At 37.6% G+C, this 288,358-nt stretch overlaps 14 protein-coding genes across 21 annotated transcripts in view; 11 read left to right on the top strand and 3 right to left on the bottom strand.

The window, feature by feature from the left end:
• Window positions 1-6,345: 6,345 nt before the first annotated feature.
• LOC306857640 (sodium channel protein type 4 subunit alpha A) lies at window positions 6,346-31,917 on the top strand (the record flags this gene model as incomplete). The annotated part of the gene is made up of 25 exons (XM_079397665.1): window positions 6,346-6,597; window positions 6,716-6,843; window positions 6,940-7,020; window positions 9,271-9,399; window positions 12,356-12,447; window positions 12,756-13,010; window positions 13,333-13,396; window positions 13,569-13,710; window positions 13,792-13,992; window positions 14,186-14,338; window positions 15,163-15,283; window positions 15,858-16,096; window positions 17,562-17,735; window positions 17,937-18,293; window positions 25,304-25,663; window positions 26,337-26,463; window positions 26,549-26,703; window positions 26,855-27,028; window positions 27,131-27,253; window positions 27,783-28,061; window positions 28,415-28,468; window positions 29,113-29,250; window positions 29,350-29,454; window positions 29,575-29,845; window positions 30,620-31,917. 25 exons carry the CDS (start codon window positions 6,346-6,348, stop codon window positions 31,915-31,917), a joined length of 5,472 nt encoding a protein of 1,823 aa, XP_079253791.1.
• Window positions 31,918-39,771: 7,854 nt separating this feature from the next.
• Window positions 39,772-46,840, top strand: LOC306857411 (B-cell antigen receptor complex-associated protein beta chain-like). The gene is made up of 6 exons (XM_079397344.1): window positions 39,772-39,899; window positions 40,354-40,647; window positions 40,727-40,845; window positions 40,980-41,033; window positions 42,910-43,013; window positions 46,651-46,840. Exons 1-6 carry the CDS (start codon window positions 39,848-39,850, stop codon window positions 46,712-46,714), a joined length of 687 nt encoding a protein of 228 aa, XP_079253470.1. The 5' UTR covers window positions 39,772-39,847; the 3' UTR covers window positions 46,715-46,840.
• A 688-nt stretch (window positions 46,841-47,528) lies between these two features.
• On the top strand, window positions 47,529-66,844 carry LOC306857409 (putative pleckstrin homology domain-containing family M member 1P). Of its 2 annotated transcripts, XM_079397342.1 has the most exons (13): window positions 47,529-47,709; window positions 50,765-50,860; window positions 51,654-51,742; window positions 52,857-53,104; window positions 55,592-56,227; window positions 57,524-57,803; window positions 58,636-58,786; window positions 60,783-61,694; window positions 62,858-63,003; window positions 63,779-63,972; window positions 64,047-64,110; window positions 65,256-65,413; window positions 65,596-66,844. In XM_079397342.1, exons 3-13 carry the CDS (start codon window positions 51,689-51,691, stop codon window positions 65,702-65,704), a joined length of 2,952 nt encoding a protein of 983 aa, XP_079253468.1. In that variant the 5' UTR covers window positions 47,529-47,709; window positions 50,765-50,860; window positions 51,654-51,688; the 3' UTR covers window positions 65,705-66,844. The 2 variants fall into 2 exon arrangements, with proteins under 2 accessions (XP_079253468.1, XP_079253467.1); XM_079397341.1 differs by lacking the exon at window positions 47,529-47,709 and having other exon boundaries at window positions 50,635-50,860.
• Window positions 66,845-68,525: 1,681 nt separating this feature from the next.
• LOC306858089 (rho GTPase-activating protein 27-like) lies at window positions 68,526-104,974 on the top strand. Of its 3 annotated transcripts, none has more exons than XM_079398485.1 (19): window positions 68,526-68,942; window positions 71,886-72,774; window positions 92,380-92,844; window positions 93,897-94,106; window positions 94,269-94,349; window positions 96,685-96,792; window positions 97,519-97,590; window positions 98,283-98,354; window positions 99,346-99,413; window positions 100,298-100,382; window positions 100,464-100,565; window positions 100,645-100,743; window positions 100,827-100,935; window positions 101,633-101,758; window positions 101,852-101,950; window positions 102,207-102,284; window positions 102,768-102,896; window positions 103,718-103,823; window positions 103,913-104,974. In XM_079398485.1, the coding sequence occupies exons 2-19, from the start codon at window positions 71,977-71,979 to the stop codon at window positions 104,085-104,087; spliced, it is 2,982 nt and encodes a 993-aa protein (XP_079254611.1). In that variant the 5' UTR covers window positions 68,526-68,942; window positions 71,886-71,976; the 3' UTR covers window positions 104,088-104,974. The 3 variants fall into 3 exon arrangements, with proteins under 3 accessions (XP_079254611.1, XP_079254612.1, XP_079254613.1); XM_079398486.1 differs by having other exon boundaries at window positions 68,777-68,942; window positions 100,833-100,935; XM_079398487.1 differs by lacking the exon at window positions 97,519-97,590 and having other exon boundaries at window positions 68,777-68,942.
• A 1,754-nt stretch (window positions 104,975-106,728) lies between these two features.
• Window positions 106,729-118,028, top strand: LOC306857625 (kinesin-like protein KIF22). Its single transcript, XM_079397651.1, has 13 exons — window positions 106,729-106,900; window positions 107,091-107,271; window positions 107,725-107,852; window positions 108,881-109,035; window positions 109,412-109,621; window positions 110,520-110,913; window positions 110,986-111,106; window positions 111,972-112,092; window positions 112,680-112,863; window positions 115,232-115,320; window positions 115,716-115,937; window positions 116,030-116,089; window positions 116,214-118,028. Exons 2-13 carry the CDS (start codon window positions 107,093-107,095, stop codon window positions 116,241-116,243), a joined length of 1,893 nt encoding a protein of 630 aa, XP_079253777.1. The 5' UTR covers window positions 106,729-106,900; window positions 107,091-107,092; the 3' UTR covers window positions 116,244-118,028.
• A 382-nt stretch (window positions 118,029-118,410) lies between these two features.
• Window positions 118,411-127,517, top strand: LOC306857553 (uncharacterized protein). Its single transcript, XM_079397540.1, has 5 exons — window positions 118,411-118,600; window positions 119,596-119,888; window positions 122,365-122,675; window positions 124,375-124,504; window positions 125,709-127,517. Exons 2-5 carry the CDS (start codon window positions 119,660-119,662, stop codon window positions 125,723-125,725), a joined length of 687 nt encoding a protein of 228 aa, XP_079253666.1. The 5' UTR covers window positions 118,411-118,600; window positions 119,596-119,659; the 3' UTR covers window positions 125,726-127,517.
• A 3,072-nt stretch (window positions 127,518-130,589) lies between these two features.
• On the top strand, window positions 130,590-136,305 carry LOC306857973 (centrosomal protein of 55 kDa-like). 2 transcript variants are annotated; one of them, XM_079398289.1, is made up of 9 exons: window positions 130,590-130,676; window positions 130,825-131,027; window positions 131,198-131,458; window positions 132,834-132,878; window positions 132,971-133,121; window positions 133,211-133,455; window positions 134,578-134,649; window positions 135,015-135,140; window positions 135,245-136,305. In XM_079398289.1, the coding sequence occupies exons 2-9, from the start codon at window positions 130,827-130,829 to the stop codon at window positions 135,452-135,454; spliced, it is 1,311 nt and encodes a 436-aa protein (XP_079254415.1). In that variant the 5' UTR covers window positions 130,590-130,676; window positions 130,825-130,826; the 3' UTR covers window positions 135,455-136,305. The 2 variants fall into 2 exon arrangements, with proteins under 2 accessions (XP_079254415.1, XP_079254416.1); XM_079398290.1 differs by having other exon boundaries at window positions 130,593-130,676; window positions 130,813-131,027.
• Window positions 136,306-136,759: 454 nt separating this feature from the next.
• LOC306857974 (retinol-binding protein 4-A-like) lies at window positions 136,760-138,554 on the bottom strand. Its single transcript, XM_079398291.1, has 6 exons — window positions 138,428-138,554; window positions 138,217-138,336; window positions 138,000-138,136; window positions 137,799-137,905; window positions 137,080-137,292; window positions 136,760-136,991 (listed from the first exon to the last, which is right to left on the bottom strand). The coding sequence occupies exons 2-6, from the start codon at window positions 138,316-138,318 to the stop codon at window positions 136,972-136,974; spliced, it is 579 nt and encodes a 192-aa protein (XP_079254417.1). The 5' UTR covers window positions 138,319-138,336; window positions 138,428-138,554; the 3' UTR covers window positions 136,760-136,971.
• A 2,944-nt stretch (window positions 138,555-141,498) lies between these two features.
• On the top strand, window positions 141,499-154,332 carry LOC306857644 (cone cGMP-specific 3',5'-cyclic phosphodiesterase subunit alpha'-like). The gene is made up of 22 exons (XM_079397670.1): window positions 141,499-142,122; window positions 143,462-143,614; window positions 144,032-144,121; window positions 144,198-144,338; window positions 144,422-144,496; window positions 144,576-144,640; window positions 146,495-146,561; window positions 146,819-146,866; window positions 148,021-148,170; window positions 148,255-148,398; window positions 148,476-148,541; window positions 148,650-148,796; window positions 150,230-150,337; window positions 150,412-150,521; window positions 150,606-150,693; window positions 150,778-150,878; window positions 150,969-151,076; window positions 151,161-151,224; window positions 151,307-151,381; window positions 151,492-151,575; window positions 151,773-151,926; window positions 152,227-154,332. The coding sequence occupies exons 1-22, from the start codon at window positions 141,655-141,657 to the stop codon at window positions 152,283-152,285; spliced, it is 2,565 nt and encodes an 854-aa protein (XP_079253796.1). The 5' UTR covers window positions 141,499-141,654; the 3' UTR covers window positions 152,286-154,332.
• Window positions 154,333-155,635: 1,303 nt separating this feature from the next.
• Window positions 155,636-166,898, bottom strand: LOC306857373 (protein FRA10AC1 homolog). 2 transcript variants are annotated; one of them, XM_079397290.1, is made up of 14 exons: window positions 166,820-166,898; window positions 165,666-165,745; window positions 164,369-164,461; window positions 164,233-164,278; window positions 163,896-163,972; window positions 163,649-163,732; window positions 163,466-163,550; window positions 163,092-163,137; window positions 157,842-157,955; window positions 156,838-156,880; window positions 156,625-156,749; window positions 156,332-156,376; window positions 156,005-156,092; window positions 155,636-155,870 (listed from the first exon to the last, which is right to left on the bottom strand). In XM_079397290.1, the coding sequence occupies exons 1-14, from the start codon at window positions 166,847-166,849 to the stop codon at window positions 155,828-155,830; spliced, it is 999 nt and encodes a 332-aa protein (XP_079253416.1). In that variant the 5' UTR covers window positions 166,850-166,898; the 3' UTR covers window positions 155,636-155,827. The 2 variants fall into 2 exon arrangements, with proteins under 2 accessions (XP_079253416.1, XP_079253415.1); XM_079397289.1 differs by having other exon boundaries at window positions 156,005-156,155.
• An 881-nt stretch (window positions 166,899-167,779) lies between these two features.
• Window positions 167,780-173,244, top strand: LOC306857524 (leucine-rich glioma-inactivated protein 1-like). The gene is made up of 8 exons (XM_079397505.1): window positions 167,780-168,365; window positions 168,524-168,595; window positions 169,996-170,067; window positions 170,159-170,230; window positions 170,473-170,544; window positions 170,630-170,799; window positions 171,620-171,784; window positions 171,897-173,244. Exons 1-8 carry the CDS (start codon window positions 168,175-168,177, stop codon window positions 172,712-172,714), a joined length of 1,632 nt encoding a protein of 543 aa, XP_079253631.1. The 5' UTR covers window positions 167,780-168,174; the 3' UTR covers window positions 172,715-173,244.
• Window positions 173,245-173,500: 256 nt separating this feature from the next.
• Window positions 173,501-180,226, top strand: LOC306857898 (solute carrier family 35 member G1-like; the record flags this gene model as incomplete). Of its 2 annotated transcripts, XM_079398167.1 has the most annotated exons (4): window positions 173,501-173,601; window positions 173,691-173,887; window positions 176,876-177,050; window positions 178,001-180,226. In XM_079398167.1, the coding sequence occupies 3 exons, from the start codon at window positions 173,740-173,742 to the stop codon at window positions 178,746-178,748; spliced, it is 1,071 nt and encodes a 356-aa protein (XP_079254293.1). In that variant the 3' UTR covers window positions 178,749-180,226. The 2 variants fall into 2 exon arrangements, with proteins under 2 accessions (XP_079254293.1, XP_079254292.1); XM_079398166.1 differs by lacking the exon at window positions 173,501-173,601 and having other exon boundaries at window positions 173,617-173,887.
• A 10,695-nt stretch (window positions 180,227-190,921) lies between these two features.
• LOC306857802 (1-phosphatidylinositol 4,5-bisphosphate phosphodiesterase epsilon-1-like) lies at window positions 190,922-279,587 on the top strand. 2 transcript variants are annotated; one of them, XM_079397966.1, is made up of 33 exons: window positions 190,922-191,136; window positions 207,019-208,330; window positions 234,628-234,874; window positions 245,773-246,089; window positions 248,109-248,254; window positions 248,788-249,046; window positions 249,398-249,606; window positions 251,642-252,311; window positions 252,898-253,083; window positions 253,166-253,283; window positions 253,479-253,659; window positions 254,895-255,017; window positions 255,097-255,233; window positions 255,328-255,566; window positions 256,386-256,447; window positions 256,587-256,752; window positions 256,965-257,072; window positions 257,158-257,274; window positions 257,392-257,550; window positions 262,611-262,740; window positions 264,874-264,983; window positions 265,076-265,193; window positions 266,212-266,343; window positions 267,427-267,720; window positions 270,735-270,898; window positions 270,978-271,239; window positions 271,980-272,098; window positions 273,075-273,203; window positions 273,555-273,746; window positions 274,542-274,703; window positions 274,783-274,995; window positions 276,683-276,915; window positions 278,071-279,587. In XM_079397966.1, the coding sequence occupies exons 2-32, from the start codon at window positions 207,227-207,229 to the stop codon at window positions 276,866-276,868; spliced, it is 6,759 nt and encodes a 2,252-aa protein (XP_079254092.1). In that variant the 5' UTR covers window positions 190,922-191,136; window positions 207,019-207,226; the 3' UTR covers window positions 276,869-276,915; window positions 278,071-279,587. The 2 variants fall into 2 exon arrangements, with proteins under 2 accessions (XP_079254092.1, XP_079254093.1); XM_079397967.1 differs by having other exon boundaries at window positions 274,545-274,703.
• LOC306857804 (nucleolar complex protein 3 homolog) overlaps window positions 279,099-288,358 on the bottom strand; it is an 11,476-nt gene continuing 2,216 nt past the window's right edge. The window contains exons 6-21 of the mRNA XM_079397969.1: window positions 288,053-288,183; window positions 287,818-287,979; window positions 286,458-286,551; window positions 286,201-286,376; window positions 285,989-286,117; window positions 285,024-285,155; window positions 284,609-284,689; window positions 284,400-284,500; window positions 284,246-284,318; window positions 284,106-284,169; window positions 283,957-284,028; window positions 281,739-281,920; window positions 281,525-281,653; window positions 280,257-280,354; window positions 280,096-280,180; window positions 279,099-279,842 (exon numbers count right to left, since the gene is read on the bottom strand). Coding sequence (XP_079254095.1) covers window positions 279,714-279,842; window positions 280,096-280,180; window positions 280,257-280,354; window positions 281,525-281,653; window positions 281,739-281,920; window positions 283,957-284,028; window positions 284,106-284,169; window positions 284,246-284,318; window positions 284,400-284,500; window positions 284,609-284,689; window positions 285,024-285,155; window positions 285,989-286,117; window positions 286,201-286,376; window positions 286,458-286,551; window positions 287,818-287,979; window positions 288,053-288,183 — 1,838 coding nt within the window. The 3' untranslated portion in view covers window positions 279,099-279,713. The remainder of the gene's footprint in view (window positions 279,843-280,095; window positions 280,181-280,256; window positions 280,355-281,524; window positions 281,654-281,738; window positions 281,921-283,956; window positions 284,029-284,105; window positions 284,170-284,245; window positions 284,319-284,399; window positions 284,501-284,608; window positions 284,690-285,023; window positions 285,156-285,988; window positions 286,118-286,200; window positions 286,377-286,457; window positions 286,552-287,817; window positions 287,980-288,052; window positions 288,184-288,358) is intronic.

The following is a 288,358-nucleotide window of genomic DNA, read 5'->3' on the forward strand; positions in this document are numbered from 1 at the left end:
GCATACATTAGGGCTGTATACATGAGGCCTAACAGAGACCAGAGAGAAAGGTTAAGTGGACATGGCCGTGTTAAAGAGAGGCATGGTTTACAACCCTTTAAGAAGACATAGGCCCGGAGCACGCCTCATGTCATCACACTATAGTCATAAAATCCCTTGTTTGCACTGCTGATCATTTGTTTACAACTTACCACATAGGCATAAGTACAAGGATCAAGAAGTCATGAATGGATGTAGTCAAGCTACTGCAGATTATGTTAAAGTGAAATGAAGAGGTGTTTTGCTATGTTGAATGTCTGTCAATTGTCTCAGCATAGTTTTATAGGTTTAAGATATATTATATAGTTTTAAAAGGGTCATATGATGCAATTTCAAGCTTTCCTTTCTCTTTGGAGTGTTACAAGCTGTTCGTGTATAGATGAGTCTCAAAACCAAAGAGATATTCTTTATCAAAGTTAAGACTTGTCCACGCCCCCCTAAAACGGCTCATTGAAACACGCCCCCACATGTCTACGTCACAATGTGGAAATATTTGTGTAATGCTACCCAAATGTTCACGCAAAGAAAGATGGCATGGTTTCAGTAACCGCAGTAGTGTTGATGCAGCCGTGTCAGGGAGACGCTGTGTGTTTCTATGCGAAAGCAAAAGCACTTTATTTGGCCTTCCCAAAGTAGATGAAATTAGGAATCATTGGTTAAGATTTGTTTACAACACAACAGCACAACCCAAATGTTTAAATTTGTGCAACGCATTTTATGGATGACAGTTTCGTGAACCTTGGAGAGTACAAGGCCGGCTATGAAAAAAAAAAGGGAAAAAAAAAATCCGACTTTGCTATGACAATCTGGCGCTTCTGAATCAGCGACTGTAAGTATGTTTTGTTATTAGTTCAAGTATTTGCTATTGACTGTTCAAATGCGGAGTTTTGCGCGTAACGCGTCATGTGTGTGAGTGTGTGTGTGTGTGTGTGTGTGTGAGTGGAACAGGGTCACATCACAGCAGAGTGTACACCCTGTCAGATACAGGCACAAGCCGCGGCTTGTGTACTGCAAATACATACGAACATCATCACTGTGTCTGTCATGAGACTCTGTTCCCCTTTCGGGCTTGAACTGATAAAACTAACTTGAAAGCTGAAGCTCGCTATTATGTTAAGGGGCGTTACATTTCCGAAGCGTGCTTGTGGTGTTCGGCCAATCACAATGCACTGGGTCAGTTGGCCAATCAGAGCAGACTGCACTTGTCGGAAGGAGGGGCTTTGTAGAAAACGATTTGTTTGAGAGAGGCGGGGCATAGAGGAACTACAATAATGTACAGTATTTGAAAAATAATGTGTTTTTTGAACATTAAAGCATGTCAACATATTCTGTTACACCAAATACACAAAATAATGATGTTTAAAATAGCATCATATGACCTTTTAAGAGGATGACGTAATTCACCTATTTAGCTGAATGTCAATGCATGTGCTCTGGTGCAAAGTAAAAATAGGCTTTTATTTTCCCTTTGGATGTCAGTCAGTGACACATTGTTTTATGAGCCAACATTGATCATGTGTTAAAACCTCAAGTGGATGTCCATGTACAGTTACTTCAAAATGTATTTGGACACTTAAGCTACTCTAAATATGTATGAAGTGTAAAACAAAGTGTTATTGCAAACAATATTAGTTAAAAATGTGTGTATGAATTGGGGGTCTTCACTTTGAACGCAAGGTTTAAGTCGAGTTCAGAAATAATTGCCGATGAGATTGATTCAAGTCTAATTTTAACGGGTCTGTCTCAGGGCGGGTTTTCTTTCTTTTCGTTTTTAAAGAAAATTCATTTTTTCATCGGGAAGGTTTGGTAAAGAAGTGATTCAGGTCAGTTCAGGTCTGGTATAGGCTAGATCTTAGAATCCAGAAGATGTCTAAAATGAAGTTAACTCCTCTCATGTTCATATTTTACATTTTGGCGAAAAGTTGCAAAAGGGCCACACATTGTGAAGATGGAAACCGTCAACAAAAAAGCAAATGCGAGATTAAAACCACTGTTTGACTGAAGAAATGTTCAATATTCCTTAGTAAATCAGTGGTTTTTATTTCACATTTGCTTTTTTGTTGACCGTTTCCTTTTTTCATTCTAATAGTGTGAATTTTTTGTTTTTTGCTTGTTTGATTATTGTGTTTACCAACCTAGACTTTTTGTTCTACATATTGCTCCATAATTTACACCATTTACATTTAGTCATTTAGCAGATGCTTTTATCCAAAGTGACTTGGCAAATGAGGACAACAGAAGCAATCAAACCAACAAAAGAGTAATAATATGCAAGTGCTGTGACAAGTCCTGGTTAGTCTAACGCAACGTTTTTGTAATAATAAAAAGAAAAAAAGTATATACACTAAAAAAAGAACAGAGAATGCCAGTGTTAGCGGGTCATTTTTTATAATAAATAAAAAGAAAACAAGTAGATAGAATAGAAAAAAAATAGAGAACGCTAGTGTTAGAGGGTCATTTTTATAATAAATAAAAAACAAGTAGATAGAATAGAAAAGGAATAAAGAGCGCTAGTGTTAGGGTATTTATTCATAAATATAAGCCATAAATACCACAAATTTGTTGAAATTATTTTACTTGATGGTGTGCTTCTGTTACTTTTTTTTAAATCTGTGTAATGATGTTCATTTTTAAGAATGGCTTAGGTGTCCAGATATTTTTCAAGGGAATTGTATATGAAAAGACGGTATGGATTATTGTCTCTTGCATCTGTGTTTTGCTGCCAAACAAGCCACCGAGTATCATTTATCTGAAAAAGCATTGCATGGATCACTCAAATGAAGAGATGTGTGTATGCATAACAGTCTGCCTGTTGTTCTTGGCTGTAGATACAGCAAGAGACGAAGTAACCCAGCCACAAATATTAGCATGTCATCAGACAGCATTATTTACTTCTGTCCTGTGATTGAGCCTCCGGTGGTACTTGCGTGCTGGTTTTAGACAAACCTCTATTGACAGTACAGCTATGAAAAAAAATAAAGACATGAGCAAGCTTCCGGATTATCCGGTGGTATTGCTCTTACTTGTTGAAGACCTGATCTGCAATAATGCAATCAGGAAATATCTTCAATAAAGCCTCTGCAAGAAGTATATTTTAAGACTTGGGGAAAACTGGGCCCCTGACCTGATAGAGGCTCTTAAAAAGTGTAGGAGGGGGCGGTGCTTTTTCTCATCCTGTAGTGATATAAGAGATCTTGATGGTGGCTTATTAGCCCCCTCCAGAACGGCACAGTGAAGCTTAATATTGGTGGGAAAATGACATAGAACCTCCTCCATTTTTGGCAGGAAATTCTTAAAGGGGACATATGGCCAACATTGCTCTTTTGAAAGCGTTTGATGGACTGTGTAGACAAACTGACAAATGTTTAGATAATAAGCTGCAAAAATGGGTCATTTAGAAACTGAGAAATGATACTGATGTCACAACTATAAGCACATGAACATTTTAAAGAAAAGAGACAGGTTGAATTAAATTACGATGAATCGGTAATCGACCAACAGTGACTTGCTGTTGTAACTGAACAAGTTGTGTGCTGTAATACGTGGAAGGATCAAGGGGAGGGATCATTTGTTTTTGGTGTTTAAAGGAGTACAAGTCTAAGTTTTGGGAAATGAGATGTGGGTCGAGCTGAGGTGGCGTGTTGTCCTGTTTATTGGTGCGATGCGAGTGAAGCTGGAATGAGCAGAGTCATCGCACTTCTGTAACTCGATGCTGAACCGTGATGGCCCACGGCAGCTGGGCAGCCACCATATCGGTGTTTGTGTGGTACGCATGTGCATGACAGTGATACAAAGTGTATGTCTGCTTTCCACTTTCCCAGCCCGTCATGCCCTGTATACTGGGGCCCTATAAAGAAACATTGAATCCTCTAAGGTATACGTATGTGCATTCAACTTGCACTCACACTGTCAGAAAAAATATGCAGAAATTGTACCTTTAGAGGTGCAACAGCTTGTCATTGAGGTAGTAACCTCAAAGGTACACCTTTGTTCCTTCCTTACCCCTAAATGGTGCATTTTAGTACCTTAGAATAGTATTATGTACCCTTAAGGTAGTAATATGTGCTCTTATGGCACTATTATGAGCCCTTTGGTGGTTAAGAAGGTACAAAAGTGTCCCTTTTAGGTTACCGCTCCAATGGCAGTAGCTTTGAAAGCATAAGATCCTACCCTCTCTGCAAATCACTCTTCAAAGCCACACCTCCTCTAAAACACACGAATGCCCACAGGCAGACCAGCGACATGAAGTGAAGTGAAGTGACATACTGCCAAGTATGGTGACCCATACTCAGAATTTGTGCTCTGCATTTAACCCATCCAACGTGCACACACACAGCAGTGAACACACACACACACCGTGAACACACACGACAAAACGTCGCACGTGATAAGAGATACATACGAAATATCCTCGGCCCGAGGAATATAATTGGACGAACACTTTATGGTCCTACACCTACCACAGATGATATAAATACATTTAGGGGCTGTTTACACCTTTTGCGACGACACACTTATGTGGCCAAGTGTAAATGGAAATGTTTTAACAAATCAGATAGATATCCGATCAGCGAAAGCGCATGAAATGACCAGGTGTAAACAGGCCCTTAGTGAATGCTATCAGGATGTGGAGACTTTCAACCAGCATAACAAAAATTGTTTTTGAACCAAATCACATAGAGTGCCTTTAAAGAAAGTCATAATGCTGATAATGTCTATAATGCCTTAATGCTTTAACAAGTTGTAGGGCTGTGTGATATGGTATATAAAGGTCAAATGGGTCAAAATTATCAATTTATCATTAGGATATTAAGTAAAGATCATGTTCCATGAAGATATTTTGTAAATTTCTTACCGTAGATATATCAAAACTTACTTTTTGATTAGTAATATGTATTGCTAAGGACTTAATTGTAAAACTGAAAGTTATTTTTGAATTGTGTTCAGCACATAGACTGTAACATCCAGCATGGTGAGACGCATTTGGATTCGTGACGGGCTGCATGCGCATGAGAACCGCTGTTCTAGAGTAATGTTCGGTTCTCTTTGGTACTGTGGAAAAGTGTCTTGCTACCGCTCCTGAGCCTGTCTTGCATATTTTGACACATTTATTTGTGCTGCCCTGTGTCTCAAGAATGAGATTTTACAGGTGGGGTGTTGCAGACTGGAGATTCAGCTGGTAGTACTTCATGTCTTACAGGATGTAGGCCTATTAGTCTGCCAAGTGCACATCTTCAAAGTCAGCTTGCAATGTGGCCTTTCCTGGCAGTCCACAGTCATCTTAACAGACATTTAAAACCTCAGATAGAGAATGATAGAGTTAGAGGGTCAAATGAAGATGAAAGAGATGTGTTTTCAGCTGTTTCTTGAAAATTATTAAGGACTGCTTGGTTTGAGTCAGGCAGGTCATTCCACCAGGAGGGAACAATTAATGTAAAAGTCCATAAAAGTTTATCAATGCAAAATGTTTCAAATTTCAGTCAAATGTAATTTATACAATATTTCAAACCTTTAACCCACTTAGGAAAATCAACCCATGGCAACAGTTTAAAATTAGCATAATTCTGTGGAAAAAAAACGTGGACTTGGCAACCCTGCATTCAAGAGGAGCTGCCGAGTCAGATTTGACTGATCTCAAGTCTAGAATAAGGAGAGATGGCTGACAAGACCATGCTTGAGTATTTGCTGCTCAACAGATCCTGATCTCATTGACAAATATCTGAGCATGTTATCGCGAAATGGAAAGTGAAAGTGAACAGCTTGAACGCTCATTCTGAGAGCGGCTAATATAATAAAATATTAAAATGTTTAAAGGAGTGGACACGAAAATTGCTAAATTAATTAATTAATTGCGAAAGATTCAGCAGGAGGGAGATTAAGAAAACAGCCAAATCCTGGACATTTTGGGCGATAAAGAAATCCCGGCTGGATGCATTTTTTTAGGTCCAAAAAGAGGACATGTCTGTGGAAAAGAGGACATATGGTCACCCTAGCTATATAAATAAATGTGACTTGACATCTTAAAGATGCTTCACTCTGAATAATTTGCTTTGGGAGAGCATCTCTCATTCTTTGCATCTCTTGCAATATGTTCACAACAAAAAAATGTAAGTTTTGCAGTGGAGAAAGTTTTTATTTTAATTTAGCTGGTTTTCCGTAAAACTGCACTGTATTACATATTCATAAATGATTTTCATATATGAAGTCCATAGTAACATTTGCCATAATTCAAAGATATTTTTCCTCTCTTTCAGGAGCTTGGTGTAGAGATTCCCCGTTGAGGTGGTATCTCTTCGCGATGCCAAGATGGCAAGCCTGCTCCCTCGCACAGGCAACTACGTCCTCCACCGATTCACCCCAGAGTCGCTGGTGGAAATCGACAGGCTCATCCAGGAGAGGAGCACCAGGGAGGATGTAGAGGGGGTTGAGGAGGAACCACAGGCCCCGAGCAGTGATTTAGAGGCAGGAAAGTGCCTGCCAATGATCTATGGTGACCCACCAGTGGATCTCCTCAACACTCCTCTGGAGGACATAGACCCCTTCTATAAAACACAGAAGGTCAGTCTCACACTCATAAATGTTAAGAGCAGTGCTCTGTATTTAAAACTAAACCTCTGTTCATCTAGTGTCCATAAGTGTTCTTAACCCTTTGTGTTAACCTCTTTCTTATTTTCAGACTTTTATTGTCATAAGTAAGGGAAACACAATCTACAGGTTCACTGCTGAACCAGCGATGTTTTGTATCAGTCCTTTTAGCCTTGTCAGAAGAGGAGCCATCAAAATTCTTATACATTCATATCCTTTTCATTCTCATCGTTTCAATTTCATTTTTTGTAATGATTATTATGATTGATGCAGTTACTTGCCATATTTACCTTGACTGTACTTCAAATATTTTAGTATGCTCATCATGATCACCATCCTGTCCAACTGCGTGTTCATGACAATGAGTAACCCTCCAGCCTGGAGTAAAACTGTCGAGTAAGAGCTGCCTTGTGTGAACACACATTTTCATCAGAAGTGACTTTGTTGAATCTGTTGAGTACTTGTAGAAGTCTTGAATAATTTTGGAGCGATTAAAGGTTGGAGAGTAATGAAAAAGTAAATGGAGTGTCTATTTACACTCCATTTACTAATATTAATATTAATATTGATTAATATTGACTTTCAGTGTTTATTACTGTGTGTTTATTGACGTGATGGTTTGGCCATAATAGTTTAACTTCGTCAGTGGGTGAAAAACATGAACAAAGTGCAAACAGCCCACCTTGTTGGCAGAAGCTACCATTGTGTGGTTGGGATAGTGTAGGGAGGGCTTTATTGTCCCAATAAGGTAGCGTCCATTTAATGATTTAATGATGAAATTATAATTTGCACTCATTACGTTATTATTGCATACTGTTTTATATTGTATTTACACTTAGCAAATAGCTGCTGCCAAAGGTTAAATATCTGTAGGAAATAATTACACATTTCTGTGTTGGTTTATTTTTTATTTCTATTGTAAATATATCCCAAATATGTAATAGAAAAAATGTATACTTGTAATTTACAACTGATTTATAATGTATGATCAATATTAATACTAGCACAGTATACAACCCGAATTACAGAAATGTTGGGACATTTTTTAAATTTGAATAAAATGAAAACTAAAAGACTTTCGAATCACATGAGCCAATATTTTATTCACAATAGAACACAGAGAACATAACAAATGTTTAAACTGGGAAATTGTACACATTTATCCACTAAATGAGCTCATTTCAAATTTGATGCCTGCTACAGGTCTCAAAAAAGTTGACACGGGCAACAAAGGGCTCAGCTGGGAGAGCATCTAGCAACTAATTAAGTTAATTGACCTCAGCTCTGTAACATGATTAGCTATAAAAAGGGATGTCTTAGAGAGGCAAAGCCTCCCAGAAGTAAAGAAGGGCAGAGACTCTCCAATCTGTGAAAGAGTGCGTAAAAAGATTGTGGAATACTTTCAAAACAACGTTCCTCAACGTCAAATTGCAAAGGCTTTGCAAATCTCATCATCTACAGTACATAACATCATCAAAAGATTCAGAGAAACTGGAGAAATCTCTGTGCGTTAGGGAAAAGGCCAAAGATATTTGTTGGATGCCGTGGTCTTCGAGCCCTCAGACGACACTGCATCACTCATCGGCATGATTCTGTCATTGACATTACTAAATGGGCCCAGGAATACTTCCAGAAACCACTATCGGTAAACACAATCCGCCGTGCCATCTGCAGATGCCAACTAAAGCTCTATCATGCAAAAAGGAAGCCATATGTGAACATGGTCCAGAAGTGTCATCGTGTCCTGTGGGCCAAGGCACATTTCAAATGGATGGTTTCAAGTGGAAAATGGTTTCAAAGTGGAAAAGTGTTCTATGGTCAGACGAGTCCAAATTTGACATTCTTGTTGGAAATCACAGATGCCGTATCTTCCGGGCTAAAGAGGAGGGAGACCTTCCAGCGTGTCATCAGCGTTCAGTTCAAAAGCCAGCATCTCTAAGTGCATACGGTATGGGCAGCTTGCATGTTTTGGAAGGCACTAGGAATGCTAAAGATATATAAAGGTTTTAGAGCAACATGTGCTCCCCTCCAGACAACGTCTATTTCAGGGAAGGCCTTGTGTATTTCAGCAGGACAATGCAAAACCACATACTGCAGCTATTACAACAGCATGGCTTCGTAGTAGAAGAGTCCGGGTGCTGAATTGGCCTGCCTGCAGTCCAGATCTTTCACCTATAGAGAACATCATTAAACAAAAAATATATCAAAGACGACCACAAACTCTTCAGCAGCTGAAAACCTATATCAGGCAAGAATGGGACCAAATTCCACACCAAAACTCCAGAAACTCATAACCTCGATGCCCAGACGTCTTCAAACTGTTTTGAAAAGAATATGAGATACTACACCATGGTAAACATGCCCCCATCCCAACTAGTTTGAGACCTGTAGCAGGCATCAAATTTGAAATTAGCTCATTTTGTGCATAAAATTTTACAATTTCTCAGTTTAAACATTTGTTATGTAATCTATGTTCCATTGTGAATAAAATATTGGCTCATGTGATTTGAAATTCTTTTAGTTTTCATATTATTAAAATTTTTAAAACGTCCCAACATTTCCGGAATTCGAGTTGTAATAGCGGCTCTGCAGCACCTATGATAATTTATTCATGAGAAATGTTGATTTGTTTATTTGTTTTTGTAGGTATGTTTTTACTGGTATATATACCTTTGAAGCAACCATCAAAGTTTTTTCTCGAGGCTTCTGCATCGGACCTTTCACATTCCTCCGTGATCCATGGAACTGGCTTGATTTCATGGTGATCAGCATGGCGTGAGTATTTCAATTCATACAGTATACATATATATACACGCATGTATATTATTTATATTTCACCTAAAAATATCACATAAAAATATTCCTCGGGTGATGTAGATGAGCTTGTTTCTTCATCAGAACATTTTTGGAGAAATTTAGCCTTACATCACTTGCTAAACAATGAATTTTCTGCAGTGAATGGGTGCTGTCAGAATGGGAGTCCAAACAGTTGATAAAAACATCACAATAATCCACATGTAATCCACATGACTCCAGTCCATCAATTAATCATCAGTCCACTTTGTCACTCAATCTTGTGAAATGAAAAGCTGCATGTATGTATATGTAAACAAATACTGTCGAATCTCAAATACTGTCAGCTAATGTTGTCATTTGACCACAGTGGTCGACGGATCTCAATATAACATAATATTAAAACCAATCTTTTTCCACCGCCAGGAACAGCTAACCCAAAGAAATTACTAGAGGATTACTAGAATTTTATAATTGTGAACCAGTACAATTTTCTTTATACCATGGAACACAAAATATCAGATGCTGAAGACTTTGCTGATCCCTCTTTACTATATAATTACAATCAAATGGCATTACTTGTTTTTCTGTATTCCAAGCATATACATTAGTTGACTTTTCTGCCCATTTCACGTATTGCATTCTTAAAAATAAAGGTGCTTCAAAAGGTTCTTCACAGCGATGCCATAGAAGAACCATTTCTGGTTCCACAAAAAAACATTCAGTCAAAGGTTCTTTAAAGAACCATCTCTTTCTTACCTTTTTATAATCTGAAGAATTTTCTTTCGCCACAAATGACCTTTTGTGAAACAGAAAGGTTCTTGAGATGTTAAAGGTTCTTTATGGAACCATTTAGACAAAAAGGGGTAACACTTTAGATTAAAACCCACAACGTACTGCGTAAGTAAACAGAATTTACAGTGTAATTTGTTTTGTAATTATAGTGTACCTGTTCAGTACCTCCGTGTACAAGGCAATAATATGTGAAGTTTGGGGAATAAAGGGGTAATGACCTGTAAAATTACAAATTATTTCTACTGTAAGTATTTTGAAACTAAGTGGTACCTATTCTAATATTACGTGGTATGTAGGCTATAAAACAATCTTATATTTGAAAGTGATTTAGCAAAAACGTACACTGTGTAGGCCTACTTTTTAAACATGCTGGGTTGTTGTTTCAAAACGCTCAGTTGAGACTGTTGCGTTAGGAAGCTGACTTGATTTGACCCAATTGACAGGAATATGTGTCGAAAATACAAGAAAACTAATCGAAACGAAGAGGAGAGAGATTTTTGAAACTGACTGGAATGTGTTCTTTTAAAACTGGAGAGTTTTGTCCGAGTATGTTCTCACAACATTGAGCAGTAAAGCTCAATGCAGTAACTGTCACTGAAGTAGTAACTGAAGTAGTCAAAATGGTGCTTTCGGACGTGGATCACAACGGCAAAAACAAAGACGGTAAAATCCTGTCAGTTCGCTATAATACATAGTTTAATATTGACTTTCAGTGTTTATTACTGTGTGTTTATTGACGTGATGGTTTGGCCATAATAGTTTAACTTCGTCAGTGAGTGAAAAACATGAACAAATTGAACAAAATCTTAATTTTGTTCTTAAACAAACTTTTCAAAAGAATTTGGTTTAACTGTATAAGCTGTATAAGTTGCTTTGCTTTTTCTGAACTGGTGTAATCTTTTATTATCTGTTGCCTGTGTTGTTACTGTTGTCATATTGTATGTGATTTTAATTTAAAAACCCAAATTTCAAATAATATTTGAATTAAATAAAACAGTCACCATGTTTATTGTTATATTACCTGATATATAATGTATGACCTACTGTATAAACAATGGTTTTAGTGCAGTTTGTTGTAGCTATTTACCCTGTAACTACATGGAATAAGGGGGGGACAAGCACCACTTTAATTTACAGCCCGCAAATGTTGTATTTACCCTGTAACTACATGGAATAAGGGGGGGAACAAGCACCACTTTAATTAACCGCCCGCAAATGTTGTATTTACCCTGTAACTACATGGAATAAGGAGGTAACAGAGCACTACTTTAATTTACAGCCCGCAAATGTTATATTTACCCTGTAACTACATGGAATAAGGAGGTAACAGAGCACTACTTTAATTTACAGCCCGCAAATGTTATATTTACCCTGTAACTACATGGAATAGGAGGTAACAGAGCACTACTTTAATTTACAGCCCGCAAATGTTATATTTACCCTGTAACTACATGGAATAAGGAGGTAACAGAGCACTACTTTAATTTACAGCCCACAAATGTTGTAGTTACCCTGTAACTACATGGAATAAGGGGGGAACAAGCACCACTTTAATGAACAGCCCGCTAATGTTGTATTTACCCTGTAACTACGTGGAATAAGGGGGAACCAAGCACCACTTTAATTTACAGCCCGCAAATGTTGTATTTACCCTGTAGCTACATGGAATAAGGGGGGAACAAGCACCACTTTAATTAACAGCCCGCAAATGTTGTATTTAGTACCCCTTTAGTATCCCAATAGGTACCCCTTAGTTTCCAATTTTATACTTACAGTATAAATGATTTGTAATTTTACAGGTTGTTACCCCTTTATTCCCCAAACGTTGCATAATATTCCCTTATACCTACACTATTATTACAAAAACGTTATGCTGCAACTTCAGTTTACTTACGCAGTTCTTTGCAGGTTGCATATCTGGTTGTTACCCACTTATTACCCAAACGTAACATATTGTTCCCTTATACCTACACGTGCGTTCTTTAGAGGTACACTATAATTACAGAAATGTACACTGTAAATTCAGTATACTTACGTATTCTTTGCGGGTTGTAATCTAAAGCGTTACCCAAAAAGGTTCTTCAAAGGCATCGTGAAGCACCTTTATTTTTAACAGTGTGATTTATGGTTTGATTGTTTCCAGGTACATCACAGAGTTTGTAGACCTTGGTAATGTGTCAGCATTGAGGACATTTCGTGTGCTTCGAGCTCTCAAAACAATCACAGTTATTCCTGGTATGTAATAATTGTGTTACAAATTGTATGTAATGCAACAGTTCTTTAAAGTCACACAAAATGGAAAAACACAAAAGCAAATGTTTTCAATGTTTTTGTTTTCTTGTATGCCTTTGTAAGCAAACATTTATTTCTAGAATTTAATGATGATACCTTTGCATTGTATTTTTTTTTACCATATGTCTTTTACTTATATGTCATACATACTGTATACAAAAAATGGTTTGTTTCTCTTTTGCGTATTTTCCACTCTCCATATTTTTCCAAAAATAATTTCAAAAAGGTTTCACCTTGTACTTTCCGCTCAGGTTTGAAAACCATCGTCGGGGCTTTGATTCAGTCTGTCAAGAAGATGGTAGATGTTATGATTTTGACTCTTTTTGCACTGGCTGTATTTGCCCTCATTGGCCTGCAGCTGTTCATGGGAAATCTACGCCACAAGTGCATCCGTTGGCCCATTCTCAACAGCACCATCTTTGATGACTACAACTCCACCATGGTCAATGACACCACCCTCAACGTCACCGATACTTTTGATTTCAAAGCGTACATAGAGAATAAAGGTGAAGTCAGGTCAAGGTTATTAAATATTTCCAATTTTCACTCTGTTATGTCGTCACAGTTAAAACAACAAAAAGTACTACTTGTAATTGCAAGATAATAATAACAGCATTTTGTAAAAGGTGAAAAATGTTAGAATGATACTGGCTTCAATTTTTTACAGTTACTTTTTTCATTTGAGGTTTGAATTTAAACATTAGACGCAAATGTATTAATGCATGTGATTTTTTTATTTTTGCAAGTCACTTTGGGGAAAGAAACCATAGAATGATTAATATATTGCCTGCTATAAACTTTATTTTTTATATTTGTTATACTCTGCAGAAAACCAATACTTTGTGGAAGGAAGTTTAGATGCTTTGATATGTGGTAACAGCTCTGATGCTGGGTAAGTTTGTTTACGTTCAGTAATAAAAAATGCATGTAATTCAACATAGCCTGTCTATAATATTAGGTGCTTTCAGTTACTTCCAATGTAATTGTAATACACCATAAAAGCAACCAAGATTTATGTATGAAAAGATAAAGAGAATAATGACATTTGTCTGTTGTTTTAAAAGGAGGTGCCCAGAAGGTTACACATGTATGAAAGCTGGACGAAACCCAAACTATGGCTACACCAGCTATGACAACTTTGGCTGGTCGTTTCTCGCCCTCTTCAGACTCATGACTCAGGACTATTGGGAGAATCTCTTTCAGTTGGTCTGTTAACTAGTCGTTTTTATGTCTGTTTATCTGTTGGAATAGTATACGCAAATTAAATTCCATTTCCATCTTGTTTAGACTCTTCGTGCCGCTGGGAAGACCTACATGATCTTCTTTGTGGTGATCATATTCCTGGGCTCTTTCTACCTCATCAACCTGATTTTGGCTGTGGTTGCTATGGCATACGATGAGCAGAACGCAGCCACCTTGACTGAAGCTCGTGAGAAAGAAGAGGAGTTTCAAAGATTACTTGAGCAACTCAGGAACCAAGATCAAGAGGTCAGGTGACTACCATATGATTTCACTTTAAAATACGGTTAAATTATTTAAAGACTAGCGCTACCTCAGCTTCGCAATGTAATCATATTGACAATGTAATGCATATCAAAACCCCTAAAAACTTGCAATTAATTGATTTACATTGATACGTTACACTGATATGTTGATATATAATGGTTTATTTAAATTACAGGCAGGCAGTAAAGCATCTTTGGCCAGCCAGGCGACACAAAGGTCAAACAGGACAGGTTCCCTGCACAGTCTTGGCGGTGATGATGTTATAAAGGACTGTAACGGCCGAATAGTGCCTCGCCTCGTTGTCAACAGAGCCTCTTTTGACAAAGAGGTAATATAATTTTGACATCAGGAGTATATTAACATTATTTTTAGAGTCAGGGGTTTAAAGAATTTGAGTAATAATACTTCACTACTATATTGTTGGGAATATGTACTTTACTTCATCTCTGTTAAAACTTGTACTTTTATTCAGTTACATTTACAAGATAAAAACAATACTTTTTACTTACAATTTCATTTAAAGTCAAGCGTCAAGTGTGAACACGGTTCATGATTGCTATTAATTATTACTCTAAAAATCACTGTATTGTTAAATCACTGTAAAATAATCTGCTGAAAATGTTCAGGTAACAGTTTTCAGAATATTGCTTTTCCATAAAAAATTTTTTTTTTTAGTTTTATAGATTTATATAGCCAGAACAATGAGAATTTTTTTTACAAAGTTCATCATTTTTCTTTTAAATGCTTAAGTACTACATTTAAATGTGTGTATTTTTACTTTCACTCAAATGTTTGGGGTAGGTACTTGGAGTTTCAGTTGAATACAGTTTTTGACATAGTATCTGTACTTTAACGGAAGTACATTTTTTTCAGTACTATTTACACCTCTGATTAGTGTTTTTCTATACATAACCAGTCAAAAGTTTCAACACATTTGACAGAATGTTGATGATCTCATGATTGTAATGACCTTTTGATGCATACCACAGGCTAATAGTACCGTATATGTCCAGATTCAGTATGAACTTATTGAATGGTACTGAATGGTAAATAGAACTATAAAATCAAAATTGCTTCACTCCAGATAGTATTACTAGTACTAGTATGTTTTGCCATTGTGATGACATCTGTACTGTTTCATTTATCCTCTAGTTACCAGCTGAAGAAGACCACAAGTCCATGAGCTCCAAACACAGCATGCAGCACCTGGACCAGCCCAAACTCTCCAAGAGAACAGCTAGTGCTATCAGTGTGCTCACTGCAACTATGGAGGGTACTAGCTTGAAGAAACTTCAAATTAAAAGGATATTCATTTAAATGACTTATTAAGTAGCTTTGTCACTGAGGAGCACATTTTTCCATTTATTATGCTTATTATGCTCCAGATGTTTCAGAATGACAGGACTTCAAGATTTTAGACACCAAAAGCGTTTGGCATATAAAAGTTAAAATGCAGTACATTTATAACCATGACATGATCAAAGACACGCTGAAAACCCTCAAATATTTCATGTGAAGTCCCAATAGCAGGAATGTAAATGCACTGGGCTTAGACTGGCAAATTTTTATGTCCCTTCAGTTTCCTAGATTATTGTGCCATGGTTTGACAGAACAGCCTGAGAGCATGTGAAGATAGAGATTTATCCTAAGCAAAGGTCAGACACGTTGTGTGTGGAGAAAAACCTGTTAACTTCATCTGAGTGGTGCTAATCTTTGGACTATTTCAGAGCCATGGGTTGACTTTAGACTGGCAGAACTTGTTGCTGTCATTCTGCTGGTGTTCATTCACTGCTTAGTCTTAATGGAACTGTTCAAATAGCGTTTTCAATCTCTCTTTGTCTCCCTAGAGTTGGAAGATGCTCAGAGGCCTTGTCCCCCTGGCTGGTATAAGTTCGCTGATATTTTCTTGAAATGGGACTGCTGCACTTCCTGGATCATATTTAAGAAGTGGGTTCATTTTGTTGTGATGGACCCATTTGTGGATTTAGGTATCACCATCTGCATTGTGCTCAACACACTTTTCATGGCCATGGAGCACTACCCCATGAGTCCGGATTTCGAACATGTTCTCTCAGTGGGAAACCTGGTTAGTATTAGTCTCAATACGTATGTATTACTGTCAAATAACTAGGGCTGCCCCCTAATAGTCGACTAATCGTTAAAATTTGATTATTCGCTTAGTCGCAGAAAAAAAAAAAAAAAAAAAATCCACAGGCACACAATCCGTAGCAGATCGTTAAAAGCTATGGAAATACAGTATATAGGGCAGGACATCCAAACGCTCGCCTATCATTCATCGACCTCAAATATGGCTTATTATCTGAAATATGTAAGTATTAGCAACTTTACATGGTCGCTCAATCTAATGTTATCCTAGAGAAATGCGCGCTTTTCAAGTGTCTGCAGTGTGGAAGCTGAACAGTAGCGCTTACTGCAGGACAGATGGAGGCGTCAGAGCGCTCACTCTTAAAATACTCCATCAGTTTTGCTCATACAGATAAGAGTAATACATCTTTCAAATCTGTAAAGACTACATTTATTTGTGTGTACTCACAATACCACGCTTTTGTAAAATAATGAAAGCAAACGGGATACGCTTTCTGCCGTCTCGGTCTCTGTGAACTTCAGCGCGAAGCTCCGTGTATATCTTTGCCTTACAGACATTAAAAATATATCTATAGAGAGTGAAATGTCTACTTTCAAATGAACCAATGCAAATGGAAAACAAATTCTCAGATTATGTAATCCGAATCATTCATACAGGCGCATCCACTACTCCGGAGAAGACGAGTCATTGTTGCCGACTTCATCATTGAAGCTGAAAACAAAGAAAACACTAGTTTATCAAATTATTAAAATGTTAATGCAGTCTCCTTACTGTTTTTCCCTGGCACATTAATAATCATTACTTCTGCCAGTGCACTGTGGCAAGATTTATGCATGTGCTTGAGCGCTTATTAATTAAAGGCTCATTATAATGATTTAAATGATATAAATGTTATATTAATAAACGTGTGATTAGTCGTAAACAGCAACTGTAATAGATTGTATATGTGTATTTTGGTAACACTTTGCAATAAGGTTACATTTATTTCCATTAATATGAAAATACTTCTAAAGCCAGTACAGTATTAACAGTTATTGTTCATTTCAACATTCACTACTAAAATCAAATCTTTTTTCATGGACCTGAGCTAACATGATCTAACAATAAACTGTTGTATATTAATGAACTAATGTTAACAAAGATTTCTTAATACTGTATCAAATGAAAACTCTGTTGCTGCTTATTGCTATTTCTTGTTCGTTAATGTGTTAACTGTAACAAGTGGCCTTATTGCTTTTCCCCCATTTCTGGGCTTGCCTTAGAAAGCATATATCCCTGAATAGCAGAACACAAATGTTAAAAAAGCCATTTAAGTGCATTGGCATCAGGAAAAAGTAACTGTAATTGTAAATAACAGCAAAGCATGATTAACAGGTTTTAATTGGCTGCCATTAATTCAGGTTATTAGAAGGATCTCACACCACATTAAATGTTATTCTTCAAGGTATTTACAGGAATCTTCACAGCCGAAATGGTGTTTAAGCTCATTGCTATGGACCCCTACTACTACTTCCAGGTGGGCTGGAACATTTTTGACAGTATCATTGTCACACTCAGCCTGGTAGAGTTGGGACTGGCCAATGTTCAAGGATTGTCTGTTCTCAGGTCCTTCCGTTTGGTAAGTCTGAATCTCAGCCCCTCAGAACCTTTTTTTAATTCATGGTTTGTGTGATTTATGTTTTCTGAAAAATATATGGATTTAAGAAATACCTCACCCTAGTATAAAAATGGTATGTTGTTTAACTTTGTATGCTATTGTGTCTCTCACGGTGTGTGTGTGTGTGTTTGTGCCCCTCTCTGACGGATGTGCTGGAAGTAGCTACGTGTCTTCAAACTGGCTAAATCTTGGCCCACACTTAACATGCTGATCAAGATCATCGGCAACTCAGTAGGTGCCCTGGGGAACCTAACGCTTGTCCTGGCCATCATCGTCTTCATCTTTGCCGTGGTGGGCATGCAGCTTTTTGGCAAGAGCTACAAGGACTGCGTTTGTAAGATTTCTGAGGACTGCGAGCTGCCCCGCTGGCACATGAACGACTTCTTCCACTCTTTCCTCATTGTCTTTCGGATCTTGTGTGGAGAGTGGATCGAGACCATGTGGGACTGCATGGAGGTGGCAGGAGCAAGCATGTGCCTGATAGTCTTCATGATGGTCATGGTCATTGGAAACCTTGTGGTAGGTGAAGCGGAGATTGTGAAAACACGAGAGTCAAATATTATGGGAGAAAAACACTTAACTTTGCTGATTTGGTGAATTAGCATCTGATGACAGATGCACAGATGATTTTATTAACTGGTATTTTTTGACTTGTTTTCCAGTATAAATATCTTAATACTCTTAAATCAAGATACATTTACAGTACATTGTCCTGTAAAACAATAATAGTGGGGCTTGTGCAAGAACTTCTAAAGCTTTTAGTACAGCACAGCTCTAATATGTTACTATTTTCTTCCACACTCAAAGGGAACACTATTATTATTAGACATCTGCTGTCCCTGCTAAGCTGTTAATCTTTATAACTGTTACCCTGAAGCTGTACTGATCTGAAGCTTTAGCATAGCAACCAAGCCAAACCCAAAGGATTTTCAGCACAGCTGATTGCAGGCCGGCTGTTGTTGACATTCAGGTGGCAAAGCAGTTAGCGTCTGATTTCTCTGGGTAAGCAGGTGTTAATTAGTCATTACATTTAAAGGGGTGGTTAATTGCAATTTCACTTTTTTAAACTTTTGTTAGTGTGTAATGTTGCTGTTTCTGTATGCAATATCTGCAAAGTAACGATGCTGAAAGTTCAATGCAAACGGAGATATTGTCTTTTAAAATTATGTCAGTTTAATCCTACAAAAACGACTTGTAGGGACTACAACAACTTACTTCCCGGGTTGGTGACATCATCACAAACCCTGAAATTTACATAAACCCCGCCCCCGAGAACATGCAACAAAGGGGGCGAGGCCATATGCTGCTTTAGAGAAGAGCTTTTGAGAAGAGTTGTGAATCGTGATTCTGTCTTCTAACGATTCTAATGGATTCACAAGTTTCAAAATCAATGTTCTAAAGCAGCGGTTCTTAATCCCGTTCCTCGCCTACCCACCGCTCTGCTGTATTCTGCTGTATTAAAGCTTTAATCAGAATAAATCCGTATATTAAAAGCTAACATAAGCCGTAGCATTTACAAATAACAGCGTATCTAAAGGTATGAGACAATAACAAACAAAGAAACATACCATTCCGAAACGTCCTGTGAGAGCCGTGCTTGCACAGGTTCTGTGCGATCCTCTTCACTAATATTCTCAATCATGCTCAAATTGATAAGCAATATAGACGACGCCATTGTTTACAATACAACCAGAGCACATGCACTGGGGTGAGGGGTGTAACATTTCTGTACTGCACTTGGCGATTTAGCGAATCATAACACACTGGGCCAGCTAACCAATCTGAGCCCATTGCGTATTTCTGAGAAAGGGGCTTCCTAAAATCAGGAAATCATCAGAGCGTAGAATAAAGGTAAATTATGTGAAAACATATGTGTTGTTAAAAACGAAGCATTAACACATGTTAGACTGCATCCCATAAACACAATCAAGCCTAGAAAAAAAAGCAGTCAACCACCCCTTTAAATGGGTCATATGATGTGATTTCAAGTTTTCCTTTCTCTTCAGAGTGTTACAAGCTGTTTATGCAAAGATAAGATCCCTGAAGTTGCAAAGACTAGTCTCAAAACCAAAGAGATATTCTTTATAAAAGTTAAGACTTGTCCCTAAAACGATTCATTCAAACACACCCCCACATGTCTATGTCACAATGTGGGGAGATTTTCATAACACCGCCCAAATGTTTAAGTAAAGAAAGGGGGTGTGATTTTTATTCTCACTGTAGTATTGTTGCTGCCGCCGGCACCATGTCCTGGAGACACTGTGAAAGCGAAACTACTTTGTTTGGGCTTCTAAAAGAGGACACAACTAGATATCAGTGGATATGTTGTATTTACAACACTGTTCCAGAGCAGTACAACGCAAATATTCGAGTGTGTGCAGCGTAATTTACGGAGGACTATTTCCTGAACCTGGCAGGAGAGTAGCCTACAATGCTGGCTTGCTCAAAGACTATTTCTATAAAGTGGGGCGATTTCAACTTTGCAAGGATAGTCTGGTGCTTCTGACTCACAGCCTGTAAGTACGTTTCTGCTACTGACTATTCAAACGCGAGTTTTGAGCTGTGTAGAGTAGTGCTTGTTGTTTGTCCTTTCTCCAATCACAAATGCAGACATGGTAATGTTTACGCGCCGCAATGCAACGCGACGCGTGAAAAGACAGTATAAGTCATTATAATCAGTAATTATGTCCCCACTGGATGTGTTACGGAGCCGACGAGATGTGAGATGTACGGATCCATGTGCAAAGCTTTATTAAGAGACGTGATCATGATTCAATAATGGCAAACAGGTACAACACAGGCAAGACAAAGAGTAATCCTAGGACAAGCGTGGGTCTTCGATCAGCGAACAATATCCAACAGCGCAAGGCAACGAGATAATCCAGGTACACGAGCAACAGTCCAAGCGAGGTGCAAACAGAGTCCGAAACAGCAGGCAAAGGGTTAATCCAAGATACACAGGCAGGAGATCAGGAAAAAGGAATCAACAAGGCAACACAAAAGGACTAGACTTAGACTAGAACTAGAAACTAGGACTGGAAACGTGAAATGGCTCCGTAGAGTAGCTATTGCTAGAAGAGTGATATGCGCTAGACAATACTCGGCCATCTGAAAGAGGAAGTCCAAGGCTTATAAAGCGTGTCTGAATGGATTCAGCTGTGTATGTGTAATCAGTGCATTCAGCTGTGTGTGTGCAATCAGTGCAATGGATCATGGGAACTGTAGTCTGGAGTGACATGTAAAAGTCTGTGTGGTGTGAGAGGCAATGTAAAGAGAAGACCATATCTGGTGGTGAGCAAACGGAAGAGCATGGACAGGATTCGTGACAGTATGCAACAAATGCCTGGTTTGTAATGGGTTTTATTGTTTTCGCGCCGGGAAACGTCATGGGGCGTAACATTTGAGGTATTCGGCCAATCACAACGCACTGGATAGCTGGCCAATCAGAGCACGCCTTGCTTCTCAGAACGATGAGCTTTGTAAAAGTCGACGTGTTTCAGAAAGGCAAAATAATGTTTTTTAACTTTAAACTACATAAACACATTGCATTACACCAAACACAACATCATATGACCACTTTAAACATTCATATGCAAGGCACCCTATTGTGCTGGAGTTCAATAAATATTACAATAAATGTTGTTTTAGTTGCATTGATATATTATTATAGTTTTTTTATATTAAATATTTATATTTTGATTTTATTTTTATATACTGTATCTATTTTTACTTTAATTTTGACGTTTTAGTAATGTTGTTTTTATTCATTTTTGTTTTTTTCTATGTAGTATTAGTTATTTTTATTTTGAATATAGTTTTAGTTTATTTGGCTAAGTTGTATTAGTACTTAAATAATGAAATACAATTTCAATAAAAAATAATATATATAAAACAGATACAGATGAGCTGCTAACAGCTGTGCACATAATTACCATACTGGAGCTTCTGACTGAATACACTTCCTCTCAGGTTATACATAGTGAGAAAAGGAAATGGCCTGTCTTAGCGAGCTAACAAAAGCATCATCACTCAACATGGCTCATGGCTAACATACATTTTCTCACACACTCTTCATGCGGTTACACTCTCCTGCACTTGTCTTCAGGACAAACATGCATTGCAAGACAGAGCCACATGTTCAGTGCTGCTTTCTATTTACATCGTATGACTGGAGCCAGCGAACAGCGGTTTCGATCTTGGCTGTGTGCTAAGTTGCAGCTCAAGTGAGTCTTACTGAAACACGGACAGCTGAGAAACACAGCAGCAGAAGCTGAAGATTCATGTGCCACCTCCTCACCTATACAGTAACTGATGGGCCATGACCCAAAAAAAGATGATAAATGCAAATAATAATGCAACTGACCATAAATAACCCTTAAATGACCATACATTAGTTTAAATGAGTCTATTTTGTTCAACAAGGCTGCATTTATGTGATCAAAAATACAATAAAATAGTAACATTGTAAAACATTACTACAATTTTCTATTTAAATATATTGTTAAATGAAATTTATTTTTGAGAATTTTCAGCATCAGTACTGTGTCACATGGTCCTTCAGAAATCATACAAAAATGCTGATTTGCTGCTCAATAAACATTTTTTTCATTATTTAAAAAAGTTGTGCTGATTAATAATTTTGTGGAAACTATGTTTTTTCAGGACTCTTTGATAAATAGAAAGTTGAAACGAACAGCATTTATTTGAAATATAAATCATTTGTAACATTAGAGATATCTTTAGTTTCATATTTGATCAATGTAATGCATCCTTGCTAAATAAAAATAATAATTTCTTCAAAAAATAAAAAAATAAATAAAAATCTTACTGACCCCAAACTTTTGTGTATGCCCCAAACAGTAGTGTGTAATTGAAAATTGAATAGTCTTATTAACTTCTATCCAAAGCAATTAGATCATCCAAAATCTTTTGTTGTTGTCGTCGTCAAATGTGTCAAACTGTAACATATTTTGGCAAAAATTAATCTGTCATTTGGACAGACCCAGCTTAAAAATCTTTGAAAACCATAAATAAAAAACTGTGTGTACATAGTTATGAATATATAACTCCAATGTTAAATTGAGGGGGGGGGTCTTTTTTCCCCTTTTTTCATTTGCATGTTATTTTTTTTTTTTTTTTTTTACTGAGCTAAACCAAAGGGTCCTAAAGCAATACAAGCAGAATACCCCACATGATGGATAGCAATGAAATCAAATAGAGCATCGGTACTGACATGAGTTGCATCTGCATTCTAAGTTTAGTGGGCTGGATGAAAAAAGTAGGCTAGAGGAGAGTAAGATGAGAAACCAAATATCAGTGGCCTCATTTGGCATACAGCTCTGATGTGCAATGAGAAAATCACAGCTCTCTGCTGTGTTTCTCAGGGAGCTTGATGTATTTCATACATTAGGCTGATATGTTGTCAGATGGTCTGGGAATTTTGCACTAGGTTGTGACTGAGTGCCAAATAATGTGTGTTTTGATGTACAGGGCTATTATTATAGTATCATGACACTATTACGATTAATATAGCATTGAGAAACTTGACTAAGGAAGATTAATTGGTAATGATGTATTTTTGTTTTGGCCAAGAGCTTTAAACACCCCCACATACCCTGATAAATTAATATCAACAGTGTCAAATATATATTTAAATACTGAACTGCTGGAAAAAGTAACATATTGCACCATATTGTGATGTGAGAAAAAATTGATGAAGTTGAAATGATATGACTTAAAGGGATAGTTCACCCAAAAATGAAAATTCTTCTCCTGCTCATCCTGTCTGCAGTGATGCGAGAGTATCACGAGGCATGCACTTACTTCCGCTTCATGTAAACAACGTATGTGTGTGTTAACGTAAGCAGCGGCACCATGCTCATACATGAAGTGCATGCGTCGTGAAACTCTCTCCACAATGGCGATGCACCGCTGCATACGGGATGAGGAGGAGAAGAATTGTTGAATAAAGTCATTATTTTTGTTTTCTTTGCGGACAAAAAGTATTCTCGTAGCTTTGTAAAATTACGGTTGAACCCCTAATGCCATTTTACTGATGTCTTTGCTACTTTCTGGATCTTGATCATGGTAGTACCTTTGCTGTCTATGGAAGGGTCTGAGAGCTCTCGGATTTCATCAAAAATATCTTAATTTTGTGTTTCCGAAGATGAACGGAGGTGTTACGGGTTTGGAACGACATGAGAGTGAGTAATTAATGAGAGAATTTTCATTTTTGGGTGAACTTTCCCTTTAATTCTCATGAAATTATATCCTTCAACGTTTTCTTGGATTGTGCCTGGTTTCCTCAAAATAATACACGATTCTCAAAATATTGAGAGTTTTTGGCTCTTGAACATTTGTATGGTCATATGAACCAATCTACACTATGAACCACCTACATTTTGCCTTTTGCTACCTGTCTTATTCCCTCTTGGGCTCTTATTTATTCTCTTTTCTATCTTTCTCAGCCTGTGTCCAGCCTTGCCCAGCTCAGTTTGTTGAAGCCTTTTGGAGTTCTGTATGGTTGTAATCTTCACTAATCTAAAGAACTGGTGACTAACTCTGTTGTTGCTAGAAGCTAGCTAACCTTTGTGCTCTTTGTTGAGTCAGATATTGCAAGATATTTAGCCTTTAACATTTATTTAGTTTTTCCCTGCTACCAACAGCCTAAGCTGTACTCTCTTGATTGCTACCCTTTTGGAAGCTGTAGGGAGGTGGGCGCCTTTTCTTTTGGACTGTACCTGTTTTCTCCTGGTTTGAGGTTTAGATAGGGAGTGAGAAAATCATTTTGCTGTTGATTTCCTTTTATTTGACAGGTGTAGAAAGAATTTAACCCCCAGAATAGAAATGCTTCTGTTTGTTATTTTGGCAATGTTCCACCTCCTGAAGTTTTTGCTTCGCTTTTAATTGAACTTCTTTTTGTTTGGAAGATATTGTGTACTCTCTGAGCTGTGAATAAAACCTGTTAAAGGGATCTTGTTCTAGTTGTTATGCTGTGGCAGGGGCTCGGGCAAATGCTCTTCTTAAACCCTTAATATTGTTACATTATCTTTAAACCCCTAGACACTTAAGACGTAACACTTGGGAACCGATTATTCGTGAAACTAGCTTTTATTATTGAGACTTGAATGATGTTAGCCACGATCATGTCCTAAACACGGAAATTTTGCACCAAGCTGATGGATGTATATTTCAAATGTGACTAAATTGTTACTGTAACTGTTAATCTCATATCTATAAACTGTTTTCTCTGTTATGTTGCATTGCAAAATCTGAATCTTTCTATCTTTCTGAATCTCTGAATCTTTTTTAGTTTTTCAGTAAATGAGCGGCCTAATTTAGTTCCTGCTTAGCATTTAAAAAAATATTCATTACATTATTTAATTGGTCTCTTTTGTTTTTAAAAGAGTAGCTTAAATTCTAGGTAACTTTGCAGCATGGCAAGTGTGCCACGTTTACCACTTAAGAGACAGGACCTCCTTGTACTATGTGTTCAACCTGCCAACCTCATACTGACCTGTACTTCTCAGGTACTGAACCTGTTCCTGGCTCTGCTGCTCAGCTCCTTCAGCGGGGATAACCTGTCTGGAGGTGATGATGATGGTGAGATGAATAACCTTCAGATCGCCATTGGTCGCATCACCAGGGGTATAGATTGGCTCAAAGCCTTCATCGCCAGCATGTTGCGCCAGATTTTAGGAAAGAACCCTCCTGACAATAATGAAGGAGAGATAGAACTGTGTGCTATAAACCACCTGGATGAGGGGAAAATGGCAGATGGCTTGACCAATTGTTTGCCTCCAACACTGACTGTACCTATTGCTCGTTGTGAGTCTGATATTGAAGAGGATGAGGACTCTGATGAATCTTCTGATGAGGAGGATGGAAAGGTAAAACAACAATCTGTCCTCTCTCTGCCTCCTTCATTATCTAGAATGATGTGTACTATTACCAAAGAAAGAAAGCATTAGATGTACAAATCCCATGTATTCTATGGTGAGAAAATGCTATTAGTTATGCTAGATAAACCTTTAAAAAAAAAGTATTGAGTTTTAAACGCATTAAACGTCTTCATTTCCCCATAATCTATTCTGTTCACTTCTAATTCATTGTAGTAAAACTCATTTAAATAACAAAACATTCCTAAAATCGTGACACCAGATTATAAACACAAGAAACATAATTAAGTAAATTTTATGTTTTTGTTTTTACACAATCTACAGCATTCTATCACAATCTCTATCATTCAACCCTTAGCAAAGAGTTGAATTTATCAAACTTTTTTTTTATTCATGGCAAATATATGTATATATAAGTAATTTATACCCCAGTGTTTTAAAACTGAATACATTTTTATATGTTAATACTTTTATTTTTTAATAAACTTTAAAATGTTATCATGTAAAAAGTATCATTTATATATTTATATCAATATATATCAATGATTTTTGTTTAATGCTTATTGCTAGAAATTCAATTATCACAAGTGTCAATACTTCAGTCTCAAAATATCAGGGAATATTACTTTAATACTTTGTTTTGTTCCCCTCACATTTTTTACAGGCCGCTCTTAATGATGACGACTCTTCAGTTTGTAGCACAGTGGACTACCGGCCTCCAGAACCTGAGCCTGAGCCTGAAGAGGAAGAAGAACCAGAGCCTGAAGAGCCAGAGCCCTGTTTCACAGAGGGTGTGCATGCATTTTCCTTCATTAGGAATGTTAATGCTCAAGGCGTCCAGAAATATCTTATTTATTTTTCTCTCTTTTTACTTAGGTTGTGTTAAGCGATTTACATGTTTGAATGTAGACGTCACAGAAGGATGGGGGAAAAAGTGGTGGAACCTTCGAAGAACCTGCTTCACTATCGTTGAGCATGACTACTTTGAATCCTTCATCATCTTTATGATCCTCCTTAGTAGCGGAGCACTGGTGTGTCTGTCAATACTGAGCCAATGCTTAGTAAACTGCATGTAGTTACATCTGTGTGATATTAAATCTCGCTTTTTAATTTCATTGTAAGAAAAAGGGAAAATATAAATCCATTAATGTATGTCTGATGCATCAACTTTTATTCTGTCAGGCTTTTGAGGATATCAACATTGAGCGCCGCAGAGTGATCAAGATTATCCTGGAGTATGCTGATAAAATCTTTACATATATTTTCATAGTGGAGATGTTACTAAAGTGGGTGGCATATGGTTTCAAGACTTACTTCACGAATGCGTGGTGCTGGCTAGACTTCCTCATTGTGGATGTGAGTTTACCTTTTTGACGTTTGCCAAAGCTTTACCCTGATAAGCAAATGCATGTCAGATGCCAAAGTCTGTGCGTACTGATCACGTGCTGTTTTATTCAGGTGTCACTAGTCAGTTTAACAGCCAATTTATTGGGATATTCTGAGCTGGGAGCAATCAAATCTCTCAGAACACTTAGGGCTCTTCGACCCCTTCGAGCCCTGTCAAGATTTGAAGGAATGAGGGTAAGAAACGACTCTTTATGCATTTGTGAGTGATTCTTCAAATGGAATAAAGATCTGAAGTTCACTTTTTGGAGTGGAAAATAGCATTATGTGTTTGGAGAAGTTAGCAAGCAGTCAATAAAAGGATTGGTGTTATGGTAATGACCGCTGTGTTGAGAAGAGGAACGCTTATCACATAAATACCAAATGATTGGAAATGTGATTCTTTTTAAAAATGCAGCATTTTCCTGATTTTGAAAAAGACAAAGTTAGAAATTCATATTTAGTATTTTAACACTTTAATAGATTAAGAAAAGCGCAAGTGTTTAAAAAGGTTCAAATTCTATAAATAGAAATCCTTTAAAGCTAGAATGATTTTTAGAACCATTTTTATTTAATCATCCAGAAGGACAGAATATTTTACCTAATGTAAAAATCAACTTTATACTGTATGTTTTTAACATTTCTGAGTGACATGTCTTTAAATGCTAACTTTAAAGTTAAGTTAAAATACGTATTTGCACAATTACTCATTTGTCTCTAATTCCAGGTGGTAGTGAATGCACTGGTTGGTGCCATTCCCTCTATTTTCAATGTGCTGCTGGTGTGCCTGATATTCTGGCTCATCTTCAGCATTATGGGAGTCAATCTGTTTGCTGGAAAGTTCTACCACTGCATCAACACCACCTCAGAGGAACGCTTCCCCATGGATGTGGTCAACAACAAGAGTGACTGTATGGCCCTGATGCACACCAATGAGGCGCACTGGGTCAATGTGAAGGTCAACTATGACAATGTGGGACTCGGCTACCTCTCACTACTGCAAATTGTACGTTTATTATGACATGTAGAGTTTATTCTATTACATATGGTACACATGCAACCATTAACAGTCATAACATGATGATATTTGCTTAAAAAAAAGATCAAGCAAATTCAGAACTCAAAAGAGTAAAGCATTTATTTAAACTAAGCTAAAAAAAAATCAATAAAGAGAAATTTAGTGCAGACACCGAGTATAATGTTATCAGAGTTTAAGCATATTTACAGTCAGCGAACTGTATTATCATGTCCTTTCCTTTTTATGCATCAGAGGACAGAGAGGTAACTCAGCACAAATTCATACTGAATAAATGGGTTTTATGACATGCTGATATTCAGAAAATGCCTCTCTCCACACAGGCCACATTTAAAGGCTGGATGGATATCATGTATGCTGCAGTGGATTCTCGAGAGGTACGTGAATGGCAATCTTTCCACCTGTACAACTGCTACAATGCAGTTGAATAGATATAATGTAGTATATGCACGCATGTTGCGAGTTCACAATACAGTAAAATATGCAAAGTGGTGTCCAATTAATAAATATTCCACCATTATATACTCACTCTCATGTCTTTCTAAACCTGTATGCTGCTGTTTTTAGATAGAAACAAACATTTTAAAGAATTAAAATGAAGAATCTTATTTTCATACAACTGGTTATAGTGTTATAAGGGATAGAAAATGTATTATACAAGAACTATTAAAGTAGTCCATACAACTATATTGTAAGTGTTTGGTGCCATTTGAAAGCTTTGTGTAATCAATCAACTAAAAATTAAGTAATTCTTCCCCAAAAGTAGAAATATGGTCCCTGTGGCAAAGGTTGTAAGTCAGTCAAATCAGACTTTGTTGGTTTTCATATCCAAACGTCTTGACATCAAAGTCATGCCATTGATTTGAGTTCTGTAGTGGAGGTAAAGATTAATAAAATGAATGAGTTGCCTGTTCAACATCTTATTTTTAAAGAACAATGTCAGTTCCTAAATGATTGAACTTATTTCTGTTTAGTGTTTAAAAGCCTTATTGTGGCATTCATTGATTATTTTCTGTGTTAGGTGGACGAGCAGCCATCATATGAGATCAACCTTTACATGTATCTATATTTTGTTATTTTCATCATTTTTGGCTCTTTTTTCACACTCAACCTCTTCATTGGTGTCATCATTGACAACTTCAATCAGCAGAAGTCCAAGATAAGCATTTTAAACTAAACTCCAAATTGTTTTAATTTGTGTTGTACATTTGGATCATTCTTTACCAGAAAGAATAATTAATATTTGTTTCTTCTGCACTTTGGAGGGAAAGACATTTTCATGACGGAGGAGCAAAAAAAGTACTACAATGCCATGAAGAAGTTGGGTTCCAAAAAACCTGCAAAACCTATCCCTAGGCCATCGGTATGAACCATTCGACTTACGTTGATAACTAATTGACTTTCAACCATTTTTTTTTTGAATATCAGCATTAGATCTCTTGAGGTTTTTAAAAACTAATCGACTACATTGTTCTCCTAACAGAACAAGATCCAGGGTGTTGTGTTTGACTTCATAACAAAACAGTTCTTTGACATCTTTATCATGGTGCTTATCTGCCTCAATATGGTGACCATGATGATAGAGACAGATGACCAGAGTGCTGAGAAAGAGGATATCCTGTACCAGATCAATCTGTTCTTCATCATCATCTTCACAGGAGAATGCATACTTAAGATGTTTGCGCTCAGACATTACTTTTTCACTATTGGCTGGAACGTCTTTGATTTTGTTGTGGTCATCCTTTCTGTAGCAGGTAAGTTTAGAACAAAAAAAAAACATGCCTGCAGTGACATTTCTACAAAATGTTTCCTCTTGCGTGTTTTGTGGCACATTCAAAGTGAAATATCCAGTAAGTGACGCAAACAGGGCTAATGCTCTATTGTGTTTGAAAATCATGTACAACATACACAAAAACCTACTCTAAACTTAACCGAAAACAACAAAACTAGCATTTGCTGAAGTAACCATGCCATTTTAAGCTTGATTCTACAAGTTTTTAAGCTTTTATCATGACTTGTGTTTTGCGTCACAAGTGCAGTGCTACTGGGTGCGAGTTTAGTTCCAGCAAGTTTACAACATCAGAAAAGCCATTGACATGGAGCCGGTTATGTGATGCGGACATCAAAACATATTCGTTTACAAATCATACACTGTGGTAAAAGAGTTTTGGAGTCATAACGTAGTATTGTGCGAGGAACCACGTGAAAAATAAGCTTTTATTAAACTATAGTCTGCCCCTGTAATCCCAATTTGTGTAATAAAAATAGTTGGTGACCTTTTTCTTCTAGTGTTCGTTTCAAATGGAACCTGTAGTGAATTATCTGTATTGGTACCTTTTGGAGCTTTGCCAAGTTTTTCCAATGAGTCTATAGTTGTCAAGCATTGTGCCGTTATAGCTTATTATGGTGTATTTTACTGATTTGGATAAACTAGATACTAAAAGTTCTGTAAATGCACGCCAGTGTATGCTTTACTACTATAACTACTCTAAAGAGTTTATAATAACCCATATTTCTTCTTTCCCAAGGTCTGATGTTATCAGACATCATTGAGAAGTACTTTGTGTCTCCCACCTTGTTCCGTGTCATCCGGCTCGCCAGAATCGGCCGTGTGCTGCGACTCATCAAAGGGGCAAAAGGCATTAGGACTCTTTTGTTTGCCTTGATGATGTCACTTCCTGCCCTCTTCAACATCGGACTGCTTCTGTTCCTCATTATGTTCATCTTCTCCATCTTTGCCATGTCTAACTTTGCCTATGTAAAAAAGCACGCAGGCATCGACGATATCTTCAACTTTGAAACATTTGGCGGCAGCATCATCTGCCTGTTTGAGATCACAACCTCGGCGGGCTGGGATGGGCTTCTGCTGCCCATTCTGAACAGCGGCCCTCCAGACTGTGACCCTGACATAGAGAATCCTGGTACAGACGTTCGGGGTAACTGCGGGAATCCTGGCATGGGTATCATGTTTTTCTGCAGTTACATCATCATGTCGTTCCTGGTGGTCGTGAACATGTATATTGCTATCATTCTTGAGAACTTCAACGTTGCTCAAGAGGAGAGTGGAGATCCGCTTTGTGAGGACGACTTTGCGATGTTCGACGAGACATGGGAAAAGTTTGACGTTGATGGTACACAGTTCATTGAGTACAGCCGCTTGTTTGACTTTGTCGATGCCTTGCAGGAGCCTTTACGAATTGCCAAACCCAACCGCCTCAAACTAATCACCATGGATCTACCTATTGTAACCGGCGACAAAATCCACTGTCTGGATATTCTTTTGGCAGTTACCCGTGAGGTTCTTGGTGACACGATTGAGATGGCTGCCATGAAGGAGAGCATTGAAGCCAAGTTCACAATGAACAATCCCACGTCTGCTTCCTTTGAGCCAATCACCACCACTCTCAGGAGGAAAGAGGAAGAGCGCTCAGCCATTGCCGTTCAACGAACATACCGTAGACATCTCCTCAAACGTGCTGTACGGTATGCATGCTTCATGCATCGTTCAAAGAGGAAAGTCAGGAGTCAAAACGATGAAGAACCTCCTGAAACCGAAGGGTTAATTGCAAGGAAAATGGATGCCCTGTATGGCAGCAATCCAGAACTTGCCATGGCTCTTGAGCTGCAGGCTAGGCCGATGCCACCTAATGCACAGCCGCCCAAGCCGACCTCGGTCACACAGCACAGAGTATCAGTAACCTACCCTCGACCACAGGGACAACTCATACTTCCAGTGGAGCTCACAAGTGAGGTGATCCTCCAGTCGGCACCCACGACGCATGGCCTCTGCAGTTCAGAGAATGCGATAAAAGAGTCAATAGTATAACTGGTGGACTGAGATAATGCTTGTGATGTAAAATGGAGTATCACCTGCACGCACTGAACAGCGTTTCTAGCATGCTACAGTGCTACAGTGTGACAGCATTTGAATGCTATTTCTTGGGAGTACTGGTTTTTTTTTGTTTTTGTTTTTTTAACTTTTGTAAAGACCTGTTTCATTTAGGATTCATTTGATTTGATCCCAATTAGAAATGTCCCAGTATATTTGTCATAAATTAGCCAGGTTCTTTTGCCCTTATACGTATATACTGTTTATGCTTGCGGGTTTGTTCCCCCTGTTATAGTGCCACCAAGTGCTACAATTTTTTCACATGACCTCAGACTGAAGCCATACATAAATGTGCCAAGTTTGGTGAAAATATCTCATTCCATCCAAGAGTTACAGCCATTTAAGTGAAAATAGCCACACCCACTTTTGCCGCTGTTGCAGTGATGAATTTAAAGTTCAGCCTTTTTGGAATAATTAGTAATATTTAGTCTCTTTGTGCAATTGTTTGGTTCCTTTCAGGTGGAAAAACCTGGGACTAGTTCACAAAAGTGTGTTTTGTAAAAAAAAAGAAATATAATGGAGATTTTTCATGGTGAAAATGAAATCACAATTTTAATGTAGCTGTTTCGTCAGCTGCACGCTAACACCCAGTAATTCTACTGTATTTGACTACGGTATGTGGTCACAATGGTATATTTCTTTGGGTTGTTTAAAGCACAGTTTTTTTTCAACAAGCTCCCCTTTTATAGGTTCATCATAGGTTTTTACCTTGTTCTAAATCATCTTTTCGAATACTTGTTACAAGATGTATCATTATTTATAGCTCCCGCAGACTTAATTCAATAATGATCAAAGAATTCACTACAGTACTTGTTAAACACTTATTTTTTTTTAAACTACTGAATTATAGAATCTGACATGTTACTTACAGTATAATTCTGATGTTTAGCTGCACAGAACTATTAGGAACGAGAACCGCTGGTACTAACCATCACTCTAACATGTCTGTTTAGTCTACTGAACTATTTATTATCTTAGTTCATGGATTACCAGTTTACAGCAGAATGGTGGAACGAGTAGAACAGAAACTGATCCTTTACAGCGGGGTGTATAGAGTCACTTTGAGCGGAATGTGCCACTATGAAAAACATATACAGTGTATTTGTAGTCCCCAGTGACTGTACAATACTTTTTTTATATATTTTTTTTTATATTTTGTAATTAATATAACTTGAAGCATTAAAAGCATAGTGTAGTTGTAGCAATTCCTTTAATACCCTGGTAGTCAAAACAGAGATTTTCACTTGAGATTATTTAAAGGTGGGGTAAGCGATTTCTGGTAGCCAATGTTGATATTTGAAATCACCAAAACAAACACGCCCCTACCCCGAAAGGGTCTCGCCCCTATTTTGATTGCTCCCCCCCACACATACGTATGGCAACGATTAGTTCTGTGATCAAAGCAAAACCAATATTACTCACCTATTGAGAAGAAACAAAGCAAACTCGGTGCCTGATCGCAGGCCTTATCCGTCCTTAATAGTATTCGAAAATAGAATTAGTATGTCCCAAATCATAGTATGTTTAAAAAAGTATGCCAAAGATTCCCGGATGGTCTACTACTTCCGGTTAGAATTCGAAGTGTAGATCGATGCACACTCTATTGGCTAATATTGCCCACAACACATTGTGCGGTGGACGGGGGATTTGATTAGAACTACAAACAGGCATAAAAAGTGTTAAACTACAAACATGGCGGATATGCGCGACCGACAGACAGGTATAGAAAGGGATTTGAGTGATAAATAATTAATGTCTAACCTGATTAAAAAAATATTAATTTAATGTTATCCACGTTATATTTCATCTGCAGCAACACTGAACTTTTATAATGAAACGTTTGGTCATTAACTTTTAAATGCATCATTATGCAAATACATTCATGAAAAACCCGCGATGTGCCTCTTCATTTCTCTCCAATACGGTAGGAAATCAAATTAAACAAAATGTGGATGATGTTAACTGTGACAAGATGATTGACAGGGCAGTTTAAACAGTTACAGGATGCACGTAACTAAGCAACAGAGCATCCGTTAAAGAAACAACTATGACGAAGTAGTATGCCTATTCTGCTACATACTCATACGTCACTTTGTCGCGTCCAGTGTAGAAAGACCTGTTGCGTCCGATGTAGACACGATGTGAGCCTTCTTTTGTTTCGCAGATGTTTTCCTCTCTTGTTTTTTTTATCCGCCATCTCTATCTTTCTGTCGTCGCTCGGCTAATGTCCGTCATGTGCACTGATGAGGAGCGCTCTCTCCTTGCATCATGAGTAAACACGCCCCTTACTGCTGATTGGCTAAAAGTTTGTTTTGGTACTGGCCCGACTCAGTTTTCTAAAGTGTTTTTGGAAAAATGCATACCCCACCTTTAACTAGTATGCTGAAAATCTACCAGGCCTGAAAAGTAAATGCAGTTTTCATGTTTTTTTCAGAAGTTATGTAAAACTAGTTAGAATAACCCCATCCATTTAACTGTATTTAACATACAGACAGCACAGCACTAATAAACTTGACGTGAACTGAGCATCATAGTGTCCATTATAATAAATTGATAAATATTTTTTTTTAAAAATTGATAAATTAGAGTACCCCTGATAACTCTGCCTGGACAAAGAAAAATAATCTGACGCAACTTTGCAACAAAGGCATTACCCTGTAACTGCTTTATAACCAATTCCCTTCTTTATAAAAAGAGCCTGAAGTGACCAGTAGATGCCACACATGATTCTTACCTAATTTATATCTTACTGAAATTCATATTTGTTACTGGAGATATGGTTGTGATGTTTACACCTTCCTTTGAATTCCTTTCATTAAATTTCAAATTTGCCATTTTAAAACATTATCAAGTTAATAATCCCCGAAGTATATTCAGTGGCTTAGTACCTGTGAGTCATCATAGCTAGAAGTTGTATGTATTAGAGACATTTAATGATGGAGTTCCTCTGAAGTCTTAATGTGACTGCAAATGTCTTATTGCTTAAAACTCATAAATGAAGCACTTTGAAATTTATATTTACCTCTTGAATAGTTTTTTGATTTGGTCTCTTATTACCAAAAAGCATTAGTTTACTATGTTAAAATGAGAATTACTTTTGCTGAGAAAAAAAAAAAAAAACTCATCAGCTTGTATATGTAATCTGTGGGCAGTTTTGTGCTCTTTTGGTTTCATATTGATATTGTTAATATGCAAATAATTTTCTATTGTTTACATTTTTATCAAGAAGAGAGACATTGCAGTGCTTTAGGATTTGCTCGCCTCGTTGCCTGTATATATACTTTGCAGATAGAAGCGTATTTCTCAGATGCTGTCTTTTCTTTGTATCTTCACTTGACAACATTTAATTCAATGTGCATTTAAAATGTTCATATAATAAATTTGATAAGATAAACGTGCGTCTCTTCATGCTTTAAAGGTTCGAACTGCAGTCTCAGATTGCAGTTCTTCAGCGTCACGCTTCATCTCATGGCAGGATTTAGTAGAGTTTACAGTCTTAGCATGCTATCATGTGTTGTTTGTGGATATGTTTTCACAGAGGTGTTTATCAAGACCATTTTTTTCCATTCGACTTGTGCTCCATATGACTTTTTCTGTGTGTCACAGTAGCCCCTGCCCGGATAGCTGTTCTTGTTTCACGCCTTCTATTTTTACCCCCAGCTAGAGATGTCTTCACCTCAGGTAACCAGTTTTAATAAGTTTGGAATCCAGCGATCTATACATTGGCATTTGTGTTATGGGGATAATTTAGCTTTCATAAGCATATTCACTGATGGGAGAAAGAATAATATTGCTGACCGGTCTTACCTTTCAGAATTGTTTACAAGCACAAAATATTTTACTGGAGAAAACTTTTTTAAAACATTACTATTTCTAGATATTATTTAGGTAATAGTTTCTGATTTACTCAAAAGCTCTGGGAACAACGACTGAGGCAGTAAAGTGTTTTGTGTGCGTGTGCCTGTGTGTGTGTGTGTGTGTGTGTGCGTGGTTAGCAGACTGTCATCTGGCCATCTCTTTAGGCCACTGAGCTCCCAGCATTGAACCAGTGTTAAAGTTCAGAGAGAGCGGGTGAATTACAGCCTGCTTCATTGCAAGTAATAGCAGTGGTAAGTACACAAACCTCATTTTTCCATCCATCCTGTTTCCTCATTATTTGCTTCTCAGTATTTTACATTGACTGCCAAACTTTTCAAACCACACCCCCTACAATGTTTGTTGCTACACTAAAAATAGCTAGTACATTTTACAAACAATAACAAAGTAACATTGAATTAAACTTGAAATTCTGAAGTAGAAAAAAAAAGAAAAATTATTGTCTTTTAAAACATACTCCAGTAATATTAGTTTAATTTACAGCTTCAAAAAATGTGAACAGTACTACTGGTTTCTGTGTTAAAATGATTGTCACCTTCTTTTTGTTTCATAAACAATGCAAATATCATGATGGACGCAGACAATGATGTGTGACTTTAACTGAGCGTGAGTGAGTGTGGTTACAGCTACTGAGTGCTATACACCTCACACAGCTCAATGATTGTGACAAACTGCACCGCAGACGCGCATGGAAAGCACCAACTTGTGCATTGAAATTAAAGACACTTTATTGTTATTGTGTGACACAATGAAATCCAGCCTGGCAACCATCAGAAACGGCACACAATAAAACACAGGCAACTGTAAGCAAGTAAATAATTAATATAATATAATATAATAGACCAAGGATGTTGGGCTATGTCCACATTAATCTGGATACATTTGAAAACCTTTTTTTTCTCTGTTTTGGCTTTTCATCTACTCCGAGACAGCATTTTTGTCCAGCAAAAATTGAGCTTTTTGAAGCTGTTCTCCTGTATATATATCTATGGTTGTACCAACATTGTTGTGCCTGCTATTCAGTTTATTAATGTTGCTAAAAATAAATGTTATACAACCTTGGCTGTCCTGTGGCAAAAGGTGACGATTCCTTTTATACCATACATGGAATATTGATTTTAAGTGCAACCTGAACACACCTGTGAGTGATGGGATATTTGTTAATAAAATGTGTCATAAGAGAGCATGAGAGCTTTATGTCTGATCATCTCAGTTGGCATTCAAAACATTTTATGCATACAGTGTAACGATATGTCGCTCCATGTATATGGCCCCCCCCAAAAAAAATGTATTGGGGAAGTTCCCCTCTGGGAGCCATTGAGGAGGAGCGGGCACTTGGGGGCGCAGAGCTGGAGGAGTGGGCACTTGGGGGCGCAGAGCTGGAGGAGCGGGCACTTGGGGGCGCAGAGCTGGAGGAGCGGGCACTTGGGGGAGCAGGCGCTGGAGGGCGCTCAGGCAGCGCTAATTCCTGGGAACGCTCTGTCAGCATAGGCACAGGAGGGACTGGCCCTGGAGAAGTGGGCACTGAAGGGACTGGCCCTGGAGAAGCGGGCACTGGAGGGACTGGCCCTGGAGAAGCGGGCACTGGAGGGACTGGCCCTGGAGAAGCGGGCACTGGAGGGACTGGCCCTGGAGAAGCGGGCACTGGAGGGACTGGCCCTGGAGAAGCGGGCACAAGAGGGACTGGCCCTGGAGAAGCGGGCACTGGAGGGACTGGCTCTGGAGAAGCGGGCACTGGGGAATGCTGACTAAGAGCGGGCACTGGAGGGACTGGCCCTGGAGAAGCGGGCACTGGAGGGACTGGCCCTGGAGAAGCGGGCACTGGAGGGACTGGCCCTGGAGAAGCGGGCACTGGAGGGACTGGCCCTGGAGAAGCGGGCACTGGAGGGACTGGCCCTGGAGAAGCGGGCACAAGAGGGACTGGCCCTGGGGAAGCGGGCACTGGAGGGACTGGCTCTGGAGAAGCGGGCACTGGGGAATGCTGACTAAGAGCGGGCACTGGAGGGACTGGCCCTGGAGAAGCGGGCACTGGAGGGACTGGCCCTGGAGAAGCGGGCACAGGAGGGACTGGCCCTGGAGAAGCGGGCACTGGAGGGACTGGCTCTGGAGAAGCGGGCAGTGGGGAATGCTGACTAAGAGCGGGCACTGGAGGGACTGGGCCTGGAGAAGCGGGCACTGGAGGGACTGGCCCTGGAGAAGCGGGCACAGGAGGGACTGGCTCTGGAGAAGCGGGCACTGGGGAATGCTGACTAAGTGTGGACACTGGAAAGCGCTGGCGTGGAGCAGGCACAGGAGGGTGCTGTCGAGGAGCGGGCTCTGGGGAGAGGACAGGAGCCAGGAACTCAAGGGGTATTGCCGTGTCCATAAGCTCCAAATTATGAACAGGCGGGTTTGGGAGAGCCACGGGCGGCGGCATCATCATCATCGTCGCGGGTGGCGGAAGCAGGTTGAATATCCCCTGACCTCCCTCGCGGGGAACCAAAATCAGCCGCCTCCTCATCTTCTGTGTGGGTCCAGTCTTCTGTAATGATATGTTGCTCCAGGGAACACAGGACTAAGGAAATATTCCAAAGAGATATTTTTAATAACAAAAAGGAAGATAAACAACGTCTACAACAGCAGAACATAAGTCACTTTAAGACTGGACATACTGTAAAACTCAGGGAACAGAAGGTATATAAAGCATACGAAAACTGAGGAGCAAACGAGATGATTAATTAAACACAGGTGAAGAGACTAAATGATGATAAACTAATTACAGGAAACAAGAACAGGAAATACCAAATATGGTCAAAACAGAAACTGAAAGGAAACCGACACGTGACATACACAGCAAGGTGAGCATTTTCAGTTGTGTCAGTGTGGATGAGCAACTTTTATAAAACATTTAAAAATGTTCTAATCCAGAATAATGTGCACATAGCATTGCTCCTGGAGGGCCACTCAAAACATCTGACAGGAAGTTGACGTACATATTATTCAAAATAAAGGTTCTTCTTTGGCATTAGTGGTTCTTTAAGGAACATTTAATATCCACAGAACCTTTAATTTTTTTCACTTCTGTGGAATTGCTGCAAAACCCCTTTTGGAACCTTTATTTTTGAGTGCACTTGCAAAGTTACTTATAGTCAGTGAAATGTCATCAAAATGAAGTGTTAGCAGATATTAAGCAGACAGTCTACTAATACTCTAATGACTAGTAGTTGACATTGCATGTATTTTATGTACTGATTTTTCATAGTGAATAAGTAAAAACAAAACATTCAAACTCAACATTTTTTCAATTCAAACTCTTCATGTTTAGTTGAGTGCTGTTGTTTGTGACATTTCCTAACAATTTCTGAGTAAAAATTGTCCACATCTTTTTTCAGTATAGCAGCTTTTATTTGCACATCTGAATATTAACAGACAATATATGTAACAGGACTTTTGTATTTAACTCTTTGTGGGTGTATAACATTTGCAATGACTAATTTTTTTTTTTTTTTTTTTTTTTTTTGTGTGTGTGAGTGTATGATGCATTCTAAGAAAGTCTGTAATAATACAGCCTAATGCAGGCTGACCATGTTAACATTTAGAAATTTTTCATGTTCATTCTTCACCGGGGTTTCCCATGTATTTTGAATTACACATTGCATTGCATTCTGTTTTAGGGTTAAAGGAAATGCCGAAAACATACTGGTCCTTTTCAGCCCAGATATTAATCTGGTTTTATGATGCATGAATGGTTGATATTAGTCATGTTTGTACATACATGGTGAAGTAGCCTATATCAGTCTTTATATTTTGCATTAAGATGATTCACTTGCTTCTTCACCTCTTGATGCATGAGTGTATCGATTTGCATGTTTCTCTGAAACGGAATCGTATCGTCGCAGCTTCATGACCTGCACCCTTCACTCTGGAGGAGCTGTCTTCCTTCTGTTCTGTCTATGTGATCTGCGCTGACTTCTACGGTGTCTCTGAGACGTGTATTTCAGGATCAAGAATCATGCATTACTTCCTGCTGGGATCTTCAGTCATGGCACTGATTTACCTCTCAGGTAAATATGACTGCTTAAGACCTTAAAAACTGCAGTTGTGTTTGACTTTTACACAAGTTACTATAGTGAAATGCAACCTTTTGGTGCACTTTTTAAGTTCTGGGTGGAATTTGTTAGGACTGCAGTAGTTTACGGTTGATTTCATATGATTATTTCACATTTGAAAGTTGCAGGATAACAGTTTGCATATTACAGTTGCCTTAGGCTTGTTTTCAGCGTTGTTCTTCCTTTCCATCTGTGAGCAAAAGAGGAAGTCCCATTGCTTCAAACCTAGTTTGCATTTGCCAGATAACAATAAACAGTTCATGCAGTTTATAATAGTTGCTGTTTAGTGTCTTTCATAATGAAAGTATGTTTCTTGGTTTTACTTCTGCTGGTAACATGAAAATGACCTTTGCAATTTTAAACTGGTTCTTTCTTGCATGTTTTCTCTCCATCCATCTCATCTTTTCAGCTGAAGGAAGTATCCATGTGTACCAGAAGCCACGATTTATTAGCATTAGTACGGGTCGGACTGTGACGATATACTGTGTGCCGTCGAATCCATCTTTGCCGGCTCGTGTAGAGTGGTTCAAAGGCCAGACTAACAAAGAACAGCTCAAGAACAGCCAAAGAATAAAGATAAAGGAGAAGCGTAATACAATAAATGCCTCCATTATCTTAAGCAAAGTGGAGACCGAGGACAGCGGCACTTACTTTTGCAAGCTGAACGGCACGCTTGGACCTGGAACTGAGCTACAAGTGTCCAGTAGGTGTCAATATGTCGATGCTTTTTGCCTTCTTTCTTCACCTGTATACATGTATTTCTCTCTCTGTTTCTGCTCCAGGATACACTGACCCCCAGGCTTTCTTGAGGAGATCGAAAATCAAGGATGTTTTCATTTTCCTTCAGGCTTTACTGTTGATTTTGTGCATCGTCGTTCCTCTGGTTCAGTTTTACAGACTGGTAAGGGCCACAAAATTTCCACAGACTGATTTGTGCACTTATCCATGTAAGGTATCCATGTACTTATGCATGTGAAGTGCACTTATCCATGCAATTGTTATTGCCATCTAACAGCGGTTTCTCATTTGTTTCAGGAGAAGAAAGAAGAAGCAGATTATGAAGAGCCTGATGATGATCATATATATGAGGTGAGTGTTTTGGTTCATTTGCTTAGTTTGTTACTGCCATTGTGTTGGTTTACGGTTGGTTGAGTTTTTAGCTCTGAGTTCTGCAGCTATTGTTGCATGCACTTCCGGAAGTTAAAACACGCATGGTCTGTTGTGATATAGACAATGCATGAATTTTTTTTTTTTTTTTTTTGTTAACAACTGTTTATGTTTTATTTTGTGGAACGGTAGTACAAAAAAAGCAGCTGTACAAATTTAAAACCCACCCCTTGGTAGACTCAAAAAATAAATAAATAAAATAAAATGAATAATAAAGACATTAATATTAATAGATAAACAAATAACAATACAATTTTTACAAAGATTTTAGAAAAGAAGACACAACATTAAAAGCTGAATGCCATGAATTAACAGTTTTCACGTTAGATCCATGTATACGAGAAGTAGAGAGTTCCATCGAGATAATGTCCAACACATACACAGTCCATGTTCATCTGTCCATTCTGTGAGGAGGATTCCAACGGTTGACCAGCTATTTGTTTTTTCATGAAGTCATTCATGAAAAAATGGGACAATGCATGAATTTATACTTGATTTTATAAAACAAATAGGAACATTTCTAACCTCTCCAAATTCTGACCAAAAAATTCCAAGAGTATCAATGTCCATCAGTGCACTCTCAGGACAAAAAGGTACAAAAGTTGTCACTGGAGTGGAAACTTTATCAGAAAGTACACATTTGTACCTTTGAGGTACTAAAATGTAAAATTTCTGTACTGATATGTACCTTCAAGGGTCCAAAATGGACCATTTAGGTACAAAGATGTACCATTTGAAAAGGTACCGCCCCAGTGACAGCTTTTGTACCTTTTTTCTTTTTTGTTTAGAGAGTATACTGGGACGTTTCACTGTTTGCCTCTGTCAGACGCTGCAAAAATGACCAGTACAAATATTTTCCAGTACAAATATCTAAACCTTCTTAAACCTTAAATCAAGACACATTTACATGAGAAGCAACTTAAGTTATTAAGCCTTGTTGTCTGAAATAAATTTTTTTTTAAAGGTGCGTTTTAACTTAAAATGAAGAAAAAAATACCTGCCAATAGGGTAAAAAAAAGAAACGTAATACAAAGGGAGAACAAGTTTTATTTATCTTACCCCAGGTTTTTGTTGCTGTTTCAGACAAAGTCACTTAAATCAATAATTTTACAAATTTATCAGAAATTATCAAAATTAACTATTTTTTCTTACCACATTGGCAGTCGTTGTTGTTTAAGCATAAAGTTAATCATTCTGGTAGGTGTTCAAATTTACCAAAAATAAACCTAAAATTAAGTAAAACATCTGCCAATGAGTTAAAAAGAATAAATTTAAATTAATATAATAAGGAAAAAAATGTTTTCTTTTTCTCACCCACTGGCAGATATTCACTTAATTTGAATAGATATTTTAGAAAACTAGGCTATCTAATTTCATTTTGCCTCTCAAGTAAATGTATCTTGTTACTGAAATCGTAATTTTGTACATTAGTTTTTTTTCAGGGACTCTTTGTGCACGTTACATTGTTTTGCCAGCAGGTTATGACAACTGAGTCATAAAATTGTTAAATTGCTTCGATTCGTTCAAAAACAGATTCATTTAGCAATTTAACACTACTGTGTGTTATTACCCAGCGACTGATTCTGCTTCAGCTTCATTTGAAATTATAACACTAATGAACAATTTTTCCCTGATGGAAAAATGCTTTATTCTTGTTATAATAATAAAGGAAACTTAATAATTAAGAAATAAAATCTCACTGCTTCTCGTGACGTATTACTTTACTTTGACAAAACATCTGGTCCTTGAATGTCTTTGCTAAGCGTCTGTGTGTGGTCTCTGTGTCTGTGCTGTCCAGGGGCTGGAGATTGAGCAGTGTGGCGGTGCGGATCTCTATGAGGACATCACTGCTTTAGCCCGGGACACAGATGCAGCGTGGGAAGTCGAGTCCCCAGACCAAGAGTGAGAAAAACACATCCATCAGATTATTGGTCTGCAGATCTCAACACCAGACACAAATGTTCGCAGTTGCATCCAATCCACTGTCAGTTTGTGCTGGATAAGTCACATGAATGATGTCACTGTGTGTGACAGTTTCTAAATTTTTTTTTTTTTTTGGGGAAAGTATGAAATTATACCATTTATAGGCTTGAAGTTTTTGATGATGTGACATACAACAATAACAATCGAAAAAACATTTGCTTGTTTGTTACACTTTTTATTAGAGTTTCTATTCATTTTTACTGTACTGTGTATTATGCGGTAGTGTTTTTAGAGGGTGTTTGTTGTGTGAATGCACCGGCTCTGCTAGTCATTCATAATAACGTGCTCTATTTGGTTATAAAAATACTAGTGGTAAGGAACTGGTCAACTTTCACTTCATGTCTGTTAAAATAAGCATGCGAATAGCAGGTGTTTTCTACAAAGTAGCTTATTTTGGTAAATGTTTGGTATATTTTCTTTGCATTCATTCTGACTGAATGCCTTTGTAAGTCTTTGAAAGAGCATCTGTAAAGAACATCTGACCGTCTGTACAAGGATTTAACAAATTTGCTGTTTGATTAGAAAAATGTATTTTTATTTTTTATGTTTTCAAATTTCCTGTACTCTAAAAGGTTATAAAACTTTGTTTTGTATAAACAGGTTAAAAAAATATATCCAATTTTTTCTGAGTCACATTTGGACTACATGGATTAAGTATATACTTGAATTGAAGGACAGGATAATACAAATATTAAAGGAGAGAATCTAAGAAATACAGAAAGGCTGTCAGAAAGAAACAAGCTGTTCAGACTTATAATAAGATACTGTAAGAGCTGTAGGGAGGGAAAGTGCGCCATCTTATGCCCATTTAGACAAACTAAAAATCTTTTAAGGCTGGAATACTACTTGACTTTGCCCAGGTGTTTGGCCTGATTGACAGTCTAGACGAATCAATGCTAGTTGCTGACACCAGATTTGATTTGACAGAATTTGATCGTGTAGTTTACCCTCAGGCCATCCAAGATGTAAGTTTGTTTCTTCTTTGGAACAGATTTGGAGAAATTTAGCATTTCATCACTTGCTCACCTCTGCAGTGAATGGGTGCCGTCAGAGCCGTGCAGAAATCTGCTTTTGATTTATTCTATATCTTGTGTGTGTGTAACCTATCATAGATAAACCATATAATGGCTTGTTAGTTCCCAATAATGGGTTGATCTCTGTAGAGCTGTGTTATTACAGCACATTTGTATTGACATTTATTCAAATGCAATGAGTAACACAGCAATAAGAAGACATGTTTACATGAGAAGTGCTAGCTGTATAAAATTTCAGACATTGTCTTGAATAGGGAAATATTGTTTAAAAGGAAACTGTGGTATTCACATGTAAGGGGACTTATTTAATGTACTGTTTGCAAATGTGTGGTTTTATATGTGACCCTGGACCACAAAACCAGTCTTAAGTCGCTGTTTATATTTGTAGCAATAGCCAAAAAAAACATTGTATGGGTCAAAATTATAAATTTTTCTTTTATGCCAAAAATCATTAGGATATTAATCATGTTCCATGAAGATATTTTGTAAATATCCTACTGTAAATATATCAAAACTTAATTTTTGATTACTAATATGCATTGCTAAGAACTTTAAAGGCGATTTTCTCAATATTTAGATTTTTTGCATCCTCAGATTCCAGTTTTTCAAATAGTTGTATCTCAGCCAAATATTATCTGATCCTAACAAATCATACATCAATGGAAAGCTTATTTATTCAACTTTCATATGATGTATACATCTCAATTTCGAAAAATTTACCCTTATGACTGGTTTTGTGGTCCAGGGTCATGTATAGTCTAGATCAAAGATGAACTCACATAGTGGGAAAAATTGATTTCATAAGGCTTGAAATATTGAGTTGCATGAATCAATGGAAGAGCCTTTCCGGGATAATTTGCACTTATCAATCATTTGGTTACAAATAATTCTTTAGTTGATGTTTTACGGACACCTGCTGGTCGGACATGATCAGTAATAAGTTACACAAAGAAATGTGTGGGTCACATTTCACCCCAGAAACCAAAGTAAAGAAAAACAAAAATAAATGATATTTCTTCTAATTATTGATGAATAATTAGCATTCATGACAAATAAGCACATTTTCCCCAAAACTACTTTGTACAAAATTGAGAATCCCTAACCCACTGTAAATTGGTTATTTCTGGACACAATCATCATTATATTTTAAACATCATTATTATATTATAATATTTATAAAATAATTCTTGATTTTGAAATTGAAGTACTTTTGGGTGAAATGTGCTTGATTATCATGTAAATAATGTATATGAAGCCCCTACTACAGCAATGAGAGTCCAAACATCTCAATAATCCACAAGCAATCCACACCACTCCAGTCCATCAATAAACATCTTGTGAAGTGAAAAGCTGTGTGTTTGTAAGAAAAAAAAAATCATTAAGATGTTTATGACTTCCAGCTGAAATATAAGTCCTCTATACATAATTATACACCTTAACGATTGATTTGTTTCTTATCGTTTTCACTTTATAAGATCTTAACTGATGGACTGGAGTGGTGTGGATTATTGTGATGTTTTATCAGCAGTTTGGACTCGTATTCTGACGGCACCCATTCACTGCAGAGCATCCATTGCTGAGACACTGATGCAATGCTGAATTTCTCCAAACCTGTTCCAAACAAGGCATGAACTTGTCTACATCTTGGCTGGACTGAGGGATTTTAAAACTCTTTCTTTAAAATCTGAAAGGTACTGCAAACAGGAACATATTTTGTTTTAAAATGATTTTATACCCTTTTCTATAAATAAATTCACAAAATGTATTAAAACATTCAAGTTCTTTATTTGATGCCGGAAATACAAAAGGTATTTTTTATTGTAATCACATTTTTACATTTTTATGTAACAGCTAAAAAAAAAGAAGATAAATAATTAATAAATAAGGATATAATTTTTAGGATGCAAAATCATAATGTATAAAATATATTAAATTACACAAATACCTACAATAATAATTCTAAATAATTTATTCAAATGTAGTATCTTTAATATAAATAACATCTAAAAACAACAATAAATAAACACTGCGTACAGCTGTATAAAATATAATAAAAAAGGAGTGTAAACACTGATTAACAACACTGATTTTCTGTAAATGGAGTGAATCTTCAAGAGGTCCAGTTATTAAACATGAGTGTGGAAGGAGAAGAACTCCAGCTGACTCATGAAACTTATGACCCGTTTTCTGACGATCTCCCAGCTGTGATCTCTATCCTCCTGAAAGAGTAAAAAACAGTTAGTCCAGCATTTAAAGGAGTTTCCACATTTACAGCTGAGGATTCATCTATAGATCTCACCGTGTTCAGTTCTGTCATATGTCTCAGTCTTTCAAAATATAGATGCAGCTTTTTGTTCCTCTTCATTTTGTAAGCACCCTGCATTGAGAAAGAAATCAATCAGTTCCTCTGGCTTGATGTTAGTGGTAATATATATATATATATATATATATATACACACACTACTCACACATGAGTGCAGTCCATTAATCTCCTCATGCATGACATTTAAGAAATCTTCCAGTTTTTTAGCATCCCAGGGGACGACGGCATCGTCGAAGAGGACAGTGATCTCCACCAGAGCCTGAACGACGAACATGATCTGTTTCTCAGGCTGAGAAGAAGAAACAAAAGCGATAGATAGGTATATGAATATAGATTCATAATCAACAGCACATATTATGGTTAAATATGAAATTTGACTAACCTCTGCTCTTCTGTGGTTATTGATCAGTTCATATGGGATTGGGTTGATGTCCTCGTGGTCGTTATGGATTTTCTCACCCTGTGAAATATTCAGAAACAGATTTAATGAAGAGATTATTTTGAGCAGATTCAGACGTGAACTTTTTGTTTAAAAGTTGAAAAATATTCTGGTTAGCTATTGCAACTGCATTTAGGTTAAATGTTTATATTATATTAAAGTATATCAATTATCACACCATAACTCCCACAATATGTCTTAAAAGATGATATTTAAAGCTTAGTTTCATGATCGAAGCTCTGTATACTTCAAAATTCAATGCAATGATGATTGAGAGATGAAAAAACATGAATGGATCATATTTGATACATTTTAAAGTATTTCTGTCTGAATGAATATGAGGCAAGTAATGAAGTCGCTTCAATTAATTTTAAAATATTAAATAAAAAAAATGAAGTAGTCTCTCAATTAATAATAATTTAAGAAAATTTAAATATTAAAATCAAAATTTTAATCTTTTAACTACAAATATCCCACCTAGTCTCTCACTTAATAATAATAATAATAATAATAATAATAATAAAAAGTAAAACTCACCATCTTTCTGATGAGATCCAAAGAGACTCCGTGGTGGTGCTGGAACTTGTGTTTTATCCATCTGCAGCTCAGTCCAGAGCTGAAGCAGCACGCGGACAGAAGAAGACAGAGCTGCACCAAACGAAGGTCCATAGTGTCGTGTTTCTCCAGAAGATGATGCCACAGGTTGATGCACTGATGATCTCGTCTCTCCTCCATTCTCTCCGCTGGTTATATGCGCGCGTTTCGGGAGTTGCGCCCAGCATTTCACTTTCCAGATGCAAACGGCGCACCTGAGATCAGGTATGGGTAAGCCACAGTGACGCAACAGCTTTTGAGTCAGTGTGGGAATGCGGAGGATGCTTATACAGTGATCTAGACCCATATGTGTAAAAATAATAAACACAAATGCATTAGGCTATTATAGCCTACTAGAATAAACACAGATAGTAAAAATAGTCAAATAAAGAGAGCGTGGACCGACAAGATTCAAGATTTTATTTGATAGATTTTATAGAGTTGCATTAGCTAACGAAACATATAGGCCTATGCAAATAATTAATTAATTAATAATTATTATTTTTTTCCATTGTAATCTTGCAATTCAAATGTTTGCATTATAAATATGTATTTTGTTTAGTCGTTTCGTTTATTTGTTTCGTTTGTTTATTCGTTTTAATGGTTTGAAGAAGAAGAAAGGGCAGGTTTCGTGGGAGTGTGAACTTTATGGGAAAGAAATTCCGCGGCGAATAACTGAGAAAGTGAAATCGAAAGCGCGTGACGTCACATTTCACGTATTCGCTCAATTATCATTAAGCATTATACAGATTGATCGCGTTAATATATGCTAGAAGATTAAAATCAAATTATTAATGAATCTCAAACAGGCTTTGTGAAAAATAGACATATTAGGAACAATATTCGTCTTATTTTTGGCCTTTTAGACTATTCTGACCAGATAGAGTCAGGGACTCTTATTTTATTTAAACAATCAAAGTATTTTGGGATTAAAAATATTTGATAGAGAAGTCAAAATTTCGCAATTGGCACTGCTTTATTTTTGAAAGATAAAAATTTCTTATATTTGTTGTTATATGCATGTGTCAATTTTATTTAATTTCTTTATTTTCTTAAATATGTGGGTATATAGTATTTATAGAGTTGTAACTTTTAGTTTTAGTTACTTTTTCTTATTTGTAAGTCGCTTTGGACAAAAGCGTCTGCTAAATGACAAAAGTAAGTAAGTAAGTAAAGTAAAAGTCAAGTGAATACAGCCCTGGATTGTATTTGCAAATTTACTAAATCTTCATAAATGTGAAATTTTATTCATACATGATTCTGTTAGACTTATCTATTGAAAATATACCAGTAAAAGACTCTGGGAATCTATATTTCTAAAAAATTAAATGACCTGTGAACAATTCAATTTACACAAAACTAAACACATCTTGAATAATTGGTTACAAATGGATCGTACCATTTCTGGGAGAGTGATGCTGTTCAAAGCAGAAGGCCTTTCTAGATTTGTTTACCCTGCTCTTTCCATGTATGTTAATGATGACATTTCCAAGGATATCAATAAATCCTTCTTAGACTTTATATGGAAAAATAAACCTTATACCAGTTAAAAAAGGACATTATATCAGGCAAAAGAGTAGAAGGTGGTTTAGAGATGATAGCCTTTTTTGACATTAATAATACTTTTAAACTTACATGGTTAAGAAATTGTCTAAAAAATGATAATTCTATGTGGTTCTTTATTCCACAATGTATCTTTCAAAAACTTGGAGGGTTATCTTTTCTTCTGAAATCTAATTTTCTTCTTCAATTATCCAAATTTCACCAGCAAGCATTATTGGCTTGGAAAATTAGTTTCCATCACAACTTTTCTCGCATAAAATGCTTTTATGGAACAATTGTCTCATTACTTAAATTTTTGCACAGGTGGTTTGAAAGGAATATATATTTTGTTATAGATATGTTCTATGAGAGTGGAAACATTCTGTCTTATGAAGACTTTATGAATGTTTACAATTTTCCCATCCCATTTAAAGAATTTCAACAAGTGGTTAAAGTGGGTTGATACAACTAATAAATAATCACCTCTCTTTTGGAAGCAATGAAAGGATATGAAATATTTTCTTCGTCTTGTAATAATAAACATATTAGACAAATTTTGCAATCAAAACCCTAGAGGGAAATTCTTTTGGAATGCAAAAATCTCTGATATTAATTGGAAAACGACCTGGTCAATTCCTTACAAATGTTGTATTTTGAATAAAGTTAAAGAGGTGCATTTCAAAATACTTCACAAAATGTATGTATAGTAGCTCTGTCTAAATTCATGGACATTGACAACACTTGCAGTTTCTGTAACACGCATGAGGAAGCGTGTTCCGGCGTTTATTTCTAAAAATATTTTTTATATTGATAAATATATCATCACATATACATATATGTATATATCCCAATTGCTCAAAAAAAAAAAACTGTCGGTTTATATGTATATGTTAATTTAATTAATTTATTTTTTTTGAGCAACTGAGATGGTGCCCTACGCAAACTCCGACTATATTGAAATCTCATCTGCTTAAATTATAAATAAGTGAGTGAGAAATAAGTAAGTAAATAAAATCCTGGTTCTGATTCTGAAGTAAATAAATAAATAAATTCTGACACTAAATAAATAAAGACAGGCCTATTAAAATACATGCAGCCTCTATTGTCATGCTTCAGTCAGTAGGCTACATATGTTGCAATATTATATATTATTAGTTATTTTAATTTATGTCGCTGTTTTGAAGCAGACTGCTTTTTGGGATGCTGTGTGAAATATCCTAAACATCACAAAGTTAAAAAAATATATATTATTATTATTTAGCCACTTTCATGCTTATATGTATTTCAATTTGATTTTTTTATTTTATTCAACTATGCAGTTTATTTGTTGTAACAGTGTGGAGTTTTATTGATTTCAATCAGACATAAAAACCAATAATGGACTTTGTGTTGTGTTCTTGTATTATTGATTGGCCAGAAGAGGCACTATGGGTTACCTATAAAAGGTGTAACCATGTGGCATGCTGGCTGTGTTTGCTGTTGACCGCTGATGCCAGTAAAACTGTGAATTATAACATCTGGAGTCTGACTCTTCATGCTTACTTGACTTTAAATACTAGTTTGTTTCAGTCCCCAGTCTCTCTCTCTGGAGTCCTCAACACACTCAATGCTGCGCAAGAGTTGCGCAATAGCACTGGTCGTCAACAGGAACACAGCAAACTTTGCGATCATTTCCCATGCTGCCTTTCGCGCCAGCTGATCTAATCAAGTCTATATCGCTTCTGTTTTCCTGTATCAGTGACAGATATCGCACGACCTGTGCTCATGTTGAGTCGGTGAGAGGGAAAGAGACGCATCAGCCGCCGCGGCGACAGATAAACGCAGAACAGACATGGTGAGTGCTCGGATTATATGAGCAATAATAATGAAAAGCCTGCCGTTTTATGATCATTTTAACCGGATTCATGAGCAATAAGAAAGTTTGCATGTGTTCGTGTCTCATTTACGGGTGTTTGGATGTTTCTCAACTCATGACTGCCTTTATGAAAATGAACCATGGTTTTACTGTAGTAAAAGTGTACTTACCATGTTTGTTTGTAGCATATTGAGTTTGTATAAGCACGGTTTTACTGCAAATACCATGGTTAAATTATAGCATTGTGGTTACTATGGTTTAACTATAGGTTTTATTTGTTATGAAATGCTTAATTTTCTTAAGGTTGTGCAGGAGATGGAGTAAAATCCATTTTAGACCACATGCTTTGGGAGGGATTATCCTGATATTATGTTTTATTTCACTGGATGTTATGAATTTTGTGCTACTTTGTGTCTACTTCAATTTAAGGAAGTTTTTTTTTTATGCTAAAGATGCCTGTGTTTTTGAAAAGTACACTTTAGCATGTATTTAATATAGGCTGCTTTAAGAGTTCACTTAAGTGCAAAATAAATGTAAATTCTTGTTGTTTGCAATTAAAATATAGGTTATGTATATTAAATGCAATTAGTTGATCTAAGTACAACTTTTATTTTATTTAAGTTTAGATTATACAGTCTGCTAAATGACTAAATAAATAAACATATAATGGGAATATTCTAAAGTTTGAGATGTGAGTTACAAACACTAAACAGTTACTGTTATGGATGTGTTACAATCTTACCCTATAGTTGTGTGTCTGTGTGTTTTGCAGCGTGTAAAGAGAGAGTAACTGAAGCTAGAAGAGCCATGTTGGCCACACAAACACCTGAGAGCGGCCCAGAAACAAGAGATGTTAAACAGGTTTGTAACTTCATCTTTTTGAAGATTATTTGGATTGTGAACACTATTGTCAATGATAGGAAAGCTTTCACATCTGTTGAAGCCCGTTGAGCAGGTTCTTGGTAGAGCTTGTGTTATTTGTGGGAACCTGGATTTGTTTTTGGAAACCAGCGTTAAATCAATAATGATGCCTGTTATTTGACGAATGTTAAAATACTTCTATCACCGCTTATATGCACCGATAAAGTATTTGCATGTAAGCACCATTTTTGTCTATTCTAAGTGTAATAATCTTATACAGTTTATTAAAACCAGTTTATAAGAAGCCACAGTTTGCTGCTTGTCTTGTAGAAGTCAGATGGAAACCAGACACGTAATGCCTTCATGTGAGAAGTCTCCGCTCAAGAGATGAGATTTTCTTCCTGGCAATTTCCTCTTTATTTGCTTGACTTTTGCTGTTAGCTGCAGTTCAGTAGTGCTTTATATTCAGTTCATTTACAGAAATGGATAACGAAAGCAAGACGAGGGATTTGAACAAAACTGTTTAATCTGTTTAAATTCAATAGCTAGATTTTCCCTGCAAGGCTTAATAGACGGATTCATTATTTTGACCGGTTAGATGTTTATTTTTAACATGTTCATTTATTTTTCTTGATTTTGTTAACACGATAAGCATGATGTGTATGTATATATGTATATGTGTGTACATGTAGATATAGAAATCTACATATACGTACACACTTTATCTTCCAAAATGAATCAAATAAATTTTACTAAAAAGCATTTAGGACATTTTTAGCATTTTTGCCCTCTTGTCTGAGATCCTCAAGAGGCTGCGCAATGCTTACTCCACATCTTGTGAAGTCGTTTTGTTCTAGAAGTGCTTTTCTTGATTTGATCTGCTGGCTTAGATGTCACAATGCTTCCAGTGATCTGATCTCACAGCAACAATGCAAATCAATACAAAATACAGACCCTTAAACTTTACTATTGATTTTGACTGGGCTGTATGATTAAATCACTAGCTATTGATTTCATGCGTTTCCTGGTATTTCCCTCCATGGATATTTTGTTTTGACATCTGATCCAAGAAAATAACAGATGAGAGCAATATTAACCCTTCTGTTCTCCTCAGTGGATCAAGGATAAGATCGCACGAACGCTAAAAGTCCTGCAGAAGAGTTACGTCACCACAGACACGGCGGTCACCAGCGAGGACCTGGAGGCTAACCTGCTGTGTTGTGCTTTGGAGGCGGTCTTCATCCATGGAATCAAGCGCAAGTTCATCCGTTTTGATGGAAGTCGCGTACGCAAAGGAGGGTCACGACGAGGAGCATTTCCTCAGCCTGTCTTCTGGAGCCTGTTGAAGACCGTCACCCACAGGTGGGTCAGAGAATATTTTATTTAACGTCAATAAAATTCACATGCATTTAGAAAATAAATAAGGTGGATTTGTTTTGGATCTGTGGATATGTCATAATTTGATCTTCTAGTGAAAACGGACTTCTCTCTGGTGACACATGCAGGATTATCCCCTCTTTTAGTCATCTTAAACTCCGCCCCTACAAACTCATGCCTCTACTTTAGTGCCACGCCCACATCTCAGCATCCAATCAACAACCGATGCATAAAACCTCCAATTTACGTTTTTTTATAATTCTGATAATCCATTATACTCCGATTTAGGTCACAATACGGAAGAAAATAACTTCTGTTTAATTGTGATTTTAAGGGGTTAAACACTTAAACACAAATGATTAAATATACATCACCAAAAAAAAGTAACCAGCCATGCAAAATTACTTATTAAAATGTTAATCTCTATATTTGAAAGATTATGTAAAGATAATATAAAGAGTGTTGGGAAGGTTACTATGGAATTGTTATAGATTACAAGTTAGCCTATTTCAATCACGTTTTTAAAGGATATGATTACTTTTCTAAATTTCTAACATGTTTTCAACTGCTAATCATTTTCAAATATTTAAAGTTTAATCTTACAGTAGTGCTCAACACTGACTACTCCCATCTAAATCATTCATCACTTGAATTAAGATTATAATAATTTAATTAAAACACCGCTACCACAAAATCAGACTTTAGTACCTCTTTTTATTTTGAGGTTAAATACAGATTTAAAATCATAAGAAATAGTAAATATTAATACAAGAACTGTAATTTAATTGCACATTATTTTCCTCAGGAACTGTAACAGATGTTACATTTATTATTTTGTAATAAAATTACGTAATGCTGTTACATGTAACTAGTTACTTCCCAACACTACATATAAGTATACACTGCTATTCAACATTTTGAGGTCAGTAAGTAGTTTTTTTCCGTAAAGTAAATACTGTTCTTTTCGACTTTCTATTCCACAAAGAGTCCTGAAAAATAAGTGCATCACAGTTTTTACAAACATACGAAGCAGCACAACTGTTTTGAACACTGATGATAATAATAATAAATATTAGAATGATTTCTGGAGGATCATGTGACACTTAAAACTGGAGTAATGATGCTGAAAATTCAGCTTTGATCAAAGGAATAAATTGCATTTTTCAATTACAATAGAAACTGTTCTTTTAAATTGTAATATTTTACAATATTACTATTTAATTTGATGAAATAAATGCAGCCTTGGTGATCCTACTGACCCCACACCTTAAACAGTATTGCAGTCCCACTGGCATCCAACAACTAACTTCCACATTTCAGCAAATCATGTCGCGTAATGTTACAGTTCTCCTGAATATTGGATGCATAGAATACCAGAAGGAACCGAGTGTCATTCACAAGCCTTAAGGAATTATAATATATCCCCACTCCTTCCGAAATCATTCCTAGCCTTTGGTTTGGTTACTTACTGAGTCGACGGGTGTTGAATTATGCTTTAAATTAATTTTTACCTCAAAAGTATTTCCAAGTGAGCAACCTGTCACCCATTTGGAAACAGAAAGAGACCTGTCAGGGAGACTCGGTGAGGATTGTGACAAGTCTGTAGGATTAGATGAATCATGTGGTTTAGTAATAGGCTCCCAAGTCTTTGGGCAGTAGTCAAGTGACACTCACTCGGCTCTTTAAGGCCTCTTGACTCAACAGGACAGTTTTAGGCTTTGTTTTGAGTGTGGAGTGAAGGAGGAGGAAGTCAGGTCATAAAGACATGGTGTCATTTATTATTACAAAATGTCTAGTATGGAATTTACAGTGTCGTATCACAATACATCATTTTACATACAGTACATGATGTAAAAAATTTTTAATTCAAAAAAGTGGATGTGACCTCCTTCACTAAACTGTAAACAGTTATGTAAAGGCCCACATAAAGAAGTAAATAAAATAATGATAGTATTATTGAGACAAAGTGAGGGGAAAAAAGAATTGTGAATGTATCAATATTTGAGCAAAACCTTAAAAGGTTAGTTCACACGCACATTTTATCAATTGCTCTTCATCATGTCACTCTAAACCCATAAATCTTTTGTTCATCTTTGAAACAAAGAAGTTAATTGTAATGAAACCTGAGAGATTTCTGTCCATCCACTGAAAGTCCATGCAATCAAACCTTTTTGAGTACGCCAGTACTTTATCCATAATACTGGAGTGGTTTAATCCAAAAAGGCACAACCACTTTAGTGTATATAATGAACAGATTTAATATAAACTTTAATTCACATATGAACATTGAGTAATGCACATTAAATATGGTAAATGGAGGATGCATGCTTGAAGGACGAGAACAAACATCATTGGTTCATAAGCATCAAACAAGCACATTTTTAACTTATTTGATATATGAGTGCATGAATATGTAATATGTGAAACCATGACATTTTATTTTTAAGTGAACTAACCTTTTTGACACTATAGGGATGTAGTTCGAGAACTGGAACGTCTAAGTTTCATAAAATCAGACATCGGCCGCTGCAGAGCATGGGTTCGCCTGGCGCTAAATGACGGGCTTCTGGAGTGTTACCTAACCTCGCTGCTTCGCGAAGGCTCCAAACTGGGCTTCTACTACCATCCCAGGGCTCTTTTGCTGGACCTGGAGAACCGAGAGGTTCTCCTCACCCTCCTGCAGGGTTTGTCCTCGATGACCTTCCAGCTCTCCTATAAATCAGCTGTGCTGAATGAGTGGACCAACACACCCCTGGTCCTTGCGGGTCTGTGTCCCCCAACGCCTGGCGACGAGCACCTTGTAGGCCCCAAGCGCAAGGAGTCTTGGGATACGGTCTCCCAGTCATCCGGAGGCTCTGGAAGCTCAGATTGGGTTCAGGAGGTGCTCCAGAGGGAGCCGAGGAGAGGGAAGAACGAGGGCTATGAGACGAACACTCTGCTGACCACGTCAAACCTGAGTCTGGACACGTCTGGATCGTCGCAGCTGTCCTCCAGCCTGAGCTCAGATAGTCTGCTGCAGGGTCAGGTGCTCAGGAGTCCAGAGAAGGAGCACTGGAGTTGTGACATGGAGATCAGCCAAAACGCACAACTGAAGATCACCGCTACAGAGTGAGTAGAAGTCTCTTCTGTTAAAGTTTTACGACTCTTGTGACTCTATGCAATGCATCAAGGGAGAAATCATTTTGTTGTAATTAGGTTTGTCCAGAGCTATGAATTTTCAATATAGATTAGTTGGCGAGTCAAAAAAAAGTCTCAAATAAAAAAAAAGTCCTGTATAATGACCCTGATTCAAGTTGACATCCAAATGGGGGGGGGGGGGGGGGGGGGGCAGAAATATTTTAAATTCAAACAATAATAAATAATTTACACATTTACCAAATTTGACATTATTGCTGGGTTTTTTTTTCTGTTTACAAATCTTAATGTTAATTATTATGCACAGTTATTTTATTGTGTTTGTAGCAGTACTCTACTGGTGGGTAAAAATATGTACTTAATAGGAAGTAAATATTTGAGTAAATATTATAGTAGCTTTATTTTCCACAATCTAAATGGCATTTATACATAAAAATATAATTGTAATATATTTTAAAGTGCAATTATAGACTCGATACTCCATACTCCAGTCTTCAGTGTCACATGATCCTTCAGAAATCATTCTGATGTGCTGATATTCTGATCAAGAAATATTTCTGATTATCAATATTGAAAACAGTTGTGCTTTTTATTTTCTATTTTATTTTTGTAAACGTTCTTTTTTTTTTTTTAAGATTCTTTGAATAGAAAGTTAAGAATAACAGCATTTATTTGAAAATAGAAATCTTTAGCAACCTTTAGCAAGTGTATATATTCCAAGTAAATAAAGTTACTGAATTATCCTGAATCCTCATATCTGGGGCTCTGTGGCAACAAACAGTTTGAAACCCCCTGTATCAGATGGCGACCTAATGTTCCAGCATGCTGATTTTCAAAGCAATGCTGTTAATATGCCAAAACCTGTTAGCGACTCTAAATTAATTACTTTTAAAGCATCCTGATTAAAAAATACTCATGTCAAGCTCTATAGTCAATGTGTCTAATTGACTGGTTAAGTTCTAGACCAACTGACCCAGTTTTTGAGCAAACCACCAACAGCTTCATGCAATAAAACAGTGTCAGTTTCTTGTTTTTGTATTTTCTTTACCATCCAAAATCCTTTTATTCAGCTGAATCTTAAATATCAAGTATGTACTTGGCCGTGGTTTTGCTGCTTCTGTTACTGAGCCCAGAATGCTCCATGCTTGAAAGCTTGTTGGGACGATTCTAGTTAGGACAAAGTTTTCTAAAGTAAATGTGAAAAATTATTTGAATTCATTTTTGAGAGTAGAAATTTTGTAAACCGCAGTCGTGCCTGTTTGTTTTCAGAGACAACAGTTCCTCTAAACAGGACTTGAAGGAAGACTTTGTGTTCATACCAGCTTCAGACTCTGCAACACAAGCTGTTAATGACAAGCCTGACGCATCTCCAGCAGCTGTCCTGGACACACGTCAATCAGATGCACACATCTCAGAGGAATCTGAAGCATGCTCAGAAAACTTACAGGAGACGCAAGAAGGAACAACGGAAGAATCCAAGACTCTAGTTAAAACCACCGCAAGTATCGTCATCAGGAAAACCTCCTCAGACTCTCTGTATTCCTCCTGCGTGAGTGTTTTCAGGGATTCATATTCATATTCTTTTTGTTAATTTTCCTCTGCAAATGTAGTACAGTAAACCCAAAATATAGCACAGTAAAGGTTATCGTGAGATTCAAAGCACAAGTGACCCAATCATTTCTTCCTCTAGTTACAGCACAAAATAAACATGAATGAATGAGAATGTGTTGGAAAGATTTAGCGAAATGTATCATTTCTCATGCAACAGTGTTTCAACCGCAAAAATACATCAATAAAACAGCATGTAAACAATGTCACGTAACGTCCAAATATTTGCTATAAAAAATAACTCTAGAGAGGAACGTTTTGCTAAATATATGCACTATATTACATATTCTTTATATTTTAACTAGTGCTGTCAAACGATTAATCGCGTCCAAAATAAGTTTTTTTTAACCTAGTATGTGTGTGTACTGTGTATATTCATTATGTAAATATAAATACACACACATACAGTATACATTTAGAAAATATTTACATGCATATTTATACTCCTATAAAATTATATATATAAACATTTAATATATAAACAGCATTTTTATTAAATATACACATGCATGTATTATGTAAACATAACTTTTATTTTAGATGCGATCAATTGCTTGACGGCACTAATTTTAACTTAAATGAGAAATCACTAACTGGTTATGTTTAAATAAATCAGAATCATGACAACAACAGTAGAAACACAATTATATCATTAAGAAATGTATATAAAACTGCTTTGAAAATGTTTTGTATATCAAGTTTTTATTTATGTTGTTAACCTGACGTTGTTTCTGTCTCTAGCCACTTAAAATCTGCACCTTTTTGTGTCTCAGAAATCCACATCTTGGATATCAGAGGAGGATTTCCACACACCAGAAAAGATTGACAGTTCTGAAGCGTATGCGATCATTGACATCGCACAGATGAACTTTGAATCAGACAGCATCCAGTCAACACCTAGTGTAGTGCACCGGAGACACAACGGTAAGGAGGACACGAGATGGGAATTTCCTAAGACTTTTTACTTTCCTAGCCCTAAGCTGCAAAGTGGTGGGAAAATTAGTGGTCTGTCTGTTTTTATTAGCTGAAATGTGTTAACTGTGCATCAAATTTTTAAACTTCCTTCTCGCAGAACGTTGACCTTAAAAAAAAAAACTAGCACTCATGCTTATACTTCCCTTTGCTTGGTTTCGCATACAGTTATTAAGTGTTAGATTTAATCTTCATAGCTATAAAAAGGCCTTCAGTGGTTGTTCCATGCACTGAACTTTGAGGTTTGACCCCAAGTATGATCGGGATTTAAACCAGAGAGTTGCATCTGAAAATGAAGAAGGTCTCAGGTGCTTTCATAAGGTTGCTTAGAATGAAAGTCATCTGCTAAATTGCAAGTCTGACAACTGCAGACAGCACATGTTTATAAGATGATAAATTTACCATCTTGGTCGCCCTCAGTTTCTTTACTGTTTTCACTGCTTTCTCACTTATTACCAGAATGTTCCGGGTTCAGTGCAGCCTAAGCTCTATCAACAGCATCTGTGGCACTTGATGGTGGTTACCACAGAAGAACAAGTTCATCTACATAGAACATTAACAAGCAATTTGGACAGCTTTACAGTTCAAATAACAAACGTATGCTTAAAATATGATTTTCAAATTTCTGCTTTTAAACCTTGTTTACTTTCTTCAGGGATGGTTCAGCAAAAAATTATAATTCTTTATTTTCTCACTTATTATATTCTGTATGACTTTCTGAGGAACATGAAAAGATATTATGAAAATTGTTTATTTTTGTATCATTGATATACTATTGTAGTTTTTGTTAATATTTAGAATTAATTATATTTTGTTTTCATTTTAGAAAATAGCTGAATTAAATTAAACTGAATGTAATTTTTATTGATTTTAGTTTAGTTTAAAGTTAGTCTTTAGATTTGTATTCTTGAAGTATGCCTATAGTATTTATTCATTTGTATTTATTGGTTTTAGTTTGTATTATTTTTTTGTACTTCAGATTAAACTAAGAAATAGAAGACATTGGTTAAACAGGATTATTGCCTGTAAATAAAATACAATAAAAAAAAAAATATGAAAAATGTGTAAAAAGAATGAGATCTACTCTCTCTCTCTCTCTCTCTCTCTCTCTCTCTCTCTCACACACACACACACACTTTCGTTAATGTGCATTTCATTTTAAGTAACAGTTTTATTTTATTTTTTATTGTTTTATTTACTGACCATAATCCTGGTAGAATGAAATGCGCACAGGTTTTGAACATAATTATCAGTTTTATTTTGTCAGTTAAATTTTTTTCACCAAAAATACAATTGTAATGTTTTGTAAAGGTAATATAATGTATGTGTAATTGTGTGTATGTATATGTGTGTGTATATGTATGTATGTATGTGTGTGTATATATGTATGTATGTATGTATGTGTATATATACACACATATATACACACACACATATACACCCATACATGTGTATATATACGTATATATATTAGTCAACATTTGAAGTGTAAAAAAGTTAATCAAAGTTGTCCTAAGAAGATTTCATGACAACTTTGAAAGGTTTTGATTGACTTCACAATTTTCAAAAATCAAGTTTTTTCATTGTGCATTCCAATTAATCAATCAAACTGCAGCTGGGTTATTTTGATTAGGTTAAAAATGAAAAAAAAAAAAAAAATACAGCTAACTTACACAATAAAAACATAACATAAAAAATATGATTTTTGAAAATGTACAAAAACGGAGTTATCTTTTTGCAAAAACTCTTCATGTATATATGAAGAATCTTGTGTATGTATAATGGATTTCAAACTTTTCAATATGACATTAGGATACGCTCAACCTTGTGTTTACAAAATGTCAATTTGGAAAAAAAAAAAAAAGACAAGAAATGGTGGATGTGTATAAAGTGGACTCACACTCTCTCTCTCTCTCTCTCTCCCTCTCTCTCTCTCGCTCTATGTCAGGTGTTCCTGACCCGTTCAGGGGTCTGCTGAAGCTGGGTCAGCTTGAGCGGCGCAACGCGGTGGGCATGTGGTGGGATTATTACTGCGAGCTCTCTCCGATTGAGCTGCGGCTTTACATCAACGCAGAGGAGCGCATCTGCTACAAAAACCTGTCCCTGCTGCGCTGTGAAGACGTCCACATGTCCTCCAGTACCAAAGGCCGATTCCGGCTCTCCTTCCCGGGCAATAGAATCTACCTGCGTGCACCGTCTCGTGGAGAGGCAGAGGACTGGGTGGATAGCATCATGGAGGCCATCAGCCAACTGCGGCCCATGATGATGGACGAACCGTGGGAGGTGCTCCACACATCCCACGACCAGGACGTCCCCTCACCAACACCCTTAAGCCCAGAGCACACAATCTCAGAGCTTCCAGATACTCCACATTTAGATTGGACCCGTCATAAGGACCCAGAACCAGATGCCATAATGGAAGCGGTGGTCTATCAGAACTTGGAAGAGAAGGGTTGGTGTTCTGTTTTACTTTCTCTCTCCCTGGAGGCCCTCAGAGGGTACCGGGTCCAAAGGGACTCCAAGACGCCCTTGTTCTCACACCCCATTGGGAGCATCAGGGATGTGGTTCCTGATGTCTCTCTAGGAAGTCCAGCGTTTTTTAAGGTTCTGACTGCGCGGGACACTCTGACGCTGCGGGCGGAGAGCGATGAGGAAGCGCGAGGATGGAGGAGTCTGATCAGAGGAGCGCTCGACTCGTATCTGGAGACGGAGGATGATGGAGCGGTTCAGGGCGTCTCAGCAGTGGCCAGTGTCCACAAGCTGGTCCAACACAGACTGAAGGGAGATGGGGTGCTGCTGTCTCACCTGTCTACTGTCCCGAATGAGAGAGGACTAGATGCGCAAAACTACATATGTGCAGGTATGAGAGGCTGGCAGGACTTTTTTTTTTTTTTTGTATAGATCTTTGTTATTTTGAATTATAATTAAATGCAAATCATACAGACAGTAACTTTTAATAAGCTATTGTTTTCAATATCTGATTTCATTAATTTTAATTAAGCAGTAGATATATTTTTGGTTAAGTGTTAAAGTGGTGTAACTGTTCAGCGTTATTTATATTTATTAATCATTTAATCTATATTTATTAAAATGATTAATTATATAATATTTATGTTTTATATATATATATATATATATATATATATATATATATATATATATATATATATAATTATAATATTTAATTATTATAATACTATTATTATTATTTATTAAAATCAATGAAGCAGCTGTATTTATATCGGTGTTAGTCATTTAAATGTATGCCCCTACAGAAATAATTTTAATATGCTGATGTAGTGCTCAAGAAAAATTTCTTATCAGTATTCAAAACACTTTTGAAAAATGTGCTTAATATTTTTGTGGATATGTGATTTTGTTTTTTGTTTTTTTTTAAAATAGAAAGTTCAAAGGAAGATCATTTATTTGATATATAAATCCTTGGTAACATCATAAATGTCTTTTACTTTTTTATAAATTGTATACATATTTCTGAATAAAAGCATTCATTTCTTTAAAAAAAACTAAACAAAAAAAAACTTTTAAACAGAAACATGTTAAAGATACTTCAATATTGAATGAAATTGCAAAGCTACTTCAGGTTTTTAAATGTCAATAATTAATTAATAATAATAATAGTATAATAAAAATCGAGGTATTTAAACATTTCTTGAAATCATTGCTTAAGAAATGGAAAACATCAAGTTAAAATGTATGGAAAAATATTTGTTCTTGATGTTCACACCACTACTAGCATTCTTGAATCATTAGTTTTTGACACACTATAAATATTTGAGAGGAATCTGTGAAACCAGCAATGCAAATATTACATTACAACTATGTATTTGCACTGGATTTGTCTTATCTTCACTTTTCATCGAGGCATTCGCCACATGTTTATTTCCTTTGCATGCTTGCATTTGAGAGCTTGAGGAAGTGCTGTGTTCTTGTGTCTATATGTAAGTGTTTTTCTCTGTACCTGTGCTCTCTGGCTCTCAAAAGCTGCTGTGAATGTGTACGCAGGTTGCCCTCGTCAGATCGGTATGTCTCTGGGGAGAGCCAGACTCTGTGAGTTCTCGGGTCAGTACTACTGTGAGAGCTGCCATCAGGGAGACACAACCATCATCCCCTCCCGCATGCTGCACAACTGGGACCTAACAGCACATGAGGTGAGCACTTATGACGATTTATTTTTATTTTATTTATGGACTAAAATTAACATAAGTGGGATTCACTTTCCGTTTACTTAATTTAATGATGTAAAATACATTGTCATAATTTTATAGATATTAAGTAAACGCATACATAATATTTTAAAAGCTTTTTTTCTAAAGAGTAGGCCTGTCATTTGGTAACATTCATTACGTGAAATGCTGATTTATTTATTAATGTATCATCTTAATTCGGATGGTTAATAAGATACTGAATATTAATACAATTTAGATTTTTCTAAATACTGATACACTAACATTGAGAAGTTTGAGGTCACTAAGATTAAATGTTTTTTTTTTAAAGAAATTCACTTTTATTCAGCAAGGTGCATTAAAAAGTAAGGTGTAATTTTTTTTTATAACATTATAAATGTCTCATTAAATGCTGCTCAACTGGAAAAATATCAGTTTCCACAAAAGCAGCACAACTGTTTTCAACATTGATAATAATAAATGTTTCTTGAGCAGTAAATCATATTAGTATGATTTCTAAAGATCACGTGACACTGGAGTAATGATGCTGAAAATTCAGCTTTGAGCACAGAAATAAATTACTTTTTAAAATATATTCAAACAGAAGAGTTCTCTTAAATTATAAAATACATTCCATAATATTGCTGTTTATACTTTTCATCAAATTAATGCAAAATCTTAGCAATCCCAAATTTCTGAATTGGTTGTATGTGTATTGGTTGTTTGTCATTCAGCTGTGTGTGTATGTCTGTATGTTCAGGTCTCAAAACAAGCTTTTAAGCTGCTGACTCAAATTGACCACGAGCCGCTCCTGCACCTTGACGTTTTGAATCCTGACCTGATTGGTCACACTGACATCATGGAGAAAGTGCGGAGCCTGAGACAAAGGCTTCGTTTTCTTGGAGACTACATCCTAAACTGCCGCAGCGGCATCAGCAAACACATCCAGCACAGGTGTGTGTGTATCCTTAGATGCAAGTCTTTAACAGATGATTGCAACCGATAAGTAATCTGTATTTTATTTCCAGACTTCAGCAGCGGACATACTTGCTGGATAACTGTGATCTATACAGTGTCTTGGACTTGCAGCAGGTATTTCTTGTTGTTTATCATTTGAACTAGGGGTGTGCGATACATGTCATCTACAAATATATCGTAATTTTTATTTTAACAATGGACGAGCTGAGATCCAGCATATTACCAAACAAAACGCACTACTCTTTTAGCATACAATTCATTTTTGGAAAATACGCTTTGAAAAAAAACGTGGCTATAGTTAAGAAAAATCACATGATTTGGTGTTATATGAGCATGATTGAGAATCTCATTCAGACATTTTGAGTTACATTTTAGACAGTTATCAATATTTTTGTTTGTCAATGAAAATTTCCAAATGAAACCGCCTTGCATCTCTGAGCAAGTAACACAGTGCTTCATTACTGAATGAATCTGCATTTTAAACGATTCGGCTAAATAAATGATTCAATGACCAAATTAATCAGCCATTTGAATGAATCACTCAACTCATTAGGACAGTGATTTGGCGCCACCTGGTGGTTTTAGTTATATATTTTAGGACAGATTTACTATCGATTTGCACCAGCGCTAACTAGGGCTGAGCGATTAATTGCATTTGCGATAACATCATGTTGGCACGCTATGTTGCAAAATCCGCAGTTTGCGGCCTTGCAGAATTTACGCGCTACATGTAAATTATATCCTTTGTTGTATTTTCCTGTCAAAATAACGGAGTTCCTTTTGGAATTCTTCAGCTTTTAAGAACTGCCGGGTTTTCCGGTAGTGGGCGGGACTAATGCGCAATCTCATTGGCTGGCGCTTACCTATTATCCTTCCGTGTTTTGATTTCAGCCAATGAGGTCGAGCGAACGCAGACAACCTGATTAATATTCATGAACCCAGCAGCTCAATCCTTAGTGCGTTTTATATTGTTCTTAGTAGTAGTAGAATTCGTAGTAGTTTTATTATTTGTAGTCCCCCCCCCTTTTTTTTTAATAGAGACACTAAATAACAAACAATATCTTAAGCACCAGACAACATCTTAAGTTCAGTCAACATGACAAATATGCATTCATACATGGTTATTATAATTACTGAAGTTCTATCATTTAATGCTAAATTATCATAATATCATAATGTTTGACTGACTGATTCTAAGTGAGATTTAAAAGTGCTATTAAGTGATCAGACTTGATAATTTTTATTTCTTTTGCACACAGATAGCAGACGAGCACTACGAATCTTACCTGAAGTCTCTGATTCAGTTTGGGTCCAAGCACGTGCACAGCTGTGACCTTTGCACCCAAAGGGGCTTCATATGTCAGATCTGCAACGCTGACAACATCATCTTCCCTTTCCAGTTCGACAGCACCACCAGGTACTGTCGTGTAACACACGTTACACATCAGATCTAAAACCCCACACATCCCCTTTCACTCTAGACCACTGCTGTGCTGGCACTCTTTTCTAGCAGAGTCATGTGATTCAGTCACATGCAGCACAAAAGTGGGAGAAATATCATGAGGATGACGGTGTGACTCTGTGTTTTCTGTCTCTCAGGTGTGACGTCTGCAAAACGGTGTTTCATTCCTCCTGCAAGGCCAAGTGTCCGGTCTGTCCACGCTGTGTTCGTATACAAAAGTATATGGAGAGGGATTTGGAGGACTGATCTAGCTATTAGTTAGAAACCGGTCATTCTTCAAGCTCAAAATCCAGGGTTCGTGCTATAAACTGGAAGCGTTTGATCAGTTTTTCACACTAAGCGTTTTATTTAACTCTCGGCCTTAAGTGCATTTATTTACACATTCATCTGTACATATTGACTCATATCAGCACTCTCATGTATGTTCTTTCACGAAGTGTCAATAATGCCAAACCAACACTTTTCTGCAATGATGGGAGAACTGTTATTAAAGCTATGATTTTTGCTTTTCAACTTTATGGAAGCACAATTGACAGTTAATCGGGCTTCACATGTAATTCTGCATGTTTGTGTTCAGAATCAGAAGTCTTCGTTAGTTCCCCTGTGAAGTCGTTATTGATTGTCAAGCCAAGAAAATCTTTATTTATGAACTGTAAGGTACTTGAATGCCAAGGATCTTATAACTCTTGTTTTTATAGAATTTTTTACATCACAATGTCACATGCCAAGTTTTATATGAAGCATTACAAGTTTACAAAGCATTAATAAGCATATTGTTGTATATGCAGGTATTGTACGCAAGAGGATGGTTAATGGAATTATGAAATGTACACAACACTTACAACCTCCTTCAACAGGTCGTTTTTGTATGATGCTGTGCCTTTATTTTCAAGTTTGAGTGTAGCATTTATCACTAAAATGGGATGTGCCAAAAATGTAACTATTATAAGCCAATGTGAATGCCACAAAATCAGTTTTGAAATCTAATTGTTGAAATTCATCTCTGTGAATGATAAAAGGATAAAGTCTCTTTTATATGCATATTAGTTTCCTGGTTTAATGAATGCATTTGAAAGTTGACTGCTGCTTCATTAGCAATTGTTTTATATTGGAAACTGAAAGTTTTTTTTTTTTTTAACAATGCTGTTTTTCCTGATATATCACCTGTTGAGGGAAATTCCCAGATGCCTATTTGTCTTATGTTTTGCCACTAGAGGAGGCTAAAGTCTTAACATGAATTGACAGGAGGATCTCTTTTGACAGTCATGAGTACTGAAGCTTTGCTCTGGTCTATAAGCAAAAGTGATTCACATTCCTAATATTTTATCTTTTTAACTTCTTTTGTTTTAATGTTATTATTAAAACCTCTTTGGAGTAAATGCCTCAATATTTGTGCTTAATAGTCGTTCACCACCAGATGCTTTTACCCAAAGCATCGATAAAAGCAACAATATTTACAGTGCACACAGCACCACTTGGATATGTGTGTTCTCTGATCTTATACTAAAATGTTTGTGCCAGTGGAACTTAAAACAAACAGCGTTTCCTAGAATCACAGAGCAGCTATAGAGGTTGCATATTTTTGCCGTTAACTTGTCATTTTCCTCAAACCACATCGCAGTGTGTTTGTCTCTGACTGGTTCTTCCTGTTTTCTTGCCTCCTGGCACACTCTTTCTGTTTGTTTCCGCCCCTTTCCTGTATGTACCAAACAAAGTCCTTTCTATCTAAAAATATGGAGTGTGAGCAGGTCCGACTCTTTAAATTAGTGCAGCAATCAATCAGCGTAACAACTGAACAGTGGGTCGGCGTTTGAAATATTTTTGACTTTTTGCGAGACATGACAGGCAAGACGTGTTTGTTTGTTTTTTTCATGCACTGCTTAATTTTGATTCCATAACATCATCTTTCAGAGTAGTGGAAAAAAATACAAATCCTAAATGCACATTTAAGTTTTTATTTTATTGCTTTTTGTCTATTTGGACCTTTTAGATTTTATTTACAATATAGGCAGTTTTAAAGGCACTTTTCACAAATTAGACTCTGAATTAGTCAGAAATCTATGGAAGTTTGTTTCTGCCATGGAATTAAAAAAAACAATTGCAACTTTGTGTCTCCCAATTCTGAAGAAAATTCTGAGAAAAAAGTCAGAATTACAAGATAGTTTATATCAAAGAAACAGTTTATATCTCACATTTCTTACTTTTTCTCAGAATTCGGTTTGCATCTTGCAACTGTTTTTCTTGTTTCCGCAACAGAATTTTCAAAAATGAAAAAGGTAACTTTTAAAAAAGAAAACCAATTCAGAATTCTGACTTTTCTCAGAATTTTGAGTTTATCTTCCTTTTTTTAATGTCAGAAAATAAACGTAATTGCAACTTTTTTCTCACAGTTCTACGAATCCCCCCCCCCACACACACACACACACAATTGCATGAAGCAATTTACCTGTTGTTGTTTTTGTTTGTTTATTTTATGCAATGGCAAAAACATTATTTTATAGAAATCTCCATAGCGCTTACTAAAACCAAACTTTCCAGTTTTATTCCTATCCATATTCTGAAAGGTTTTTTTTTTTTTTTTTTACAGGGGTGTTTGTTCATATATAATTCACCTGATTTATGACACTTTATTTGATTTTTTTTTCCTGGCTGTTAACAGTATTTTCTGATTTGTTGGAGTGAAAAAAAAGCCAAAATTCCCTCTGTGAAAACCTTTAAATGAAACAGAAATTTTCAACCAGACTTTATCCAATGTTCTAACAATACCTATTAGTCTAGTTTCTAAGTTTTTCTCAATGATAACCTATTCTACCTCAACCCCACCCCATACCTCAAAACCGTGCAGTATTCAAAAGAGAGCATGTTATTTCCTGTTGACCTGGACCACGTTATCAGCGCAGCGCAGCACAGAGAGACTGAAGGAAAACCATGGGCACCAACACCCATGTCTGAAGTCTGCGAGCTCCAAATATGACTGGAAACATGAGTCATAAAGCTGAAACAGTCTTGAATGAAACACGCGAAGACCAGCCCTTCACTTCATGCTCACGCCTCTGTCAGTGTTGCCATGTCAATGATTAAAAACACTGCAGCGCTGACAAGTTCTCACCGTTTCTCTTTTTTATTTTCTGCTTCCTCATTTCTCAGTTTTTCCAGCTTTGGACAATTGTTCCTTCGCTTGGTGACTGACTGTAAATACAATGATGGTTTAATATGCAGCTTTATTGTAAATGTTGTATGATGTTTGTATAGGCTCTCACACCCCTCCTGCTCACTTCCACTCAGCTGCGCTCAAACCCGTCGAGCAACACAAATCTGGGCGCATTTTTTCCTCCCACCGACACAACAGCACTACAGATCTGAAGTATGGGGCTGAGACGTCCTGGATTAAACCAGAAACAGAGAGACATGATCGATTCTTACTAAAGTTCATTATCTCCAGAGGTCAAGAGGAGTCGTCCCGGGATTATTGTATTCTCTAATGGTAAATATTGATATCTCATCTCATTGTGTTATATCTCTGCGCTTACAATCTGTAGGCTACTATAGGTTTGTTATATTGTTGTATAAACACTCTTAAAAATAAAGGTGCTTCATAGAAAAATCTTTTTTGGTTTCCATAAAGAACCTTTAACATCTGAAGAACCTTTGTGGTGAAAGAAAGAGATGGCTCTTTAAAGAACCCTTGACTGAATGATGAAAAATGGTTCATACAATTTTGAAGTAGAAAGACTTGAAATAGTATTTTCTTGCTAAACGTATAAAATAATCATGCTTTATTTACAACTGTTATTTAAAAAACATAGCAATGTAGATGTGTGTATATAGATATGTGTGTGAGTGTGTGTGTATATATACACACACATTATTTATTTATTTACATTATATATTATATTGCGAGATATATCTAGGTTTTTATATAATCGTTCAATCATCTGAACACACTGTTCCAGATCCAAACCAGTTGCTGGATGCAACAAGGACTCCTGAATGTTATCAAGAGTGGTTTGGACACATTTATCTTGACATTAGAGGCGTTAACAGTTAATTCCATGAAGGCACAGCAGATGATGACTGTACTTAAAACACATGTTCACTCATGTCTTTGCCAGCAGTTACTGGTGTGGCAGTTCTGATTAATTAATCAGTCATCACAGAAACATCCAGTGATCTGTTTAACACATTATGTAGTTATATTGCAACAACCTCAGTGAAACCGAGATTGCAGTTTGCACATAGCATGGTGTGTTTTCCTGTTTTACGAGCTGATGTTTCCCCTATTTTGGTGTCTCTTCTGTGTAGGTTTGGGGTTAGTGCAGCGTTCCTCTGCAAAATACACTCACTTCCTGTAGCCAGTGTTGTGCATCTGTCACTCTATATTTACATGCTTTTAGCATATCTGATTCCACACGTTAAACAACTCTGAAAACTACTTTGAAAGCTATTTCTTTAGCTTCCAAATCATAATTTTAAGTAATATACTAATTTATAGTACAACACAGTGTAGTTTTTCTTTTGCACTGTGCTACAAGTCACAAACAAAATTGAAATACCTCCCTTGAAGGCAATATCTTTAAAAAGAAGAGGATAGATAGATAGATAGATAGATAGATAGATAGATAGATAGATAGATAGATAGATAGATAGATAGATAGATAGATAGATAGATAGATAGATAGATAGATAGATAGATAGATAGATAGATAGATAGATAGATAGACAGACAGATACATAGATAGACAGACAGACAGACAGATAGATAGATAGATAGATAGATAGATAGATAGATAGATAGATAGATAGATAGATAGATAGATAGATAGATAGATAGATAGATAGATAGATAGATAGATAGATAGAAAGACAGACAGATAGACAGACAGACAGACAGACAGATATACAGATACATAGATAGACAGACAGACAGATAGATAGATAGATAGATAGATAGATAGATAGACAGACAGACAGACAGACAGACAGATACATAGATAGATAGACAGACAGACAGACAGACAGACAGACAGACAGACAGACAGACAGACAGATAGATAGATAGATAGATAGATAGACAGACAGACAGACAGACAGACAGACAGACAGACAGACAGACAGACAGATAGATAGATAGATAGATAGATAGATAGATAGACAGACAGACAGATATACAGATACATAGATAGACAGACAGACAGACAGATAGATAGATAGATAGATAGATAGATAGATAGATAGACAGACAGACAGACAGACAGACAGACAGACAGACAGACAGACAGACAGACAGACAGACAGACAGACAGACAGACAGATAGATAGATAGATAGACAGACAGACAGACAGACAGATACACACACACACACACACACACACGTGTGTGTGTGTGTGTGTATGCGTGTAAATGTACTGTTATCATTGCAATAAAAACAATTACCTAGGCTAGTACTTCTCTTCTATATTTTCTATATTATATATATTTTCATCAATTTGTCTCTGCTTTCTGGTTTCATTAAAGTAATAAATGTATTGAACTAAATCTTCACTGAAAATATTCAGTTTTGAGGCCGTCTGCTCTTACAAAACTTGACCGGTTTCTCTCATCTCTCTCTCCGACACACCTGTGGTTCCCCTGGTTTGTCTGCATTCCTCTGTTTCACAAATATTTTGTGAATATGATAGTCCCACCCCTTAAAAAAAGTCATATTTGTAAGCTAATAAACAGTATATTTTATTATATACCTCTTATGCGAATATAAATGAGTAGATTTCACGGTAAATACTGGAAGGGCCCTTATCTTCATGCCTTTTTATTCTCAATGTGCACTACCTATAAATGACACACTGACTGTAAATATTCTATTTGACTACTAATCATCTGAAATTATTATTTCACATTTTCTTGTGAGGATATGATGTGCGGATGTCATGGGTGGTTGCTAGGGTGTTCTGTGTGGTTGCTAGGTAGTTAAAATATCACCCTGAGTCTTTTTAATATTCTTGCCCTTACGAAGTCTGCAGGTTTAGTTTTGTTCTCTCTTTTGAGTTTTTGGCTTTGCTCTGTGTTTTGTTTTATTTTTATTTTATATTCTGGTAAGTCTGTTCATAAAGTTTTGCTTTGTGTTTTGATTGTGTGTGTATTTTAATTATTTTATATTATTGTCACAAGTAAGTCTTTATGCATAGTTTTGCTTTGTGTTTTTGATTTTTTTTGTTTGTTTTGTTTTGTTTTGTAGTGTTTTGTTTCATTGTATTGATTGTTTCTGAATTTTTATGTTCATTTTTGTTTTGTATTTTGTTATTTAATACTTTTTTTCTAGTAAGTCTGTTCTTGTTTTGTTTTTTGTTTTTTATTTTGTGTTTTTGTTTTGTCTAAACTTCAGATGTATTTCATACAAATAACCTATTGTTTTTTCTCCTTTATCTTCAGATCTCATGATGACTGTATACAGACCCTGATTTCCTGTTTGCACTGAACACCAGCCACATAACAGGTTTGGGATTAACAAAAGTGGGCCACTATGTCACTTTCACAGCAGGTTCTGGTGAATTATGAATACAGATACACTGCTCGAGATGGCAGAGAGGTGTCCATCAAACCCAACGAGCACTACATCCTAGTAGCCAAGACCAATGAAACCTGGTGGCACGTTCGGAGGGATGGGACCGACAAGCCTTTTTTCATCCCAGCAACCTATGTGACCGAACTCCCACCTGAGACCAACCAAACTCCACTGAACCCTCCGGAAGAGTTTAGTGGAAGTGAATACCTCAAGTCCACCTCAGAGACAGCTCTTGATAGTCTTCCCACCATCATTGAGCCCCCTGAGGTCACACTCCGAGTCCCTGCCTCTATAAAACAAGACACGGAGAAGGATGGCCATAGAATATCAACATATATTATTCCAAAGGAATTCTTTGAACTTAAAGGTTTGGATCCAGATCCCATAAAGATTGAAGCAGAGACCGGTCATGTGCCTGAACTCCAGATCTCTGACACCATTAAAGACAAGCCTTCCATCCCTGCTTCTCCAACTAATGGGGAAGCACCACCCTCTATCATACTGCCACCTCTCCATATAGTTGACACACCTCAATCCCCTAAAATGGAGATAAAATCAACCGTAAATGCAACAGAAGGTCCTCGGGTGGACTCGAAGGCCCTGGATCAAGATGTTCAGATGCTCAATAGAGCTGGTTGGGATGATGTCTTGAAACCCATGAATAAAGACGAGAGTTTGGATACAGTGAGAGAACCAGAATCCTCAAAAGCTGAAGATAATATGACTGTAAAGCCCGTCACACCAGATAAGAGTATGGTAAGTAATGTTTCATGTGCAAAGTGAAGTGAAACAGCAGTTTCTGATTATGTAGCAAAAAAAATATTTATACTATTCTATCCTCCAAACATTTTTGCAGTGACAGTCAGCAGTGTTCTCTCTTGACAATCGATGAAGCCTTAGATGCAGCCTATTAATTCATTCAGTGATTTTCAGTGAAGATATGCTCTTAACGATTTAGCTGCTTTTCTTGACCACACAGAGGCACTGTCTGCAAAATAACAGTCGAGCCCACAAAAACAAAACCATGGGGAAGTGGCGTCCTCTGAGGTGTCCAAAATAAGAAAGAAAAATGTGTCCCTAAAAGTTGGTGTAGAAATACATGTATTACATCAACATTTGATTGATGGTTTATTGACTTATTGATTTAAAATGTTAAAAAATATATATTTTTTAATTAAAATTGTTGTTTTTTGTTGTAGGCCTACTATACATGTCAGGACAGGGACATCTTACCCCATATATCTAATTTGAATCAATTTGAATCATTTTAATTCACAAATCTAAAAATATTATGTATCCACAAATGCCCCATTAGCAATCAGACACAACAACATTTGATATTCAACGTAACACATGAATGTTATATAGGCTATTTTCAGTATTTTTCAAACAGGAGGGGTCATTTTACCCCATCCCAGCAAACAAAAATATAATATAAGAATGTAGAAAATTAGATCAGGGGCCAGTTGCATAAACATAGTGTTTAAAACTAGTCTGACCAATAGCAGTTAGCCATGTGGCAATCAGTCTTATATTTTCTAGGCTATTCAAAGTTTTTATGTAATCTTTTTTATTATTATTATGACCAGTCTTAAAGAAACTTGTCTAAACCTTTTATACAACTGGTCCCAGACCAGACAAGACCAGAAAACTTTAAAAGAGCGTTACTGGGAGAACGTTTGTTCGTAACTTTGAGAGAACCTTGCCGAAACGCTAGTTCTGAGAACCTTATTATGAGATTTTACCCTACTAATGAACATTTGTGACCCTGGAGCACAAAACAAGTCATAAGCAGCGGCTATATTTGTAGCAATAGTCAAAACTACATTGTATGGGTCAAAATTATTGATTTTTTTTTTTTTTTAATGCCAAAAATCTTTAGGAAATTAAGTAAAGATCATGTTCCATGAAGATATTTAGTAATTTCCTACCTTTTTTTGGACTAAATATTTTGCACCCTTAGATTCCAGATTTTCAAATATTCATAACTCGGCCAAATATTGTCGTATTATAATAACAAACCATACATCAATGCAAAGCTTATTTATTCAGCTTTCAGATGATGTATAAATCTCAATATTTTTTGTTTATTTCTTTTAATTGACCCTTATGACTGGTTTTGTGGTCCAGGGTCACATTTGTTATAGGCTATGTTCGTTTTGTTGTAATTTAATTGTGTTTTTAAAGAAATTAACAACGTTTTGAAGAAGGAATTCGCAGCCCACTGTTTTGGCGTCCCATACGATTTTAAAGCAACTAAACGTACGTTTTGTGACATACTTGTGATATGTAAACATATGTATAAAAATAGTAGCTTACTCTTTCCGTTCCGTTGCTAACCGCGAGCGAGCTACTGTTGCTATGGTTACAGCATCACTAGTTTTGTGTGGTAACTGATAACGACGTTTGAAACTTTCCTCATTTAATAATCAAAATTAGCTGTTTTGGCCAGGTATAAAATGAAGAGTCGGACGGCGAAGGGTCAAACAACCCCAAGCCCTAATAATCGCTTTCTAATGCGGGCAAAAACGTATAGCTGTTATATTTCTACGTTTGAAGAGAATGTTTAGTTGTTAGCGACGTTTCGACCCTAATCAGACGCCCATTTCTGGAGCTCCCTGCCAAGTGATCTGCATGTCTATGGTTTGCTGTCCCTCACCGACACAGAACCGGCTTCTCCACCCGTTTAATCCAGCACCGACTCAAGACGCTCTATACGGTGCGTATGGAACACTTTGATTAGTAGACTAGAGTTAGCACCTCGCTATTTTATGAGAGAACCAAAACATGCTGCACGTATCTAAATATAAGCCTGCTAATTTGACTGTGTATGGGGGAAGGGGGTTTCAAGTCAAATGAAGAGCACAACAGGTTAGGTGAGTCTCTGCCGAGTGCCCTAGTGAGTGTGAGTGGCACTGTAGGGAGCTACAACCACTCCCACAAACACCTGTTTCCCTGCGGAGGGACGATTAAAGCAAGGCAGCATTAAAAAGATGGATTATAAACAGCGGATTACTACCGGTTGGGATATCGTTGGCAGCTTTTAAACGTTTGGAGACTTTCACTTGTGCAAACACCTGCTGTAAGGTATGACAGAGGAGGGATGCGGGGGGGCAATCTGAGTCGATTTGGGGATATAAAACTTGTATCGAGATTTCTACTTACAGACTATACATTTATGAAATGAGTGATATCACAATAACGTGAAAGATATATCGAGATTATATTAGCACGACCTATGAAGACCTAAAAATGAAATGCATCCAACTTGAATGCACCTCTTTTATTGTGTAGCCTACTATGTAGCTATTATGTTCATTTCTAAATTAAAATACATTTTAATGTTTTGGGGGCTTAAAGACAGAAGGTTCATTTAAGTGATGTAACTTTCCTGAGATTGTAAGAACGAAAAGTAATGTCGATAAACAGATAAATAAATAAATGGCAGAATAAAAAATAATTATAATTGGCAGAGTAATATAAAAACATATTTTCTGACTATATAAAAATAAGTCATTAATAATTATATATCATTTGATTCAATGTACAGTCAAGTTGAGTTTTGAACTTGGTATTTTTAAATAATTATTGATATTTGTGTATCTATATGTAAGGATGTGTGTGTGTGTGTGTGTGTGTGTGTGTGTGTGACCTACGTGTTTGAATTTTTTTTTTATAATTATTATTAGATAAATTATTAGAACATTTATTTATTTTAGTATTTATTTGGTTACACCACTTGACTAATTCTAACAATTTGAAAACAGATTATAATTTTTAAGAATTTGGGCATTTTGAAGTATGTTTTTGAGAGTTTTCTCTTTTTATCTAGACTTCCTTATTAATTATTGACCCGTATGTAAAAATTCAATGGTATTACCATCTAATACATCACTGTGACATTGTACCGCCATGGTACTTTTTGCTTGGTATTAACATCACTCTCTGAAATTAGTGGTCAGTCAACGTGTGATTTACACACACAAATGTCATCATAGAGCCAAGAGCCATCCATGCTGCTACTAAGATAATTATGCATAAAAAGTAATTTTCTTTGCATCTTTCCTAGAAGTGTCCATTTCTGCAGATCTGTTAGTCTGTGCTGTCTTCTCTATGGGATTTAGTTTGGTGGGATAGCACAAACTCTGGAGGCCTGCCAGTGAAGTTCTGGTTTCCATAGCGATGGTGGCTTCAGCAGTGGCATGGCTGAGGTGCCATTCAGTTCGGCGGGCACAATGCGTAGCACTGGTATATGTAGGTCAGCTTATGCTAATGCATCTCACACAGCGCTGTGCACTGGAAGACCTCAGATCCTAGTGCATGTGCATGACTGGAGCGTCACGCGTGAGTGTGAGCAGCATAGGTGGAGTAGTTTAGGATTACGAGAGATGCAAGTTTGTGCCCAATCGAGTCCTGAAAATTTAGAGTGATGCTACTTTTATAAATGAATCCAAGTGCAAATATTTGGCAGGTTTATCCTCATTGGAGTCCCATACTGCCTGTCTCTCCACTTAATCATTAAAACATTGCAAAAGCTCCACTCAGCAAAGCGATCACAATCTTAAAACTGCATACTAAATTTATATCAGCACATTGCATCTGTAATTCTTGTTCAATTACAACATTTTTAATGTGTTATAAAATAACATTTAAATATGCAAACACAAATTCTGCAGTGCAAAAGGTCATCGATTAATTATTGTATTGTTGCTGAGTTGTGTCTGCCTGTAGTGTTTATATCTGTGTGGCTGTTGCTCTGTGCTGATGTGCTCATTAATGTCTTTGCGCTTCGTTTAGTAATTAGGACGGCACTTTATAGGTGGGGAATACATTGTATGGGTCAAAATTATCCATTTTTTCTTTTATGCCAAAAATCATTAGGATATTAAGTAAAGATCATGTTCCATGAAGATATTTTGTAAACTTCTTACTGTAAATATATCAAAACTTCATTTTTGTTTAGTAATATGCATTGCTAAGAACTTCATTTGGACAACTTCAAAGGCGATTTTCTCAATATTTTGACTTTTTTTTGCATCCTCAGATTCCAGATTTTCAAATAGTTGCATCTCAGCCAAATATTGTCCGATTCTAACAAACCATACATCAATGGAAAGCTTATTTATTCGGCTTTCAGATTATGTATAAATATCAATTTCGAAAAATTTACACTTATGGTCACATATTTGGGCAGCTGCCATGAAAATTCAAGAAATGTCAGCACTATTTTGCAGTGTGTCATCATGGTATACTCCATTGAAAACTTTTTGAAATAGTTTAATTTATCTTTTTTATCTAATTATTGTTAGATTATTATAGTTTCTCTTTGAGAGATTACATATTTATACTCATGAATTTGTCGCACCACAGATCTGTTTATATGCCAAAAAGTTTATTAAACATGGTGAAACACTTATATAATATCATATTATCCATCTATCCATTTGCCAAATCACTTTTAGGGTCACAAGATGTTGGAGTCTGGGTCGAAGGCAGGAAAACGCCCTAGACAGATGGATTATTATATTATATTATACTGTATATATCAGTTTCAATGCTTATGGAAAGTAGTTTCAAAAGGCTAAAAAACACACATAAACTTCCTCAACCGGTAGATTGAGAGCAGCACTGAAGGGTTCTCGGTTCTCTTTTGCACTGGGCCATTCTGTGGGATTCCAGGTGTGAATAGGGGAAGTTTAGTTTTTTGCTATTGGAGAATTAATTCCAATCCAAAAGTGAAGAATCTTTCAGATGTCTTTTTTTTTCCTATACAATAATAGTCAGTGGTATTCTAGGATGCATAAAAGTTTCAGGAAGGAAGCATAAAAGTAATACAAAGTAAATTTTCAAATCAAATTGAAAATATCGACAGAGCCCAAATCAATAATATGAAACTTCATTGGCTCTTGTGTGGCATATGATTAAATGTCATAATGTCATCACACAAGAACCAGTGAGGTTTGAAAACCTTGATTGTCTGGGAATATCAGGTCATTTAAAAAGTCTATAGAAAATGTTTAATTGACCCTTCGATTGACAAGCGATCTGAGCAATCGTAACGCCACCGCCGAATCTGCCATCTTGTCCGACAAGTGAGAGTAGATTACCTTCGGTGGACTTAAACTTGACAAATTGTGTGTATTGACGTCTTTGCATGGTTGGAATAAAGTACCTTCTGATGTTCATTCATGTTTATTTTGTGCTTTAAGTAATATTAAAAGATGATTGGTTCACGCGCGCCGCTTGAACTGAGGCGCTACAGCGATCTGTCACGACACATTAAAGAGCCACAAAACAGTATTGTTTGAATTTATTATGGCAAAATTTGAAAGCTGAGACTTTGTTTCATACTAGAAGTAACCTGCTCTGTCTTGTCTGTCGACTCCGCGATGTATTTTTCACTGCGTGAGAACATAATGTGTAGTGAGAGAGAGGCATGGCTTGTCGTACATAGCAACAGTAACTAAGGAGGATGGGAATTTGCGAAGGGTCAGTCGGCTAGAAAGTATTACTTGTGAATTATATAGAATATTTTTTAATCCTTATCATAAAGGAATGGTATCCACTGTAATAAATGGTGAACTTCGAGTCACCTCACTGATAGTGTAAGAGTGTTTTCCACTCTTCTTAGAACAGGATGTGAAACTTTAACAAGATCATGGTAACACATTTTTAGTGTGGCCATGCTGCCGTTTGCGCTTAAGATTCTCGTCTGGTCGACAAAAAAAAGCTGACTAAAAAAACTTGAAGGAGGGACCAAAATATCATTAAGACCTACCAGTAACCTCAGTAGAAACCACCCAGAGCACAGCGGCATAGTTAATCACCAAAACAATCTAGAATTGTGGTGATGAGTTTTTAATTAGCAAAAACACGTTCATTATTCTTTGACTGGTACAGTAGTCTATTTTAAGGTTGTTGCATTTGCCACAGAATGTAAATGTGCACATATGTTTGAGAGAGGGGGAAGAAAAGGTGCCTGAGTGATGATGGGCAGATAATGGCTGCAGTGTGCTACAAGCTCTTAGACTTTTAGTTTTCAATGAGGTAATCCAGGATTCCAGGCCATGATTGGTGATGTAACACAGAGGGGGAGCTGCTGGGTCCCCTGAATGGCCCCTCTGTAAAAAATGTGTGTGTATGAAAAGAGAGGATGGAGATTTTGCAGCCTCTATTTCATTGGTTGATAAATAATTTGGTTAAGTAATCAGCAGCATGCTGTCCCCTCTGTGCACCCTACAATCACTTCTTTCTGAATTCATTATAGCTGTAAATTCCTTGGCTATCGACATGTTAGACAGAAGTGATGTTTCTGTGTAACATGCTGTTGCACTTCAGCCATCCTCTTAGTGTCATTTAGAATCAGATGGTGTTTGATGTACAATCTGATGAAATGTGTCTAAAGGACTTTCGTATTTCCGAATATATATAGTAATAAAATGTGCAAATGAGAACAGTATATTATTTTCTACATGATGGCTACAGTCACATTATTTGTATGGAATTATGCTGCCTTATCGTGCTTTTGGAAATTTCCTACTTTCCACTTCTGAAGTCGTAATTACGAGTTTGTTGTATTCAAGTGGTTTGTTGTCAGATCACAATTCATTCTTGCCTAATTCTTGGGAGAATCTTATTAAAACCAAAATGTATTGAAGATGTTTAGTCAAACATTCTCAGATAAAAGGTGCAAAAGTTGACACGGGGGCAAAAAGGTATACTTTTGTACCTTATTTACCCCTAAAAAATGAATATATGTACCTTAATGTTACATATTAATATATAATTAATATAATATTAATACATGTTAGTACCTAAATTAGTACCTAAGAAAGGGTACCCCACCCCCAGTGACAGATTTTGTGACTATCCAACAGATTTTCAATAAAATATAGCGTCCCATATAAACATTACAGGCACTTTTTGTATACATTCACATATCTAGATAGTAAGCTTGTTAACAATTCTGGTAATCTTTGTCAAATAAATGCTATTCTCAGTGTGTAAAATACATACAATATGCATCAGATTGTTATTTAGATATGTAAATTATGTGATGTTGTGGGAAAACGAATAGAAATGAATGCAATTGTTTACTCCTCTGCCATGTTTAAAGTTTATGGCCCGCCCAACTTGGAAATTTGATTTTATCAGCTGTAAAAACAGCTTGAGAGTTCGTTCTTGTCTAATTTCCAACTAGAAAACTCCTATTTATGATTATTCTGATGTACGTGAGGCAGCATTAAGGTCAGGCTTTACTTCCATGCAAAACAGAAACCATTAGTTATAAATGTTCATAATTACACAGAGAGTATTACATCTTTGCATGTCATAATTCGGTTTGCAGTAATTGCTGTAATGAATGTGTCCAAACAGGTTTTCCTGACCACTCCTCCAAACAGATAGTCCCACCCCCAAATTGGTTAACTGATTGGCTGTATCTGCTGGTTGGAATTCTCAAGCAAAAAGAGTCACAGCACCACAGAATTGAAAAAATATGACACACTTGGCATTATCGGCTTGCAGTAAATAATGAACCGCATAAAAATGTATAGTTATACAAACCTTCTGAATTATGCTTTTCGTTTTGTTTTTTGGATAAATCATGTGACAAGAAGTGCAGCAAGTCATGCAGACTGTGACTTAAACCCGGAAAATGCTACCTATTGCTCCTAGTTTTGTCTACACCCTGATTTTAACGCCGTATAGTATCTGTGGTAATCTCATGGGCGGTACAGCACCTGAGAAAGTGTTTGTGTTTAGAAAGGACCGGACGGTTGTTCCCATTCCTCTGTCTGCACAGTGGATTTCATACCATTGATGCTTAAGGAGAGAAACTCTTAGCTGCTGTCAGTCAAAAGCAAGGATTCCCTTAGGGTAAAAAATTAAATTGCAGAGTGTTATAAATAGTACGGGACATTGCGTTACACATTAACTCATGTCATTCCTGCTCATTTTTGATGTCTAATCTGGGCACCTTGCTAATTTTTCTAGATGAGTTCTAAATGAAAGTTCTAGTGGAGCTTGATCATCTAAGTTTTGTGTGTTTGTATTTAGCTCGACTTAGTAATATCCAGGTCATATAGCTGTAGGCTGCCATGTTAAAGATTTGAATAACAAAATTTCTTGTGAATAGTAATCCCTAAAACAGGCTGGAGCATTTTTACTTTAGGCTTGTTCCAGGAACTGTATATGCCTGGCCTTTGTCACTTATCCACGGCCATCATTAGAAGGAGGAAAAAGGGTTTGATGAAAGGTGTGATATCCAAACTGTAGGATCTCAGTGTCTTCTCAACCAGAGTCAGGGAAAACATTGTTATTTGAAATTTGCAAAGATTGGATTTCAGACGAGGAAGCTGTTGTCCTAGTCTGACTGCTTGGATGTAAAATAGTTGAGTAATTCCCCCTGCGTATCCTAAACATATTTCCGTTTTAAACAACACTAAACATTCACAGTTGAAATGTTGCTTGGCTCAACACAGTGACCTTTGTCCTCTCCTCTTTATCGTGCCACCACTTCATGGCATTTAAAATACACGTTGTTTTACCTGTTCATCAGCTTTTTGAGGCTTGTATACCTGTGTTGCTTTACACTTGAATCTAAATGTATTGTTAAAGTCGGCATAAAATGGAAAGTCACCCTATCTATTGTAATTGTAATCTATTGTTCATTGCAGCTTTAAGGTTTACTCTAAAACACATTCAATTGTATAGAATAAAATGCATAGAAAAGAAACATCTTGAATTGTATAGTATCTATTGTAATTCTCTTTAGATATAAGAAGTTAATGGAAATGCATTAAGTCATTGTCTCAAAATGTGCTCAAGTCAGGGTTATTATAGTAAACTAAAGCTAAAAACATAAAAAGTGTTACTATAATCGTCAATTGAAGTAAAAATTAATAACGTAAAATTATTTTAGCTTGTTGCCAAGCCAAGATTTTTCCTTTAGTTTTAACTTTGTGCTAAGAAAAAAATAAACCTAATAAAAATAAATAAAACCTATATAGACATTTCAAAAATAATAAAAAGACGCACAACAAAATGACTAAAACTAAATAAAAAAAATATATATATATAAAAATGAAAGCTAATTCAAAAAACTACAGTGTAATAGTATCTCAAGATACCTACAAGTCTAATATGAACTTGGTGTTTCTCATATACGCTATTAAACTCTTGCTACTTATCAAGAATCATGTCTATTTAAATATCCCAAGAGAAAGCTGATTAATTTGTCAGACTTTGATGTTATTTTCCTATTTTACTTCCATAATATGACATAAATTCACATTGACACAGTATCACATTTACAAGTGATATTCAACAAGAAAAATAGCACGGTGATATTGAATTGGGAATTGTAATATGAAAAGTGGGTGTTGCATATCAGAATGGAGCCAGTTTGCTAAAATAACGACCGAATGGCTATTTGGAAACCTAATCGCCTGTGCAGTCTACGTGAAATTATTAGAAAATGATAGGGAAAGGAAAGTTGTTTCAAGTTAATACATTTTGAAGAAAGATAAAGATGTCTTTAGAATAACATGCACCAGTGATTCGTGAACAATAAGACCAGGAGCACGTTTTAGGAAAATAACTAAAGTCTTAGATTATTTTCACTTTAAACTGAGTTATAAAAGACCAACCTCTGAGCAATCCTGTATGTTTATTGTGAAATGCAAGCATGCTTCTTTTATTTCTTTTTTTGGCTGTCAGAGGTGTGACGGTCAAAATGTGTAATTTTAAGGAAATTGAGGAAATGTACTCAATTCAGTGACTAGAGTAGGTTCTGTTTTGATGAGGAAAAAGAGGAAGTTAAACAATTCAGACTTGACAATACTTGACAAGATTTTTATGTTTGCAAAGTGACCTGAAATCAAGGAATTACACACCACTTCTTTTTTGACCCATTGTCTCTTTTCATATCTTCATCATACATTCATACGGTCGTCTCTCTCCATCCATCTGTTCTCTTTATTTGCCCCCTCCCCCTTTCACTCTAGCAGAGTAGCGCTTCAAGACAGATGTTCATTAGTGGCAACATCGGCTACGGATGCAGAGCGTGTATATGTTTGCATGAGTGTGTGTGTGTGTGTGCGACTCAGGGTCAGCTTGTTCACCATGATGCTCACTGTTGGATAACTTAGAGTTTGACTGTTTCTGATCAGCTGTACTGACTGATCTAAACAAAGACATGGTGGATTTCTACGGTAAGATTCGGACCAACCACCGACCCAGAAGCGCGATGCCTCTCTCTCTGAACACGCAGGTACGTCCACAACCTGGGCACGGAAATGCTCTTTGTTGTCACTTTGATGTGTGAAAAGTAATGAATTGGCTTGATGATTCAATATGTAACACATAGTGTCTATATACGAGTGATGTGCATTAGGTAGTGTTTCAATGTGGCGCATTAGTTGGATTTAGCATGTAAGTGTGCGTCTGTTGTGTTGTGTTCTCGGTTAGGATGTGGTTTCTTCCTGTTGAGACACTCCCCGGCGTAGATATCTCAAATGCACTGGTTAAACATCATCAGGGTCAAGTGTTTGTCACAGTAAAGTTGCCCAGTTTTGTAAAACTCTCTAAAACAGAGCAGCTGCGAGACAGTTGACCTTTAGCATCTCTGCAGTTCTGATCAGAAAAAGGACGTTTTGTTGAATTGCTCAGTCTGCAAGGTTCCAAGCGTCCATAATGTGATGAACTGCATACTGTGTCATTATAGCCTTCTCCCTATACATCCACTGCTTCTTTCTCTTTTTTCCTCTCAGTTAGCCTACTTGTGCAATTACTTATACAGGTTGTGTGGCTGTCTCTGTTGGCCAGCGCATTCAGATCATCTAAATTTATCTCACAAAAGGATGGCATACATTTAAGGCTGGGGATTTCATCACTCCCTTTGCTTTAAACGGATTTAAAGAGATAGCTCAGCCAAAAAAGAAAGTTCTGTCATCATTTACATACTCTCATGTTGCTAGAAACCTGCATGACATCTGTGCACACGAAAGGTTAAATGTTAAAGAATGTGCTGGAAGCTCTTTTCCATAGGATGAAAGTGAATGGGGATCTATCAAGGTCAATCAATTGAAGATGGACAAAATCAGAAATTTTGCTGATTTGATGCTCAATTATTAGCAGTTATTATTGGTGCTCAATTGTCAATAATGGTTCTTATTAGTAGTAGTGAGCAAACTGATTATTATTTTTGCGGAATCTGAGATACTTTTTTTTTCAGGATACTTTTATGAAGAGAAAGTTCAATAGAACAGCATTTATTTGAATATTTTCTAACATTATAAATGTCTTTACCATCAGTTTTGATCAATTTAATCTGTACTTTTGCTAAATAAAAGTATGATTTTGTTTTCTTTTAATCTTACTTCCCTGAACTTTGGTTGCTATCACAGTTTCCACAAAACTATTGCGCAGCAAAAACTGTATTCAACATTGATAATATTAAGAAATGTTTCTTGAGCAGCAAATCAGCATATTAGAATGATTTCTGGAGGATCATGTGACACTTAAAACTAGAGTAATGCTGCTGTAAATGCAGCTTTGCATCGCAAGAATAAAGTACATTTTACAATGTATTCTAATAAATTTTTTATAATATTTCAGAAAACTACAGTTTTTTACTGTACTCTTTTTACTGTATTTTTAATCAAATAAATGCAGCCTTGGTGAGCATAAGAGATTTATTTAAAAATGTTTTAATTAAAATCTTAATTATTCTAAACTTTTGACCAGTAGTGTGCACAACAGAGAATAGAACAAAAGACAACTGCACCTTTAAACTTCACTAATAATGAAGACTTAAATGTCTGTCTGGTCATCACACAAAGCTGTTGAAACTTAGAATATAGGTCATGTTGACTACCATATTTAATTTTTGACCCTGACAGCCGAGATCCCCATTCACTTTCAGAACTTGGAAAATAGTGGCCAGTATTTAAACACTTCTCCTTTCGTATTCCACAGAAAAAGAAAGTCATATGGGTTTGCACAGGTATGGTTTATGTTAGGTGAATAAATAGCATTTTAACTGAATTTTCATTTTTAGGTGAACCATCTCTATCTTAATCACTTCTTCAGTGCTTAATATGGTGGGTGTATTTGTGCGGCTATTGTTTGTGATGATTATGGTAATGAAGCTGTTTCCTGTCAGTTGATGCATTTTGGCACTTGTGGCTGAGAGACAGGCTTGGTCTGCACCCATGGTAAATATAGACCCAGGATGTGACGTGCTGACACGCTAGTTTTTATTTCCTTTGTTGTGTTTCGATTGTCACTCTTGCTCTTCTGTATCTTGTTCTGTCTTTGTGTCTGTCTCTCTCTCACACAGACGTTTCTCAGGAGAGGTATGTCCTCGTACAGGCCTCTCTCAAGGCTAAAGGTGAGCTCAGTACTGCAGTAAGCACATAAACATCTATTCCACAGCCATCTTCACTCTACATGCATGCGCAGGGAACTTCATGGGTTCTTCCGTATCATGTACTGGGTGATGAAAATTTTTTTTTGCAATCCCTGTTGAGCACTGGTGGATAAAGGAACATTAAGAGCAAACTAAAGCCTATTACTCTTTTTTGAATTATTTTTACAGTTTTCACTATATAACTTGTTTACTCATTTTCTCATATTTTTAGTTAAGCATGTAAACAAACCCCTAACCCAATGTAGTAAATGTCTGTGCACTGCTTTTGCAATATGCACAAGCATATGAATGAATATGAATGACACACTGTAAAAAAAAATTTAAAAAATAGTTGAGCAAACTTAAAAGTTTAAGGCAGCCAGCTTTTGAGTTTTCTCAACTTATTTTTGTAGGAGATTGAGTTCTCTCAACTTTTAAGTTTTATAAACTTAAAGTTGAGAAGTAAAAAATCTGCTGAAGCTGGTTGCCTTAAACTCTTAAGCTTAAGTTTTTTTTGTTTTTTTTTAAAGTGCACCATAGATAGCCCTATCTGTCACTGTGCTAAATAAGAACCTTGGATTGTTTTGGTTATTATCTATGATTTTGTGGATATGCTCTGCCCTGGCAGCTTTTAGAGTCTGTCTATAGCTGGACATACTGTTTTTCCACGCAATTCTAAAAACTTCCAAGTTAGTTTTTCTCCATTTGCGCTCAAGATTACGAGTTTCTTTCTTGAGAGAATGGGTATAACTGTTGTACCATGGCGCGGTACATTTTTCTCTAACCTTTTTCACTTTGAGGGGGGCAACAGCCTCTAATGTATTAGAGAAGATAGTGCCCATGTTGCTAGTCATTTCGTCTAGTTCATGTGTATTTATGGGTACACAGAGCAGTTGAGATAAATCAGGCAGGTTATTTGTGAATCTGTCTTTGGTGGCTGGAACAATAGTTCTGCCCGGACGATAACGCGGAGCCATATAATTAATATCAGTAATACGCAGCATGCACGATACAAGGAAATGATCAGTAACATCATCACTTTGAGGTACGATATCTATATCGGTAAGATCAATTCCATGCGATATAATTAAATCTAGCGTATGATTAAAATGATGAGTGGGCCCGGTGACGTTTTGCTTGACTCCAAAAGAGTTTATTAGGTCAGTAAACGCAAGAACTAACGCATCATTTGTATTATCAACGTGAATGTTAAAATCTCCGACAATTAGCACTTTATCAACATTAACCAATAGATCTGAGAGGAAATCTACAAATTCTTTTAGGAAATCTGTATATGGCCCTGGCGGTCTATACACAGTAGCCAGAGCAAGAGATAGGAGAGATTTCTTTTGCATATCTAACAGTGTAACATTAAGCAGAAGTATTTCGAATGCGTTAAACCTCCTGTATCCTGTTTTCTGAGTAACATTGAGAATATCACTATATATTGTTGCCACACCACCACCACGACCAGTCTGACGGGGCTCATGTTTATAACAGTAGCTTGGTGGAGTAGACTCATTTAGACCAAAATATTCATTTGGTTTAAGCCAGGTTTCAGTCAGGCAGAGTACATCAAAATTATTATCTGTGATCATTTCATTTACAATAACTGCTTTGAGTGCAAGTGATCTAATGTTTAGGAGCCCAAGCTTTAAAAATAGTTTTTGTTCATTTATTTTGCGTTTTTCTGGTTTAATCACGATCAGATTTTTTCTAGATCCTGCATTAAATTTATATTTTGACCTCGCTATTCGGGGAACAGACACAGTCTGTGTAGATTGGACAACGCAAGTACTTCTATCATTTAAGTGGGTAGAACCAAAGTCATCATAGTAGAATTGAGAATTTGAGAATTGGCTTACTAGTCAGATGGAGCGTAGCGTCCTGGAGATGTTGTCCGACAGGAGTTCCGCTCCGACTGCTGGGGTGCAGGCCATCAGCACGGAAAAGCCTAGGACGCTCCCAGAAAATATTCCAATTATTAACAAAGAGCAGTTCCTCTTCTTTACACCATGACAATAACCATTAGTTTAAAGCAAAAAGTCTACTGAACCTTTCGTGTCCTCGTTGATACATGGGAAGCGGTCCTGACACGATGATCGTCGTCGCGGGCGATGTGCTGCGTACAGTCTCGATCAGGCTCCTGAAGTCCCTCTTCAGTGTCTCTGTCTGCCGCAGCTTGGTGTCGTTAACCCCCACGTGCAGCACGACAGCACCGATGCTCTCATCGCCCTTCAGGATCGAGGGTATCTGCGCAGAAACATCGAGAACACGAGCACCAGGGAAGCAGTGAGTGTGCACTTTACCTTCAGCTAACGTAGCACGGACGTGCCGGACGATGGAGTCTCCGACGATCACAGCGTTGCGTTCTGTCTCACGGAGGGGAGCGAAGCGGTTCCGGGATCTCGAAGAGGTCATCCTCCGGGGCCTGGCTCGCGTCTTCCGCTGCTGGTTCACCCAGGGTTCGTGGCGTCCTGGCGCCGGAGTGAAGGACATCTGGGAAGATCGCGTCCTGGGTGCACAGGGTCTGTGCAGAGAAACACACGGAGTAGAGGTGGTGGGAGTGTTAGCAGCGTGCTATATACTTACCCCGGACTTTTGAGCATCAGCCTGGGATGTTTCCAGCGCGGCTCTTCGCTCTCTCAGCTGGGCCTGCTTCTCCACCAGGTTGCGGATCTGCCTCTCCATGGCCTCCAGCTCCAGCTGCACCGAATGCAGCTCGAATGTGTCCTCACCTGCACTCAAAGGTAGACACAAATCGGCCATTTAAGCAAGTAACAGTGAAACAATGGTAATGTGTGTGAATAGAGTATTAGCAATCTAAGCGAGATTAGCGGTAGCCACGCTGCCGATGCTAACGGGCTATAAGCTAATAGTAGACTCGAGAAATCAAAATAAAACTAGTGATAACAAGGCGCTCTGATTGGTTTTGTTTTAGAATGCTATAGGGGATATATTCACACGTTATAGAAACGAAAATGATAGTGTATAAAATTGTTTAATAGTTGAAAATAGACGATAAAGAATCAGCTTGACGGTGCTCAAACTCAAAACTCAAAACACGCACTTAAGTGGCCTTTTATTTAATTAACACTGCATTATCTGCAAGAACAGTTTCTTAAAAGTCATACACGAAGTACACTACACGTGCATAAATGATTAAGTTTTTTTTTTTCATAAGGTGGTGCAGTGGTCACTGACCATGCCAAGGTGTTGCTATTTGGTTGTTAAGGTGTTCCGAATGGTTTTTAGCACATTATTATGTGGTTGTTTGGTGGTTGGTTACATACTAATACACATGCAAAGTATTATATTATATTTTAAAATTATATTATAATTTTAACTGTAATGCGTTATTTGATATTTGATTTAAAGTAAATGTATTTTAAATTCACTAAATTGCATCTTCATCATCACAAATGTGTAATGAAAAATATATTTAAATACATTGACATACAAGTTTTAAAAAATACATTAGTTTTCCATAAATGCTTGTTAGAACATTCAGCACTACACTTGAACCACATTTCAAATACGATAGAATTATGAAAACACATTTACTTAAATCCTACTTAAATGCATAGTTCACCCAAACATGACAGAATATCGGTAACCAAAAAGTTGACAGTATAGGAAAAACCACTACCTACCAACATTCATCAAAACATCTTCTTATGTGTTCAGCTGAAATAAATTCATACAGGTTTGGAACAACTTGAAGTAAAATGATGACAATTTTCATTTTTGAGTGAACTATCCCTTTGAGTGTGTCAAAAAAAGCAGTATTGAGTTTAACTAGTTGCATTTAATATGAATTTTCATTTAATTGCAAATGAAATAAGTTATATTCAGTTCACGCTTAAGTATATTCTTTGAAAGTATTTTATTTCTGTAATAATTGCTTGTTTTAATAGTAGCCTATGCTCTTTTTTTCACAAGGGCAGGCAAACACCACTCAAACAACTATAACAATATGAACATGTCTGTGCTGTAAGAAAGTTCATGCAGTAACCCTCAAGTTGACAGATTGTGTTGTTCCAGGATCAGTCCCATAACCACTGGTCTAGTTCCATCACAGCAGTAGCACTACATACACTATCACAAACACAGACAGTCCAAAACTATCACTGATTCACTGTCCATCTGTGAGATGAGACGTGCTTCAATCTTTAATCAGGACCATGTGAGCTTTATCTGCTGGGGTTTATCCATCTGTAAACAGTACAAACAAAAAAAGATGAAATTTTGTGGTTCTCTTTGTGGTTTTCTTCTTTACGACTGTCGACTCTTGTTCTGTTTCCTGAGATCAGTGCACACAGGAAGTGCTCTCTTTCTGTAACGGGCACATGATGCTTCAGGCCTAGTCAAAATCACCTTGTTAGTTTGAACGTAAGTGTGTTTCCAGAGCGCAGTCGACAGTGGTATGGGTGTCGAATGCTCCTCAGGTTAGGGAGCGTTTTCTTTAGTTTTTCTTGCTGGTGATGTGGAGAGTCCCTCCGAGCATGCTTCATTTTGCATAGGGGAGAATTGTGGGAGGAGGGTGTGAAAGCAGACGCTCCATCCACTGTTTGTTTTGCTCTTTGTATAAATGTTTGTGGCATAGCACAATCACCTGTTTACATAAGGTCAGTTTCATTGTGAAAGGTCATCTGAATCAAGTTACACATGTTCAGTCTTCAGTCAAAAGCACACCATTTATATCATTTCATGACCGTATAATACCAGTTGACATTTAATTTTACTATCCTTAAGAAAAAAGCTGATATTTTATAAATGTATTGTTTATTTATATACATATGTGTGTACAGTTGAAGTCAAAATTTTACATACACCTTTCAGAATCTGCAAAATGTTAATTATTTAACCAAAATAAGAGGCATGTTATTGTTTATTTAGTACTGACCTATAAGATATTTCACATAAAAGATGTTTACATGTAGTCCACAAGAGAAACTAATAGTTGAATTTATAAAAATGACCCCGTTCAAAAGTTTACATACACTTCTTAATACTGTGTTGTTACCTGAACGATCCAAAGCTGTTTTTGTTTTTTTGTTTAGTGATAGTTGTTCATGAGTCCCTTCTTTATCCTGAACAGTTAAACTGCCTGCTGTTCTTCAGAAAAATCCTTCAGGTCCCACAAATTCTTTGGTTTTCTAGCATTTTTGTGTATTTGAACCCTTTCTAATAATGACTGTATGATTTTGAGATCCAACTGAGGGACTCATTTGCAACTATTAGAGGAGGTTCAAATGCTCACTGATGCTTCAGAAGGAAAAGCCATGCATTAAGAGTGAAAACTTTTGAACAGAATAAAGATGAGTAAATTTTTCTTGTTTTGTCTAAATATCATATTTTTTTCTTCAGAAGCTACAGAAGATACTTACATGTTTTCCAGAAGACAAATTAAGTTAAATTTACCTTTTTACCAAATTTACCAAAAAGTTTTCACACCCCGGCTCTTAATGCATGGTTTTCCTTCTGGAGCATAAGTGAGCGTTTGAACTTTCTGTAATAGTTGCATATGAGTCCCTCAGCTGTCCTCAGCGTGGAAAGATAAATCTCAAAATCATACAGTCATTGTTGGAAAGGGTTCAAATACACAAAAATGCTGGAAAACCAAAGAATTTGTGGGACCTGAAGGATTTTTCTGAAGAACAACAGACAGTTTAACTGTTCAGGACATACAAGGGACTCATGAACAACTATCACTAAACAAAAAAACACAGCTTTGGATCGTTCAGGTAACAACACAGTATTAAGAATCAAGGGTATGTAAACTTTTGAACGGGGTCATTTTTATAAATTCAACTATTATTATCTTTTATGTGAAATATCTTATTCAGGTCAGTACTAAATAAACAATATGCATTTGTATGATCCCTCTTATTTGGTGTATGTAAAGTGTATGTAAAGTTTTGACTTCAACTGTATGTGTGTGTGTGTGTGTGTATATATATATATAATAGCACACACAGTTTGTTCAGTATAAAAACCATTACGCCTATGGCGAGTCCCCATAAACCACAAAAACCAACGTGTGTGTGTGTGTGTGTGTGTGTGTGTGTGCATGTATTTACAAAATATCACATATTTTATCACATATATTTTATACATTTTATCACATTTTAAATGAAATCTAGAAATTGTCTTGAAAAACAATTATTGCATCTGAACATGGGTGTCAAAAATTTATATTTTTAGAACTTGCAGGTTAATATGTATAAAGATAAATCAGTATTTTTAGTTTATATTTTCAATTCAATTTTAATAATGCATTTGCATTTTGCTTTAGTGACTCATCTATGTGCTGTCAACCTGAAAGTAAATATTTTCATTAAAAATTCTATTTTAATAATTTTGTTTTAGCTTGGTATAAGGACAGTGTAAGGTCAATTATTATTATTATTATTATTTTAATTTTCAGTGTTATTTTTGTAACATTCATTTAGTATTATAGTTTTTGTTACTATTTTGAATTAGATTTTATTTGAATATTTTCTGTTATTGTTTTATAGTAGTTAAAGTTTTTTTTATTATTAGCTTTTACTTAATATATATATATAGCTTTTTATAAAGTTTTCATTTTTATTTTATTTATTATTTTAAGCATTTATCTAAATGAAAGTGAGAATTTTTGCTTTGGTAATTAACTGAAATAAAACTTTATCTTAGTTTTTTTTTTCTTTAATTTCATTTAATTTTATTAACATTATTTATTTAATTCTTTAAACAACGCTGTCTTTGTGATATTGCACACAAACAATGTCTTGCACTTACACACTAAATGGCTCTTCATACATGAAAATATAGCTTCCTTAGTCCTTAGTATAGTCAAATGGGTTCCTTGCAAAGAGAGCGTCATATTTGAGTGTCTTTGGTATCAAGTTTGAAAGCCCCTGCCTTGTTTAAGTGTATGATTCATTGGTATCGTTTCTGTCCATCAGGTAGAGGATGACAGCGCTCTCACGGCGGTGTACGTAAACCTCCCCCGGGTGCGTCGGATTACCCCTGACCCCTCCAGTCTCGTCGCTTCTCCATTACAGGGATTCCCAGACCTTCCCGATACCCTTCTGTTAGACTCTGCAGGATGGGAGATCCATACTGACGACCAGAGCGGGCGAGATTACTACTACCAACCCTCTACGGGCCGCAGCACCTGGGAGTATCCGCTCAGCTACTCCATGGAGTCGTCAGTGGGGACGGAGGAGGCCCGTTCTCCTCCCTCGTTCCCCCAGTCTCCCATCAGCTCGCCCCTAGTCCCTTCTCCTCGGAGGTGGAGCTCGGACTGGGAGAAGGTGCTGGATGAGAATACTGGCAGGCATTACTTCTTTAATCCCTTGTCGGGTCAGAGTTCCTGGGATCCCCCGGAGGACATCACCTCTCCAGTGCAGTTTCTGGAAGATTGCCTGGTATGGAGGTTTTATGGTACCATATTATGGTATTTGTGTGCATATAGACCTTAGTCAGGTTAGACACTATATTGGATTTTACATAGATGAAAACGAGGCTGTGAGGGATTGACAGTTTTTTACAATTTATATTTTAGAATAGAATAGATGTTTTTTGATTTTATTAATACACATTACTTTTCAGAGTCTAGAAATCAAACTTAATACAGCATACGTAGCCTAGGTTTTTGGACAGTGTTTGAGGGGATATTTGTTGGTTTTGGGATTTTAGTTGGCTTGGCATATTTTATTGCTTTCTGTCTCTTATTTTTAACCATTTTAAGTCATCTTCGGATCAGACCTCACACTGTTAACCTGGAAATAGTTTAATATTAATATCATGTAAATAATTTTATAGTTATGGTTATAGTTGTCATTCTAGGTATCAATGGGTATTAAACCAGTGGTTTTCAGCCATTTTGTCTCCATGATCCCCCATTGTCCACAGCAATGTTCAAAGACCCCATGATTTTTTAAATATATTTATATTAAAAAAATTTTTAAAAAATGTTTATATATATATATTTAAAATGTAAAATTAGATTTCCTCATAGTTATACAGGTCTTTCAAGACTTATTAATTGCATTATTTTCATCAATTGATTTTTCGTTGGTTTGGCTTATTTTATTGTTAGTTTTATCATTATTTTTCTCCTTAGATTTGATCAGTTGTTTCCTAATAGTAGACTAAAGTATTATATTGACTAGAGTTACATTAAAAATAGTATAATTAAAATTTAAATTTGTAATGTATGTGACAAATGAATATGCAAAAATAATGCAATGATTAAATTGCAATGATATTTTCAAAACAGTTTCTCAAACACTGCCTTTTTCTGCCAAAAAATGTTAATAAGTTCTATTTCCATTATGAAAAAAATTATTATTTAAAAACTACATGAAAAATTTAATTAAAAATATAACTTTTATATTTAAATTGAAACTGTAAAAAAAAAAAAAAAAAAAGAGTTTTAATATTATTTTTATTGTCTTCTTTACTCCCCAAAACGTAGCCTCCGCTTCCTGATGAGGACTACCCAGCATCTCCAGATCTGGAGGAGGAAGCATCTCCTCTCTCAATGCCAGCAGAGTATTGTTTGATTCATGTGAAGAAGGTCTCAATCCCCAGGGCCGGTCTGGATCACAGCGTCCCACCAGGCTGGACCCTCAGCAGCGACCCTGAAGGGGCCTGGGTCTTCACGAGCGACTACACACAGGAACAGGTACAGTACAGGACACTCAACACTGACCTCAGCGTGTCCTTGTTTGGGCTGACTTACTTCTTATTTGGGCTGATTAGCTTGCTATTATTAGTGAGGTGTATGATAGTATGGCTGTAGGCTAGTTTGTAATTTGGTGAACTTAATGAAGCGTCTTGTTGACAGTGGATCAAGTCGCTAGACGATCGAGGACGGACGTACTACTACCTTCGAGACGGCAGCAAGTCCCAGTGGAACTTACCTGAGGTACAGTGAGAACATTTTGGAGCGCCCACCTAAAGGCCTGTACACACCAAGAATGATAACTATACAGGTTATATGTTGTGTTTATTATAAGTTTATGCAGTAATGCTGTCTGCTTCTTTAAAAACTTGAGGTCTTTAAAGTTGGGTGGATTCTGATTGGCTGTTGACGTTCATCAGCTGGAAGAAATGGGTCTGATTTCAGTGATATCGTTTGATTATTATGATTATCAAAACTTTATAGTTATTATCTTTGGTGTGAACAGACCTTAGAGCAGTGGTTCTCAACGTTTTGTGTCCAAAGCCCCCCATCATCCATAACATTATTTAAAGGGGTCATCGGAGGCAAAATTCACTTTACAAGTTGTTTGAACATAAATGTTTGTTGGAAGTGTGTGTACACATCCATCCTATAATGATAAAAAGCTACCCAGTTTTTTTTTTTTTAAATCCCTATTTTAAAATCCCCTTTCTCAAATCAAGCTGTTCTGAGAGCCCTGTCAGAATGACGTAGTTCTGTACAGGCCCCCCCCCACGATAGTTGATTGACAAGACCGTCTTACCTTAGACCCGCCCTGAGTGAGCTGAGAGCTGTCTGCCTCCGGTGCAGGGGAAGACAAGATGTCTCTGATTAAGCGATTGAAGTGTTTAGTTGTTGGATGTAATAATGAATATAGCAGTCATCATTTACTCCAGACATCTGAGCCACTGAAGATGCAGAGGATTAACATTACTTTCGTTTTGAAATGAATGCGCCGATCCCGATCTGCCTAAATGCGTCCATGTTCGCCCAAATCATTCGTGATCCAGCTTTATCTACAGAAGTGAGTATAAGAGTTTTTATGAATCTTTGCAAATCGCCTTTCCTAATAATGTGCTAGTTAGCCAGTTTCGCGGCTGAAGTTTAGTATACTCCATAGATATATATACCTAGATACCTCATTATCGACTATTTCTATGGGCCGCGATACGTAAGCCACGGTTTGCGAATCTTTGAGCGCATTGACTGAGTGCGTCTACAACAGCAAGTTATACGCTTGTATATCTTTGAATATTCATTGATTATTCTGGTGAATGCGAGATGGCTGACGTGTCAACGTATCTGGCGCGGTCGAATAGGGATCTACACATTTCTATGGTCTGCTCGTCACTCCACAGAAGAGAGGGGCGGAGTCAGCAAAGGTCACTAGGATTTAAAGAAACATGAACTAGAACAGCATGCTGAAAACAGTGCTGATTTTGACAGGGTAAAGGTGTTTTTTACACTACCATTGAGAAATTTTAACCAAAGTATGTTATAGAATTTTCATTAAGACCCTAAAGAATCATATCAACTTATCCGATGGCCTCTTTAAAGGCCCCATGACTTTTTGTGATCAGCTGTTTGTGATGAGCTGGTTAGGGACTAAATGGATAGTTCATCCTAAAATTCAAAGCCTGTTATCATTTACTAACCCATGTGTCGTTTCAAACCTGTATGACTTTCTTTCTTCTCTAAAACACAAAATTCAATATTTTGAAAAATGCTGGTAACTAATTGTTTCAGTTCCCATTGATTTCCATAGTATTTTTTGTCCATATTATGGAAGTAGTAGTTTGGTTGCCAACATTCTTCTAAATATCTTCTTTTGTGTTCAATAAAAGAAAGAAAGTCATACAGGTTTGGAATGGAATGAGGGATAAGATTTTTATTTATTTTTTTCTCCCTCACAACTTAAAACTAGAAAAATGTATGTTCATAAAATGTATAAAAATGGGCAAGGCTTTCATTTTACTAACTTATCCAAGTCTAGAAATCATACTTTTATAATTAGACTTTTCTCCTGGCTGTCAAGGAGTAAATTAAACTGTGACGTATCTTGATTTTTTTGCTGTTTTATCATATTTTAATCATTCTTCTTAAGGATCCATTGAAAGATTGCTGAGAAGCACTGTCCTAAAGGGATAGTTCACCTGAAAATGAGTGAAACTGGGGATTACTTTCATGTTGGTCTGACCCCAAATGATTTTGTAAATGAAGTGATAACACAAAATTATATATTTGGCAGAATGTCCATGTTGCTGTTTTCCTTTTGTCAAATTAGATGGTAATTAATGCGCTAGGGGGGAAAAAACAATGTTCAATTTTTTTAATTTTCACCCAGAAATTGCTTGTAAATTTTACAAAGAAAAGGCAAGTAACAAAGTTAATTAAACTTGAAATTTTGAATTAGAAAAACTAAACATGTACTCCAATAACAACTTTGGAAAATCATTTTTACAGTGTACTAACATGCTCAAAAAAAAAAAAAGTCATAAAAGCACCATTTCTGAATAAAAATTGTCTCTGACACTTGTAGTACTCTAGAAGTCCAGGACCGTATGGAGTGGGAAATGGGGCCTCAGTAGAGCAGGATACAATGGGATCCAAGCAGAACTGGAGGCACAGTGCAGGATACCAGGAAGATGTATGTACACATTTTCTATGAATTTCTACCACCGCATGTGTTTACTTCATTCAGCAGCTCACCCATACTCAAAAACAAAGAGTGGTGCCCTGACGCATGTGATGCACACCTGATCCTTCTTGCGTGTCCTTAGTGACCGTGTGTCCTAAATAGGTTCTAGAATGCAGCTGAGACTCAGTTGGTTATAGAGTTGCTCTATTTACATCCCTCCTACCCACCCAGTATTTTAGATCCTATCATTTCAATATGCAAACATAAACTCAACATTTATCCTGTTTTCACTGAACTGATCCATGGAGATTAATTCACTTATGAACACACTAGTATACTGTACTATATTACTAATGGTGTTTGGTGTGTAGGGGAAAAATGTGGCCATGCACTGAAAATTTTATATTTTGACCAAAGTTACTTCTCTGTATTTTGAGTTTCTAGGGCATTATTGTATATTATACACACATGATTTTGTCTTAACAGAGGAGTCATTCAACATGTCCATTATAACAATGCCCATGAAGATTTACAATTTCATTCATTTACATGACTTTTCAAGGTTTAGAAATCACACTTTTCAAAAAATTTTCATAATTTTTTTGTTGGTTTGGCTTGTTGTATTTACTAATGCAATGAAAAAATGTAGTGGTGTAATAAAAATGAAAACTGCTGCTCTTTTTTCAGTATCTAGTATATTACTGTACTGAGTTATGTGTTATTTTCTCTTAACAGAAAAGTCACTTATCATATCCTCAGCATACACCAGACAGCGACACCTACAGCTATCCTGAGATGCCACAAAATGTGAGACTCTGCATCAAACATTTATGCCTTTTTAAATATACATTTTTATTTCAATGTTACAGTAAAATACATGAATGAATGCATCGTATTTAGGTATTATTCATGTGATAATTTTATGCTCATAATGTGCTTACTGGCATGAATTATAGCTAGAATCATGTGAGCTGATGAGTATACATGCCAAATCATTATTGAAATGTTTTCTCTCTCTTCTATGGTAAGTGTTGGGTTTGGTAATGCCAGTATAGAGGTGTTCCATAAATTGGACCGGAGAATATAATTATACAGTTACACAATACATGCCGAGTAAAAGTATTTATGCAGGTTAGAACTAGTGGAGCGATGTCTAATTGAAAGTTTTTGATTATGACTAGAAGAATGAACTATTTCATTCATTTAAAACAGTCTGTACACAGCAAACAGATCACCAATACTCACTGTAAACACATGAAGAAAGATCTAAGATTACAAAACATCTGATGTCAATATCCACATGCATGCAAATTAAACAATTTCATTCATTTACATGACTTTTCAAGGTTTATAAATCAAACTTTTTTGTTGGTTTGGCTTATTGTATTTACTAATGCAATGAAAAAAATGTAGTGGTGTAATAAAAATGAAAACTGCTGCTCTTTTTTCAGTATCTAGTATATTACTGTACTGATTTATGTGTTATTTTCTCTTAACAGAAAAGTCACTCATCATATCCTCAGCATACACCAGACAGCGACACCTACAGCTATCCTGAGATGCCACAAAATGTAAGACTCTGCATCAAACATTTATGCCTTTTTAAATATACATTTTTATTTCAATGTTAGAGTAAAAAACATGAATGAATGCATCGTATTTAGGTATTATTCATGTGATAATTTTATGCTCATAATGTGCTTACTGGCATGAATTATAGCTGATGAGTAGACAAGCCAAATCATGCTGAGTAAAAGTATTTATGCAGGTTAGAACTAGTGGAGCAATGTCTAATCGAAAGTTTTTGATTATGACTAGAAGAATGACCTATTTCATTCATTTAAAACAGTCTGTACACAGCAAACAGATCACCAATACTCACTGTAAACACATGAAGAAAGAGCTAAGATTACAAAACATCTGATGTCAATATCCACATGCATGCAATATTATTTTACCCCACTGTCCCCTGGTGGTTACTAGTGAGACTTGCAGCCTTCTATTCGAATATGCAAGTACCAAATAATCTTTGTTTTATTTACTATATTTTTACAGTGTATATAAGCATATATACTGTCACAAAGTATGGCTATATTGTTGCACAGCTCTTTATATAATGTTGTATATATAAGTATGTCCAATTTTATCCACATGTATGCTCATAAAAAATCAAAATATCTTAGCAGCCAGCTCTAAACTGCTAAATGTTGCTATAAAGCATGAAAATGTTCAGAAAGTATGAATAGTAATATCATGGTTTTACTGTGGTTAGGGCGGTTTAGCTATTCTTGGCATTGTGCTGGAAAACACTTCTTATCTGTGGATACTTGTGATTTTATTACATGTGCATTTTAAAGAGTAAAATGTATTGTTAAATGATTTGCTCCTAAATTTAAAACCATTAATGCACTTAAAAGGGTAAAACAGCTAAGCAGTAATCTACATTTTCTGCTTGACGTTGAACATTAAAGGCTATAATTTACTTTACTTTCATGATGTCAGACATTATTCTGTACATTTTTTCCTACAGAGAGGCTGTATTAATGAATTTTTTTTTTTTAGGTTTCAAACTTGGAAAAGGCTGGAATCCTGAACAAAACTAAGGTGTCTGAAAACGGGAAGAAAATTAGGTAAAGCTAGTCGTCGTGAACTCATATCAGTGGTGATAGTGGTTTGCTAACTTTAACTATATTGGTAACACTTTACAATAAGGTTCAATTAGCTAACTTTAGCTACTACACTGTAAAAAAAACTCACAAATCTGCTGAAGCTGGTTGCCTTAAACTTTTTAAGTTTGCTCAACTTTAGTTTTTTTTGTTGTTTTTTACAGTGCTATAAAAAATCAAAAGTTGAGCAAACTTGAAGCAACCAGCGTCAGCAGATTTTTGAGTTTTCTCAACTTTTAAGGTTTATAAACTTAAAACAACAAGTTGAGAAAACTCAAAATTCTGCTGAAGCTGGCTGCCTTAAGTTCTCTCAACTTTTGATTTTTTATAGCACTGTAAAAAACAACAAAAAAAAACTAAAGTTGAGCAAACTTAAAAAGTTTAAGGCAACCAGCTTCAGCAGATTTGTGAGTTTTCTCAACTTGTTGTTTTAAGTTTATCCAACAAAAAGTTGAGAAAACTGACGCTGGTTGTCTTAAATCTGCTGGCGCTGGTTGCCTTAAACTTTTAAGTTTGCTCAACTTTGTTTCATTACAGTGTACTTGATATAACATTAACATGAAAACTACTTCCAAAGCATTTTCATCTCAGTTAGTAGAAATTTCAACACGTATTAATGCATTAAAATAAAACAAAAAAAAATCTGTTAATATTATTTAATGGACTTACTGTAACAATGAACAGTTGTATTTTTATTAACTAACATTGATAACAACGTCAAATGTATTGCTCATTGTTAGTTTTCTATATTAGTTAACTTATTAACTAACATTCAACAATGGGACCCTATTGTAAAGTGTTACCATGAACACTGTTATGTCAGTAGTGTTTTACCAATCGTCCCACAGGAAGAACTGGAGTAATTCCTGGACTGTTCTCCATGGAGGAATACTGACATTCCATAAGGATCCAAAGTCACCAGCTGGAGCATCGGTGAGAAATAAACTCCCAAATGTGGAATTTGCATTCTTTCGTTTTTGTTTCAGAACACTAAATGTATTTTATATTACATAGGGTAAATCAAATCAGATAGTCCCAGAATTCACAGTGGACCTGAAAGGGGCAACAATTGGCAGGGCAACCAAGGACAAATCAAGCAAGAAAAATGTTTTGGAAGTATGGCTGTTACATCACTACCTACGATAGTGCTGTGTACTTTACTTTCTTGACATTGCATGTGTGTTTGTTCATTCAGCTGAAGAGTCGGACTGGCGTGGAGTACCTGATCCAGTACGACACTGAGAGCATCATCACTGACTGGTATAAAATCATCACAGACACCATACGCCAGCTGGTGAGTCCAAAAATTAACATTGATAAAACCTGGTTATGTTTTTCTCTGCATAATCTACAATTGTGTGTTTCTGCATTGCTCAGGGCCAGGATCTGGAACAGCACCACTCTGAGGAAGAGGAGGAAGTCATTGAGAAGTCCTCAAGCTTAGACAGAGAGGACAGACCCTTCGACAAAAGAACTATGAGCAATGGTAGTGCTTCAAATGATTCTTAACCCATAAGCTTTTTATTTTAATGAAAGTAATGGATCAGTTTTTGTTTCAGTATTCTTTAATATTTTGAGGGGTTTTCATGGTGCTAGATATAATACTCATCTTTTAAATTATACAGCAGTTATTTAAATGAATGCATTATTTAACTTAAAAAACTGAGCAAAGATATTTCAAATTCACAGGAGGAAGGCTATCTTTTGGGAGAAATACAGGATGTAATACCATGGTGTAACTACTAGATGACGTATATATGTTTATAGTTTCATATAATTCCCATTCCCATTTTTTTTTATCAGTGTAACTTTTTTTTCAAACTATTTAAACTTTTCTGTGTGTGAGTGTGTGTTTATAAGTTTTGTACTATTGCAATGATCAAAATATTTTAACTTTTCTGTTTAAAAATGCTCAAAGACCACCAGAGGGTTAAAAGAATAGTTCACCCAAAAATGAAAATTCAGTCATCATTCAAACCTGAATGACTTTCTTTCTTCTGCTGAACACAAAAGAAGATATTTAGAAAAATGTCCAACATGAAATGCCTGTTTTACCCGCAACAGAGAAAAGGATTACAGTAAATTACAACAGTTTAAGATACTAAAAAGTTTTGAACAGAAAATGCACAGTAGAGGATACAGAAAATGAGTATAAAAATGTACTGCCTCTTTCTGTTCATTAGCATCTCGTCATCCTTCATCCACTTCGACACCTGAAGCAGATCAGAAGAAGGTCCGTACCAAACTGAAGAAGTTTCTCCTCAAGCGGCCCACCCTGCAGTCAGTCAAAGACAAAGGATATATCAGAGGTCTCCCACTCCCGCATCCATTTCCTGCTACTTTTACTGAACATTTTGGTTGAAAAATTATTTTAAAGTGACCCTTTGATCCTTCTCCCACAGAAAATGTATTCGGATGTCACTTGCACAATCTTTGCAGCCAAGAAAAGAGGAGAGTGCCCAGCTTTGTGGAGAAATGCATCCGGACAGTAGAGAAAAGAGGTGTTACACCACTGCCAAACATGTTGATTACTGAAACTGGATCGATAATTTAAATAACTGATATAATTAAATATCAAGACCAGAACCATGTCATGAACATTAGGAGGGAACCATTTATTTCATTTTTATTTGTTCGAAATTCATGTTTGTTTTCTGTCTGAAGCCTGCCTACTTTGATGTGATTGGCCATCTCGGTCATTTAGATATTGATGATATAAATCTGCCTGAACTGATTTTTATTGTTGTTATCCATCAGGTCTGGGGATCGATGGACTCTACAGAGTTAGTGGGAATTTGTCAGTCATCCAGAAACTGCGTTTCAAAGCAGATCATGGTAAAATTCATCAGCTCGTCTTTACTTCATGTCTGCTCCAAGATTTCATACGCTCTATTATAGCTTGTTAGTTTCTTCACTAGTGCATTTGCTCCTAATAAGAGCTGCAACTTTAAGTATATTTTGCCCTGGACAGTTTAAACTATGGATAAGTGACACCTCAAATCATTTGGGAGATATTGTGCTATTCAATTTCTAAAATGCTAACACTAGAAATAGAATTCTTGCGAGGGGGAGCACCACTTAATAATTGTCACGTTCCATTTTTTTCTCATATTTGGTCAGTAATGATTTTCCATGACCTAAGCGTTTCCACTTACATTGGTGTGTCCTCTTGACCATTTGATGAATCGTGTGTTTGTGATAAAGTCACATTAGCTGCCACCGCTGGGGAAGCAGCACTGACACACACACACACACACACACACACACACCACTACTTACCTCATTCATCCTCCCTGACCTCTCTGTGTGTTTCTCCAGAGGATCTGGACCTGGAGGAGGGGAACTGGGACATCCATGTGATCACAGGAGCGCTGAAGCTGTTCTTCAGAGAGCTGCAGGAGCCTCTCTTCCCTTACAATCTCTTCAATGATTTCATCAGTGGCATCAGTAAGATCCCGATTGAATGGATTGTACATAGAAACATGAGAGTAGGACTCAAGCTCAAGAGCTGCTTACAAAAGCAAGAGAACACGTTACATACTTTCTAAAAAAAAAAGACGTTCTGAAATCTGTAAATTTTTCAGTTCTTCACTCAAATTATGCTGATAATGCATATTTGTAATAAAAAATTGTGTATAAATAGTGTAGCATTGTATTGTATTAAACTACAATTTTCATGATTTTTATTTTTTCTCTTTTTTTGATTCTACAATATTGATATTTTTATTCAGTATAATTATTATGCTGATATTATAATTTGTAGTGAAAAAACAAAAAAATGCTAAATTTGTTTTTTTTCTCTTTTTTTGAATCCACAATATTGATATTTATATTACTTATTTAAATTTTTTTAATTATTTTTTATGTCATTATACTGATAATATACTAAAAAAAGGTCAAATATAATATTTTTTGTTTTTTTCTCTGACATTTTGACTTTACAATATTAATATAATTATTATGCTGATATCATTTATAGTTAAAAAAATAAAAATAAACTCATTATAAACAAACAAAATAACAATTTTCATATTTTTTAACTTCAAAAAACAGATTTATTTTATGTGATTATTATGCTGATCAAATCATTTGTGGTGGAAATTTGTATATTAAACTACAGAAATGCATTAAACTACAAAAAATTTCATCGGTTTTCATTAATTTTAAAACTTTTATCTACAGTGTATCTATCTATCTTTTTATTAATCAATCTATAGAGAGATCATTAGTTGTACTTAATTTATAATTTTTCTTGTGTTTTGATACAGAAATCCCTGATTATTACAGTAAAATAGCACACATGAGAAATCTGGTACGGTCTTTGCTACCACCCAACCGTGACACAATGGAGGCCCTCTTCAGCCATTTACGCAAGTATGTTTTTTTTTTTACATGCATGTATTTACATATTTTTTATAAACATTATGGATCTACAGCATGTCTCTCGGGTCTCTTTCTTTCAGGGTTATTCAACATGGTGATGAGAACAGAATGACTGTGCAGAACGTGGCTATCGTTTTCGGCCCAACATTACTCAAACCGGAGATGGAGACGGCAAACATCGCCACTTACATGGTCTTCCAGAACCAGATTGTAGAATTCTTACTCAATGAATTTGAGTCCATCTTCCACATGTGATTGACATGAACTTGCTCTGAATACAAAACCCACTCAAATGCTGGAGATGACGGTGCAAAACTGATCTCAGTCCAGTGAGAGGGACAGTATGTGACACATCTGTGAAGGAAAGCCTCCAAATGGCACATTTTGCAGCTGGTTATGAATAGAGATGCTACAGAAATCTAGAACAGTAGTATCTATGATTAATATATTAATATCACTGAAACGGCATTTTAAAACTGTATAGCTAAAATGTAGTTTAAAATAATATGCTGTGTTTCCTTTTAGACTTAAAGAGAGATGCATCACAGGAAGTTATGGAAGAATATCAGTGAGCTTTCTTTTTCAATAGTTTTCAGCTACTCCTGGTTTTTCTTGCTACAGAAAGAGCAGGTCAGTTAAATAATAATTTAGTTTAACTTTGCTTTCCTGTGCTCTTTTGTCTTTCTGTAGAGTCGTGCAAAACACTGCTAGTTTTTACCCTATTTGTTTGGATTTGCAATGTGATAATAGGTGAATAATATTAAATTACAACATTTTTATGTTTAGGTGTCAATTTTAGTTTTTTTTTTTATCATTATTATTATAATTCTTTAATACTTGCTTCTGTAACATAGAACTTTACAAAGAAGATATGTTATGTAAATTGGAAATGCTAAGTTGTAAGACTTGTACATTGTCATTAAAAGCACAATATGTTAGATTTTTTTGGTACCAAAATATAGAATCTGAATTTGCACATAGATTAAGCATTAATATTTTATGAAAATTGGCACACTCATATAGTAATCACTGTAAGATGTTTGAAGGTGCGTGTGCGTGTGTGTGAGTGTATAGAAAAGGCATATTTATGCTGTACATTACCCGAAGTAAGCACGCTTTTAATAAAGTAACTTTTATAAATTAATGCTTCATTGTTACTCACTTTTTTCTTGATTTGTATTCATTTTGACAAAATGATTTGATATATTGATGGCTGTTAAAAGGTTTCAGCTCAGTTGGCATTCTCAAATCAAATGCCATATGCTGAAAATTTAGGTTCAGCTTAAATTAAACCAATAAAAAAATATTTTCTTTAGCAAATAGGAACCCTTTGTAGATCAACCATGTGAAAATAATGGTGGATAGGAAAATTGAAGTGGCTGGTGTGAATTTTGAATAAATATAATAATATATCAATATCATTGTTTCCATATATATACAGTGCTGCTGGAAAGTTTGTGAACCCTTTAGAATTTTCTGTATTTCTGCATAAATATGATCCAAAACATAATCAGATTTTCGCACAAATCCTGAAAGTAGACTAAAAGAGAACCGAATCAAACAAGTGAGAGAAACATGTTTCTTTGTCATTTACAGGTGCATCTCAGAAAATTAGAAAATGGTGAAAAAGTTCTCTTTTTTTTTGTAACTTATTTCAAAAAGTGAAACTTTCATATATTTTAGATTCATTACATGTAGAGTAAAACACTTCAAAAGTTTTTGTGTTTTAATTTTGATGATTAGAGCTTACAGCTCATGAAAGTCAAAAATCTGTATCTCAAAATATTAGAATATTTACATTTGCGTTTCAATTAATGACCATCCCTACAGTATAAATTCGGGGTATCTATTGTTCTTTGAAACCACAATAATGGAGAAGACTGCTGACTTGGCAATGATCCAGAAGACGAACATTGACGCCCTCCACAAAGAGGGTAAGTCACAGAGGGTCATTACTGAAAGGTGTGGCTGTTTACAGAGTGCTGTATCAAAGCATATTAAATGCAAAGTTGACTGGAAGGAAGAATTTGGGTAGGAAAGTGTGCACAAGCAACAGTTATGACCGCAAGCTTGAGAATACTGTCAAGCAAAGCTGATTCAAACACTTGTGAGAGCTTCACAAGGAGTGAACTGAAGCTGGAGTCAGTGCATCAAGAGTCTCCACGCTCAGACGTCTTCAGGAAAAGGGCTACCAAGCCACTTCTGAAACAGAAACCTCATCAGAAGCATCTTACCTGGGCTGTGGAGAAAAAGAACTGGACTGTTGCTCAGTGGTCCAAAGTCCTCTTTTCAGATAAAAGTAAATTTGGCATTTCATTTGGAAATCAAGGTCTGGAGTCTGGAGGAAGAGTGGAGAGGCACAGAATCCAAGCTGCTTGAAGTCCAGTGTGGACTTCAAGCACAAAGATTCACATACTTTTGCAACGCACAGATATGCAACACTGGATTATTTTTCTCAATTAATAAATGACAAAGAAATATGTTTCTCTCACTTGTTTGATTCGGTTCTCTTTTAGTCTACTTTCAGGACTTACATTAAAATCTGATGATGCTTTGGATCATATTTATGTAGAAATATAGAAAATTATAAAGGGTTCACAAACTTTCAAGCAGCACTGTATATATATATATATATATATATATATATATATAAATATATACATGCATATATCCACACACACACATACACACACACACACACACACACACATACATATATATATGTGGTTGTTTCTTGCATGACGAACATTTGTGTATTTCTGATTTTAAAAATATACACTGTGTTACTGTCGAATGATGGCAATACAACGCGTCTGTTTCTTCCGTTTAAATTTCAAAGAAGAAGAAGGGCTCCTGGATTCGGGTGTGTTGATTGGTTAAATCTAGTAAAGGGGGCGGGGTCTTCATCTTTTGAAAATAACCGTGCTTGGAGCGACGGGCGCCATTGTTGAGGAGTTTGAGATGCGGTGATGTATTGAATAAAGTTAGTTTATCAAAACATTTTATATTGTGCCAGAGAGCAGACTGCATAAACCGAGACGTGGGTAAATACTTGTACAACACAATAGGTAAGTTTAATGTCGAATTTGCGTGTGGTTTGCTTTTAAAAAGGGGGACACGTCAGGGCTTTAATAAACACATTCAGAAAACTCGAATGCTTTTCATCCAGAATATATACATCGCTGTTTTTATTCATCATCCTTCGATGTCAGGATGTATGTTTGTGTATTTGATGGTGAGTCTGATGGTTGATCGCAGAAATGGCGCAGCGTGGTGCTGCTGGATCCAGGCGGGTCTCTCGGGTTCGTGTAGCGGTTCGCCTCAGACCCTACATGGACCAGCAGGATGAGAAGGGAGAGGGGCCCTGTGTCAGGGGTCTGGGGCCACAAAATCTGGAGATCATCAACTGGAGGAACGCCACTGAGACCCTGCAGTACCAGTCAGTCATAATTCTTCAAGTTTGCGCTTTTAGTGTTTCTAGTGCCTCCTTTTCTTCTTGTTCATTCCTCTCCTTCAGTATTAAGCACTTTCTCAGGTCATGAAGGAGGCTTTTACTGTTTATATGATCTTTTTGCAGGAAGTATTAGTTGATTTAGGCTTAGGTCAGTATTTATCAGTGTCTGTCTTCATTACCCTGTGGAATTGAATTTCAATGGTATATTTAATTATGAGGGCATATTTTGCTAATTGTATAAAAACTAGCACAAATTAACCCTCAATTTGTCAGTCACATTGTGCTTTGAAACATTGTTTTTCTGCGAGGTTTTTAATAATAATTTATAGCATACAATTATTTGTTGTTTTTATTATTATAGTCTTGGATTATACATTATATTTATGTATTAATTTTTTTGTGCATTAATTGATTTAAGCTTTGTGTATTTGATTGTAGGTTCGACGTGTTTCATGGTGAACAGACCACGCAGCAGGAGGTGTTTCTGACCTCTGTCAAGCCCATCCTCTCCCACATCCTTAATGGTCAGAACGCCAGTGTCTTTGCCTATGGACCCACCGGAGCAGGTTTGACTACTTTCTCTTTCTCGTCTTTTACTTTGCAGGTGATATTCCTATTTAGGTGGTGTTTACGCATCAGGTCTCTACTAAAAACTGTATTTTGGGGGCTTGAAAACTTATTGATAACATAGTTTAAATACCGATTCGCTACATTATATTATCCAGAAATGAGAGGATAAAATCACTGTTTTTGACGTAAACTCACTCATTGTAAAGAGAGATGCACAGACGATTGTGCATGCAACTTTCAACTCTCTCTCTCTCTCTCTCTCTCAAATTGTCCATATTTGAGAGAGATTTAGCAATTTCTAATCGATGTCTATTGTGGTTATCGCCCTGATCAGACACTTATCAGTTGTGGCACTATTGTGCAGTCAGTAAAGGAAAGGATGTGACTTGTGGCCAAGTATGGTGACCCATGCTCTGCATTTAACCCATCCAAGTGCACACAAACACAGCAGTGAGTAGTGAACAAACACACAGATATAAGGAGATAATTCTCTTACCCCTTCATTTGAAGTGTGGTCACGAAAAATCTTCATTTGAAGGGCTATCTGGCCCTGCCCCCAACCAAAAGAGAATCGAGACACCCCTTCACATGAACGCACAAAATGGAGGTAGAAATAGGATTGGGCCTTTGCAAACGTATTTCAGAGTGCTAGTTTTTGAAGGCAATATCGTAATCATCTCGGTTTAAGCTATGAAAACCGTGATGTCATGTGCATGCATATTACATGTTTTGTGTGCAGACTCATAATGTTTCTTTACAAAGTGACAGCACCAGCTACTGGCCTGGCATGTGTAATAATGCAGTGATTTTTGTCATTTTCACAGACATTTGTGACCGGGGATTGTTTTGACAGCATTGTCAATTGTCCGCAAAACACTTAAAAATGCAAATACATTTTTTTTTACATAATTTTCATGTAAACGTACCTTCAGATTTCTTTAACCGCCTGCTTGAGTAACTTGTGTGATTTTTAGATTATGAAGTGTCATAATATAGTCCATTCACAGTCTATTCCTTCCTTCAGGAAAGACCCACACCATGCTTGGCACTCAAGAGCAGCCGGGCATTATTCCCAGAGCTGTCAAGGAGGTCTTCAAGCTGGTTGAAGATCAGGAAAAGGAGCAGGATGGTTGGGAATACTCAGTTGAGATGTCTTACCTTGAGATCTACAATGAAAAGGTAATGTTTTGAAAAATATTTTTTTTTCTGTGGGTTTTCAGTAGCCATTATTCCAGTCTTCAGTGTCACATGATCCTTCAGAAATCATGCTAACATACTGATTTGCTGCTTTAGAAACATCTTGTCAATTGTTGAAAGTTTTTACTGGTTATTTAATTTTTTTTGTAAAACCTGATCCTTTTTTTCAGGATTCTTTAAATGGGAAAACTCAAAAGAACAGCATTTATTTGAAATATTATATTTTTGCATTAATATTTTTACTGTAGAATTCTTGTAAAATAAAAATAATTAAAAAGCCTTTGAATGGTAGTGCAAGTTTTTTAATAAATAAATGTGAGCAGCTGTTCTGGAATATTGATGCACTTTGTATCTGTAGGTGCTGGACCTGCTGTCCCCAGGTTCCCAGGACCTGCCCATCCGTGAAGACAAGGACAGAAACATCCTCATTCCAGGGCTAACACGCACACCGCTTTCATCCTTTACCGATTTTGACACTCATTTTATCCCCGCGAGTCTAAACCGCACCACGGCCTCTACTAAACTCAACCAGCGCTCCAGCCGCAGTCATGCCATCCTCCTCATGAAGGTTTGAACACGAGCACTTCTCTTCATTCTAGTTCTCCATTAGCACTTTTGCAGGTCCTGGTCTCTGTGTGGTAGACCATGATTTGGTAGCTGGTGCTGAAATTAAATCTCTCATCAAACAAATACCACTGCCGCTTCCCGTGTCTGCTGGTTGTATTTGGGAGAGAACACAACACTCATGGTAACATTGTATATGTAGGGCCTTATGATTTCTGCGATTTGGAGTCCAGTCATAAAAATTGATTTTACAGTATAATGCAGCATGTCGCTGAATTTCTCAATTTGGGCGAATAAATCTGGAGTAGGGCAGTACACTTAATCGGACTGCACTATGGACTAGTGTCTAGTTGCAATATTAAATTGCAAAACACTGCTATTTATGTATATCTGCTTGTTTTGTGGCAAAAATACAACAACCTGGCAAAAAAAGTTGAATTAAGACACAAATACATTGCTACTGTACATTACAATGCATGGATCCAAGTAATATTAATACTTTTTTTTTTTTTTTTTAAATTTAATGATTTGTTTACCATGTTTTGATTTAAACTTTTTAAAAAGCAGCTCTGTTTTCAAAAAAAAAAAAAAAAGGAAATTAAGATTAGTTAAATTGACAGTTTAATGCATTAATTTGATTACCACCATTTTTAATAATACATTTGTAGTAAATAAAACAATTCGGAATCCAGAAGTTCAAACAGACAATTCAGAACTTCTGAAACCCATTTTAAAGAACACCGTCTCTGTAAAAGTTCATTTTATCGCCCACTTTTATAAACAATCCAGATATATTCAGAAGGATTTGGGGGAAAAATAAAACTGATTTCATTGGGCCCTATAAAGTTACCGGCTCTCTGCAAAAGACTAATAATCACATAAATGCATGTGTTTGATGTCAGGTAGTGAAGTCTCTGCGTGGGCCGCCTCACAGACAACAAACAGGCAAGCTGTATTTAGTTGACCTGGCAGGTTCAGAAGACAACCGGCGCACAGGAAACCAGGGCATCCGTCTGAAAGAGAGCGGAGCCATCAACCTGTCCCTATTTACCCTCAGTAAAGTGGTGGACGCTCTGAACGCAGGGGCCGGGGGCCGCGTGCCCTACAGAGACAGTAAACTGACCCGTCTGCTGCAGGACTCTCTGGGTGGATCGGCCCATTCTGTCATGATCACAAACATCGCACCGGAGTACAGCTACTACTTTGACACCTTCTCAGCCCTCAACTTCGCCGCCAAGTCTAAGCAGATTGTCAATCGGCCCTTTGTCAGGGAAACCGTTGTGGCTCCTACGATTGGTAAGCAGTGCCGTATTGGTTTTTTTTCTATATGTTAATAATAGGGTATGTAGTAATAATTTTATCTCTTAGCTCCTGGAAAGAGAGCTAGAGAGGAACCAGAGGCTGGAGGTTCTGGTGAGCCCCAGAACAAAAAGTCTAAAGAGGGGAAGAAAGCTGAACGGTCCTCGTCACCACCCGTACATCCACACAAGTAAGACTGCATGTTAAACAGATGAACTGATTTATTGTATGAGCACTTTAACAGGTCTTGGCTTTGTGCAGTAGGCCATGATTTCGTAGCTGGTGCTGCAATGTTCCCAGGTCCAGAAACGTTGTAAGGACATCGGTAAAATTGTCCATGTGACATCAGTGGTTCAATCGTAATTTTACGAAGCTACGAGAATACTTTTTGTGCACAAAGAGAACGAAAATAATAGACCTCATTCATAAAACAGGAGGAGAATGAATTTTGTGTATATCGTTCGTAAAGTCGTTCTGACGTAAACTTTCAAATTCATGAAAATGTTCGTATTTTCAAAATGTTAGTTGGTACGAAAGAAATTTACATCTGCTCCCTAACATGTGTAAATGGTGCGTAAAACTGATGACACTGAATTTTGATGAACTGCCATTATAATATTTTACAAGGTTTTTATTTTTATTTGTTTTGTAGCTGAGAGTTGATCAACAATTGTTCAAAAATTTGGATTTTTTGGATCAGTAAGATTTTTTGTTTATTATTATTAATACTTTTATTCTGCACATACATATTATATTGACCAAAAGTGACAGTAAAGACATTTTATAATGTTAAAAGGTTCCTATTTCAAATAAATGCTACTTTTTGGAACTTAAACTTCCATAAAAATGAAACGGCACAGCTGTGTTTTTTCTTTCAACATTTATTAAAAATGTTTCTTGAACAATAATATATGGTGGGATTTTATAGTTTTTTTTCCTTCACAGCATTGCTTAATTTTACATGTAAATCTGTCTACCTGTGTCTCCCTCTCTCAATATGTGTGTGTATAAATCTGATGTCTGGTGTACATGTGCTAAAAGTTGAACTGTCTCAGTTCACCAGGTTCATCAGTTCTGGACAGACTTCTGGCCCTGGAGAAGATGATGATGGGCTCGGCTGAAAGGGAGAGACTCAACTTGCTCAAAACTGTAGCACAATCCCGTAAGGAAATAAAGGTATCGTACACACTCTTTCAGCATTTGGTTCTATTGCTTGGTCAGAACAGCATTTCTATCTCTATTAGGACTGTCAAACAGATTTATTGTAATTAAACGCATTCAAAATAAAAGTGTGTACTGTGTATATTTATAGATGTATGCACACACAAATACAGACGTGTGCATGTATATGAAATATACGTGTATATATAATATTTTTCCATATTTATATGCAAATAAATATACATGACATATTTCTTAAAAATATAGATATATGTGCATTTATATATACATGCAGAGTAAACGCGCATTATGCAAACTTATTTTGGATGCTATTAATCGTGATTAACCGATTTGACAGCCCTTATTTCAGTGCATTGCAAATGGTGAAAAAACAGTTTCTGTGGAAATAAGCAGCAGTGAGACAAACATCCCTCCTGCTTGTAGTTAATCCATCATTTGGGCCGGATTGCTAATGCCAGTTTCAAACTGTACTGGAGTCCACATGAACCTAGTTTTCAAACGGGCACGAGTGCGCAGTTTGGAAAACCACTTCCACATCAACCAATGGGTGATTTCAGATACGTTCTGCTGTCTTCCCATAGATGTTGAAGGAGAAACAGAAAGAGCTGGAGGACAAAGCAGACATGTATAATAAGCAGAATGAAGCCATCGAGAAAGAGTCCAAAGATGCAGTTCTCTTTAAAACAGATCTGCCCCCACTGCACAGAAAACAATCTACAGCCGCCAAACCACGCAAGCAGCAGGCGGTTGTCACACCGTTACAGGGTAGGATGTGGTTAATTTCATCCTTGCAGTCCTCCTGGGACACTCTTTATGCATGAGAACCCAGTATTGATTTAAGTGGTTTAGTATTTCATGACCCTTTGAAGGTTTTTCCTTCTCTTTCTTCTCTGCATGTTGAGTTGTGCTGTAAGTATGCTGCAGTTTCTGTGCTCTTCAGGGATCAAAGCATTTGTGCTCTGTTCCCTCTCATCCTGCTATTGTCAGCTTCTGAGATTCCAGATTGAACACTGAACTGAGGTTTAAAGGGTTAGATCACCCAAAAATGAAAATTATCCCATGTTTTACTCGCCCTCAAGGCATCCCAGGTGTATGACTTTCTTCTTTCAGACGAATCCAATCAGTGTATAAAAAATTGTCCTTACTCTTCCAAGCTTTAGAAAGGCACTGGGCGGGTGTTTTTTTTTTTTTAAAGGTCAAAGTGTATCCATCCATAGTAAAATGTCTCACACAGCTCCGGGGGTGGATAAAGACCTCCTGTAGCGAATCGATGCGTTTAAGAAAAATATCCTTATTTAAAACATTATAAATGCTTTTCTCTCACTTCGGCTAACTGTCGTATGTGCAAGCCGTTCCGGCAGATGACACAGGCGTAGCGCATTCGCCTGTGAGATATGCTAGGAGCAAAGGAAGCAAAATCGCGTATTTGGCCTTCGGTCCAGTGTTTGATTTTGTTCGGCTTTGGTCAAGAATTTATTTCGGTGCAACCCTAAAACTTAGTCTAGAATTTTCTGAAAATGTACTTGCCCTCAGACCACTCAAGATGTTGATGAGTTTGTTTGTTCGTTCATTAGAACCGATTTGGAGAAATTTAGCACGACATCACTTACTCCCCAATGAATCTTCTGCAGTGAATGAGAGCCATCAGAGTCCAAACAGCTGATAAAAACATCTTCATAATCCACAGGTAACCCACACCACTCCAGTCCATCAGTGAACCTCTTGTGAAGGGAAAAGCTGCATGTTTGTAAGAAACAAATCCACCACAATGGGTCTCATTCACTAAACATGCGTACGCACAAATACGGACGTTTTCACGAATAAATCATGATTCATCCAAAACTTTCATACTAAAATTTATTCTAAATGTACGAAAAAATTCAAGAACAACTTATACCACACGTACGCCATAATCATGTACGCCCGGGGCCTTAAAAGCATGTATAAAGAACCCTACATATAATTAGATGTGTTATGTACAGGGTGGGTGAAAAGTAACTAGACGTTAAAATGGATAATAAAGTATAATTCGATATATATGTATTTAATTAATTAATTAGAGGTCCAAACAACCAATCACCTGATCTATCCTTATATAAACGGTGATTGTGTCTCACCTTGTGTTTGGAGGCATGGCACACTTGGTACTGCTTGAAGACATTGCGGCGCGTCTTTAGAGAGCGCACAGATGTTTGCTGAGTGTGACGAATGGCTATTCAGTTGCTTTTAAATACATTTTTTTTTTTTTTCTTGCTTTCCTCCTCCCGACAGCAAAACCTCACGTTCATTATCGTTAAAGTTCTTTTTCTTTGTCTTTTGTTTCGGTGCCATAATTGTCTTTCTCTGGACGAGTGCCGCTTTGCGGAAAACCCTTATATGGAGCTGTTTGGGCGTGTATTATGCTAATCGCTAACCTCGTGCACGCGGGCGCTCTTTTAGAAGACTCCTGATTCACTAACAGAAGAACGAGTTTAAGAACACGCTCATGTTGTGAATTAGGTGGAAAGTTTTCGTGAGAAGTTCAAATGTGCGTATAAATACGAAAAACGTACGCAATTTATAAATGAATGAGATGAATGTTTTTAACATTAAATTGTTGCTTACAGCTAAAATACAGTGGGGGGAAAAAGTTGAATTGGGAGAGAAATGTGCATAGATCAAGCACAGTCTACAAGCAAAATCCATTCTGAAACGATATATTAGTGGATTTTGATGAGAACAACAGATGGAATTTTTCACTGGAAAAAAACAATCATAGATTATGGACTCCATATTTTGTCCATAAGCAACAGTATAAAGTTAAAACACCTTAATGATGGATTTGTTTCTTGCAAAGATGCAGCTTTTCAATCTTTTGTTAATTGATGGAGTACTTGTGGATTGTGATGTATTTTACTCTCATTCTGATGGCACCCATTCACTGAAGAGTATCCATTGGTGAGCAAGTGACGTAATTTCTCCAAATCTGTTCTGATAAAGAAACAAACCCATCTTGGATGGCCTGAGGTCGAGTACATGTCAAGTAAATTTTCACTTTTTGGGTGAACAATTTCTTTAAGCACATTTCAGACTGTATTTGGTAAATGAGTTTTTAAATTTTTTTTTTTTTTTTTTTTGTCCAAACACATCTCAGTTTCTCAGGTGCAGCCCTTGCAGCAGTGTGCCGTGGTGTGTAAACCCTCACAGTTCTTGGATAAAAAGAAAAAACTTATCCAAACCGAGGTCAGTGTGCTGGCCGTTCTTCTTTACATGTGTTACAATGTACAACGATAATTAACATTGTGCCGCCCAGGAAATTTGGGAAATATCATTCATGTCAGTTTAAAATCATGTTATGAAAGTAATGACCAGTAGATGGCTGAACTGTTCTGTGTGTCCAGCTTAATGACTACATATACATTTTTTTTTTTTTTTTAAGGATGTCTTTATGAACTTTGTGAAGCATGATTTGGGGAGTTGAGTCAAGTTGTGGGTGAATGAACTTAATAGAGGGACAGAAATTTCTCAAGTTTCATTAAAAGCTCTCAAGCAATGGTGTATTTTGCACTTGTTGACACTAACTGAGATGTTACTTTGGCATTTGACGTGAAGCTTAAATGAGGTTTTGTGCTGGTAAGGTGTGTGTGGGGAAGGAGAACGGAGGTGTGGATCCTTCCCCTGCTGATGATATCAGCTGGGAGTCCCATCTGGATTCAGCATTACTAGAGCAGTCCAGGAAGAAGATCCTGCAGACGCTGAACTCCGGCTCTCAGAAGGATCTCAAGAGCCTGCAGCTGATCGGAGACAAGAAAGCCAAGCTGATCATGGGCTGGAGAGAGATTCATGGGGACTTCACACAGGTACAAGTTTGGCTCTTCACCTGTGATGTGTAAAACTGACATGGAGAGCCTCGATTAATATTTGGTTTTCTCTTTATTTTCCTTGTTTGTAGTTGGAAGACCTGAAGAAAATCGAAGGCATTACAGCTAAACGTTTCTCCTCTTTCATAAAGGTTTGTGGTTTGTCAGTAATGTCTGTCTGCTATGGATCTTTAATAATGTGTCTGGAGAGAAGCACACTAGAATGTGATTTAGATGATTTCCCTTGAGTCACACGCTTTCTTTTTATCCTCACAGGCCAATATTCTCAGCAGTATGGGAAAGTGAAGCGTATGAGCCGTTGAACACTTGGGATTTGTGTTTTAGATGATTTTACACATTTTATGAGTAACATTTTGTACAGGGGTTGTTTTTTGTGTACAAGCTTCTGTGTATACTTGACTGCTTTTTTCCATGTTTTCTATCAGTTCGACATTTTTCTATTTCATACTATTTAATTTTTATTTTTTTTTAGATGAGCTGATCATTTATCGTGGCACCAAATAAATGCCATCATCACATAAAAAAGCTCTCTGGGGTTTTTTGTCCAGATAATTAATTGGGTGTAATACTTGAAATGGTTAGTTTTATAAACCACTTGAGGTGAACAACTAAATAATTTGTTCTCAAACACATCCTTTTACAGAGATCTTGTTTTGAGATCTGCCTGATGCTGTCTGTTACTCTCCTCGTATAATTATCTGTCTGAAAGTTAAACTTCTACGAATGCATATGCAGTAAGGCAAAAATTTGTATATGCCTTTTCATTGTGTCTTTTAGTAAACCCTTGTTTCTTAATGCCAAATTGGGTTTTGCGCTTGCGCATGCTGCTAGTAAATCAGGCTATTTTAGCATTCAGAGGCATCCATTCAGACCAAGACCATTTTGAAGCCAAATGTGTGTTAGGTTTACATATTCGGATTTTTTCAACCACCTGCATGCCAAAAATATTACATTTCATAATTACTCTCAAAGATTACTCTATTGGTGAATAAGCGCCCCAAAATCATTGCCTTTTGGGAAATTTGTCCATTTCAGCCAAAATATGACTTCAAAATCATTTTTGCGAGCAGTTGAAGAAATCCATCCAAATTTTACAATATTAGTCGATACAAAACATTTTAGCATTTAATATCATTATAGCCTTTTAAATGCCAGCTTTTTGTGATAATAGCTATTGGCTGAACCCTGTGCACACAAGGAAACCTCTTATTCACAAAACGTGCAGTTTTGATTTGCTGAAAATGTTCTCACCCTTAGGCCATCCAAGATATAAATGAGTTGTTTCTTCATGGCAACAGATTTGGAGAAATTTAGCATTACACCACTTAAGTAATGGATCCTCTGCAGTGAATGGGTGCCGTCAGAATGAGTCCAAACAGCTGATAAAAACATCACAATCCACACCACTCCAGTCCATGAATGAATGTCTTGTGAAGCAAAACCCTGCATATAAGAAGCAAAACCATTTATTTTAACTTCAAACCGTTGGCTAAACTGCAAGTCATCTATCAATATTGGTTTCTCCAGTGAAAAATAATCTTGATGTTAATCTTATCTACTGCGTATCTTGATTTCGAACTTAAAACCTTTAAAACATTTCTACAAAAAGTGTCTGTCAATTGAAGCCCCTTGGTTTGGTGTTTAATCCACTGCAGTAGTCATGCATCTTAGCACAGTCTTAAATGTCCATATGTTCTTTGAGGATTCTGTATATCCTTGACTTGTCATTCGGTATTTGCATTTTGGTCTGAAGGAGAATGTAAATGTGTTGTTGGTGAGTGGCTGAAGGCCTGCAGTCAACACGGCTTCATTACTCGAACCCAGTCCTTCAACCAGCCTGACATCCTTGCAGCAGACCAATGCAGCCAATCACTGGATTGCAGGGCATAAATAAGACCAGAGCTGCATTCACAAGCACATTGTTCATGTAGTGTTTGGAACCATTTTCAATAGGCAATAAAATAAATGTGACTATCAGAGATAATGGAAAGAATTGATTTTCCCCCTTGTGTTGTTCACTGTAACCTGAAATACAATGAAAGGTACAATAATAAAAAAGTGACATTTGAGAGCTTGTTTTTACTGCAAATTAGTAAATGCACATGCCATTTTTTAAAACTATTGTTATTTGTTTTTTGTTTAGTTCCAAAGGTGCCATTTTTAGCAGTACAGATGTGGTTATTAAATATAATTTGTTTTACAGTATAGGGTTACACTTTTTTTTAGGGTTATATATATATATACACAAACTGACATTTGCTTATAATTTATTATATACAATAGCTAAATTGAAATGAATACTTTTCCCTTACAAAATTACTACTTTTTCAGTGTCAGTTACATTCCTACGGAGTAATAATGCGTAACTTATTTAGTGTAAATGCTTGTCAATTGTTATCATCATGGGCTCTCTGTTATAAGCTATGATTGTGGATGAAGCTGTCACTCATCCACTCGTGTTGTTTTTTTCATCACGCGCAGCTGATGTAGTTTGCTCTCCTCCTGTCCAGTGATCTTGAGCCTGCAGCCGGTGATGATCCCAGACCTTTTCTTTTAATGCACATTTTAATGCCACAAACCGGATTATCGTCTGAGCGACTGTTTATGCAAATGGACTAATAGCTGGAATCACGCGGTGAAAGGTAGCTGATTATTTATGCTAAATATGTATGATATGTGTACTAAATGATTTTTAGTGTCTATGGGAGACTCGGTCCTTTGTTTTATTACGGCTTCCCGACCTGGAAAGGTGAATTGTAGCTATGTTATTGGATGCATGAGGACAAAGAACAGCCTTACGCTGTGCATCGTTATTAATTAATCTCTTAATTCGTCGTTATAGCGTATTTTATATACTAAATTATGTTTATACTCTCTCTCTCTCTATCCCTCCATATGTCTCTTATTTTCCCCACGGCTTTGTCTATTTGCCCTCATGTTCATGAGAGAAGCCAGTGCTTATTTTTCACTGACATATACAGTATTTACCGTGAGAATTTTACCTGTTTTCGTGTGTTTAATTATCAAATTGAACCATTTTATTAGTAAAACGAGAATAAAGCAAACCGAGTAATATCCTAGCAGAAAATTACCCCATTTTCCGTCAAGTTTACCGACGTCTCCTTCAACCCTAAAACAAAATCGGGCAAAAAATAAAAGTAATAAAAATAATAAATAAATAAAAAACAATAGGCAGAAATTTACTTCATTTTTTATTATGGTAGGGTTTATGGGCCGGTTTTTTTTTACAGACTGAATAACTTAAATAAGTTGAATAAATATGATGTTAAGTATAGTCGATTAATAGAATCTATTAATTCTGCTGAAAAAATGAATGCTATAACATCTATGTCTGTAATCGAGGTCAGTTGCATGACCTACATATCTAGGTTAAAATGAGATAAACAAGCGTGCATGTTAATGAACAAACCATTGCTGTGATAAACTGATATTCTAACAAAGCAGATGAGATGTCTCTGGGATGCTGAATTGTGAGGGATGTGGTGTGTGTGTTGATGACACCATGTGCTGGAGTGTGAGTTTGCATCTCATCATGCATTTCTGTGCGCTCACCGCCGATGGTAATGAGATTCATCCCCTGTGCACATAAATCTCACTATTTTTCTCCTGCTTTTAGCCTCACGGGACACCGTCTGAACATCAACGCAACGCTGGCCACATTCGCACCCTCCGCCGTCTCTATGGAAACAGAGTACCATCAGGCATCATTGGGCTCTCTGGTTTGTACCCAAGATGTAGAGCCGATGAGCTGCCAGACCCCGGGCCCTGTGACATACCAGCCAGGGACCACCGAGGTCGGATCGGACTCTTTCCCTTGTCTGCGCCCCCTCGCTTTCCCCCAGCAGTCCAATGAGGAGACGCAGCGCTCGGGAGAGGTCACCGTTATGGTCAAGGAGAAAGCCGAGAGTGGTAGTTCATCATTTCATCAAAAATCTGTCATTCTGGGAGGGCTTTGTGAGGGAGGAGAGAAAATAATAATTGATATGAAAGCATCTGCTTTGTCTCAGGAAGAAAATGTTGGGGACTTTCAGGTCATGCTATGCCAATCACACTACAGTCATTTACATACAGCAATCAGGATAATGACTTTAAAAATGGCATGTAATTAAACAGGCAAACAATGGAGATGAAGTGAGTGTTTTCAGAGCTCAAAAACTGCAGCTACAAAAAGACAAAGACTAAAAAAAAAAAAAAAAGACTAAATGACTGTAAAACCAAATTGGTGTTATTTTAGTATTATTTATATTTTATAGCATTTGTTAATAAGCATTTGTTTTTTTTATTTATATGTATTTGAGTTTTAAGACAAATTTAAGCTTATTTTTCGGTATATTCGGTTAGTTTTCAGTGCAACGTTTCTCTTTACTTTGATCAATTTTATATATTTTTTATTTTATTTTAGCTTAATTGCAGTTATTTAACAATAACAACACTGAACCAAATTGATATCAAATACAAAAGCAGCTGTAAATTCAAGACATCCCTGTTTCAGGTTTAGGAGTTGGTGAGTTTTCTTCACGTTCAGTGTTTTTATGAGCTTACTAGTTCTTTTTTTAACCAAAAACTGCTTTATTAGCCACATATTTAAAAATAAATACAGATATCTGACAGTTACAGGTCACTACAATCACTGCAGAGCCACTAAAACCAGAAATAGATAGTCCTAGAATAGAAAATCATTAAATATATCAAACACTGGATAAAAAAAAAGAGCAATTCACTACAGAGGTACATTCTGTCACCACATTTTAAATATCTGGGGCATATATATTATATATATATGTGTATGTGTGAGTGTGTGTGTGTGTATATATATATATATATATATATATATATATATATGAAGAGTTCATTTGCATTAATCTCAATTAAACTGCAGTTGGGTTATTTTGATTAGGTACAAAATAACTAAAAAATACAGCTAACTAACACAATAAAACACATAAAAAACATGATTTTTGAAAATAAAACTATATATATATATATATATATATATACTTTGCGGATTTTATAAGCAAATAGCTTTAAAAAAAGAAGCAAAAATAAAAGCTAAAAGTGAAAATGATTAATTCAGAAAGCACTTCCTAGCAGCACTGTTTGCCGCAGAGCAAATCCGATCATTGTAAATAATGCACAGGCTTTTCTGAGGTGCATTCCTTTGTTACTAACCACTCAATGATTGAGAGCTGGCAGTGGACGAGCTCTACAACCCATGACCGCTTTGTTGTTTATTGTGGCTCGATGATGCTCTGATGAGTTCGTTTGAGGTTAAGAGCAAGATATTTTATTTCCCTGATTTTACAGTTGTTGAGTGTATTGTAAAGACTCTTAATTATATTAAAGTTGTGCATCTTAATTAAATTTGCCAAAGGGGGTTCCTGGCAGGAGGGGCTGAAAGGCATGACAGAGCTTAGTGAACTAATTGCATTGGTGGCTATTTAATTAAAGTTGGTTTCAAGAGCACACCATCCGGCGTTTCTGTCAGCATCGCATTTGGAGGAAAACATGGTGAGACAAGCAATAATGATAACAGACGGCTAGAAAAAAAGAGAAAATTATAGTCTCTCAGGGATTATTTGAATAAATGTGCACATGTTATAAAATAATTGTTCTATTTTATACTATATACTGCTGGTCAAACATTTGGAAACATAATTTTTTAGTAATATTTCTTAATATTTTAGTGGAAAAGACTCTATGCTCGTCAAAACTGCGTTCATTGAATTCTTAAAAACTAATTTATTCTCGTGATCAAAGAATTTTTTGTATCATTGCTCCAGTTTTCAGTGTCCCATGGTCCTTCAGAAATCTTTCATAATGTGCTGATGCTAAATAATTATTGATGTTCAATTATCAATAATTGTTCTTATTAGTAATGTTGAGTGTTCACTGCTTAATAATTTTTTTTATATTTATTTTGATGGATAGAAAGTTCAAAAGAACAGCATTTACTTTTGTAACATTATAAATGTCTTTACTTACACTTTTGATCAATTTAATGCATCCATGCTAAATAAAAGTATTTTCCCTTTTCTTTCTTTTTTTTCTTTTTCTCTTTTTTTTCAGCAAATCAGCATATCAGAATGATTTCTGAAGGACCATGTGGCACTGAAGACTGGAGTAATGATGCTGAAAATTCAGCTTTGCATCACAGGAATGAAATTACATTATAACATTTACTTTCAAATAGTAAACAGTACACATTACTGTATTTTTTAATCAAATAAATGCAGCCTTGGTGAGCATAAGAGACTTCTTTCAAAAACTTTAAAAATCATTATTATTCCAAACGTTTGATTAGTACTGTGTGAATTCTGTAAGACCTTGCCAAGTTACTAATTAAATTTGTATTTTGTTTGCTCACATCCTCTCTTTCTTTTGGCAGCCGATAGGATTTGTTCATCCCTGAATGATGGTGCTTCCTCCAAACCCATTCTCTCGTCTCCTCCTCGCCGGCATCATTCTCTCCCTCATTCGCACCATCCACATGTGGGCCGCACCCGGATGGGCAGCCGCTCCAGCTCCATCGCCTACACAGCGTTCTCCCCGCGGCCCTCCATTTCACGCCACTCCAGCATCGCCACCAACCCCCCGATGGACCGCTCCAAACCCAAAGACTACCTCATCCTCGCCATCATCGCCTGCTTCTGCCCTGTCTGGCCAATCAACATTGTGGGATTTGTTTACTCCATCATGGTATGTGGAGCTTGAATCCTTTGAGTTATTCTACACACAGAAAAGACACACAGACTACTTTAGATGTACCTTTAAGGTACCAATATGGTGTGTCTTTTGAAAAGGTACCACCCCAGTGACAGCTTTTGTACCTTTTTTCTGAGAGTGCAGGATGTCATTTGTGTCTCTAATATACTTTTAATATATACCATTTTAACATGAATAGCAAACACTGTGTTAATATATAAATGTTTTACATTTTGTAAATATTTATAAAAAATATAATAATAATATATATTATATATTGATGATATATAATATATAATGATATAATAAAACATCGATTTTGTAACATTTTAAAATAATTTCTTTCATTTATTTATTTATTTATTTATTTGTTTGTTTGTTTTTATTTTTGGTCTGTTCCCACTTCCCAGACAGTTTGAAAATATACTCATTTTAATAATAATAAAACATACGGATAGAAAATGTGGTCATAAAGCTTGCATTTGATCAAATTTTAGTATCATCATTTTTTTTTAATTATGAATTATAAATAATAATTATGATTATAAATATATACATTTCATTTTAATTTCAGGTATATGAAATTATATATTCAGGTACATATATATTATTTTTATCCCTGTGTTCACCAAACCCATCTTGAGTGTTTGCTGCTAAAAAGCAAATTGATCTGACCATAGAAGCCAGTTTGAAGCTCCAGTCGTGTCTGATAACTGAATATGCTGGAGATTGTTTTTGGATGAGCTTGGAGAATTTCTCTTTAAACCCTCCCTGACAACATGTGGTGATGTAGGTGCTGTTTGACAATTATTTTTAAAGGTTTTCTGACCCCGAGACTCAACTATTTTCTGCCATTCTCCAGCTGTGGTCCTAGCCACTCAAACTCTCCTCCTCACCGTGCATTAGGACGATATAGACACACGTCCTCTTCCAGGCAGTTTCGTAACGTTTTATGTTGATTGGAAATTAATTATTGCCCTGATGGTGGAAATGGGAATTTTCACTGCTCTAGCTCTTTTCTTAAAGCCACTTCACTAATTTGTGAAGCTCAATTATCTTTTGCTGCACATCATAAATATATTCTTTGTTTTTTTTCATTGTGATGGATGATTAAGGGAATTTGGGCTTTGTTTTCCCTCCTATTTATATTTCTGTGAAACAGAAAGCCATGGCTGGATAATTTCATGTTCATAATCACACTGGAGTGCTCAAAATTGTGAATATAAATGGGAATATACTTCAGAGATATGGGTGCCAATAATTATGTCCAACGTGTATTTGAGAAAAATATTTATTTCATAATGAATATATGAATATTTCCCCCATTTTAAATTCTTATTATCCCATGAAAGGTTAGATTTTTGTGAATTTTTTAAATAAAAGATCGAAAGGATTAACAATGCAGATTAATTTTCACAGCCTTCTTTGATCATATTTACCAAGGGTGCCGATATTTTTGGCCATGACTGTATGTCTAATAGAATGTTTAAAATGTTACAAAAATCTAAAAAAAATTACTTTTAAAAAACAAAAAAGGCACCTGTCTGTGTAGAAATATCAAATGGATATGCAAAATATTTTTTTTCCCTCAGCAGAAAAGACTGAATATTTCATTGTGTGTGTTACATTGTTGAATATGTAAAATGCTTCTGACTTTAATGGAACCTCAGATCTCATTGTCATGTTCTGTTAGTCACGGAACAGTCTAGAGCAGGGGAACATAGACGGAGCAAGACGACTGGGTCGTGTGGCCAAGGTGCTCTCTGTGGTCTCTCTGGTGGGAGGAGCCATCATCATTGTAGCATGCGCCGTGAATCTGTCAAGTAAGCCATCTCTAACCTCTTCACCCGAGCCTCATTGGACTTGTTCCTTTTAGCAGTCACACACACTCACTCAACATGAAATATCGCTGGATATTTATGCAGAATGGATTATCTGAATCATAACTCTATACATAGGACATCTAAGTGGGTCAGGAAGCAGAGAATCCTTTGTGGCTGGAGATTTTCTTTCTTTTGCTGTTCTTTTGAAGTCTTTAAATACTGCTACTTTTTCCCAATAGATATTCAGGCTTTTCTTCTACGGTCGGGAAAAATGTTCTACAAAGCTGTGGCTGAGACATTTACATGGATTGCATTTAATTACTTGAATTATAAATTATACATGAATTACAAATAACACAACAGATTGATATAGTGACAGACCAATGTTTTACACTATTATATGAAACATTAATGGAACATAAACATTGATGGTAACTAACAGAATCCAATCTAATATCTCCCCTGATTTAACATCAATGAAACGGCTCTCGCAACCCATTTACTTGCATTATGTGACATATTTCAGAGTGAATAGCAGTAGAATAGAATATTTAGTAAAAAAAAAAAGCCATTGGGAATTGATTGGATTATGAAAAATCAATTGATTGAATATGATTCAATCAAATTCTCTATTCATTAAAAAAATCCTGAAAAAAAGTATCCCCAAAAATATTAGGCAGCACACCTGGTTTAAACAGTGATAATGATAAGAAATGTTTCAGCAAATCAGCATATTAGATTTTTCTGAAGTATCATGTGACACTGAATACTGGAGTAATGATGCTGAAAATTCAGCTTTGCATCACAAGTATAACTTACATTTTAAAATATATTCAAATAGAAAACAGTCATTTTAAATTGCAAAAATATATCACATTATTAGCAGGTTTTTTTGTCAAATAAATGCAGCCTTGGTGGTCATAAGAGACATATTTTAAAAACATCCAAAAATCTTTCCGACCCCCAAACATTTGAATAGAAGTGTACATTTTTAATGGAGCGGTTAGTGCATGAAAAGCATCAACAAGTGCTTTTAGTCCTTTAATACGGTTAAAAAGCATCCCAGAATGCAATTTATAAAAGTGAGCAGAGCTTTAATCTAGACCAAGAAGGAGCTCAAATATAAGACATTAATGAGAGTGCAGTGTACTGTTTTGTGATTTTTTTTTTTTAACTAATAACATGATTTGTCTGTGATTTGCAGTTAATGTCAAATCCTGAGAGCGGTGAGCGTGCCACAGAATCCAGCTTCACATCAGACCACTGACCCGAACACCACGGCCCATTTGTTTTGCCCCACTGCTGCTGTGACGGCAATCGCAACGTAGAGACCAATCGATAATCGGATGAATTTGCTCTCTGAGAGAACCCTTGGTAATCTGCACCAACATGCCATCCTTCAAACAGATGGAGCAAGATACTTCACTGAAGTCTCTCACATCAATGAGAAAAGAGTAAAAGAGTTTTACTCTTACGTTTGTTTCCTTGACACTTACTCCGAGGCTGTTGGAGTCTCTCACACCTAAACTATAGCTCACGCTCTCGTTGAGGAGAATTGCTGCTAAAGCAAAAGTATTTTTCCTTCTCCAGAAGCAGAAAACAAGCCAAACCAATATACAGATGTGGGTTTGTCAGATTATTCCTCCCGATGAGAATCACACGTCAGTTGCTCTGAAGATTGTCAAGTGGCTCACATGTTATGAAGTGAATCTCCTCAGTCGTGAGAAAGCTCATGAAAACTGGAGTCGTGATCATGTCCTTATATCCGAGACACACTTGATTTACCATGTTGACAACATTTGTTCAGCTCAGAGAACCATTTTTGAGAAGATCACCTGTGAGTAAAAACAAGAGATATCTTAGTAACAAGAGTTATTTTTTTTTCCCTTCATGTCCTTGTATTCTCTTCATTTAAAAAAAAAAATGGGAAAAACTTTATTTATTTTCCGCCATCAGACATTTGGAGCTTTATATCATGATACTCTTTGTAATTATTCTTTATTTTTCATTTAACTTTTTCAAATGACAATCAAACCTTTCTCCTTTTTTTCTTTCTTTCTTTCTTTTCACTGGTCTTTTTCTCCAGAAAATCTGACTGTTCTTGAACGTGACACACGTGTAGTCGTGCTTACACAAAATGTAGCTAACAACCCTCAAACTGTGTTTTGGACAACCAAAATATTGCAAATGAAAATAATCCACACCCTTTTTGATGAAGCAATATGCAAGCACTCACTTTTCATCACATAGTAAATGATAATCTTCATAAAAACACACGGTGTCTGCTGCAAACCTTTGTATTGATCTGTGTTGTTGGGTTATTTATATACTTATATAGAAATATTTATGAAATATCTGTAGCTAAATGTAGCCGAATCACAACCGAATCTTGCAATACTATATTAATTAGACGTTGTGTTAAAGAACCCGTTCTGTAGATCCAAAAGGGACATTTGACTGGTAATACTGATAAGTCTACGAGCTCGTGGGGATCTGGAGGTCATTTTACTGCTGTAGGTTTTGAATTGTATATAAAGAGGAATGTAAGAGTTTGACTTGTGGGACAATGGGTTTGTAACAAGGGGCAGTAATGTCAGCATTCTCTGGTTGTGAATGGATGTAGCTTTTGTGCATTTCACTTCTGTTTAGATTCAAATGGTACTGCATATGCTATATTAGAAAACTTGTGATACGTGATTATATGTATAGTAGGTCCAGTTGCTTAAATCCATGCATTTCTTTATATATTCTTTTAAAATCAGTTTATAATACAACCCTTTATTTTTCCTAATACCCTTTTGGCACACAGGAATACATAAATATTCTTGTTTCAATCCACCCTGATAGAATGATAAAGAGCTGAAACGTATGAAATATTTAGCTATTACAAACATTGTGTACTTATTTTTGCATGCACCCTTCTTTCTCAAATATTTTGATAGTCTTGCAAGAAGCACTCTTTCCCTCTATGTATCCTCTGCAGGGAAACTGAATAAAGCATTAAAAGGATGTGAAACAGCTGTGAATTCTCTCTGTTGTCTGACTGCAGGGTTGTTCTTTGTCCTCAGTTATTAGCGGGACTAAGTTTGAATCTTCTGTTGCCAGGGATGCCATCTGCCTCTCTTCAGGTGTGTGAGACGTGAGAATTAGACTGGACATACTGAAGACAGCATGGAGAAAACAGTGTAAAAAGTTATTTATAGGGCTGTCAATTTATTCTTGTTCCATTGCTTGGTCACAGTGGAAAGCTGCATTTGAAAGCTGCACATTGCTGCATGTGAAATCCACAAGGAACACTACAAAAATCACAGACGGATAGACGGACGGACGGATGGATGGGGCAGTCGTGGACTAATGGTTAGAGAGTTGAACTTGTAACCCAGAAGTTGTGGGTTCGAGTCTCGGTACTGGCAAAAATGGTTAAATGGCTGCCCGTGCGTGTGTGTGTGTGTGTGTGTGTGTGTGTGTGTGTGTGTGTGTGTGTGTGTGTGCGCGTGTGTGTGCGCGCACAGGTTTATATACCCTGGTGGGGACTTAAACCACACACAGACTCATGGGGACTCATGTCATGGTGGGGACCTAAATTGAGGTCGTCATGGGTACAAAAGCTTATAAATCATACAGAATGAGTTTTTTTTTTTTTTTTTTTTGAGAAAGTAATAATGCACAATGTTTCCTGTAAGGAGTAGGTTTAGGTGTAGGGCGATAGAAAATACAGTTTGTACAGTATAAAAACCAATACATCTATGGAGAGTCCCAACAAGGATAGCTGACCAGACTCTGTGTGTGTTTTTGTGACATATGAGGAGGACACAAATTTGTATAATGACATGGGTATGGCATGGGTATTACAAGGAGAAGGTGATTTATGAGGACATTCTCAGTGTCGCCATATTTCAAAAGGCTTATAAATCATACAGAATGAGTTTTTTTGAGGAAGTAAAAATGCACAAAGTTTCCTGTAAGGGGTAGGTTTAGGTGTAGGGCGATAGAAAATACGGTTTGTAAAGTATAAAAACAATAGAAGTCTATGGAAAGTCCTCACAGTTCACAAAAACAAACCTGTGTGTGTGTGTGTGTGTGTGTGAGTGAATTTTGACCTTGTGGGGACATTTTTTAGGTCCTGATGAGGAAACAAGCTTATAAATCATACAGAATGAAGTTGTTTGAAAATCTAAAAATGCATAAAGTTTCTTGTGAGGGGTAGGTTTAGGTGTAGGGTTGGTGTAGTAGGACAATAGAAAATACAATTTGTACAGTATAAAAACCACCCATAAAACATGGAAACACAATGTGTGTGTGTGTGTGCAGAGCACAAATTCTGAGTATGGGACACCATACTTGACCTCACGTCACTCGCATCCTTTCCTTTCCATTTCTATAGATAGACTAACCGACATAGATAGATGACAAGGTGGACTCTGACCCAACACTGATAGATGTTTTATATTTATGTTTTATGAAAGAACAAACAGAAGGTCAGAATGGGAGAGTGAGTGAAAGAAATAAAAGATGGCCGCCATGCTGCAGTGAAGCGAACAGTGAAGGGGTGGAATGAGAAAGCCTCGAGGGATGAGGAGTAGTAGGCAGCCAGGAGGGAATAGATATTTAACGAGGAACCTCGTTCTACCCTCTAAATCTGCTGCATACGACAATTACAAATATATATCGCTGCTGGAATGATTTGCACACTGAACTGGATGATGACTGACTGTGTTATATGAATGAGATCAGTGTGTGAACTGCAGTTTCACTTCATCCACTAAGATGCAGAGATCACAGCGCTGTTTGTGCTAAACACAACTCCCATCATTCAGTATTTATTAAACTGGAAATCCTCACAGACTCATGGGGGGAAAAAAAGCTTTTCTCAAGCTCTTTCCCTCCTCTCTTGCAGAATCCTGGATTAGCTGGATTTCTAAGATGGATGTTGCATTACTAAACACAAATGAATACTGCTGCAAGAGTGTGGATGATTCCTGAGCCAAACTGTACGACACCCAAATCTCAAACAAACCCTCTACAGTGCACCCAGAGCAATATGAGGCCCATGCTCTACTTCTGTAGGCCGAGGTGTGTGTGTGTGTGCTCGAGTGAGTGATAAACAGCTGCATCAGCCTGCAGTGTCATTAGTGCAGATTATTGCAGTTGAGTGCAGATGCAGCACTAAAACCCAAACATCATCCCCCGCACAGCAGCACCACTGACCTTCCCAGAACCAACACTAGAGAAACAAACTTTCACACTCTTCTCATTAGCCGGCGTGACACTGACTGACTGATGTGTAGGCAAATCATTCAGAGATGAGAAGGTAGGCTATTTCAACACTGCAGAAAGATGCCAATGCCCTCAAATTGACTAAATCGAGTCATCAAATGCATGAATTTTGCAACTAATGTTATGTTTTCAAAATGCATTCTAAAATCATAATTTAAAAAAAGGCTTGAAAGTGTTTTTTTAATTATATATGATTTATTTATTTTCAGAAAGTCACATTGTCAGATCACAGTTTTAGTTCAATTTGAATGAGCCATGTGCATTGAAATTTGTGACAATATGTCATTTATTATGGTTGACTATTTCAAAACGTAAGGAATACTCCCTTTCAAATGTTTGGGGTTAGAAATGTAAAAAAAAATCAGCAAGGATGCATTAAATCATCAAAAATGACCTTTATATTATTACAAAAGATTTCTATTTTAAATAGGCCTAAAAGCTGTTGTTTTGAACTTTAATGAAAGAATCCTGAAAAAAAATCAGTTTCCACAAAAATAAGAATTTAACACAACTGGTTTAAAAATACTAATGTATTTTTGAGCAGCAAATCAGCATATTAAAGTAGGCTTTATTACAACAGAACTGTTTTATTATAATAATTAATTAAATATTAGCCTAACCGCAGCCTTGGTGAGCAAAAGAAACCAAACAGACCCTACATTTTTGTATTAAATTAAATGTTAAAATATTATATTCAGTTAATAAAATAAGTAACGTTCTCTGCCTTATTTAAGTGTTAAATTAAAAACATGCGAGATATTTGTTGACGGCGTGTTCCGGATATGACGCAGGACGCGCCGTATTTAAACTTGTTTTCATTATCACGGAAGTGAAACAGGACCGTTTTCACAGGCTGATGTTGATATACTTCCACACTTAGGCGCTCATTCTTATCGTAAGTAAATATTATTTGACAGTTTATTTAGATATAATTGTATAACGCTCTTAAACCGGACTTTTCGCTATAACTGTAACGTTACTGAGAGAGATCAGTAGCTCGATTCGTTTGTTATGGTTAATGTAAAAAGCAGTTTTATGTCCAGACATGGCGGCGAAGGGGGCCAAGGAGACTATCGTGAATAAACTGGGCTTTAAAAGCAGCAGCAGCAGCTCCAAATCAGTGGAGATGGAGATCGAGAAACTGAAGAAAGAGAATCAGCAGCTGAAGAAAAGCCTGGAGGACACGAAGAGAGCTGGAAGACCTCAAAACACACATCCAGACTCTGACAAAGCCAAACTCCTGGAGGTGAATTCATGTCTTCACACCCGAACTCTGATGATAAACCTTGTTTACAATGAAAAGAAAGATGTCTATGAATGTAAATGTGTGTATGTAGAGAACATTTTTCTGTGATGCATTACATTTCTACAAAAAGAGTGTTATTATGAAGGTATTTTCCCTTTTTTACCTGGCAGAGGATCTTGGCCCTGGAGACGCTGAGGGAGAGGAACTCGCAGCAGCTGCTGGGGAAGGAGCAGGAGATCTCCAGCCTCAGACAGCAGCTGCGAGCCGCTCACGGAGACGTGGTGTCTTCACTGCAGAGCCAGCTGGAGCAGAAACAACACGAGGCCCAACAGAGAGAGAAACAGTTTCAGGCTCTCTCACAGGAGACCGAAGACCTGAAAAACAAGTATTGTGCTGTTTCTGAGAGGTGTGACACACTTGAGAAGCAAAAGGTAGGGGAGGTGACTTCATAGTAGACCCTTTGTATGGCAAGGTGAAAGAATTTTGAGCTTGAAATGTGCAGTTCCTATCAGGATAACTTTGGATTAATTATGATTTTAAAATATTTTTGAAAAAACTAATCTCTGCATTCATTTGTTCAGAAATATTGTAAAATATTATTACAATTTAAAAGAGCTGTTTTCTATTTGAATATATTTTAAAATGTATTAAATTTATTCCTGTGATCAAAGCTGAATTTTCAGCATCATCAGTGATTCATGATCATTCAGAAATCTCAAGAAACATTTCTTATTATTATCAATATTGAAAAGCCTGTGCTGCTTCATATATTTATTGAAACAGTGATGTACTACCAAAAGTCTAATGTGAGATTTAAAAAAAAAAGGCAAAATTATTATTATTTTAGCGACGTTACAAAAGCATTTCTAAATGAATGCTGTTCTTTTGAACTAAAATAATTAGTTTAGTGAAAACTCACTGAAAACTAAGAAGCATTGATAATAATTGGGCACCAAATCAGCTGTGCCGTTACAGAAATGAATGATATTTTAATACAGGAAAATACAAAACAGAAATGTCTCTCTTGTTATGTACGTATTAAAATGAGCTCATCTATAATTTCCTGTCACTTAAAGGGATAGTTCACCCAAAAATGAAAATTCTGCCATTTACTCACCTCAAGTAGTTCCAAACGTATATGAATTTCTTTGTTCTGCCAAACACAAAGGAATATATTTTGAAGAAAGTTTGTAACCAGGCTGTTCATTGACTTCCATACTAGGAAAAAAAAAAAAATACTATGGAAGTCAATGGTGCCCCAGAACTGCTCTGTTTCCCACATTCTTCAGAATATCTTCCTTTGTGTTCAGCAGAACAAAGACATTCATACAGGATTGGAACTACATGAGGGTGAGTAAATGATGACAGAATTTTCATTTTTGGGTGAACTATCCCTTTAACATAAGGATATTTCAAAGTAAATTAAAGCATGGCCAGGTTCACACACTAGATGGCAGTATTTCATCAAATAACTAGTTTCTTGCTCAGAATACTTTTAATTCATTATTAGACGTTTAATAACATCTCAGTGACAATTTGACTTTTTTATAGCACTCAAACAAGCCTTCTATTATTATTACGCCATGTATCAGTGCTTTACATCAGAAGTCATTCGAATGATCCATATTGATGCACCATCATACCCTTAGTAGCTTAACAGTTAAGGATCTGGTTAGCTAGATATTGGAGATTCAAACTTCAGAATAGCTGAAAATAGCTAAATATAAGATGTAAAAGGTTTTATCTTTCCTCGTTATCATTTATGATTGCTCATTTTGAGGTTTTATGTCATTGGTCTCCTCGCAGGTTTCGTCTGGTGAGCTTGCGGTGGTTCAGGAGCAGTTGCGAGACGTGAGTTCACATCTCAAGAGTTCAGAACATAGCTTCCTGGTGTTTCTTCCAGACTCATGTGTTGTCGTTCCTCTCTCTGCCTTTGAGAACAGGCTCTGGAGAAGAACCATAACTGGCTTGTTTATGACCAGCAGCGGGAGGCCTACGTTCAGGGCGTTTTAGCCCGGACCAAAGAGTTAGAGACGCAGTTAAATGAAGCAAATCAAGCACTCCAACAACAGCACAAAGAAGCCAATTCAGATTGTACAAAGCTGTAAAATACTCACTCAAAATGGTCATATGTGGTCTGTATTATGCAGTAGCATCATTCACTCTCTCTTTTCACCATACAGGCCAGTCCAGACAGGCGGCTCAGCGTGAGCTGGAGGCAGAACGTGCCCGAGTCAGCCGAATCCAGACAGAACTGGAGGATCTGAGAGGAAGGTATGAGGAGAAGAGCAGGGAAGCGGCTCAGGCCCGGGAGCAGAGGAAGCGCGAGGCTCTGCAGGAGGAGAGGAGGCGTTCATCGGAGCGAAGCGCTCGACTGCAGGGAGAGCTGGAGGAGGAGAGGAAGAGGGTGGCCGAACTACTGATGCAGGTACAGATGGGAATCATTCTGCATGAGCTCTGCAATGCAAAAGATACTTGGGATTTTTGTCCTATTTTCAGTTACAAAGTCTAAAAAAAATTTAAATCAAGATGCATTTACTTTTAAAAATTAAGTGTTAAATATAAAAAAAAAAATTAACATTTAAATTGTTCATATTTTTCTTAATCTGCTGCCAGACTTTTTATTTTTTATTTTCTTGTGTAAACCTATTTTGGGTGGTAGATTGAAACAGACTTGTACTAGACAATATTTTTATTCTGTGAATATATTAGTACTTTTAGGACTATTTACTATTAGGGCTTTTATAAAAAATAAAGGTTTGTAAAATAATTTTCAAATTTTTGTCAGATAGTATTTTAGTGTATATTTTAAAATATTCTTACATTTGTTTTTGTATGTTGACTTTGGGACAAAATATTTAAATTATCATAAACGTATTGTTCGAATGATGCAGTTGAATTGTTTTTGCCAGGAATATAGCCATTGCTGCTGAATTGACGTTAAATCATAAATAAATAGTAACGGCCTTTTTTAAATGGTCGATATCTAGAGAGCAGGGTGGGCACCGGCTCATCTAATGCCAATATACATGATACATTTTTATTTCTCAAGTGCAATTTAGTGATGTATAAACATTTTGAATTATAATAATGATAAAAATATTAAAAGTGGCCACTGCAAATTCAAAAGTAAATCTTGAAGAACAGGACAAAGCAATACCTACCTTTAGCTAACAGTATTTAGAGCTTCTGGCACTTAATAATAACAAGTTATCATTGAGTATATAAAACTGGTAGACGCATATATAATATGCTGTATTTTATAATTAGCTGAGGTCAACCATTTTTAAAAATATGACCACAGTTTGCTCTTGAGCGCTGACATTTTACTGGAAATACACGGGCAGTTTATTAGTCCAAAGTTTCTATTTAAAGTTATTATGAGAGTTGTATATGTTGAACGTTTTGGTCACAACGTAAATCACATATGTGTTTCGATGACTTCACTGTTAGTTGTAAAATTAAGTTTATTATTTGTGCAATCACTATATCTGCTAGAAAATGAAAGCTGAATAAAAGTTTAACAGCTAAATGTTTTCTGTTTTGAAAGGTGAACCTACTGCAGAAATCCCTGATGAATCAGAAGGAGGAGAAGAAAAGAATTACAATTTTGGAACAACAGGTATTTGGATCATTCTGTACCACTAGCGTTAATAGTAGAGCTGTGAATGAAACCTCCAGCACGCTTCTCAATTTCAAATTCAAAAATACTATCCAATAATTTATCAAATAATTATTTTATAAATCATTTTATTTCATATAATTTATACTTTTAATTAAATATTTTTTTTTTCACATTTTTTATATATATATTTTTATAATTTAATATATAATTTTTTAATATGTCATTATTATTATTTTTTTAAATACACTCATGTGTAAGACACCACATTAAATTGAAAGTTTTGCTGAAGATGTAAAAAAGAAGCAAATTGTTAAAGATTATTTTTGTGTTCTTAACCTTACTTGTCACTGACCATCTTATAGATCCAGTTGTCGGCCAAAGAAACTGAAAGTGATAAACTGGACCGTCAAACCCTACAGCATCAGCTGCAGAAAGTTTTGAAAGAGCTTCGTAAGGCCAGAGACCAGATTACACGCCTGGAGTCTGCCGTGAGTTCTGAGATATTCTGTCATGTGTCCTGACATGATCATTGACATACAGTATCTGTCATATTCTTGTGTAATAATGTGCCTGTTTTGACCTTGTGCCTCAGAAACAGCAGAGAGAGTCTCGCTTCTCTGAGCCCAGCTCCTATACCAGGATGGATTTAGAAAGATTGACTATTCAAGATCAAACCACGTCTCCATCTAAAGTCCATAATGTACTAGACGAGAGTGTCCTGGAGTGTCCGAACTGTGGCGCTTCATATCCCACCAGCCAGCACAGAGAGCTGCTAGCCCACCTCGACTACTGCTTCAGCTAAAACACATGCTTCTGAAACACTTTGTGGATGAACTTCTTTGTTTAGGGCGCTTTATGACTTTTTATTGGAGCCACTATTCCAAAGAAACGTTTCAGTATTTTTATATTAACAGGTGTATTTTATTTTTATTTCAAAGAACAAATATTAGTGTCAAATTAAAAAAAAAAAAAAATTTAATGTTTGAAGGAACTTTAATAGAATATTCAGAAAAGTATCAGTTTACATGGGGCATATTTAAAAAATATTTTAATTTATGAATTCAAATGTGACCGTTTTTTTTTTTTTTTCTTAGTTGTCTTTTGGTGACAAGGTTGATCTTTTATATGCAGTTTTCTTACATGCAATATTTAGCATATCCAGTTTTTTTTTTTTTTTTTTTCAATCAGTGTTGTACCTAAAAAAAAAAAAAAAAAAAAAAAAAAAAAGGGTTAAGTGTCCTTCACTGAATTGTGTACTCCACTTGAATGAATAAACAGAAAAAGACTGGTTTGTATCCTCATGGTACCTCTGAAGTGTTAGATGTCTGGGAGCCAATCTGTCTTGAATTAGACCTCATGTGTAAATCCTGCATTAAACTATTTAAAGCTGGGATTAAGAGCAGCACAGTAGCCGGAGGAGAACAGGTCTAATTCTAGGGAAGTGCCATGCGTTATTTCACCACCAGGAAAACCATAAGAGAGGAAAAACTGGACTAGCAGTCCAAATAAATTTGTCGAATCCTTCCTAATGTCCTACTGAGGATATTTACACTCTTCAGTTGACATATTTGCATAACATGAAATTTCAAGAATAAATGTTGCTTTTATTTCTAGTGTATATATCAATAATATATAAATTTGAATGATTTCTCTAAAATATATCATCAATCGTATGTATTATTTTCTATATATTATGGACATTTTCTATAATTTTTCCAGAACTTGATTAATCTTATAGCCTGATTTTATAGTGAAATCTATGTAAGTATAATTCCTACATTTATATATTAAAAATGAATCTTTTTTCATGATGTTTCTAATTAGAATGCAAATCAACAGAAGTTTATAAATATATTACCTGTATATATTATAAAGTATTTATTACATTTTGAAGGAAGATTAATAATGGCAGTGGCTGAATGTGATTATTTCCTCATACTGATATATAATCTGTGCTGACAGCAGATACTCTGTATCATGGTCCAAGTTGCTCAACGGTTTTGTTAGTAGATCTGTCAACAAAAAGCATTTATTTACATACCTGTTCAAACAAGCCTTTGATAAAACCTTTGTGACCTTTACTAGCATCAATCACTGAATTCAGTAATTATACTTTTTTTCCCAAATTTATTTGAAAAAAAAAAGAAGACAGTTACATTCTACAACCTAAAAATTAAACATTTCCCCCTTTTGCTTTGTGCAAAATTATTATGCATTCTCTTTTATTAAGTAGCATGCTTATTGTCTGTATTTACAAATTTGTTAAAAATATAAAACATGTCAGATTACATCCTCAGAAGCTCTCTGTGTAGTGTTCCTTTAGGCAGCGTCACAGAAACCTGCATAATTAAACAAGTAAAAACACATCAGCACATTTAGAACTTATGAATCTAAACAATAATCATTTATGAGGCTCAACCATCTTACCAGTGTGTGCAACGCGTCTGTATTTGCCCAGGAAGCAGATCTCCTGTTTCTTCTCTGTCACATTCTTCTGGTCTTCAGGTCTGAGGCCGTCAGGATGTCGGGAGAAGATGAAGGAATACCCATCCAAGCAGGTTCCATCCATATCAAGCTCTCTGCAGGAGTAGTGGATGGCGTAGTTATCATAATCGGTGTCAATGATCCAGTGGTCATCATCTGTGGAACGGTCAGAGACAGGTCATGAGCAGATGAGCTGTCAGGTTTTACGTAACACATGATTTAATCACATTTCACAAGCTAGGTTTAATAAGATGCATGCTTACAATACATCTGCGTTTGAGTCATCAAAAAAAATTATTATAAAATACATTTTAGGATATATAATAATGTCAATATATCATAATATCATAAAAATAAAGAAAATAGGTTTTAAAAGATTATTAAATTATTGAAATATTTTACATATGTGTATGTATATCATGTAATATAAATAATTAAAAATAAAGAAAAATGTTATTAGGGATTATTAAATAATATATACATTGAAAATATATACATATGTTATATATTTTAATTTAATAAAATAAAAAATACATATACAAAAAGAAAATCAACTAACCATTTGCATAGTTTTTTGCAAGGTCAGTTTTAACCTGTTGAATTTTCCCTGTTTAACTTTTTATATAATAATATACAATAATATATGATAAATTTACACTTACATCCAGTCTGGAGATATGCTGCGGCTCCCCAGTATTTCATCTTGAACCTAGCAGGGTCTTCTGTATCTTCAAAAGTGCCAAACATGTTGGCGCACATCTCCCAATTGCTGAAATTTAAACCAGCGTGTGAAGATAGAATCCTTTCCATTGCCTAAGTGCAATTTTTGCAAGACAACAGCAAAAACTGCCATTTAAACTCACTTGAGAATGATGACTCTACCAGTGGCGGTGGCTGTCATGGTTCCGTCCTCCTCCACTTTGAAATTGGCAACAATATTATCAAGAAGGAAAAGCCCAACGGGGTCTTTCTTGGCCACGGCATACCATGTTCCTTGATACTGCATGGTCAGTGGACAAATATGTGGAATGAAAGCTCAAAATCAATGTATGGATAGAAGAAAAACACTGGTTAACTTACCCTCATCCTGTCAAAGTCCTGTTTGACGGTGATGTTGCTCACCAGACAGTCCTGCGCCCAGCATGTCGCCAGGACACAGAGAGCTATGCAGAGCCTGAGCATGCTGCTTCTGTGCTTGAGCTGTGAAAGATGAGTACAATGGTTATAAAAAGACCAACAAATGCATTACTTTGTTGTCCTTTAAACAAATCCTAATGCTTAAGGTGCATACCTTGATCACAGTATCTGAAGTGTATCTGTACTGCTGCAGCTGGATTCCTGCGAGGTGCTTTTATACAGGGACGCGCTTCTGGGGGTATTTCATAATCCCACCCCAAGGCCCAAAATTCACTCTCCACCATGCCTGTCATTGGACAAAATTTTTACATAACAGCTGTGATTCAGGTATTCACAGGCAACACGGCAGCGTTGACCTTTGCTCTTCACCTAAAGTGTTTTTTTCTAGGTTGCAGCTGGATTGCACAACAGCTTGATTGTTATGTTCCCTGAAGCCTCTTCAAGAGGGAACATTTCTGTTTGGTGAACATAGAACCTTTTTACACTCTTAAATATAAAGCTTTTTAAAAGGGGCTTTTCACAACAATGCAATAGAAAAACATTTCTGGCTCCCAAAACAAGGAAGTTTCAGTGATTTTTTTTATTCTCAGTGTGAAAAACATTTAAATAATCTAAAGAATTTTCTTTTTACTATAAAGAACCTTTTGTGCAATGAAAAGGTTCCATGGATGTTAAAGATAGCTTAGAGAAACTATTGACTGTGTTTTTTCTAGCACTTCAGACACGTTTGTTCCTTTGCACTTATAAGACTAAAGAGAACAGTCTGATGCCATGGTACTATATCACACTTGCACCCTAAAGAGAGCAGCCCCAGAAAAAAAGAGCACAGCAGGCAGAAAAGAAAATTCAAATTGCATGGAAGTGTATTTGTTGCCTAAAGAAAGGCCCTAAAAACTGCTTTACTTTTCAACTTTTTTAGAAGAAAACAACATAAGCTGAATTGTTTATTTGATACAGATCTTCAAAAGGTTTAGACATTTACGAACAGCGTATCAGCAATATGCATTTCTTTACTCGCACGATTAATATTATAACCATGCAGCCATCAGCTACAGTATCACATCTAGGTATCTGCAAGGATTTCCAGTCAGGATTTAGACCGAATCAACTGCGCTCATTAGAGTTACAAATGACTTGCACTTACCCAATTATGGTTGTATCTCTCTATTAGTGTTACTAGACTTTATTGCTGCATTTGACACTACTGACCACAATGTCTTTTGAATAAATGCAAAAATTATGTTGGAACTAGTGGAACTGCACTGGCTTGGTTCAAATTGTACTTATTTGCCTGTTATCAGTTTGTAGCAGTAAATGAAGAAGTTTCAAATCAATCACAGGTTCAGTATGGTGGAGTACCACATGGCTCAGTACTAGGACCTTTGCTTTTCACCCTGTACATGCTACCCTTGGGAGATCTTATTAGAAAACATGGTGTTAATTGTTGGTTCACTGTAACGCTAATAATACTCAGCTCTTTATTTATTTGCGACCTAACTATCAAAACATACCAATTCACAAAATTAATTGAATGCATAGTCCAAACGCAATGAATATTCTCTAACACTTGATGGCTGCTGTGTCAAATCTTCATCTTCAGGTAGAAATCTGGGTGTGCTATTTGATAGCAAGCTGTCATTTGAAAGCCACAGCTCTAGCATTTGTAAAACCGCATTCAAAGTGTATTCAGGTTTGTAATAGTATCAAATTGTCTCACATTTGCCAACTTACATTAATTCACTCTGTCGCTGTTCAAGGCTGGTTTTCATTCCAAAATTGTTTGGTCTTTTCTTGTTGATAAAAGAGAACTAAGTGCAAATCAAAGTCCAGTTCTCATTCTATGTTCTATTTGTTCAATCAGCACTTAAACATCTACAGGAAACTTAAATTTGCTGTCTCTTAAATAACCTCTATAGAGTTTTTCAGCACTTATTTGGAGCCTACAGTTGCACTGACGTAAGTTATGCAGTTGAGGGACAGTTAAATCACAAACTTAAATCACCACTGCATTTATTTATTAATTTTTTTTTCTAATGCTCTAAACAATGTAATGACATGAAAAAATACTAAATTCACAAAGCTTTTTTTTTGGGGGGGGGGTCTCAGGAGGACATACATAGTTGGCTATTTAACACATTGCATGTGTGATATTTTATCAATCAACATCCAATTAAATTAATGTTGAGTGGGGTAAATTTAGCATTGCTCTGTCTGTCGGCTCCTTGCTGTGAACTTAAACGTGTGAGCACTCTGAAGTGCCAAGCCAGGCTCTGTCCCTTCAAGAGAGGATATCCTGATAATCACTTTTACTTAATCCTGGATGTACAAAGCCATGCAGGTACATATGATGCAAGGCTTTTTCTTTTTTACATTCCGTATGCCTGACACTTCCACGACATCAGAGAAAAAGGAGACAGATCCTTTTATACATCTGGCAGACACACAGATCAAGTCACTGGAAATAGATCCTGGGTGTCCAACATCTTTTCTGGGTGTAGAAAGTGCTAAAATGCTAATAATAGCCCAATTCCGAGAATTTATTTTCTTACTTGGAGAGCTTGAGAGCTAGGTATAATAAGGACAATGCTTACAAGACATTTGCATTCAGGTGACTGACATATCACTTGTCCATTGACTTTTTATGTAGTAATAGTAGGATTTTAAGCAAGTGCTATAAGCATATATAAGAGACAGTCCTGTGACTTTTCACTATTTTTAATCATAAATTTGCCTTTAATTTTGCCATGCACAAAGTCCTTTTTTGTGTTGCAAGAATTTTTTCCGCAAACATTTTATATGACAAAAAAATAAAAAAAATAAGGTAAACTGCTTTGAATAAAATGTTTTAAATGAGGTTTGAATTTGCTATTTGAACCATTTGATAAGTTTTTACATGACCTGTTGAATTCTGTTTTTCCATGAATTCATTTCCAGTCTTATGTGTCCAAACCATGCAAAACACTGTCCCTGTGTGCATACTGGGCCCAATGGACCCATAAGCACTGGTGTATTAGATCAGAAACACCATCAGTCTAATCGACAAACATTATTTTGAGTGCCGACACTTTCTCCTCAAGAGAAAACGGAGGCGTTTGACTCAGGCTGGATTGTCTAACATGAAATGATCAGGGTTGGGGATTTGCAGGTTAAGAAAGCTTACGGGTTTAATGTCATGACGTCACTTTCATTAGTGGCCACTTTGATCCCTTCAGCCTGTAAGCCACTATTCTGTGGCAGCCTGTCGGAGGAGACCAGCACTGATCTCTGCTCTGGAGGATGCACCTATCTGAAGGAGGGTATCTCTGAGAAGCTTCACTTTTCATCCTGACACCCCACAAGTAATGAATCTGTGAGAGGACAAGCAGAGAAGCACACTTCAAAATGGCAGACAAGGATAGTGTGGAAAAATACTTGGAGAATAACCCTCAGTTTGCCAAAGAGTATTTCGACAAGAAGGTCCGATGCGAGGTCATCGCCGCCGCTTTTGCTGAGAACCTTGACATCAAAGATCCAGCCTCGTTCAAGGATGTCAGCCAAATCCAGGAGGCCACCATCCTCTTTGACATGATCAAAGAAATGCATTCGCAGCCCATTATGGAAAAGGCCATGCACAAGGTCCTGCAGAGGATATGTATGCTGGTGAACGCCGACCGCTGCAGCTATTTCATATACCGAGCCAGAAACGGCATCCCTGAGCTCGCTACGTGTCTTTTCGATGTCACCCCTACCTCGAAATACGAGGCGAACGTGGTCAACCCTCAATCTGAAATTGTCTTCCCTACTGACATTGGCATAGTTGGCCAAATAGTGACCACCAAAAAACCAGCTAATGTTCCCGATGTCAAACAGGTGAGTAAAAGAAGTAAAGCGGTCTTTAATAGCTCTCCCTACTTAATCTTTTTTTTTTTTTTTTTTTTTTTTTTTTTTACAATTATTAAAGCTCTGCAAAAAAATAAATAAATGTATGTTTAAAAAAAAAAAAAAACGTAAAAACTAAATAATTTACATATAATTAATACCAAAATATATAAAAACAAATTTAAGGGGTTACATTGCAAGTAATTCATAGAGTTTCAAGGCATTCAGCTGCTTTATGGATTGAGATCAAATTTTAATTTTTTTAAATGCCACAATACTTGAAGCAAAAAAATAGACAGGGTAAATAAACTTATCTTTAATCAATGTATTGTTATTTTGCATACAAACATTAAGTTATACCACTTTAACTTCATGCAAATCCTCCTCTCTTTTTTGAAACAGCTATGTATCTTCTGTGTAAATTGTGTGTAGAACTGCACAAACACATTTTTAAAAAGACCATTAAACTGTTTAATAGATGACAGCCTATGCAGATCATCCACATTAAACAAACATGTTGTCAGCAACTCAAAATATGTTCTTAACGTGGTACCCGCTAAAATAACTGGTATTATTATAGTCAAAAACATTATGTTAATATGACTGAATTAACCAAATTAAATTAGCTTACAGAGGTAAAAGCCTTTATAGGTCATAGAGCAGGAGCTGTGTTTTTTTTAATAGTGCGCTAATATGTTTTGCATAAGTAAAAAGACGTGGTAAGTTGCAAGCAACACATCTTCTTAGGTTTATTATGCAGGCCTGTTCCCTGAAACTCGAGTTTGACAAAGGATTAAACTTTTTCTGTCCTGAGGTCATGGAGATCAGTCACCTCCTGCAGAAAAGCAGCTTATTTTCTTTGCTCCTGATAGCCTGCTGCATCTTGATATTATTTAGCAACAAATGACTATCCTGTCAATTTTTTTTTTTTTTTTTTTTTTTAAGTCAGATGTTCAACAACCAAAGCACTTATTAACTCATAATTAAGAATAATTACTTATGAAAATAAAATGTGAAAGTGAGAATTACTCTTTATATGGTTTCTAAATAAGCCAAACAGCTGAGTAAAATGTAACATTTTTATATATTGCAAAGTTTTATACATTAAATCTACAGTAAAATGTCAAATTCCAAAGTTTTGCTTACACTTAATTAACTTGACTTGATACACGCTAATTTTGTTATATAAGCAAACATGCTGCAGCCTCCTGGCTAAAATGGTGCAGGAATTAATGGATGTTTTGTAATAAGCAGTTTTAACCCATTTCTATACAACCAGTGTATTATGAAACAACTGTATCGAACATTAACCAATGTATTTGTTCCTTAGAATACCAAATTCAGTGATTTTGTGGACAAGCAAACAGGATACACCACTAAAAACATGATGGCTGCCCCTCTCATGAACGGGAAAGATCCACTTGGTGTGGTCATGGCAATAAACAAAGTGGGAGCAAATGAATTCTCCAAAGCAGATGAAGACGTGAGTATCTGAAAAACATCTGCAAAGCAGAAATCATGTGATGCTGACCTCAAATTTGTGCTGAATCAGATTATTTGCCCTATTCTATGAGGTTCACATTTCACACCACTACTAAAACGCTAATAAAACAGGAACGATATTGTTGGAATTGCTTTCAGAGCTTTTTTTCCCCAACTGAACGATTAAAACGTTGACAGCCAATTAGAATTCACCCAACTCACAAACAGACGATAAAGAAGACGTTGTGTTGTGTTGGTGTGGATGCTAATATAAACTTACAGTTATCTTTATAGATATCCTGGTGTGAATGGACCTTTTTAAGACTACAATTTCACTTTGTCAGTATAAGCATAGCCATAACACTATTTAGCCTATATTTTTTTATTATCAAGTAAACGTTTTACTAATGTTTTTCAGCTCTTCTCCAAGTACATGACCTTCGCCACAGTCATTGCCCTACAGCATTACACCTCATACATGTATAATGTGGAATCTAGAAGAAGCCAGGTAATGCTACGGACTACAAACCTTAATATTTGACTGTGATTTGAATCTTGACTCTGACTGTAAACTGCTGCCACAGGTTCTTCAATGGTGTGCGAGCAAAGTGTTTGAAGAGTTGACGGACATTGAGCGGCAGTTTCACAAGTCGCTTTACACCGTCAGGACCTACCTCCAGTGCGAGAGGTACTCTGTCGGCCTTCTGGACATGACCAAAGAAAAGGTTTGTGACATATGGTGATCATCCTTCATTTGGTCATTGATCAGCGGTTCATGAAAATACTCAACCTTGCTTTGATTGTTTAGGAGTTTTACGATGAGTGGCCGGTTAAATTGGGAGACGTGGAGCCGTACAAAGGCCCAAAGACACCTGACGGCAGGGTAACAGATTTGTTTCTCTTCGGTAAAGAAGTCAGTATTGCTGTCTAGTATTATTACAACTTTTTCTATCTTCTAACAGGAAATCATCTTCTACAAGATCATTGATTATCTCTTAGAGGGCAAAGAAGAGATCAAAGTCATACCGTAAGCATATTTTTTATGCATAAAAACCCTTTCTTTGTTCATATTGTAAAAACTCAAATGTCGCAAGTCGTATTCTACCACATAGAGTACACTACATGGGATAAACTATCTGGACACCATTTTCTAATAGGTTTGGCTATTCCAGTAATGTCTGTGAAGACAAATCAACAGAACTGTACACAAGGCCTGAACCAGACCTGAACCCAAATTAACACTCTTCAATCTTAAAAATTAAGGTTCTTTATTGGCATCTATGGATCCACAAAGAACCTTTAACATCTATGGAACCTTTTCAACTGTACAAAAGGTTCTTTAGATTCTTCTTCTTCCCACTACTGTTCACTCTAAGGTTCTTTGGGGAACCCAAAACGCATCTCTATTGGATTTTTTTCAGAAAGACCACTCTTTATTAATGCCTATAGTTATGAAGTGAAATTCTAAACAGGCACATTATGCTCACAGCAACTTTATTAGGTACACCTTACCATTAACGGATTTTGCCTTCAGAACTGGCTTAATTCTTCATGGCATAGATTTAACAAGGTGCTATAAACATTCTTCAGAGATTTTGGTCCATATCGAGATGACAGCATTACACTGCTGCAGATTTGTTGGCTGCACATCCATGATGTGAATCTCCCGTTCCACCTCATCCCAAACATACTCTATTGGATTGAGATCTGCTGACTGTGGAAGCAATTTGGAGTATAGTGAACTCATTGTCATGTTCAAGAAACCAGTCTGAGATGATTTGAGCTTCGTGACATGGCATGTTATCCTGTTGGAAGTAGCCACCACAAGATGGGTACACTGTAGTCATAAAGGGAGGGACATAGTCAGCAACAATACTCAGGTAGGCTGTGGTGTTTAAATGTAACCCTGGAGCACAAAACCAATCTTAAATTGCCGGAGTTTATTTGTAGCAATAGCCAAAAATACATTGTATGGGTAAAAATTATCATTTTTTCTTTTATGCCAAAAATCATTAGGATCATACTCCATGAAGATATTTTGTAAATTTCCTACTGTAAATATATCAAAACTTAATTTTTGATTAGTAATATGAATTGCTAAGAACTTAATTTGGACAACTTTAAAGGCGATTTTCTTAGTATTTAGATTTTTTTGCACCCTCAGATTCCAGATTTTCAAATAGTTGCATCTCGGCCAAATATTGTCCTATTCTAACAAACCATATATCAATGTATCTCAATTTTGAAAAATTTAAACTTATGACTGGTTTTGTGGTCCAGGGTCACAAATGATGTTCAGTTGGTACTAAGGGACCCAAAATTTGCCAAGAAAATATCTCCCACACCATTACCCCAGCAGCAGCCTGACACATTGATACAACGCAGGATGGATCCATACTTTCATGTCGTTTATGCCAAATTTTTACCCTACCAACTAAACTGTCACAGCCGAAATTGAAACTTTCCAGACAAGGCAACATTCTTGCTCACAGAACTGCTGTTCACTGGATATTTTCTCTCTTTTGGACCATTCTCTGTATACCCTTGAGATGTGTGTGTGTGTGCAAAATCCCAGTAGATCAGCAGTTTCTGAAATACCCAGACTAGCCCATCTGGTACCAACAACTATAGCATGTTCAAAGCCACTTAAATTACCTTTCTTTGCCATTCTGATGCTCGGTTTGAACTTCAGCAGATCACCTGACCATGTCTACATCCCTAAATGCATTGAGTTGCTGCCATGTTATTAGATATTTGCATTATCAAACAGTTCAACAGACGAAATAGAGTAGCTGGCTATAGTGTTTGGGTGTCCACATACTTTTGCCCATATAGCATACTAGCATGCCAGTCTGTCTCATTTGAATGTTTCTGCTTCCAGAACTCCTCCTGTCGACCACTGGGCACTTGTTAGCGGCCTCCCCACCTATGTAGCTGAAAATGGCATGGTAAGTCCAAAGTATTTTCGTAAACAAAATCCACTATGCATTGAAGGTATGGTATTCAAAAATGATGTTTAAGAATGTTAGTGTAACAAAATTGTCTGCTTTCACCAGTGCCCTTGAGCAAATACTTATCCTAAAGTTGTCTCAGGTCATATAACTACTTAACCCAAATTAAATGAGCTACTTAATGGGTTAAACAACTACTTGCTGTAATATTGCTTATCTTGACTGGAAAAAATATTCTTCTTCTTTTTCTGCAGATTTGTAACATGATGAATGTTGCTGCTGATGAATACTTTACATTCCAGGTACTGTAATCCATTCCAGGATAAACCCTCTCAAAGCTCATACTGTTCCTGATCCACACCTGAAATAGAGACAAACCTGTAACCTTCAAACTGAGAAAGAAAACACTTTATTTTAGTCATAATTTTGAGTAGTTTATTGACAAGGTGAATGTACAGTGCCCTCCACTAATATTGGCACCCTTGGTAGATATGAGCAAAGGTGGCTGTGAAAATAAATCTGCATTTTTTATTTATCCTTTTGATCTTTCATTCAAAAACTGCACAAAATTCTTATCCCTGTTTGTACTAAACTCATCTGGTGGGTTTGCTGCCAAAAAGTTCCAGTCCTGTCTGACAACTGAATATGCTGGAGTTTGTTTTTGGATGAGCGAGGAGAATTTTTCTTGAAACCTTCCCGAACAACATGTGGTGATATAGGGGCTGTTTGATTTTTTTTTTAGACTTTCTGACCCCAAGACTCAACTAATCTTTGCAATTCTCCAGCTGTGATCCTTGGAGAGTCCTTGACCACTCAAACTTTCCTCCTCACCATGCATTAGGACGATATAGACACACATTCTCTTCCAGGCAGATTTGTAACATCTTTAGTTGATTGGAACCTCCTAATTAATGCCCTGATGGTGGAAATGGGGATTTTCAATGGTTTAGCTCTTTTCTTGCAAGCCACTTTTTATTTTGTGAAGCTCAACAATCTTGTTCTGGACATCAGAACTATATTCTTTGGTTTTACTCCTTCTGCTGGATGATTAAGGGAATTTGGCCTTTTGTGATTCTCATATTTATAATCCTGTGGAACAGGAAGTCATGGCTGGACAATTTCATGCTCCTAGTCACCCTGGTGTGCTAAAAAGTGTAAATATGAATGAGAAGATACTTCAGAGATATTTCCCTCATAAGAATGTCTAGGGGTGGCAATAATTGTGGCCAACGTGCACTGGAGAAAAACATTTATTTCATTTTGAGATTTTCTCCCCACCTTCAATTATTTTACTTCAATGAAAGGTTAGAATTCTTGTGAATTTTTTGAATGAAAGATCAAAAAGATCAATGATGCAGATTTATCTTCACAGCCGCCTTTGCTCATATTTACCAAGGGTGCCAATCTTAGTGGAGGGCACTGTAAAAACCACTCTTTTAATTGCTTTACTCTACAGAAAGAAGCTGTGGACGAGTCAGGTTTCATCATCAAAAACGTCCTGTCCCTTCCCATTGTCAACAAGAAAGAAGAAATTGTGGGTGTTGCCACTTTCTTCAATCGGAAAGATGGAAAGCCATTCGATGAGCAGGATGAACAAATTACTGAAGTGAGTCGTTAAATGGTCACCATCCTTTTGGCTCCTTTTAATCTCGTGCTGCAACACTAGTGTGTTTTTCTGACTTTGTTTCAGGCCCTAACACAGTTCCTAGGATGGTCTGTACTGAATTGTGACACATATGACAAACTGAATCGGACAGAGTGGAGAAGAGAGATTGCAGCGGAAATGGTCATATACCAGACCAAAGCCACCCCATCTGAAATCCAGCAGATTCTGGTGAGGCATCACACAAGCTTATGCTTTAAGAAACTGCAGTTTTTATTTTGTTAACTAAACATTGTTTGTCCTGTTAGAACACGAAGGAGAAGTTTGACATGAACCCCGAGGACTGCGATCAGAAGGAAATGTACAAACTCTTGGTATGACTTTAACTCTGAAGCAATATATTCATAGTGAACATATTGATCTTAAGTGTTGAACCTGAAAGATGACTTTTTCAATTCATCATCTTGTATTTTAACACACAGAGAGGCAACATTCCAGAAGCCAAAGATGTCGATCTGCTATTATTTAGTTTTAGTGACTTACCGGTCACTGAGCTTGACCTGATCAAGTTTGGCATTCGCTGTTTCTTTGAACTTGGAGTGGTAGAGAAGTTCAAAGTGCCAGCAGAGGTGAGATTGGACCTTACGACCATTTGAACAGTGCAAAGGCCGTAATGTGATGTCATGCTCTGTGGTATATTATTTAAACACATCAATTTAACAAATAATAATGAATCCAAACTATAAAAATATACAGTCTACACCAATTTCCTGCAAGATTGCACATTTGCAGCCTTAAAGTTTGCGTGCTTTTATTTCAGAAGAGGTCTGTGTTGCCGGTCTTCAGCATTCGCATACATATAAATGGAAGTGTAGTGCAACTGCTTAAGGCTAATTTTCCAAGCAGCACTCACCTTATTACTAGAGCATGTATTTATTTTTGGCTGGTGATTAACGATAACCAGACTCACACAGAAAGCTCAACAGATGTCCACCATTCACAAACTTCCATTTTTTATAGAAAACAATCTGGGCCTATGAAAGCAACTGTTTGGAAACAAATTTAGATAAAAAATTGACCTATCGGTAAGTCCCTCTCCTCGAACGCAGACTAGCTAATGGCAGTCAAGTATCAGTTGACAGGGAGTGGAACTCGGACATCTTTAGGTTTCAGCACCATAGAGAAACATTGGAAGATCTGAAGCTGGCATCGGTTTTATGGGGTTTATGCTTCAAAAATGAAAAACCGATGTGCCTGGGATACTTGTAACACTGATTCCAGGTATCCAGAGAGGATGGGCAATATAATTTATTTTATTACATTTCCTGAATCCAAACAAAACAGAGCAAAATGTCCCTACGTATTCAACCCAAATACAAATGAAGACAAAAACGTTCATTTTATGGTTGTCATACACTCATTAAGTTACAATTTTCATGCTTCAAGCAAATGTTAATGTTATATTGTGCTTTAGCAAGGTATCTCTGGCTAAAACTAGCTAACGTTAAAGTTAGTGAGTCCATGCTAATGTACAAACCTAAATAGCGGACTGTTCTCGCGTCTTGTACAGTGTAGGTCAAAAACACATAAATGAAGGTCTACATTTCAGTGCCTCTCTATATTAAACTGGTTAAATATACATTAATTTAATCGTACCCTGTGATACATGAACAGTGTTGATCCTGTATGTTGTCATCCGCGATCGTGATGACCGACCGTAATATGAGACTTCTCCCGCTTGAATTGTGATCTGTAAACCCTCGATTCGAGTTACCCACTCAATATATTTTATAAATCCCTCCGTGGAATATTTAATTCCCATTTGGTGGCCTTCTATGTCCAAAACTGTGCAAAAACATCATGGGACAAGGTTTTCACACTGCAGCTGTCATTGTAAGACAGTGAGCAACTTCATTTGTTTGTCCGAGGGAGCAACAGTAACTAAGGGGGGCGGGGCTTACCGATAGGTCAATTATGCATCAACTGTTATTGGACTTTCACAAAGTGTGACATGTTCCTTCAGTTTTGGGATAAATATTTTTGGGGTCTACACTTGCTCCAGGTCCTGACAAGATGGATGTACACCGTACGAAAAGGCTACAGAGATATCACCTACCATAACTGGAGGCACGGGTTTAACGTGGGCCAGACCATGTTCTGTCTTCTGCAAGTAAGTTTTTCAATCCACACGTTATTTACCACCTAAGAGGCTGTAATACTGAATATTGTTTGCTTTCCTAAAAGACTGGAAGGCTGAGAAAATACTACTCAGACCTTGACGCCTTTGCGATGGTAGCGGCTGCATTCTGTCACGACATTGACCACAGGGGTACCAACAATCTATACCAGACGAAGTAATTTAGCATATTTATTTTTTACTTCTAATATTTTCAAAAAGGCACAGAAGGCATTTTACTCACGATCCATTTCCAATGCAGGAGCACATCACCACTGGCCAAGCTCCATGGCTCCTCCATCTTGGAAAGGCACCATCTTGATTACAGCAAGACGCTGATGGCAGAAGAGGTTTGCTATGTCATAAAGCACAAAGTGTTCCAGAGTTTAATGTGACAACCAGGTCAACTTTATTTTCTGGCTCCTTTTTTACAGAGCGTTAACATTTTCCAAAGTTTGCAGAAACGCCAGTTTGAGACAGTCCAGCATTTGCACGATGTCTGCATCATTGCGACTGACCTGGCCTTGTATTTCAAGTAAGCGATCAAGAGCATACCTTCATCTAGAGACAGTCTTAAACATATTGTATGTTGGTGACGATCGTCCCATTTTCTTCCCCAACCCAGAAAAAGGACCATGTTCCAGAAGATCGTTGATGCCACCGAACCAATGGCCGATGAGAAGGAAGCGATTGCCTATGTGTCCAATAATCCAATTAGGAAGGAAATCATTATGTAAGCATAACTTCTCAGTAGAACCCTGCTAATTCAGAACATACTGAATTGAGAGTTTGAAGACATGTGTTTGATTCCAAACAGGGCAATGATGATGACTGGATGTGACTTGTCTGCCATTACCAAGCCATGGGAGGTCCAGAGCAAAGTAGGTGCAACTTTGGTTATTCACGGCTAGGATTTTCCAGCATTGGTTTAAAAGACGTTCCTAAACATGCTATTTTCTGAAGGTTGCTCTCATGGTGGCAGCTGAATTCTGGGAGCAGGGAGACCTGGAGAGGACTGTGCTAGACCAACAACCCATTGTAAGTTTGTGGAGATCAGTTTTGCTTTTAGAAAGGTTGCATTCAGTTGGTTACATTGCGATAAAACTAGTGTCTGAATGAGAATACGTATCGTTTGAATTTTTTCTTAGCCAATGATGGACAGGAACAAGGCAGATGAACTTCCAAAGATGCAGTGTGGTTTCATTGACTTCGTGTGCTCGTTTGTGTACAAGGTAAATACACCCAACTGTCAATCAATTTTGTTTTTGCACAATCCAGACATTCGTGTAAATGGGGCATCTGTCCATAATGGTCTCTCCTGGCATGTCAGCACAACATTGCTTAAGTGTTGTGAAAGGGAATGATGGATCGGCAGTTACTGGCGGGCTTGTGAATGCTTGCAGTAACAGGCCTCTTTGATCGTACACAGGAATTTTCAAGGTTCCACAAAGAGATCACTCCCATGTTTGATGGGCTAAACAACAACAGGGTCCATTGGAAGGAACTGGCTGATATTCACCAAGCAAAAGTAGACGCTATAGAGAATGAAAAAAAACGACTAGAAGAGGAGCAGGCTAAAAAAGGTATGTTGGATCCATTACCTGACATCTTTTTGTCTGTTTGTGGACAGGGATAGTAGATTAAGTAGAAAAACTGATGAGAAAAATGGATCAGAAAATGGCAAGGGAAGCAGAAAAAAAGACCCTTTCCAAAGTTACACTTTTGTACCTTGCTTACCCCTAAAGGGTGCATAATAGTAGTACCCACATTGTACATATTTGAACCTTTTTTATGGAATATCCTGTGCTGATCTGACCTCGTAGCCTTGGGGAATGTACATAACTTTGCAGCAACTTGATTTTCTATTTTTTTCTTCACTGAAGTCACTGGTGAGGAAGGAGGTGGAGAGGGAGGAAAGTCCAAAACATGCACCATATTTTAAACATCGTCTGACAGAAATTCAGAGCCACAGAGAAGTCTGGGCCAGCATGTAGAGGGAGGTGAAACGCGCTCCTCACTACGTTTTCACCAGCTTTCTGTCTCATTCCTCGGAAGTACCTTCTCCAAGTGAACACGTAGGCATTCACCAGAAACGGAAGAACTGAACCTGTCAGATGTTCTTTCTGATGGGGTGCCAGCCTAGAGCACCATATAGACAACTTCAAGCTTGTTCCTAATCACTGAGTTCACCTCGACTGTACCTTTTAACAACTAACTACACTGGAGGAAATACTGCATATGCAACTTGCCACACAGTGGTGGCTGAAACACAACTCTACAAATGAGTCCATAACAGTTCTCAAGACTGTTGTATGTCATTTAAACAGCACAACATTAAGAATTAGAGCAATACGTGTGAACAAGTTTCGTACCAGTTACTAATTTCTCAAAATAGCATACTTCTCGATTTCATAGAAGGTCCAATTTGATATTTATTCTTTTGATGAATTCACTGAATCACACGTTAGGGTGAAGTGTGTAATTTTTCCACCAAGCGTGAATTGCAAAAAGTTTCCTTAATAACACATCCCTCATCTGTAATTGGTCAAACAAACAGATAGCCCCGCCCCAAAACAAACACCATTGGTTTTGTTGTCGGGCTGCTTAATGTTTTAATAAAGACCAAGCATTTTTTTTGTGAAATCAGTTTACAAATGGCTTTCTTATAGATATATTAAACTGGGTTGAAAGCATTTTAACATCACATTAAATTACATACTTCACTTTTAAACTACTGAAAAGCATATTTTAATACATAGTTGCTTTGTTTAGGGTTGAAGGACCAACTCATTTGAATAAGCTTTTAGAAGCTGATTGCTTATTAGCAAGTGCTTTGTGAAATGTACAAAGATCTCATGCTACAAGTCTTGCACACTGACTGAGAGTTGTTCAAAGGAAAGATGGCACCATCAAGGCTAAAGAGCTTGTAACTTGCATTTGCATCTGCTTGACACAGTTGTTTGGATGGATATGATACAGGATGTCTTTTCTACTTTTTGAAGCTGAGGATGCAATACGGCTAATTTTGTGAATATGTGGAGAACATTTATGACCAGAACTTTGATGTTTGTTCTTTAATAAGTTAATGATACCTAAGCATCACACATAGTTTTCAAGCATAATGTATTATTGAAAGTGTAACATTGAGCGTATTACATAGAATATCAATTGATTACATAGAGATATTTGTTTATACCAAACATTTAAATGATTTTTAAGTGGTTTTCTATGGAGACATGAGTAAGGCATATAAAAAATAATATTTAAAGAAAGTGCATTGCATGCTATGACAAGGCAAGAGGGAACTGTCAGTACTTGAGCACGTACACCTATAAGGAGATTTGAAGTGAGTTTGATAGGGGAGCAGCTCCTGGGATTCACTTTGTTTGAATCTTTAAATACCATGCTTATTTAAAGCAGACTACTGAAGCCTCTAGAGATCTCCTCTGGCAGAAAGCTCAAACCCATTTCGTAAGGTCAAAGTATCTCTTTTCTGATCTTTGGAGGATTTGATGACAGTGGTAACATTTGAACTAGCGAATAAACCGCTGATCTCGTCTGATATCAAAAATAGGCCTGCTTAAGAAAAAAACCAAAAAAAAAAAACATGCACCAACAAAAACTAAACCTATGGAGAGATGTAGTAAATGAATTTAAAAATTAAAATCTTATGCAATATCAGCTTGTTGGAAACATCAGTTAAGGCCTTTAATCCAATAACAGGGGCAATGGCAGTCTAAATAAGTTCACTAGAACTATTGACTACACTTAAATGTCAAACCCTCTAAGTCCAGATCAGACTGAAGAGGCCAAAGTGAGCAAATCTCATTTCAGGTTAATGCATTTTGTTAGGATTGTGTATAATAATATCTATTATGTCATTTGGAGTGAGTGTGGGACTGATATCCGATCATCTTATTACTGAATACTACCACACATATACTGTAAATTATGTCATGTGAACAAATAAACACATTATTCTGAACTTTCCCGAGTCTCTAGTAGTTTTGACCATATCTGCTATTAGCTTAAGGTCTCGGTGACCGCACAGTTCTGTTAGGTTGTTTAGAGGGCATGTCAATAGGAACCTCTCCTGACTTTTCTGTCATGCTGCGGACTACCTAATAAAGCTGGATCATCCCCAGGTAAAGAGGCTCAGGTAATTGGCTGACAGCCGAGACAAACGACTTCTCTATCTGTGGGTCTTTCAATATAGAGCAAAAGGCTTCAAGTTGAACTTCTGTAACGCTAGACTCCAGCTCAACTGTCATTTTATGAGAAATGCATCCTAAATGAATTCACATGGGAAGTTCCTCATATTAGACATGCTGAATAACGGATCAGAGCGAACAAAAGGCTTTCTGAACCCATGACTGATTCTTCATGTTGATTGGCAGGCAGCCACCGCTGGGTAAGCTGAGGCCTGGGACATTTTGACATTCTACCGTGACCACATGAGTTTGCCCTGAGAGGCTGCGTGAGGGGTATAAAATAAAGCAATAAGCCGTGGTTTACAGTGAATTTATAACAGCTAAGGGGCGTTGTTAGGCACGACACAAAGCGGACCGGTTTATTCACTGTAAATCACGGCTTCACGGGGCTTATTGCTTTTATAAGTGGTTAGTCCATATATGTAGCAAGGTTTCACAAAATAAATCAAAGCAAATAAAATGTGATGATATTAATTAAAAACATTATTCTTCTGCCAAACAATGTAGTTCCTCAGAAACGGTTGTGTTTGCAACAAAGTGGTTGCCGAGCAACACACAGACATAAACAAAGGTGTATGGTTGTAGAGTTATTTACAACAGCTTAGAACACGGCTCAACCAATCAGAATCAAGGGCCGGAACTCTCCGTTTTATAACAGAAAGTCTGTCCATTTTAAAAACCCAGACCTAATGTGTTGGTGATTTCAAGGCATAAGGGACAACATCACGTCTGCCAACATTTAATGGGTCAGATTATACAAACATTGATAGGATCTGACTGTAAACTCAGTAGCTTGTTAAGTAACTATGGTTTCCTAAAATATTGTTATTGACTGCTGTACTTACAGGAACCCAAATATCTCTTCATGATAATTATCTGAGCTCACTAAACTTTAAAAGTAAACAAAGACTTATACTGATAAACACAGCAGGCCGTTTTCATTAAAAAATTTGCAGAACAAATATCTGAGCAAATCAGTCATAAAACTATTATATCAGTTGTTGCATGTACATACACGCACACACACACACATATATATATATATATATATATATATTTATTTTATTTTTTATTTTGTTTTAAGGCCTACAACAAACAAACATGTATAAAATTCTTCACATGCAAATTTGTATGCTTGAATGAGACCCAGTAGAAATTATTACAAAAAATGTAAATGCTAATCACCAAATTGTAATCAAATGATATTTCTCAAAAACAAAGCTAAAAAGAAAACAGTAGGCATTAGATTCTTTAGGATCGTCCTTTCCTCGACTCAGAGAAACATGTCTTCAAAATACTCGTCAAACTCTTCCTCCCTGAAAGAGAACCAGACGCATCAGGTTTGTCAGTGCACTGTTTTAGAAAAATATTCCCAGCATCAAAGAGCTTTAGAAACACATTTGTGAGCATATAGTTAAATATATCATAATGATTCATAAACGGGACTCACCGTGACTTCTCCTCCACAGTGGGTGCTGGACCCCTCCAGTGGTCTGACTCTGAAGGACCCTCTTCCTCTTCTTCTCCACTCTCTGCATCTGGAGAACACACCGCATCAGACTCACACAACTCCAAGCACACTGCTATAGCAGTTTTTATGCCTGATAAAGATATAGGTGAGGGATTTAAATGACCCATCCAACATCTGCTGACTGAATACAGGAGTTGCTGGAGTTGTTTCAGAGGTCTGAACATACTGAGTACATTCTCCATTCTCTGCCTGAGGGTGCTAGATGACGGCCATAAGTCATTTTTGTTGGAAAGGGGGTATGCATACCTTTATCTGAACCCTGGGACTCCTCTGAACTTGAAGATGAGTATTCTGTACAGAAAAAAATGGTTTTATTTAACAAGCAACTTTGGTTAACTTCAACCAAGTTGTTATTCAGCTCCTTTATGATTTTTTTTTAACAAATGGGCTTGTTCTCTTTTAAAGACTTTAACTGGAGTACAAAACACCACCGCATAAATACATCAAAGTTAAGTGAATACATGCAGTGAAATGCTTTTCCTATACTTCCATGTCTTGGAAATGTGTGGAAGCTTGATTTGCAATGAAAATGTACTTGCCTTTGCGCCTCTTTTTGTGTTTGTCTTTGTCTTTGTGCTTTCTGGGTGATTTGGGTTTCTTTGAGAGTGACTTGTCCACGTTCTCTTTCGATCGCCGTCTCTTCTTCACCGTTACTTCCTTTCTCCTGGAAAAGGTTTCACAGGTTAAGAGTCAAGGTCTCCAGGTCTAAGAACATCTGAACGTCTAACTTTGTAATGGTTGAATCTTCTTACTTGTGATGATAGTTCAGTTTGAAGGAACACTCTGGACACAGACCTTTAAAATAATGTGACGACAGATCAATATTAAAAAATTATATATATATATATATTTTTTTTTAATAAAAGATCAAAAGGATTAAAAATGCAGATTAATTTTCACAGCCTTCTTTGATCATATTTACCAAGGGTTGTGTTGTTTGTGATGTTTTACCATATTTACCAAAGATGTCTCTTATTAAGGCTGCATAATATATATATATATATTTAATAAGTACTTAATAAGAGACATCTTTAAAAACATTGGAAAACCTTAAGTATTCCAAACATTTAATGATATACATGTATATAAAAAAATCATCAAATGTGTGTGTATATATATTTAGCTTCAGAGTTCAAATTTAATTAGTGTCTTAAATAATGTAGAATTAACAGTTCTTTAATATTTCTTATCCTTTTACGTCATAATGTGTCTTTGATTAAAAAATGGCAGAATCCTAAAAGTTTTTCCAGGTTAAAGCTTAATTTTGAATCCCAGATTTCTATGTTGTCTCAGATTTTTTTGGCCCTACTTTAATAAACTATATTTAGTATTTACTAAGTATAGTAATCTATACTGAAAATATATTTTAATGCACTGCAGAACGTTCTTTCTTCATAAACAGTAATCATGCTTTAAAAGCAGTAAAAACGAATACAGACATGGGCTTCCCTAATTCAGCACTAATTCTATTAGCTCCACCCCTGTGTCCTGTGAGCCGAGGAGATTACAGCATGCAAGCTTTAGACCAGGGGTCCCCAAACTTGTTCCTGGAGGGCCGGTGTCCTGCAGAGTTTAGCTCCAACCGTAATCAATCACACCTGAAGCTGCTAATCAAGGTCTTGCTTGGTATACTTGAAACTTCCAGGCAGGAGTGTTGAGGCAAGCTGGAGCTAAACTCTGCAGGACACTGGCCCTCCAGGGGTGTGGTGACCCCTGCTTTAGACGGCCGCATGGTTGGTGCGACTCCAGCACTTACGCAGCTTCACCAGGGCGTTCCTCTTCTCCCCCTGCTCCACATAGGCAAAATTCACCTCCCAGCTCTTCAGACCCTCCTTATTCTCACAGCGCTTGTTTCCGCAAAGGAACTGGCCTGTGTAATTCAGGACATCCACATGTGACATACACAGAGTTGCATTGAACATTCATGACACGTGTGTGACCCTGGACCACAAAGCCAGTCTTTAGTCGCTGTGGTATATTTGTAGCAATAGCCGAAAATCCATTGTATGGGTCAAAATTATAATTTTTTCTTTTATGCCAAACATCATTAGGACATTAAGTAAAGATCATGTTCTATGAAGATATTTTGTAAATTTCCTACTTTAAATATAATAAAACTTCATTTTTGATATGTAATATGCATTCCTAAGAATTTCATTTGGACAACTTTAAAGGTGATTTTTCTCAATATTTCGATTTTTTTTGCACCCTCAGATTGCAGATTTTCAAATAGTGTCTCTCGGCAAAAATAAATTCAAAAAATTCAAAAAATTGACCCTTATAACTGGTTTTGTGGTCCAGTTCTGCATATTTGTATTACATAGTTTGACTATGCTTTTAGGTCCCAATAATTTTATATTTGGCCACATTTACACCAAGTATTAACATTTCAGGTGGTCTCAGGTGATCCTATTGCATATGATCAAACGCATCCAGTAATCTGAAATATGAAACCACATATGGAGGTATTCTGAAACACACATTCATGATACTACATTAGTAGTGTATAATGTCCCAAACAACAATTAAGAACTGCCTATTCGCCTTTCAATCAACCAATCAGCTGAGGGATAGGCTTAACGTTATGTTGAGTTTAGGCACACATTCTTATGTACCTATAATTTCACTCTGATTTTAGGGGTAAATTGTGGTTAGTGTAAGGGTTATGTTTAGGAGTAGATGTAGGGATTTTGTTTTTGCATAGCAATGTTGTCAACAAAATACACAGAAGAATAATTGGTAACACTTTAGATTTAGGGAAAATATTCAAATTAAGATTTTCCCTCAATAAACTCCTAATTACAGTAGGGTTAAGGGATGTAAAATATGGTCATGCAGAAAAAGTACTAATAAACAGCCAATATGCTAGTAATATGCATGGTAATAAGAAACTAGTTGACAGTGAATAATGTTCTCTTATCTATGTTTGGGAATACAAAATTTTTACTGTGATGTTATGAAAAAAAAAAAAACAGCAGTTATGAATATTTTGTGAATCCAGGCCCTGGATTAAACTGATTCTGCGTGATGAAAATATATGCACGACATAGCCAGTGAGAAGCCAAACGGAAAACAGGCTGGAACTGCTGCACGTGATTCCTGACAGGAAACGGCGAGAGAAACAGACAGAGCGAAAGCCACTCTCCTCCTGTGACCTTGGCCTGGCAAACATTTCACCTCAGACATCAGCGGACTGACGTTAGCTCCAGCAGGCTTACAAGGGGATCCTCCAGATTGGAGCCAAGGGAAAAGTGCGTCATCAGGGAGTTTTTCTGCCAGGCTCCCCACACCTCTGACAGTGTGCCGCCTGGATCGGCTTTGGCCTGTACCTGATCACCTGAGCCCAAGCACACTTCTGCTGAAAGTGACCTGCTTAAAGAAGCTTATTTCCACTACGGAAGAAATTTTTTTACGGTAATTGTCACTTTTTATTTCATAATTCAAACTTTTTTCTAGGTTTATGTCTCACAATCCTGACTTATTTTCTCACAATTCTGAGAAAAAAAGTCTCAGTTGCGAGATATAAACTCAAATGTGAGATATTAAGTCAGAATTGTGAGAAATAAACTCGCAATTCTGCGAGAAAAAAATCAGTTGCGAGTTAAAAAGTAAATAAACAAAAAAAACAATCTGTGACAGAAAAAAGTGAGATTTAAACTCAGATTGCAAGATAAAATGTTGCAATTACCTTTTTTATACCATAGCAGAAAAAACTAACAAACAAAACAACAGGAACTCAACTACGAGATAAAAACTCAGAATTGGAAGATATAAACCAACAGGTCTGAGAAAAAGATCCGAATTGCAAGATAAAAAGTCAATTACTTTTAATTAATAATTTTTTCATTCAATGAAATTGAGAGGGGAAAAGTCAGAATTGCAAGATGTAAACTCTCAATTATAGCTTGCACTTCTGTCCAAATCTGCAAAATGAGAAGTCGCAACTACAAAACTTTAATTTCTGAGACTATTAGGTCTTCCAGGAATGTTCTTAATGGAAAAAGAGCTTCTCAGAAATGGTTTTTGTAGTAGCTTGTTAGGAAAAACAGTGGGTTTGGTAAAAGGAACATGCATGTTTTTGCTATTCCTGACCTTTGATAAAATGTGTCCAAGTTGCACTGTGAAAAAACAAAAAGTGACTGTGCTGTGAAGGATTATGTCATGTTGCAGCTTGGGGAAAGGCTTGAGCTTTGACGTGGTTGGAAGATGATCTCACGGCAGACAGAGTAACTGAGGCATCAACCTCATGTTGCACATGCAGATTACAGAGTTGCCCAACTACCCCGTCTCTCTGATGACGTACATGTGACTTCAACCTCTCCAATTAAGCTCGCGTGAGCAGCACTGAAGCCGTTAAAGCCAGTGAATCAGACAAACAGCGTCTTTGGAGAAATGACAAAACGCTTCAGGGTTAACCCTCATTAGGTATCCCAGGGATGCCCTCATTATGCTGAACTGTGAAAAATGACCAGCAGATGGGAACTCCTCATGACAAACTCCTAAAGGGACCTGTTAAAATGTCCCTCAGCAGCAGAAACAGAAAGTTCTGGTCACGAAACATGCTTTGACGTATGATTTTCATATTCGCTTGAGAAAGTGAGCGGTGTTTACTAATGCAAAACATGCCAGTATGTGCAAGGAAGTTGTGGATGGTCTTCAATAAACTCTCCTCATTAAGTTGTAGTGCTCATATGCTCCTAATGGTGCTCAGGTAATGTTTCAAAGTTTAATATTAAATATGTTACAATAGCAATAGTGATACTTGAAGTGGTTCTCAACGTTTTTGACCCCAAGGGCCCCCGTATTTCTAGTAATTCTGCAGACAAAGCCTTTTTTTTATTTACAGAAAATAGATATAAAAAACTTATAAATAAATAAGTTTCAGAAACTGAACTTTCCAGTAGTTTGTGATTACGTTTTTTTTTCTTCATTGTTATACATGTTATTATTTTTTAAATGTATTATAATTATTTGTTTTATTCACATATACCAATTTCTCAACTGATAAAATATTGTAGAGCTTCACATAATTAGAAAAATTTATTATTTAAATAATTTCAGTGGCACTTGCAGGCTTTAAAATTACACTTAAAATTTCCTCATATATTTACATTTTTAAATACTGTGGAAACACTGATTATTAAATAAAAGTTGCTGAGGTAACAAATTAAAATAGTAAATAATTTAAAAAATATATATATTTTTGCTGTTTTATAACTTATTCTAAAACATATCTTGCTCAAATAATTTTAATGGATATTGTGGGCCCCATGAAATTGTGCTGAGGCCCCCTAATGGGTCTATTACTTTTTTACCCACAAATAGCAGCATTTAAAATATTATAAATCATACAAAATATTATAAATCATACATTAAGTGATCAAACATTTTGTATGATCACTTATTCTTAATAGATAATACCTTTATTTATTCAAAAAAGAAACTTGAAACATACTTATTCTGACCTTTACTCTTAAAATACATAAAAGAAGAAGTGATCATGCTATATTTTATTATATTTTAAATTACTAAAAACTTCTAGCTGACAAACGGGTTAGTGTTTTGAAAGATAGTGGCAAAGATTGTTAAAAATTTAAATGCCAATTAATTCATTTCACTGGGGACTGCACTGTGTCCCTAAATAGAGTCTTTGAATGTCTTCTAATGATTCTTGCTCTAAATATGCCTGACAAGACTTTTTGATATACGTATGAACTATTGTTACACTGAATGACATTTTAGTGGGTGTCTTCTTTAAGTCTAATAAAATAGTGTGACAGTCATTATGTTTTTGCTCTGAAAAAAAAAAAAAAAAACATATATACATATATATATATATATATATATATATATATATATATATATATATATATATATATATATATATATATATATATATATACACACACATATAAAATTAAACAGGACACATTCTGCGAAATCAAAACACTGATTTCTTTGCATCACACCAGCAGCTTGCAATGGTTAATCTGCAGCTCGGGAAGCGAGCGATGGCTGATGGCAGTCAGAAAAAAGCTTGACAAGTGTGACAGCATCCGATCAGTTCATCACTCATTTAAGGGCCTCTTCATTGATTTGCCTATTTGTTTGTGTAATTCTTACACGTACTTCACCCTTGTTTACCAACCAAGATAGCTTAACCGTGAACCACGACCCAGACACAACAGTATTCAAATCATTGATTTTCGTTACAACACAGGCAAACTCACCACCTTACAACTGGGTCACTATCATATTACAATCTATACGCTAAACAGTATTAATCGGCAACTGCATAACTCTAAAAAGCGGCAACAATTCAACATCAGCTTTATGCACGCAACATATCCAAAATACATTTTGGGGAAAATTTGATTAGATCAAATAAAAATGTAATCAAATGTGCCTCTATCTCTATTTTAATGGGAAAACAATTGCACTGAGCTTTGATGTGAACACTGGATTCTTAAATAACTGATCAGTTAATTAGTTGTTATGCTAATGAACTCTTCCACAGCTATTTCTGTCTGAGATGGGCGAGTAAAGCTGTTTTCAGTCCTAGTCCATCCCTGCTTTGGTCAGGTGACAGTGTTACTTTACCCAAGTTAAAACAGTACCACCACCTAGTGGCCGAGGCTTTATTGTATTGTTATTGCTCTGAATTTTATACTTCTGTTTTGTAAGTTATGCACCCAGAATACTTGAAATAAGTGAACACATTCATGTTTTTAGTGACTAGTTTAGGGACCGATTCTCACTATTAACTAGTTGCATGCATATTACTAGCATATTGGCTGTACTTATAAAGCACATTTTCTGCATGACCATATTTTAGATCCCTTAATCCGACCCCATACCTAAATTAACAACTACCTTACTGACTGTTAATAAGCAGAAATTAGGAGTTTACTGAGGCAAAAGTCACAGTTAATCCCCAAACTAAAGTGTGAACATATATATATATTTTATATATAAGTACAGAAGAGTAGAAATGTTCTTGAATTACCTTTTCCAGACATTACTTCATTTTCGATGCGCCACCGAAATCCAAACTAGTAACAGAAAAGTTCTAATTCAGTAAATCAGAAATCATAGAGGATTTAAGATAATAAAAAATAGCATGTCCAGAAAAGTATTTTAGCACAAGAAAAATAATCCTAGAAAAGCCAAGCCTAATGCCTTCTAAATGATCAGCATAATCAAAACTATACTATACTATACTATATAGGCAATTAAAGAGTGTTGGATCAAATAGAATACAGAACATATTATGCAAAGGTTTGTGTCTAAAGAACTGTTCCATTTCGAAAAATTTCAATCAGACTATCATTTCATATGTAAGGCTTTACAAGGTTAAAAAAAATTAAATAAAAGACAAACTTTATTTTCTTTGTATCTGCTGAGGTCCGCAATGCAGTACTCTTTGAAGAGCTTATCGTAGTATTTCTTCGCAAGCTCTTTCTCCCTAAACATTCCAGAAGCTTTATTTTAGGGTGACTGTGCAGAGCTCACAAACCATTTTTAAGATTTTAAAAAGCAGAAAATTAGAAAAGCAGACTTTACCATGTCATATCCTCCTCATCCTCCTCTCTCCACAGGAAACGGTGGTTCTCTCTCACCACATCCAGATCGGTCTTGTCTTTAGACCTGCGGGTGGAAACACACAGTCCCAAGCAGCATCTATCAAAGCAACCTAAACTGTGTCATTTCTGCACCAGTTAACGTTATACATCAAAGGTTTAATATCAGAACAACTGTGTGACATTATTAACCATGTTTCTATAGAATACAGACAAAGTAAACTACTCACATGGATCGTCTGAACTCCTCAATCTTTCCTCCATAGTACAGAACGTAGTCGCTGACAAACTTCTTGTGACGTTCAAACTTACAAAATGCCATTAAGGATTTTTTTTACCACTCAAAAAAATGTTTGATGATGAAAAACAATTCATAAATCATTTACAATGGTCAAAATTCCCTAAAAATACACTATCAACACTCATAGTATATAACATGGAGTGTTATTCAGTCTCAAGAGTTGAAATGATAGAATGCAAAATGAACTGTGAAGAAATACAAAGCCTTTTAAAAGCTAAAAACTGCCACTGTCACAATAGTTGTTGAAAAATTCTCTTTGAGGATACAGCGTTCATTGATATCAGGTGTTGCCGTCGATTTCTGGCTTCCTCTCTTTCAGGAAAAAAAAATTAAATAAATCAACATTAAATTTTAGTACACATACTGGACTGCATGGCTATTTTTGATGGATGTGACCTGTACCTGTCCCATTCATGGGCAGCAACATTTTTATGGGCCACCTTGGTGTGTTTTCCTTTCTGGAATGGCTTCTGTAACAGCTCGTCTTTAGCTGCCCTAAAACCAAATACATACAAGAGGACCAGTACTTAAAGTGAAAGCACCATCATTTTATGCTAATTGCATTCTTTCTAATTAAATGCTGTTATTTTGCTTCAAAATTCATTTCTTTAACAGATATCCCTCCATTTCTTAGATTGTTATTCACCCTCAGGCCATCCAAAATGTAGATGAATTTAGTATTCCATCCTCTGCAGTGAATGGGTGCCGTCAGAATACGAGTCCAAACTGCTGATAAAACATCACAATAATCCACACCACTCCAGTCCAGTCCATCAATTAACATCTTGTGAAGCAAATCTGCATGTTTGTAATAAACAAATTCACCATTAAAGTGTTTGAACTTAAACTGTCACTTCTAGCTAAAATATGAGACCATAATTCATAACAACACTTCTTCCAGTTTTCTTCTTTTTTCCACTTGCTTTCATGTTAAAAGATGTAACTACAATATTATTGTATTACTGTTATATATTGTTACATCTCAATAAACAGACAAAAAAAAAAACTGTATTCTCTGTTGTTCTCGCACAGCAAAATCCATCAACATATTTGTTTAGAAGTTGCTTGTATAGAGCGCAGATTTTTCTCCCGATTCAGACGAGATGACTTTTACACTGGAAATGGATAGAGGACTGGTATGAAGTTAACCATTTTTTAATTTCTTACAAACATGCAGCTTTTCACTTCACAAGATGTTAACTGATGGACTGGAATGGTGTGGATTACTTGTGGATTATTATGATGTTTTTATCAGCTGTTTGGACTCTCATTCTGACGGCACCCATTCACTGCAGAGCATCCATTGATGAGCAAATAATGCAATGCTGAATTTCTCCAAATCTGTTCTGATGAAGAAACAAACTCATCTCTACATCTTTTTTTTTAAGTTGTATTTATGGGTTTAATGTGAGAGGACGGTGGAGAGCGGGATTGGCAAAGAACCTCGAGGCGGGAATCAAACTCAGGTCGCCATGAGCGCAGTTGCGCTATATATCTACTCACTAACCCCACAGCTATCAGTGCCGACCAAACTTAAACGGGCCGAGCAGCAAATTTTCATTTTTAGGTGCCACTTTAACGTGGCAACTGGTACTGTGTTGACTACATGCCAGAAAATATTGTATTACCATGGCGCCATTCCCAAAAATATGATACCAAAAAACATTATTTTTGTAAGTGATGTAAAAGAAACTCTCACCTATTCTCACCATTTTTGGACTGCCCTCCTCCACCATCATCATCACTGAAATCTGAGTCATACCCTCCACCTCCATGGACCTAAACAGAACACAACCCAGCATTAACAGTGCAACAACAGGACACAGCTAACAGGAAATGCATAGAATCACGGTAGGTTACTGTATATTTTGGTGTTTAAGCACAAATGTCAACTCTATTATTTCCTGGCAGGTGATATAATAAACAAGTACAGGACAAAAAAAAAGTGAAGGGAAGGTGAGCAGCTGACCACAGCAAAGAGGGAAAGTACTTTGTCATCTTTATGGGTGATATACTGAGTCTGCACAGGAAATACAACACCCAGGGTCAACGGCTGGAGGCCACATCATGTGAAGGTCAGTTCTCACACGGACTACTGAGCTTCAGACTTTAAGACAACAGCAACTAGACCCATCAAATAAACATGTAATCTAATACATAAACCCCTGGTTTCATAGACAAGGCTTAAGCCTAGTCCCAGACTAAAATGTAGAATGTTTCAACTGAAAGAAACTTGCACTGACTGAGCCTTTGTTTTGTCTCAAGATGCACACCAGTAATGTTTTCTCTAAGGCACATTTATAATAATTACTTAAATGTTCTAATTGAACTGTGGCCTAATACTGGCTTAGTCTAAACCCTGTCTGTGAAACCAGGCCATATAATGCAGTAACCCTATAAAGATCAAAGTGCCATATTTCATATGTGAATTTTAAGGCCTCTAAATTATCGATATATATCATCAAATGATATACAGTCAAACCAAAAATTCTTCAGACACCTTTTCTCACATTTTCAGTTTACTCGCTAGAAAATGGTAATAAAATATGACAAGAACAGAGTTAAACTGATAGAAAGGTATGTAATGGATTAGTTTGAATAGCTGTTAAATTTAAGTACACAAATAATACCAATTTAATCAGAGTAACAAGTTAAGTTCAACACTTATTATGTACAATCTACATTTTGAAGTATGAGCAAATCTGTTCTAAAATTAATTAATACAGTGAAAAATCATGATGTGCGACAGGAGACAAATATACTGTTTTGCATGACAAGCAGTCGCAGTGTTACAGTGCAAACGATTAAATCAAACCTCCACATCCTTGTGCATAACCTGTGATTCATAACTACCTTAACAAGATCTAGAGCAGTTTGATCCATGCCGCTCGTCTGTATTTACATGCCGCAGAGTCTCAGACGGGCGCGGGGTGATGACGTAAAGACCACGTGGCAAAAACAAAGGCAGTACCGTCCCCTCATTTGCATAATGTCTGCATTTAATGGGAGCAATTATTAATTCTATTGTCTCAGTTTTTGTGAATGTCATGTTACAGCGCATTTGTAAGAACTCTTATTTACATATTTACAAATAAATGTGTTACAGATAAACTAAATAGCCAGCACTTTAGTTGCCAGTGTTCTTTGTTTCAAACAGACTTTATTGTTCGCATCATTGTTTTCATCGGAAATTGATAAAGACTCAGTGACAGGAAATTATAGGGGGCTAGGGGGCGAAGTGCCATTTCTCAAAAATAGAACAACTGGTCTTTTATTCGGAAAAAATGCTAAAAATGAAAGCACTGAAAGAGATGCAGTGATCAGGACAGGGACTTTACTGTTCTCAGATGTCTATGTGATAAATGCATACAAAGAAACATCCTTATGTGCTTCTGACAAAGACCTGAAAGGAAAATCATCACGTAAAACTATAGTGAATAATATTGCTTAGGCTATATGACGGTCAATGAATTAACTAACAATAAGCAATACATTTATTACAGTATTTATTAATTTTTGTTTATGTTAGTTAATAAAAATACAACAATATTAAGTAATATTAACATTAATAAATGTTTTAGAGGTATTTTTATTAACTAATGTAGACCTTATTGTAAATTATTAACTACAATATGTGTATTATGTAATCAATATGTAGTAGGGCTACTGTAATGTGCATAAAATAATAATAATAATATAGAAAAACATGAAAGCATAGAGCATCATAGTAGTATTTCTTTCTTTCTGATTGCTTGAGGGGCGCAGGTGCATCTCTCCAAAGCCTCATGAATATTCTCCCTATCACTTATTCATGGGTTTGGTTCATGCGCATTCATGGTAATAACACCATTGGACAGCAGCTGGTACATCATGATGCAAAAGAAGGATTCTCCCAGGATCTGAAGGAATTGTTTAACGCTTTACCCCGCGTCGCCAAGAAAAATACTTTTTTTTTTTTTTTTTTTTTTTTGATCACTTCATTTTTACAGTTTTTTTCCGGTTGTTTAGACAAAGAAATTGGTTTATTATCAAAATTTGCGTGCAACTAAGGAAATCTAAGCCCGCTGGATATTTTCATTGTAGCAGAAGGAATCGTTTGGATGCGCGCCTGACACACTGAGACGTAGACATTCATCACGCGGACACAACTGAAGGGAGGCGAGCAGCAGACCAGCACTTATCACCAGCGAAAACACGCGGCACTCAGAATGGGATATGCAAACAGGAGCAGAAGAGGATACACTTTTCTGCTCTGGCTCGCCACGCTACTGCTGTTAGTGGAGAGCAGAAGAGGCAAACAGCCCAGATGCCCCCTTGGATGCACATGCACCAAAGATAACGCCTTGTGTGAAAACGTGAAATCTGTGCCACACAGCTTCCCTCCCGATGTCGTCTCATTGTAAGTGTCCTGTTTCCACTTCACTTTATGTTCCAGTGCAGCACGGATTAATATGCAGACATAAAGATTCAAATGTATGAATCTCTGAATATGCATGTGTTGTATATGTTCTGCATGCTCTGTTTCCATCTAAATTACACTGATTGCTTTCCTAACAGGTCATTTGTGAAGTCTGGGTTCACTGAGATTGCAGGGGGAAGCTTTCTCCACATGCCATCCCTTCAGCTTCTGTGAGTTTCTGTTAGTGTTATGTGTTTTTTTTTCTTTCCTTCTTTTTCTTTATGAGGATGGGGTGATCACCATGTTAAGTGGTCCAATGTTTGTTCTAAGCAATTACAGCCCGTCCCCCTTTAAAACGGCCAGTTTGGGGGCATTCTTCAGCGTGTCTAATTTCTCAAAGCCTTTAAATTGGTGTGAATATTATGCAATGCAGCTGCCCTGTGAGGGACATGGCCCTGTCCTCGTGATAAACAAATAAGCAAATCTCTGCAGTTTTATAATGTCAAACCAACTTGCTCCCAATTTATAAAAATAAATGTGCTTTAAGCCAGTAAGTAATGCGTTTCTATGCAAATGTGAACTCACACAATTGCAAATGTGACTGGCAGTATTATGCTAAATATGACTTTTATCTTTTCTACCTGGTGTTTGGTCTGATTGTGCAATAATGTGTCATCGGCACACATGGGAAGAGTCTGGCTGGGTGCATGCTAGACTAGAAATAACTGTGTGTGACAGTCATGGGTCTTTCAGCAATATAATTAAAAAAGAATGCTTATGTTATTTTGTCTTGATGAGGATGAATCACCATCAGGATGGTCACAAATATTTTGTGTTAACAAATGAAACATTGCTTAAAGGAATGGTTCACCCAAAAAATGAAAATTTGCTTGACATTTACTCAGCCTCAGGCCATCCAAGATGCAGATGAGTTGTTTCTTCATCAGAACAGATTTGGAGAAATTTAGCATTCCGTCACTTGCTCATCAACGGATCCTTTGCAGTGAATGGGTGCCGTCAGAATGAGAGCCAAACAGCTGATAAAAACATCATAATAATCCACAGTAATCCACACCACTCCAGTCCATCAGTTGATGTCTTATGAAGGGAAAAGCTGCATGAATCCATCATGTCACTTATGGCCAAACTAAGAGTCCATAATAACAACACTTCCTCCGGTGAAAAAGTCCATCCCCTGTTATCCTCTCACATCAAAATCCACCCACATTTGTTTAGAACTGTTCTTTGTTTAGGCTGTTTTCACTTGTAAACAGTTCTTGAGTTGTTTATATTTCTCTCCTGACTCAGACATATGGACTTGTGTAATGTCTTAATGATGGATTCGTTTCTTACAAACATGCAGTTGATGGACTGGAGTGGTGTGGATTACTGTGATGTTTTTATCAGCTGTTTGAACTCTCATTCTGACGGCACCCATTCACTGCATTGGTGAGCAAGTGATGTAATGCTAAATTTCTCTAAATCTGTTCCGATGAAAAAACAAATCTCCATCTTGTACATCTAGTACATTTTCATAAAATAGTTTTTGGGTGAACTATTCCTTTAATATGTAGAGAAACAAACTTTGTAACCACTGGAACGATGTTTTGTTTTTTCCATGACTTCTTAGATTGTTTACAGCCAACTCTTTCGACTTCATAGACGGAGATGCTTTCCAAGGCCTGCCACATCTGGAATATCTGTGAGTTTGATTTTCTATGTTTGAAACCATCATCATTCAGTCTTTTTAGATTACCACTCAGTTTAAACATAAATGCAACACTCTATTTCAGATTTATTGAAAACAACAAAATTGAGTCGATTTCACCCCATGCCTTTAGAGGTTTGAAATCTCTCATTCACCTGTGAGTATATATAAAATACAAATACATTTTATAATATTTTAATTTATATATATTAGTATGTAATTCCATGTTAATGATAGTAGATGAAAATGTTTATGCTCATGTGCATTCGCAACTAATGTTAACATACGAATTCTGTAGTGGTAAATGTTGAGATTAACATTAACTAAGATTGTTCTAAGTATTGTTCTTTATTAGTTCTTGTTAACGAATGTTACCTTAAATCGTTTTTTGTATGTTAGGAGTCTTGCCTACAATAATCTTGAGACGCTGCCCAAAGATATTTTCAAAGGGATGGATGCCTTAACAAAAGTGTATGTATTTTACAGTGCATGTCCAACTTTCTTGTTATATACAAGAAAAAGAGGTTTAAATATAATCTGTAAATCCACTGAGCAGGGATCTCAGAGGAAACATGTTCAGTTGTGACTGTAAGTTGAAGTGGCTGGTGGAATGGATGTACAGCACTAATGCAACAGTGGATCAGTTATACTGCAGTGGGCCTCCACCCTATCAAGGGAAGAAGATAAATGACCTGGTGCCTCAGTCCTTTGACTGCATTACAGCAGGTAATTGTGCACTAGAGTCTCCTGAGCACAACAGATTGTGGCTTTGAAATAAGCTGATCCTACATGCCTGCGGAAATGCTTAGAAATGCATTATGTCTGAATTAAAGCAATTGAGAAAAAAGTATTACTCATTTACCTTAGAAAATAGTTTACATTACACAACATTCATCGTTTATGGTCATTTGTAAATGTAAATTTCAAATGTGTAAAACCTATAGAAGTACAAAAGTATGTAAATATCAAAATAACATCAAATAGTATCAGGCCAAGATGTCTTTTAATGGCCCTTTGGTAATAATGAACATTTTGGAGGTAAACCAACTTCAGCTAAACCAAATTCATTCAAACATGTTTGTTATTTGAAATAAAATAAATATATCAAACTTAAACTTTTAGTTACATTTAATACCAGTTGATACATTTATAGTCCAATAATCCCAAAATGGCTAAATATAAATGATAAATTGGCCAGGCTAATATATTGTCCATTAGCCTCAAAGCTAACAAAAATGTCAAGTCATTTGTATTTGTATAGTTTTTCACAATACATGCAAAAAATAATGATGTTAATATTTATAATAACTTATTTCACAACGGTCCACATTTAGCAGTTTAGAACTGGGTGACAGGATTGTTTGCATGGTGACAATATAAACAATCAAATTGTTGAGATTTGCTATATTATATATGTGAGTGTGCTGAATGAATGTGGATAGCGCTGGAATATCTTTATGGATTTATGGAAATCTGTAAGAAAGGTTTGAAACATGACTTGGCCATCAAATCTTATAAATAATGAATCTTTGTTTGTTTGGTGCAGAGTTTGCTTTAAAGAAAACCCTTGCATTTGAGTCCATATCTGTGGAGGCCTTTACGTTTGGGAATGATCAGTATGTCGTATACGCCCAGCCTTTCTCTGGAAAATGCAGCTTTATGGAATGGGACCACGTCGACTTGGAGTTCAGAGCTTATGACACCATAGAGAGTGAGCATCACACCTCCTACCCAGAGTGCTCTGAGCCACAAAAACTGGTTAAAAAGGTCCATTTTAATGACTGAATTGATTTTTAATTACATTTCTGTGGTTGTCATTACAGGCACTTCCACAGTAGTGTGCAAGCCAATGGTCATCGATAACCACCTCTTCATCGTAGTCGCCCAACTTTTCGGTGGCTCTCACATCTACAAAATGGACACCTCTGCCAACAAATTCATCAAAATCCAGGATATCGACATCCTGAAAATCAGAAAACCCAACGACATTGAGACGTTCCACGTGGACGGCGAGGTTTACTTCGTGATAGCGGACAGCTCGAAGGCCGGCTCCACCACGGTGTACAAGTGGAACGGCAACGGCTTCTACTCTCACCAGTCTCTCCATCCATGGTACCGTGACACTGACGTGGAGTATCTGGATATCGCAGGCAAACCCCACCTTATTTTGTCTAGCAGCTCGCAGAGGCCCGTTATCTACCAGTGGAGCAGAAGCCAGAAGCAGTTCGACAGACGGACGGACATTCCAGAGATGGAGGACGTCTACGCCGTCAAGCACTTCAAGGTGAAGGGGGAGCTGTTTGTCTGTCTGACGCGCTTCATTGGCGACTCCAAGGTGATGAAGTGGGACGGCTCCATGTTCACAGAGATACAGACAATGCCCTCGCGGGGATCCATGGTCTTCCAGCCCGTCTCCATCGGCAACTGGCAGTACGCCATCCTAGGCAGCGACTACTCGCTAACCCAGGTCTATCAGTGGGACACCAAGAAGGGCCAGTTTGTGCACTTCCAGGAGCTCAACGTCCAGGCGCCCAGAGCATTCTCGCTGGTGTCCATTGACAACCGAGAGTTCCTGCTGGCGTCCAGCTTTAAAGGGAAGACGCAGATCTACGAGCACTTGATGATCGACCTAAGCAGTTAGAAATGCAGAGAAGCAGACCCTGACACAGACGAGCCTATTGTGAAACTACATGCATGATCTAGTCTAGCGCTAATAATAATAATTCCAGATGAATGCCTCTCTAGAAACGCCCTTTGTGTCTTTTTCTCTGTTGTCACCATCTGTTCTGCACTTTTCAGTTTTCCTGGGTTTTTGTCCCTTTCAACAAAAGCTGTTTTTAACATATTCTCATGCTTGCCATGTAGTCACTAAAGAGGTATAATAAGAAAACAACAAAGGTCAAATCAGTTAACTGTTGACGTAATAACAATCTGCCAAATAAACTGTTTACATTTTTACGGTGATGTAAAAAGCCATTTTTAACTTTTTTAAACTAAATCGACCAATTTAACCACTTTGGGTGTGATAGATTTGAAGCTTGTTTTGACTCAGTTTCTTTTAATAATCAGATTGCAATAAACTTAGACTTCAGTTATTGAGGTAAAGTAAATGTGGGAAGGAAGGTTAGTTGTTTACTGGTACTTGTTTTTGTTAGAACTAATAAAACCTTTAAAAATATGAGCCTGCTTTGTCGTGGTGCATGAATTTTACGTGAAAGTGTGAATCTAATGCTGTCAAAAACCCTCTTATCAGAAGTCAGAAAGAGCTTTAGTATAAGGAATCTGACAGGAGCTTCCAGTGTAGAAATATTTAGCCAAATGTTATTTAGTAAATTGTGAGTCTTTATTGTCTGGATTGAAACGCTGTGAAACGTCGTTGTCGTCCAACCTCTCTTCAAACGCATTTTGTCTTCCTCTAGCGGCAGAGGAACACAACCACCTCTTTCTTTGTACAAGGTTAATTATTTAACTTGTTGCTCGGTACCATTTCTACCCGAAGGCTGCCGTGCGTCAAGACGCGTGGTCAAGGTATGCCAAGCTGTCATGGGTGATATTAGACAGAGCAATGGCTCTGTGAGTAATAATGACACAGATTTATCTGTTGTCCCTTCTTATAGAGCGGACGACATCAGGGTGCTTTGTCATAAAGTTGACGATGGGGAGGAAATGGAGTTGCAAACTCGATCAGAAGTGCCAGTGGATACGGATGCTGAAGCAGAAGACCGGGTTTGTTTGCCGGTTTGCTGTAAGAGAAACGACCCTGACCGGGATGAGGATGAGGAGGAGGACACGGGGGCAAACACAGTTCAAAAAGGTAAACTGATCTTAACTCTTACACGATATTAAAGACCCGATCTTGAATTTGATCTCCGATCGATCTATTTCTGTAGTTTGTTTGTATTTCTACACTTGTGTTGTTTCAGTGTTACATTCACCATATGCACTGTTGGTAACTATTGATACTACTGTAATAAATCTACCATAATTTGGTATTATAGCGTCATGACATAAATAAATAATGAAATAAATATAAAAAATGTAAACCATGACTTTAATCTATTCTTAAACTGTTAAACAAGGAAACCCCATATTAATAACCATGATTTTAGAGGTTTAATAATAGCTGTATAGCTATGACAAATCCCTTACTCAAATTAACCCTGGTTTTATTATAGTAAAAGTGTAGTAACCATGTTTTTTGGCGTATGGATTACCGTTTGTCAGCTTTACTACACATACCATGATTATGGTTAGTGTAGCAAAACCATGATTAATTTGTTGTTACCATAGTTTAACTATAGAAACTTTTTGTGTGTGTGTGTGTTTTTTTTTTTGTAGTAAAATCATGGCTAATTTTTGTAAGGGATGACAGGGTTTTTTCTGTAAAAGCTGACAAGAACAGTTAGGCTTCATTCTTTAAAATTCCATTAATACTACTGTAAATCTAGTATTACCTGTAGTAAATGTGGAATAAATGGCAGGGTTACCATGGTAAGTATTTTTTTTATAAAACCTAACAAGAACAGTAATATTGTATCATGCCCCTTACATACAGTTACCATGGTTTCCACTTTTAAATACAACAGTTACTATAATTTTTTATACAACTACAATAAAGCTGTGGGAATTGGTATTAAAAACCTACCATTAATGATTTGACATGACTTTGCAGATTTGTATCAACCCCTAACACACATTCAACCTGTTAACCCTTGTATCTTTTATTTTAAGAGTACCATAGATACTACAGTAAATCTGTGGTAACTTTGTATTAGCCGTATGCCATCAAAAATGAAACATAAGTAAATCAGAATGTACCAACACAACGTATTTCTGATCGTTTTTTAAAACTCTTTGAATGTGATCGCTTATCACTATTTTACGGTAACTAAATATTAACTGTAGTAACTGTGGGATAAATGGCAGAGTTACAATGGTATCTTCTTTTTATAAAAGCTGACAGAACAGTTACATTGTATCAAGTCCCTTACACACAGGTACCACAGTAACCATTGTTTCCGCTTTTAAAATATACCGAGGTAACTTATAGCTGCCTGTCAACCAAAAATAAAGTTGTTGCAGTTAGTATTTCTACCGTTCAATTCTTATAAGTTAATATGGGATTTATTTGTGTATTTTTGATGACTGTGGCTAATTTACCGCAGTTGTGTGTAATACAATAAAGTACAACAAGTCCCGTCTCCTTTTCAGTTGTCTTGGCTTTGGAAATTTAAGAAGTCTGTCTTTTGAGGTTTAGAAGTTCAGTCTTTCAAAATCAGTTTCCCAACTGGTGGAACTGGTTTTTTTTTATTGTTTTTCATACTAAGCCTGTATTTTTAAATGAGATTGTGTATGCCCAGCCAAGTACATTCTTAAAAAACTCAATAGAAATGCTTGCTACAGTGATTGTGTCCAATTGTATACCGTGATACTTTGGTATCTTGTACACCATGATACTAAATGATTGCCACATTCAAGCATCACCAAGTACTTGGTGTTTCCATTGTATTTCATAAAGTATTTTAAGTTGTCATCTTGTCTCTTACAAAAAGGAAATAGCAGATACAAATTTTCACAGGGAGAGGTTAGCCAGAAGTTCATAATGAACAGTACTGGCTTTGTTGGAATTGGTAAGTGTGTATCACACCAGGAAACAGTGTGTTTTTTCTTTCCGCAATTTTCTCTCTAAACAGTCAGGTGGAGTTGTTTGTTTTAACTCAAACCCATATTGTTGGGTATGTGTTATGTTCCAGGGCCCATGATCTATGTGTGAGGCCATGTCCTCAAGAGACATTTGATACAATTTGGCGTTTGTCCAATGTTGGCAACCACACAACCTGAATGAGCATGAGCCCAGCTCACCGACAGGTAGTAAAGTTGCGTAATCCTTGCCATCACATTTGATATCACTTCAGTGTCAAAGTTACATAGAATCACCAAGAGTGTGTTGAGATTCATGCTGTTTTGCTCCCTCCATCTCATTCCACACCAAGATCAAAATTCAGATCACACCCCACAAAGCCAAATCATGCTGTGTACTTCTCATGTCTCATTTCCATCATTTGTGCAAACGGTAAAATGACTGTGGTGCTAAAGTACTTTCATATGGTGCTCCAGTGAATAAACATTACCTTAAGAAAATTGACCATTGTTTTATTATAGTAAAAGTGTAGTAACCATGTTTTTTTGGCAAGTTGATTACCATTTGTATAACCACAGTTTTACTACAAATATCATGGTTAAGTTATGGTTAGTGTAGTAAAACCATGGTTAATTTGTGGTTATGATGGTTTATCAATAGTAACCATGGTTCATTTTTGTAAGAGTTGTGGAAAAAGTCAATTTAACATGTAATTTGGTACAGTTTTATATAAAAAGCATTTTTTTAAAAACTAAAATGTCTCTCGGACTTGATGTAAATTCGTAATCATGAATTTTCCCACCGTTGGAGCAATTTAAGCTTGAAGTTCCTAAATGCAAAGGATATTGTTGTGAATTCTGCTGTCAGTAAAAAGGTTTGAAAGAACTTACAGAAATTCAAATTTCGGTTTTCCCTTCTGTGGTTGGTGGCCAAATTTAAATTCACACTCAGGAATTGAAAAGGAACAAGTTCTTCAAATCTGAATTTTGCTCAGCCTTGGTCACAAGGATAATTTACTTGAATTGTCGGCATTTAGTGGCTTTTCCCAGCAAATATTTATTTATGCAGTCAAAACTAATAATTATTCAGCATACCGTCTGATTTAATGTGTAATTGACTAACAGGTGTGATGTTAAGCTGTTTTGTTATATTCATCCACAGAAAAGAAACCAGCATGTCCAGGGCTGGGCCTCCTGTACAGCTTGTTAGCATCCGTCTTCTTCTCTGCTGCAGCTCTTCTTGTGAAGAAAATTGAGGGGTTGCACGCCATCGAAATCAGTGCAATTCGGTGCTTCTTCCAGATGCTGTTTGTCATGCCAGCTATGATATATTACAAGTATGAATCTATCATATGAGTATAAATCTATGAGATAATTCTGATATATTACAAGAATCTATAGTACAAGTATGAATCTATAATACAAGTAAGAATCTGATATATTACAGTTAAGTATCTATAATAGAAGTTTGAATTTATAATACAAGTACGAATCTGGTACAAATATAAATCTGGTGTATTACAAGTAAGAATATATAATACAAGTATGAATTCAGAATACAAGTATTAATCTAATATATTACAAGTAAGAATCTATATTACAAGTATGAATGTATAATACAATTATGAATCTGATATATTACAAGAAGATATAATACAAGTATGATAGTATATAACAAATATAAATCTAATCTATTGCAAGTAAAAATATATAATACAAGTATGAATTTGTAAAACAAGTATGAATCTGATATATTACAAGTTTGAATGGATAAATTACAGGTAAGAATATATAATACAATTATGACTATAATACAAGTACAAATCATATTACAAGTAAGAATATATAATAAAAATATGAATGTATAAAACAAGTATGAATCTGATATAATACAAGTAGGAATCTTCAATACAGATATGAATCTGATATATTACAAAAATCTATATCTATCTTATATGATACAAGTAAGACTTTACAATATAAGTATGAATCTGATATCTTAAGACTCTATAATACAAGTATGAATCTGATATCTTAAGACTCTATAATACAAGCATGGATCTGATATCTTACAGGTAAGGCTTTATAATACAAGTATGTATCTGATACATTAAAATAATCCATAAAACAAGTATAAATCTGATAATTTGTCAAGTAAGTATCAATCTATAATACTACTTTTGAATATGTAATATATTACAAGTATCAATCTCTTCACCCTGTAGTTGGATTCAATATTCATTTGACTCCACAATGTGGGAATAACCTACAACCTTTATTTTTTCAGTACTGGCTTTTTGGGACCAAGAGATATGCGAATCTACCTGTTCTTCAGAGGGTTCCTGGGCTCCAACGCAATGATCTTGTTGTATTATGCAGTTCTACAGATGCCCCTAGCGGATGCCACAGTTATAATGTTCAGTAATCCAGTCTTCACATCCTTGCTGGCTTGGATTTTCCTCAAGGAGAGGTGCACCATATGGGACGTTGTTTTTACCGTGTTTACGCTCACCGGCGTCATACTGATAGCCAGACCTCCCTTCCTCTTTGGTGGAGAGCTGTCTGGAATCGAAGGAGACTACACCAATCACATCAAAGGCACGGTGGCTGCCTTCACAGGGGCGATCGGAGCGGCTTGCACTATGGTCATTCTGAGAAAAATAGGGAAAAGTGTTCATTACTACCTCTCTGTGTGGTACTATGCAGTCCTGGGACTCATCGAGTGTGTCATTGTTTTGTTCATCTTGGACGAATGGACCATTCCGTTCTGCGGCTGGGACAGGTGGATGCTCATGGCCATCGGGCTGCTTGGTATTGCTGGTCAGACGTTCCTCACCAAAGCCCTGCAGATTGAGAAAGCTGGACCTGTTGCACTGATGAGGACGATGGATGTGGTCCTGGCATTCATTCTGCAGTTCCTTTTCCTCAACCGCAAACCGACATGGTGGAGTCTGGGAGGAGCGCTGTGTGTGATTAGCAGCACCAGTGGGGTGGCCTTAAGGAAGTGGTATAACAGCACAAAAAATAAGAGCTGATTGCATATTATAGTGATTTTATATGTTTGCTACAAATAATTGCTGCATTAGATACCAAAGAAGCTGTAGTACTGTAATAATATATATCGAAAGTCTCAGGTCATTTTGGGACCTTACTGTATGCAGTATGTACAGTATATGACAGTATTTTTAGCGTTTTTGTAGTTTCTTAAAGTCAATATTCTTTAGTGAAGACAACATATATTTTTTAATCAAGATACTACTGTTGAGACAGTACTGCTTTATCATAGAGAGAGTATAGTAGACAACATAGTAATAAACTGCTGGTCAGGACCTGAGCTTGATGTGTGTAAAAATCACCAAAAATGTCAAATCATTTACTAACCCCCATGCCACTGCAAAGCGTTCTGATTTTTTTTTATGATTTTGTCCACGGAACATAAAAGGAGATTTTTTTGATTCTCAAAGTCACTCTTTTCCATACATTTCATACATATTCATGATGTATAATCTTTTGAAATCCATGCTAAATGACTGCAATGACAAAATGGCGAAAGAAACAACATAAAGTGAGCACATGGTGTTAATACTATATTTCAAATCACATGGTAGATTTGCTTGAGGACAACACTGAAATTGAAGTAGTTATTTCCTGAAAATCTTCTTCTTTAGCTCCATTCGTCATCATCCACTTGCCGAATGTCATTTGTTGTTGCATCCCATTCACTTTCATTGTATGGAAAAGAGCAGGGTGAACATTCTACCAAATATCTACATTTTTTGGAACAACACAAGGATAAGTAAATGATGACAGGATTTATTTTGGAGGCAAACTATCCATTTAAAACCCTTTGCACTTTGTTGTTGACAATGTACTTTAACTGGTATTACTTTTAAAAGGAAAATACAGTGTGTCTCAATATTTTTGCGTGCTCATATTAAGGTTTGTTATGATAAGTTCTGAATTATATGTGCTTAAATATGCACCCAGTAATATGTTCTGAACCTTGATGAACCACTTGAACTCTGTCCTTATGTACCTTAGTCATACGCACAGGTTTGCTTTACAAATATTTGCCTGATATAGAACGAGTCACACTTATTTATTTATCAGACGTGTCTTGGCACAAAGATGAGTTATTGTGAGTTGTTACAAGAGGCCGTGACTAGCAGTAATGGCTGTTCTTCTGCAGTTCAGTCACTCTGAAATGGATCTCTCTTTTATTTAAACCTGTTTGTGTAAACTGACCCAAAAGCACTTTACATTGACTTGTTGTGTCAGTTTATCTTTATTAAAAGCACTATTAACAGTTTACTGATATTTCACCAGCAATTTATGGACATGCTGCCTTAAGTTTTTTTTGTTTGTTTTTTAATCTGATGACATTTCTGTTAATAATCCATTAATGCAAGAGCAGATCCCTCCATTTTATTTATTAAGGTTGTTGATTTGAATAATGCCTTCCTTGCATATTTATATGACTCTTGAGATTTAGTAGTTGAAATAAATGAAAGATTCTTACCTCGCTGCGTACAGTGTCTTTTTTTCTGGAAGTACTAAGCAATAATTTAAATTTGTAGGCTACAATGAATGAATCGTGATTCTCACATGATCCTCAAGTGGTTAGGATTATAGCTGCATTCTTGTGGATTTTCTGTTCTTTCTCTCATTATTTTGTGATTTTACACCTTAGACGGGATCATTTTAATCACATACTTCATGCTTTGTGTATACATTTAAAGATGCTCTGTTAAATGCTATACACAGGAGACAGCACCATTTAAAGGAATATTTCACTTAAAAGTGAAAATTTGTTTAAGATTTACTCGGGCCATCCAAGATATAGATTAGTTTTTCATAACAATCCATTTGGAGAAATTAAGCATTACATTACTAGCTCACCAATCACAGGTCCTCTGCAGTGAATGGGTGATAAGAACATCACAATAATCCATCATCCAGGGCTGTTTGCCTTCTGCCTTCTAACAAGACCAAGCTGTTTTGCCCTCTGTCCTCAAACAAATGGCCCCAGACTGTTTGGGAAGTAACACTAGACATGAACAGCCTGTTCCAATGCAGTACATTTACATTGTCAACAGATAACAGCAGCAGCAGGCTTTAATGATAGATCAACACAGATTTAATAAACACACATGGAACACCTAATTAAGGCTTTGGCCATTTCACTTACATCCTTTGATCTCCTCAAACAAAAAATTTCAGAAAAATCGGTCGTACCCAACTACTTTTTTTAAAAATATACAACCTTTGACAGAAGATACGGGAATCAGTTGGCTTTTTATAACTTTACAGGCCTTTATAGATTACTTTGCCTAAAATGTATTCTTCATTCGGACTTTTATTGCATTGTTTCCTCACTAATAATTTAACAATGCCAGTGTAAATCTACTATGAAAAACTTGTCTGCTATAGATGAATAAAAAACGTCTCGGTTACGTATGTAACCCTCGTTCCCTGAAGGAGGGAACGGAGACGTAACGTCAGTGTGACTGACTAATGGGAACTCGCTCGAGAGCCCAATCATCTTCGAGTGTTAACAAAACAAGCCAATGACAGTTGGCGTGCGTGTTTCGCCACGCGCACCCCGCCCCGCAGTGCGGGTATAAAAGGAGAGCGCGTGCAAACGCACATCAGTTTTTCGCTGAGGAGCCGAGACTGTGTGCCCCGGCCGTACAGCGGTGGTACAGCAACTATGGCGACGGGACGTTACGTCTCCGTTCCCTCCTTCAGGGAACGAGGGTTACATACGTAACCGAGACGTTCCCTATCAGTCAGTCACGTTCGACGTAACGTCAGTGTGACTGACTAATGGGATCCCTTGGAAAACGCCACTATTGCTGACCCCCTCCAGTGCCCTGCGGAAGCCGGCAAGTCCCCCCACACCAGTTGGGGTGGAAGATAGGACAAGGCTTAGGCAGGGATGACAGCCACTGCTGTTCCGTACAGTGGGTATGGATAACACTGGGAAAGCGTACCACAAGTAGGGGAACGCTACGGAAGCCACATCCTGCGTAAGGAGGTACCACGTGGCAATTACACATATGGACTGACCAAGGGCAGTACTACATATGGAAGTCTCTGAGGTAGACTCAGCCAGCCTGGGGTGAGATAACAACACAGCAGAGACGGCAGAAGGTCTCTGCCAGGGAAAGACACGGGCTCACCGTGAGGGGAACCGTACCGTGGAAGAATACACATGTGGGACCACCCGAAGGGGAATCACTACACACGGGCACCTAGCCCAGCACAAGGGCTGACCTTGGGCAAACACACGAGTGCTGGACCTGGCGTCTGGCGTTCCGCCACGCCTGACTGCCGAGGGTGCGGGAGGAACTTCAACAGGGTTCGCCATGGGGAACTGAACTGAGAAGCAACAAAGCGCACGTATCCGGTCCGTAGAGGGGAATGGCGCAGCAAGCGGGATTGACACCGAGCAGTGTCCCAGTGCTACTGGCCGTCTGAGCCAAGTACACGGGAGGACACGGGCTCTACACGGAGATTATAAAATCTCGCAAACGTGTTAGGTGCCGCCCAGCCGGCAGCTCTACAAATGTCTGCTATCGAGGCGCCCCGCGCCAACGCCCAAGAGGAAGCAATGGCTCTTGTAGAGTGTGCTCTCACACCGAGGGGGCACGGTAAGCGCCGGGCCTGATAGGCCAAGACTATAGCCTCGACTATCCAATGGGCAAGTCTTTGTTTGGAGACAGCCTTCCCCTTCTGCTGTCCCCCGAAGCAGACGAAGAGCTGGTCTGAGGTCCTGAAGCTCTGCGTGCGGTCCACGTAAGTGCACAAAGCGCGGACGGGACAAAGCAGAGCAATGGCTGGGTCTGCCTCCTCCCGGGGCAGCGCTTGCAAGTTCACCACCTGATCCCTGAAGGGTGTGGTGGGAACTTTGGGCACATAACCAGGCCGGGGTCTCAGGACAACGTGAGAGTCATCCGGCCCGAATTCTAGGCACGAATCGTCGACCGAAAATGCCTGCAGGTCCCCTACCCTCTTGACCGAGGCCAATGCAGTGAGGAGTGCTGTCTTCAACGACAGAAACTTAAGCTCTACTAACTGCAGAGGCTCAAAGGGCTCCTCCCTCAAGGCCAACAGGACCAAGGGGAGATCCCAAGAGGGTACCAGATGAGGGCGCGGAGGATTTAACCTCCTCGCCCCTCTGAGGAACCTGACGACCAAGTCGTGCTTCCCTACAGACTTACCGTCTACTGCATCGTGATGTGCGGCAATAGCGGCGACATACACTTTGAGGGTGGAGGGAGACAGCCTTCGCTCCAACCCATCTTGCAGGAAAGAAAGCACGACCGCGATCGGGCATCCCCGGGGGTCTTCCCGGCGGGAAGAACACCAATCGACGAACAGGTTCCACTTCAGCCTGTAAGCGTGTCTTGTAGACGGGGCTCTAGCTGAAGTGATTGTGTTTACTACCGATGGAGGTAGCCCACCTAGAACCTCCGCGTCCCGTCCAAGGACCATACGTGGAGATTCCACAAGTCTGGACGCGGGTGCCAGAGGGTGCCCCCTCTCTGAGAAAGGAGATCCCTCCTCAGAGGAATTTGCCAAGGAGGGGCTGTCGCGAGGAGCATGAGTTCTGGGAACCAAGTCCGACTGGGCCAGTACGGCGCCACCAAGAGGACCTGCTCCTCGTCCTCCCTGACTTTGCACAGGGTCTGCGCGAGAAGGCTCACTGGGGGAAACGCATATTTGCGTAGGCCCCGAGGCCAGCTGTGTGCCAGCGCGTCCGTGCCGAGGGTACCCTCGGACAGGGAGTAAAACATTTGGCAGTGGGACGTGTCCGGGGAGGCAAACAGGTCTACCTGAGCGTCCCCGAAGTGTCTCCAAATCAGCTGGACTACCTCGGGGTGGAGTCGCCATTCTCCCGGAAGGGCGGGCTGACGTGAGAGCTCGTCGGCTGCACGATTGAGCTCGCCAGGGATATGAACGGCGCGAAGCGACCTCAGATGCTTCTGACTCCAAAGGAGAAGATGGCGAGCGAGTTGCGACAGGCGACGGGAGCGTAGACCACCCTGGTGGTTGATGTACGCAACGGTCGCAGTGTTGTCCGTACGGACCAGTACATGCTTGTCGTGTAGCAGCCCTTTGAAGCGGCGCAGCGCAAGCCATACTGCTAGCAACTCGAGGCAATTGACATGCCACTGCAACCGGGACCCTGTCCAGAGCCCTGCAGCTGCACGCCCGTTGCACATGGCTCCCCAGCCCATGGCAGAGGCATCTGTTGAGACAACAATGTGCCTGGATACTTGCACTAGGGGAACTCCTGCCCGAAGAAAAGCAAGATCCGACCACGGGCCGAAGGTCTGACGGCAGGACGGGGTAACTGAGACCCGGTAAGTGCCGTGTCGCCATGCCCATCTCGGGACCCGGTCGTGAAGCCAATGCTGAAGCGGTCTCATATGAAGCAACCCGAGCGGCGTGACAGCGGCTGCGGATGCCATATGCCCCAGGAGCCTCTGAAAGTGTTTCAGTGGAGCCGCTGTCTTGCGCTGGAAAGACTCCAGGCAGTTCAGCATCGACTGAGCACGCTCTACTGAGAGACGTGCTGTGAGGTTGACCGAGTCCAACTCCATACCGAGAAAAGAGATCCTCTGCACAGGGGAGAGTTTGCTCTTTTCCCAGTTGACCCGAAGCCCCATCCGGCTGAGGTGGCCAAGCACCGTGTCCCTGTGATCGCACAACAGTGCTCGAGACTGGGCCAGTATGAGCCAGTCGTCGAGGTAGTTGAGAACGCGAATGCCTGCTTCCCTTAATGGAACAAGGGCTGCCTCCACGACCTTGGTGAAGACACGAGGCGACAGGGATAGCCCGAAGGGGAGGACTTTGTACTGATATGCTCGTCCTTCGAACGCAAAGCGGAGAAACGGTCTGTGTCGAGGCAGGATTGAGACATGAAAGTACGCGTCCTTCAGGTCGATCGCTGCGAACCAATCGAACGGACGGATGCATTGAAAAATGCGTCTTTGCGTCAACATCCTGAACGGGAGCTTGTGAAGGGCCCGGTTCAGGACGCGCAGGTCCAAGATTGGTCGTAACCCACCGCCTTTCTTGGGTACAATGAAGTACGGGCTGTAAAACCCCGACTTCATCTCGGCTGGAGGGACCGGCTCTATCGCGTCCTTCGCCAGCAGGACCGCGACTTCCGCACGCAAGAGAGGGGCATCCTTGCTCAACACAGAGGTGAACCGAACGCCCCTGAACTTGGGGGGACGCCGGGCGAACTGAATCGCGTAGCCAAGTCTGATGGTTCTCATGAGCCAGCGAGACAGCCTGGGGAGCGCTAGCCAGGCCCCCAGAAACCGTACAAGCGGGACCAAGGGAGCCACGGACGTACCCACGGCGGGGCAGCGAAGTGGAGCGCAGGGGCCCGCCTCGGAAGGCAGTGCGTTCCGAAGTGGGGTCTGAGTGTGCAGTGCGACACTTACCTGGCTCCAAGGCTGAGCAGGGGGCGCGGGAGAAGGCATCGCGTCCTCGGACCGGACCCTGCTGCTCATAGGCGAAAGGAGAGGGGGACGGGAGTGTGGAGACGGGGTCTCGTGCACTGCCATCCTCGCCCTCTTGGGACCCGGAGAAAAAGGAAACTGCTCTTTTTTTGAGGTTTTGGGTACCACTGGCTGGAGAGCCAGTGGCGGAACAGAATAAAAAGGGAACAAAAGATTCTCCACCCGGCCCTCCTCCGGGGGAAGGAGTGGTGCAGTCACCATCTCCTGAAGAGCAGGATCCAGAGACTCCGGGTCGCCCGTCTCAGGGCCGCCGCTTGCCCTGGCGCTTCACAGATTTGGCAGGGGCAGAGACGGGCTGCGCCGCTTTCCTGCGGCCAGCTCCACGCTGCGGCCGTTGTGAAGGCTGCTGCTGGGGCCGAGCTGGAGCGGAGGTGGAGGCCGCAGGAGGGCGCCCTCGGCGACGAGCAGACGGAGGAGCTGCAGCCGGCGGTGGGGTGGAGACAGCAGCGGACCGCCGGGGCAGGATGTGTCGAAACGCCTCTGTCTGCTGCTGTGCGGCGGAGAACTGTTGGGCAAAGCCCTCCACCGCTTCGCCGAATAGGCCGGCCTGGGAGATCGGGGCGTCTAAGAAACGGTGTTTGTCAGACTCCCTCATATCCGCCAAGGTCAGCCATAAGTGGCGCTCCTGGACCACCAACGTGGACATCGTCTGACCCAGGGCCCGCGCCGTGACTTTCGTCGCCCGTAGGGCAAGGTCCGTCGCTGTGCGCAGTTCCTGCAATCCGGCTGGGTCAGCACCACCCTCGTGCAACTGCTTTAACGCCTTGGCCTGGTGGACTTGCAGGAGGGCCATGGCGTGCAGGGCGGAAGCGGCCTGTCCAGCAGCACTGTAAGCCTTGGCCGTCAGAGCGGACGAGAACTTACAGGCCCTGGACGGAAGGCGTGGATTACCCCTCCAGGCGGCAGCGCCCTGCGGGCAGAGCTGCATTGCAATGGCGCGCTCAACTGGGGGGATCTCCACATACCCTTGGGCCGCCCCACCGTCGAGGGTGGTGAGGACGGAGGAGGCACTAGGTCTGTTTCGGGCAGAAAAAGGTGCCCTCCAAGACCTAGTCACCTCCTCATGCACTTCCGGGAAGAATGGAACCGGAGGCGGTTGCCTGCGATCGGCCTGCGCCCCCAGGAACCAATCGTCCAGCCTTGAGCGTTCGGGAGAAGGAGGAGGCCTCCAGTGCAGCCCGATGCTCTCAGCGGCCCGGGAAAGCATAGCAGTCAGTTCTGGATCTGACTCGGTCAACGCCACTCTTCCTGATGGAGGCAGCGCAGCCGAATCATCATCTCCAGAACCTAGCTCATCCCCCGATGCAGTGACCGACATCCTGTCATCTGCTGGAGCTCCGAACGAGATGCTGGGCCCCGCCCTGTCCGAGGACTCCACAAACTCGTCCGGAAACCCCAGACGGTGCGATGCGCTAGAGGAGTGAGAGGCCCGCGGAGACGCACTCGACGGGGAAGCTCTCACTGTGATCCTCAAGTCACCCTGACCATGAGCCGAAGTAGCCCTCCGAGAACCGGAGGAACTAGAACGGGGCATGGCAAGGGGGATACCCCCCCGCTTGACGAGGAGGTATCTGGAGCGCAGCATCGCGATGGTCATGTTCCCACACAGAGAACATGAGTCATCCACGAGCGCTGCCTCAGCGTGCTGAAAGCCCAAGCACGAGACACAGCGATCGTGACCATCAGATGAAGCCAGGAAACGGCCACATCCAGAAACACACGAGCGGGAAGCCATCTTTAAAAAGACGCCCGTCGCTCGTGGAGCTCTTTCAGAATTTGCTCTTTTTTGAAAGAAATTCTCTTTTAGAAAAAGTGTTGAAGCGCCCAGGAGAGGTCGCAGCGCGACCGCAGAATGAGAGCTGCAGCACGCCGAGATGAAGCAGCAGCACTGGATCGCAACCTCCGCTGACGCGCCGTAACACCAACACTCGTCAAGCTGTCTTGTACACTCTCGGAGATTCGCAGCAAGGCTCGGCTCCGAAGCGAAAAGCTGATGTGCGTTTGCACGCGCTCTCCTTTTATACCCGCACTGCGGGGCGGGGTGCGCGTGGCGAAACACGCACGCCAACTGTCATTGGCTTGTTTTGTTAACACTCGAAGATGATTGGGCTCTCGAGCGAGTTCCCATTAGTCAGTCACACTGACGTTACGTCGAACGTGACTGACTGATAGGGAATGTAAAATGTAAAAGCAAATATGCACAACAAACAGGTATTTTATAGGGTTTGGCCAAAATATGCCACATGTTTGCTATCATTGTGCACCATTCAGAACTGAGTTGAGAATGCCTTTGAAAATTCATAAATATGTAGCAAACTAAAGACTGTAATGAATTTGAACATTTCAACACATTGCAATAAAAGTGAAATTAAAAAGATGTATAAAAGTATGTACTTGTAAAACGTTCTTCAATAATATTGTTTTTTTTTTTTACAGTTTTGAAAAATAATTTGAACAGTGTATTAAAAAATGAAGGAATTTTGACATTTTCTAATGTTTATTATTTGTGTGGTTATAGCTCAGTATATGAAGTAATAGATTTAAATGTGATGATGTCAACATTTTTTGTCAGCAGTTGAATCTTAATCTGTAATTATTTGAGAAAACATATCAGAATATTGTTTATAAATCATTTACTTTATTCGAATTATTTATCATTGGTTTGAATTTTGTCCAACCCTGATTTCTGTTATATGTCAAGCATTTATTAAAAAAGTAAAAAAAAATAAAAAATCACATTCTACCAATCAGAGAAATTATACAACTAATGATACATCATAGCATTTGCACAAAAGAACATAACAGATGTTACAGATATTAACAAATAATTAGAAAGTGCATAAACAAACATGCTTATTTTAAAAATTTGATTACATAAAAGTGTTTAATCAGTGAGTGAGCATATTCAAAACGTTTTGTCAGCATCTGTTGATTATTGAAGCCATCAGTTGACGTTATTATCCAGTAGATGGAGGCAGTGTAACACAGATCAAGAGGTTTCCATCAACACCATCTTTAATTGTTGAGACTTCACTTCATGGAAACCTTCACTTGCAGGTGTTTAGATGGAAAGACCAAACAAAAAGCCCACAGAGTGACAGATTATGAAGTTCCACCAGAATAGCAAACACTTTTGTACAAACCTGTGACAGCCTTATATCTTTACAATTGCACGAAGCCTTGTTTAATAGACCTGAGCTAAAATTATGTTTGCAGCAATTGTGCAACAAGCGCAAGTCGTGCAAACATGAATGTTCAGAAATGATTGCATGAAAGCCAAAAACAGAATCATAAAAGACTGTCATAGTGAACCGCAACATACAAAGGCTTACTTGTGTGGTTTTGTAAATGAATTGCAACTGGAAAGCAACAGATCCACATGCTGTAGGATTATATTTGACAGATTGACTGGGAGTGGAAGAATTGCGCATTCTTTTTGGATGGCATAAGAGTTCCCTCCTTGTGGACTAAGAATTGGAAAAATCATTGCTATTCTGCCAAGAATACAAACACTAAGTAAATATGCATTGGCATATTTCTAGATGATAATTTGCCTAATAGCCCATTTTATATTCCCTTGGGTTATTTATTTAAAGATTGAGTAGTGCATGGTGGAAGGAACTGGATACAAACCCCTCTGTTTGGTCTGTATTAGGTGTGGATTACCACTGCATGCATAAACAAAGCATAACAAACATGCAACTAGCACAATACAAAATCATGAACATGTGTTTACTACATGAAAACATCTGGCATCACTCTGTGACCTTATTCATCCAGTAAAGCAATGGCATAATTAATCTAGTTTGGGACAACAGGAAATCAAACAATGTTATCAATTCTGCAAAAGGATAACCTTCAGATGTAGCCAAAACCAGATACTCTCCATGCAGCATTCCCACGAGCGCAATGGTACTTTACTAATTGTAGTTTACAGTGCTTTAAAGAATGGTAGACCATGGTACTATAAAAATAGAAATAATATAGATTTCAATTGTCAAACAATGTGGTATTAACATGATATTGTGTCGCAGATGGCTTGGCATTGAGTAATTTACAAATTAGACACAACGTTGCCAGTCGTTTTGTCTGTTTTTGCTCCACCAATGAAAGTCGAAACAGGATCAATCTCAGAATCAACTGTTTTGCATAAATCGGTTGAATGAATGATTCAATGACTCATTCATAAATACAATCCCTTGTCGCCACCTACTGGCGTAATATTATCAGAACATTAGAACTTTTGGAAAACAACTGTGTAAATATTAATATTTGAAGTGATATCTAATGAACATGACTACCACATCATGTAGGAATTTGTCTATAGTCCCAAAATCTGAAAGAGGATCAATGTTTAATCAAAAAGTTGCCCGTCTCCAAACAAAATAATAGCGTGACTGAATGAATTGAATGAATGATTCAGTGACTCACTCATAAATACAGTCTCTTGGCAACTACTGGCATAATGTTGTAACCTCCAGAAAGGATCCCTACCACATATCAGAACTCTCGGAAGACTGCTTAGCTAATTAAATTTGAGGATGAAACTATGTGCTGAGTAAATATTCATATTTTACGTGCTATCTGATACACATTGCTCCACCCATGATAGTCCCAAAAGTCGAAACAGGATCAACCACTGCTTGTCTCTGAACAAAATAGTAGTGGCATCAATTGATTCAATGATTCAATGACTCATTGATTAATACAGTCGCTTGTTGCCACCTACTGGCTTAGAGTTGTAACCTGCAAGGATCAATGACAGTCAGTCAACACCAAGCAGAACTCTTGGAAAACAGCTCGGCCAATATAACTGTTATAATTTCATAATTTGTTATATTTCTATTTTATATAATATAAGGAGCATGACCATATCAGGTAGCTGGTTCTCCAAGGTATTCCAATTTATTCCATGGTGCATCTAAAAGCAGTATTACCATGGTATCGTATCAACTTCTGAAAGTGAAATATTTTAAAATATTAAAATATTTATGCTCTAAAAGTATTCGACAAGAAACCTTACAGGTCTCATCATTGTTTGATTATTAATAAATACAGTTTATGATTTTTTTTTACTTTTGACAATTTTATTGTGTTTTATAGTTGTTGTTTAATGTACAAAATTGTTAACAATCTTGCACTTCACCCTTGAAGGAATTAGTTTTCTCTTGTACTGAAAATATAAGACAAGGGGTGATTTTAGAAGGACTGATTTTGGTCGTTCAAAGGGCTGTTAATAACTGGAATAATTGACCAATTAATATAAGACAGTGTTCTACCTTAGCACAATTTAAGATACAGTTGAAAATATGGTTAAAGATGAGTCAGGTGTGTGACCATTGAGTATTTCTGTATTTTGAATGAAACTTTGGAGAGTTGTAAAATTTTTATAATTGTTTGTAGGGGATATTTTGTAGAAATTTGATTGTAGTTTCTATGTGGGGGATTATATTTTTTATCTGTTCAATTTTGGGGGGATTTTACTGTACATGGTATTATATGTTTTTGTCACATAATTTGTTTTGTATTTTCCTGCCCAGGGACAGCAAATTAAATTGAATTCTGGGGCGGTTTTCTGACTGTCTATTGTCTCTGTCAAATAATGAATTAAAAATAATAATAATAAATGTGGTATTTATGTGTCAGTCTCTTGAGCTAAAGTCCTCCTCAGACATTCCTGTGCAGTGACACCTCTACAACAGGCTCTGCTGCTGACTGAATGACTGACTGACTGGGTTTCCCTCCACCAGCTCAAACGCAATTTTGTTTTATTACGGTTGCTGCGGGACTCTGCAAACTTAACAGTCAATTTCTGAAACCACGATGATGAAGTTTCACTCTGTTTCGGGTGTGAGGCGGATTTCTGGTGTGACTTGCTGCAACGGTGAGTTGTTTCTCCTGCCCTTGGCACGTGTTTATGTTAAGTTTGTAGTGTAACTCTTGTGTTTATCTGAATTGACTACAGTTTGATGTAACTTGTTAGTTGATAAATGCGTTGTTGGATTACTACAGTCGGAAATGAATGAAAAAAAAACAGTTTGTCTTGCTGCTCCCAGTTGTGAGTTTCACAAAGCAGTTATTTCGTGTATATACGGCTATACTGTGGTATAATATTTACTTTGTAGGTGGTACTATCATGATACATAGTAATGCCATTTTATTGCTATAGTTTGAATCTTCTCTGTGTTTAGGCAGGTGTTGACTGAAACAGAGACAAAGACATGTGGTGATGTTTTTAAATATCCCAATGATGATCAGTGTTTAAAATTGCATGTATGTGTGGAAATATTTCAGCAAAAGGCACGTTCTCCCAAAAGCCCAATGAGACATTTTTCTGTCCCCCCCTTTTCTGCCTGTACAGGCTCCCCCAAGTCTAGTTTGGTGAAATCCGCTTCTAATGGAAATCTTATGTTGCTCTAGTAAAGTGCTGTGACTGAGCTGACCAGCTCTGTAACCTGAGCTTGCACGAGTGATCCTGGGGTTTGGGCTCTTTAGGCTCAAACTCATACAATCCATTTTCATTCACCAGCCTGGAAAATGTGAATAGATGGAAAACTCGTCTGCTTCACTTCACTTGCCACATTGTTTTTATGAGAACTCGATGGAGAAAGACTTTGAGACGAATAGTACTCGGTTACTGTTCTGGGCTTAGAAGGGACTTTTGCTTGGCTGTTAACAAGCCTATAATCATAGACCTTTGATCAGTTATGACAATACTCAGTATAAGACACAATTCTAAGAATTCGATTTTTTTTGCATAAAATGCTATCGGTGTGAGTAATCAGAACATACTGTTTCACGTGTTTTGAAACTGAATCAGGGTTGACACCTGAGCAAACAAGAATGTCTGTCAGAAGACAAATGATCAAGATCATTAGACTGTACATTTATGATATCTAACACTGATGTAGTGTCAACAAGTGTCTTTCCAAGTGTTTAGACGTACCTGCAGTGATCTGTGGATTTCATTGATTTCTTTTTTTATTTTTAACAAATTGTCAGCTTGAATCTGTATCTGTGTCTGTATTATAGCTTGTTTAGGGCTTGTTTCTGTATTATTTGCCACTGCTTGTTTAGGGCTCATATCATTTTTTTTAGTGTGCCATCTTTTCATTGAGGCCTCAAGGAAAGCACAGTCAGAGACTGTTATTTTATTATTATTTACAAACTATTATAGTATTTATTCATATTTTGAATTTTTATTATTTACATTTATTGAATTTTTTAGTAATTCTGGTGCATTAACTTGTACTTATTTCAGGTTGCAAGGCAGCAGTTCTAAATTTAATTTGACAGTTTTTAAGTTCAATTTGTACATTTAATATTTATTTTTTATTTTAGCTTCATTTCATTTTATGAAAACAGTTTTTAAAGTTTTGGCTCTAGGTAAAGGTTAGAATACACTACATGACATAAACCCAAATTATTGCCCCAATTTACAGTCTGGATGAGTCAGTGCTAGTTGCCAAAATTCACGGCCAGTCATAGGCGTAATTTACGGGTGGGACGGGTGGGACATGTCCCCACCACTTTTTACCAGGCTCGATATTGTCCCCACCACTTTTTACCAGGCTCGATATTGTCCCCACCACTTTTAAAAAGTAACTGAAAAATAGATTGCGTAAGGTATGTATTAAAGGAAAAGCACCATCTACAAATCGTCACTCTTCATAATCTAATTCATTCATTTAACAATTTTTTCCGCCGGTCAGAAGCTTTTCAACATCCTCAAAGATGAATATTAAGTCTCCTTGTGAAACTATCGCGAGATACACGATATGCGTCATGGGATATGTAGTTTCCTTTCCCTATAATTAATTAGTCTACAGATCCTGTACCTCTTTTAAAATTTATTTGTAGTCTACAATGTTAATACTGTATTTTCGTCTTAAGGTCTCTGCACACTGAGTCCGAAATTTTCGCATGCGTTTTTTCGCATTCTTAAAAATTCATCACGCACAGAGACCTTGCACACTGAGTCCAATGCGTTTTAATTAATCCGTTGCGAAAGAATTCGCAAAACTATACAAAATGTCTTCAAGCAGTGAGGATGATTTTGTTGGCCTCTCTCGTTTTAAAAAAAGAAAAAGAAAAAGGAAATATTGGGTCCATCCAATCCTTAGATTGCACAGAGAGGAAGGAGAGTTCCACCTTCATATCAAAGAGCTGCGGGATTATCTCGAGAGATTCAAAGTTTATTTCAGGATGTCAGTGCCTCAGTTTGATACTTTGCTAGCGATACTGAATCCACATATTAAAAAGAAGACCACCAATTTCCGTGAACCAATTTATCCTGAACAGAGACTGTCTGAGGTATGGATACACCAACACACACACACACGCACACACACACACACACCCCCCGAACTGCGGCATCGGAAAGGTGCGCGCCAGGCATAAAAAAATAGGCAACAGCAGTTCTTTATATTCTGTATCTTTGTATTCCGCAATTTGTTTGTCATAAAGTGCTCTGTGCTGCAAGACGAAGTGTATTAATTTGTCTGACACCATTTTGGATTTTGGCTTTCGCTTGTACAGTGGCTCTGAATGGTCAAAACACCTTCTCAAAGCATCTCAAAATGCTTTATACGGATGCGAAAAACGCAAAAAATCGAACCCGATCCGATTTTTTTTGACGGACGACAATTTCGGAGGCAGTGTGCAAACATGATTGACAACGTGAGGTCGTATTTATTTTTCAACGTGCGAAAATTTCGGACGAAAAATTCGGACTCAGTGTGCAATGGCCTTTACTGTGCGTGGCTGCTTCACTAAAAAGCTTCTTATATCACTTCCACACTTTCTTTTGGACATTTTGTTGATGTTTTAACATTTATGCTATAGGTAGCAACATTTACCGTTAACTAGCCTTTACATGTGGGGTGGGGGAGGAAAAAATAGAGCTCTTATAAAAACGTCATAAAAAAAAGATTCGTCAAAACAATTTAATTTATTTAATTAATAAAGGTAGTTTAACTATTTCAAACACAAATGAACTCTCATTCATGTTTTACACAAGGTTTTGCGTAGTTCAGGATTGGTTAAATTATTTGATTGGATGAGGAAACATTTTGTGGGCTTGTCTTGACTCTTGACGTAATGTTGATTCTTCGTTCAGCGCGTGCATTGATCACACCTACTTTTAGCAAGTTGTCCTTTTAGCAAGTTGTTCCACATTGTGAATGTTACGTTTTGCTTATTTGGATGTTTATAGACATATTTGTGAATGTGATGCATGTGTGGAAATTAAGTGCATTTCCAACTCTGAAATCAGTCACCAAGTAAATTCGGTTATTAAATAAACAAATAGCAAAACGTTTTGTGCGGTGTCCCCACCACTTTTCAAAGCAAAGTTACGCCACTGCGGCCAGTCTACAGATTTTTGGAAGTCAGAGTTGACCGAATTCACTCAAAATCATGTAGTGTATGATGGACACAGACTCAGATTTTTTAGCTTCAGATTATGAATTTAAGTCATTGATATCAGCTATGTTTGATACTTTGAGCCAATTTCAGAAAACACATGTATACATTGCCAAAAATATCAGCACCCTTGGTAAATATGATCAAAGAAGGCTGTGGAAATTAATCTGCATTGTTAATCCTTTTGATCTTTTATTTAAAAAAATCACAAAAATCTAACCTTTCATTGGATAATAAGAATTTAAAATGGGAGGAAATATCATTATGAAATAAATGTTTTTCTCAAATACATGTTGGACACAATTATTGGCACCCCTAGAAATTCTTATGAGTAAAATATCTCTGAAGTATATTCCCATTCATATTCACAATTTTGAGCACTCCAGGGTGATTATGAACATGAAATGATCCAGCCATGACTTCCTGTTTCACAGAAATATAAATGAGAGGGAAAACAAAGCCCAAATGCCCTTAATCATCCATCACAATGAGAAAAAAACAAATAATATAGTTCTGATGTGCAGCAAAAGATAATTGAGCTTCACAAATTAGTGAAGTGGCTTTAAGAAAAGAGCTAGAGCAGTGAAAATTCCCATTTCCACCATCAGGGAAATAATTAAGAATTTCCAATCAACAGAAAATGTTACGAAACTGCCTGGAAGTGAACATGTCTATATCGTCCTAATGCACGGTGAGAAGGAGAGTTTGAGTGGCTAAAGACTCTCCAAGGACCATAGCTGGAAAACTGCAGAAAATAGTTGAGGGGTCAGAAAACCTTAAAAAAAAATTGTCAAACAGCACCTACATCACCACATGCTGTTCGGGAGGGTTTCAAGAAAAATTCTCCTAGCTCATCCAAAAACAAACTCCAGCATATTCAGTTATCAGACACGACTGGAACTTCAAATGGGACCGGCTTCTATGGTCAGATGAAACAAAAAAAATGAGCTTTTTAGCAGCAAACACTCAAGATGGGTTTGGTGAACACAGGGATAAAAAGTACCCCATGTGTACAATGAAATATCCTGCTGTATTTTTGATGTTGTGGGCCTATATTTCTGCTGGAGGTCCTGGACATCTTGTTTAGACACATGGCATCATGGATTCTATCAAATACCAACAGATAAAAAATCAATAAGTGACTGACTCTGTTAGAAATCTTATAATGGGCCATGTTTGGATCTTCCAACCGGACAATAATCCAAACACAAACCTCAAAAACAACACAAAACTAAGCACAAAACCAAGTTTCTGCTGGCCATTCCAGTCCTTTGACCTGAACCCTGTAGAAAATGAGTGAGGTGAAGAGAAGAAGCACCATCATGGAGCTGTGAATCTGAAGGATCTGGAGAGATTCTGGATAAAGGAATGGTCTCTGATCTCTTGTCAGGTGTTCTCTAACCTCATCAGGCAAAATTTTGAGCTGTTAAACTGGCAAATGGAGGTTTCAAAAAGTATTGAATAAAAGGGTGCCGTTAATTGTGGCCAATGTGTATTAGAGAAAAACATTTATTTCATAATGATATTTCCTCCCATTTTAAATTCTGATTATCCAATGAAAGGTTAGATTTTTGTGAATTTTTTAAATAAAAGATTGAAAGGATTAACAATGCAGATTCATTTTCCCAGCCTTCTTTGATCATATTTACCAAGGGTGCTGATATTTTTGGCCATGACTGTATGTTGTCATGCATCTTCTAGTAACGAGGCACATGCTCTGTGTGAGTTTGTTTGTGTTCAGAATGACTTTGAAGTCTGGTAGTGCACGATATCCAGTTTTTCTCTGTAACCATTCACAAAGTCGCCTAATGTTTTAAAATATGAACAGATTTTAAATAGAGCTATCAAACGATTAATCACATCCAAAATAAAAGATTTTGTTTACATAATATGGGTGTGTGCTGTGTATATTTATTATGTATATATTAATACACACACATGCATGTATATTTCAGAAAAATATGCTTTGTTTATATATTAAATATATTTATATATAATATAAATTATATGAATATAACAATGTAAAGATTTTCCAAATATATACATGTATGTGTGTATTTATATATACATAATAAATATACACAGTACACACACATATATTATGTAAACAAAAACGTTTATTTTGGATGCGATTAATCACTGTTAATCGTTTGACAGCACTAATTTTAAAACATTAGGCCCCGGTTTCACAGACAAGGCTTAAACCTAGTCCTAGACTAAAATGTAAATCTCAACGTTTTCAACTGAAAGAAACTTGAACTGACTGATTTTAAAGATGTCAGTGCCTTTGTTTTGTCTTAAGATGCACACCAGTAATGCTTTATTCTAAGGCATGTTTATAAAAATTACTTAAATGTCCTAATTAAACTATGGCCTAATCCTGGTTTAGGCTAAGCCCTGTCTATGAAACCAGGCCTAGGTGTCATACACTTGCTGACTTTGTAAAGTTGTGTAGGGTATTCCAGCCTTAACTGCTGTAACATTGGTCAGAGATCAACAACAGTTGACCTAGTTCCATTTATGATGGGCTGTTATAGCTTAGATTACCTTAATCTGAATTGACCCTGCATATATATTGTCGATGATGGCATTGTTTACCAGCACATAAACTTAGTTTTATTAAGATGAACTGTTCCAAGTCTGGATGAGGCTTTGCTCCAGTAGCTGCCTGTTGCACGGGAATAGAATCAAGATAGCACAGATAATTAGTTTGTGCTGGCTTCAGAAAAGAAGGGGTGCGGAGGTGGATTTTGGGAGGTGGGAATTCCCGTAATTTCCAAGCGTTACAATGGCCTCATGCCTCAACAGACACTCATCCCCACCCTCTTTTCTGGAGGCATGATATGCAGCCTTTTTATTGCTACAGTTCATAGTTTAGATAAGTAAGAGGTGTCTTTGACAAGTTCAGGTTTTTAGGGCACAAATGCATGTTACACCCACTGCAGGCAGGCTGACATAATCAGATATGTCGGTCGTTGGCACATGACCATGATATCAAAAAGGATTACAGGAAATGACCATGGCAGATTGGATGCAATCTCTCATAATGTAATATATACAAATAAAGGCTTGCAGAAGTTGCAGTAGCCTACTTCTAGGCTTTAACAATTTTTAAAAGAACTATAATTAGTTGTGTTTGCTAAGAGAAACATCACTATCACCGTTACTTATTAAACCCCTTTTATTAAACCAGTATGCAACCCCCTGGAACACTCATGAGCCGCTTAACAACAGGCTAACAACCGACAGAGAGTGAAATGAAAACATTTTTTTTTTTCCCATCACTTCATAGTCAGGCTACCTCATGAATTCATGTGAACTGAACATATGACAGTTTGTCGTAGAGACAAGGGTGTGTCAGGTTTATCTGTTCTGTGATCTCATTCCACAGCAGGAATGCATATGTAATGTGCTTTAGTAATGTTGCAGAATGTATTCTCCATGTATAAAGTCAATGTATAAGTGGCTTCTGATGGGCTACAAAAGCAGTACTCATCTTCTGAGTGGCTCAATTTCATTTTTGTGAAGCTACGAGAATACTTTTTGTGCGAAAAGAAAAGAAAAAAACTATTTATTCAACAATTCTTCTCCCCGAGTTACCGTCTTCTGCACCCTTGGTAAATATGATCAAAGAAGGCTGTGAAAATTAATCTGCATTGTTAATCCTTTTAATCTTTTATTTAAAAAATTCACAAAAATCTAACCTTTCATTGGATAATAAGAATTTAAAATGGGGGGGGGAAATATCATTATGAAATAAATGTTTTTCTCAAATACACGTTGGACGCAGTTATTGGCACCCCTAGAAATTCTTATGAGTAAAATATCTCTGAAGTATATTCCCATTCATATTCACAATCTTGAGCACTCCAGGGTGATTATGAACATGAAATTATCCAGCCATGACTTCCTGTTTCACAGAAATATAAATGAGAGGGAAAACAAAGCCCAAATGTCCTACCTCACGAATTCATGTGAACTGAACATATGACAGTTTGTCGTAGAGACAAGGGTGTGTCAGGTAGGGCTGGGTATCCTTCAAAAATTTTCGATACCGATACCGATACCTTGAGTTCGATACCGGTTCCTGAACGATACTTTTTTCGATACCAGTTTTATGAAATCAGTTTTAATAAGATTACATTATCTCAAAAAACTATTTTTTAATGTTGATATTTATACAGGCTCAAAGCCTCATCTCCTGAGCCACTGCACAAAGGAACAAAATATATCCAACACAATAAATAAATAATTTTAATAAAGTTCAAATTGTTTTCAGTTTACACATCTGTTAGGCTACGTTTACATTAGTGCGTGTTCATTTTAAAACACATCATCATTTCTAGGTTGTTAAAGACTTCAAGAAATTTAAAATCTTCATCCACTTTCATAAGTGAGTGTTTTATTTTCTTTCACCATATGTTTTATTGTTATTAAATTCTGGTGTAGGGTATGTCTAATTATTTGAATGCATAAAAACAACTTACTTTATTTAAATTTATTCTTAAAATAGCCTAATGAAAGGTTTTATTTTTCCTCAGAAATTCTGTGTTCTGTATCTAGTTTTCAAATGATGACATAAAACATTAATTTAATTTCTTTAAATTAATGAAAATCAAAGTTTATTTATTTTGGCAAACAAAGGGGGTTTACTATTAAAATAAAAAAATGGAATAACTGTTGTGTGATCATTACTAAAAAAAATTATAATAAAGTTTTAATAATTTTAATAGTAGCCTAGTAGTAGCAGTATGTACTGTCTGTTGAACAATATTAATATGTTTCTGCAGCAGTGTCTTCCAGCTTAAACCAAACTTTTATTTTGACGGGTTGCCTGGAATACCTTTACAGTTCTGTGTGTATATGATATGACGTTAGTTTTACTCGAATCAAACGGTAAAATGCTCATTAATTGACTCTCACAGCAGTTCTGGAGATGTTGTTCATGTGTTTATGTCCTCATTTAGTTAGGCGGCAGACGCTGAAATCACCGCGAGCGTCACGCGAGCTTCAGTCTGTGTAGTAAACAAACCGCGCGATACAAAGAGCTGACTGCTCCGTGCGCTTTCGAAACGCTCTCGCGGATGTCAAACACTGATCAATCAGCACGTCGCCGTTTCTAGTCAAACACACCTAGTGCTGCAGGATTATTGGCTCACTGACGGTGATGAGATTAACCCCTTAGGTATCGAAATTTGGTACCGAACGACAAGACGTTTTTCGATACTCGGTGGTATCGAGGCAATTCGGTCGGTGCCTAAAAAGTATCGAACTCGATACCCAGCCCTAGTGTCAGGTTTATCTGTTCTGTGATCTCATTCCACAGCAGGAATGCATATGTAATGTGCTTTAGTAATGTTGCAGAATGTATTCTCCATGTATAAAGTCAATGTATAAGTGGCTTCTGATGGGCTACAAAAGCAGTACTCATCTTCTGAGTGGCTCAATTTCATTTTTGTGAAGCTACGAGAATACTTTTTGTGCGAAAAGAAAAGAAAAAAACTATTTATTCAGCAATTCTTTTCCCCGAGTTACCGTCTTCCGCCATTTTGGGGGAGTACACAATTTCAGTTACCTTGCTCAGTAACGTGCGGTGAAATCTTGTCATGGGTAGGCTGTGACCTATCAATGTGGCATATATGTTCATATATTAATTCAGTTAATGTAGCAACCCAAGTTCATATCAGGCATCATCACATCGCTGCCTGCATACAGCAAAGTCAGTCATATGTGAGGCTAATGCACAATCAAATCTAATAATCAAATTAATGGACACATCTATCTTATGATGACTTCTACAACAAACAAATGTTTTGTGCGGGACACAGTAAGAGAGGGAAGCGGCGCGGTGTCAGCGAACCGACAAGCAGCCTAGTCACTCCTTCAAAATGCGCAAACGCGCACAGACAGCCACACACACACTATTGGTCTGGTGACGGCGCACCAGGATTTGAATAGGCTACAGTCAGAAAAAAACATTGTGTCAGCTTTAAAGTACAAAAACAGCTTATTCGCTCCTACAAACTGCGCTAGGCGCACACACCGACACCCAATGAGCATCTGGCGACGGCGCACCAGGATAAAAAAAAAGAGAACTACAAAACAGCATTTTAACCCTTACGAAATGCACCATAATCCCACAGATAGACATACAGTACAAATGTGGCAGAGGTGACGGCGCACCAGTGTATGGAAGAGAGAACATTTTGGTGTCAGCGCACAGCAGGCCTATAGCCCACCATCAGACAACACACACAAGCCAATATAAGGGTTTTAAAAATAATAAATAAATTAATAGTTTACGTTTTAAAGGAGGTGCTTACTTTTATTTGTAGACGAAGTCCATGCGTCTATCCCACTGGACAAAGATGTCAAGACAGCAAGCAGTGTTGGCCCGGATCCGGCCCACATCTGGCCTGCATGGATTTCACACGGGCCAGATGTGGGCCGGATCTGGGCCAACACTATGTTGCTGTAAAAGTCCTCTTTGTTGGGTGTATTTCTCAATTTCAAAAAAGCTTTTTTTTCTTCATAGGACAATGTTGAAAATCTTTTTAAGTAATAAATATCCATAATATCCAACGGTTCACAGCCGTCGAACTAGGTTGACAGCCAACGCTAGGCGCCGCTAGATGCAAAGTATCGGGAAGCGCGGATTGAGTGAGAGCGAGTGGATCACGTGACATGAAGCAAACTCGGTCTCTGCCTCAATGTTGATAATTAAAGACAGCGTGAGAACTGACCGCGCATGCGCAAATCTACGTAAACTACGTTCTATGGACCAAAGAGGCACTGCTAACATCTGCCTCAATGGCCATGGCCTTGAATTTCCTGCATGAAACAATGGTTTTTAGGAGCAAACAATGGCAAAATGAGTATATTATATGTGTATTCCTGAATTTTTGTTACAAAAATTAATATTTGGAATAAAATAAATGCAATTAATAATGTGGTTTGTGGTGAATTAATAAAGCTCTTGGAATTAATAAATGTAATGTCAACATTGGTGAGGCCCTGCCTACCCTGACCGCACCTCCCTGACCTTGCTGTATATGGAGTGTTAGAGGGCTGTCAAATTTCATCAAGAATATCTTAATTTGTGTTCCGAAGATGAATTTGAATGAATTATTAAACATTTTAATATATATATCAGTGCTGTCAATTATTAATCGCGATTAATCACATCCAAAATAAAAGTTTTTTGTTTACATAATATTTGTTTGTATACTGTGTATATAAAAAACAAACACATGCATGTATTGTATATATTTACGAAAGAATGTTGTTTATATTTTAAATATATTTATAGAATCAGAATTCAGAATCAGAATGAATATATATCTTATATATAAAATATAAGAATATGAATATATAAATGTATAAACATGTAAATATTTTGAATATATAAACTGTGTGTATTTATGTATACATAATAAATATACACAGTACACATACTATATATATATATGTAAACAAACTTTTTGATGCGATTAATCGTGATTAATCATTTGACAGCACTAAGATATACATATACATATATATATTAGTATCTCACAGAAGTGAGTACACCCCTCACATTTTTCTTCAACACTGAAGAAATGACACTTTGCTACAATGTAAAGTAGTGAGTGTACAGCTTGTATAACAGTGTAAATTTGCTGTCCCCTCAAAATAACTCAACACACAGCCATTAATGTCTAAACTGCTGCCCACAAAAGTGAGCACACACCTAAGTGAAAATATCCAAATTGGGCCCAATTAGCCATTTTCTCTCACCGGTGTCATGTGACTCGTTAGTGTTACAAGGTCTCAGGTGTGAATGGGGAGCAGGTGTGTTACATTTGGTGTTATCGCTATCACTTTCTCATACTGGTCACTGGAAGTTCAACATGGCACCTCATGGCTAAGAACTCTCTTAGGATCTGAAAAAAAAGAATTGTTGCTCTACATAAAGATGGCGTAGGCTATAAGAAGATTGCCAAGACCCTGAAACTGAGCTGCACGGTGGCCAAGACCATACAGCGGTTTAACAGGACAGGTTCCACTCAGAACAGGCCTCGCCATGGTCGACCAAAGAAGTTGAGTGCACGTGCTCAGAGTCATATCCAGAGGTTGTGTTTGGGAAATAGACATATGAATGCTGCCAGCATTGCTGCAGAGGTTGAGGGGGTGGGAGGTCATCCTGTCAGTGCTCAGACCATAAGCCGCACACTGCATCAAATTGATCTGCATGACTGTCGTCCCAGAAGGAAGCCTTTTCTAAGGATGATGCACAAGAGAGCCCGCAAACAGTTTGCTGAAGACAAGCAGACTAAGGACATGGATTACTAGAACCATGTCCTGTGGTCTGATGAGACCAAGATAAACTTATTTGGTTCAGATGGTGTCAAGTGTGTGTGGCGGCAACCAGGTGAGGAGTGCAAAGACAAGTGTGTCTTGCCTACATTCAAGCATGGTGGTGGGAGTGTCATGGTCTGGGGCTGCATGAGTGCTGCCGGCACTGAGCTACGGTTCATTGAGGGAACCATGAATGCCAACATGTACTGTGACATAATGAAGCAGAGACTGGGCCGCAGGGCAGTATTCCAACATGATAACCCCAAACACACCTCCAAGATGACCACTGCCTTTCTAAAGAAGCTGAGGGTAAAGGTGATGGACTGGCCAAGCATGTCTCCAGACCTAAACCCTATTGAGCATCTGTGGGGCATCCTCAAACGGAAGGTGGAGGAGCGCAAGGTCTCTAACATCCACCAGCTCTGTGATGTCATCATGGAGGAGTGGAAGAAGACTCCAGTGGCAATCTGTGAAGCTCTGGTGGACTCTATGCCCAAGAGGGTTAAGGCAGTGCTGGAAAATAATGGTGGCCACACAAAATATTGACACTTTGGGCCCAATTTGGACATTTTCACTTAGGGGTGTACTCACTTTTGTGGCCAGCAGTTTAGACATTAATGGCTGTGTGTTGAGTTATTTTGAGGGGACAGCAAATTTACACTGTTATACAAGCTGTACACTCACTACTTTAATTATATAGTAGCAAAGTGTAATTTCTTCAGTGTTGTCACATGAAAAGATATTATAAAATATTTACAAAAATGTGAGGGGTGTACTCACTTCTGTGAGATACTGTACATACACACACACAATGCAATCGATTGACACAAACATTATTTGACGCGCCAGTTACTTTCAAAAGAAGACTTGCTCTATTTTGATACCATAGGCATCAATGTTTATATCAGAACTATAAACTTTTATCCCAGTAGTTATATGAATATACAGGTCCTTCTCAAAATATTAGCATATTGTGATAAAGTTCATTATTTTCTGTAATGTACTGATAAACATTAGACTTTCATATATTTTAGATTCATTACACACAACTGAAGTAGTTCAAGCCTTGTATTGTTTTAATATTGATGATTTTGGCATACAGCTCATGAAAACCCAAAATTCCTATCTCAAAAAATTAGCATATCATGAAAAGGTTCTCTAAACGATTTATTAACCTAATCATCTGAATCAACTAATTAACTCTAAACACCTGCAAAAGATTCCTGAGGCTTTTAAAAACTCCCAGCCTGGTTCATTACTCAAAACCGCAATCATGGGTAAGACTGCCGACCTGACTGCTGTCCAGAAGGCCATCATTGACACCCTCAAGCAAGAGGGTAAGACACAGAAAGACATTTCTGAATGAATAGGCTGTTCCCAGAGTGCTGTATCAAGGCACCTCAGTGGGAAGTCTGTGGGAAGGAAAAAGTGTGGCAGAAAACGCAGCACAACGAGAAGAGGTGACCGGACCCTGAGGAAGATTGTGGAGAAGGACCGATTCCAGACCTTGGGGGACCTGCGGAAGCAGTGGACTGAGTCTGGAGTAGAAACATCCAGAGCCACCGTGTACAGGCGTGTGCAGGAAATGGGCTACAGGTGAAACAGCGGCAGAAGCGCCTGACCTGGGCTACAGAGAAGCAGCACTGGACTGTTGCTCAGTGGTCCAAAGTACTTTTTTCGGATGAAAGCAAATTTTGCATGTCATTCGGAAATCAAGGTGCCAGAGTCTGGAGGAAGACTGGGGAGAGGGAAATGCCAAAATGCCTGAAGTCCAGTGTCAAGTACCCACAGTCAGTGATGGTCTGGGGTGCCATGTCAGCTGCTGGTGTTGGTCCACTGTGTTTTATCAAGGGCAGGGTCAATGCAGCTAGCTATTAGGAGATTTTGGAGCACTTCATGCTTCCATCTGCTGAAAAGCTTTATGGAGATGAAGATTTCATTTTTCAGCACGACCTGGCACCTGCTCACAGTGCCAAAACCACTGGTAAATGGTTTACTGACCATGGTATTACTGTGCTCAATTGGCCTGCCAACTCTCCTGACCTGAACCCCATAGAGAATCTGTGGGAAATTGTGAAGAGAAAGTTGAGAGACGCAAGACCCAACACTCTGGATGAGCTTAAGGCCGCTATCGAAGCATCCTGGGCCTCCATAACACCTCAGCAGTGCCACAGGCTGATTGCCTCCATGCCACGCCGCATTGAAGCAGTCATTTCTGCAAAAGGATTCCCGACCAAGTATTGAGTGCATAACTGAACATAATTATTTGAAGGTTGACTTTTTTTGTATTAAAAACACTTTTCTTTTATTGGTCGGATGAAATATGCTAATTTTTTTAGATATTTTTTTCATGAGCTGTATGCCAAAATCATCAATATTAAAACAATACAAGGCTTGAACTACTTCAGTTGTGTTGTAATGAATCTAAAATATATGAAAGTCTAATGTTTATCAGTACATTACAGAAAATAATGAACTTTATCACAATATGCTAATTTTTTGAGAAGGACCTGTATATTATATGATTGACTGTAAGACAGAAACAATACTGTGTAGTTGAAAAGACTGTTTGTGAAGCAGTTTCTTACCTAAACATGGTAACTGTATGGTCTCTTTGTCAGCGGCAGCACGAAAGCTGATTCGAATGTTAAAGTATGATTTTTTTTCATAGGTTTAATGGACACAGGTGAATCATTGTCATTTAGAAATTAGATCACGTGAGTGTTTGAATCAAGATAGCAATCTTTTAATGATTAATCGTGCAGCTCTAATGAAAATGCATTTGCTTTCAGATTTAAAAATGGTTTGATGACATCTGTCATTGGCAAATTTGCATGTCTCATGAGTAAATAATGACAGATTTTTTTATTTGGGCCTAAGTGAACTGTTCCCTAATTTTAAGTGTATAAATCTATGGACATGTAATGATACCACAAATCATGAAACTTCTTGCAGAGGGTGTGCTATTACTTTTATTTCCTCGGCAGATGATAAAATAGGAACAGAAATCCTTTAAAATTGTGTCGAAGGAGGTGCCAGAGCCAGAACACTCTAGCAACTCCCTAGCAACCACCCAGAACATTTTATCCAATAACTGCTTAAAACACCTTAGCAATACCCTTGGATCCACCAATCACATCCCTTATTTTAAGCAGTGGCCAATGTAATAGTTGCTCAGTTTTGCACCACTTTTTTCCACCACCAGTTTTTTTTAAAGAAATTATAAAAATGTAGTGTTTGTAGAAAGTCAGCGTTGATTGTTTTATTCAGCCTGAGAAATACATGGTCCCTACACAATATTAGCAGTGTTGTAGTGTCTTTGACACTCTTCCCTTTCACCAAGCCCATGTCTGATTACAATCACCCAAGTGCTGAGTTATGAAAGAGGAACTCCTCACAGTGTTAGCGCAGTGATTTATTGCTGACTGTGTGGGTGTGGGAACTGAGCCATGTTTGAAGACTCTGACTGAGTGAATTGACCCTGAATCAATGCAGCGAATTCCCCCCTTTAATCTCATTCATCCAACCCCCTCCAAGCGAGGCTTTACATACCAGAGACCCGTGCGTTTGTATAGGACTTGGGGGCTGAAGCCTGTAGTGAGATTTTGGACAGCTGTGTGATTTCCTGAGAGGGAGATATTATTGAGTGGACGTGAATTTTCATTTCGTGCTGTCAAAATGTACATCCTGTCCTCGAAATATTTCTTCAGTGTTTAAACATTTGGTTGTGGGTGAAGTGCAGTTTTAACAACTTCCCCAGATAGCACCTAGTAAGACACAGAACAGCTTGGCTCTGATAAGGATTGAGAAATTTTCTAGCCTTGCCCAGGCCAAGTAAAACCAGTGTGTTAAGTTACAGTATGTTTATGTTCTTGCTTGTGTATTCTCATATTTCTTCATTTATTCAGAGAACATTTTCAGGTCACTTAAAATACTACGTGGCAAGAGATGTTGTTAACTGAATGTTAACTGAATTTTTTTTGTTGTTGCTTCCTCTCTCATCTAGTGTTTTGAGGCCCTGAGGTCTTGGGAGAAGAAGTTAAATTCGGGAGGGGCGAAAAAACGTAGCCGTCACTTTCTACGGCAGTCATCCTAAAACTTCCACCAGAAGACCCGCTGAGATTCTCTGATCCCAAGGCCATCATCTTAGGAGTAGTTTGCCAGAAGCTTGTCCTCGGTGAGCAAGGAGGATCTGTCACCAGGTGCCTAGTGATATGAGGGTTCGTGTGGAGAGACAGGCGCATATTGACCTCATGAGCTCCATAGCCTCTGACAGGGCAGCCGCTGTGCTGGGAGTGAAGAGCCTTGGTAAGGAGACTTCGGCAAATAATGGAGATGCTCTCATATCCGTGAACTATAGCTTGCCTGAGAATGAATCCTCTCGGTTTTCATTCGAGGCTTCAGAGGGGGACTCACCAGGCACAGAGTGCAGAATACGGAAGGCTTTGGATACTAGATCTATAAGTTTGGATTGCTTAGACGAGACCTACAGGTCCAAAAGCTGCAGCTGTGGGGCTGCAAGGCACGGGGAAGAAGGGGTGTACGTGTGCCAGATGTGTGGGTTTTGCAATCCAGTGGAAAGCGAAGAAGGCTGCCCAGAGAATAGCTTTCCTCTTAGAAGCCGGGGAACGGTGCCCCAGCAGAGGAAAGAAGAAGGGTTTTCTTCTGATATTACTTGCCTTGCTGGAGAACGGCCAGCGTTGAGTGGCTCGGATGGTGAACTGTGCCAGATGGAACTCGTAATCGCCCAAAACACGGAGAGCCTGCCGTTCTGCGGGCTGGATTTGAGGCGAAACAGTGTGCCAGTATCCTCACCACAAGGGCCTCAATGCACCAGTGGCTGCGGCACTGCTGTGAATAACAAAATGTGTGACAGAACTGACTTTGTGTGTGCCGTGTGCCATAAAAATGGCTTTTCTAGTTTGGAAAGGCTCAACAGGAAAAGCAAACCCATGTGCTCTCAGAGCAGATGCCTTAAGAGGTCCACGCCGTTCAGGTTGTCTGGACCTGACTGTAGTGACAGCGAGGGCTCTGTGTCCGATAGCGAGTTTGTGCGCAACAAGAAAGGGCGCTCTACTGTCCTGGTCAGGAGGTACCTCAAGAACAACCAGAAGATCAAAAAGACAGTGTGCACCGGCACCAGAGCTATAGTGAGGACTCTACCCACCGGCTGCATCTCTGACAAAGTCTGGGAGTCTGTTTGTGGGAAAACATGCCACCTTGGTGATGAGGCAAGAGGATACAGCAGAGCTCTTCAGGCCATCCAGCTGCAGGTTTCCAGGGCCCTTCTCGCATACCCAGGGGTCAGGTTTGCCGAGGTAAGGTCAATTTCTCTCCTCACTAAAGCTCTACGTAGTGTGAATGCTTCCTTTATGAACTGCTGGTTATTCAGGTATTATGTTAAAGTTCAATGAATGTGCCTCTCTCACAGTTGGTGCCATAGTTCCTGCACTGAATGTTTGTGTTGTATCTCATGTTTTGAAATAAGAATTAACCCTGCATTCTTAGCTTGATTCTTGGGTGCATAATTTGTGGTTCTTGCTATTGCAATTGCTCATACTGTATGTATAGTTCTGCAATCTTTCTGGATTTTCAAAACCCCTAACTATTAAACCATTTGTGCTACAGGCATGAATAATACCTCAAATAATGTGGCTTGTTGAGGAGAGTTATGATATTGCTATTACCAAGTGATGAGGATCGTTTTTTTTCCCTGGCTGACTTAACTGGATAAAAAAGTACCCTAGACTAAAGAAGGGACACTTGTAAAGTGTTTGAGTTGTTTGCTAGGTGCATATCTATGCAACCATCTAGCAAACAACATGAACACTCAACCAGTGCCCTAGACACTACCCAGAACACTCTAATTATGTGATTTTGAAGTGTTCTAGGTGGTTTTAGGGCTTTGCTGCAATACCACATAAAGCGTTACAGCTGCCCTTCAAACAAACAAAAAAATGCGTTTCAAAACCTTGTATTGTTTTATAAATGACCTACATCTATCATTTCCGATAGGAGATAACATTTGCTATGCACTGAAAGAAACAAACTTAAATTTAAGAATGAAATTGTCAAATCTACTTAAGATGTGTAAAATTAACAAAGAGAATAAGACAATTTAACTTGGCCATTGATAGTTTGCGTAATTTCTACTTAATCATTTGAAGTTTACTCTGCATTACTCAAGTTCGTTTTACTAAATCTTTTTTTGTAAACCTTACTCTAACAGTGTAACACTGAAAAAGCCATGCTATTAAAGCATATGGTTCACTTAGAATCATCTAAACAAGGTAGTAGACGGCTAGTTACACCTTCTAAGATGTCTACAGAATATAATGAACCGCAGATGTCGCGAAACAACAAGTTACTAAACCTTCAAAATTTAAAGCTTGAATTGAGTAATGATATAGAATTTAATATATATATTTTTTTTTTCCCTGAACTAAATTATTTAATGTAGAAATTACATTTGTTTTTCCGTAGTATTTATTTCACTGCAGAATCATTTTTACCAGTGTGGGATAATCATGGAACAGCGGTTTTAAAAGTGATTTTTCACTATTATTTACAAGAGGATCTGCATGTCATTGGTTTAAATGTAAAACCTACATTATTTTGAAATGAGTTTATTCCATTACTACATTTTATTGAAACTTGCCATTTGTTAACTGAGCCTAACCTAGTTTCTGCTGATGGAAAACAGGAAATTTACTGTTGATTTTTGACATGATGTGAAACATCCCAGGCATCTTTATTATCTGTCAGCTTTTTGTTCATATTCACTTGTTTGCTGTTGTACATTTTTTTTTCTTTTTTTTTTTTTTCCTTCAGTGAATTCAACTAGACCATGAAATATTTAATACAATGTGTCATTTCTTTTTTTATTCATTTAGCAGATGCTTTTATCCACAGTAAATTACAAATGAGAAATAGCACAACCAATTTATTGTACAGGGTAATGATATTAGCAGTGCTGCAATACCAAATTGCTAGAGTAAACCGCAGTGATGCATTTTTTTCATGGCAATTTTGACATTTTTCGTGGTAATTGAAATGGTTCCAGTCTATTTAACAAATGGACACCGGCCAGCACTTAATTTTGCCCGTAATTTCATGAATTACGGGCAAAATTGGAGGAGATCTTTCTTTCCAAGGAAATTCCTTATCCTGGAGCTCACAAGCTCAAGTCTTTATTTGACCCTCTAACTCTAGCACTCTCTATTCTAATTTTATTTGATCTTTTTATAAAAAAACTAAACAAAAAACACACACATTTGACCTTCTATCAATAGCATATTTATTCTCTAACTGCTAGCTTTTCTTGTAAAACTAACATTAGCTTTATTTGTTCTATTCTATCTACTCTTTTCAAAGCAAAAAACCCCACTAGGTTTCTTTTTTCTATATTCTATCTACTCACTATCTACTAACAACAACAACAACAACAAAAAAACATATGTGTACTGTGTTAGGCTAACCAAGACTTGTAATAGCACTTGCATGTTGTTGCTCTTTTGTTGGTTTTGATTGCTTCTAATGTCCTCATTTGTAAGTCGCTTTGGATAAATGCGTCTGCTAAATGACTAAATAATAATAATAATAAAGTTGGTACAAGATACAGGCACACAACATTTCAGCTTGAGGTTTTTCTGACAGATGATTTAGTGGGCGACTGCTGTCTGTTTAAGCAGAACTTCAGATCTATTATACAGCATATTATGTCTGTGCTTAGGCAGACGTTTTACTAGTAGACTTGTAAAAAGCACTGCTTGTTGTGTTAAGGGCCGTTCCAGTGCTGTCTGGTTTCTCCCGCTGGCTGGGACAGTGGGACCCTCTGTTTCAGAGCGTGCAGTGGTCCTCGCTACACTGGCTTAAGACATTAAGACTTTATTGCCCCATTGAGGCACTAAACCCCTGCCTCCTTCACCTTTTTATTCATTCCTTATAGGTGAAAAATGAGTTCACCGAGTCTAAGCATGTAGAAATACATGTGCTCTAGTCATTGCTACTCCAGAGACCAAACCGTTTTGTGTTCCACTGATCTGTTATTGGTATTTTGTTTTGGATCCACTATCAGTCTCAATGACAATGTGGTTTTAGACTGAACCACGGTGGAGAGCGGCCCAGCATTGTCTGATATTAGAAAGAAGGAAGGGTGAAAAAGAGGAAAAGTGGATAGAGAAAGACAGCCTGATTCACATCCCTGAGGACTTATGCTGGTGGTGACATGAAGCACGTCCTGTGGTTTCATTATGCCATAATTTATGGATTGCTTTATTAGGCCACTCTTATAATAACACTGTCTTTAGTGTTAGTGAGGTTATTTTATTGTCCAGAGATTTGAATAGGAATTGGCATTTGAAGTTCTATGGAACTATATAGATATATACACAGTATACATTTTTTTGACGGATGAAATAAGGGCTTGTTTGTGCAATTGCATAATTTTTTCAGTTTTTTTTTTTTATTTCTTGCCACAGAGAATGATGGGAAATATAGTTTTGTTTCGCAAGCCTGTCACCTCATAAATGGGTTAAAGGAGCAGTATTTTGCTGGAAAGCTTTATAGCTCTTCTTTATCAACAGTACACAAAATACATACAAATTGTACTGCCACACAGTGAACATGTAATTATGACCACTTACAAAGCCAGGACTGAAAGTTTTAAAAAACCTGTAACTCTTCATCTTCAGATGTGAGACTGCTGGGGTCAACCGGCGAGCATGTAATTCAGAAAGTTTCCCATGGGATATTTGCCTGTCCATCTGGACTTTAAATGAAATGACAGACTGCTCCTTCTAATTAAGCTGAGCTTGTTCTTTTAATGTGTTCTTAAACTTTTACTGGTGTTTTCTCACGGCCTCAGATGTTGACACTCTGAGCAAAGAGCTTCCCACTCTGGAGTGTGTTTTTAAGGCAGGCCTTTACATGGCATCCAAGAGGCATCTGCTAATCGTCTCCGTTTGTGATTATAGCAGCAGTAGGGAGGAAGTGCAGAGTTGAAACTCTGACCTCCCCTGGCCTTGACCCCTGGCCTTGACCCCTGGACACCACAGAGGAGTCAGACGAGCCTATGAGATTGTAAGTAGGGGACAGTAACCACAGTGTTGTTTGTGGTTTATACAACAGCCATGATTATTATACCCGAGGCTTGTGCTTGTCTTTCAGATGAATGTTTAAATGGTTCCTACAAAAGAAAGAAAGTTGTATGGGTTTGGAATGACCAGTAAATGACAGATTTTCACTTTGCATGAACTATTCATAAAAAAATGTTGTTTGGGTTGGTGTGAAAAAAGAGAATATGTTGAAAATGGAATTTACTACAGCCATCTGTGGTATTAAAGGAAATGAGCCACATAGCAGTTGCCTGCCCCGCCACAGGAAGATAAACACTGCCTTGTGATTGGCTGATTAGCACCTGATGGAATGAACAGCAGGGCCAGAGATCTCCAAACAGGTAATGACTAAAAGTTCTGTCAATGACCCTAAAAGAATAAAGATGAAAAAACAAGCAAGAAGGTAACAGTGTGGACTAGAGTTTCCTTAGATATTCAGCTTTTAGATTGTAAAGAGCATAAACTTAAAAATGAACAGTGTTGAAGTAGTTCTGAAGCTGTAGTTTCACAAATTAAAATACAGTCTACTGGTAAGATTATTAATAAAATTTTTAACAACAATATAATTATTATTATTATAATTATCATCTGTTGATCATTTCAACCAGTTCGTTTGTCTAAAAGAACACTAAAATCTGACTTCCCAGGGCTTATGTTACATAAGGCTGTGAAATTACATTTTATGAGAGCACATTTACTTATTGCCTCACTCAGCTTGCTAGCTATAAAGCTGCATTTGCATTACAGTGTCACAAAAGAAAAATACAGCATTCAGTCATGCTGGACCGATATGCTCATTGGAAAAAAAATAGCTTATTACTAGTAAAAGGACTCTATCAAAACAATGGAGCTATCATCATGTAGTAAGCGTTGCTACTATTTCCCCCCAGATATAAAAAAACCCCACGATAATATGGTTAACAAACAAGTGACGAAATGATACACCTCAACTCATTCCTCTCATTCTTGGCAAAGCAAACCAGACCCGTAGTTATTTCTCTCATAAACAGAGACCACCTAGAGAGTCTCGCAATCAACAGCCCAAACCACATCATATCCTGACTCAGACCTCGGCGAGACTGGCAGGTAGTGATAAGACCCTTCTAACTCTCACTAGCACACTGGTGTCAGTGAGCAGAGCGCCCATCTACACGCCAAACAAAACACAGGACGAGGCTGGGGGGAGGGACACGGTGGCCATGATACCGCACACAAAGTGCCTTGTGTTTCTGAGAACTCAGGACACACACTGAGCCATTTAGAGGGGTTTCTTCTACACTTCATTCTTATAAAATCAAGCGGGTGTTTGTGAACACTCTTCTGAAACCTTAATTGACAAATTAGACACGGTCTCATGGACTTCCCACACAGCGACCATATCAAAGCTGCAAGTTCATATCAACTGCACTATTTAATACAGATCAATATTTACTCAAAATTCTAAGGAACCTCAATCGCTCAGTTGTAGAACCGTTAGATAATCAGCTTTATTATGGATAATCTGTCAGGCAGATGTATTGATGTTTCTCTACTTTGAACCTTGAACTGTGTCAGTGAAGCAACCAGGAGTTCAAAGCGGTTTTGTGTTTGATAGGCTAAAGGTCCTAAATCTAATAACTTTGCTAAATAGATCTAGTCTGTTGAAACGGACAACATGGAGAAATGGACAGAACATGTCAACAGAGAAGCAGGTGCTTAAAAGAAGAGCTCTCAGGAATATCATTTTAGTGGGCTCTGCTCAAGCTCAGTGTTTGATTAGCTCTTGTAGAAGTGGAATGGATTCTGGGTACAAAACACACCTGGCCATGGACTGAATTATACTGTCTGTACAAACATGTAGCTGAAAAGCTGCAGAAGTCAACACGACTTAAAATTCTGATGCCTCATTGAATCGTTTCCATTAGTTGTTTACATCATATCATTTTTGTTAGCGGATAGTGGCAGCTTCATTAATATCTTTCTTAATCTCTCTGTTAATAGCTTTATTAACATAGTTGGGTAAATTTAATTTCTATAATTGTGAATGGAAACTACAACAAATAGCCTATCATTTTTGCATTTCCATTTGCCCCAAAGAGAAAAATTCACAATAGTGTTGTGTTTTTATAATTTTAAATTCCATTTTTAATTTTAGTGCCAAAGTAATATAACACAAAGTATAATGTTATAAATGTAAATTCAGTTTCTTTGTTAGATTTACAATGTTGATAACTGTGGAAATGTCATAACAGTCTGTGAAAAGGGTCATATACTGTTGATGAAAATGACAAAAATAAGCCTGCTAGTTATTAATAATGCATCAACAGTTTTTTGAAAAATAAAAATAAAAAAAGGAGTATGATTGTTTCAAATGACCCAGCAGTCAGTAATGTTAGGCACTGGCACTTGAGTGAATGAACACCAGTAAACTGAATCAATATGCTTGCAGATTAATTAATTCAGCCACATCCTATATGAGATTAATCAGATATATACAACATAAATGTAATATTACAACTTAAATCTGCAAAAGTGAACTTGTCTGTGCTAGTTAGCATGTGTAACTGCACTTTAGGACGTGCTCTTCCTGCAACAATGCATTCAAATATTTACAATGTTCTATTACAGTAGTGTTAAATAACAGATTGGCACTAGACGTCTTGCACTTAACTGTATTTTTATCAAAATTATTCCAGGCCTCACTGCACTCTTTTAAATCCAGTCTGGACAGCATGTTGTTTTAACACTCAGCAATCAGATCTGATACCACTCAAAGTCATAAGTCATGATCTTTTTTTTCCCACCTTCTTTAAAAATGCATTTTTATGGTGAATCTTACATATTTGAAAACACTTCTTAAATATGGTCATATACTTCCACAAAAGTAAACAAGCATGAAATACCTAACTCTTAGGTCAAATGCAAGGCAACATATTCAGTGACATCCTTATATCAGCAAAAACAAAAGAGATGGCAGATAATTTATAGTGACCATTATTCATGTTCTAATTATTAAATCGAGTAACTTGGATTTCATTGAAAGACCTGAAGGCAAATGAGTCACACATCTTACATCACAGCTAATTCACTCTAAACTGCAAGTTTCCTTATTGATGCTGTTCAGACTGAAATGCTCTAATCTTGATTGATGGTGGTTATCCCATCCTGCCCTCCTGAGTGTTTTGTCTTAACCTGTTGTTTGTATTGTCCTCAGAGGTTTGCCAGCAGTTTAGGGTGTTACTCTGGGAAGGTGCAGTTTGCCGTTGTCTGTGATTCAGAGCTGCCAGGAATGTGCATGGCAGGCTGCTTTCAGTCCCGGCTGGACCAACAGCTCAGATTTTAGGCTGCTGATACAGACTATTGCTCCACTGAAAGACAATAGTGTGTCTTTTCTAGCTTTTGGCATGCTACGTGCTGTCCGGTTGTTGTTTTTTTTCTCAAAGGTCAGATGAATGTCAAACAGTGTCAAATGATTACATAATTATAGCAGAACCAATATATTGTGTGTAATAGTTGATGTCTAGGATTCATGAATTTCTCCGACAGGCTGGGAAAATAGATGGAAATCAAGTTGAACATGTTTGTTGTCATGTTCTCTGGAGGGTAAGCAATCCCAGCGGTGAACTCTGTGTGTGTGTGTCATAAAAAACAAACACCCAGAAAGGCCAAAGGCGCATGCTTTCCACTGCAGGGAGAGTATATTCTTTCACTAAAAACCTTACTGTATGTGAGCTAGTATTTCATCTCATTCTGTCTTTATAAAGTAACTTGGTATATATTATATATGGTATATTATTGCCACAACAGTATAATACTGTATAAAATAATAATTTTCCATTAAGAATTGGATGTTTACATCATAAAAAAACAAGTATCATCGTCAGATCTGAATTGTAAATATAATCATTTATATTATATATTTGAATTCAATGTAAATTATATTAAAAATATATACAATTTTATATAAAATTTAAATTGTCATTGTAATTTATCCAGTGAGAATCTAAATGCCAAGATAAAACGATGAGTGATAATTTTGGTGAAAATGTATTTAATTGTCATAAAAAAATCCTATAGCCTATTTTTTTTCTTTTTTGTTCTGTTCTTTTTTTCTTAAATCTGAGTACTTATTTAGGACCAGGTAATGTTTTATTTTCTATAAATACTGTGTGTTTTTACTAACTTGTAATACTGTCAACCTCTGATCTTAGCATTCATCTGACTGAACCTTTATGATGTGGTTGCTGATTTCTGCCCCCTAGTGTGGACCTTTGATAACATAATTCCTAAAAACTCATTTATGTGTGGTATTTGGGAAAAATAAAAAAATGTTGCAACATCTAATCTTTGTACTCGGATGTATCCGGTAGAGTGTCACACCAGTGTTGGTTCTCAGCATTCCTGTCATGTACAAGTGACACAGAACAGTCAAATCATCCAGAGTCATCACGCCATCGTGACGCACATTTCCGCTAATGAAAGTCTGTACTTTGCATGTTCTCCATACCATTCATTTACTGCGAGTAAACAGTCTGGAAACAAGTCCTCATTCTTTTTAAATTTCTACATTTTACAGTAATAGAGTGCTGTAGCGACGATGTATTTTTATAGGCCAACCCGGAGAGTTGCATCACCCTGAATATAACAACCCTATAGGATTTTTTTTGGGGGGGATTATTGCAAAACTTAAGCTCTGCGACCAACAAAAGTTTATGATTCTTACCAGTTTTGTTCCTCATGATGACCTTCTCAAATGAACACAACATTTCTGAACACATTAAAGCCTAAATATAGACTTTAAAGTTTAAACGAACCAAACCACAGTCTATAAATCTCAACATTTTCCCTGAAATTTTGAGTTTGCAAGAGTATAATTATGAACAATGAAGCTGTGAAAGCAACTAGTGAGTAGATGAGTTTGCATGTTTAGTGTGATGACTTTTAGAAACTATTTAAATAACGCTTAATTATTTTTAAAAACGAAAACGCATTCAAACACCCCCATTGACTTTAGGACGATGGAAGTGAAAGTGCTAATGATAACTTGGTTTCAGATGAATTCTGGGATGTTTTCTGTACAGTACTGAAGAAGTTCACATGTATGCTGAGCACTTCAATAGCTGCTCCCACTTGGCCATTAAAAATACATTCATTTTTGTTGTTTTGTAAATAATGAATCACTAGAATCCTCACATTAATTCAGTCCACTGTGTCTGGATATGCTGGATCTAAACTATACAGTAGGTAACCGATCATTGATCTCCATGCGTTTCGGCCCACAGTGAGCTGTGCCACTTGGAGGCAGTGTTACACAACTCCAGTAACTGGCTGTGCTCTGAACCTAGAGAGAATATTCCAGGTCTTTCTGCTTTGTTCATGCATTGTGAGAGCGCTACAGCTTGCGAAATGAACAATTGTCACTTACTCACCAAATGCTCAGGAAATCATGGTTGCTAGTTTGCCATTCATTTAATTCTTGTCCCCCTGAAGGAGTTCAGAGTGCTACTTGACATCCTTTGCTGATGAGTTGCCATGTTACCTAATCACACGTTCATTAAGAACATCGTATTAGAGGTCATGTGGGCCAATTCTTTCTTTAAAATTCCCCAGCAACATCTGCATTAATGGCATGGATTCAGCTAAAATGTAAGGTTACGGTATGTCATTTCTGTCTCTCTTCATTTTTTGCTCACATTGTGTTTGTAACCTGCTGTCTTGCAGGGAAATTCACTTGAGGTCTCTGCTGATGAGGTTGATATGGCAACGCCAGGCAGCGTGCGCCACGCAGCAATCCCTGGATGAAATAGCCTTATTAGACAATTACACAAACAAGAGTTGTAGTCTGTCGAATGAAGGGTTGAGCGGCAGAAACATTGCATGCACATAAGAGATAAGATAATGTTGTCGTGTCTAGTGCACTTATCGTTTATTTAATAAGGTAAATATGGTTTAAAAGTTAAATATAAATATTGCCAGACTGAATTTCAAATATAATTAAATAATTATAGAAATAAAATAATAAATACATATAGTTCAAAATAAAATATATATAGTGTAATAAAATGATAATTTTTAATTTTTTTGTAATTGCTCAAACTCTGATTGGTTTAATGCTGATAATAAAAGCATTTGTGACAAAGCAAATACTTGTTTACCGCATTTAGATTAGCGTGACCAACTGAAAAGCAATCAGAAAGCACTGCATTTGTGCTCTTGTTATAATTAATATTTATTATATTATATAACTGTATTTTCATACACTAATCAATTTCATTTAAACCTATTTTGTTAGAGCTGGCTTAAACACTTGGAGTCATTACACGGCTTGAAACACTGCTTTTATTCCTTTTTACTTTCTTTTTCAGTTGACTTGTACCTTACACATCCTTAGTTGTAAGAGCACTAGTGAATTTATGTAGGCAGCTGCTAATTTGCATGGCTTTTGAATATATTTGATCATTTTGTGTTGGCCCGTGACACGCTGCATTTGATTGCTCTTACTCGAAGCATAAGTGCATTATGTTTCACGTGTTCTCTTCTGGCATATGCATTCATGCGTTTTCAGGCACGATCTGATTATTCCAGCAAGAGTTGCCTGCCAAGCAAATAAACAGGAATGTAAATATGAAGTCAGCGCAGTTGTCGTTTGTCATCGGGATAGTCTGCCTGAAGACGTTTCTCCTGTGTAAGATTGTATCTGCTTCATTACCTCCATTACCACGGCCCATTTGCCTCATATCCAAATAAGGGGAATCGAACACGATCCCAGACATGGTCCCCTTGGTCTTACTTAAACTTCTAGCTCGCTCTCTGTCCCACTCTCTCTCTCTCTCGCTCTTCCTTTGGCATCTGTATTCTATCAGGAAGAATGAAGACACTACTCATTATTAGGGAGCATGGTTGACGATGCATCGCCTGGCCCAAATGGGAATTTTTGGAAACAGTAAGTTATTTTTATATAACTTAAATATACTGTACTTTTTCAAAAGTTTTGAAACAATGGTTTTTGATGAAGTCTCTTATGCTCACCAATGCTGCAGTTAATTGATCAAAAATGCAGTACATTATTACAATTTAAAATAACTGTTTTCTATTTGAATATGTGATGCAAAGCATAGTTACTTCAGTTTTCAGTGTCACATGATCTTTCAGAAATCATTCTAATATGCTGATTTGTTGCTCCGTTATTATTGATGCGTATAATACCAATAATTTCTATTAAAAACAATCACACGCATACCCCAAACATTTGAATGGAAGTATATCATAGTTTTTGCATAAATATTAGTTAGCAAAACTCTTTTCAACGTAATAATGAGAAATCAGCAAATCAGCTTATTAGAATGATTTCTGAAGGATCATGTGACACTGGAGACTGATGATGATGATGACAATTCAACTTTGCAACAAAGGAATAAATTACATTTTAAAACATATTGCAATAACAAAAAATTGTAATACTATTTTGCAATATTAGTGTTTTTGCTGAGCATATACATGAACATGAGCACTGACTTTCAGAACTGCAATATTTCCAAATTTTTAATAAGTGTTTATATTGAATATGCCTTGGATAGATGGCACAATAGATAGGCTCTTGGATGATCGCACGAGGCACTGTACCTCTGCTTATGCTTAGAAAGATCAAGTTACTAACTTGAATTATAACAGTCGTGAGGCTGCAGAACAGGGTTTGGAGTGCAGGTTTCAGAGTGACATCATGAGAAACAGGATGAGATAACAGCATCCCGCAGAGAACCTCATTTCTTCCTAATAAGTTCCAGCTTCACTCTGTCACTGTGCGCTTGTAGCTTTATAGTTCTGGAGGAAATTCAGATGTTCACCGCTCTTAACCCTTCTGTTTTTACCCAGAGGCCCCTTTAAAATCTCAAAAAGCATGCTTGACATTTGAAGCGTCGGGATGATGAGGTATGACTTTTCCTAATCTTACAAGAACGGCTTATAGCAAAATGTCAAGTTGATAACATTAATCACCCATCTGCGATAACATTAATCACACATCTACTTGGTGTCTCAGCAATCCTAGCTATAAAACATTATAATGATTTTTCACAAAATATTTTTGGAGACTGTAGCCATCCACTCCTAAAAGTTATTTAATTTGATTTATGCATTGCATTTCAGTGCATGTGCGTGACTAATTTGTGGTAAACCAGAGGCATAAAACTGTAATGATATCTGTCTAAAAGGTTTTAAATAGGTCAGAGGATCATACTAATAGAACTTAAAATCTCAAAGGGATAGTTCGCCCCAAAAATGAAAGTTCTGTCATCATTTACTCTCCATTGTCAAATAATTGAGCTCCAAATTTGTTGGGTTTCCAGTGTTCTTTAAAATATATGAAATAATTAAAGGCTTTTTTGGTCTTATACACAGTTATGTTCATGATACAACTTGCATAGAAATGTAAACCTGGTCAGCTGCTTGGATTGTGGATTAAATACATAATAGTTGGTAAAACCAATAAAAATAATCAATGAGAAAAAAAGGCATTTCAGTTGTCGAATGTACAGAAATGTGCAAGAATATGGAGTACAAAATGCAGAGTATGTTACAAGGCAAACACATTTCAAATAGGGTTCATAAATGAAAGCAGAATTGTCATTTTAGGGTTAACTATCCCTTGAAAGTCAGTCTCAACAGAACCCGAAATGGACTTTTGCACTGCCTTTTTAGCTGGAGTATAAACATACAGTACAAATAGTGTCTGATCTCTGGCTCTCTCTTCTAGCGTTTGCCTCATGTGCAGACTTTGCGTACACGTGCTGCAAGCGCACAGCCAAACACACACATTCATAAGCCAGGGAATTGAGATAAGTGATCGGAGAGGGCATCCTGGGGTTTGTTGAGACGTCCCTATGTGAAATTCAACAGGAGATTATGAAGCGCTCGGGCCCCACCTCTCTCTGCCGTTTGCCAGAACAGCACCAAGTCCTCCTAAGACATCAGGGTCATTGAATGCTCCTTAACAGCCTGAACCTGCCTCCAGGCTTACAGCAGCCCCAGTGGCCACATCCACACTAAATCTCGCATGTGACTCTTACACAAGAAAAGCTGCGGTGGACTTCGTTTTTAGGGGCCCAGGGATCAATCGAAGGTTCTGAGGTGGATTTGCAAGGAGTTCAGTGAGTAACCTAAAGGTTTTTTAGTCATTTCTGCTTGATACTAAGTGTTAAACTTTGCATATTTAGTTGGAGAATGTAACTTCTAATGTCTGTTTATTTCTGTCAGCCAGAGTTTATTATTAACCGTAGGCTGAATATGAATCAGTTAACAAATTTGCAAGATTTTCACTTTAGACATCATCTCCATTTAGTTGAGTCTTGAGATTTGAATAGGTTCCCGCTGAGCTCTGAGTGAGGGAGACTATCAGCAATCATTGTTTAGTGTGCCGTTTGCTGAACAGATTTAGGGTCCCCCTGTGGTTCAGTTGAATTGTGGGAACTGGCCTCTCTATTGTCACTCAGTGGTGGAGCCTTTTACGGTCTCTGTATGTGTCTGACAATAACGAAGCATTTTTTTGGGGGTCTTATGGGTGTCAGACGTAAGCAGCTCTAGCACGATGGGCTTTGTTTCTCAGTATGGCAACAGCGGGGAAGTGATGGACGGTCTATTCCCAGCGTTCCTTATCGGAGGTTAAGAACTGAAGATCCCGTTTTTCATTGCTTACGTCAATAAATCTTAACATTCTCATTCTCAAGTGTAAATCTAATGTTTTTCATTGAGCCATATTATCAATGTTTGATTAAACTATTGTCTATCATAAAATTACAGTAAAATGAAAAGTAGTTAGTTTTAAATTTCATGTTGACCTTCTTGTCTGTAACAAAATCATTGCAACAATCAAAAAGATGTGGTATAATTGATACATTTACAATTATTGGTTTGGCAGATGCTCTCAAATTACTTAGTTTCTACAAAAAAAATATTTGTTGCACATTTTTTGCAGTCTATTACCACATTTCTTGAAATTATAAAGTGAAATAATTGGAAACTTTCTTTAAACGACAATCAAACAATCACATTTCATTTTCTTCAATATTTGTTGATTATATTCATCACGCTCAACCATTCAACCCTGTTAATAAAAGGGATTGTTCACCCAAAGATGAAAATTACCCCATGGTTTACTCAACCATCCTAAGTGTACAGTGGCGTGCAAAAGTTTGGGAACCCCTTGCAGAATCTGTGAAAATGTGAATAATTTTAACAAAATAAGAGATCATACAAAATGCATGTTATTTTTTATTTAGTACTGTCCGGAGTAAGATATTTTCAATAAAAGATGTTTACATTTAGTCCACAAGACAAAAAAATAGCTGAAATTATTAAAATAACCACATTCAAAAGTTTGGGAACCCTTGGTTCTTAATACTGTGTGTGGTTACCTGGATGATCTACGACTGTTTTTTTGTTTTGTGATGGTTGTTCATGAGTCCCTTGTTTGTTCTGAACAGTTAAACTGAGCACTGTTCTTCAGAAAAATCCTCCAGGTCCTGCAGAATCTTCAGTTTTCCAGCATCTTTTGCATATTTGAACCCTTTCCAGCAGTGACTGTATGATTTTGAGATCCACCTTTTCACACCGAAGATGATTGAGGGACTCAAACACAACTATTAAAAAAAGGTTCAAACATTCACTGATGCTCCTGAAGGAAACACGATGCATTAAGAGCCAGGGGGTGAAAACTTTTTGAATTTGAAGATCAAGGTAAATTGTACTTCATTTGTCTTCCAGGAAACATGCAAGTAGCTTCTGTTGCTTCCGAAGGGCAGAACTAAATGGAAAAAAATATATATTTCTACAAAATAAGAAAAATTTGGACATCTTCATTCTGTTCAAAAGTTTTCACCCCCGGCTCTTAATGCAAGTTCTTCTGAACTTTCTATTCATCAAAGAAACCTGAAAAAAATTCTACTCGACTATATTCAACAAAAATAATAAAAGTAATTATAATCATCATAATAATAATAAATGTTTTTCGAGCTACAAATTCAGCTTTGAAATCACAGGAATAAATTACATTTTGAAATATATTCCAATAGAAAGCAGTTTTCACAATATTCCTGCTTTTGCTGTATTTTGGATCAAATAAATGCAGGCTTGGTGAGCAGAAGAGAATTAAAAACATAAAAAATCTTACTATTCTAAAACTTTTGACTGGTAGTGTTAATCACAGGCTTGTTAATTATTCATGATTATACTACGGGGCCGTTGAATGCTTGAATCTGATTGGCTGACGAACGTTCTGAGGTGTGCAATTATTTTCAGGGAAACGCACGGCGAACGTAGTTCCAGGCAGCTTTCTTGACCGCATTACAGTTCCATATCACTTCGCATCGTTGTCAGCGCTGCCCTGACGATTTTATCAGTTAGCCTAGTGTAGCAACTTAAAGGCTACACATGACATTTCTCACTAGCGAGGTAATAACAGCGCTGCATCTTAAAGCAGACTTACAGTTTAGAGACGGTGCTTCAGAACACTGTTGAGGGACACACAGAGGTAGCCTAATTCATACAAGCTCTCTCTCTCTCTCTCTCTCTCTCTCTCTCTCTCTCTGTTTCTCTTTCTCTGTGTCTCTGTCTCTCTCGCTCTCTTTCTAATAACTTCATTATTAACTGCATTAGTCTGCTATCAACGGCTCAAGCCTCCATTGCCAGCTTTAAAATGACGTTTTGGAACTAGCAAAAGAGTCGTTGGATGAGATGCGGAAGAAATAATCCTACTCACAATAGCGATTTAAGTAGAAAAACCGGACGAATCCCTTGAAATATATAATCTGATCGATGTCTTGAGGTGTGGCAACCGTAGTATAAGCGGAATAATTGACTCCGGACTGTTGAATTATTAGAAAAATAATGCACACCCGAGGTGTAACGGCCACTCCGCTTCGCGTCGTCAATTATTCCTTACTTAACTCTCACTCCAGGCTGCTCCAGCCACTGGTTAATGAGGTGATAAGAGAAACCTCTAAGTTTCAATAGACTAACATTTGAAGTTACGATAGGAATGTATAACTAATGTGAAGTACTCGGCAATTGTAGGATTTATTCATGCTTTTTTATGCCAGGTTGGAGTTATACACTGATTTTCTGTCATGGTCCATGGACTCCCTGAATTAGCCTTGGCCACCCCATGTATAAAATTCTAGCTCCGCCACTGGACATAGGTTCCTCCTTTGTTGCATGTAGTTGCTCCTGCCAGGTGCGCAACGCACGGACAGAATCGTTACATTTGACAGCTGGAATTACGTGAATGAGACTGAACCATAAACAGTCACGTTTACGGCAGCAGAAAACGCTAAAACTGGAACCCTACCACAAACTCTCGAACTCGTATCGCTCCAGTCATGTTTCCATAAGTGATTTTCCTAAACATTCCATGCATACACTTCTCTTCATGCTTTCTGAGGCTGGGTTAGGATAGGATACTGAATAGCAGGAATAATTTTTCCACTGTAGAGTGCTTGATAAATGGCGTGGTCCTTATGCAGAAACTACTTTACGTAACATTGCTTCTCTCACGATAAGAAAATTCGTATCAGCAAAGATATTTGTGTTTCAGGCTATCCTAACAGAATTAATTGATGTGTGATTGGCTGAAGCCAGCATTGTCTGGAAAAGAGGACAACGCTGGCATGGACGCAAAATATTTAGTCAGTTCTGAAGAAGGCCAGACATCCATCCAGTGAGAGGGAGGCGGGGGGGTCATATAAGACTTCAGATCAGGACGAGATTTGGGATGGCTCTCTGCCTAGATGAAAGGCCTGTCATGATGAAGAAAGGAAAAGCTGTTTGTTTTCTGGTCAGTCCTGCTTTTAAAATCTCTTTCAGTCTTCCAAACAATAAAAAAGGATCAACATAATCAGTTTTTTGCAAGGTAAGAACAGTTTAACAGACCTGAATGACTGTCTCAGGTCTGAGTTCTTATGTTCTCATTTTCATTCTTTTGGAAAGTAATGATTATAAGTCCTGTGAAGTTCTCCATATTGTGGCTTGTTCTTGTGGAAACCTTATCAAATAGTTGCTGGCACAACTCTAACCTCAACACATGATTGTTCTTGGCAGAATATGTGTCATGTTTGATTAATGCAATGAGGAAGTTATTTGTATGTCCCTCAGGAACATGGCTGCTGTATAGTCTGCTTTTAACACCGTGAAAGTGGGGGCGACTGTGAGGCTTTAGCTTAAACACAATAACTGGGATTTATTGGCAAGTTCACAAGTTCACCTTTCAAACAATGTCACATTAGTTTAGGATAATATTCATTCTTCGCGCAAGGGTAGAAAAAGTAAAAAAAAACTGTTAGCAAACATCCCTGCGCCATCCACGCTGCCGAGAGCAGCATTTAGATGAAAATGTGAATATGTGCTGCATGTTTTCTCAATAACAATATAAACACAACAAACATTTCAGAGGAGAGAAAAGAGCAGTTAAGAAAGCATCTGATTCTAGCGATGTAGATATGTTTGCACCAACTCTGCAATTTGACACTCCAGTCAGGTCAAATAATGTTTCTTTATAGTGCTTTATGCAATAGATTGCTTTAAAGCAAGCAGCTTTACAATAGTAAACATGAGAAAACTATGTTGCTTTAGATTTTAATTCGAATTACTCCAAATGAACGGTATGAACAAATGAAAATCGTGTTTTGGCCCGATTTTGTATGAAATGACGTCACACCAGTTTGTTCTTCAATTTAGCTTGAAGTATGTTGAAGCCTTAATGCTCTTGTAACAAACCTATATTTGATCTTTGTGTTCGAATTATTTATTTATTTATTGCTTCTGGTTTGTTTATTTATAAAGCAAAGTCCCATAAAAATTATTTCTAAAAAATACTTTTTTTTAAAGTTTTTTTTTTTTACACTTGTCATTTTTCTTCCTTTTTCTTTCTTTGTTAGAAAGAATTCTGCTTTAACTTATCAGTAAAAAAAAAAAAATCACTATTTCCCTTTTCCCCCCTATTATAATTAGCTATAATGTTTCTATGGCATAAAAATACATTTTTTTTGTTGTTGTTTTTTTGAATACAGTTGTGTTGTAAATGGAAAATCCTGCATAGGCCAACCCAATTGAGAGATACACAAATAGTCTTAAATAACAGTATCAACATCGTCAATTAAAAAATCCATACGTGCGAGTCATATCTCCCAACAGATACATAGAGGTACATCTCAAAAAATTAGAATATCATGAAAAAGGTCAATATTTTTTGTCACTTATTTCAGAAAGTGAAACCCATGTATTATATAGATTCATTACACATAGAGTGAAATATTTCAAGCCTTTATTTCTTGAAATTGTTATGATTATGGCTTACAGATAATGAAAACCCAAAATTCAGTGTCTCAGAAAATTATAATATTACATAAGATCAATAAAAAAAGGATATTTTAAACAAATGTCAGGCTTCTGAAAAGTATGTTCATTTCTAGGCACTCAATACTTGGTTGGGTCTCCTTTTGCATGAATTACTGCATCAATGTGGCGTGGCATGGAGGCAATCAGCCTGTGGCACTGCTCAGGTGTATTGGAAGACCAGGTTGCTTTGATAGCAGTCTTGTTGGGTCTGGTGTCTCTCATCTTCCTCTTGACAATACCATAGATTCTCTATGGGTTCAGGTCAGGCGAGTTTGCTGGCCAATCAAGCACAGTAACACCATGGTTATTGAACCAGCTTTTGGTACCTTTGGCAGTGTGGGCAGGTGCCAAGTCCTGCTGGAAAATGAAATCAGCATCTCCATAAAGCTTGTCAGCAGAAGGAAGCATGAAGTGGTCTAAAATTTCCTGGTAGATGGCTGCGTTGACTGTGGACTTCAGAAAGCACAGTGGACCAACACCAGCAGATGACATGGCAGCCCAAATCATCACTGACTGTGGACACTTCACACTGGACTTCAAGCAACATGGATTCTGTGCCTCTTCACTCTTCCTCCAGACTCTGCGACCTCGATTTCCAAATGAAATGCAAAATTTACTTTCATCTGAAAAGAAGACTTTGGACCACTGAGCAATAGTCCAGTTCTTTTTCTCCACAGCCCATGTAAGACGCTTCTGACGTTGTCTTGGTTCAGAAGTGGCTTGGTAGCCCTTTTCCTGAAGACATCTGAGCGTGGTGACTCTTGATGCACTGACTCCAGCTTCAGTTCACTCCTTGTGAAGCTCTCCCAAGTGTTTGAATCAGCTTTGCTTGAGGGTATTCTCAAGCTTGCGGTCATCCCTGTTGCTTGTGCACCTTTTCCTACCCAAATTCTTCCTTCCAGTCAACTTTGCATTTAATTTGCTTTGATACAGCACTCTGTAAACAGCTACACCTTTCAGTAATGACCCTCTGTGACTTACCCTCTTTGTGGAGGGCGTCAATGATCGTCTTCTGGATCATTGCCAAGTCAGCAGTCTTCCCCATTATTGTGGTTTCAAAGAACGAGATACGTAATTTATACTGTAGGGATGGTCATTAATTGAAACTCAAATATAAATATTCTAATATTTTGAGATACTGATTTTTGACTTTCATGAGCTGTAAGCTCTAATCATCAAAATTAAAACAAAAACTTTAGAAATGTTTTACTTGTAATGAATCTAAAATATATGAAAGTTTCAGTTTTTGAAATAAGTTACAAGAAAAAATGAACTTTTTCATGATATTGTAATTTTTTGAGATGTACCTGTACATATCTCACATACACACTGGTCCCGATTTGGCTCCTCTTCACTGTAACCCTAGACCACCCTGCTTGCCACTTCAAAATTCTACAAACTCACTCCAGCTGACCCTCTTCACCTAGCCTGTCTGTAACAGCTGCAGCGATTGGGTCACATGAGACCTTGCTCTCAGTGTGCTAGAAGGATCCTCAGGTCACCCCGTATCGACTCTGAGGATCCGTGCTGAGTCATTATGCCCAAGGGCAGCTTTGGGTGAATAAATCAAGCCCACATCCAGTCAATAGCAACGCTGACAGTTTGGGCTGCATTAGTGGTAGATTAATGCGCTGCATTACAGTTAAGGCGAGATACGGGATATGACGGGCTGCGGAGTAAATACACTGTTTAGATGTGTGTCAGGTAGGCTGTGTCACTGTTGTCAGGGACTTTTTACAGAGTGGGAAGAGAACAAATGAAAAGAGGGCTTGATTAACGTGCAAATTCTGCTTTATCATGCAAATGAAATGTTCAGTCAGCTGAATTAGATTTTAGATGGGGTGAAAGGAGACAGCATCTTGTGCTTAAATGTTTGTAGCCCTTTATTAAAGACATTGCTTAAAGGGATAGTTCATCTGAAAATTCAAATTCTGCCATTACTTGCATGTATCTCTACGTAGTTTTGTTTTTCTATTTTGTTGTTATTGTGGCATTTAATTGTACTTTTTGTTTGTGTTGTCATTTTGTGTTTTGATGTCTTTTCTGTTTTTGTTTTTCATTTTTTGTTGTTTTGTAGTGTTTTGTTTTACTTTGTCTTGTTTTTGTGTGTGTTCACTTTTGTTTGTTGTTTTGTTTTCTTGTTTTTGTTTTCATTTTCTGTTTTGCTGTCATTTTGTTTTGTTTGTTTTTGTGGTGTTTTGTTTCACTTTCTAGTTATTTATTTCACAAAAAGGGACAGTGTGCATTAATAAACATTCAATCATGAATGTAAATGTACCCAAATTAGCCCGAAGGCTAGTTTTCATTGGTAATCCCTTTCCCAGATGTTATTAGGCCTAAACACTAGAGAAAGAAACGAAACAAAATAGAAGAACAATACCAACGAAATGCAACCAAAAATATAAACAACTCTCTAAAATAAAATTAAACAACAGATTATACAACATGACAATAAAATAAATAGATAATAAAAGGTAAATCTAAAAATCTATCAAGATCGATAAACAACATTAATGTTCAATTGTTGATTATGAAGAAGTAATTTCTTAAAATTATGCTTAAATGAGTTAAATGATATACAGTATATTCTCTAATTGATTGTGGTATTGTATTCCACTGATGTGATGCTCTGAATGAAAAAAAGAGCTTGACCAAACAAAGTTTTTTATGTGGAATTATGCAATCAGCTTTAGCTACACCTCTAGGAGGAGCTAAACCATGCATAATCTTATAAACAAACATTTTCAAACTTGATGTTTTCCCAGCTGAGCAAGTTATACGTATTTAAAATATGACAAAAAATATGCGCACCCTTCAGTTTGGTTTGCGTTTGAAACCAGCAGGGACTGGACATGCGGAGTACTGTACTCAGCTGCTGTGTGTCAGTCATTCTCAAGGTATTCCGGCCGTTCCTGCGTGTCTGCGGCCTCAGAGCCGGACTGAGAGACACTGACCCTCCCAGCTAGAGTTTCAGCCCTTGTGCTGGACCATCAAGCAGTGACTCTCTCTACAAAGCACCTGCTGGATTAGTGGCTATAGAGAGCCCAGAACAACACAGGGTCAACGATGAAGCTTTGACAGACTGAGAACCAAGAGGCCCAAACTGAGCCAACGGGATTCTCATGGCCTGTGTAATGAATGTTTTTTTTCCCAGTGGAATCCGATTTAGATAATCATGACATAATGACATCAGACACTGAAGTGATTTCATTTAGGTCCTGGTTAACATGATAATAATACAACTGAATTTGACACATTGATGGTTTGTTTGAAACCAGTGTTATATTACATGTTATGAAAATGTTACCAAAAAACGAAAAGCGAAGTACTGCCCAGAGACTGTCACCACCTCCATCTTCACAGGGCAATTAGAGGTGACTCACACACCTGCTAGCGCTGTGGTCAGATGGGGACATGCCAGTGAGAGAGAGTCAACGGTTGAGCATTAATGTCAGTATGTCTAGAGCCACACACGTTCTGAAGCATGCCAGGTTATTACTTTCCTAAGCTGACAGTTTTAACATGAAGCAGCGAGCAACCATCTAGAAATGCTCTAGTAACCACTCAGATCAACAACCATCACACTTAAAAAGATTGGTTCTTTATTTGATATCTGTGGTTTCATAAAGGACATTTTCATTGGACAAAAGGTTTTTTAAAGTGAAAAAAAGTACACTCTCCACACTAAGTACAGGGTTTCAGGGTCTTAAATTCATAAAGTCATGGCATAATTGTTGTAAGCACTTTGAACAAATATATATCTTCCTCAGTATTTTTTGTCTTGTTTTTCTGTTCAAATATCTAAACATCCTTAAGTCAGGAGGATACAATTACTTGAGAGGCAAAATGAAGATATGAAGTTTGAAACTGAACGGAATAAAACTGAGATTATGCTTAAAGCATGAACAAATATCTGGGCTGTGAAAACCTGGTTTCCCTTTGAATTAAGTAGATTTCTGAGTCCATTAGCAGATATTTGTTCTTGTTTTAATCATAAACTCATTAATTTAGATACATTTCTCAGAAAACAAAACTTATGTCATGTTGCTTCTCAGGTAAATGTATCTTGATTTAAGAATCTTTTGCACTGGAAACAAGTCAAAGTTACTTGGGAAGAACTTTTTTTTTTTTTTCTCAGTGAGATTAGAAAGTACAGTAAAAGTTATTACCATATTTTAGTGTTTAGGGTCAAAGCTATTCAACCCATAAGCTATTTGTTTTTATAAAAAGTCTTAAATTTACCTTCATAAACTAATTATTTTACAAACTGTTCACTGAAAGGTTCTTTAAGGAACCAAAAATAGTGGTTCTGTGTCATCGCTGTGAAAACCCTCTTTTGAAACCTTTATTTTTAAGAGCGTGGCAGCAGCTTTTGCGTTGAGAATGAGTGTCAGACTTCAGGCGGCTGGTGAACGTGCAGATTTTAGTCCCTAAGGTCCAGTTTAAGATCTGACAAAAGCAGATTTTGCTTTTATCACGAGCAGAGCAGGAAACCCATCCCATTAAAGAGTAATTATAAAGGACCACAGCTCTGCGGCTCAGGGAGGGGCTTCTGAGGACTGCCAATTCTGCAAAATCATTTTTCAGATAAAGAGACGGTTTGCTTAGTGCTGTAGTTTAACGTTCGGAAACAATGAGGCCAGTTTTACAGGTGCAGTACTTGAAGTCCTGTGTGTTTGCACAGTTTCTACATCAATCAGTGGTGGATAACAGCCTTAGTACTGTATTATTTCATGCCCATTATAGGAGTATTATCCAGCTTGTAATGCAATTAATACGTAAAGAATAAATTATGGCAGATCATTAAAGAATGGAAAATGAATGCAAACCCTGCATCTATAGAGATTCACCATAAGTTTGTAAATGTAGTGATGTGCAGTTGATGCATTCAACAAAGCACTTCATATACATACAGTTAAAGAATCGAAAGTCTGTCAAGCAATGAAAAAAAATTACACTATATAATTTATGATAATGTGCTATGACTATGTAAGTCCATTGGTTATCTGGGCTGGGCTCTAAATAATGTTGACTCACTTATTGACTAATCAAAGTGACATGAAATATTTAGAGATCAAGTGTCGTAATTGGTCGGCAGCAACTCAAAAATGTTTGCCTTTGCCTTTTAAGCATAATGTGATGAGCAGGCTTTCTTTTCTTGATTAAAGCCTCATAAACACGGGTCCTGACAGTTTCAAAGGAGAGTTGCCTCATTACATAAGTCCTCATCTTGATTGAGTTTTTTTGTTGTGTTCTCTTTGTTTGAAGTGAGAAATGAGAAACAGGGCAATTGACTGGCTAAGCACTGTCAAGAATCTTTCATCCTGGTTGCTGTGGCAATAAGCTCCTTTATCCTCGGCGGTGAGCGCAACACTCTGTGTCCAATTAGAGACGCTACTCATCTCCCCCTTGAAATATTGCATCTGCTGCATGTAGGGCATCTAGGGGTCAGAAAAAAAATGGCATTAAATAAAAATTTAAATTTTTTTTTGTTTATTTTATATGTGAGGAAGAAAAATCTATTTTTATTTATGTATTTATTATTGCCATTTTTGTGCAATTTGCATGCTAATTTTTTCTCTACATTTTTATCATGTAATCATTTTGGAGTATACAGGCAAAATGTTATCAGGGCAAGTAAAAATCTGAAAGTACTGTAAACAACACCTTACTGTTATTTACACATGCTTCTTGCTGATTTTGTTCTTGCATTATAAATAACCTAAGTGAAAGGTCTTCAAGGTCCTGTGCTTCGCTTCGCTTTGCTTTAGCTCAGAGCACCTGCTATTAGCCTATGTCACGTTGCATCGCCTCCGAATCCATTTATCCAATGAGAGTGGTTTAATTCTCATCAGAGCCAGCGCCGTTTGGGGAGAGAGGTGGCAAAGAAGCTGGGTCAATGGTTTCAGAGGAAGGGCACAGACAACAGCTGTAATGACTTTCCTGGAATCAACTGGCAGAAATGCAGTCTGGGATCAGTAATGGTGAAATAATGGCTGCTCACTGCAGAGAGAGAAGATGTGCTCTACGTCAAAGATAGGAGTAAAATCACCGCACCGGTGCTCTTTCTCAATAAGGATAAGTTTAATCGCACGACCTGGGATTGTTCTCCATTTCTTCTCTTACTGGGCTGATTATTAAGCAGTTACTTGTTCGGAAGAGAGGTCTTTTTTTAACTCTTATGGCTTCCTGTTGTTATCATTATTAAGGAACCGGCTGTTGGTTAGGTTGTTCACATTGAAAGCGATTTACATTTACATTTAGTCATTTGGCAGACGCTTTTATCCAAAGCGACTTACAATTGGGGAATACAAAAAGCGATTCATCTTGAAGAGGCAATCAGACAGAGGAAGTGCTCGTAACACCAAGTCTCCACCAAGATTTAATCACTGCAGGGCACCAAGGCAGAGATTATTAGAGAATTGACGATGGGAACCTCCATGTCTATTAGGTGTTGCATGGACTAGTCAGCCAGTTGATTAGTTCTGCCACTAGTTGGGCTTATTTAGTTAGACCAGTGTTTCTCAATCAGATGGCCTCCGCAAACGTCCAGGGACCCCATTATGTCCTCATTTATTTAAAGTGTATTAAGATATAAAGAGCAAAAATGCTAATATTTGGCAATATTTCCATGTTTAATATAAATGTTTAATTTAATATTTGTCTACATAATAATTACTTAATTTGTTCTCTCATTTGATTTAAACTTGACTTAACCTTGTTTTTGTTTAGTCAAGTCAAGTCAGCTTTATTGTCAATTCTTCCACATGTACAGTACATACATACAGAGAATTGAAATTGCATTACTCTCAGACCCTTGGTGCATACAGTTAACATTAAACACGTTCAGATACAGATAAATACAGTTTAAACATATGTACATACAACTAAACAATTATACAAATGAGGATATTGTAGAAAAAAATAATTAGATCGATAAAGTGGCATAAGGCGCATGGCAGATAGAGTGCAAAACCAGTTAAATAAACAACACTGTGTAGATATATTTGTAGTGCAAAAGAGCTTATCAGTCTGAGGATATTGTAGAAAATAAAAACAAGAGAGATAGATAAAGTGCATAAGGCACATGGCAGAATAGATGGAGTGCAAACCAGTTGAATGTACAAAAAACAAAAACAAAACTGTGCAGATGTTTTGTTTTGTTATGAGTGTAGTGCAAGAAGAGCTTATCAGTCTGTTAAAGTGACAAGTCGAAGTGACTGTTCGGATAGTTTTTGTCAGACTATCCGAAGAGGTAATTTGCAGTCAATGTTGGATGGGTAGTGATCAGCCAATGCTGCACAAGTGACAGGTGCCGGTCACAGTTTGTTGGTCGGTGGGGGGGTTGTCACAGAGTCAGAGTTCCTAGTGTGTTGCTGTGTTAAATGGGGGTGAAAGAGGGGAGGGGGGGCAAGGACGGGAGGGAGTTCAGCTTCCTGACAGCCTGATGTATGAAGCTGTCCTTCAGTCTGCTGGTCCTCGCCTGGAGACTCCGCAGTCTCCTCCCTGATGGCAGCAGACTGAAGAAGCTGTGTGTCGGGTGGGTGGGATCGCCTGCAATGCGGAGGGCTTTGCGGGTGAGACGGGTGCTGTAGATGTCCTGGAGGGAGGGGAGAGAGACACCAACGATCTTCTCAGCTGCTCTCACTATGCGCTGAAGTGACTTGCGGCAGGATGCGTTGCAAGCGCCATACCACACAGTGATGCAGCTAGTCAGGATGCCTCGATGGTTAATCATGGCCACACTGTAGTAATTTGTTGCAGTTCAATCAAAATGAGGGAATGAATTTGTGCAACATTGCTATGATTTAATAAAGCAAGGGAATGAATTAAGTCATAGGAAAAAATTCTTAATTCATGGCCACAATTAATATATTTTTGTCTGCATGTCATGTGCATGGCTTCGTACAACACTTGACTGATTTTTGTTAATAAAAGTTCAATGGATAAGTTTGTAATTTGAATTATAACGAATTCACCATTTTCAAGAATTCAAAGACGGGGAACAATGTAAAGATCTAATTCATATGTTGTCTTGTGAAAAAAGTTGAAATACTCTTGGTTTCAACAACCTCTCTGTTTAACAAGACAAAAACCTCAACAGATGTGAATTGCCATTGCCTCTCTTTTTACAGGTTGACCATGTTGATCCTACCCTGAGTCCTGAGGTCTATCTCCTGCACTCGTCCAGAAAGCTGCTTGCCCAGGCTGTGTCATGGCCGCCGGTCTCCCCGTTGCGGATTAGATTCAGGGTCTGTCCTCCAAGAACCAGCATTGCCGCTCATCTGAGCGGGGCCCTGCTGGAGGCCACAGCTGCTCTCGGGGCCCGAAGTTCCCTGCCCGGATTCACTGTTGGCTCCACAGGTCGAGCGATGCTGAAAGGTAAAAAAAAACAAAACACCAATTTCAGCTTTGTTGAAGTTTCAGGCTGATGTTTTTATGATAAAAGGGGGAATTCACAACTGACGAGGCTTTTAAAGGGTTACTCAACCCCAAAATGAAATTTTTGTCAATCGCTTACCCCCATGTCATTCCAAACCCATGAAAGCTTTGTTTGTCTTCGGAACACAATTTAAGATATTTTGGATGAAAACCGGGAGGCTTGTGACTGTCCAATTCACTGGTAAGTAAATAACACTGGCAAGGCCCAGAAAAGTATGAAAGACATCGTTAAAATTGTCCATCTGTCATCAGTGGTTCAATCTTAATTTTACGATGCTATGAGAATAGTTTTTGTACGCAAAGAAAACAAAAATAACGACTTTATTCAACAATTTGTCTCTGTGTCACCGTAGCGTCATTTTGGAGAATATCCGCTGGACGCAAACTGCGTACGCTGTTGTGTCAGCCGCACTACACGGATACGTTTTCTACATTTAAAGGTGGAGTAAGTCATTTCTGGAAGCCAATGTTGACATTTGAAATCACCAAAACAAACACGCCCCTACCCCAAAAGGGTCTCGCCCCTGTTTGATAGCTCCGCCCCACACATTCGTACGGCAATGATTATTTCTGTGAAACAAAGCAAAACCAATGTTACTCACCTATCGAGAAGAAACAAAGCAACCTCGGTGCACTGATGAGCGCTCTCTCCTCCGCATCATGAGTAGACACGCTCCCTTACTGCTGATTGGCTACAAGTTTGTTTTGGTACTGGGCCTGCATTTAAAAAAAAATACATACCCCACCTTTAATTTACGCTTTGATTTGAATGAAAACAGCGTATCCGTGTGGTGCGGAGTAGACGAATTGTTGAATAAAGTCATTATTTTTGTTTTCTATGCATACAAAAAGTATTCTCGTAGCTTCATAAAATTGCGGTTGAGCCACTGATGATGATGGCGATGTCTTTCATACTTTTCTGGGCCTTGACAGTGTAATTTACTTGTCAGTGAAAAGGACAGTCACAAGCCTCTGGGTTTTCATCCAAAATATCTTAAATTTTGTTCCCGAAGATGAACGAAGCTTTTACGGGTTTAGAACGACATGAAAAAAAAAAAGCGGGATATCAATTTGTAGTTTTAACAAAAGCTGTCAAAAGTTTTGCTTTTTGCTAACTCCAGGGCTTTTGTTAAGACTACAGATGCAACTTTGCATTTTGTTTTTTTGTTTACACATACTACTGATATTATAACAATAGAAATCTGGTCAGAAATGGTCAAAAGTATCCTTTAAAATTTTGTAGTCTTTGTATAATTATATCAACAAAATGAAACGGATTTAATTCCACTGCTTGGACTCTTCGATACAGTTATAAACTTCATTGAGAATCAGTGAAACGATTGGAGAGTTTTTTAATGGATGCTAATTTAAAACTTGCAAAGCCATAATAATAGATTCACATGCAACAAAGTGGCAGCACATTGAGAACATGGCACAATAGTGGAAAATCAAAGACACAACCAGATAAATCAGCATGAAATGTGTCTAGAAGACGCAGAATTTGTCCTTCCCAATGTCTACAAACTACTTTATGGGCATACTGTAGCTACAAGGAATATGGTAAGTACAACAGTTGCTCAAGGATATTGTATTTGCATACGAAAAACTACATTTTTAAGGCACAAACCTGGCAGTTCCATGCAGCAGCCAGCTTTTCTTCAGAAGAGCTCATTGTGGCATCTGTCTGAGGCTGACACTAATTGCTGCATGCTACACAACCACATCCAGTACGAAACAATACTTCCTATTCAGGTTGAACAGATAAAAAAGACACAACTTTAAGGGTCTTTGTGCTCACATGTGGATGTTTTTTTTTCCCCTATAGCTTTTTTTCTATGTGTCTTCATTGCCTTTGTGGATCCTCTGGACATAATTACTCAGGATTTGGTTGATTGGAATGTGCAGATCATTTCCTAGAGATCACTAACTTTGTTTTTCCACATCAAGCCCACTAGTGTTGACTTGGGACACTGGAAGAATTTGAGATTCTTCATCAGCACACTCTGATATTTTTGTTGTTGTTGTATAATTCAGATGCTCCAGCATCTTTTTAAAGAAAGGTTCAATTAATGGACTCTTGACAGCATGTATTTTCTTATCATTCAGATGCTACTTCATCTTTTCAAAGAGGTGTTCTGCGTTCAAAGTAATGCATTGAGGCATTCATACTCTTAAATGTTCCAGAATGATTTTCCACAAGCTGGTCTTTGTTGCAAACTTTGTCACAAGCACTACAATTACAGTAATAGTAATAGTAGATAATACGATAATAGCGAGATAATATTTTCTGCATGAGAATAATTGGTTTCTTTTGTTAACATAATCTTCTTTCGTGCATAATAATGACTTTGCTTTTTACGTGTTTTTTTTTGTTCATTCTGAAGAGAACATTGCAGTTCTGCTGGCTGAAAGATGATTTATGGGGAGGCCTCTTACAGGCGCCGCAGAAGCAGGTTATGAACTAATGAAAATCTTCTCTCTCCTCTGTCGAGGGCTGTGTAACGTGACCGATGCGGGGGAGAAGGGTGTCAGTCTCTTGACTTCCTCAACCCTCGGCTCTTTCGCTCTGGCTCGCCAACCGATTCAAACAGCGCACTTCAAACGCCTGCTTTGATTTGCAAAAGTCAGACAGTTGTTCTCCTTTTAATTTGATTCTGGCTGCATTAGCTTATCACCTGGCGCTCATTCATTTGGAGTGTAACCTTCAAGCCCTTCGTGAGGCATGTCAGTGTAAAACGATCCTCAGTGATTCGAACACGGCGCTCTGGACTAATTCCAGGTGACATGACGTCTGTGTGGGACCATGAGTCAGTGACCCTGGTATTCGCGGCCTCATAATTAAATACACAAGCATTATTTTTCTCTCGTGAGCTGTGGGAAGTTCAGGCATCTGGGCCAAAATACAATCTGGTCCCTCTCAATGGACATTCTCACCATTTTTGGGCTTTTCAAATATAGTGAGAGGTGTTCTGCAAATGAAGTGACCTCAAAAGTCTCATTGTGTGCTGAGGTTTATTAGCTGTTTTGGGCAGCAAACTTGGTTATAATCCATAGTTTAGACCGTTTTGTTGGGTTGGTCAGTGAAATGTTTTTGTTTTTGTGAACCTAGACATGGTGTAGGTGGTTAATTTTTTTACCCCTTACAGATGTGTCTTGTTTATTTTAGCAGATGGCAGCGTTGCACACCTGAAATCTGTTTAACATGTTGTCCTGTTTTCCTTTTGAAATGGGTTTTTTTGCCATTCAAATGCAAACTGCTAGTAAAGATTGAACTCAATGAAATAGCTATTTAAATCCTGCTTAGCATTAAAAGTCATGAGGAGCTTTTGCACTTAAATGGCAACTAACCCCTTTACAATTAGCACCGTCTTTCGGATGAGACGTTAAACCGAGGTCCTGACTCTCTGTGGTCATTAAAAATCCCATGCCACTTCTCGTAAAGAGTAGGGGTGTAACCCCGGTGTCCTGGCCAAATTCCCTCCACTGGCCCTTATCAATCATGGCCTCCTAGTAATCCCCATCCACTTGATTGGCTCTATCGCACTCTCCTTTCCACCTGTAGCTGGTGTGTGGTGAGCGCACTGGCGCCGTTGTACTGTGGCGGCCGTCGCTTCATGCAAGTGGATGCTGCACACTGGTGGTGGTTGAGGAGAGACCCCCACATGATTGTAAAGCGCTTTGGGTGTACGGCAATACACAATATATGCGCTATATAAATGCATCATTCATTCATTCATTCATTCAATTACACAATGGGTCATTCCATGTCAAATCAACCAAATCTCAGAAATTCCCCCGGCTCAAACTTTTGATTTTGTCAATATTTAAACCTATATGGAGATGAGAGCCAAAATAGTAAATGTCACAGGTGTATATTTACCAAGTAATCCACTATTTTGTAGAGGGGGGTCAAAATGACAATATTCGCTTGGGATTTGGAGCCAAATTACTGGAGGGGAAAAGTGACTTCAGAAAGACGGCACCAACATTATTTTTACACAGAGATTGGTAGGTCTATTAGTAAAATCTGTTGACTTTAGCTAATTTTGTCGCATTTCATGCCAACGGTGACCGTTCAAAATGGAAAAAGCACTTTTTTAAGTTTTCTTCTCCAAAGTTTGCATGCAAGTTTCAAGCAATATTGGAATTTAAGTATGGCCTCAAGAGAAAATTGTTAAATTGTACACACTTTCAGTAGTCAAAAACCAAATGTGGGTCACTTTGCATATAGATACTACTTTCCTTTAAAGAGGAATGTCTGAAGAGCAAATCATATAGAAACTACAAATGAATCTTGTTTTAAATTTAAATTTTAATCCTCCTCTACAAAATAGTGGATTACTCAGTAAAAATAAATTAGTGACATTTAATATTTTGGCTTTTATCACCATAAGTGTTTATCTTTCTTCATATACAATATACAAAATTTGAGCCAGGGACTTCTGGTTGAGTTGACACAGAAAACCAGGTCATTCCGTGATGTGTTCAACGCTGCTTTAAATTCTACTGATTTGTCTCCAAGATAATATTTAGGCCTGGCTAACATAGATTTTAGGTTATGTCAAAATAGCAAAATGGACTTCTACATTATTTACACTGCAGCTGTATAATTTACAGGCTTGCTTGCATATTTTCTTATGTAAAGATAAAATGATGATAAAAAAAGGAAAATGTATATACTCCATCATAGCCTGGGGTTGTGTTTTTGAAAGAAGTCTCTTTTGCTCATCAAGTCTGCATTTATTGATCCAAAATACAGTAAAACCAGTAATATTGTGAAATATTATTACAATTTAAAAGAACTGTGTTCTCTTGTAATGTATTGTTTGTTGCATAGCAGCAAATAACAGCACTTTAAAAAGAATAGAAATCTGAAATTTAGATATGTACTACCACTTTTGATGAATTTAATGTTTGCTTGCTGAATAAATGTATTACTTTCTTTAAAATCTTGCTGACCCCAAATTTTAGAACAGTAGTGTACATGAAAATAAATTTTCCTAGCACAAATAAAAAGGCATTTCTAAAAATAAAATCACAATTGGGAAAGAGAAGGTGCAATACTGACCGACAACTAATCTGAATATGTCTGTGTTGATTACGGCCCCGCACACACCCCCTTTCCAACGAGTGCTCCAGCAGTGGCTGCCTTTGTGTCATGTGGTCATTGAGTTTGCTCTGTTTGAAGTCTAGGGCTTTAGAGTCAATGCAAAAGATCCATTTCTAAGATTCATCCCTCATCTTTACTGCAGCAAAAGGATTTATTAACCACATCCACAGGGGGTCAGGTTCACTCAGGAAAGCTTTTTGTATTATGAGAGCAAACTGTTCTCCACTGAACATGTTTTGACTATAGTGAGACACTCATTTTAGGAGAATCGTAAAGTAACAATTAAAATTGGGTTAAAAACAATACAGCAGCATGCAAATGGAGTTTCAGTGGCGATTAATGGAGGTGGACAGGAATAGCGCGCTGGGTCAGGTCAGGAGAACACACTCGCTCACATATGTGCTGAATGAGAAGAGGTTCTGTGCTCGCAGGAAAAATGCGAACTCTTGAGACCTTTACCTCTTGAGGTTAGGCATTTCGCATGGCCCAGGTTGTGTTAGACAGTCACGGTGTGTTTATATAGCAGTGAGATTTCGGACTGCACGCTGATGATGCGTTTTGTGTTATGAGTGCATGTGGAGGAAATGGCAAACTTCATGCCGCAGCATAAACCACTGCTCCGGGTGTGTGTTCACGGTGTGTGTGTGTTCACTGCTGTGTGTGTGCACGTTGGATGGGTTAAATGCAGAGCACGAATTCCGAGTATGGGTCACCATACTTGGCAGTATGTCACTTCACACTCTTCACTCACTCTTGTTACCATTGTCATCATCATCTCATTCTCATGTTGTTTCAAACCTCTGTGACTTTATTTTGTCTGTAGAACCTTGTGGATATTATTAAAAGATATTTCACAGAATGTTCCTGCTGCTTTTATAATGAAATGATGACCAGGGGCTTTTAAACTCAAAAAACTACCATAAACGTTGTCCATTCTTGAATTGTGCTCTTATTTCCAAGTCTTCAGAAACAATGCAAGATTTATTTATTTGTTTGAGTAAAATTTAAGTTGATATTCATTGAAAATCTTCTCCTTTGCTATAGATCTCAAAGCTCATCCACACTTCGACGTATTCAGAACATTTGGTGTCGTTGATGTCAAACCTGGCATAGTGCCTGTTTTTTTGACACCTTGCAGTGAGAAATGTGAATAATGACTGAAATTGCTGTCACAAATCTTTTGTATGACCTCACAGGACTGGCATGATTAGTATGGGCTATACTTAAGGCACGTTAGTGAAACTTTTTGTCCTCTTTGGAGTTTGATATCCCAGTTGCTTTTGTTGTATAGAAAAGTGCAGCATGGACAGGAAAGGAAGTCATACAGGTTCGGAAGACATGAGAGGCCAGGTTAACTGTGTTGATATTCACAACAGATATTGAAGTTGTGTTAAAGGGCTTTCCTATATTCAGCAACTCTGACTTTGAAATGAAAAGGGATACATTTGATTTCAGTTGTTAATGGCTTTATAAATGCAATTTATAGCATTTCTCTGTGCTTAATGGAGCAGGCATATGGACCATAAATCCATTGGATGAGTTCTTTTTTTCGATCAGTCTCTTTCAGGATCCACAGGGACAGTTAATGATGGAAACAAGCACACTCAAGCACATCCCCAAAGTCTTATGCCCAAGTTTAGTCTATAAAGTCATTGTTTTCCTATCAAATTCTAACTGGACTCTTACTCAAGTCAATCGGCGAAGTCTTTAATGGTGATCAGAGCATGTTTGGGTGCTCGATTTTCTCACCCTGCACTTAACACTATGTGTTGCTTTCATCTGCGAGTAACATGACCTGCCAGGAAGGAGCAGCCAATGGAGAGAGTAAATGTGTGTGTGTGTGTGTGTGAGAGAGAGAGCAAGAAAGAGAGGGAGGGGAGTATGAGAGACCAAACTGTGTGTGTGTACGAGTGAGAGATGCATCGAGTTAGATGTGTGGTAGGAGAGAGCTGGCAGCTGCAGTCAGGCTGAGTTTAAATGTGGCTAAGCACCTCTCGCCGCTGCGGCGTGAAGCAGGGAGTCAGCGAGCCGACTGCCACTACGGCCACAACTATGAAACACTCCCACTCACAGAGGATGGACTACAGGCTGCTCAGTAAGTCACGCTTCAACTTATTTACCACACACACAGCAACAGGCAGTGCTGTCACTTGTGCAGTTATTTTCAATATAGTACCAATGGTGCTGTTCTGGTGGCTAGAGCTGTGTGTCAAGGACTGAAGTGCTTTGTTTTTTTGCTGTATAGAGAGTTAATCATGTACTGTACTTTGACAGCCCAAGGTTTTTGGTGTACTAGACTAGAAAAACACCAAAAACAATCCTATAAAGACTGTGAAGTTGATTTGTAGTAATATTTTATGTCAGGTATGTAATAATCAACAGGGAATACGCCTTAATGTTTGATTTAGATTGCATAATTTGTTTGTGTTGAGAGCTGGCAGCTGTAGTCAAAAAGTCATATCGGTTTGATCGACAGCAAGAATGCCCCTTTAAATTGTCCCTTTAAAGGATGGAACAGAGTCAGTGATTATATAGACATTAGTTGTATTAAGAAAAAAAAGGTCTGTGTAAAGAATAAGTACATGATTTTTAAATTTGTTTTTAATGCTTTCTTCACAATTCAGCACTTTCTTCATAGACGCATGAGGTTAGATAGATTGGGTCCTTTTAAACTGCCTTGAACCTAAATTGAAATCCTAAATCAAGGTTAAAAAATGACACCGAGCAATGGATTAATTATAATGTGTGTGTAGTTTAATGGTACATCCACACGTTGTATTGAAAGAGCAAGGTTGTGACGTACTGTAGGCTTTCACTCTTTTGTTACACAAAATGAAACATGCTCAAGGTTACTCTGAATTAATTTTTTCTTGCATTTTTATTTCAAATATTTTTCTGGAGGTTGTAGAAGAGTCTGAGGGCATTTACCTTCATAATAACTGCAAATCTGTCTGCTAATGTTTAGTACATGAAACATTTACAGTATACTGTATGTTCATGTATTATTAATCTATAATTACTAAATCACCAGAGAGGATACTTTACTGAGCATTTAAGGGAGTGTCATCACTTTTTTTTGTGATTTTAAATAAATTTTGTTACAGTTGCCCTCAGTCTTCCCTACATGTTCAAGACACTCAATGTAATGTTTTTATGGTTTATATAGGACTTCTGTCATCATAGGATGTTACAGATTAGCTATTTTGCAGAAGCACTTTCTATTAATGATTTATTTTCCATAGGAGATGGGATACTAGGGATGTTATTGTAAGTCTAACTCACTGGTAATAAATCAAACATGCATAAGCCAGACTATTTCTGTCCAAGATGAAGGCTCTTTTCTCCTAAAGCTCCTGACTGATTTTTAGACTGGCTAATGTGTTAGCGTCATGTCTAACTAAATAAATTCTTAGATATCTTCTTTTCCTGCTTATTGTATATTACACTGTGTGTTTGCATATGCCTAGAAACATAAACGTGTATTAAGGCTGTTTGACTATGACAAAAATGGGAGTGCATCTACAAGCAATGCTTTAATCAGCACTTTTTACTATGTTTATTGCAAAAATTAAATCTGTGCTCCTCTAGCATACACACACGTGCAGGAGGTGCACCTCAGCTGCTCTGTGCGTCCCGATAGCAGGATCTCTGACGTTGTTCACAAAACGAGTGCTGCTTCCTGTCTGCTTTAGACCTGCACCATGAGTGGCCCATGCATAAATATCAGGACAGCTCATTCATAGCCTAATGCAGTGCATTCATTTCCATCCATTTTGTTTCAAAAGATGCCATGTGCAAAGAGAAAAGGACACAAGGCAGATGCATGTGATGGCTAATGAAATGCGAATGAATATGAGGCCACATATTGCAAGGATGATGTGCCTAAAACTCTCAGTATTATTGGCCATTGGTTCAGTTTGAAGCAATACAAAAACAGCACAGCTCAGGTTTATTAAAACTTAAAGTTTAGATTTTTTTTTTTATGAAAGCGTTTCAAACCGAGGTTTTGATATGAGTGTGTACTAGAAGCACACTCTCAAGTTCTGTCAGAAGACTAGACTGAATACACAAATCAAACGGCACTCGCACTCTCACTCTGCCCCTCCTGTTCCGGCGGTCACCATGGCGGCGCGTTGAGCCGAAGGAGTCTGCAAACACTGCTTTTGACAGCTGATGTTATCCAGACAAGCATGATTCACTGTATTTATATTATTTTTGCTTGACCTGCCCTTGAGCACTATACTGGCATAACTGTTTTCTGATCATAATCTCAGGCGAGAATGGAGTAAACAGTGGAGATATGTAAATATACCGGGATTTAATGTAAAATGCTGTGCCCAGTGATGTTGAAGAAATTATCCATCAGTGTCACATTATATGGGTTATTGGGAATATTTACAACTCTGGCCCTGATGGCGCCTTCCACTTTTACTAGACTGCACTGATGAGACCGCAGTGTCACACAGTGTACATTATCAAAGTTATTTGTTTTGTCTTTTGCGGTACTCTCCACTTCTTTTTAATAACCATGTAAATACTGTACTTTATTATATTATGAGTGGTTTATCTATGCCTGTGCTTATCTTCCTCCTTTGCACTGCACTGTAGTGAACACAATTGAATATTGATTCATATATTGACGCAAAAATGGTTGATGGAATTTATAAATACCATTTTAGGGGTATGTAATGTCCCATATAATGGCTCTGTTCTAAAACCTAGTGAATCGACTCGCTGCCTACTAGCTATATAGGCAACTGCCTTCTAAGGCAGCATCATAAATGCAGTGGACCCTCATAAGTAACCAGTGTCTAGAAATTGTGCATCATACAAATTTTGTTAGCACTTTATTTTACATTTATGTTCCACTTGTACTAGGTTTTTATTATAGTGATTACAATAACCACTAAACCTTAACCCATGTAGTTACCTTATATTACCCATTTCTTTCTCAGGTAAGTGCATTGTAGGTGTGTACACTGTAAAATAAAGTGCAACCCAAATTTCTCTACTTTTGGTTCAAAGTTCTCTCTTTTAGTTTCATTTTAACTGAACTTTCCAGTATATAATAAATTTGATTAATTATCAATGTTGTCCACCACCATTTCTTTTTCTGAGCTTATTGCGGTGCATTCTGCAATTCTACATGAAGGATGCATGTAAAGCTACCTTAGATTATAGCCAAGAAGAGGAATCTTAGTAATAAGATGCCTCTTTGGTGGCATTTTTCTTCTGTTTCAGAACAAGCTTTGTGCTGGGTAGCTCTGCGATGCCATAAAATGTGGGGTAGAATATAGAGATTTTGGAATGGAGTTGGGTGTGTCTTTAGCAAACCATGCAAAACCCACTGGGCAAAGGCATTTTAATTGCCATGCTTGCAAAGTGGCAAAATCCAGTTGTCTGTCCTGTCTATGCTGTACTCAGTATGGTTCTGTTCATACACTGTTTGCTTATAAAAGAAAGTCACTCCACATTCTGTAACCAAAGTCACTCCATTAGGTTTGCGGAACTTACCACCAAATTTTGAGAGCACGTCTGGTTTATATATGCTCTGTTGTCGGTTACATCATTGATGCATATCTGGTTATTTTTTGCTATCAACCACTAACATTAAGATTTGCAACCTTTCTCTTGTTAAAATAAGAAAATGGCAGAAATTATGGTGGTTGGAGAGGGTCATACAGATGTTATTCAGTAAACTCCACTCCACTGTCTTTGTCTCTCTCAGAACGGCAGTTGTGCAGCTCTATGGCGAACTCCAGCATCCTCCCGTCCACTGTGACGGGCATCAGTAAGGAACTAGCCGACCTGCGGCACCTCATCCAGTTCCCAGAGGAGATCGCCACCATCCTGACAGAACAGGAGCAGCAGCTGTACCGCCGCGTCTTCCCCCTTGACTACCTCAGCTTTCTCACCCGAGATCTGGGAAGTCCAGAGTGCCACAAACGCCACCCGCACTTGAAAACTTCCCTGTCCGCCCCCATCATGCCCACTCAGAATGACCACCACAACACAGTAGAAGACCTCGTCACAAGATTCAATGAGGTGAGCATTCATTAATAGTGCAGATTCATAACAAAGTGAATGTAAGGGCGGTAGCTCTGGAAGAAAAATCGAGTTGGACACAGAAGGACATTTGTCATCGTTGCAGCAAAGGCTGTCAAAGGTGTCTGCTCTATTGCCTGTTTACTTGGATCTTTTCACATTCACAGCGTGTACCTACTTATTCAAACAGATGTGAGTTTATTGCAGTTGTCTTAAATATTTGATACGAAGAATGCCAGGGGAAAATTGTGTTTCTCCTTTTGAATGGGCCTTAAAGAAAGTGGAATGATGTCATCTTTAAGGTGCACGCTTGCCTTTAGATCAGCTGGTTTTGATTTTAAGAAACTAAATGGAGATAAAATGCATACTTGCCATTGTTGGCTGAACTCTTTAAGACTTAAAACATGAAAACTTCAAATATTGAATCATCAAAGCTGGTTATGTTTCATGTAAAAGCAAGAATCTAGCCAGGTTATGACTGGGAATAACATGAAATAAAGATTTGCAGATGCTTACAGCCCAGACAGTCAGTGCTAGTTATGTAAGACTCACAACTCAGAAGGGTGACCTTCACGTTGTGGAAATCAGTCTTATATCTTGTCAAGTAACGTAATGCTTGAAGGAATCATCTTTCATCGTTGAATGCAGTTCCTTGAAAGTTCCCGCTTAACTTTCCATCGCCTAGTCGATTAGAAGAAACTTTGAAGGTTTCTGGGTTGAAGGGAGTTTTCTAGATCATAGGCTTCGATGTGATGTAACACTATCACCGCACAAAGGGAATGGATCACATAACACCCCTCCCAGCCTTAATCCTAGTGTCCTTTGCGAACAAGTCACAGATTCCTCCTTTAGTTTGATTTGGTTCACTCTTTTACCCTAATGCTTCCTGTGGACTCATTCGTACCCCAGCAACCTGTTGTGTTATTTTGGTTATGCTGTAACCCACATAATACATCCCTGAAGTGTTGCCACTGGGTGTCCATGCATAGCCTAGGGTTTGTGATCTGTTGTCTTTGTTGTGGTCAGTTGTTTGTGGTCTTATTCAGACAGTTGACCGGCGGTCGCCTTTGAAGCCCCTTCCAGGGTGCAGTGTCTCTGGCAACTCTTACGTAAGTTTTTAATGTGTCAAATCTGCTGTCCGTTCACTGCTGACCGGCCGGCCTGTGCAGTAACTCAAGAGCAGCAGTCTGACCGGTGGAATCCTAGCAGAATGACATGAGCTCCAGTCTACCGGTCCCCTCGTATTAAACGTCCTTGGCCATCCGGGCCCCAGCAGAACTGTTTATGTAACTGATTGACTTTCTGTGAGGTGTTTTTAGCTACAACACACCATCTCATAAATATTTGTGCTCAGACTGATTGCTGTTATGAGCATTCAGGACTAGAGACGGTCAGATTCTGTGACTTGAAAATGTGAGTGGTGATTGACCGTACAAAGGCTCGACACCACAATACTGGGGTGTTCTGGGTGGTTGCCAGGGTGTTGCTATGCAGTTGCAAAATTCGGACAATGTTTTGGTAATTTTCTGTCTAGATATTATCCATAATTGTATGGACATATCCGTTTCTGTCAGTTAATCATTTTCTTGCCCTCATGGTTGTTCTAAACCTTTACAAAAGGTTATACTACGGTTATACGCAAAAGTTTAGCACAAATTTTGAACCAAGTGTCCTGTGTTAAATTTCAAATGTGTCTCACACAAACCCATTGTATGATTTCAGAAAACCTGGAATATACAGCAGTTGTATGGATCCCTCTCTTGTTATCTGTGTTAGTGTTATGGGGTCCAGTGGGCTCAAATCTACATTTGTGCACTCAAATCTTCATTTTTCTTGGAAATGTAAATGAAATCATGTTTGAACTCCTGAGTTTAAAGCTAGAGATTTATGTTATACAATCAGCAGTGTTTCTTCCAAATATGTGTGTGATTATAAACCAATAAAGTGAGAGAGGAAGGTATGGAGATCAGTATTTTCTCAGGCTTGGGCCTCAAACGAAAGTGTGTGTTGTGTTTTTAGGTGAGCTCATGGGTGACCTGGCTTATCCTGACTGCTGGGTCCATGGAGGAGAAGAGAGAAGTCTTCTCATACCTTGTCCATGTGGCAAAGTGCTCCTGGAACATGGGCAACTACAATGCGGTCATGGAATTCTTGGCAGGTCTCAGGTATGGCATGATGCCTTGAATGGCTTGGTTAGAAAATAAATAATCCTTTGAGAATAAATGTCCCTCTCTGTTTGTATTGTGTGTTGCTTAACAAAGTGAGGGACATTCTTGAGTCGATTTGTTTTTGGCAGCACATTTGTTACGTGAGATAGGATGAGTCTCAATACTAATCTGCAACCCAATTTACTTTCTTTATGGACTAGTTATTTACAATTTTAGTCATCTATCAAAGGTTTTATGCTCGCCATGAAGATTCAAATTAATACTAGTCATCGGTCAGATGTAGCAGTCTCTCTGAGTTTGCAGTGGAGTCAGTTTGATTTTTATTCCACTTGTGTTGTTAAAAGAGAGAAAAATACAGTTTGCTGGTTATTGTACAAAAATATTTTATGACAAGACAAAATCTAACTCTAACTGGTTGCACATAATCAGACTTCATCCCTAAATTATGTTTTAAATTACATTTTAAATACAAAAATGATAAGAAGCCTTGAGCAATATACATATAGACGGCCTGTCTTATTCTTCCCCAGGTCTCGCAAAGTGCTGAAAATGTGGCAGTTCATGGACCAGGCGGATATTGAGACCATGCGTGGTCTGAAGGATGCCATGGCCCAGCATGAATCATCCTCCGAGTACAAGAAAGTGGTCAACCGTGCCCTCAACATCCCAGGATGCAAAGTGGTGCCTTTCTGTGGCGTGTTCCTTAAGGAACTTAGCGAGGCTTTGGACGGTGCAGCCAGCATTATTGGACTGCGTCCATCGTTTGATTCTCAAGAAGACCCTGTTGAGGTGAGGATTAAGTGCTTTTAAAGAGTCATGATGACTAACACAGGAAATTGTATCACCTCGGTCTAATTTAATTGCCATTTAAAGTTACAATAATAATGTTGAGAACATTTTGGCTAGCTGGAGCAATTACCTTTTCATCAAACTTTTAAAATGCCTGCTGAATTGCTTCCTGGCTTTGCAAAAAACACATTAGATCGATTCAACCAGGAAAAAGTCATTTTGTCACTCTGGCGGCTATTAAATCACCAATGAAAGCTTTTACAGCCCACAAATCTACTCGTATTGTCTATAATTGTGGTTATTTTCTTTTGAGTGGAATCTCTGTGGTGAAGTTCTCTTTACCTTATACAGTTTGTCACCGACTACAACGGCCAGCAGCACTTCCTGCAGAGGGTTGGGAGCGATGGGCTCCACAGCTCAGACAAGGAGGCGACCGTCAGTAACATTCTGCAGACGATTCGCAGCTGCAACCGAAGCCTGGAGGCCGAGGAGCCTGAGGAGAAGGCACAAGAGGTCACAGTTTTCCCCAAAAATTCCTTCAAAGACAAGAGCAGAAACCAGTGAGTTAAATTTGGACACTGTTTGCAAATATATGATGTTTAGTCTAATTCATATACGTTGAGGCATTCTCAACCTATTAGTGGTTTTAATACCACTAATAGGCTCTCTGCATAGAGCTTTGGGTTATTTCTTTTCACTTACCTGTGTTAACTAAGGAGATCTATGATACCTAGCATTCCCATGAATCTCAATGGGAGTTGCTCGACTGGCGGAGGAACCACTAGATGTATGTGATTTGACATCTGCCATTTTTGCTCATGGACACATTTAAAGGTTTCAGTCAATCATCTGAACTGTAAATTGAAACCTAAACCCAAAAGCATTGGACAGAAAAAATAACTCCTTTTCAAGGTTTTTAAAGCCCCCACTTTAGCTTAACTAAATCTTATATGACAATTACTTTTTGTGGTACATTAAAGATTCTTGATACAGTATGTTTTTTTTATGAAGGTTGCTGTGAAATTCTATTCATCACAAACAACTCAGTGTACATGGTGTACTAATTTTCCTTTGCTGACAACCTTGAGATAATTTAAAAGAGCGCAAAAGAATTACTGTAGGATGTGAGTGCTCAGAGTTCATTTTGAACCTTTAAACGTCTTAAGTTATAAAAAGATTTCTAAAGACCTTCCATTGGACTGAAATGTTTCTCAGTGGAAGATGTTGTTGTCATGAGATTGTTTATACATGTTGACCTTCGTACAGAGCAGCACTACAACCCCCATGTTTCTTTAGACAGAAAGAATTAACTTTTAGTTCTGTTTGTTCTCAACGCAGAGGCAGTTTTGTTGTCTGCAGGAAGGTGCTCATATCGATTGTTAATACTGTGTCTCTGGAGAATCTCATCGCCTTTGTAGATTCCATCCCAAGCATTTTCATCTTTCAAGAGACTGAATCTTGAGCTGCTTGGCTTTGATGTACTACTTTATTTATCTGAACTTCTCTCCCAGTAACTCTTCCAGTTGCAAGGCTGACTTTACACCACAAATGTATCAAATTTGAGCATACTGTGTTTGGGTACAGATCCACCCCACTTTCATTTCTCAAACCACTACCTTCTGTCTTTCTCTTCCATTCAATTCAACCCTCCACCCTTACTATCCACTCTCAAGGAAAGGACCTGGGTCAGAGCGTGTCCTGTAAGTTGCCAGATTGTGTTTTAATGGTTACACTAACCGCATTGGTTTCTAAGTGACATGCAGTGTTTCATTTGTATAGGTTTTGTTTGATTGCACTTAGAAATGCATGGATTTCCTTCCTCTCAATCCACAGTGCAGAGTTGAAGTCGAGACCAGACTCTCCAAAGCTCAGACGAGTCCCCAATTCTTTGACACTGACCAGTATCAAAACCCTAATATCAAACCAAGACTTGACCCCTCAATAATCAGCAAAAGATCAACACCCATACCAATACATATTTCCCTAAAACCCAGACCAGTACCAGAACAATACCACACCCCTATTACGCAGATCAATGCTCAGCTAAAGTCCAGATCAAGACCTTATCTCAGAACCCATGCAAAAACTGTTGCTCCATGCACCAGACTGTCCATTTTAGTTAAATAGAGATAATGCAGAATTTATTCCACCATTCATTTCAGACACTAAGGCTAAGTAGTCATTAAGAGCCATGGGATCCTCTATAATGGTGCAGATACAGTGCAAACCTGTGGTTGAGGTAATTATTACCCTCATTACTCTCTGGAAACAGGCTGCAGTCTTGTCTGAGACCACAAACCTAGACCCATATCCAGACCATGACACAGAGTAAATGAGATGCACAACCACATTGAAGCTCAAGGTGCCAACTCTGCCACACTGCACGATTTATAGTCATTTAATGCATAGCATAATATTATGTTCCATAACGGCGCCTAAATTTGTGTCTTATAGGTAGACAGTGCTCTTCAATACTCTAAGCTCATGTCAACTTCTTTTGCAAGACTAATATGGCATTACCTTTTCCAAGACATTGAGAAGTTTCACAGGCAGAGTTCTGTTAATTCACTTTTGCTTCACCCGCTTTTCTTGTAGGTTTTTAGTAGGGGACCTCTCGGACTCTGAAGTGGACCCGCTTGAGCTGGCTAAGGACGTAGACCTCCAGACCACAGAAGAGCTGCGTGGACTATTTAGCCACGGAACAGAGCTTATCCCCTGGTACGTGCTCTCTCTTCAACCAGATATCCACCAGTTCCTGCTCCAGGGAGCAACCGTTATCCACTACGACCCCGAGACCCACCTCACCGCCCGCTGCCTCCTCCGTCTACAGCCCGATAACTGCTTCTTTACCTGGTCCAAGCCCCACAGCAGCTGTAGCCCAGGTAGAGGAGCCAGAGGCTTCATGGGACATCCACCATCCCCAGACCATTTACCCTTGGGTCAACCTGTGCACTGCGGACTGACCGATGGACTCCTAGACCTTAACGTGGTGAAGGCCGTGTTCATGGGTCACCCTGGAGTGGATGTTAACCTTGTGTGCCTGCAGCACAAACTGTGTAACATGAACCCTGGCGAAAATGGTGTCACACTGCTATACGGACTTCACACCACAGACAACAGGCTCCTGCACTTTGTGGCCCCCAAGCACACGGCACAAATGCTACACGAGGGCCTCCAGGAGCTGCTCAATGCCATCAGGAAGATCAGGAAGTTTCCTGACCAGAGACTACAATGGCTGAGAAAGCAGTATGTTAGTTTGTACCAGGTAAATTTACATTTACTCAAGTGCATTTATTCAATATATTTGAGAACACAATACGAGTAGACCTGCTATACCAAGTTTCTATTTAGGTATGGAAGATGCTTTGTTTCTTTTGTGAGAATTTCGCTATAAAACAAGTTTTGCAGGTCTTGCCACTGGTCAGTGTTGGTCTGGTTTGATAGTTTTAGAAGGGTTTTGTGCACTTGTTAGCTGGCAGGTCAACTGGCTGATCAGCTAAACCAGCTGACCACTAGTCAGGCCAGGCTGGTAGACCTGCCAAACCAGGTTAGGCGGCATTTAAATAAAGATTTTTGCACACATGTTGTGTTCTCAATGTTGAATTATAGAAGTTCACATTGAAGAACTTTGGTGGTATTGAAGTTCTCATGCGACTAAACACATTCCAGTTTTGACTTTTGAATGTCCTGCACTGTTTCCCTTTAGCATAACTCTGTTAACTGAAGGTCAGCTAAAAAGCACAGTTTTCTTTTTTCTAAATTCCATTCATTGTTATTTTCCATTTTTATTATCAGTGGGTTTTATATTTTTATTTATAGTGGGTTTTATTGCTGTAAACTCCCTGTTCTAGGAGGATGGTAGATTTGAGGGACCCACACTGGCCCATGCTATCGAGCTGTTTGGAGGGAGACGCTGGAATATGGGTGCTAGTGGCCCTGGATCCGCCAGCAAGAGTGCTGAGAAGAGCTCAGCCCAGAAAAATAGCCCGCTGGGCATTAACTCCAACGTCAAGAAAAAGAAGAAAGCCTTAGTCAGGGTAAGGAGTAGAACACCGTGAGCCAACACAGGCTGTCCTGGCTTGGCTATATGATTTGACTAATGCACTATTCTGTTCACAGGGGGACAGTGGTGATGGAACAGATGATGAGATGTTCTCACGCAAGACCAGGAGCTGTAAAGAGACTTTGATGAGGAGAGAGTCAGACCCTTTGGAAAGTGTTGAGCAGGAAAACGCTGGTGAGAGTTACTAAGTAATTTGTTGACAGCTAATCTGACTTTGGTTAGACATAATTGTTGAAGAATGTTGAGGAAGGTATCCATTTCAGCTGTTTTACCAATACTTTTTTCATTTATACACTGAAGATACTAGTTTTGTGATGCAAATGTCTTAAGAGATCAGGTCCATAGTGACATGTTTGAATGTTTCCATAGAGGACTGCAGTACTTTTGGCCACCCTGGATCCCTTTCCTTATCCAACAGCAAAGGCCAGTCTCCTGGATCCTCCTTATCCTCCTCCTCATCTTCCTCTGGCTCCTTTAGCACAAACATCTCCACCCCTACCCGCCCCCATTCCTCCCCCATTCTCCCCAGCAACTCCAAAAGTCAACCAGGGTAAGGCCACTCCCTCTTTAGAAATACAAATTCATTGCATTCCCAGAAAGCACACAGGCTTCTATTCAATGTGTTTGATGGGTTTAGCATGTTTTTGATCCTGTTCTTTTAAAGATATTTTCAGATTTTTATATTCAAGAAGGATGCAACACAAAATATGCAAATAATGTAATTTACTTCCATAATCTGACTCATTTTTAAGTAAAATAGGATGAGTAAGATTTTTTTATAATTTTTTTATTTTATTTTTTATTTATTTTATTCCATGAAAGATGGTCCCAGGTGCTTGAAGCATTTAAAGAGATAGTTCGCTCTAAAGGCCACAGACAAACTCCAACAAACAGGTTGGCTCAAGTTGGCCGTTGGATTTAGAATCTGCTGAAAAATAACTCATGTTCACACTGCGCTTTAAACTATTTATTGAGCTTTAAACATTTTCATGCACATAAAGGTATTATAAAAGTAATCTTCCAGTTGCAAGGCTGGAAACGATTATTGCGCCCCATTCCGCCTCCTTTCTAGCGCTGCGCTTTTGCTCCTCCATAAAAGCCCAGTTTCACGTGCAAATCAGTAAAATCATGTAACATGACTTGCGAAATGGGACGTGCTTGATTTAATGAAGTATATTTGATTTATTCATGTTTTAAAAGCGTGAAAGAGAACTTGCGCTGCTCCTCAGGAAGATAATGTTATATGCGCTCAAAGACGGAGCAGAACACAGACATGTAAAGTTGCTGAAGGTGTGCGCCTAAATGGTCAAATAAAATGTGGTGCTTAGTGATTATTCATGCATACCTTTGTCAGTCACGTAATAAATGAACGTAAAGAGTTGAGAATGAAAATACTCGAGTAATAGTAATTGGATCCGTGCGGCTCTTAAAGTGACAGTGGGCTATATTCCTGCTGCGACTGTTTGCTTAATATTAATCAAACAACAAAAGACAAATTCAAAATCACACACTGTGCTTGAGTGAAGGGCCTTTGTAGCTTTAATAGCTTTATATTCACTCATATAAAGGTTTGGTCATATGGCCCCCTAATATCTGTGTTAAATGATCGTGATTACAATGTTGACCAAAATAATCATAATTATGATTTTTGCCATAATCAAGCAGCCCTGGTGCCAAAAACAAATCTCAGTAGTTTCTTTCATAATGAAAAATTAATTGTATTACTTGTCTTAAAGCTTTAAAAAGCCGTTTTGCTTTAGAGATGCCTATGTTTGGTGTTTTTAGGGCCTGGAGCAGTCGGAGCTGGCATGGTCGAGGGAAAGGCTGCTTCAGGGGCTTTCAGGACCTCATGATCTCCGACAGCATCATGAGCTTTGTTGAATTTGTGGAGCTCTTCAAGTCTTTTAGGTAGAACACACCTTTCCTTCCAAAAATACTTGTGCTTTGAATTTGGATGATACTTGAAAATTTCCCGTTGTGTGCCCAGCATTCGCAGTCGTAAGGATCTGAAGGAACTGTTCGATACTTATGCCGTGCCTTGTAGTCGCTCGGGTCCTGACTCTGTCCCACTCTACACCACACTGAGGATTGATGACAGACTCACAGGATTGCAGCCGGATCTCGGTGAGCATGTGTGAATAATAAGAATTTTCTTTTTTTTTTTTTTTGTAACCGATATAAGAAGTAGGGTGGTTTTACAAAGCTGATTTCTTCACAGATCTCCTGACTCGTAACGGTTCTGACCTGGGCCTTTTTATCCGCACACGTCAGCAAATGTCTGAGAACCAGAAGCAGATTTCAGACGCCATCGCAGCTGCTAGCATCGTGACCAATGGCACTGGAGTGGAGAATTCATCGCTGGGTGTGCTGGGGCTGGCCATCTCTCAGCTCAATGACTTCCTGGTCAACTGTCAAGGAGAACATCTGAGCTATGATGAGATCCTCAGCATCATACAGGTGTGTGGAAGAATCCTCTGAAAGCTGATCTCAGCCAGAAAGTTTTATAGAATTTATCGATCAGACTTATAAATGTTACCTTGAACATAACGACAGGACATTCCTGTTATGGAGCAGATTAATATGCTTGTGTTTTTATTTACAGACTCCTCTTTGGATAATGAAACTGTTGTTTTCTGTAAAGCTGCTTTATAGCGGAATCAAATTTGTTTCATAAATGAAGGATTTTACAACATTGACACTTATTGAACTGAACTGAATGAACACAGAACTGACTTGAGCAGAATAATAAAGAATAATGCAATTATCGTTTTAGAGCTGGATGTCATACAAGGATGTCATACATTTTGTTATTAAAAAAAATATTACAGAAGACTACAGCAAAATCATAAGATTATTTTTCTGTCCCTTTGAACTATATATCCACTAAACTTGGCACCATGAATATATTGGTCTTATCTGTCTAACCTTCAAACTCAAGTTGTTTTAAACCTTAAAGACATTTTCAAGCCAACATTCAAACTTTGCCTTGATCGACATTCCTCTTTATGTTATTTATGTGAAGTCTTATTGGAAAATAAAGGAAAAGAAAATTGCTTTAAATATCTGTCAGATTCCTTGGCATTAATTTAAAGCTCTCAACGGTGGGTCATCATTTACCGTTAACAACATGCACAATTGATTCTTCCTTTATTAAGAATAAGAATCGTTGACTGACAGTTCGATATTAACATCTCACCAGCTCATAAATCACTTTGAGACATCTAATGATATGCATGCCAATGTAATAATATTTCATTTGTTTTTTTGTTTCTTTAGAAATTTGAGCCTTCTTCAAACATGCGTGAGATGGGGTGGATGTCCTTTGAAGGATTTGCCAGGTTTGGTTTTATTAAACATTTTTGACAAAATAATGTGGACCAGCAGTTTCAGAAATGCAATACTTTGGCAGATTTGGATAATCTGCTGTATTCATATAATCTCTGCTACATGACTGAAAGTTTAATCTACCTCTCGAAGGTTTCTTATGGACAAGGACAACTTTGCCTCTAAAATCGAGGAATCTCAAGTGAATCTGGATGAGCTCCAGTATCCGCTCTCGTACTATTACATCGAGTCCTCTCATAACACATACCTCACGGGCCATCAGCTGAAGGGAGAGTCTTCAGTGGAGCTCTACAGCCAGGTACATCTTCAGCAGAGCTTCTCTGTTTATCCTGAACCTGTTCCAGGGCAAAAAACTGTTCACAATGCACTCCATATATATGCTTGGCAATCGCTGCTTCACATGCCGTCCTGTAGAAGTCACATGCAAGTCAATCTAGCTGAAACCACAGCATGTGAATGATACCTGCAGGCTTTATTGAGTTCACTTTTGATCTATTGGTTCTGCCGCAGGTGTTGCTGCAGGGCTGTCGTAGCGTTGAGTTGGACTGCTGGGACGGCGACGACGGCATGCCTGTTATATACCATGGACACACTCTTACTACTAAGATTCCCTTCAAGGTCTGTTTAGAAATCTCTACATGAAGAGACTTCTGTTGTTTTTATGTATGTTTTCCGTTGACTGAAATGCACTTGTGGTCTGTAGGATGTTGTCGAAGCCATTAATCGCTCAGCGTTTGTGAACTCAGAGATGCCTGTGATTCTGTCCATCGAAAACCACTGCTCTTTACTGCAGCAACGCAAGATGGCTGAGATTTTTAAGGTAACTGCCTGTTTTTTTTGTTTTTTTGCTTAATCACAATTCATGCGATGTCCTCAACCTGCTTGTTTGAAAGTTTCTTGTGGAAAGTGAACATTGTTTATATATTTTGCTCTTCAGACAGTGTTTGGTGAGAAGCTGGTGACCAAGTTCCTGTTTGAGAGTGATTTTGCGGATGAGCCTTTGCTTCCATCTCCCCTGCAGCTCCGAGGGAAGATCCTACTGAAAAATAAGAAGCTGAAAGCTCACCAGGCTCCAGTGGACATTCTCAAACAAAAGGTAGATGAGAGAAACAAATGCCTAGATGTTTGGGAACAATGCAGAACTGGGGCCTGTTCTTCGTACGTCGCTAACTCTGTAAACTGGATTTGATTGTTGCTGATTTCACTTGATCTTTCATCATTTGGTTCTTCGAAGCTCACCCTGTACTTGCTGTCATAGCAACAGGTCTGTAAGCTTAAACCTGCTCGGGAGCAGGCTTATTTCATGTAAACAGGATCAGATTGCATCTTTGCAAAATTCCCCCCTACCACCACTACTTTATTACAAGACTACCTTACTGGTCCAGGGACAATAATTTAAAATAATAATATTTTAAAAATTAATTTGAAAATAATATAATAATGTTGTGTAGTCTATAATACTATTTTTACCAGTTTTACTCATTGAAAGATTTATTATATTTATATTTATAATTGTATTGGAGTCTTACACACATGCTATACGCTGACTCTGAGCCGTGCATTAATTTGAGTGGTGACAGATATGGGAGTGGCTTGATGGAGCGCAGGAGATGCAGATTACTTGATCTTGACCCTTAAGAAACTTTAATTAATGCTGTCACGTAACAAATCTGTTTCAAAGATAAAATTAAAGGAATTGCTAATTACAACATTGAAGTAAAAATGTAAAGCCTGTACAAATACTAGAAATCATGAATATAAATAATTGGGAATCATGTAAAAAAAACAACAATTACAAATAAATTAAAAACAGTGCGCATTTCATTTATCTATTATAACGTTTATGTAGTTTTTTTCGCTTGGCTGTTTCCTTATAAAAGTTCAGAAATTTGTCAAGTTTTTCGTCAGGTGTCTTTTTTTAATTATATAATGTCATTATGTTGCTGTCTTGCCATCAGCCAATCGCTGCATTGCTGAACGTGGTTTCAAGTATCGATACATACCCCCTTTTAAACCAACCCATGAACGCGCAATTATCAACAACAGGTGCGTTCGAAGAACCGAATTAGCCAGATCATGATTAGCGTGATGATATTATCTTGGATGTGTCTTTTGATCTCGGATGTAATAAGTGACGTACTAAGAACGAGCCCCTGATTTCAAGACTATTGGTTGGTTTATATACATAGTTTAAGTTCAAGTTCAAGTTTATTTGTATAGCGCTTTTTACGATACAAATCGCTGCAAAGCAGCTCTACAGGAAATTAAGTTTCCACAATATATTTATGTATTGCAGAACCTTAATATATTTAACTTATGGCAAAATTTGGTAATTCTGTATGTTGTCTGAGCGTTGGCATCCTCTGAGGTCCTCTGAGGGGTTGGCATTATCTTTTCTCAGGTGTTTGGTCATCTCAGATCATTTAAGGGTTGGATCCAGACTGAAGCTTCTGTAATTCCTAGTTACCACGGGATGTTAATCTCGTGACAGAAACAGAGAAACAAATAGAGACATAATTAGCATAGCTGTTGTTCCATCTAAGCAAAAATTATTTGTTCAACCCAAGCTAAAGAATAATAATAATGTGCATTTGATCAGATATAACTGCAGTACAAGATTATAAGATGCATTATGTGAATGCTTGGCTAAAGAGATGTGTCTTTAATCTAGATTTAAACAGAGAGAGTGTGTCTGAACCCCGAATGTTATCAGGAAGGCTATTCCAGAGTTTGGGAGCCAAATGTGAAAAAGCTCTACCTCCTTTAGTGGACTTTGCTATCCTAGGTACTACCAAAAGTCCAGAGTTTTGCGACCTTAGGGAGCGGGTTGGATTGTAGCGTGGTAGAAGACAAGTTAGGTACGCAGGAGCTAAACCATTTAGGGCCTTATAGGCAAGTAATAATATTTTGTAAATGATACGGCACTTAATAGGTAGCCAGTGCAGAGACTGTAAAATTGGGGTAATATGATCATATTTTCTTGACCTGGTAAGAACTCTATAGCCGCTGCATTTTGGACTATCTGTAGCTTGTTTATTGAAGATACAGGACAACCAGCTAGCAGTGCATTACAATAGTCCAGTCTAGAGGTCATGAATGCATGAACTAGCTTTTCTGCATCAGAAATGGGTAGCATGTTTCAAAGCTTGGCAATGTTTCTAAGATGGAAGAATGCTGTTTTTGTAACATGGGAAATATGATTTTCAAAGGACAAGTTACTGTCTAATATAACACCCAGATTTTTGACTTTAGAGGACGTAACAGTACATCCATCTAGTTGCAAATTGTAATCCAACAGATTCTGTGTACTGTTTTTTGGTCCAACAAGTAATATCTCTGTCTTATCTGAATTTAATAGGAGGAAATTATTGGTCATCCAATCTTTTACATTTTTTACACAATCTATTAGCTTAGATAGTTTAGAAGTTTCATCTGGTCTTGTTGAGATATATAGTTGAGTATCATCAGCATAACAATGAAAACTAATCCCGTATTTTCTAATAATATTACCAAGGGGCAACATGTATATTGAAAATAGCAGAGGACCTAGGACAGATCCTTGTGGTACTCCATACTTTACTGGTGATAATTGAGATGACTCCCCATTTAAATGAACAAAGTGGTAGCGATCGGACAGGTAGGATCTAAACCATCTTAAAGCCTGCCCTTGAATACCAATATAGTTTTGTAATCGATCTATGAGTGTGTCATGGTCTATAGTGTCGAACGCAGCACTAAGATCAAGTAATACTAGCAATGAGATGCAGCCTTGGTCTGAAGCAAGACGTAAGTCATTTGTAATTTTAACAAGTGCAGTTTCTGTACTATGGTGAGGCCTGAAACCTGACTGAAATTCTTCATAGAAATAATTTTTTTTGCAAGTAGGAACACAATTGAGCAGACACAACTTTTTCTAAAATTTTAGACAAACGGAGTATTTGAAATGGGTCTGTAATTTGCCAGTTCATTAGAATCTAGTTGTGGTTTCTTAATAAGAGGCTTAATAACTGCCAGTTAATAATATTAAGAAGCGGTTCTTCTGCTACAGGTAACAACTCTTTCAGTAGTTTAGTGGGTACAGGATCTAATAAACACGTTGTTGGTTTAGATGCACTGATAAGTTTATTTAGCTCTTCCTGTCCTATAGTTGTAAAGCACTGCAGTTTTTCTTTGGGTGCGATGAATGAAACTGAAATACTAGACGCAGTAGAATCTACATTTGATATTGTATTTCTGATGTTATCTATTTTATCAGTAAAGAAATTCATAAAGTCATTACTATTAAACTGTGAGGGAATATTTAGATCAGGTGGTGTCTGTTTATTTGTTAATCTAGCCACTGTGCTAAATAAGAACCTTGGATTGTTTTGGTTATTATCTATGATTTTGTGGATATGCTCTGCCCTGGCAGCTTTTAGAGTCTGTCTATAGCTGGACATACTGTTTTTCCACTTCTAAAAACTTCCAAGTTAGTTTTTCTCCATTTGCGCTCAAGATTACGTGTTTCTTTCTTGAGAGAATGGGTATAACTGTTGTACCATGGCGCAGTATGTTTTTCTCTAACCTTTTTCACTTTGAGGGGGGCAACAGCCTCTAATGTATTAGAGAAGATAGTGCCCATGTTGCTAGTCATTTCGTCTAGTTCATGTTTATTGATGGGTACACAGAGCAGTTGAGATAAATTAGGCAGGTTATTTGTGAATCGGTCTTTGGTGGCTGGAACAATAGTTCTGCCCGGACGATAACGCGCAGCCATATAATTAATATCAGTAATACGCAGCATGCACGATACAAGGAAATGATCAGTAACATCATCACTTTGAGGTACGATATCTATATCGGTAAGATCAATTCCATGCGATATAATTATATCTAGCGTATGTTTAAAATGATGAGTGGGCCCGGTGACGTTTTGCTTGACTTCAAAAGAGTTTATTAGGTCAGTAAACGCAAGAACTAACGCATCATTTGTATTATCAACGTGAATGTTAAAATCTCCGACAATTAGCAGTTTATCAACATTAACTAGAAGATCTGAGAGGAAATCTGCAAATTCTTTTAGGAAATCTGTATATGGCCCTGGCGGTCTATACACAGTAGCCAGAGCAAGAGATAGGAGAGATTTCTTTTGCATATCTAACAGTGTAACATTAAGCAGAAGTATTTTGAATGCGTTAAACTTCCTGTATCCTGTTTTCTGAGTAACACTGAGAATATCCCTATATATTGTTGCCACACCGCATGTGTGTGTTTATAACAGTAGCTTGGTGGAGTAGACTCATTTAGACCAAAATATTCATTTGGTTTAAGCCAGGTTTCAGTCAGGCAGAGTACATCAAAATTATTATCTGTGATAAAGCAGTTATTGTAAATGAAATTGAGTGCAAGTGATCTAATGTTTAGGAGCCCAAGCTTTAAAAATTGTTTTTGTTCATTTATTTTGCGTTTTTCTGGTTTAATCACGATCAGATTTTTTCTAGATCCTGCATTAAATTTATATTTATACGTTTATTGAATTGTAGCAGCCACACAATCAGGCGAATGCGGCTAACTTCTCTTTTTTTTTCTAAATGTCTTGGCTAGGTCCTGTTGTAATCTGGGGATATTTTCATAACTTTTTTCTTCGTACACCTAAGAAAAGGCCTGTGCCTGAGACATTGATTTATCTGCTACACAAAACAAATACAATATAGCTAGTTTTAAATTTAGAGATCATTATATCGCTAAATCAACCAGCCTTAAAATTGTTAAAACATTAAAGTATTATAGACAACAGTGAGCTTTTGTAAAACTAATACAAAAATACATTTGACTTGACTGATCTGCACAGATTTTCGAGGACATTCTGCAGAATGCATTTACACATTTTAAAATGTCTTTAACTGAGCTGGAAGTACTACTCTCATATTGGAAAGCACAATCAAATTAACCAGAATATTTCAGAAACAAACATGCAAGGAGTAGGGAATGTGTGGAATTGTGTGAATGACAGACTTTCCAGTTCTGTGGAAATCTGCACAGCTTCAGTGTGGTCTTGACTAACTGTTAAACATTTTTAGTATCAACACATGTCCATGAAACTTCCATTTAACAAATCAAGAATGAATAGTTGAAAAGTTTAGGAACTTTTTTTGTTAACTTTTCTTCTTTCAAAAGGCACATCAGCTGGCTCACATGCAGGCCCAGGCCAACAACGGCACAGTTAGCGGAACATCCCTGGGAAACAATGACGAAGAAGAAGAGGAGGAAGACGAGTATGACTATGATTATGAGTCACTGTCTGATGGTAAACATACTTTGCGTTACTCGAGCCAGCGTGTCCTTTATTTCAACTCGAATCGACAGCAATTATTGGATCATTGAGTGGAATTTTCTGTTCTGTTCACTAACCCTCTCACGATCTTTTACTGTTCTCACGATGGCACCTTGTGGCATGTTGACCTTTTTCCACTCCCCCCTCCTTTCTTTCATTTTCTTCCCTCTTTTTTTCTCCTTTTTCTCAGCTGATGTCCTCAATGCTTCCACAGCCTCTTATGGCCAGGAAGGTAAACGTATTGTGTGTGAGTGTATGTGGGTAGTTGACACATGCACATGGTTTAAACGTTTTTTTTTTTTTACTTTTGGTTTAAAAACTATGCATTTGCATTAGGCTTTTTTTCTCAAATTGGTAAGATAATTAAATACATGACCTGTCGTTATTGAAAATTGAGAGTTAGATAATGCATGTTTACTGACGCACTGTGGTGCAATTTCTACGTTTTAATTGCTAATAGTTTAGCAGATAATTGTACAATTGTGGCCAAAATTTGTATTCTTTGCTGTCCAGACAAATTATGAAAATGTATGTAAAAAATGATTGGTCTAGTAGACGAAGATGCCATGTCAGCTGCCCATGTAAATGTGTGCCGTGATGTTGTGTGTTGCTCTTACTGCTATATGCTGCTGGTGTGTTGACTCTGATGTGATTGCTTGGACTCAAAGCAGAGAAAATCAAAGCAGAATAATGGTCTGAGAGCCATCAGGTGTGTGCTGTGTGCGTCTGCCATGAATAAATCAGTGTTTTTTTTAATACGGCGATGGGTGGTACGGTGTATAAACAAAACCACCCAAACTTGCTTCAACGTTTGCTTCCACATCCTTAGTGTTTTGAAAATGGCTCGACCTTGCTTGCGGCACTGGCTCAACGGTGGGGAAAAAACAAAGCCATCTGGTTTCTCAGGCCCTGCACTGCTCTCTGTTAAAAGAGACTTTGTTCTTTCCCATACGGCTTTCCCCAGAGACTCCGCTATGAGTTTGTGTAGTCAGGGGAATGCCGGGCATTCACTCAACCTGTTTTCTTAAGCCGGGTATGCATTTGTCATGATTTTACCATCTGAGACAAATTTCAAAAATTGTACGAGATTTGTTTCGTTAAAGGGTAAAGTGGAAGTCTTTGATTGCTTTGTGTGACATCAGCGGATGACCAATTAATAGCCTTTTTGCTAAATCTCCAGTGACGTCCTGACAGTGTCTGTGGGTTGCACACCTACGGAATGACTAGTCCTGTGATCAAATTCTAATAAAGGCCCACTAGATGTGGTTACTTTTTGAGGATGTCAGAACATTGCTCATGATTGACAAAACTGACTGGGCATTTTACATCAAAGTCTTAAAGTTACCATGAAATCATAATTGACCTTTCTTATTTCAATTTTTATGGCATATTGCAGTATTTATAAATTGTTTATCTATGCACATAATTTTTTCATGTAATGTTTAATCAAAAACATTAACATCCGCTACCCCTCACAATGACATCTCTTCTCGTCCAACAAATAAATTCCCGATGGATATAATCAAGTACAGCTCTACATCACCTGGATATACATCACAATAGAGTGGAAAAACTTCATTTAAATTTCCATTTGCTTCCGGATTCTAAAGGGATGGATAGTTCACCTCAAAATGCAAACTCTGTCATCATTTATATTTACTGCATGTAGTTCCAAAACTATGTGACTGACTTCATCATCTGTTGAACATATTTTGATGAATGTCTCTATCCATACAATGATACAAAGTCAATGGTCACCAATACTGTTTGGTTACCAACATTCATCAAAATATCTTTTCTTTGTAAAAAAGAAAGAAGTTAATATAGGTTTGACATAAGGGTAAGAAAATGATGACAGAAGTTTTGGGTGAACTATCCGTAAATACATAGTGTCAGACTCCACTATTGATGTCACACAGTCTTTCTTGGCTTCTGCTCTCAAATATGACTGCTTCACCTTTCTGTTCTTTGCAAAATGTTTTATTTTGTATTTAGATGGAATTGTTCTCATTTATTTAATTTTCTTTTCTTTTTATGTGTTTTGGCAGAAGACATTTCTCTTTGGGTTTTTGTAGAGATGTTTCTTAGTGTGTTTCATTTCTGCAGACAATATTCTGGACGACAAACCCGAAGGCAAGTCATCCACAGAGAAACTTCAGTATGAGTCCAATGATGAGATGCCCAAGCGGTTTAAGAAAGCGGGAAACAAAGGAAAGGTCTGTACAGAACTGTAATGATACACTTTTGAGTTCCTTTCTATCTGAAGACACACTTGATCTTTGATGTTTGTACTTCTGCGCCCTTGCAGATGTTTGACATGGAGCTAGGAGAGGAGTTCTACCTGCCCCAGAATGAGAAGGAGAGCAGACAGATCGCTCAAGAGCTCTCTGATCTGGTCATCTACTGTCAGGCTATCAAATTCCCAGGTTTACATCTTATTTCATTATTATACAAGCACAATCACAAAAGTTTGTAGCTCACTCCACCTCTGCGACACACAAATAGTGATATTTGGCCGAAAAATAAATTTTTGATTTTGGCTAAATAATTTCAGTTCATTTAGTGCACATAATATGCTGTTTTCAGTTGATGCATGACCAGAACGTCACTAAACTGTATTTATAGCATGCTTCCCATCCAATAATCACAATAACCTTCTCTACATAAACATCAGAAGGTCTTGAAAGAAACAACAACTGAAATCTGTCATGTCTCATTAATAACTGTAAAGATGTAAATAAAAGAGGTTGCAAATATACATTACATTTATCTGGAAAGCCATCCAATGTCCGTAGCAAGCTATTATTACAGACATAGTGTCATTGTTTATATTTCAGCAATGAATTGCAGTATAATATAAAAATTGCAAATGTTTTTATACAAGTCAGTTTTTGAGTGTTGATCGTTGAATATTATTGACTAATTCATTAATTAAAAAAATATTATATATATATAATATATATAAAAAATGTATTTCAGTGCATCACTAAATATGATTTTTGTGTGGTTTTCTTATAAACTGATTGATTTGTGCATGCAATCCACAACTGACTGAAAAAGATCCAGTGTGTTGACTAGTGAAACTTCAATAGATGCAACCTCTTAATCATGGACGACTACACTGTGTTGAGAAAGCATATGTAGCCTCTCAGGCTTCATTCTAAGTAGCAACACATTTCAACTACATTTTAAGTTTATAATAAGCAACACTTCATCTATTGCATATTTGTGCTACAAGGCTAATGTAAACTGCTGAAGAATTTTCTGAATTTGATAGAAAGGGTGGGCAAATTAGATTCAGGTGTTTGGCTCTACTGGAAACTGTAATAGTCCCAGAGGCGAGTCTTGAACAAACAAACAGTATCAAGCTCTTGAGTTCTAGAGGAGCATATACCCTGCAGCCGTGACCTTACATATGTGTTTGTTTGTGTGCGTGGGAACTAGGCCTCTCCACCCTCTCCCCATCAGTCTCTGGAAGGGGAAAAGACAGAAAAAGCCGGAAATCCATCTTTGGCAGCGCTCCTGCTCGCGGAAGCCCCGGGGAGCCCGTGACGTTGGTCCGAGCTCCAGGGAAAGGTACGGCCGCCTTGGTTTTGCACGGAACTGTGCACAGGGCACACAGGAAATAGAACACCCACTTAGAGCACCCATGGGAAAAGGGCTCTCAAGTTTTCCATTATACTCAAGTCCCTCGAAAGCACATAAAAATGCCTTTCTGCAGAATATTTCCAGTGACTGACTGTATGAGAAAACAAGCATTTGCTTTTTGAGGAGAAGCACATTTGGAGGGCAAGTACTTCTTTAAATTGATAACTTCCTGCCATCTTAACAGAAGTTTATCTATTTTTTAATCAGTTTATTTTTATTAAAGGGACAGTTCTTTGCTATTTTTTCTGTACAACACCAAAGAAGAAAAATTGAAAAATGCGCTGGTTCTTCTTTTCCATGCATTTGCAATCAATGGAAAATTATAAGCTTAAATCCTATAGGTCATGTTTATGGTTATGTTGCTTTAAGCAGCTTGAAAGCCTCAGTCCCAAGGGGTGTCAAAAGACCCTTTTTACTTTGGCACATTACTGTGTGTTAAAATCTTACAGATAAATCCTTACCTGACGGAAAAGAATACCGTATACCAACCTGAGAACCATTTTCTCTGATAATATTTCACCAATCATCTCTTTTGTGTTTTCCAGTAGCTGTTTAGAATCAGAACTAGCAATGCCAGATTAACGAATGAATCAGTGTTTTGATCAAATCAGTCAGCCGGGTTGGACAGTTCACTCACATGCTGAAAAAATGTAAAATGAGAAGAGTTGGATGAGGTGGATATTTGCCTACAGTTGCTGTAAGAAACAAAACTTGCTAATGCCTTATATGGTTAGTGATGAAGCAGCACTTTATTGGACGTATAGCATATGAATGTCTTGTACTGCAAGGCCAATTTATAAAAAATATATCCATAACAGTATCCAAAAAATATCAAAATACAGGGGCTCCCAGAACTGCGCGAAGTGATAAAAAGCCTCACATAAGATATTTAACTATCTCATACTGCTTAGTCTCACGTTTAAACAGTTTCTCTGAAAGAAATGTTTAGGTCCTTTCCACTTGTTGCAATATCAACTTAATATCAAATCAGCATTCTTGTTTCGTCTGCAGCCAGTCTGGAGGGCATTCGTATGAACTGGGAGGAACAAACATCACTAATGCTGAGCCCGAGCACCTCTCTCAGCTCCATCATCCGCACACCCAAATGCTACCACATCTCCTCGGTCAACGAGAACGCTGCAAAGCGTCTGTATCGCCGCTATTCCCAGAAACTCATCCAGCACACCAGCTGCCAGCTGCTCCGCACGTACCCTGCAGCCACACGCATCGACTCCGCCAACCCCAATCCTCTCATCTTCTGGCTGCACGGAATCCAGCTGGTTGCCCTCAACTATCAGACCGATGGTAAAGAGCATGATCTCCTGCTCAGGACAGGAATTAAACCAGTGTAAATGATAGTGCTAGACTGATATATTGAACATGCTGATCAGTCAGGCCATTTTTATAGTGCGTTTTCCTGAAGTTGTTGGACTAGCGGAACAGAAAACATCCAAAATACACTTTTAAGGGTTTATTTTATTGGACTTTATCTACCTTATTCAACATTTGAAGTCAATCAAAAAAGTTCATCAAAGTTGTCCTAAGACAAGGACGGATATTGTTTTGGTTTTAGGACAACTTTGATGAAAGGTTTTGATCCACTTCATATGTTGGCTACTGTATTTGTGTCATTTCCGATAATTTTTTTTAAAGGCTGTTCTCTCAAAATGATTGCACTGGTCCAGAAATCTCCACTTCAGCAGCACTTACATAGACTTACTTACCAGACTTCACAGTTTTGTTCCTATCTATATTAGGGGTGACCCCGAACAGTCGACGATTCGATGCTTCGATAGGAGGAGCCTGATTCGACTCCCAATCTCAGTCAAATATTTGCAGGGTGTTATGATCATGCCATTTTGGCTATATGAGGGTGCTCAAATGTCTGATTTCACATAGAACTACCGGTTTTCTCCCAATAAGTTAATATACAGCCTATTAAGACGATGCTATAAATAAGAATCTGAAAAGAAGGAAGCTTTAAACGTGCGTGAATAAATCCAACCACCCCTATAGATTTAAGTTTCACTTTCCATAATTCGTGACAGACAGAGGAGCATCTTGGCAGCAGGGATTTAAATCTTGAACAAGACTCAAATTGACACAGGCAGAGTGCAGACTGGATTTTGTTCGATCAGGTAGGGTAAAAGTGAGTTCAAAACATTTCAGCCGGTTTATAGATATATTTCTCGTATAAGACGCATTTGGTTGAGTTGTGCTCAGGCCCGGCACCAGAGGGTTAGTGTTAGGTTTGCCCCCCCCACAGACATCCCTGCGCCCCCCACTCCGGACCAAGGGGGACGGTTGGACTTTAGTTTAGCGTGTATAATAATCTAACTCATAGTGTAAAATAGTCTAACTGATTGCTTTTAGATGGAAAAACTTCCCATAACTCCTGGTCTAGGATCTGTTTTCTTCGTAATAATAGCATAACGAAATAGACTTGGCAAACAATCAAGTGTATCTTCTGCTTTGGAAAGCGTCAATTGATTTTACAATGCATTTTCGCAGAGGGGAGCAAAGTAGCCAATCACAGACATGTTTGTTGATTTCTGCAACGCAATGGCCAATCAGAGGTGCTAGGTTGGAATCCATGCACTCACCGCTTTTTGTCCAGCGCCGAGGCCTATCATGCTCGTAACTTCATTAACAAAAAAATGTTTCATTGTGTGGTCACATTCATTGGTTAAAACGGAACTTTGTAAGATCGTGATGAATGAGTGACTGTTTTTAATCAATTTAAAGGGAGCACTCTTTGCATGCTGTATACGATAATAAATTCAGAATTTAAATAAAACATGTTTTTCACTCTTGACAAGCGACCACGTACGACACAGAGATGGCTAACTACTACACTATATAGATCAATATAATAATTTCAGAAGCACAGAGTGATGTGATTTATTGTGAATTATTGTAAAGTGTTACCATTTTACTTGAAACCAACCGCACATAAAACATTATTTTTGTATCCGCCAGGTGTCCGTAATACATTTTCCCTGTGTGTTAACGTCAGTAATTATGACTGTTGAATCATGTCTGACTTGACTCTTGGTAATGTATCCCCCTGCCCCGCGGAACATGTGATTGGACTATCAGTCGACTATCGGCAAGATTCCAAAACTGCAATTCGACTGCAAATCCTTAGTCGGGGACACCCCTAATCTATATTTTTAAAAGATTTTCACAGAGGGGTTTGTTCATATCATTTGACTGATTTATATCACATTTATACGGAAGTTCTAAGCGGCCATGCATTATTATAATTTTTTTATCTATTATTTATAATAGTCTTGTTTTCTCATGATCACGACTTAATTTTCTAGTGATCACGACATAAGTTGTTTTGTCGTTATCACGACTTAATTTTCTCGTGATCTCGACATAACGAAAGTTGTTTTGTCGTTATCACGACTTAATTTTCTCGTGATCTCGACATAACGAAAGTTGTTTTGTCGTTATCACGACTTAATTTTCTCGTGATCTCGACATAACGAAAGTTGTTTTGTCGTTATCTGGACATAACGAAAGTTGTTGATCTCAACCTAAAAACAATTTTCTCACGACGTAATTGTAGCTATTGTGAGAAAATCAGGGTCGCAGTTGCAGACCCGACAGCCTCCTTCTCGAGTGTCCAACACTTATGTGTAAGTCGTCAATCACTGACAGACACAGAGCTAAAATGGCCGAGTATGAATATGCATGACAAGTATTCTATCATGGATCAATGTAGTCGGTCACACACACAACACCTTCAATATTTGGGATGGTACTTTTTTTATTTTTATTATTTCAGTTTGAGTGAGTCCCTAATCAAAGTAAAAGCGAATCCGATCATCCATGATGCTGCGATGATGCTGCTTCTATAGCATTTTCTCATGCCGAATACACAGATAAAATTAAGTCGAGATAACGACAAAACAACTTTCGTTATGTCGAGATCACGAGAAAATTTAGTCGTGATAACGACAAAACAACTCATGTCGTGATCACGAGAAAACAAGACAGAAAAATTATAATAATGCATGGCCGCTTAGAACTTCCTTACATTTATTCCTAAGAACATAGTGATTTTTTCCCCGTGGCTGTTAACCATATTTCTAATTTATGGTGTGATAAACAGAGATACCCGAAATCCCCTTTGTAAAAACCTTTGACTAATAAAATAAAACTAAATTTGTGCATATTTAATTAGATAATGCCTAATTTTCACGTTTTTAACAACATTTAAGAGAACTTCTTATAGTTTTTTTTTTTTTGCAATTCTTAATTAATCAGCATTAATCACTAATTGGATGTGGCTGGTTTTTCTCCTCCAGACCTGCCCATGCAGTTGAACGCAGCTCTATTCGAGGCTAATGATCACTGTGGTTATGTGCTGAAGCCTCCGGTCCTGTGGGAGAGGAGCTGCCCTCTCTATCAGCAATTTTACCCTCTGGATCGAGACCTGGAGAACATGACCCCCACGCTATACACTCTCACTGTAAGTATCCCACATTTGTTTAGTGTTAAAACTACTCCTAGCTAATCCAGCAGACATTCATTAATTAATGTGCGCACAGATTGTGTCGGGACAGAACGTGTGTCCGGGGAACTCGAACGGCAGTCCCTGTGTGGAAGTGGAGGTGTTGGGCATGCCGGCAGACAACTGCCATTTCCGCACCAAGCCCATTCACCGCAACACACTCAATCCCATGTGGAACGAGCACTTCCAGTTCCACGTGCACTTCGAGGATATGGCGTTTCTGCGCATCGCTGTCGTGGAGAACAACAGCTCACAGGTCACCGCTCAGCGGATACTGCCCCTCAAAACCCTCAAACCAGGTAAAGAGCATTGCGTGATTACTGCTGTACTGATTATTAATCAATCACTGCAGCATGCTTTATAGATGATCTTCAGTTCAAAAGTTTGAGGTCACCTAAGATTTTTTTAAAAGGTTTTTGAAAGACGTCTCTCATGCTCATGAAGGCTGCATTTACTTGATCGGAAGCAGTAAAAACAGTAATATTGTGAAATATTATCATTTAAAAGAAATGTTTTCTGTTTAAATATATTTCAAAGTGTTTCTGCTTAAACCTTGATTAATAATAAGAAATCAAATATATTATGGTTTCTGAAGGATCATGTGACACTGAAGACTGGAGTTATGATGCTGAAAATTCAGCTTTGACTGACAGGAAGAAATTCAACTTTAAAATATATTACAATAGTGATTTTATACTTTAAATAATTTGTTTTATACTGTAATACTATTTATTTCACAGTATTAGTGTTTTTACTGTATTGGTGAGCATAAGAGGCTTCATTAATATAAGTGTGTTTGTATATGCTTAATTGTTGCTTATATTCATATATATTATAAAATATACAACATTCATTATATTATAAAATATTTCTAAAAAAAATTTTTTTTTACTGTCAACAATTGTTGGATGATCATTTGTGCCTTCAGATTACTCCATTTGATAATTTACCCTATTGAATTCATTTTTTTCTGTTTCTGAATTTAATTGACATTAAAACATTGTCTGATATTTCGTTTGGTTTCTGTGAATTATTCCAGGCTACAGACACCTGCAGCTGAGGAACCTGCACAACGAGTCTCTGGAGATCTCTAGTCTGTTCATCTTCAGCCGCAGGACAGAGGAGAGCCCCACCGGAGGACCACTGCCTGCGTCTGTGGTGAGACCGCATTCATAACCCGCTCATAAAAAGTGGATGCTGCACACTGGTGGTGGTTGAGGAGAGAACCCCCCATGATTGTAAAGTGCTTTGGGTGTACAGCTATACACAATAAAGCGCTATATAAAAGCATCATTCATTCATTCATAAACCACACAGCTATCGGGATCTCAGGCAGATATTTGTTACATGTAGTACTAGTGGAACTAGACAGCAGAAATTAAAGTGTTTACATTCATGATTCCTCTGTATGTGCCTTACAGTCTCACAGGGGAGTGGCCAGCATTGAAAACATTGTGCGAATATTTCTGATGTTTTTAAAACTCTGGAATGTGCTGTATTCCTCTCCCTCGTTCCCTGTCATCCCAGTGTAGCCAAGTTTCATTAAAAACAGGAAATCATAAAGACATAGACATGCTACTGTATACAGAAGTGCCATGCCCGTTCAAACTGGAAAAATACTGAAAAAAATTATAATAATTAGTTCCAGGGGGAAATGAAGGTTTGTATCCATCTGTACACGGGGAAAAATGGCTTTGAGAACATTTTCTCTCAGAAATTACTGGTAAATGTCACAAATTATTTAAAAGAAACAGCAAGTAACAAATGTGTTTTGAAGTATAATGACCGAAATAATAATTTTTAACATGCAAATACACTGAAAAATGATATATTAGAGTACATTTTACAAGAAAATATTAAAAACAACAGGGTTTTTGTCTAAATGACTGTGGCAGTAGTAGTTTAACTCTGTTATACTTGTCAAGTGTATCTTCTCTTGCTGGTAAAATACAGTAGGTGCATGAGACTCCTGACTCTAAACACAATTTGATTGAATCATTTTATTTAGTTCAGCTGTCAGGACTTGTTTAATAGCTTTGAAACATTATTAATAATCTGCTCTTTTGTTTATTAGTCACATATTTTGGCATGTGAAAAAAAAGTGAACTCTGTTGTCGTTTTGTTGTCCTCTCAGCTGTTCAGCACGGAGGAAAGACGCATCGCCCAGCAGCACAAAGTGACAGTGCATGGAGTTCCAGGCCCTGAACCCTTCACCGTAATGGGTGTTGATGAATACACCACGGCCAAGCACCTCCTGGACTCTGTAAGTGTCATAGCCAAGCCAGTTTAGACAGGCTAGCACACACCAGAACACTGGTGCAATGAACCAAAGGACAGGGTGCAACTACTTTAGATGAAGCAGTGGCAGCACTCTGTGCGTGGTGCCATCAGGGATTCAGAGTTCTCTTGGAATTCTTGAAGTTGTTTTTACGAGTTCTGAAATTATGTTTCGGATTAACCCTGGAAGTTCATCCGGTTGCCAAACAGTCCTCCTCGTGGAGAATGATTGTCATCCGTTCTCTCGTTAGGAACAAGCAGTGTTTACTGGTCTGCTTCACATTTACATCATTCCTCAGCACATAAACACGTGTTTAAATGGTCTCTTTCTTACCAGTTGTTTCCGACTACCTCCTTCAACTACTTCCTGATGGAGGAGAAAATGCCTCTGTGCAAGGAGAAGAGCGAGTCGAAGAAAGCACCTCAGCAGCGTCCCCTAGCGAATGACGAGCGGCTCCTGAGAGTTACTCACAGCTGGCAGCCGGAGGAAGGATACGTGGGCAGAATATACCTGAAAACCAAGGAAGAGGTTTGTGCTTGCTTTCATTGAATTCAGTTTCTAAGGGTCAGCACTGTTATGCTGTATTGTTTCAATAGCTTTTGAAAGAGGAATAAACAACCACTGAAAAGGTTTGGGTTGGTAAGATTTTTTTTTTTTTAGCAGAAGCCTCTTATGCTCACCAAGGCTGCACTTATTTGACAATAGAAATGCAGTAACAACAGTTTACAATTTAAACAAACTATATTTATTTTAATATATTTTAAAATGTAATTTATTCCTGTGATGCAATGCATCATTACTCCAGTCTTCAGTGTCACATGATCCTTCAGAAATAATTCTAATATGCTGATTTGCTGCTCAAGACACATTTATTATTTTATGTTGAAAACAGTTTTTGCATAAACGACTTGATTATTAATAGGATATAAAGACTGACAAAATGTAAAGTAAACTTAAAAACTGTTAACTGGTTACCAATTAAAAGTGTTCCCAAGAAAACATTTTATTGGAAATATTTTGATTAAAGAAAATATGAAGAATCTATTAGTTTATTATGAGATATTCCAAGTTTTATGTCAGAAGCGCTCGTGTCCGAAACAACAACATTCATTCAGGTTATTCAAGATTCACCCCATGTTTAGGATACTAGGATTACAACGGACCCAAAAAACCCAGAATGATTTCCAATATCGTTGGACAACATAAACGTAACCCATAACAACAGTTACTCACACAGGCTTCATAAAAGATCCACACCCATTACTTTTGTTTATTCATCCAACATTTAATTGTTGATCTGTTGCTCCCCCTGCTGGCTGATAGCAGAGCATCAGTGAGAGGAATACGGTGCTGGAGGGGCTGGAGGAGGTGAGCAGCGGAGAGGAAGACACGTTCCTCGTGCAGGTTCATGATGTTTCTCCTGAGCAGCCTCACACTGTCATCAAAGCCCCGCGTTACAGCACCACCCAGGACATCATCCAGCAGGTCAGAAGATCACCGCTGCTTCACTCTCATCCCTGTCACGTTAATATCAGAATATCTAAGCCCCTGTGGTCTGTTGTAGACTCTGAGCAAAGCCAAGTACTCTCTGAGTATCCTGAGCAACCCTAACCCATGTGACTACGTCCTGATGGAGGAGGTCACTAAAGACGCGGCTGGAAAGAAATCCTCCTCGGCTAAACTGTGCCAGCGTGTGCTACAGGACCACGAGAGTGTGTTCCAGGCTCAGAGCCGCTGGAAGGGAGCTGGGAAGTTCATCCTCAAACTCAAGGAGCAGGTAAACACTTATTGATGTGACACTGAAGGCCTGTTCACAGCAAAAACTGCACAGCGAGATCTGAAAGTAATACATTACTTTTGCTTTTCAGTGAATGCATATTTATCCCCAAACTGAAGTAACACTATCATTCAAACTTTTGGGATCAGTATGATTTTTATTTTTATTTTTTCCAAAATCTGTTATGCTTGGCAAGGCTGCATTTATTTGATCAAATACACAGTGAACACAGTAATATTGAAATATTAATATTATTAATAGCTAGGGATGCTCAGATCGATCGGCCAGAGATCGGTATCGGCCGATAATCACATATGGCCGATCTCACGAGCCGATCTCAATTTGATGACGTCATCGAATATTTTGCCTCTCACGGTGTTTCTGTTGTTGTTAAAATAACCACGGCAGCTCTTGAACTTGGCGCCGGAGGGAGAGAGAAGCGCACAGAGCTGAAAGGGCTTGAATAAAGCACGTTTAGCTTTAGATAAAAATGAGGATATAGCGCTGAAAGTCAAGATATTTACCATAAACGACCCTGAGCGCTTGTTATGTGATCCGCTGCTCACTGTATGGTGCTGCTGTTACGGCTCGTGGTCCGGATGGATGCCGGGGTGCGGATGCATTTATAGAAGTATTTAAGGATAAAAGACTTAAGTTACTTTTGAAAATATTCACAACTCCTTTTCCTCGAGTCGAGTAAAGTCTGGAGTCATTTCAGGTCAAGTCAAGTCTAAAGGCTATAAAAATGTGACTCCAGTCCGAGTCACTAACTCGAGTGCCCATCTCTGCCTTGGGTTGCATCAGACACATTTTGTTTGCATTTATTTTTGTCTTCTATTAAGTATCCTGATATACATAATGTTATGCATAAACACAATTTTAAAGGAATATTAAAATGTTCACTGTATAAGGAATAATTTTTGTGATTATTTATATAACATTACTACATATGTTATATAAAGCTTGAAGCATCCGAATCGGTATCGGCCGATCACCATGACAAGAAATCAGTACTCGGTATCGGCTGCAAAGATCCTGATCGGAGCATCCCTAGTAATAGTGAAATATTACTACAACTTAAAAGAACTGTTTTCTATTTGAAAAACATGTAACTCCAGTCTTCAGTGTCACATGATCCTTCAGAAATCATTCTAATATGCTGATTTGCTGCTCAAAAACATTTCTGATTATTATCAAAGTTGAAAACAGTTGTGCTGATAAATATTTTCTTGGAATTTTTTTTTAGCCGCAAGACATGATTTTTTTAATGAATAGAACAACATTTATTTTAAATGTACTTTTTTTGTAACAAATATATTTATGATCAATTTATTGCATCCTTATTTATTTATTTTTTGTCTAAAACGTCTAATTGACTCCCCATTTTCGAATCATAGTTTACTGGGGGTTTTTTTTTCTTTCGTTACTCAAAAAGAGACATTTATACATCTTTATAAAATAAAATTGTAAATAATTTTTTAATTTATAAATTATTTAGAATTTTAGGATAAAAAAATGTATATAAAAAAATTAATGTTTCCTATAGACATGATTTTAGAAAAGCTGGAAAAGTCATAAACTTAAAAAAAAAATTATTTGAAGTTAATTTTTATATATAAACACTATAATAACTAATGACTGATTTCATTGTATTAATAGCATTTTTTCCCCCCGTGAACTCTTTCAGATCGCTCGTGAGGACAAGCGTAAGGGCATGTCTTTTGCCAGTGAGTTCCGGAAGCTGACGGGTCGGAGTCGGAGCTTGACTGTGAACACAAACACAAACGGGTCAGCGGCTCAGGAGTCGACACACAGTAAGGAAGAGAAGGCTGCATGTCCCAGCATGGTGCCTCTGTCAGAGGCCTCGGAGTGAAGGAACGCTCTGCAGTGTGTGTGTGCAGTGCATGGAGCTCTCACGAGGTACTAGACCCTAACACACAACAAACATTAGTATTACACTGTCAGTCTGAAATCTAACAGATTGCTTACTTGGACACATTCAACTGCTGTCCAGAAATGAAAATTTGATGAAAATGTACTCATCCATGCAATATGATTTTGTGAATTGGAACAGATTTGGAGAAATGTAGCATTACATCACTTGCTCACAAACAGATTCTCTGCAGTGAATGGGTGCCGTCAGAATGAGAGTCCAAACAGCTGACACAGCACTAACAAAACAATTCAACCAATAATCAAGGGGTACTGAAAGCTAGAGAGAAGAGATATGACTTTAGAGCAGACTGAAAGCAGAAATAGAGGGGGCTAGTCTGATATGAAGAGCTAGACTATTGTAGAGATTCGGGCTTTATACACAAATAGAAGAATTTTAAAATCAATTCTATATTTGATGGGTAGCCAGTGCAATGCCGATAAGATAGGGGTTACTTACTGGCTCATACTTGCGGGTACCAGAAAGAAGTCTAGCAGTTGCATTTTGCACTAGCTGTAGACGGGAGAGAGAAGACTGAGAAACACCGTAGTAAAGTGAATTGCAATAATCTAGGCAAGTTGTTACAATAGCATGGATCACCGTTTGGAAATTACTCTGTGATAAAAATGGTTTTACTTTAGAAAGTTGACGGAGATGATAAAAACATGATTTTACAACAGCGTTGATCTGTTTATCAAATTTTAAGTTATGATCAAATAGAACGCCCAGATTTCTAGTTTCAACACTGAGTTTCATACGGGGCCAGAGGGCCACAGTCAACATCACTTTCATTCGTCAACTGAACCTGAGGTCTGGAGTAATGATGCTGAAAATTCAGCTTTGCATCACAGGAATTAATTACATTTTGAAATATATTCAAACAGAAAACACTTATTTTAAATTATAACATTTCACAATATTACCGTTTTTACCGTATTTTTTATCAAATAAATGCAACCTTGCTCAGAGATTTTTTTAAGAAAATTTAAAAATCTTACCAAGTTACCATGTAATAAAAATATTGAAGACTTTTTTTTAATTAAGATTCAACGGTAATGAAACACTCTACAAACGCATTCCCTCTTTGTCAGAAATAAAATTCAGGCTCGTTGTGAATGTTCCCATCGTGTGTCTCTTCTCAGGGTCTCTGTCGATGGGGCTGAAGGCCCGGCTGGCCGAGGGACGCTTGGGTTCTCAGAGCGATCGCACCCCTGTCCCGTCCCCCTGGACCCTCCCGCTGCTGTGGAACTGGAAGCTGCAGAAATGAGTCCAGACCCAGAGCAGCACCTGTAGTGTTCACTACTCTCGACCAGCCTGATGGCCGCTTGAGCTCGTCCCGTGCAGAACACGGCAGGCTGGGTGAGTTGGGCTTGCTGATGGGCTCAGTCACTTCAGCATGTTATCTGATGTCAGATGAAGGCAGTTTCTCCTCATTTCTACAGTTCTTTTCCTTTTTTAACAATGTGGTTTTGCACATTTACCTTGAAGTTCAGTTGTTTTGAAAGCTTTTTTAATACTTTATTTCCATCCCTTTTTTGGGTTTGCTGAAATGAAATCAAGCAGCATAATGCTCCCAGCACATTAATGTAACACTATCCTTTTGTGTTTTTTAGAAGCAAAATTGACTTCCAAACTTTGATTACTTTTATGAATGTAAATATGGCGTGATTTGTTTAGAGTTCACAGCAAATGCGCACAAGATGTTTAGAAAGATGCAAGGCAGATTTGTTCTGCGTATTTTAGCAGCTAATTCATTGCACACGCCCTGCACTGCATTTTAATGACCAACAGCAAAAAAAAGCGGTACCTTTCTGTAAACTGCCATGAATCGTTTGAAGAAACGTCACTTTTAAATGTTGTTTTAAGTATGTTACCGATTTATTTATTTTATTACAGCTCGACATTTTTTATTTTAATTTGCCCCTTTGCAGTGCAAATATTTCAAAAATATTTTTTTCTTGCATTTATGAAGAGCTTGAGATCTTCACTGGCACTGTAGTGCTTGTTTTGGAATATTTGAGTTTAAAGTCAATACATTAAGAGGTATGTGTCCCATATGACCGTGTTAAATAACATTTTGCTATAATATATTCATGTGATTTCTAAACTCGCTGCATAGCAGTTGAATCACCTAAAGCAGACCTGCTTTCCTTCCTTTGTTTTCTTTCTTGAAGTGAAATCTTTCATAATTTATTAAATGTTATAGCCCAGGTTGGCTGTACTTTTCCAGATGTGTACATATGAGAGTACATAATTATGAAATCTGCATTAATTTATTTGTAAGGGCATGAATGTTCCTCCAGCCTGTTCGTACTGTATAATGTTTGTATTTTTGTAATTTAGATTTTTAGTCTTCAAATATATTAAATATTTTGACATTTAAGTGAATGTAGGTGCCATTGAAGTGTATTTTATCCTTTAATATCTTTGTATATTTCCCATCGCTTTGTTTCAAACAAGCAAGTGTTTAGTGTGACACAATGCTGTTATTCTAGTTCATTAAGAACTTCTGTCTGTTTGGAGTTTAAAACATGTTGAACTTTCTACTAGTGATGGTTTTCAGCGCACACACAAAGCTCTATAGGAATGTATCGTCAATATTTGTTTACTTGAAACCACTGAATCAACCACATTCATCAATAAATGGTGTTGAAAATCCACGTTTGGTGAAATGGCTACTTTTTCATCAGTGCCCATGATAAACTCAAAGCTTCTGCTGGTCTCTTGGAGCAGTTATTTTACACAAACGGATACAAAACAGCTTTTCAGCTCTTAATTTAGTCATTCATGTTTCCTGCTGTGTGTGTTGTGATGTGAAGTCTAGACTCGTCTGCTCGCTCTGGTTTTGAAGAGCAGCATCAATCAGCGTCTTCAGCTCAGAATCTAAAAACGCATCACCAATTGTGAAATGTTCCTGCAACACAAGAGGAATAAATATTTAGATGATAAAACTACATGACAGAACTATTTAAAGCAGGGGTCACCAAGTTCAGTCCTGGAGGGCCGGTGTTCTGCAGAGTTTAGCTCCAACCCTAATCAAACACACCTGAAGCTGCTAATCAAGCTCTTACTAGATATACTAGAAGCTTCCAGGCAGGTGTGTTGAGGCAAGCTGGAGCTAAACTCTGCAGGACACCGGCCCTCCAGGATCAAGTTTGAAAGAAGACCTTTTTCTTTGAGGGAGGTCCTGCAACAGGAGGGTTGAAGGTCATGTCTTTAACACTGTAGTCTTCAAACAGCTGCACTGGAGTCCTGAGAAATACAATGAAAAATCGTCAGTCATCTTCATCAAAATGAACCACTGAAAGAGAGGCGATTGTCTCTGTACCTTCTGCTGAGCTCCATGCTAAGAGCCCCTGACCCTTCACTAGGGGCGCCTTTCATCAGATGAGCTGCAAACTTCTTCACCATAGGGTGATAGTGTCTCTGAAAGAACAGCACAGATTACAACCTGTGGTACTCAAGTATAACTGATATACTGTTGATATTTAGAATTTGATATTTTCACTTTAATAGTAGTTTTACATTTTTAAGTTTTTTTATTTCAATTTAATACTTAAATTTTTTTATGGTTTTAATTTGACCAATAATGACCCCGATACACCAAATAAATCCATATAATTTGAAAACAGTTGCTGCTTTTTGAATTAGGAATGCAACGGACTAGTTGTTTGACAATGTTTATTTGAGCTATAATATTTTAAGAGCACATTGTTGAATTAATGTAGTTTTAAATTTAATTTAATTATCACCTACTACAAGCAGCAAATCATGGACCATAATGCATTTTGTTTGTTTATACAAGTTTTTTTTTTTTTGAGATACTTTACCACACTTCAAAGCATATCACTGCACCTTTAACTCCACTACATAAAAAAAAAAAAAAAAAAACAACATTGTTCCATTTTAATTTGAAATGAAAAAATAAATAAATTCAACACCTGCTCTGAGATGCAATAATTAGTTCACAAATCAGACTGAAGGATTCATGAACTGGACTGATGGCATTCGTTCAAGAGTGAATAACTCACTGATTCAATGATTTGGTGAAAGCTAATCTCCAGTCACTGAAATGTTCCTGTCGGACTCAAAACAATAACCAGGAAAATGTAGTACTTTTGTACTTGAACTCATGTAAAACTGAAAAGGAGTATTTATTTCTGGGAGTGTTTTTGACTAATGATAGTTCATTAGGGTATCTATATTTTGAATTATGCACTTAGTCTACCAATCATACGCCATATTTTCTGAAGTATATTTTGTTTTTTTTTAACATCAAGCATGCAAAACGTGGGAGTTTTTTTTGTATAGTGCATTTTCCACACAACCTTGTATTCAGTTTTGCTTCAAATAAATGTATTTAGGCTTGCCACTATAATTTATGTTTGTTTTATACTTGTATTATTATATTTTTTGCATACCTGTTCTGAATACCATTAAATTTGAAGAATTGAGGTGTGAGAGAAAATAAATGTTTCATTTTATTTACCAGTATTTTACATTATTTCTGACTGTAGTAATAAAATGTGTCAATTTTCAATTTAATTATAATATAATGTGTTTTAATCTGATTGTCAGTGATTGAGTGAATGATACCTTCAGGAAGTGAAGCTCCCACAGTGACGTGTTCTGAGGGTTGCAGTACTCGGGCACATCCAGCTCTGGCAGATACACACCACTGCCCTGCATTTCATTATCCAGCAGGATGTCACACTTAGGGAAGGTCTACACAAAAGCCACACACACAAATAACTTATACATCCAGCTCAGAAAGCACAAAAAAGAAGGAGCAGCAGCAGCACTGGCTCACATTCATCAGCGCCCTGTTGGCCGCCAGGATGCCCACACTGGAGTCAGGCAGCAGGTGCAGACTGAGCGTGCTCAGTCTCTTCAGGAAGCCCTGCGCCCTCTGCAGAGTCACCTGCTTCCTGCGTTTGGTCAGCATGATGTCCAGACACTGCAGCACGATCGTCGTGTCCTCGTTCCTTCCTCCTGCAGCCCATTCAACACAACAGTCATTTCCATCCCAAACATTTGTATGAAAAATTGGAATATTGCATAAAACATTCACGAATCCCGTCTGATGCGTTCAAGAAAACAAAACCTTCACTTCCTGAGAAACTGATGCAGAGAAGCAGTCATCAAACATTTCCTACATAATATTTACTTGCACAGATGAAACACGGCAACAAATGCAATCATGCAAAACAAGTCTGGGAAGCAATTATATCAAATCATTTTAATGACATTTAAAAAAAATTAATAAACATTATGACTATTCCTCTCACAATTCTAATGGGTTCTTAGAATTGTGAGATAAACGCTCAGAATTGTGAGTTTAAATCTCAAAATTCCGTTTTTATTTTTTGTGTCCACCACGGAATAAAGAAATAAAGGAAACAAGCTTCCACAGACTTTGGCTCAGTCATTTCAGAGTGACTAAAACAATATTTTAGACAGTATGCAGAGATTAGTCAACTGCATTATAAAAAAAATATTCTGCAAAGCTGCAAGTCAAGAAAACACTATTTTAGTCTTTTTTTTTTTTTTTGCCAACAGATTATGCCTACATTCACATATAATTAAAAAAACATCTGCCTCATTTGAGCATATACATTTTTTATGTGCATATTTAGATTTTCTTCACATCATAGTGTTTCCATCCAGTGTTCTTATGTGAAATCCCAAAACTAGCGTAAGAACACATGGACGGAAACAGCTAATGACATTTGTGAATTTTATGTTCAATAATAGTCCAGTGATTCTGCAGTTTTTATGAAGGTAAACTTAGGACCTTCATGATGTTCTTCCTCAGTCGTTTTGACTTATTTTGTCTTATTATATGCAAATCTCTAAAGATCTTTAAATCAAGTTACATTTACTTGAGAAGAAAAATTACATTAGAAGTCTTGTTTTAAGCAAAACGTTTTGGTCAGTTTCTCAGAACACAAGATATACAGAAGCCTGAGCTATTTCATTTCATTACTATCCATTTCTAAGGCATGTTAAGGAAAATTACTTAAACGTCCTAATTGAGCTACGGCCTAATCCTGGCTTAGTCTAAGCCCTGTCTGTGAAACCAGGCCTTCATTTCTACATTTTACATCAAGTGAAACTATCTTCCGGGAGGCTTATTATGCCCCTTTTTACAATATGTAATATAAGTCTCAGGTGTCCCCAGAAATGTGCCTGTCAAGTTTCAGCTCAAAATACCCCACAGATCATTATATCATTTTAAAAATGCCTATTTTGAGCGGAAGCAGAAACGCGCTGTTTTTGTGCACGTCTCTTTAAATACAAATGAGCTGCTGTTTCCCGCCCCCCTTTTCAGAATAGGAAAGTGCCTTTATAGCTCCTACCTCAGATACTCTGCTAAAAAATATCTGTTTGGTTTTGATTATCACATCTATTGCGCAGAAATCATGCGTTTTAAACCATTTTAGTTTAGACTTCCGATATACGGTTTTCTGAACGCACACATCCGAAGCACGTGCTCGGAAAGCGGCTGCCACACGGCATGCATGTAGTAAACCAAGTTCTCTTTCATGTCTTATTGCACTTAAACTTACAAGTTAATTTTAAAAACACCCAAGTTACAAAAACAGCCGATTATGTCTGTGAAGGTAAAGAGCTGGGAAATAAATCACATATTTATATTAGATCTCTTCGGCAGCAGTGTAATATACAGTAAATAAATCAATAATTCTTTAGATATTTGTATTGGAAAACAAGGCAAAATACTGAGGAAGAGGAAGCTTTTTTGCTGTGCGTGTAACATTTAATGCCATGATTACCAATTTAAAACTTTCCTCTCTGATTTAAGGCTTTAATTTGTGGAAGGGTAAATTAAGACCTTTTCAGAAACCCTGATAATCTATCAAATGGGTCTCGCAGTTGGATTTGTGAATCTAATTCTTAGAAATAAATGTCCGGGACACCACAGTGTGTAAGTGACTGATGATTCTCGCTCATATTAAATAACCCAGTGTCACTGCATGTGCAGAACAAAGAGACTCTGGAGATCTCACCTGCGTGCAGCGTCAGCAGCGTTTTGTATAAGTGGTTGTAGAATTTCAAAGGGTCGATGTTGAGGACATCACCTGTTGCAAACAGAGATGTATTTTAGCTCAGCGAGGGCGAGATGTTTTTGCGAAACCAGAGCTGTGGCGGCACTGACCTTGTCCCGAGAGGATGTGGAAGGATGTGAGGATGCAGTGAAGGCTCTCGCGATACGTCAGGTCCTGAGAAAAGGAAAACGCTGAGATGTTAATGCGTGAAATGTGACGTGAAGCAGGCGCTCCTGGTAGAAACACTTACACCCGATGTGATGAGGCCGTACAGCACCGTCAACAAATCATCAAAGAACTCCAAGTTTATCAAATGAGCAAACCTGCAGGAAACAGTTTGAACCACGTTAATCAAGAACACAGAGGAATACCGACCAGAACGCTTTATAACAGGTGGAGCTTACTTTGCAAGACCTTCTAAAACGGAGGGCAGTAAGATGGACTTCCGAGCTTTCTTCAGTATTCTGAAGTAGGTGAGGAACACGATGTTCAGCGTCTCTGTGTGCTGGAATCAAACGATGGGCGAAAGTGAATATACATTTCCATAAAGTCCTGCGATAGCACATTCATAAATGAGATGGAACAAGCTCTCATCTACTGTAGTAAGACTCACCAATTTAATTTTCTTCTCCTTGTTGTCTGAGGCCTCAGTTTCTAGCAGCTCTTTCTGTAGCTTCTCCTCTGCTTTCTTCCACTGTTAAGGACAAGAAGGTTTGATCAAGGTCACAATACAGAAAAAATAATGTGTATAAGTGCACAGTTTTCCAGCAGAAGTGTATTTTGCATTAATTTACTCATAAATAAGCATTTCAGAAAATTCTTCATATAAAGATGATTTCATTAAACCTACTTTGAGGAAACAGATGTTGTAATGATTAACAGCTAACTTTAACTTACTTATTGACCCCTAACTTTTGAAAGGTAGTGTATATATACACAAAGCATGTGCCCAGTGAACACTGACTAATATCACTGCACAACTTCAAATTATGACATTTGTGTGAAATAACATTCAGCCCAGTTCAAACCTTCCGCTGCATCCTGGACAAATTTGTCCGCTTCTCCTTGAAGGACATGAACTTCTTTTTTGGCGCAGTATCTTCTGTGTCTTTCTTCATTTCCACTTCTTTTATTCTCAGACAAAGAAGACAGTTGAGCACCTGTGCATTCACAGCACAAAACACCAGTAAAAATATATAAATGCTATAAATCATCACAACTTAACGCATGGCTAAAATCACAGTTTGTTTGACGTGAGCCAATAAAATCAGAATTCATCAGAAGCGTAACTTCTCTGTACTACAGTAAACTTTACTTTTCTGTTTTTTCCTTTAATATATATATATATATATATATATATATATATATATATATATATATATATATATATATGTGTTGCAAATTCAAAACTCTAGACCAGCGTTAACAAAGCTAACAAAACCTAAAACCATGAAAAACATTTACTTCAAATAAATACTTAAAAAATTAATACAATTTAAATAAAATAATAGAAATTAATAAAAATAAAATATAATATTTTTAGCTAGTTTCCAAGTCATCTAATTTTCATTTGGTTTAACTGAAATTAAATTACAAAAAGTTACTAACATTTTAACTAAAATTATTATGAACTTATGAATTAAGATTAATAATAAATGTATGTTAATAAGAACTCTATAACATATGATTTAAATATGTATTAAAATACATTTTATTATATTTAACTACATAATAAAAAGCAATAAAAAATACTACTACTAATAATAATGACACTAACCAAAAAATAATAAATAAATAAAATAGAACAAGTCAAAACCTGACAATGTTCTTTAACTGAAAGAAAAGCCAAAACTGTTTACAAGTTTTAAAAAGCAAACTGCCCATTTCAATTAAATAATTCTCTGTAATGAACGTTTGTCATGTACATTTTGTCTGTTTGTTCTGTTCATCATTGACAGATTAAGAGCTCCTCAACACAGTATGATGGTTGTACCTCAGGTTTGACGTTGTAGCTCCTGCCCTTGACCATGCCTGAGATGACCTTCACCACCGCTAATGAGGCCTGACCCAGTTTATCCTGCTTCAGCAGTTTGCTGATGGCTTCACAACACATCTCAGACACCTGAGCACAAAATGACAACATCTAAATGATGAGCAAATCTCCAAATGTTGAGTCTTTCCAGCAATTATGGCTAGCAGACTGACCTTCCTGACAGAGTTGCTCATCAGAGGCACCACCGTGACTATGATGTTGTTGTGGAAATTGAAGTGTGGCAGAGCTACCAGGAGATCACAGATGCACCTGATGGCCACTTCAGCAAGACCTTTATAACTCTGAAGAGACACGGCTTGACTTCTCTTCTGCTTCTTCTGCTTCCAGTCTGAAACAGCATCAGATCAGATGGTCATGATGAGAACGAATGGGCTGATGGGAAGGTAAGAGCACAGAGCACTTGATGTACCTTTGACTGTCTGTTCCAGATCTTCCAAATAAAACTTATACTGGCTGACGAGACCCTCCTCAAACTCCCTCAGCTGCAGCGTCTCTTTTTTCACCTGGAGAAGAAAATGCTTAAATGGGTCATATGATACATTTATTTCTTGCTTTTCAATATTGTCATTTTCTTTTGGGTCTACGTATCCAAAGAGTTAACTTCTGATGAGCATTTTTCACTCTCACTGTTTTTTTGCTGTGCTTTTTTGTATGCAAACACTGCCTTCTCAGACTGAAATAATCATAACCTTTTAAATATAAAACTTCAGTCCAATTCTAATACAAAGACACAGCATATAATCTAGCAGATTCACCCATATTTTACTCCAAGAATTAGAGTCTATTCTGCTTTATCATCCAGGGTATCTGCAGTTTTTAAAATCATATTGAAGACTTTTAAGACATGCACAAATAAATGTAATACTGTATAACAAATCCAATCAATCTCCAAAAAAACAACTTGTCAGATTCTTGCAAAACGGTAACTGCAAATGTAAAATTATTAATAATAATTTAATATACATATGCATTGATGTTAGTATATGTAGTGTAATATATCAATACATACATATTAGAGATTGATTGATATTGGATTTTGCCCATTCAATAATAATTTGTTTAAAGACAGACAAAAAACTATTATAATTTCTATATAAAAATATAATAGGATTCAATAATAGCAGCCCAGGAAGAAGCTTGAACTAAATGCTAAATAGAGTTTATTGTGCACCCAAAAATATCAATAATAACCAGAAAAAGCATTTGACGGACAATGTGGGACATTTAATTATAAACAAGGCCAAAATACAGCGGGACTCTTATTTTGAAATGTCTACGCATTAAAATTTCTAGCTGCTCACTCAGAAAGAGATAAAAAAATATGCATTCTTCCAACCAACTACAATATAAACACCATAAAGTAAAGAATATAATTCATCAGCACTAGTTTGCTATATTCATTGACTTGCAATAGTGCTGCGGTCACATTTACTTCATTAAATCATCGCAATTCAATTATTAATAATTTCCTTTTTTTGCAATTAATTTTTTCCTTCTCCAAATTTAAGATCTCCTAAAACCATAATTTGAAATATTTTTCGTTTTATGACTTTTTAAGGCCACGTGGGAGCTCAAAATGTTCTCCAGAAACGTGAAATGTATTTATTGTGTCGTCCATCAGAAATCCAAGCATTTCTGGCTTGTTCTTGCAGCTCAGTTTCAAGAAAAACTGTTTTGGATTAAAGCTGAAGCCAACATATTTTCATAGTGCACTGAATTCTTATGCACAAAGGTGAAGGGAAATCAAATTTAACAGTGGGGCACTGCACCTTTGCGGCTTTCTCCTCTTCTGTCAGCGGTCGGATTCGATATGACGGCACAATGTCCTTAAACACCTCCAGGAGGGACACCATGACTAGCTTTCTGACCGTGACGGCGACACACGGGTCCGTCTCCATCAGCATGGCCCTCAGCTCCTTCAGCCTCTTGATCTGAAACACACGAAGAGGAACGTCATCATACATGTGACGACAATACAGATGAAATCCAGAAGATCTGTCTTACATTGACATGTGGATCTGCCAGTATTGCAGACGACAGACTTGCGATGCGCAGTCTCTTCTCCGTCAGTCTCTCGGCGCGAAGCTCCAGTTGCTCCTGAGGAGTTAACAATGGAACGCTCTCGGGTTCCTCCTCTGATAAAATATAGCATCAAAAAGCACATTGAGAATAATTAAAGAAATAAGTTTAATATCTACAGAAGTATATTTAAAATGGCTCATACTCTTTAAGATTATGATTTGTAAATGTTTATTTAATCTTATCTGCTCACCAAGGCTGCATTTAATTATTAAAAAATAAAACAGTAAT

Source organism: Barbus barbus, assembly GCF_936440315.1.
Source record: "Barbus barbus genome assembly, chromosome: 38".
NCBI lineage: Eukaryota > Metazoa > Chordata > Actinopteri > Cypriniformes > Cyprinidae > Barbus > Barbus barbus.

Excerpts from the sequence above, each read along its gene's own strand:
- LOC306857973 (XM_079398289.1), top strand. The coding sequence starts at position 130,827 with ATGGCGGCGAAGGGGGCCAAGGAGACTATCGTGAATAAACTGGGCTTT. Across the intron at positions 131,459-132,833 it reads ACACACTTGAGAAGCAAAAG|GTTTCGTCTGGTGAGCTTGC; the intron begins GTAGGGGAGGTG and ends GTCTCCTCGCAG. Across the intron at positions 133,122-133,210 it reads CAAAGAAGCCAATTCAGATT|GCCAGTCCAGACAGGCGGCT; the intron begins GTACAAAGCTGT and ends TTCACCATACAG.
- LOC306857409 (XM_079397342.1), top strand. The coding sequence starts at position 51,689 with ATGTTGGCCACACAAACACCTGAGAGCGGCCCAGAAACAAGAGATGTT. Across the intron at positions 57,804-58,635 it reads ACTCTCTGTATTCCTCCTGC|AAATCCACATCTTGGATATC; the intron begins GTGAGTGTTTTC and ends TTTGTGTCTCAG. Across the intron at positions 63,004-63,778 it reads GGGACCTAACAGCACATGAG|GTCTCAAAACAAGCTTTTAA; the intron begins GTGAGCACTTAT and ends CTGTATGTTCAG.
- LOC306857373 (XM_079397289.1), bottom strand. The coding sequence starts at position 166,849 with ATGGATCAAACTGCTCTAGATCTTGTTAAG. Across the intron at positions 157,956-163,091 it reads TGAAGTAATGTCTGGAAAAG|GCCAGTTCCTTTGCGGAAAC; the intron begins GTAATTCAAGAA and ends TGAATTACACAG. Across the intron at positions 155,871-156,004 it reads ACTGTGGAGGAGAAGTCACG|GGAGGAAGAGTTTGACGAGT; the intron begins GTGAGTCCCGTT and ends GTTCTCTTTCAG.
- LOC306857411 (XM_079397344.1), top strand. The coding sequence starts at position 39,848 with ATGCATTACTTCCTGCTGGGATCTTCAGTCATGGCACTGATTTACCTC. Across the intron at positions 39,900-40,353 it reads GGCACTGATTTACCTCTCAG|CTGAAGGAAGTATCCATGTG; the intron begins GTAAATATGACT and ends TCATCTTTTCAG. Across the intron at positions 40,846-40,979 it reads TGGTTCAGTTTTACAGACTG|GAGAAGAAAGAAGAAGCAGA; the intron begins GTAAGGGCCACA and ends CATTTGTTTCAG.
- LOC306858089 (XM_079398485.1), top strand. The coding sequence starts at position 71,977 with ATGTCACTTTCACAGCAGGTTCTGGTGAATTATGAATACAGATACACT. Across the intron at positions 94,107-94,268 it reads GCGACTACACACAGGAACAG|TGGATCAAGTCGCTAGACGA; the intron begins GTACAGTACAGG and ends TCTTGTTGACAG. Across the intron at positions 101,951-102,206 it reads CCGGACAGTAGAGAAAAGAG|GTCTGGGGATCGATGGACTC; the intron begins GTGTTACACCAC and ends GTTATCCATCAG.
- LOC306857625 (XM_079397651.1), top strand. The coding sequence starts at position 107,093 with ATGGCGCAGCGTGGTGCTGCTGGATCCAGGCGGGTCTCTCGGGTTCGT. Across the intron at positions 107,853-108,880 it reads CTATGGACCCACCGGAGCAG|GAAAGACCCACACCATGCTT; the intron begins GTTTGACTACTT and ends TCCTTCCTTCAG. Across the intron at positions 112,864-115,231 it reads GGTTGTCACACCGTTACAGG|TTTCTCAGGTGCAGCCCTTG; the intron begins GTAGGATGTGGT and ends AACACATCTCAG.
- LOC306857524 (XM_079397505.1), top strand. The coding sequence starts at position 168,175 with ATGGGATATGCAAACAGGAGCAGAAGAGGATACACTTTTCTGCTCTGG. Across the intron at positions 168,596-169,995 it reads ATGCCATCCCTTCAGCTTCT|ATTGTTTACAGCCAACTCTT; the intron begins GTGAGTTTCTGT and ends ATGACTTCTTAG. Across the intron at positions 170,545-170,629 it reads ATGGATGCCTTAACAAAAGT|GGATCTCAGAGGAAACATGT; the intron begins GTATGTATTTTA and ends TCCACTGAGCAG.
- LOC306857553 (XM_079397540.1), top strand. The coding sequence starts at position 119,660 with ATGGAAACAGAGTACCATCAGGCATCATTGGGCTCTCTGGTTTGTACC. Across the intron at positions 119,889-122,364 it reads CAAGGAGAAAGCCGAGAGTG|CCGATAGGATTTGTTCATCC; the intron begins GTAGTTCATCAT and ends TTCTTTTGGCAG. Across the intron at positions 122,676-124,374 it reads GATTTGTTTACTCCATCATG|TCACGGAACAGTCTAGAGCA; the intron begins GTATGTGGAGCT and ends ATGTTCTGTTAG.
- LOC306857644 (XM_079397670.1), top strand. The coding sequence starts at position 141,655 with ATGGCAGACAAGGATAGTGTGGAAAAATACTTGGAGAATAACCCTCAG. Across the intron at positions 150,879-150,968 it reads GACCTGGCCTTGTATTTCAA|AAAAAGGACCATGTTCCAGA; the intron begins GTAAGCGATCAA and ends TCCCCAACCCAG. Across the intron at positions 151,927-152,226 it reads AGAGGAGCAGGCTAAAAAAG|TCACTGGTGAGGAAGGAGGT; the intron begins GTATGTTGGATC and ends TCTTCACTGAAG.
- LOC306857974 (XM_079398291.1), bottom strand. The coding sequence starts at position 138,318 with ATGCTCAGGCTCTGCATAGCTCTCTGTGTCCTGGCGACATGCTGGGCG. Across the intron at positions 138,137-138,216 it reads AGGACTTTGACAGGATGAGG|TATCAAGGAACATGGTATGC; the intron begins GTAAGTTAACCA and ends CTGACCATGCAG. Across the intron at positions 137,293-137,798 it reads AGCATATCTCCAGACTGGAT|ATGATGACCACTGGATCATT; the intron begins GTAAGTGTAAAT and ends ACCGTTCCACAG.
- LOC306857802 (XM_079397966.1), top strand. The coding sequence starts at position 207,227 with ATGAGGGTTCGTGTGGAGAGACAGGCGCATATTGACCTCATGAGCTCC. Across the intron at positions 252,312-252,897 it reads AGTATGTTAGTTTGTACCAG|GAGGATGGTAGATTTGAGGG; the intron begins GTAAATTTACAT and ends TCCCTGTTCTAG. Across the intron at positions 271,240-271,979 it reads CCTCAAAACCCTCAAACCAG|GCTACAGACACCTGCAGCTG; the intron begins GTAAAGAGCATT and ends GAATTATTCCAG.